The sequence below is a fragment of the Zootoca vivipara genome, chromosome 5 (assembly GCF_965207765.1).
Source record: "Zootoca vivipara chromosome 5, rZooViv2.hap1.1, whole genome shotgun sequence".
In the NCBI taxonomy this organism is placed as follows: Eukaryota; Metazoa; Chordata; class Lepidosauria; order Squamata; family Lacertidae; genus Zootoca; species Zootoca vivipara.
Window position 1 is genome coordinate 75814962 of NC_142588.1, and position 209160 is coordinate 76024121.

At 44.4% G+C, this 209160-nt stretch overlaps 3 protein-coding genes across 9 annotated transcripts; 1 reads left to right on the top strand and 2 right to left on the bottom strand.

Moving 5' to 3' along the window:
• Positions 1 to 7622: 7622 nt before the first annotated feature.
• Positions 7623 to 154813, bottom strand: PLCH1 (phospholipase C eta 1). Of its 5 annotated transcripts, XM_035133658.3 has the most exons (24): positions 154675 to 154813; positions 136620 to 136737; positions 81735 to 81881; positions 77368 to 77611; positions 73910 to 74039; positions 67067 to 67237; positions 56408 to 56501; positions 54404 to 54607; positions 51146 to 51266; positions 48903 to 49074; positions 41151 to 41258; positions 36592 to 36753; positions 32339 to 32407; positions 29485 to 29579; positions 28760 to 28860; positions 25712 to 25891; positions 24735 to 24842; positions 23234 to 23358; positions 21526 to 21610; positions 19258 to 19404; positions 17835 to 17914; positions 13978 to 14037; positions 13069 to 13435; positions 7625 to 10046 (listed from the first exon to the last, which is right to left on the bottom strand). In XM_035133658.3, exons 2-24 carry the CDS (start codon positions 136696 to 136698, stop codon positions 7987 to 7989), a joined length of 5109 nt encoding a protein of 1702 aa, XP_034989549.3. In that variant the 5' UTR covers positions 136699 to 136737; positions 154675 to 154813; the 3' UTR covers positions 7625 to 7986. The 5 variants fall into 5 exon arrangements, with proteins under 5 accessions (XP_088525959.1, XP_088525958.1, XP_034989554.3 ...); XM_088669833.1 differs by lacking the exon at positions 13978 to 14037 and having other exon boundaries at positions 7623 to 10046; positions 29485 to 29576; XM_088669832.1 differs by lacking the exon at positions 13978 to 14037 and having other exon boundaries at positions 7623 to 10046; positions 28760 to 28857.
• A 10161-nt stretch (positions 154814 to 164974) lies between these two features.
• Positions 164975 to 177434, bottom strand: MISO1 (mitochondrial inner membrane subdomain organizer 1). Of its 3 annotated transcripts, none has more exons than XM_035133387.3 (5): positions 177222 to 177434; positions 173943 to 174002; positions 169924 to 170077; positions 167049 to 167209; positions 164975 to 166814 (listed from the first exon to the last, which is right to left on the bottom strand). In XM_035133387.3, the coding sequence occupies exons 1-5, from the start codon at positions 177303 to 177305 to the stop codon at positions 166548 to 166550; spliced, it is 726 nt and encodes a 241-aa protein (XP_034989278.2). In that variant the 5' UTR covers positions 177306 to 177434; the 3' UTR covers positions 164975 to 166547. The 3 variants fall into 3 exon arrangements, with proteins under 3 accessions (XP_034989278.2, XP_088525963.1, XP_060130444.2); XM_088669837.1 differs by having other exon boundaries at positions 165060 to 166814; positions 167058 to 167209; positions 177222 to 177422; XM_060274461.2 differs by having other exon boundaries at positions 165060 to 166814; positions 177121 to 177250.
• Positions 177435 to 178482: 1048 nt separating this feature from the next.
• SLC33A1 (solute carrier family 33 member 1) lies at positions 178483 to 193677 on the top strand. Its single transcript, XM_035133385.3, has 6 exons — positions 178483 to 179779; positions 181902 to 182092; positions 185419 to 185603; positions 186944 to 187061; positions 187889 to 188104; positions 189290 to 193677. The coding sequence occupies exons 1-6, from the start codon at positions 179002 to 179004 to the stop codon at positions 189458 to 189460; spliced, it is 1659 nt and encodes a 552-aa protein (XP_034989276.1). The 5' UTR covers positions 178483 to 179001; the 3' UTR covers positions 189461 to 193677.
• Positions 193678 to 209160: the final 15483 nt, after the last annotated feature.

The window sequence follows — 209160 nt, forward strand, 5'->3', positions numbered from 1 at the left end:
TAATGTTTAATAAATTATTGTATTTTAATACTTCTGTTGGAAGCTGCCCAGAGTGGCTGGGGAAACCCAGCCAGATGGGCGGGGTATAAATTATTATTATTATTATTATTATTATTATTATTATTATTATTATTATCCATCAGCTAACCAACGCCTGGTTTAGCTGGCCAGTCGAAGCCATTCCTGGGGTGTGGCTGCTGTCTCATGCTGACAACTTCTAGGAGCCACAGGTGAAGGCTGAGTGCAGGGTGGGGACCAAAAGTGAACAAACCACCCCAGAAATACTATCCCCCCCAACACCCCAACTGTACCCCTTCAGAAATGCATCCGGTGAGAGGGGGAGCACCCTACTTCCACCCATTCTTGCGCATACTAGGTGGGATGCACTCCCAGATAAGATCAGGAAGGCTCCATTGTTGGGGTGCTTACACCAGGAAGTGAAAACCTATCTGTTCACCCAGACATTTCCTGACACTGAGTGCCAGTGCCTGATGCCCTGGTTACTATATTGTTGTTGCTGTTGTTATTTCACTCATCAATTTTAATAGATTTTGTATTTATTATGCTGGACGCCCCTTGCATTTTCTACTAAATGGAAAGTGGTATATTAATTTTAATATTTTTTTAATGGGACATTCTAGGATTTGTTAACAATGCTGGTAGGCTCTCGTGCTGCTCACATACTCTACCAATTTGTTAAGTAGATGGATAATACGGTGTTGAATAAATGCGCTCTTTCGAAGAGTGCAAACAAATTAATTCATATGGGGTGCAAACCACTATTTCCCATCAAATTGGAATAATTGCCTATTCCACACTTGGGTGGGTGGGTGTTGTTTTTTTTAGCCAGCAGACCTCTCCATTAAATGAGAAACTGGACCAATACATCACTTGGCATTCTTTGCACACACCTCTTGCAAGTATCTTTTGCAGGGTACCCTAGAAAGTCAGAGGTCTTCCAGGAAGGCAGCCTAATCTATGTCAGCTAACATACAGGAAGGGAAACGACAGAGAAGGGGGCAGTAGTGGGGAGGTATACTTCTTTTCAGTTGCTGCTAGTGGTACATTCAGGCCATAATATGATCCATCTATGGGAAGGAGATGGGAAGCACTGGCAACACACTGGTTTTCTTTCAGGACAGAAAGACCTTTAGGGAATTGCATCTTTGTCCGGCTTGGTTTATTTCAGCAGGGGATGCCTTAAGATGCTGAAAGCTACAGACAGCAGAAACTGTGCAATAGGCATAGGATCTGCTTTATCGCCTTCCGTCTTCTTTCTGGCTTGTCATTCTCTCAAAGGTCACCCATTCTTCTATAGTGATGGGTAAATATCACCACTTTTTAAAAGAACTTCCAGGGCTATGGAAGAGGGTCCTTGTGCGGAGAGAGAATACTTTAAAAAAATAATTTATTATTTATTTTCACGTTCCTCACTACTACCTTAGATACAATCCAGTGACTGTGATTTAAATATCACCGCAATGGGGAAGACTGTGACCAAGTGATCTATATGCCTGCTGCATGTCTGTCCAACTAAGTATTGATGGGCAACTCAAAGGCCCTTGGTCTGCCTTCTGAGGGTTCTTTATCTTTAGAAACTGGAATTGAACTGGAGGCCCCCTCAATCATAGATTAGAACCATAGAATCCTAGAGTTGGAAGAGACCACAAGGGCCATCCAGTCCAACCCCCTGCCAAGCAGGAAACACCATCAAAGCATTCCTGACAGATGGCTGTCAAGCCTCCGCTTAAAGACCTCCAAAGAAGGTGACTCCACCACACTCCTTGGCAGCAAATTCCACTGTCAAACAGCTCTTACTGTCAGGAAGTTCTTCCTAATGTTTAGGTGGAATCTTCTTTCTTGTAGCTTGAATCCATTGCTCTGTGTCCGCTTCTCTGGAGCAGCAGAAAACAATCTTTCTCCCTCCTCTATATGACATCCTTTCATATATTTGAACATGGCTATCATATCACCCCTTAACCTTCTCTTCTCCAGGCTAAACATACCCAGCTCCCTAAGCCGTTCCTCATAAGGCATTGTTCCCAGGCCTTTGACCATTTTGTTTGCCCTCCTCTGGACATGTTCTAGCTTGTCAGTATGCTTCTTGAACTGTGGTGCCCAGAACTGGACACAGTACTCCAGGTGAGGTCTGACCAGAGCAGAATATCGTGGTACTATTACTTCCCTTGATCTAGATGCTATACTCCTATTGATGCAGCCCAGAATTGCATTGGCTTTTTTAGCTGCTGCATCATACTGCGTCACACTGTTGACTCATGTCGAGTTTGTGGTCTACCAAGACTCCTAGATCAGTGGACACCTTCAAATGGAGGACTATCGTTTGTAATGTGGAATACATGCCCACCCTAGAGGTTGCCCACACATCTAGCAATCTTGTGTCTGTTTTTCTGCAGCTGAAATTTCCATGGAGTGTGTTAAATAAGAGGGAAAGCTCCATTTGCAGCACTGGCGCAAATGAACACCTTTGTCCCTTTTCACATACAGTGGAACCTCGGTTTATGAACACCTCGGTTTACGAATTTTCGGTTTATGAACGCCGCGGACCCATCTGGAACGGATTAATTCACTTTCCATTACTTTCAATGGGAAAGTTCGCTTCAGTTTATGAACGCTTGAGTTTATGAACAGACTTCTGGAACCAATTATGTTCATAAACCGAGATACCACTGTATAGAAGAGTCAGGGACGACTGCACTCATTTCTTAGAAAACCAGCTGAGTGTTGCTGTGGTGGCTGGCAGAGGCAGATTTAGGGGAGTACGGCCGGTTCATCTGCCACCGGGCACCGAGCTGAGAGGGTTCTACAAGGGGCGCCACAACAACTTGGAACGGAAGGTAAGAGGTGGGTGGCACCAAATTTTTGCACTGCACAGGGAGCCACTGAAATTTGAAAGCCCAGAGTTTACCACTGTGGTTGGTGCCCATTGGGCGGAAGCCAAGGAGGCCGACAGTAGGTGGAGCCACATCTAACAAGAGGCAGAGGTAACTAATTCTCCTTCCTGCTGGGCGGCATTGAGACTTGGGGGAAGGAAGCTGACAGGCAGGGCTGTATCTTGAGCTGGTTTAAGGAGGGAGGGACTAGTTAAGGGCAGACTGATGTTGGTGGGCTAGTGCCCCATTTGCTAATGAACCAGCCTCCACTGATACATTGTGAAGTTTTCATTCTATTTCCAATGAAGCTCTTCCTTTATTTTTCTCATATCAAATGGTAGGTAAAAAATTAGACCAAATACTTAATACTCACATCCCCTTCAATATAAACTCCTGTTTCTCAGCAGGTACACTACTTCTTGGGTTTCCGTCAGTCAGACCAAATTGCTTTCTTCATTGGTTTTGAAATCATTTTGTTCTTAAACTGGTTTTCAGTTTCACATCCCAGTATCATTATTGAAAAACGTATTACTTTCAAATTAATTTAGATGGAGATTTTCTCATTTTTGTCATATTGCATTACTGCCAGGTTTTATAAAAATCAGCAGAGGGAGGAAAGGCCTCTTGTCCCTAACCCCCACAATAAAGAGGGAAGGCACTCATTTGGGTTTCTAAATGGGGATAACTTTATTAACTAAAACGTTTTAAAAATAATGTGCAATAGCTTGAATATTAGGTACCCTTCCTACAGTCTGGGTCCCTATTAGTAAACAGTATTTGCTACCATCAATAGGTGCTAGAAGGAGGGGTGGATCAGTGTCACCACATATTTAAGATAATATGTAATTTGCCTTACAGAAGAATTAAGAATGCTCTGGGTGTGTGTTTAAAGAAACACCACGTTTCCAGTTCTTAAGTCTGTGAAGTTATGGCTGAAAGTTTGGGAGAGAATGAACATGATTTCCAGTACTCGGAGTGTTTGACTGCCAGGAAATGGATGAGAGAAGTGAGAAACTGTATCCCTCTTGAGTTCTTTGTCCTCCCTATAAACAGCAGCAGCAGCAGCAGAATGAAGTGTGTAAAAAGAGAAAACCATGCCCATTTGGTCGTTATCCACACTACAGACTAGACTTGTTGCCATAGAGCAGGGGTCCCCAAACTAAGGCCCGGGGGCTGGATGCGGCCCAATCGCCTTCTAAATCTGGCCCACAGATGGTCCGGGAATCAGCATGTTTTTACATGAGTAGAATGTGTCCTTTTATTTAAAATGCACCTCTGGGTTATTTGTGGGGCATAGGAATTTGTTCATATTTTTTTTCCAAAATATAGTCTGGCCTCCCACAAGGTCTGAGAGACAGTGGAAAAGTTTGCTGACCCCTGCCATACAGCCATTTACAAACAATGGCTCCTGGCAACCTAGCAGTTCGAAAGCATGCCAGTGCAAGTAGATACATAGGTAGCGCTGCGGCACAAAGGTAAACGGCATTTCCGTGTGCTCTGGTTTCCGTCATAGTGTTCTGTTGTGCCAAAAGCGGTTTAAGTCATGCTGGCCACATGACCTGGAAAGTTGTCTGTGGACAAACGCTGGCTCCCTTGAAAGTGAAATGAGCACTGCAACCCCATAGTCGCCTATGACTGGACTTAACCGTCCAGGGGTCCTTTACCTTGTTTTAACCTATGGGGGAATGAGAGATCTTCATGTCATAGGTGCATACGGAACAAGTGCGTTTACTTTCCACCTTTAAAACTATTTATTCAAAGTAAAGAATAAATAGTGTGTGCACAGGATAGAGTGCCCTGGTTATTGTTAGGAATCAAAGCTTTCTGTACAGGTGTGTTGAAAGCTAATCTAATTCTGTTGCAGAAGTGTGTGCCAGGTCAAGAAAGATACAGCCTATGCAAGTTTTATTTCAAAGCCGGATACTTCTGCAGCCTCCACTGTGAAAAAGTGCAGTCCTTCAGGCTACACTGAGTTAGACAGAATGACTGTCCATCTTGTGAATTGAGAAGTGATTTTCCCCTTGAAAAGAGTGAATGTGGGTGAAAAGACAGAACAACTGCTGTTATAAACTGCCACTCACTTGACAGCGTCTTTCAACTTGGTTTCTTTTTTCAAAAACATGCATTTCGGTGCTTAAGAATTTATTTTAATGTTTGTCTTCCATGAATACAAATAATATCTTGTATTACAAAAGAAAAAGAGGTATTACTTTTACACTGAACCAGAAATTCAGCTTACAATGAGAACAAACCCTCTAGGATAATGTTGCATTTTTCTAGTCTACAGGAAAGAGCTTGGACAAGTTTTTTTTTCTTTTTTCTTTTACAATCACTCTTCCTGAAAAAGCCCTTGTCTCAAAAGCGCATGATGAACAGCCTAGTTTTTCCTATTCTAAGTGTGGAATAAGTGTGGCCATGTTTGCACATAATTCTGAGCTTGTTGTGCATGAGTTGAGCCCTCTTGCTGCATTTTTTTTCCATGAGTGGGTAACTAAACCACGAAGTGGCTAGCTTAATGTGGCATCTGAACCCAGAAGCATGGTTTGTTTCACCCTAGCAAACCATAATTGCTACCCAGGGTTAAACCAAGTTTAGTTGTTAGCTTGGTGATCATGGTTTACTAGGGTTTCTTTTGCCCCTCATATGAAAGGAGGTGCAAAACAATAGTGTTTCAGACAGTGTGTATCGGCCCATAACTTAAAAGCAAGCCTTTGTGTTTTGGCAATAGCTCCTAATGTGGCTATTCTGCACCAATTTGCTGCTGTCTTTCACTGCCAAATATACGGAACAAAATACATGGAAAGCAAGGCTGGACAAACAGGCCATACATTTAAAAGCACACAATTTCCACAAATAATCCAGGGAACTGCAGGTTCCCCCTCACAAAGCTACAGTTCCCATCACTCTTAAACAGTCCCCAGGATTCTTTGGGGGGGAAGTCACGTGATTTAAATGAATGGTGAGTATGCAGCCCAAGATTTGCATCATCTTCACCTTTATGACCATCAGAGATGGGTATCTAATAGATCCCAGAGAAATGTGAAAAAGCTTCTATTGGAAAAGAAGATATGATAGTCTTATAAATCTTAGGTAGGTTTTTAATGACAAACTTTTTTGGATTCTGTTTTTCCTTTCAACCCTCCCCCCTCAACCCCCCCCCCCAAAAAACTTTACATAGTTGAGTAAAGCAACACAATTGTTGCAACTGCATCAATTTAAACCATGGTTAACATGAGCTAGATTCCATTGAAACCTGGGTTTGGAAAACCCACCAACCCTGATTCCAAACACTGGTGACATGGGTAATCTTGATGTTAACCATGGCTACATCTGATAGAAATGAAATATCACGTCATGGTCAAAGGAAAACACAGAAGAGAAGGCGGGAAATCACACAGAAAGGAAGAAAGTCCATGACACACCATGATCGGAGGATCAGGAATGTTACATCTGCACTGGGCCTCTGTGCTTGGATCACCCAAGTTTTGCATGCAAGTTTCAAAAATGGAAAGTTTCAAGGAATGTTTGAATGGGATGCAGCTGCTCCCCCTTTTCCTGATCATCCAGTGTTTGGTTTCTGTCACTAGATGCTGCTGCAGTACTGTTTATCTAGTCACAAATACAAGCACGATATTTTGGAACTTGGCGATACCCTTAGAAAAACCCTAGTATTTAATTAACTATGTATGACTGGGCAGGATTTAAACTCTCTAGTTCCATGAGATCAGATTCCACTTAGTTTACACAGCCAGGCAACCAACGTGGAAAGAGTGAACCTATATAATTCTTAAGAGGATATGCACCCAAAGGGTAGGAAGATGTTTAATCAACTGTGTTGGTTTCAAAACAGGCAGATATCCAATGCTGAGATACAGACACGTGAAACAAATCAACATGGTTCTCGGTTCATGTAAAACAAAGGTGGACAACCAGTAGCCTTCCAGATGTTGCTGAACTACCACTCTCATGAGTCTCAGCCAGTATGGTCAATTATCAGGGATGGTGAGAGTTGTAGTTCAGCAACAACAACTCCAGAAGTTAGCCACCCCAATGTAAAAAGTCAGCAATTGTAGACAGATCTGAAGTGTAGATTGAAACAAAGATAGCAAACAGAACACATGATTCAAGAGACAAGTGGGGGTCCATAAACATTGCAGAACTTCTTGGGGACAATGCTTGCTCCGTTCCCTTCAGAGTCAGGGGTATATTATTCCTCATGTGCATACTCAGTAGAGTCTCAGCACAAGAGAAGCAGGCCAGTGCTTTGAAAGCACAAATGGTAGTATGACTGAGGCCATTTCTCACCCCCCCCCCACAAAATCATGAAATCCTGAAACCCAAACTTCACATCCTAATGTGTATTTTAAGACATGTCACTGTCATTTAAGCTTTCTTTCCCTTCTGCCAATGAAGTGAGGCTTTAAGTTTGCTACCTTTACTTTTTCCTCCCCCAAATCTGAAATTTGTACTTGAAAATTCAAAACCTTTGTTTCAACATTTGGAATTAAAAATGTGTGTCCCCATCATCCCTTTTACTAGCGTAAAACAGCACCGCCTCAGTGTGCTTACTATTACCATGATCACACTCTAATAAATATAGGTGTATTTAATTTCTTTGATGAGAATGGTATCAATTAAAAAGCTGTGTGATTAGGTTCAAAGGAGGGAACATCGTGGAGATAATAAAATACTCTAAAATTCCTTAGAAGTAGCTAAAGGAGAGAGGCAAAAGAGGGAAGAAACATTGTATTGAGTGCAGCATTTTGTGGTAATCAATAGCCATACCAAATTCTATTGTACAAGCATTTCAAATACAAGACATCAGGACCTCTTGCATTTTATGTCATGCAAACAACATTTCTTTGTGTATAATTCCTTTAAAAAATGAGGGAAAAGACCAAGTACATAAAGTTTTACAACATCTATTTACATCAACTGTAAATGGCAATGGACACATTAATTCATGACAAGGCTCAAACAGTAGCGAAAAGAATACATTTCCGAGTCATTTAAATGCTAATGGCTACGTTGCTTACGGGTCATCCTTCATTCTGTGAGAAAGCTTGTAAACAATGGAGATGTACATTTATACAATTTACAGTCTCAGGAGAAAATAGATTTCTGGTTTATCGTCTTCGCTTGGCTTGGCCTCTAAAAGAGAGTCATCTGTATAAAACCGGTCATGGTACGCATAGCGCAATGATGTGCATGCACCCTCCGGAACCCCTCGGTCCACCAGATTGTCTGTATTGAAGTTATCCAGATAGCTTGCTATGTAAGAGCCAGTGGAGTGTCTATTGATAATGTGAGGAGGGACAAGAGGCTTATTTCTAAGGACTACGTCTGCTACATTACTGCTAGCATTAGAAAGTTTCTGCTTGTTGGCTTCTTGTCGCTCCCTGGCACGACTAGCAATGTTTCTCACTCTGCTCTGACTCCTGGACGACAGTTTTCTGACCAACATTTTAGGGCAATCGTCATCCTGCTTGTTACAAAATGACTGGCAGCTGCTGTCCTCCTGATCAAAGGACACTAGCTTTCGTAACTGTTCCGTCAGGGAATCTGTAGCCTGTGGTCTCTTAGCCTTCAGAGCCGTCACCATCTTGTCTCTCATGCCAGATGTAATGAAACCTCTGCTGATATACTTGTACTTGCTTTCAAAATTGCACGAGATGTCTTCTGATGTTAAGTCTCCAAGGCTCTTGGATTTACAAGGACTTGGTTGTTTTTGAGCTGAGGGAGAAGGCAGAGAATGCTTAAGAGCAGGAGAGTTCTCCATGTTACCTGTAGGAGAGATGTTTAACAATTCATTTTGGGTGTCTGAAATGTGCAAATAATTTTGGTACAAAAGATCAACACAATGATGTTCTGGGTAAGGAAGATATTGATTCTTCTTGCTCCTGAACTTGAAGTCTTCAAGTAGGTTGGCGTTGGAGAGATCCTCACTAGTTAGGTTTCTGCAGACTGAACTGTCATAGTACAGAGTGTCCTGATTATGCTTAAGTTTCAGAGGAGAAGCAACTTGGCTCATATCTTCTCTCTTATATTCATAGGCAGTTATCAATAGGTCCTGCAGCTCTCCATCAACTTCCATTAGACTGCTGCCTGTAGAATTTACACAAGTGAAAGGGACAACTATTGTATGTTCCAAATCTGAGTTGTCAGAGATGCAAGAGTTGCTATTGCTAAGAGAGTTCCAGTTGGCTCCACACTTCCTTTTAGTGCTTGCATTTAGCCCAGGTGAAATGCAAGAAAACACCGGACAAGTATCTTCTTCAACATACGTTGTGTCCTTGCAAGGAGGTTTGCCAATTGATGCTTGGTGAGAGGCTGGAGAAAGCGAAGCCTCATGGATAATTGTGTACAGCGAACACTCTGTTGTCTGAGGGGTTGATATCATAGTAATTTTTGGCATTACACTAGGAGACTTGTGGTCAAAAGATGTATTCTGACCACTTGGAGACATCTGTGGTACATGTGCAGGCTTCCTATTGTCAATCTTTTTGCTAATTCCAGGAGGACTTGGAACAACAGTCAACTTAGTTTGGTCATTTGTGACATCAAACTGTCCTATCAGTGCTGAGACAGAACTGCCCACATCACTCTCGTCTGTTAAAGAGACCTCACTGATCAGATGAGAAATGTCACTATCTTGTATGGCTGGTATGGAATGAAAGTCACGGACATCACTACAGGTAGGTGAAGATACATCAGGTAGTGGGGAATTGGTTATAGTACTATTTACTACTGCATGAGATCTAATGCTAGTTACTTCTTGTTGTCCTGGAGAAAGAGAATTTCCAGCTACTAGTTCTCTCTCTTTGCAAAATAGAGCATCATTCAACATCTTTTGACCCATGCAACATATACCTTCATTCTTGTCCCTTTCAAGTTCCTCCTTTGGTTGAACAGACTCGCTGGAAAGATTACTTTTCCAATACTCCGTGGAGAAATAGGTTTCAGCTATCCCAATGGCAAAGTCTAGGGTTTCCGGCTTTTCATACACAGGTGAGCTCACATAAATGCCAGCTTCGATGGCCTCTCTTTTAAATGGAGATGCAAACTTTGCAAATGAGAAATCTTTCTCAGGAGAAGAGGAGGTGACCGCTTCTTTCAGGTGTGCTTGGTCCTCTTTGGTAGCTTTTTTACTTTTTGCTATATCAATTTAAAAACAAAACACAAAAACAGTGGTTAGGAAGATGCTCGTCCACCTTTTTATGGCTACATTTTGTCTTGGAATAGGTAAATGGAGAATGTAAAAATCGATCACAATTGTGAAAGGACTTAATTATGGGATTGTGCAAGTTTAGTACAAATTATCCATGTGATATGAGGAAATGAGAAAATATATAGCACTTCATTGAAGCTTTTCTTTAATGTTTCATTACATCACTGCAGGCGTGATGTAATATTTGTTGCAAAGAATGTCAATGAGGTACCATAACCATTACCTTCAGCTGGGTTCCTATTCAGATTTGTACTATACAGAAGCATGGCAAACAAAGACAGAACAAAACAGCTCTGTTAAAACACCATCTGCAAACAAGAGGCATGCTTATCAAAATTCTTGAATTAGACGCCCAAATCCTGGACTCCCATGCATAGTGGCCTTAGACAAGCATCTGGCTTTCATGAAAAGAAAGTGACTTTTCCTTTTCAGTTTCACTGGTACATTTTGTTTCTCGCTATTTCTGCATATCTATAGTTCTAGGAACTAAAGAGTGATGTCAGATTAAAACGCTTTCAAGACTGCCATGAAACAGGCTAATCTTCATCGCCGTTGCATATCATCTCGATAACACAGTAGGATCACAGATTTTGGAATCTATTCATATGCAGACCTATTACCTCTAGAGTCAGTAAGGATATATATAGGGACCTTTTCCAATTCCCTGTGTATGGATTTTTATTGTTATTTTTTTAAAGTACCTGACCGTTGGATAAGCAAAAAGAAGAGTTTGAGCACAAGAGTTTGACTATGCCAAAGATTACAAGGGTCAGGCCTCCCTTTGTTTATATTTTTTAAAAAACTTAATCTGCTTAATTAAAAAAACAAATCTGCAAGCAATATACCGTACATTAATATAAAGCAAATATTAAATTATACAACCGAATAGGCTTGTTTCAATAAAATAAAGATTTTAGCAGGTGCCTAAAACAGTATAGCGAACATTGATGTCGCCACACTGAAATTTCAACACCTAGCAGATACAGAATGGACATCATGTGGCACTTCGAATCTTAGAGCTGGAAGGGTACCAAGGGTCATCTAGTCTAACCCCCTGCAATGCAGGAATCTCAGCTAAAGCATCCTTGACAGATGGCCATCCAACCTCTGCTTAAAAACCTCCAAGGAAGCACAAGCTCCACAGATCAAAGTGGTTGAGTGGGCAAGGTGATTTGTCAACTAAACTGGTCTCAAGCTATTAAGGACTTTATGTACTAATAGTAAAATCTTGAGCCTGTTCCATCAACCAATGGGCAGCCTGTGCACACCTTTGAACAGAGGTACAATATGCTGGAGGTATCTCACTCCTGTCAACAATCATGTGGCAGCGTTATGAACCAGGCCACCTGCAAACTAAGCCTCACACATTTTTGCCATCTCGTCTTGAAGGTATGAATACTTTTGACTACTGTGGTCAAGCTATCTTGTTCCAGGAATGGTCATCACAGTGGCATACCCACTAAAGGTAAAGGTAAAGGACCCCTGACAGTTAAGTCCAGTCACAGATGACTCTGGGGTTGCGCCGCTCATCTCACTTTACAGGCCAAGGGAGCCGGCGTTTGTCTGCAGACAGTTTTTCCGGGTCATGACTAAGCCGCTTCTGGCGAAACCAGAGCAGCACACAGAAACACTGTTTACCTTCCCACCAGAGCGGTACCTATTTATCTACTTGCACTTTTTTGGTGTGCTTTCGAACTGCTAGGTTGGCAAAAGCTGGGACCGAGCAACGGGAGCTCACCCCCTCACGGGGATTTGAACCGCCGACCTTCTGATCGGCAAGCCCAAGAGGCTCAGTGGTTTAGACCACAGTGCCACCCGCGTCCCATAAAACTAAAAACCACTAAAGCTGATAGAAATGCCGGTCTGTTTCCAAGATATTCCTTGCTCTTGCGTGTGTTGTAAATTTAAATGAGTAAGAAATAAGCAGAATATAATCATTTATGGCTACTGCGGTTATCATGTTGGATTTTTTGAATAGTCAAGTTACTTTAGAGCCGGTCTAATGTAAATACTGTCTGTTTAAGAGAAACAGGTGTCTGTGTTTCTATTAATTGCCCACAGGCGTGGGCTCTGCTCCTTGTATATAAGGCTCTGCCAGAAAGCCTTCTGTATTTCTTAGTTAGATCTCTTAGTTAGATTCTTTCAGTTTGATTCATCTCTAAGTAGATCACTCTCTCAGTTGTTCTTAGTTTAAGAGATTCCTTAGTTGAATCTTAGTATGATTGCTTAGTTATGATGCTAGAATGCTGTTAATTCTTGGGTAGTTTAATGGGAGTTATGTGGGAGTTAGTGGGAATGTGGGAGAAAGCATTTATCTTTAGTTTAATGTCTCTTTAGAGTCAGTTTGTTTTTCAGTTAAAGAAACCCAAACGTTTGTATTTTCATCTGCATACTTCTACAAGTGTGCAGCTAGTAAAGGGTTTCATATAAGGGAGATAATACCCTACGCTCTTGGTGGTGTTTTCTTAGCCAGGTCAACTTCTGACTGCATATACTCTGCGTGAAGCGTACTTTAAAGGGCCACTGAAAACTGGGATATATGATTTAGGTTAAGCAAGTTTCAATATCCAGTTTTCTCCAATATTATCATCATATATATTATTTTCCAATATATCAGAGGGTAGGCATACCAGGAAAGAAAAATAAATAAAGCCCATTTGCTGTCTCACAGCTTGGTACTGAATTTATTCTTGTATGGATGAATTAAGGTTCACCTATACCTATGATATGTTGCAGATTTTCTTCCTGACACCAAGGGCAATAGGATTTAACACTTTTACATAAAAAACAATAAAAACAACACTCAGCAAGATTTCCTAGAAACTAGGTAAAAGTGCAACTGTTACAAAACAAAACAAAACAAAAATCAAGAGTTGGAATCTATGAAAGCTTGAATACATCTATATGTTTTTAAGAAGCATTTATGAGGCCTCTATAGAAGAAACTTACCAGAAGTATTTTCGGTTTTGGTGGTGTCAGCAACAGGAGGTGCCTCCTGATCCGGTGATGGCAAGCCCACCAGAAGGTATTTGTCAACCGGCATGGAGATGGGACGTGCCTGCAAGCTTCTACTCGTACGCCTCAGGATTCCTTCCTTCTCTTTCAAATTGGTTGCCTCAGACACACTCTCCTTAAGCTCAGTCACTTCTTGAAAGCCCATTTTGCTCTTCTTCCTGCCCTTTGCTGGCGCGCTGGCAGTGCGCCGGAGAATACGTTCCCCAATCGACCTTTTCCGAATATAATTAGCGCTGTTTTCCACGGAATTATGCTTGGGGTTCTTGTGAAAGAGCCCTCGGAGCCCTATCAGTTGCTTGTTCTAAAAAAGAATAGGGAACGAAAAGGAGGGAAATACTACCGGTTTTTTGAAAATGTGGCCTATTTCACACACAAAAATACATTTCTAAACAGCTGCTTGGGTACATTATCTGGGCGATGAATGGAGAAGAATCCCAAGCAAGCAAGCAAGCAAGCAAGCAAAGTGACCAAGCCAAGCATGTCCACACCTGGTCAACTGAGGAGAAAACAGGCACTGCTCGCCATGGGTTCATGCATGTATGAGGGGATTTCTCTCCGTCAGGAAGGCAGCCTGCCATGATAGCAGAGGAGTTTTACGAGAGGCCTCCTAATCACACACGACAAGCTTGCGAAAAATGTCCTGGGGTGAGAAGCTGCCCTGGGATCCTGGGGCATTTTATGACATGGGCTACTTCGAAGCAGCAGCAGCAGCAGGCCAAGGTTTCAAATGCTTGATGGGCAATGAAGTGACACAGCACTTAACAGATCATGCGGTTAGGGGTGTCTCCTTTAAAAAAAGGAGTGCCCAGCAAGTGCAGAAGTGACATGCTAAATAAAAGCTACCTTTGTGGCTCCTAGAAAGTGCATTATAGTATAACTGGGGTTGAGGATTAAGGGACTCCACTGAAAGGCAAAGAAAGGCACAGAATGACGGGCTAAATTTCCATTAATTTGGTCACAATGAAAACAACAGGATACATCGTGTTTGTCATAGAATTACGGGTAGCCAACATGGCTCTCTCTAGCTGCTGTTGGATTCCATCAGACTTGGACCTCTGGCTATAACTCTACATGTTTTAACTCTGTACCCTCCTCAGAACTAGAGACTGGTAGAGATCTTTGGCCCATTTATACACCACCTATTTAAAATAAGCCCTGAGACAATGTGCCAAAGCTCTATGTCCATGCAGCAACGATAAAGGAATCTCCACCAAGCAAGGATGCGCCAGGGAAAAAAGAGTTACTCAAAGCCACAAGATTTGAGTAACAAGGAACAAAAAGCAGCAGCCTCAAGCTCTAGGTAGACAGGGGAGAAACATAAAAAGGTGTGCCAATCAACAGCAGCCATAAATTCACTGTAACAAACAAACACTGTTTTATTTGACAATAAAGCACGTCCACCAAGCAAGATGGATAAAGGGGTCTAACCTCAAAATTCCATTGTCTAAAATCTGGTTTAATGAGAATAGAGCGGGACTATCTTGCACATTGCAGTCCTGAAGGGCATCAAGTAATAGCTGGCAATTTTTATGGTTCCAATAGAAAACCTATAACAGGTACAGTAGGCCAGGCCCTCCAGATGTTGTTTGAAACCAGCTCCCATCCACCCAAGCCAGCATGGGCAGGGCAACAATCAGAGGTTGTGGGAGTTGTAGTCATCTGTAGTCATCAACAACATCTGGAGGGAAGTCTGCAGGAGGCTGAAAATAAGGAAGCTGTATGCCACAGTAAATCAAGTAATCTCGCTCTCCTTACCCAATGAGAGTAAAAGTCAAATTTATGATTTCAGATTCTGAAGCTGGGAAGGACAGAGATCACTTGTGCCTGACTCATAGCAGGTGTTTGGTTGTAACAATAAACCATGGTTATTGTTATAGGAATGAGCCTTGGGTTAACTCATTTGCCTACCTCTTCCTATGATTTAACCACAGTTTAGAATTACATTCAAACCCTAAACCAGGCATCCCCAAACTTCGGCCCTCCAGATGTTTTGGACTACAATTCCCATCATCCCTGACCACTGGTCCGCTTAGGTAGGGATCATGGGAGTTGTAGGCCAAAACATCTGGAGGGCCGCAGTTTGGGGATGCCTGCCCTAAACTGTGCTTAACCTAGGATTCACTGAAATAAGCCAGAACCATAAAACCAAGGTTCAATGGGGACTTGTTTCAGTAAAACATAATTAAGATTAATCACAATTTATGAAGGTTTTGGTAAAACAGAAGCAAAAGCTTCCAGTCTCCTCCTTTTGGTTCCACTCGAGAAGGCGGAGATTGCAGATGAGCCCATGGTTCACCCAGGCTCATCCCTTGTAATAACAAACCATTGTTTATTGTTACATCCAAATGCAGCTATTGGAAGAAAGTCTATATAGGTGCTTGAGCAAAGGTGCTTGTCTGGAGCTGTTGGAAGAAGAGGATTTTGTCCTCTAACATTGTAGCTAGGTGACATGGTTCCCAGGCTTCTGTTACAGGCTTGAACCCTCCTGTAAGGCAGACGAAGACCTTCAACTAGTTTGACCTACCAGTGCTCACTAAGTTGCATCCAGTTATTAATGGTGTGGCCTTCATTAAACTATATGAGCTGAGCATAAAATATGCATTCAGCCTTCTGTCAAAAGAAACACTGGAACATTTAAGCAAGAAGATAATAGGCATTGATGAGTTTTATGACTGATGCCTGGTACAGGGAGGAAAAAATTAAGTCCCCAAATCCCAACTCACTGATATAATCATTGATATGAAAAATATTGATTGAAAAACTCCCTTTTCTCATTTTAAAAATCCTTTCTGTTAATACACCACATTGCATTTCTCTGATTGTGTCATGATCTTATAAGGATTCTTGAATTGCTAGTAGCAAGCTGCCTTATATTAAATCATGCCACTGGTCAACCTTGCTCAGTACTGCATGCACTGACTGGCAGCAACTCTTCAGGCTTTGCCAGCCTAATCTAGAGATGCCAAGGATCAAACCTGGGACTCTCTGCATGAAAAGCGTTGGTTCTCCAGCTGAGCTACAGCCCCTCAGCTATAAAAAATATTCATCCACATAAATAAAAGAAAAAACCACCCAAAGCTGAAATTATGAAATTTCATAATTTCATGAAGATGACTTTTTGCCATTTTAAAACTTGGAGCAAGTTTTTAAATCTCCTATCTTCTGAAATGAAATGGAATAGCAGCAGTTTTTAATTAAGATGCATCCAAACTCAACCTCAAAAAAAAAATACCTTTAAAAACTAAACAAAACCCCCAATTAAGACTGCTGCAATATATAACTATATTCAGTACTTATATGAGAAACAAATGCCACAGAACCCTCTTCTCTCACAAAAAAAAAAAATGAATACCTGCTGAGGGTCCCTTCCCAGTCTTGCAAACCACTGCACTGGTTTCCCCCAGTGATCACAAACAGAGATAAGGAAAATTAATTAATTTATTAGAGAAGCTGGAACATTACATTTGGGGCAAGGCATGGGCCATCTTCAGACCGATGACACACAGCAGTATAGGGAGTGGGGCTAACTAGCATATTTTAGGTAAGCCCCTTCATATATTAAAGCCCATGGATTCCCCACAGCTGAAGAGGGGCTACAGACACCAACTTTCAAATAATAATAATAATAATAATAATAATAATAATAATAATAATAATAATGTATACTTTGGAAGCATGGTAGTGAACTAAGCAACTCATTAATGGATGGTCAAAACAGGATATTGGACCAGATGGACTTTGAGCCTGATCCAGAAATATTGTTCTTATGTATTTTATGTTTGGGGGGTGGGTGGGTGGGTGGGAAGATATGGCAAACATTAGAGACAGGATGGCATACATTAAAAATGGGTAACTTGTTTTCTAATAATTAATTAATTAATTAAACTCTGACGTTCCGTTTACTACTTGTTTTGTAATTTATGCCATAATTTTGGAAGTTGCCCTGAGGGCTCCATTAGAGAAGAGGCATTTTATATTTCAGGGGTGTCCAACAGATCAATCGCGATCTACTGGTCGACCAGTGGGTGGGTGGGTGTCAATGACCGATCGCGGTTGATCGCTCAACAACTTTGGCTCCCTAAAAAAAGTTCCACAACTTTGGTCAATCCAATGGGTAGATCACTGCCAATTTTTTTTATAGTGGGAGTAGACCGCAGTGTCTTGAAAGTTGGACATGTCTGGTATATTTTATTTCCCAGATTCATCACTGTTCATTATATGTTTCTCAACACAAGATTTTTTTAAATTATTATTTATTAAATTAGTAAACTGCCCTTCATCTCAAGTTCACAGGGCAGTTCATGACACAAAAATACGAAACGGGAATGCAAAATGCATAACGAAACCAAAACAAACCAATAACTACTGCTCCCACAAGCACATTTAAAAGGTTATAGAATGCTAATCAGCCTGGTTATAGAGAACCATTTTCACCTGGTGCCTAAACATATGTAATGAAGGTGCCAGGCGAGCTTCCCTGGGGAGAGCATTCCATAAATAGGGAGCCCGTTATCATGCTGCCACCCTCTGGACCTCTCATGGAGGAGACACATGAAGAAAGGCCTCAGATGATGATTGCAGGGTCTGGGTTGGTTCATATGGAGAAAGGTGGCCCTTGGGGCATTGCGGCCCTGATAATAAAACCAACAAATCTGGAAGACCACACTGCAGGCTGCAAAATGGCAACAAGTCCCCCTTACCTTTCCATAAATTTCATTGATTGTTACATGAACAAATATAGAGGCTTCAGTCAGTCCCTCCAAATAAACATGACGGTAGCCTGGTGAAAGTGGAAACCAGCAATTAGTATTTGATACGTCAAGATGCTACCACACCAAACTATGCATGTTAATATATGACATACAGGCCTGCTTTAGGTGGCTGAGGATAAAACAAGACAATGATGAGGCTTGGGCTTATTTTACCTTCTCCTTTGTACACATGAGACATTAGGCATAAAATGTGAAATCTGTGCTTTTCAAGGTTGTAAAGCAGGCACCCCCAAACTGTGGCCCTCCCGATGTTTTGGCCTACAACTCCCATGATCCATAGCTAGCAAGACCCGTGGTCAGGGAAAATGGGAATTGTAGTCCAAAACATCGGGAGGGCTGAAGTTTGGGGCATAGCTGCCAAGTTTTCCCTTTTCTCGCGAGGAAGCCTATTCAGCATAAGGGAAAATCCCTTAAAAAAAGGGATAACTTGGCAGCTATGGTTTGGGGATGCCTGTTGTAAAGGCATAAGCAATCATGGCTATGTCCACATCCCAGAGAAAAAGATTGCACTCCAATCTAGGCACAACTAGTCGAGGCACAAACGTCTGCAACATAGCCTGAATGTCCAGGGATAAAAGGACTAGGGAAACAGCCCAAGCTTGAATGGCCGTCAAAGACAACAGTTGCAAGTATCCCCACTCAGTCCTGGTCACAAAGTCTGCCACACATAATGACTTGACTCAGCTTCCTACTCCGATGAAGACTGCTGTTTTGCCTTGTTTGCCTATTGTCACGGTGGCCGGAGTGGGCTACTTCAGAGTAACGACTCTACACAGCTCTGCATTTTATCTTTTATTGGTGCTGAGTATTTACAGTGCTAATGGCAGTGCTATTTACAAAGACACATCTGCTCAGCTTGAATCAGAACCTCCAAGTGGCTTTTGGCGCGTCTTGCGCCAGCATAACAACTTGGGGAGACCCATCCTCTTCCCCCGACGTTTTCTGCGCAATTCCGGAGTTGGGGGGACGGGTCTGCCCCCCTTCCTTCCCCCTTCCTGTCCCACCTGGGACGATGGCTCTTCTACCCTGCCAGAGCCTTGGACACCACTTCCTGTTTCCCCACTTGAGCTGGAGCTGTCCCTCTTTTCAGCCTCGCTCGGGGCTGGGCTGGAACTCAGGAGGGGAGGGGCTTCGCGATACCCCTTGTCCCTCACACCTATGCATTTCCTTCTTTCCAACAAAACCCCACATCTCAAGCTTTCTGAGCAGAAAAGAAACCTAGTTAGAGCCCCCTCCCTTCCAATCCCACAAACTTACAGCACCAGCACAGGCTGAGACATATTGTAATTTCACCCATACTGCCAGCCTTGCCTTTGCTGCTGATCAAAGATAGGTAAGCAGAGGCACTAACCGGGCATAAGGCTGCTGAAGGCGACAGTCCTTTGTCCAACAAAGTCTCGGCCGATTGGATCATGATCCCAAACAAGAAACCGAACCAATGCTATCTCGGGCATGTGGATGTTGAAAGTGAGAGTTTCTTCCCAGACAGGATTAAACCCTGTAAGGAGCAGAGAACACAAGAAGTCAAGTGCGGGAAGAGAAACAAGTCATCTAAGTACTCGCCCTGTTAACAAACCACCGAATGAGTCTACGCTGAAAGCCCAAGGGGTGTCTTACTTTGTGTTGGGTTATTCCAGCTCTTAGTCTAGTACCTGAAAATTACAGCATCCCCAAAGAATACAGAAATTCCTGTTATCCTGCCTTCCATTCAAAAACAGAGGTAATTTCACCCACCGGCTTAAAGTCTCATGAACACTGTAATAAAGTTTGTGCATTACAGTATATTCATCATCTTCTTTTTTAAGTTTATAAGCATGTTCCTTGACACTGGTGCAAGGCCAAATTGAAGCAAGAAAAACAGATGCAACGTTTTTATACTATTATACTATTTGCGAATTGCGTTATCTTTTATACTATGCAATTTTTTGAAATATGCTGTTACCCAATAATTGATGTCAGTACCTACCAAGTATTATCATGAAGCATCACACTACTCTGGTGCTGTGCCTGAACAGGAGACCTTGTCACATGTCAGACATTTCCCGCTCAACATGAGAAGGTTGTTCATCTGAGTGGGTTTGACAATGCGCACTCATACATTAGGAGTGGTGCTTGTGTGCACACCCCAGGGACATTTTGCAGCATTTCTGTGCTCAGGCAAATGCCTGTGGTCTCAGGTCAATTCTAGCAATAGGAGCCAAGATGAAAGTTCCACTAGGCCATTCCCACAACTCATGTGAGCTTTCGCTCAAAAACACTCCAGTAAGTACCCGGCTAACATAAAGAGGTTGGGTCCACAGTGTCAGTCTGCATGGAATGAGAAGTTGCATCCCCTTTCCCCCACAAATACAAAGGGGACATGATTGGAACCACAGAGGGACAGGGAGCAGGCCAAATCTTGGGGGAAATAATGCCTAAGGCTGGCCCAGCCACAGGATGCCCAGTATTGATGCTATAGACGACTTCAACTCAAACCAACAAAAAATCCACTGACATGCTTCTTTCTCTCCTTCTTTTTAATATGTTCCCTGATAAAATGAATGAAATGAAATGACCAAGAAAAGGAGAAGTGACCTCTTTAATATGATATTCCAACAGAAAACAGAAAGTTGAAAGTTCAGGGGTGAGAATAAGGCCACCCACCAAAAGGTAGCTCCAAAGCTTGATAGAGCAGGAGGACAAGCAATTATTTCTTACCCTGACACTAGCAGTGATGAGGAAATCAATAGCCATTCAACAAATAACATGACATTTTTGTTAGCACTTCTGAATGGCTGTTTCTGAGTATTGTGTTGGCTAACACACATTTTCAGTGCTGTCGCTTCCTGTCCATTGTGACAGAAATTCAGTAATTGCTTGGCCCTGCCCTCTTCCATAACTCTCGAGAAGAAGGATTTTTTTTAACCCATTGTTTAACCTCCTCATTATCTACAGAATTTGAGCCTACTCTTTATAGCAACTGTGGCCTGTCATTCATACTGATCATATCTGCTAAAACGAACATCAGATTCTGTCTAAATTACTTGCGCTTAAGCGATAACTTAACCTTTGGACAGTCCCTTTTGGAGGGCTCCGGTGAATCTTCACGAAAACCGTGCTTGATATTCTGATTTCAAAAGCACTTATTGTTGCTGGCAGAAAGAACATGCCAAATTTCACAATAAAGAAGTGCAAACCGTAGATTTGCAGATGGAGGCTTAGCCAAAATAGGGGGGGGGGAGAAGTACTGATACCAAGGGCAGAAGAATATAGGCAAAATGGCAAGTGTCTTGAATAATAGAAAAGTACTGAGTTGATATAAAATCATTGCTAATCACATATGCCCAGTAGAAATGGGGAGCTGAAATTGGCAGGAGAGGAGAAATTGAATACCTGAAGGAACATTATTAAGGCCACACTCATAACATACATTTAAAACAATATGATATCACTTTAAACAGTCATAGCTTTACCCAAAGAATTCTGGGAGCTGTGGTTTGTTAAGGGTGCTCAGAGTTCTTAGGAGACCCCCATTCTCCTCACAGAGTTACAATTTCCAGAGCAGTTTTACAATCAGTCCCTCCTGACAACACTTACAGCTTGCATATAACAAGCATACGTACAGCTTGCAGCCTCTTACCATTGTCATCCACCACCCTGGTCTGGTCTTTGCAGCAGTCTGCCGGTAACCCAATAATTTCCACCTCAACAAATGGATCGATTATCTGCTTGAGACATTTTTGGGAAACACAAAATGCATATTTCAAATAATTATTTCCTCTTTCCAAAGCACGCACGCAAGACAGCAATTTTATAGACCTACCAGAATAATATATTAGGTTACAATTTCCCATTATATTAGATCACAACCAAGTAATTAACAGCAAAACCTGAGGTTTGAATTAGTTCAGAAGCCAAAATGTGGATTCATCTCTTATAGTCTTGATAATTCTTTTATAGCAAGGGGGTGAGAGAGATCATTAGGATTCTGGAGGCAAGCATAGGCTGTTTTCAGGCAATTTGGGGCTCAAGTCTAACACTCCCTCACACTGAGAATATTGTGGCCCACAGCTCTGTGCTTGAACACCTTCTTGACATCACCAGCATTTCCCATTACAGGGGTCCTCTTGATGATGCTGGAACTACAACTCCCATCATCCCTGACTGGCTGAGGTGGATGGGAGTTGGATCCAGATAGCATCTGAAAGGGACACAGGTTCCTTAAAGAACCTGTTAAAGCAGGCTTTCTCAACCTCAGCCCTCCAGATGTTTTGAGACTACAATTCCCATCATCCCTGACCACTGGTCCTGCTAGCTAGGGATCATGGGAGTTGTAGGCCAAAAACATCCGGAGGGCCGAGTTTGAGGAAGCCTGTGTTAAAGAATCCCAGGATAGACTTCCCTTCCTGAGACCTTGCAGAGCCATAATCCAAGCTCTTATTTTTACTATTGGAAATTTGTTTCACTTGTCTGTTCTAAATATCGGTGTGTTGCTTAAAATGTTCATTTAAGTTTGTTTGTTTTTTAAATTTCTATCTTGCCCTTCCTCCTAAAGGAGTCCAGGAGAGCAAGCAAGAAAGCAATGCAATTAAACATAAAATAAAAACATGTTTGGGACATCTAAAAACATTGAAAACACCTGAACACATCTCTGAAGACAGCCACATAGGCTCATAGAGTCACAACTGAAGGCTTGCAAGAACAGTTTCTTTCAACCATCAAATGCCTGGGTGAGCGGAAATGTATTTAAACTCCTCCTGAATGTTAATGAGGGAGACAGATGCACGCCAACAGGGAGGGCATTCCACCAATTTTCTTAAATGTACTTCACATTAGAGAGTTAAGTAGCTGCTTCATTGCACCACACTGTCAAGAGGACAAATTTTATTAACGAACCTTTCCATCCCTCCAGGGTGCAATCCAAAGTGTCACGAAAGGTGAACAGAAAATGCAGTAATGAGGCCAAGTGTTGAGTAAACAGAAAAGATGACTATGCGAATTAGATGCCTTCTCTAGCTGCATTAACTCTATAGAGAAGAGATAGGCCTGTGCTTGTGAGCCCCCACCTTTGTATTTTGAATATTATGAAACCGTAAAGATACAAATTATTGGGCCTTGCAAACTCCCAAGCCGGAAACTCTCAGGGAATATGTCCCTAAATTATTAAAAAGAAAGGCATGGCGAATTTCACAATTTAGCCTTCAGTGCAATGGTAAATTAATAAGATAGCAGCTGCAGGTGAATAAAATTCAGGTGTGCGTCGCACGTATCCTTAAGTACTGTAGGCAATGTGCACATCCATACTCAGAGACTGGAAATCCACAAAAGCTATCATCAACACTGTTTACCTCTCCTCTGTCTCCTAACACTGAGTCCGGAGGTTTCGGTAGCTGCTGCCCACTGATGATTTTGAGGAGAAGTTGCTTCTTAGGGAAAGCAGGCAGTGGATCTGTAGAATAAGGATTGAACGTCCCTAGAGGGTGCAAAGAGTGCAGAAGGGTACAGTCCTTCAGATAAGGAGTTCTGTGTGTCTTATGCACTTCTAAATAAAAGCAGGCAGCCAACAAGTAACATACAAATTCAACTATGCAATGACCCCCACTCCCAGAATTTTCTTCTTCTTTTACTTTGGGGGATGTGTTTGCCTGCCAAACTGGATGACTGCAGGTACTTCACATACACAATTCATAGGCCGTGGGCAGGGCCGGATTTAGGTTTGATGAGGCCCTAAGCTACAGTGGTACCTCGGTTTACGATTGCTGTGGTTTGCGATCAATCAGTTTCTGAACGCTTACATCCGGGTTCTGCAATGCACGGATGCGCAGAAGCGATCTGCGCAGTGCGCACATGCACAGAAGCGCTCTATCGGCGCTTCGCGCACCCGCAGAAGAGACACTCCATTTACGGACTGCTGGGGGAGCAACCGGCTCCCCAGAGCCAACTGCGTCTGTAAACCGAGGTACCACTGTACTGAAGGTAATGGGGCCCTTTATATGTCCAGCTGTCCTTTATCAACAACAAATTGTCACTGTTTTTTGTGTGTTGAATATATGCTATATGGTAGTTTATAGACCTAATAGGTATCTAAAGCCATCTGCACATAACAAATAGGAGCCGACACAACACAGAACACTGTTGCTGCATGTTGGTTTTATTTTATTTGTTTTTTATCTTATATTTTGGAAATGCACATCCAGTTGTTTTTTTCCTTTAACTTTTTTTAGGGGGCCCAAGAGACTGGGGCCCTAAGCAATAGCTTATTTAGCTTATACGTAAATCCAGCACTGGCCATGGGGTAAAAGGTCAGACCTGTGCTAATCAGTTAATGCAATGGTTCCACCACCACCCTATTATTTAGTTCATTTATCCTCCTCTGGTTATTGGATAAATAGGGGGAAGGTACAGCGGGAAGGTAAATGGCGTTTCCGTGTGCTGCTCTGGTTCGCCAGAAGCGGCTTTGTCATACTGGCCACATGACCTGGGAGCTGTACGCTGGCTCCCTCAGCCAATAATGCGAGATGAGCGCCGCAACCCCAGAGTCGGACACGACTGGACCTAATGGTCAGGGGTCCCTTTACCTTTACCCCACCCCTCAACAAGTCAGCTCCATTAATTCTAACAGCTTTGCCTAAAAATTTATCACTGTTGAAGGATTGTCATTATTACCATTAACGAACATATTGCAGCCTGATTGTTGACAATAGAGATGGTGAGCCTGCGGCCCTCAAGATGTTTTTGGACTACATCTCCCAGCCAGTATGTTCAATGATCAAGTATAAAGGGAGCCTTGATCACAAATAATGCATGTATACTAGCATTAGGGGATTAACATATATTGAATGGTACTACCTTTGCACATCTGCTGGGGTTTCAGGACGTATCCACAGTTGCCATTCATCCTGAACTTGGCTTGGTTCAACTGCATCACACGCCCATCAGACTGATAGTTTAACGCCACTGTGAAATTAGCAACAGCTTGTGTTACTCATAAACTTCACATGCATCTAACAAAACCTTGTGTGGTTTCTGCTCATAGAGATAAACCCAGAGTTAAGTTAGTGGCGCTTCATTCCTGCTGAAATCAAAGGGACTTAACAACTAATCTGGCTCGTTAATTTCAATGCAAACAAGATTCAACTTACAATTTTAACCATGTCTACTCACAGGTTAAGTCCTATTGAATTCAACGGGGCTTACTCTCAGCTAAGTGGGGTTAAGACTGCTTCCTAAGTTAGCCTGGATCCTGCCCATAAAATAGTTTTGTACCCTTTCCCCCTCCCCATAATGCAAGTGCCTTTTATTTTAAGCAGATAAATGGGATTTAATGAACAAAGTATATATTTCTCTTGAAGGCTGCATTCCCTCTGGGGCAATCTGTTAGGAGCCACATGCTGGTAGCATGTAGTGCCAAAGTCAAAAGTTGGTGAGATCTGAACCAAGTGTAGACATACCCCCCCTTATTTCTATCCAACACCTCTTTTCTCTCTTTCCAACAGCTCTCCTCTTCCTTCTGACATCCCTATTCTTTTCTGACACCCCCCCTCCTCCTCCTTCTCTCTTGCCAGTTTTAAAAAATGCTTTACTGCAGTCTGCTAAAACATCACTATGGTGTAATTTCCTAACAATAGGGTTTCAAGCAATAGCAAATATCATTTTGTAACTTTCTGACACTCTTCTCCCATCCCCTCCTGCCCTCCCTTATCTTCCTCCCCATCCAGCAGGCAGCTGGGATAGGAGACATCTGAAAAAAAATCGGTTGAAAGTAGATCAATAGGCACCTGGGCATTGTGCGCATATACCTTGCACATGTACACTGCAGCACTCACCTAGCTGGCAGCCCACGTTCCAATACGCCAAAGGGTTGAAGTTGCTGGAGTCAATCCGATATGCAGATGGGTAGATTCTGGTGAGCTGCTTCTGGTTATAAAGCATAAACTGCTCGGCCTTCTGCTGCACCACCTGGTGTGCTCTCGACTCGCTGAAGGATAATACATTCCCCACAGATCCTACATGTTGAAAAGGAAAATAACCAAGGAAAAGAAGATATGACACTACATGTGTTGTGTGTACACACACACAAACGCACATACGTTTGCCTGAGGACAATTTGGAAATAAATGTGCTTTTGAGGAGTTATGCCCAAAGCCTCCCCTCCCCTCTAAGTGTGCATTTTAAAACAGCTGTTATTTCCTCTGATCTGTGGCTTCAGTGCCACTTTATACTTGAAACACTTTCTATTGGTGGAAGAGCTCAGGAGCCTGGAGAAAATCAAAGCCCTCCAGACTCGTGAGAACACCTTTGTCTACTGAGCTGCCCTGGGCCTCATTGAGAAATATTTTCCTGACAATGAAGGTGAAAACTCAATTTCAGAAACAGGAGAAGGACCGACACCTTCACCTTTCTTGACTACTTTAAATTCTGAGTGAGAGACCAGCCCGAAACACACTTTCTTGACTTGGCAAAAGGAGCATGTTTGACTTAACTATTTAAAGCTCTGCAAGTGGAAAGGATTCATTTGTAACAAATAGCTATTTTTATTTTATTTTTTGGTAATGAATAACTAATGGAAAAAGGAAAAAAGAAGTCATCTCAGCCAGTCAGGGTCATCCTGCAAATGTAATGGTGCCATGCTATGTTATGCTTTCAGTGAGAGCAAATGAAGTCTATGGGTATGGGAAGGGAACACAGCCGCCATTTACCAAGGCAGCATGATCAAATACTCCCCCCTTTTCTTACAAAGTGGCTGTTTGCTATAGCCTCAATCACCAAATATAATGGGCATTGAAATAAGTTTAGTTTCATATACATAACCATTCAAGTTGGCATTTTCGAACCATATCTACAATTGCATTATCAAACAGAACACATGTTCAGTGCCATGACTAGTTCCTCCAAGATGTTCAAATACAAAACTTGTTTATCTAAATGGAGAAGGTCTAATATTCAGATGGTGAGCATGTTGAGGTGGGAGGAGGACCACAAGTGCTATTCTTTGCAAAGCACTGCATTCAAACAGGCTTTCCTGAGTTGAATATATATTAAGCACGCGTGGAGAATTCAGAAATGGACAGGACCAAATTTCTCAAGGCATTTCTGGAAGAAAACGGTCTCAGTATCAAAAAGATGTGTTCATAATTTTGAATAAAGATAACAAATTCTGCAACAGAAAAAAAAACCAGTCAATTTCATGGCCTGTTGAAATAATAATAAAATTAAACACATTTGTAATATTTGCTGAAATGACAGGGAAGGGGCCAGAATACTCTTATACCTTCGTCCTTCCTCACACTTCTGAGGTTTACCAGATGAAGCAGACTCAACTTGAAGCCTAATTTTGCAACCATGAGGACTAGAAATATGGGTTATAATTTCAGCTGAGAAAGAACTAAGCATGGATTTAACTCTCTCACTGGAATCATGTTTATCTAGGATTGGCTCACGTCCCTTTTTTTGTAGGGCAGGGAAAGGATACCAAATTATTTATCCACTCTCAGGCTTGATGTTTCTGTTGTGCTTGTAACCAAACTTAAAAAAAAAAATAAAAAAATGCAGGAGACACATAGCCCTAATTAAAGAATCAAGAAATTCCCACTGTGTAATTCAGAATACTCCAACTATTTTCACTAGGTGGGATTGTTCCATGAAAGAGCTGTCAGCATGTTTCCAGCTCGATTTTGACTACTTCTCTGAAGATGCTCATCAAGAATATGCAGTGATTTCACCCCAATCTGCATTTGACATGCCAACCTTGGCTGAAATGTGCTTGAATCAAGAAAGGTGTCTCTCTGCACACCGAGCACAAAAACTACCCCTGGAGTTTAAAACCTCTTCTTCCCCCACAGATAATGCTTATAACGGGACAGATCCTCTTAATTAAAGTCTATCCCTAAGCAGAAGCTTGTCACTTGTCATACACTGGAGGCTGCTTTCGGTGGAAAGAACATGTCACTTTTACATGTTGAAGGCGACACCAGCGACACCACTTGTCACAGCTTTCGATTCTGAGGAAGATGAGAACAGCAATCCTGTTTTGTAATGCAACTGTGCCAGTGGAGGAAGAGGGAAGCCACTGCAAGCGGGTGGGATAAGCCCATAAAACAGGAAGGGGCAGAAGAGGCAGGAGCCAAGCTGGAAAGGAAGGAAGGGACTGAGAAACTCATACTACCAAAGCGGGCTGGGTTTTTGCATGAACCAGGTGTATGTTTGGGAATTGCCTCAAATGGCACTTGAGCATCACCTTTTAAGCTCAAAAGTAAGAAGGGTGCCATTGCAATGCACAAAGCACCTAAACCCACACCCTTCCCCCACTAAGTTCCCATTGTTATAACCTCGAAACCTACAGAAGGATCACAAATCAATAAGATTTGTGCAACAGCATAGTGGCAATATCAAATGACTCATATTCACCTCAACTTAAACAGGAGAAATTCCCACATGCTCATCTACTATATATTTGGGGAAGCCGTTTGCCTGCTTGTCTGTCTCTCCTTTATGGGTTGAGATATTGTTGCCATACTCGGCACAAGGGTTCCTGAGGGGGGGGGGCAGTGGTCTTCATCTACATTTGGACACCAGGCACCATTTTGAATCAAGATGGCAGGCCCAAATGTGACTTGGGTGTAATTCCGCCTAATTTGGTGTGGCAGTTAGGAACGAGGTTTCCCTAGGAGGAGGAGGAGGTAGTTTTCAGCATTTTTTTTTGCAAACGCTGTGTCCCCAAACTCACAAATTACTCTATCCATTTAAAAATCTTTGCTTGTTTCTTTGAATTACTAGCCAGTGCCAGGCACCCCCTGCTACTTCCTTATACAGGAGCAAATAATATATTTGACAGCAGGAAAAGGATGTGCCCCAGTATTCACCCACAGCCTTACCATCATCAACTATGTCTTGAGCTGCTACAGAATTGGTGTACACCACTAAATCAGAAAGATCGCGACACAGCTTCATCGTTTTTCTCCGCCGACCCAACCTGCTGAATAATGGTAAAAGAGGGGGATTTTTTTTCTAAGGAAAGTGGATAGATTTGTCAGCTTCTCTCTCTATCCTACTACTAAGCCCAGACGAATCCAACGCCTTTTCTTAAACAAGAACAGTTATTACTTGACTAGAAGGCACGCTACAAAATAAAAGACAACCAAACAGAGGAAAGAAATAAGGTGGCCAAGAGGTGAGGCCATTTCTAAAACTCCAATTCATTTTTTAACCCTACCTCTGCCTCTCCACCCCCCAACCCATCCTTCATACAGATATGCCTTCCAGATACATCTCTCCAACAGAAGTAGCAGATTCTAGATAGAAATGACTTCTCTTATTAAATGAAGGCAAGATGTGCAGGACAATAGGAAGAGGGAGTTTTGGATCAGCAGCAAATATATGCTTTGTTTATTACATTCAGTAGCATAATGAGTTTAGACAGGCGGTATTTTTGGTTCTGCCTGTTTTCATCTAAAAATTGCATATGTCCTCACACACAAACACCTAGTATTGCTTTATTCACTCTAAAAAGCTAACGTCTGTTACATTCCGGGGAAATTGTATATTTGCAGACTGCTTGATTTGGTAGTAGAATGGCTGGGGGAAAGTGACAATCACTTACCTGTATAGCTGTCCAGGTTCCTTCCCAGAACAATTTTGTTGAGAATCTTCATCATCAGATGTGCTATGAGATTTGGGCCTTGGTTTTGCCGCCTTCTGATTGAGAAAACAACATCTGATTTAACAGTGTGGCGAACTATTAGAAAGTTACCATTCATTTACAGTGTGGTCTGCTCAGGCTGCATTCGCACTGAAGTCCCCACCCCACCCCCATTTTTACCTCCCCATTTTCACAATGTTTCCCTAACTGTTAATTTCTGCTTTCTGATTGAGATTTCACATGGTGTAAAAGCCACTTCCAGAAATAAAGTGGAATACAGAACAGGTTTAGTGCTCATTTCTGTGTTATCTGCAAACAAGTTTGTTCCCCCACCCCCACCTGCCCACCAGAAACAAGTACAGTGGTACCTCGCTAGACGAATGCCCTGCTAGACGAATTTTTCTCTAGATGAATGGGTTTTGCAATCGGAGGTTGCCTCGCAAGACAAATTTGTTTTGTGAAAAATTCGTCTAGCGAATCGTGGTTTCCCATAGGAATGCATTGAAATTCAATTAATGCGTTCCTATGGGCAAAAAAATAATAATTCAGTGCATTCCTATGGGATTCACAAGACGAATTTTCCGCAAAACGAATTGACTCACGGAACGAATTAAATTTGTCTTGCGAGGCACCACTGTCCTCAACTTTTGCTAAATTCCACTATATTTCTGGGTGTGGCTTTTATGTTGTGTGAAAGCTCAAACAGAATACAGAAATGAAGAGTTGGGGAAATGACGTGAAAATAGAATAAGCTGCCATGTGAATTCAGCCTCAGGCTAACAGGAGCTTCCCAGGGTCCCAAAAGGAGATTTCCCTCACTCTTTACTCCCTTGAGCATTTTAAATGGAAGGATCAGGGATTGAACCTGGAACATTTGGCATGCAAATTCATGTACTCTTGTCACTGAGCTACTGCTTAGTAGACAGTGCCCTGAGCACTATTGCCAAGAGTTATGTTCAATTAACAAAGGTTTTGCTCCAGCCAAGATTAATAGCTGGTAAGTCCTGTTGATTTGACTGGGAAATAATTGGTTATTTGATTGAGAAAGAATGAGCTCTTCCATTGAATTTGATGGCAAACCACCTTACTGCCTGCTAGGGACATACCAAAAGGTGAGAGAACTGAACAAAACTTCAGTTGTAACAGCAATTGTAAACTGCTTACAAAAGAGCAGCCAGTTTACAGAAAACTAGGTTTCTATAAAGTCCTCAAACTTGCATAATTTAAGATTCTTTTATGGGGAGCGGTGGGAGAGTTATGCAGAGTGCTGAAACCCATTACCACAATCATTTTATACCTACTTTCGCAGACAGCAATGTATTTTGAAGGAAGGAAAGGAAGAAAGAGGAAAACAACCCAGGCATTTTTCTCCCCATGAGTCTATTTCTCTGTCGACCCTGAAACGTCAGTATTTCATTATTGAATGAGTGGCATGGGAAGGTCAAAGAAAAAGTATGCGACTGGTGAAGGATGCCAGCGGGGATGTCCAGCAAAATGCAATGCCAACATCTAAAGGGGAATATATCAAAACCCTCCCACATACAGGGGTACAATTCTTCTAAAGAAATACATATGAGCTAAATGGATTTTTGTGAAATTCATTCAAATCAGCAGACTTTTAAATTTTTAAATTCAAAGGGAGAACGCTTCCAGTACAGCATCACTAAATATCTCTTATTGCCAGAAGTGCAGAAAGTCAATCAATTTCCGCAGTGGTCATTAAGGAGAATATTCATTCTGTTTTTCATGCAGACATGAAAAAAAATTAGGGCAAGCCTAATTAGATTAATTAGCTGGAATTGTTGCATTACTGAAATATTTTGCAGTCTTCAAAGTAGTGAGTAATTGTAAGTTCTCCAGAGGCTGATTTCTCTCATACGCATTCTACTGTACAACATTTGTTCTCTCATCAGTGTGCTGGGAATTTCAATTGTCAATGGTCCCCATTAGCAAATATGAGCTGGAAGTTGTGGGACGCATCTGCGAATTAAATGAATAACAGCTCATTAATTGTCCTTTTTCAGTTCCTTGAAAACCAAAGAAGCTACATATAGGAGTGTGTGTGTGTGTGTGTGTGTGTGTGTGTGTGTAAAAGCATGTACTGCCAGCTAAAGTTTAAAGAAATAAATTATGTTTTCCATTGGCCTTACTACCTGCAGAAAGAACTGGTGAATCAAAGCTGGGGGTCATGAATAGGAGAGGGATCCTGTACTTAAGTCTTGCTTGCAGGCTTTGTATAAGCTGCCTGGCTGGCTACTGTGGAAAAAGAATGCTGGACTAGATCAGGCATCCCCAAACTGCGGCCCTCCAGATGTTTTGGCCTACAATTCCCATGATCCCTAGCTAACAGGACCAGTGGTCAGGGATGATGGGGATTGAAGTTCAAAACATCTGGAGGGCCGAAGTTTGGGGATGCCTGGACTAGATATTTGAGAATCAAGGCTCTTTTCTTGATTCTGTGCCATGCGAGGGATCCAATTATATCATGGCTGACCTTGGACCAGTCACATTCTCTCAGCTTAACCTACCTTGCAGGGTTGTTGTGAGGTCAAAAGAGGAAGAGATCCTTAGAGGATATGTGGGACATAAATATAAAAATAAGAACTGCCTATTCTTGCCGACCAGTGCCTCCATTTCCCCCAGCTTCCTCTGCTGTTTCCCTATGACTGTTTCAGATTGCAAGCCCCTTGGAGGTTGGGACTTGTCATACCTGTTCTATGTAAAGCACCACGTACACAGAAGCTGCTCTGGAAATAAAATAATAATAATAATAATAACTCTGCAAAACGTAGGTGGAAGTTTTAGCTCTGCTTACCTTGTGTTTACCAAAATTGCTCATTAGTCTACTGTGGGATTTCTTGCCAGTATCTTTTACATCCGAGTTCTATGGAAGCAAAATAAGCAAAGAATCCAATGACCGAGGAACTGGTGTTTTTTTTTAGTAAACGCATCTATTGTATTTGCTCCCAGAAGAATGGGACTATATGTGAAAATCTGCCTTCCCCAAACTGGGGCTCACCTCATGTTTTGGACCAGAACTCTCATCACAGAATATAAGCTAAATATTATATATATCAGCACAGACTGTAATATTTAGCTTGTGTCTGTACTCCCAATAATTAAGTTATTTGAAGGGGTTGCAGGAATGCAAATGAAGCAGATATCTAGTGCCCAAATAAAGAGAGGAAAAAGAAGAATCGACTTAAGAGGAATCAAAAATGAAAGTGTGATCCAAGTGAACAAACATATCAAACCTCACACTTCCGAAACCTGTAGATAAACAGGGAATAAAAAATAACACACACACACAACCCAAAGTGACAGAGAGAGAACTGATGTTTGCTAAGCCACCTGAGGTTTGCTGTAAGAGAGATCCCCTGGGTCATCAGTTTGATGATGTGTGGCAGGACCCAGTGTTGCTGTCAGAACATCACATCCCTTTATCTCTTTGAAGAGCTGAAAAGAGGCACCAAAATACATTGCCTCAACTATTCACAGCACAAAACCTTCCAGTTACATAAATGCACGGCCTGTGGCAGAAATGTATTTTCCATTAGCTTTTTTGTGAAGGACAAGGAATGGCTTCTCCTTTCTTTTCTTTTTTTGGCTAGTCAAGCTCGACAAACTCAAACCTACTTTTCCAGAGATGTATTTCTAGTTGAGGATGCAGGATACACCCTGGGGTATCTCTTTGACACATGCAGGGGGGAGAGCATAGTTCACTCACAGCTCTTCCACCCCTTCCTCTTCATATGCACTAGCAAATGATGGCTATTTAACATTAGGCATCACTTTCACTTTCCTCTTCCGGGGACATTACTCATCCCTGTGGGATGTAGCATCACTGAAGCAGTCAAATACAACATTTCCTGTTTGCCCAGAGTGGACACGCAGGGGAATGTTGCTCCAGCCAGGAGGAATTCCTATCACACCTGGTCTGGAGCATCCTCCTCTTGATTCTCTTGATCCCTTCTCTCCATTTTGCCTTTTGCCGTCTGCTGGCTCTCAGCCAACAGCACATGGGCTCATCCCTCACAGAGGATGAACCCACACTTCTTTCTGTAACTGTAACTACAAGATAAAGCCTGCCTTCAGGATCATACTGTGAACTGAATGTAAGTAAACCTTATCATTACTTTTAAAAGAAGACTGTTGTGTTGTTATTGTTTTTAAGAGGGAACTAAAGGGGATTTACCAGGAACAATCTAATTGGGACAAGCCAGAATGGGTTGCTTAACTCAAATGATTCTCACGAATCCATCAACTAGCTTCCTGCAATGTACAAGGGAATGTGCTCTGCTACTAGCTCACTAGCGTGAGTGAGGAATGATAGTATTTAATCAATATATCCTCTCCTACTATCCACAACATTCCCACAATCCCTAGCTTGACCTAGGCTTGCTGGGCTCCATGTAGTGGTCTTCCACCAAATGGCAAAGGTCTTTGCCCATTTATTTGGCTGCTTGTTTTCACTAACCGGTTTTATTGGATTGTTTTGCTCTGTGATTGGTTTTGATGTTTATGTCCCTGCTGCAGTAATAAAAAGAAAACCCAGTGTGGTGTAGCAATTCATCTGACAGACAACCCCTTGAAGAAAAGGGTACAAATTTCCATTCAGCCATGGAGCTGACTGGGTGACCTTGGGCCACTCAAAGCCTCTCAGGCGAATCTAACCTCACAGGGATATTGTGAGGATAAAGAGTTCCCTGCAAAGAGAGAGGGATTGTAGCTCTGTGAGGAGAATAGGGGTCTCCCAAGAACTCTCAGCATCCTTAACAAACAACAGTTCCCAGGAGTCTTTGGGAGAAGCCATGAGTGGGCATGGGAAGAACAGAGGGGAAAGCTGGCACTTGGTGTCCAACTATATATTTCTTTATTTAAAAGTCGCTGACGAGAGTCTTTGAGCCGAACTCTTAGGGCTAAGAAAGGAATGTTAGCTGCTGGCATCAGAGAATAGAAGACATACTGACTTTTTGACAGTCAAAGGAAATATTCCCCTTTATATGAAAAGATTCTGTCCCTTAAAGGTCTGTGCCTCCAACAGAGAAAAATATTTTTAACATGACCCTGCAGGATAGTTTTTAGAACTTTGAAAGGTATGAGAATCAAACATTTAGCACACATTTTCAAAGTTGCTTCGAAAAGACTAACTATAGGTTGTGAATGATTTCCCAAATGGTTTCCCAATCTCTTTTAGAAAAGCTTCCGCCATTCATTGCTTTTTTTAATGCTATATTTATTTAGGTTGATGATAAAACGTTTCTTGACCTTCTTCTTGAGACAAATTTTATTGGGGTGTGTGTGTGTGTGTGTCGCACAGTACCTATGGTGGATGATTATACAGTCTAAGATGGCGATACTATCAATCAATCAATCAATCAATCACCTTCCACATATATGTCTCAAGGCGATCTACACCAGGCATCTCCAAACTGCGGCCCTCCAGATGTTTTGGCCTACAACTCCCATGATCCCTAGCTAACAGGACCATTGGTCAGGGATGATGGGAATTGTAGTCCAAAACATCTGGAGGGCCGAAGTTTGGGGATGCCTGATCTACACAATACAATAGAAACAGCTAAAAAAAACCAGTTAAAACATGATAGAAAATAACAGAAAATTAATTAAAAAGTAAGAGGAAACACTAATGGCAGAGACCTATTCATCCAGCTTGCCAAGCTTGTCAGAACAAAAGATGTCTTCAGATGTTTCTAGAAAGTGTAGATTGTGGGCACCTGTCATATTCTGACAAGGGTCTTCCACAGAAGAGGGGCAGCCACACTGAAAGCTCTGCTCCAAGACAGATCAAGTTTCTGATCTCTTTGGAACCTACTGGGGCTACAAGGGATCAGGCAGTCTCTCGATAACTTAGTCCCGAGCTGTATGATAGGGCAGGGAGAGTGGCGATGTGGGGCAGATAAGATTCTAATTTGGTTTTAAGCTGCCACATACAATCTTGTCATTATTATGTCTTTGGTCAGCATATTTTAATGTTATTCCGTTGTGGAGGATACAAGCCACTGTATGGTGGATTGTGCGCAGCCTGGAAAGTGAAGCTGTGGGTGTTTTCAAGCAGGCTTAGTGAACCACCGCTGAGAGACACTTGTGTGCTTTCACTTAAAGTCCTGTCAGAATAATAATAATAATAATAATAATAATAATAATAGTAATAATAATTTATTTATACCCTGCCCATCTGGCTGAGTTCTATGGCAAGGCAGATTTCTGAGGCAGAGCAATAGGCATTAACTATGGTTTCCTAATTCAGATATGGCAAATCACAGTTAGTGTAGACCAGTGTTTCCCAACCTTGTGCCTCCAGCTGTTTTCGGACTACAATTCCCATCATTCCTGACCACTGGTCTTGCTAGCCAGGGATGATGGGAGTTGTAGTCCCAAAACATCTGGAGGCACAAGGCTGGGAAACACTGGTGTAGACAATGGTTTGCAAATCTGCTTCAGACCAATTGGTCTGCAGACCATCTTGAAACTACCATTTGCTGATATGGACACCATGCCAAGCCATGGATTGGCACAACATTTGGCACAAATCATGGTTTGGCACAACCATGGTTTGGCACAACTGCAGATCAACTGCAAGTCACTCCACACAATACCATTAGCCATGAGACACATTAAATACCTCCTTAAAGGAAAACACTGCTACTGTTTTTCCTAAACATCCTGGTAGGTCACACTGTAGGTGATTCAGGTGCATTTTCTGCAACCCATATTTTCCAGAAAAGAACCAAATGCGGAACTATCATTCTCACCCAGAACCCAGAACATCCACTGTAAATCTTTATTTGCAAATACATACATAAATACAAAGGTATGCTGCTTCCTTATTTTGTTTTGTTTTTGGAGGTGGGAAAGTAACTTCTTTTTAAAAAGCAGCTCCTACACAATGCATTTTGCAAATTTCACTGAGACACATTTCTTATATAAAACAAAGCATGGCTTTTTCTTTCTCACAGCAAACTTGCAATGAATGCCAACCTCATCTCAACAATGCTAGAGACAGAAGAACTCAGTAGAAACGGGGAGGGGAAGAAAGAGAAATCTTACCTGTTTGAAGTTTACATTTAAACCTTCGTGTGTTGCTTTTAAGAGTGCTCTCACTGTGAAGCTGTCGGGGTCTTCTTTGTCCCTGATCTGAGACTCCTTTAGCAAGGATTCAAGTTTCTTCCTTATAAAAGATTCCACCTGGTGCTCAGTGGTGCCATTACTCTGAAATAGATCAGTCAGACCAATGCAAAATGCTCAGTGGAATTTTCTTTTCTTTTCTTAAGCAAACAGAGCAGGGTAGTTGTTTCCACTCCCAAGTAAACTGATTCTCCCTACAGGTTCTTTGCAGTAGTAGTGAATTTGTGTAAAAAAGGGGGGGGAAATCTCTTCAAGGTGGTTTTTCATTCTAATATTCTGCCTGTTAGAACTCCTGGGGTGGCAATAAAAACCAGTGACACTTTCCCTAAAGAGTCAATCCTCCCTCAGTATTTCCCTTACAAATTTGGGGACTGCCTCACTCAACGGGCTGTCAGCCTTCACTAACCCAGAGGTAAGGTACCCCTGACTGTTAGATCCAGTCGCAGACGACTCTGGGGTTGCGCGCTCATCTCACTCTATAGGCCGAGGGAGTCGGTGTTTGTCCGCAGACAGCTTCCAGGACATGTGGCCAGCATGACTAAGCCGCTTCTGGCGAACCAGAGCAGCGCACGGAAACGCCGTTTACCTTCCCGCCGGAGAGGTACCTATTTATCTACTTGCACTTGACGTGCTTTGAAACTGCTAGGTTGGCAGGAGCAGGGACCGAGCAACGGGAGCTCATCCAGTCGTGGGGATTCGAACCGCCGACCTTCTGATCAGCAAGCCCTGTGGTTTAGAGCACAGCGCCACCCGCGTCCCTTCACTAACCTAGGCCTCTCCATAAATTTTAGACTACAAACCCAGCTACTGGGCGAGGCGGATGAGAGCTGTTGTCCAAGAGATCTTTGGGCCACCAGGTTTCCGATGGTTGGGCTACGTTATCTTAGCAGTAAGACCTGTCACTTCTGTAGGACTGGTTGTTGGAGTGTGAATTCGTGTCTGTCTATATAGGATTTAATGGGTGGATTTTATCTGTTGCTGGCTTAGCTTCAGCAAGGGTTTGCAATGTTGCTTTTAAGTCTATCTATTTTACTGTGTCATCTAGATAACTTTTTTTAAAATGAGATGCATAAATTGGGAGTGGGGGTGGGAAAAACCCAACCACAGAGACGAAACAGATGAGCTCTTTTTTAGAACAACACAACCGAAACTACCTGGAAATAAACTGATGAACATGAGGATCCCTCAGAAATACTTAAGATATACCTAGAGCCAGTGTGGCTTAGAGAGCTTATTATGGGGAAAGCGGTCATGTGATGGCTTCATGGACACCCCATACATATGCGTAGAGCAGGGAAGCACAAGAGGTGATGTGCAAGGCCTCTCCTTAGTTGCCAATGACACACTGAGCACCATTTCCTACTCAACTAAACCGTTACAATGACTATGTAGGTGTTTGAGTAGACAAATGAAATTAACGGAGTGCTGTATCCGATGCTACAGGAGGTGCAAGGAACTTCCCTGTGTGCAACTCACAGTCAGCTCCAGAGGGTTAGGGGAGCCTCTACAGCAGATTCTGAGAGTGCAAGAGAGAGGAAATGGAAATGTGATGCTTTCCATAATGTTAGCCTGAAATATTCAGCAGCTTTATACTTGAAACTGTGGGCAGTGACCCGGGTTCCTTTTTACAGCAGGACAAGAAAGTGGGATGCAGCAAACACACCCTTGCTTCTGGCTGGGTATTATAATTTTTATTATCATCACTACTGATTTATTAATTGCCTTCTAAACAACCATCTCAAGGAGATGCACACAAAGAAAAACAAATTGGCTCCCAAGGAGTGTGGTGGAGTCTCCTTCTTTGGAGGTCTTTAAGCAGAGGCTTGACAGCCATCTGTCAGGAATGCTTGGCAGGGGGTTGGACTGGATGGCCCTTGTGGTCTCTTCCAACTCTAGGGTTCTATGATTCAAAGGCAGCAGATACATTTAAAACAAAATGATAACCATACATAACAGATACTCATGGTAAAGACCCATTTATCTAGCTAGGAAAGTCTAAAATGCCTCCAATTGTTTTCAGAAAGTGCAGGCAGTGGGCACATGTTGTATTCTGACAGGAATGCTCTTCCACAGAACAGCCACACTAAAAGCTCTGCTCTGAGTCATCGATCTTGTTCCCCAAGAGGCATTTCCTGGTCTCCACTGTGGCTTTGGGGCTGTTGCTACAGGAAAATACAATGTGTTTGTGCAGAGGTGGCACTGAGGGGATATAACTTCTTGGGTCACTGCGTGCATTTTCTCTGCCTTGTGCTTTGAGCACCCAAAGACAAATCATCATCTCTCTGCGGAAGACAGTCTCACAGAGGGCACAAAAGGGATGATCCAGTGTTGTGCAGCATTCTGAGCTTCTCCATTTGAAACAACCATTTAGGAAACGGTTTTTCAAAATGGGAATGCTCTCAAGGTTCCCTCATGTCTGTTAAGTATTAATGTGTTCATCTGATTTCAATTTGGTCCCTTTTATGCATAAATGTAAGACAACGCTGCAGTATGAGTGGCGGATAATCTTGAAGTACCCTGTGGTAAAAGTGTTTAAGAGAGGAACAGTATTATGAGCACCTGCTGCTCTCTCTCTCTGAACCAAATCTGATGGGGCCCTGTAATATCTAAAGCAGCAAAACAATTCCCAGCCTGCTTGCAAAATGTTTATGTCCCAATAGCTGATGCAAATTAGGAAACAGGCAGGAAAGAGCTCGTTTTGCAGGCATCTTGGTAAACATAAGAGCTCCACTGTGGGCAAGGTGGAGAATGAGAAACCAAAATCCACACTGTCACATGCTGACCTGCAAATCACTGGAGTCACCTTGCCAGTTGCCTAGACGGACCAACTCCCTACCAGACTGGTAAAAGATTATAAATGCATGTGAAATATTTTGAGCCAGTCAAGGATGAACTCCTCTGAGCTGGAACAAACCATCTGTTCATGACTGAGCAGCCTTGCTGCATTGCCCCCGAGCAAAAGATTTTATTTTTTAAAAAAAAACCCGCTTCCAGACAAGACACAAATGAAAAACAGCAAGAGGAAAGAAGAGCTAGTGGAGACAGAAGAAACAAACTGTCAATGTACAACATGGTGGAGAAATGAGGGAGATACACACACACACACACACACACACACACACACACACACACAAAGAGAGAGAGAGAGAGAGAGAGCACTAGCGCTGTGGTCTAAACCACTGAGACTCTTGGGCTTGCCGATCAGAAGGCTGGCAGTTTGAATCTGCGCGACAGTGTGAGCTCCCGTTGTTCTGTCCCAGCTTCTGCCAACCTAGCAGTTCAAAAGCACGCCAGTGCAAGTAGATAAATAGGTACCGCTGTGGCGGGAAGGAAAACAGCGTTTCCTCCGTGCGGCAGAAGTGGTTTAGTCATGCTGGCCACATGACCCGGAAAGCTGTCCCTTGGCCTGAAGCAAGATGAGGGCAGCACCCCATAGTTGCCTTTGACTGGACTTAACCATCCAGGGGTCCTTTACTGTGTGTGTGTGTTTACAGGTAGGTAGCCGTGTTGGTCTGGATTGAAGTAAAATAAAAAAAATTCCTTCAGTAGCACCTTAAAGACCAACTAAGTTTTTATTTTGGTATGAGCTTTCGTGTGCATGCACACTTCTTCAGATACAGTGAAATGGAAGTTTCCAGGCACTTATGTAGAGAAGGGGTGGGGAGGGGTGGGGAGGGGGAGGGGGGATCACTCAGAAGGGTGGTGGAAATGGGTGATTGACTGACTGATAGCTGTTGATGACCGCAAACGACTGCAAATGGTTTTGCATGAAAAAGCAAGGGTTGATATGGCTGAAGATCGCTTATCATGTATAATGAGATAAGAATCCGATATCTCTGTTCAAACCAGGTCCCTCCATGGTTTTGAGCTTGGTGATAAGTTGTGTGTGTGTGCGTGTGTGTGCGTGTGTGGTGTCTCATATGTGGAACTCTTCTCATGAGAATCCAATTCCCTATGTCTCTCAAAATTCTAGAGAATTGAGAGAACCTACAGAACAGTGCAGAAGGGTGTATGATGTGTTGCAGTGTTTTTTCCCCCCTTTCCCCCAGAAGGAGACTCTGCTGGATCTAAATCCCTTCCACCAACAGAAGGAGTCTTTTCTCTTCACCAGAGGGCAATTTGGATCCAAGCCATGATTAATCATCCTCATTATCCCAGCAGCATCAACACACATCAAACTTTTCAGAGTTTCATAAAATATAGGCCCCTTGCCTTAAGGAGCTTAAAATCTATGTTAGTGGGAATATCAACGTATGGCTAAGAAGTTCTTGTACCCGGAAGCACACCTCAGCAGCAAGGAGCCTCACCACAGGGAAGCTCGGTACTCAGGCAAGTGAGAGTAGGGCTATTAAAACATGGTTCAGGTCCTTGAACGGGAAAATGTCGCATGCAATGCACATTTCAACTTAAGCTATGTGTGAAATGCAGCTCTATGCAACTGCTGGAAAATTCGTTATAGAGAAGTAGCTAAGCACACTTACGTAAGAAACCTTTAACTTGCAATCATCTTCAATTTCATCAGCGCTGTCTTCATCAGAAACCTCTCCTTCTTCAGCATCCGCTCCAAGACTATACGGGAGCTTTTTACCCTGAAAAAAATGAGCATTACATCACAAAATTGCGACGGTCATTTGAAAGCCAAATCGAGGACATCTTTATTATGCAGCAGAAATATTTCCTTACGATAAAATATATTGAAGTCATCTAAAGACCTCTGTGATGATTCTATAAAATATGTAGGCATCACATAATTCTGTCTGCTTTTGATGTTCAAATAGCACCACCCACACAGGGTTGCAAAATGTTCTTTGAAATCTTCCAAATTGTTTGCGGTCCCTCCAAGTTTCGAATAATAATAATAATAATAATAATAATAATAATAATAATAATAATAATTTATTGGGTTTCCCCAGCCACTCTGGGCGGCTTCCAACAGAATATTAAAATACAATAATCTATTAAACATTAAAAGCTTCCCTAAACAGGGCTGCCTTCAGATGTCTTCTAAAAGTCTGGTAGTTTTTTTCCTCTTTGACATCTGGTGAGAGGGCGTTCCACAGGGTGGGTGCCACTACCGAGAAGGCCCTCTGCCTGGTTCCCTGTAACTTGGCTTCTCACAGCGAGGGAACCACCAGAAGGCCCTCAGCACTGGACCTCAGTGTCCGGGCAGAACGATAGGGGTGGAGACACTCATTCAGGTATACTGGTCCGAGGCCATTTAGGGCTTTAAAGGTCAGCACCAACACTTTGAATTGTGCTCGGAAACGTACTGGGAGCCAATGTAGGTCTTTCAAGACTGGTGTTACATGGTCTTGGCGGCCACTCCCAGTCACCAGTCTAGCTGCAGCATTCTGGATTAATTGTAGTTTCCAGGTCATTGCAGTAGACCAAGCAAGAGATAACTAGAGAATTAGAGAATGCATCACTCTGGTGAGACAGTCTGTGGGCAGGTAGGATCTCATCCTGAGTACCAGATGGAGCTGATAAACAGCTGCCCTGGACACAGAATTGACCTGCGCCCCCATGGACAACTGTGAGTCCAGAATGAGTCCCAGGCTGTGCACCTGGTCCTTCAGGGGCACAGTTACCCCATTCTGGACCAGGGAGTCCTCCACACCTGCCCGCCTCCTGTCCCCCGGAGACAGTACTTCTGTGTTGTCAGGATTCAACCTCAATCTGTTAGCTGCCATCCATCCTCCAACAGCCTCCAGGCACTCACACAAGACCTTTACCGCCTTCACTGGTTCTGATTTGAAAGAGAGGTAGAGCTGGGTATCATCCGCATACTGATGAACACCCAGCCCAAACCCCCTGATGATCTCTCCCAGGGGCCGCATGTAGATGTTAAAAAGCATGGGGGAGAGGACAGAACCCTGAGGCACCCCACAAGTGAGAGCCCAGGGGTCTGAACACTCATCCCCCCCCCACTTTCTGAACATGGCCCAGGAGGAAGGAGCGAAACCACTGTATGACAGTGCCCCCAGCTCCCAACCCCTCTAGACGGTCCAGAAGGATGTCATGGTCGATGGTGTCAAAAGCCGCTGAGAGATCCAGCAGAACAAGGAAACAGCTCTCAACTTTGTCCCTAGCCCACCGCAGATCATCAACCAGAGTGACCAAGGCAATTTCAGTCCCATGATGAGGCCTGAATCCCAATTGGAAGGGATCCAAATGACCTGCACAGTTATTATGCATACACTCTGCTCTTTCATGCAATGAATTTCTGAAATATTTGGACACAGTGCTGGATCCTGCAGTGATCCCTGCAGAATACAGCTGGCATATCTTTCTGATCTGGTGTGCATTCAGGAAATTACTATGTTTTCAACATGAAGCGCTCCCTCTCTCTCTCTCTCTCTCTCTCCCTCCCTTCCTTTTCTTTTCTTTTAAAAACCTAGCCACTATTTCAATTTTAATTCTGAGCTATGCACTGTGTCACCCACAGAGAATGGAACTACAGGATGAAGATTTATTTCGAAGTTTACTGGGCAGCCCTAAATTAGAAGCTCAGCCTGGGTTCTGACAGATGTACACTAAGGATTGCTGACATAGTTGTAAATGAGTATCTTGAGTCTTTCAGACACTAATGGGTCAGAACAGGCCTGCAAGCTCCAAATGTGGAGCATCATGCTGGTTCCACTTAGCGTAGTGCGATATCACTTTATATAATACAGTACGCAAGTGTCAGTGGTTTGGTACAAGCTTGTCATTATTACATAGCCATGACAAAGAAGATGCTCTCCCCGCTACATGTTTTGCATTACTTTGCTATTCATATCTGAAGGAGCCAATGGGGTGCCCCCCCAGATGCTTCTGCATCCCAGCTGCCATCAGCCCCAGCCAGAACGGCCAATGACCAGCAGTGATGGAGTCTGATAGCATACTGAGCGCACCACACTGGCTACCCTAAATTCTTTGAGTTCCAAGCTGGAAAAACACTCAGCTCTGCCATCTCTGGCACTAATGAAGACAAAACACTGCACCATTCATTTTCATTAAGCCATTCGTTTTCATTAAGCATTACATCAGAATATCTTAAGCATCGTTAAGATTGGCTGCAAATAAGGATGCAAAACAAATGAAGCGGCTTGTGCTAAATTATGGGTTGCTCAGTACAGGCAAAGGCTATGATCCTAGTCCCACTTACCTGCGAGTAAGCCTCTTTGAATTCAGTAGGGTTTACTTCCTAGTAAGCTAGGGTTAGGATTACACTGCAAACTGAAGCACATTTATCCAGTACTAATTGCGAAAGTTGCACCAAGCTTGGGTCTGCATGCAATTCATCGCTGATTAGCACATATTTTGCTATTGTAAAAACTATTTATTACATTGCTTTTCTTTTTTAAAAAATTACATTTCTATCCCACATTATTCCAAGGAGCTCAAGGTCACTTCTTAGCCACATGGCAACCATTCGAGGTATACCAGTAAGTCATTTATGCCAAAATGGCTAAAATGACCAGAAGAATCAGAAATCAGGAAGACCAGAATTTTAATCAGGAATGGGGGAAATTTATAATTTATCTTAAAAAAAACCATTGTAAACAGCTAAAATCGTTAGTACGATCAGAGTAACACTTGTGGTTTAATGGTGAATTTTGGGCATAATGAAGTTGTAAAAGATTTGGATTATCATAAGAGGTGCAGGAGGAAATGATTAACAATAGGACCCACAAAGGGGAGGAGGGAAGTCCAGGAGATGCTTTGGAATCTTGTTTTTATGTTGTATATTGGATATGTGATTGTAAATCTTTAATCTGAAAAACCAAATAAGTAAATATATATATACATACACACACACACACACACACACACACACACACACACACACACACACATATATATATATATATATATATATATATATATATATATATATATATATATATATAATAAGGTGGGGCAGCAGCAGCAGAGCTCTCCCCTCCTGTGCCTTCCAGGAAATGGCAAAGGCAGAACATAACCATCAGGGTTGGTAGCCATTAATAGCTTTATTCTTCATGGATTTCTCTAATCCTCTTTTAAAACCACCACTGACCTAGAAGGTGACTTATTCTCCATTGACCCAGAGGTTATGGCTACATTTGATGGGCTTACGGTAGACTTCAGTTGAGCAGAAAGAAAGAGAAAGTTTCTGATGGTAAGAGCAGCTAGATCAGAGTTTCCCTAACTTGGGTCTCCAGCTGTTCTTGGACTACAACTCCCATCATCCCTAGCTAGCAGGACCAGTTGCCAGGGGTGATGGGTATTGTAGTTGAAAAACAGCTGGAAACCCCAGTTTGGGAAACTCTTGAATCAATTTGGGAGTGGGAGCCTGGGATTTCCCGCATTGCAAGTCCTCAAGCAGAGGCAACACAGCCACCTAGCTCTGGATTTTCTGCCATCATTGGGTAGGGTGTTTAACTAAATAGCCTGCAAGGTCATTTCCATCCCCATGTTTCTATGATTCTATCTCTGCATGAGTGTTTCTGAATGTCCAGTGACATACAATACAGACACAGGGCTGAACGACTCATCCCAAGTAAAGGATTATAGGAAGGTGGAAAGAGAAAGGCCATCAATTACCAGCCCACATACTCACCCATACCAATGAATAATTTGCATCCAAGCGGTTGTATCCAATGTGAAATTAACGAGCCTGGCTAACAAAGGTCCATTAATTTCAATGGATCTACTCTTAATAGAACTTAGTTGCGAGAAGCCAAGTTGCAGGGAACCAGGCAGAGGGCCTTCTCGGTAGCGGCGCCCTCCCATCAGATGTCAAAGAGAAAAACAGCTACCAGGTTTTTAGGAGACATCTGAAGGCAGCCCTGTTTAGGGAGGCTTTTAATCTTTAATCAATTATTTTATTCTTCTGTTGGAAGCTGCCCAGAGTGGCTGGGGAAACCCAGCCAGATGGGTGGGGTATAAATAATAATAATAATAATAATAATATTATTATTATTATTATTATTATTATTATTATTATTATTATTATTATTATTATTATATAACCCAATGTGTTTTTGATCAATCTCTCCAAGTGTGATACTCATCTGGAAGGAATTGTTACTTGGTCAGATTAAGTGGCTAATTGCAAGACCACTGTACAGAGTACTTTATACACCTGTTATCTTTTTACTTGCTTGGCGCAACAGTTAATGGCCACTGATCAGTGGTGTACAAGAGTGACTCACAGGATCAGTAATATTATTCAAAGAGACAAAATCTCCCTTGTGGTATTCGAGTCTGACTGAGACTGACGATCAGGAAATTAAATGCACATTTTGAAACATGTGCTTTACCAGCCTCTGATTTTGATTAAAAGCAAAAAGTGATACGAGAGGATGCTCTCCTCACATCAATTGAAATCACTTGATCACTATTGCAATGTTATTTATCCAAGTCAGAATCAAGAGGAAATAAAAATCCACCAGATCAAGCTAATGTCACACTCGGGAAGTAGAAAGTTGCCTTGAGACTGGCTAGAAGGAAGTGGTGGAAACATTCCAGGAGTGCTTCGGCCCAGCTTAGACAGTTGACCCATCCTTGGTACAATCAAACCTGCCCATGGTTGCATATCCACTAGTTACATTGCAATTGGACTACTGCAGTGTGCTCTTTCTGGGGCTGCCTTCGAAAACCATTCAGAAACTATTAGGAAGCTATTGGGGGGGGGAGGCACAACAACTTTCTTTCAAGAAGTCAAAGACTTGCCCAAATCAGGCATAAAACTCCAGCGAAAGATTTGTAAGCTGGCAACGACACAAGCAACCAAGGCAATCGAAGGAATATTGTTGCTAAGAACATGGAGGCAAATGATCCAAAGCTGGAAACACACAAGAGAAGCAACTGGACTATCAGACGATAAAGGAACGAAAGGGTTGGGAAAAGAGGGTCAGAGAGTCTGCAGAGAAACTAAACTTTGCATTAATCTTCATTTAGAACACGTGTGGACAGAAATCCATGCCTGCACATTCATTCATTGATTGATTGAGGAGGGGAGAGTGTCTTGACAAAACTAGTCCAACAAATACAACAAAAGACAAAGCTCTAGGGCTAAAAAGGCACCAGATCTCAGTGGTGCCCACCCTAGAGATCTTAAAGAACTCAGATGTCAAATTGCTGTTTCCCCAATGAAAATATGCAACAACAACAACAAAACTGAAGTTGGCTGTATTCCCAAGGCGGAGCTCTCCAGCTGCAACTCTGCTCCATGAAAGGCAGAGTCAGAAACTGGAACGATTCTTCTACTCAGAAAAGCCATCATGTTTTCTGGCTCTGGCTTTCTGTCAGCTGGTATTAAGCCTTTGCTGCTGGCCAGCTGAATGGAGATCCGGCACAGAGCCCTGTATACATGCCTAAGTAAATTTTAACAAAAATTTATTATCTCACCTTTTCTCTCAAAGAAACCCAGGGTGGCAAACAACAAGTGATCAAGCAATAGAAGAAGAAGAAGAGTTTGGATTTGATATCCTGCTTTATCACTACCCGAAGGAGTCTCAAAGCGGCTAACAATCTCCTTTCCCCTCCTCCCCCACAACAGACACCCTGTGAGATGAGTGGGGCTCAGAGACTTCAGAGAAGTGTGACTAGCCCAAGGTCACCCAGCAGCTGCATGTGGAGGAGCGGAGACGCGAACCCGGTTCCCCAGATTACGAGTCCACTGCTCTTAACCACTACACCACACATCTCTTAAACAACTCCAGTCCCAAAGCAGACTGGGGGAAATCTCCAAAGGCCTGTTCAAAGAGGAAGATCTCCAGCAGGCACCAAAAGGACAACAGAGACGGTGTCTTTCTAATATTCAAGGGGAGTGGATTTCAAAGGATTCCCCAGCCCTAAAGGCCTGCTTCTTACATTGCTCAGAATTGATATCCTGATAAGATGGTATATGCAAGGTGCCCTAACCTGCAGGTTGCAGTGATTGGCTAGGTATATAAAGGGTGAGATGAACTTTCAGGTATCCTGGTCTCAAGCTCTATAGCCCTTTACGGACACTGAACAGTCAATGAGGGAAATCACTGCTGCTCTTGGTTTCATAATGTACATATGCAAAGCAAATTAGATACAAGGGTACTCAGGGACAAACTACATAGAGGAGTCACACAATTTCCAGTTCATCTCCCATGAAGGTGGTAGCTCCTGTTGTGGTCCAAATGGGGTGGGTGGGTTTTATTTTGTTTCTGATCAAACCAGGCACTTAAAAAAACACACATTATGGTTGTGGGATGGGGGTGTTGCTTGCTTGCATTTGACTTATCTTTACTTTAATTTGACTGTTAGCTGGGCCTCTCCTCCGCTGCCTTGTGGGACATCTTTGGGAGAAGAAAAGGTTAAGGAACAAACCCTACAAAAACCTGGAGTGGAGGCCCTAAGATGGTTGGATGGCACCCTGTTGGCTTCCTTCTGGCAACCCCTGCACTCATGCTGGTGCCAAACGTATTGTTCTTCTATTCTTTGGGCCGAATCAGTGAGGCCAAGAGGGGGGTCTTGTTGTCTAGGCAGCCCAGGACCTCCACACACCCTGCCCAGGCCACTTGGGTGCTGCTAACACAGCAGATTGACCAGGGCCATCTTAAGCATATCAGGCGCCCAGGCGCCTTGGTGCGAAGATCGCTCTGGTGCCCCCCCACCCCGTTTCCCACTGCAGCTGTCTGGCGGGCGCAGCACACATCGCCGCTGCAGTGGGCGCAGCCGCACAGCGCCCCCCTGGCAGCCCGGCGCCCAGGCGCCCTGCACCACCCAGCCTTGCCTTAGAGCCGGCTCTAAGATTGACTTCACCCCCAAAGGCACACTCCATTGTCTCTCAAGACAGACGGATGGCAACAAGAGTTGTGCCTCTCATTTGCTGTATTGATGTACTGCAATCTTATGCTCAATGTCTTTGATTCCTCTGTAAGCGTAAAACTCTCACAATAAAAAATATACAGAAAATAAACTTATCTTTGTAATAAGCCCACCCCAGTACATTCCTACAAGTGCCTTCATTTCCAGTCGGAGGCAAATACAAATAAATTGATAGCTCTTTAGCATTACAGGGAAAGTGCAGGGCAAGGTGGGAAAGGAATTTGCTGCCCTGGCAATCCCACCTTAGTCTCTGGAACAAACCTACATCTCGCAGTTCTGGCAATGCATGCTAAGCCTCAGCACAACTATGGAGGGTGAAATATCACCTTTCAAAAGGAACACAGAAAGAGGAGAGGGCAGTGGGGGGGGGCAACAATTCAGCAACTAACAAAACATCATTTTACCTTGACTAGGATTTTGCCTTTCAAACTCTGAGGGCTTGGAAGCTGCTTAGAATCTCCCACGCTCACCGAAGTCAAGTCCAGCTTGTCACCGAAAATCTCCTTGAGGTATTGGGCAATTTTCTTTTGCTGTTGAATACTGCAGTGGTTTTCGATAGACAATATAATTGGAAATCTAAAAGGAAGAGGGGAGAAGAGGGGGAGGGACCCCCAAGGTCTCAAAAAATTATCTCGGCAAACATCTAACCCATCACAGCACAATGCAGAATTATTGTGGTGTGTTGGCTTTTTATAACTTCAGCTTCTTTTGAGGACCCCAGGCTCTCACATTATGAAGAGTGGGAGAAAAACTTATCTCTATCCACTTTCTCCACTCTATACCTAATTTGATAAAACTACATCATGTCTCCACCAACCTGAGTCTGCCTTCACCTGCCTGTCTTCTGACTTGCACCAGAGGTCACCAGAGGTCAAAGAGAAAAACAATTACCAGACCTTTAGAAGGCATCTCAAGGCAGCCCTGTTTAGGGAAGCTTTTAATGTTTGATGGATTTCTGTATTTTAATATTTTGTTGGAAGCCGCCCAGAGTGGCTGGGGGAACCCGGCCAGATGGGCGGGGTATAAATAATTTATTATTATTATTATTATTTTTTATTATTATTATTATTGCATCCGATCCACGGAGTGACGCTGCATATCAGTCTCCTCTTCCCCCCCCACCCCCCCTTAGTCTCAGCGCTGCCACTTGTAAGGAAGAGGATGTAGGCAAAACTTGAATTATTGAATTTCATTCTCTGAATCGCCCAGAGATGTGATGCAGGGTGGTATATAAATTTAATAAATAATATAAATAAAAATAATAAGTAGTTGGCTGTCGGAGAGGTTGTGACTCTCGTAGCTCAGTCAGGCTCATGGGTTCGAGTCCCACATTGGGCAAAAGATCCCGGCATTGCAGGGTGTTGGACTAGATGACCCTCAGGATCCCTTCCAACTCTAGAATTCTATTATTCTAATTCCTGGAGTTTAAAAAGTTGTCTATCAACACAAATGCAGCAACAGGGAGGGATTTACATTACACTGTGCACTTTTTTCTGCTTTACAATTTCAAATATACATTTTACATCCTTAAGATATCAATGACTCCCTTTCATCTCTTTCCATGGTTCATTTTACATATCTTAAATCCCTGCATATTTTACAAAAAAAAACTATACTATTCACTATTCCATTATTGCATCCATCAAAACGTATTTACACTGCTGAATTTATCTTAATGCTGCCAGTGTTTTCAGCTGTACACAAGTATTTTCAATATATTCAATAAACTTTTTCCAATCTTCTTTAAACATATGTTCTTCTTGTTCTCTTATTCTGTATGCTAAGTCTGCAAGTTGTGTATATTCTGTCAACTTAAGTTGCCACTCTTCTTTGGCTGGGACCTCACTCGTTTTCCATTTTGGGGCTAACAAAACACGGGCCGCAGTTGTTGCATACATAAGTAACCTTTTCTCACACCTGGGAATTTCAGTTTGAATTATCCCCAACAGAAAAGGACTTTAGGTTTCTTGGGAAAGTACTTTCAAACATTTTTTTTCAATTCATTATAGATCATTTCCCAATACTCTTTTATCCTTTTACATGTCCACTACATATGAAAGAATGTTCCCCCCACCTCCTTACATTTCCAGCACTTATCTGATTCTGTCTTGTAAATCTTAGCAAGACTACAGTACTTAGAGTTAAAAACCACCTGTGAATCATTTTCAAATAGTTCTCCTTCAAAGAATAACATGCTGTAAATTTCAAATCACTTTTTCAGAGTTTTTACTAGAGGTTAAAATCTATATTGTGTTCTATATCTATTGCCCAACACAGCAACAGGGAGAGATTTACATTAATCACTGTGTGACTTTAGTAACAGGAGATTATGACATTATTGTACATTGAATGCATGTACAGTCGTACCTTGGTTGACAAACGCCTTAGCAATCAAATGTTTTGGCTCCCGAACGGCACGAACCCAGAAGTGAGTGTTCCAGTCTGCAAACCTTCTTTGGGAAGCCGAACGTCCAGTGGGGCTTCTGTGACTTCCGATTGGCTACAGGAAGCTCCTGCAGCCAATCGGAAGCCGTGCCTTGGAAGTCGAACATTTTGGAAATCGAACGGACTACCAGAACGGATTCTGTTCATCTTCCAAGGTACGACTGTACTAATATGAATTGTTCAAAGTCCCTGCTATACTTACTCATTCTTAACAAAGGCATTTTTGTTGATGGCTTCCACTACATCTTTAAAAAGTATTTTGGATGTAAGAGTATAGCCATGATGCACAACTGGCTCCCCATCAGGACCATCCCAGCAGTCAACTGTTGAGACAAGAAAGTTGCACATTAAATAAATATTCTTCCAAAGAATAAACTTTCCCCCTTTTTCTTTCGCGATAATAGGAGAGGAAGAGGCATTCCAAGCACGCACACAAAGATCTGGCATGTGGAAATCCTGCTCAACAAATGAACATTCTCTTATTACATGCATCAATTCTCATCTTTTCCACAATCTCATGCTGGCAAAATGATTAAAGCTGACTGTTCTGCTGTCATTATCATCAAGCGTAATTAGCAAGGATACCTGCCAAGAAAACTACGGCAGAAGTCCGAGTAAGAGCTCTGACTATAGCCTTTTACTTGGCTAGAGTTGAATTTTTTGGAGGGGGGGGGGAATATGCACAAAGAATTCATATCTTTGTAATGGAAGTTTGATGATTTGCCCACCATCTGGTAGTTAATTTGGTCCTGCACTTGATGAACATGTATGGCACAAAACTGGTTCTCTGGAACAGTCATATGTTGGGACAGTCGAAGGAGATCTGAATTATATAAAAATACTCTAACACAAAAGGGACCTCCTTAACCAAATCTTCTTCACCTTGATGCACGTTCACTTAAAACTATCTTACCATGCAGTCAACCATTCCTAGCATGCCTCTCGAGTCCAAATTGGCTGTTGGTACTGTGAGATGTATAGGGACACGGGTGGCGCTGTGGGTTAAACCACAGAGCCTAGGGCTTTCCAATCAGAAGGTAGGCGGTTCGAATCCCCGCGACGGGGTGAGCTCCCATTGCTCGGTCCCAGCTCCTGCCAACCTAGCAGTTTGAAAGCACCTCAAAGTGCAAGTAGATAAATAGGTACCGCTCCGGCGGGAAGGTAAACAGCGTTTCCGTGTGCTGCTCTGGTTCGCCAGAAGCGGCTTTGTCATGCTGGCCACATGACCTGGAAGCTGTACACCGGCTCCCTCGGCCAATAACGCGAGATGAGCGGCGCAACCCCAGAGTCAGTCACGACTGGACCTAATGGTCAGGGGTCCCTTTACCTTTACTGTGAGATATAATCCATTGGAGCAGTGAAATACAACATTCCTTGTTTCCCTAGAGTGGACACAGGCAGGGGGATGTTACTCCAGCTAGTATAACTTCCTGTCCCACTGGTCTGGAGCATCCTCCCCCTGTGTGTGACCAAGGAGATGGGCGTGACCCTGGCTGACTCCATAAAAGAGCAGAGTCAAACAGCCATCTCTCTCTCTTGATTCCATGCTGCTCTTTTGCTGCCATTTTCTTCTCTTGACGCTGTTCCCTTAATGTATTTTGCTATCTGCTGGCTCTCGTGGACTCACACTATGTTCTGTAACTACAAGCTAAAGTCTGCCTTCAGGGATCATACTGTGAACTGAATGTGAGGAAACTTCTTGTTACTTTTAAGGAAAGACTCTTTTGTCTTTATTCTTTTAAGAGGGCTCAAAGGGGACACCAGGAATAATCCAGTCTGATCAAGCCAGACTGCATTGCTTAACTAAAGAGATTCAAAGGAATCTGCAGACTAGCTTCCTGCTGTATTGAGGGGAATCTGCTCAACTACATGACTCACTAGTGTGAGTGAAAGGAGGATAATATTTAACCAATATATCTTCTCCTACTATCCTTAACATCCCCATAGGTATCCCCACGGCTACCTACCGTACCTGAATCTATTCCCATAGGTACTTAGTCCCAGCCCCATTCGCTTCCATGGTGCTCAGTGCTCCAAGCAATGTTCCCAAGAATTCAACATATGCTCCCTAATTAAGCAATCGCATCTTAAAGACTGCATTATGCACCCAGAGCTCCCGTGCCAACATGGAGCTTCCTCATTCACATTACTTCCATGGAAGGTGCAGGAGAAAAATGCACCCAGAGAGGTCCATTCATTGATACTGAATTCAACAAGAGACTCCGGATCAGGCTGGAATAGTATCTTATTAAGCTTACAATTACATGTTACTTCAAATGTTTGTGTTTTGACAACAAACATATTTTGGGCAGAATTACTGGCATATGCCATGATCAGTCCAATAAATGAGAGCTGGTGCCCTTGTCTGAGACAACTGCAGAATTTTCTACACTGATAGAAATAAATATTTATGTGCCAAATTAAATCAGCGGGAACGTCCCTCCTAGGAGCTAATAGCAGGCACTTTTTATCAGCATAACAGTGGGAGTGAAAGGGTTAACACCCCCTCGCTGTTTGCTGCAGCCCCAGTGAAAATCACCACCACCACCACCACACCTGCTATTATTCCTCCTCCACCCCCCCCCCAAAGTGCTAAAAAATGATGTGGCTATTAATGTAATAATGTGGTTACTGATATTTATTTAAGTGGTTGCTCTTGACATATTTAGCATCACCTCTGCTTGGGGGACTTCTTTTTTTAAGTAATCTTTTTCAATTGCTAACAGAGATAGCAACGCAGTACCTTATGTAAACAGAATGCTCATATGGCTTTATTATTGGATTTTGATTTAAAATGGTTAGTATTATTTGTTTAACTTGCCAAAGGGCTAACGGAGTTTCTCATATGTATGTGAATGAACACCAAACTCAGTTTTAGCAGTGATGTTTTCAAACCATCCCTTACCTTTGCATATAAGTGACCCACTTAACACTGTGCCTTTGCAAATTCAATTTTCAGAAATCTAACTTTCTGAATGGCACCATGCTCTTTACAAACAACTGCAAAGAATCGTTTCAGCAGCTTCAATATAGATTTCATTTTTTTCAAAAAAGAAAAAAGAAGAAGAAGCAGTGTTGGAACAAGTCTTCTGCAGCATCACATTACATTCTAATGAAAGAAGCAGCATTTCAAATTGTATGCAGCCAGGGGGCTTTTCGTTCCTGTTGTTTTTCAGCAGTAAATCACCTAGTTGTGCTACAAATATAGTGATATGCCAGATCGAATGTTGATCCGCGTGCAGCATAGTCTGTCTGTCTGTCTGTCTGTCTGTCTGTCTGTCTGTCTGTCCAAACACACCTATTCTGAGGAATTAACCTTTAAACTTAGTGCAAACCCTACAGAAATATTTATTCATTTAATTTCACAAAATTTCTATACCACTCAGATGTAAGCAAGCAGTTTATCAAAACCCAACATATTCCAACCTAATACAGTATAAAATAAAGAAAAAGAGGACACCTTCAAGACATCGGCAGCCATCTTGAAGAACTCGGGCGTACATCTCGACTTTAGACTGAGACAGAAGCTGGTCACCAGTTAGGTACGTGTTGTGAGAAGAAGCAATGTAGTAATTGCAAAGGGGTTGATCCATATCCTGGTTCACCTCACCGTGAAGCGGGTTGAACACGTCACAGGTGGGACTCCGCATGAAGTTTGTGAAGCCTTCGAAGGAGCAACAAACAGAGAGATAATAAACTTGCCCAAGTATCCGATGAACCGTGCTTGGGCTTTGTGTTTGGAGGAAATAAATGAGGAGGTGGAGGGGATAGGGAATTAAAAAAGAAAGGGTCAGGAAACGGGGGGGGGGAGAACACAATTTAAAAAAAACCCAAACTCTCCATGGGTTCCTCCACCAATTTAAGCTAAAGTCTAACCTCTCTCATCAGTAATGTAATGAAAAACAACTACTTTCCCAGTTGAAACCAAGGAGTAGAAAGAAGTAACACCAGATAAATGGAGTCTTCAGACCTTTTTTTTTTTAACAAAAAGTAACGATGAGAGAGAAAATGAGATTCAAGTAGAGCTATATAAGAAAGTTTCAATAATAAATAAACAGCAACAGAAGGCTATGAAGGTCCCCAAACACCCAACCCTGTTTATTAAGCTTGTTTTCAGACTGTCTGATTTCTTCAGGCTTTCAGGGGAGGACAAGGAGGAAAAAATATCTCAGACCCTAGAGAGCTCCACTGTGCCAACTTCAATGTACAGATTTAGGCAAGATTGCTCACATTGACTACTGCTGTTCCATCAACAAAATCATTCCGCTAGCAAGCAAATCATTGTCCTTGCTGTCGGAATTTACTCAAGAAACCGTCCGGGGGGGGGGAATCATCGTTAGTTTTTTGTGGGTTTGAGAATTATTTCTCTTCCACTATGAACAATTTGGAGTTCTGCATACAAGCTAAAATGGCATGCATCTATATAGGCCTTTTAAGGTCGAGGGAGCCCCGTTTATCAGCTGTTGAGGAAGAAGAAAAGGGAGAGCTGAAACCAAACAGCTCATGGGCAGAATTTCCACTTTCTAGCACAAGGTTTTGGGACTGGAATGGCAAACTGTGTGTGCAGCCGCCGTCCACGTGAGCAATTTCCCATCCAGATGAGTGGTGCACTCAACAAACCCTAAGAGTTCAGACCTAGCAGCATTTGGGATGGGTGGTGGGAATGGAAAATTAGATGGTTGAGTTTAGAATAAACCCGTGAAGAGCCAAGAGAGGGATGGGGATAACAGATTTAAATAAATAAAAATTAAAGAAGGTTAAAAGAAAAATAAGGAATACAGATCAGTAAAATAGTGTATATGGAAGCGTTGCGTGGTCGGTGGAAGTCTTTTTTTTAGCTTTGTTTGTTTGTTTGTGTGTTTTTGTTCTTAAGGTGATCGCTTTTCCAGTATTGTAAAAATATGTAACGATATGAAATATGATATAATTATGTGTAGTTTATAATTTGTCTACAAGAGTAAGGGTGTATTGTATGACAATGTCCTGTGGCAAGGTTTTTGTAATTTTGTGGGGGGTGGGTGGGTTGTGAAATGATTTTTAAAAAATAATAAATAAAGTTTGATTTTTAAAAAAAATTAAATAAAGAAGAAGAAGAACCATTGGAAGTATCATTGGGATTGAATTATAGAACAGTTTTGGGGTCAGCAACCTTTTGGGGCCAATGGGCACACTTTAACCTTTTGTTGTTGTTTTCCTATGCCAAGCTAGAGAAACTCTCGTGGGTGCAAAGCATACAACACATACATTTTTATTGGCAAAAACCGAATGCTTCTTTCAAGTCTAATTTAAAAAGGGAAAGAAGACCCTGAGTGCCCGAGGGAAGGCCACGTTGGCAATCCTTATAATAGTTGGTTGCTCTCACACATAAATCTCATACCAAACCTTTGCCAGAGAGAAAATATTGCTGCATGAAAGCAATATAAGATGTCATTTGAGTAAACAGGGAAAATCTGAAAGTTGTTACCTTCTATACCCAGAACATTTTTGGTCTTGTTTTCTTCCGAAACCTCAAATTTCCTTATGATGTCCAGACAATACTCGGTCGTCACATTGCTCATCTGCACCAAAGACAGCAATGATACATTTCTGATCCTGCAGAGTATGTGACCAAGATGCCAAAACTTACTGCCAGACTCAGAATCTCGTTGGAAATCCCTTGGTCATACTCAGCACGCAGCCAACCATGAATACAACTGTCAGTAAAAATATTCTTCAACGACCTTTTAGAGAGCTGGGGATTCTTGTGGGTACATTAGCCCTTTCCCCCTCCCCCCATAAGCATCCCTGCTATCTTTCTAAAGATGAACACTGTGGAGAATTGGTGATCACAACTAGAGCTGTATCTGTCCGAGCAGGAGAGCTGTCTGGGCCAAGCTTTCAGTCCTGGTTCAATATTATATCTTATATCACTCTTCTTTCCACTGCTGAAGAAGTGGCTACATGTTGCTTTGTGGTGGTATATCAACAAAATTCACATCCTCAAAGTGGGGAGCTTCAATTCACTGCACCAGGGCAATAAAATACATGCTTCCCGATGCACTTGTGGTGGGGGGGGGGGGAAGTCTGGGCTGCTGATTCAGAAGGACAACCATTTTAACAGTTTGAACAGTTATCCCTCCCCCTGCCCTGTTCTACCATAACATATGGGGTTGGGGGGAAGAGAGAGAGAGAGAGAGAGAGAGAGAGAGAGAGAGAGAGAGAGAGAGAGAGAGAGAGAGAGAGAGAGAGACTGTCTTGTGCCAATTTAAGGACACTTTCTGGAAATCAAAGCATGTGAAACATCCCTTACTCTCAATCCCCACCCACCAGTCCTTTTAGTTCTTTAGTTGAAAAGTTTATTGTTCTAGCCAAAGGCCATGACAAACTTGTAGCAATGGTATTAATAAAGTAACACGGAACATGAATCCATAATATAACCAAACACTCATGATGCAAGAGAGAAATTACCAGAGACACCAACAAGCTTAAATCTGGCTTGATTTCAGATTAAGCTTCCAAATCCCCAAAACATTTTGTAGAGATTCCATCTAACTCCTTTTTCCTGTTCCCCCCCCCAGCCACTTTATGTACTACTATTGTTGTCACTCAAAAGAAATTGAGCCATTTCTGCTGGGGTGTACCTTCTAGCTTGTGTAAATGTTTCAAAAAGTGATCTCTTGGGTCTCTACATAAGGGGCAGGCCAACAGATAATGAGTAATGTCTAGCACCTGAGGCTGACAACAAATACGATGTCTGTCTGTGTATGGGGCCTTGTTATACCAGCCAACCAAGACTGTGGTGGGCAGTCCTTTTAAAGCAGCAGTTCTAAGAATTTCCAGCCAAAAAAAACCCCACAGGCAGATATGAAATTACAGGGGGGGCTGTAGTCAGCGATGACTGGAAGACCAGGACTACATCATGGCCATATGCAATGTGTGTGTGAATACACAAACCACCATTGGCTGTTCTGTCCTTATTAGAAATATAGCAGAGCAGCCAAGCACGTACCAAATATGACCACCACAAAGTAGAGATTGCACACTGTCCTGCTCTGACAGAGCATTCTTCAGAAGCTGAAGTCCCCTCCCCTCCCATCCAGGCTCTACCATTTAATCCTCCCTCCTCAATTTCATCCTTAGCAATCTAAAAACATGGAATCTCTCTTAAGAATGAGGCCTTCTGGCTACCACATATGATCGACTTAATTTCCCTATATTAGCATTATTTATTGCCCAGCCTCTACCGCCTGGCCCCAGGGAGGGTTACAGCAATTCAAAATTCAATATTAAAAGCAATTAGACCAAATTACAGTTGCGGGAATAAGCAAGCTCCACGAAAATGCATATCTCGGGTGACAATGTGTGTGCAATGAGAACTGTATGAGGAAGGTGCAGAAGGTAGTGTATAACATAGGCACTGCCTCAGAGAATGCCTGATTCTGGGCCACCACCTTCAAACTTCTGAGGGCAGTGGAGCTACCAAGAGGCCCCCTTTGTTGATCTGAAACACCCAAGAGGGTCTGTGGAGAAGGAGGTGATCTTTCAGATAGCTAGGGCCTAAGTCATTTAAGGCTTTGCAACACTAGCACCTTGAACCGAGCCTGGAAACAAACTGGCAGTCAACGCAACGGCTTTTAAAAAGGGGGCTATATGGAACCCAGCGAGTCTAAAGAGTTGGTTGACTTGGCCAAACTTTTCCTGAAGGGTGTGAGAGAGTGTGTTTGCATGGAGCACCTCCACAGAGGACACTCTCATTCAGTTCAACGGTGAAGGAAACTCCACAGAGCTCAAGTGAATGGGGAAATCTGGTTGTAAAGGAGGCCTGTGTTTGCACTGGAGGATACACAAAACATTGAACCAGGGGCAGATTTCAGGACGTTCGCTGAAGCCTTGATTCTTCCAAGTGCTACACAGTTAAGGTGCCATAGACAAGACAGGAGCAACAGTAAGAACCATTTAAGAACATGTGTGATTTTACAGTATAATACACACTCTAGAGCAGGCATCCCCAAACTTTGGCCCTCCAGACCAGATGTTTTGGACTACAATTCCCATCTTCCCCAACCACTGGTCCTGTTAGCTAGGGATCATGGGAGTTGTAGGCCAAAACATCTGGAGGGCCGCGGTTTGGGGATGCCTGCTCTAGAGGGACCTATTATCCCAGCTTGATTTCAATGGCATTTTAATGCAGTGTATAATATCCATCACATAACCATGAGGAAGGGAAGGGGGAGTTGTTAATGCTTCTCCAGATTCCATTCATTCAAATTATGTCTCACTAAAACCTTGGCAATCCAAAATTGACCTCATTTATAATATTCGTTATCTTTTTCTTTGTGCTTTGATTTCATTTGTTTCCTGATGGAAAAGAAATTTCATGTTCTCATCTACACTTGAATCACTTAAAACAGATTCCCTAGAAATACCCTCTAGAATGGTTACTATTCATACTTGCATTAGCATATTTTTACACACAGCATATCAATCAATGGAAAAGATAATTAACATTTCAAAAGCAGATTGCCCGGGAGATATGTAGTAAAAATATCCACCATTAAAGGATAGAGTGGTGCTTCTTTTTTAAGACTCTAATATTTTTTTCTAGCAATAGTATCTCAAAGACACCATCTTCTCCAATTACTGTGGTGCCTCGCTTAACGAATGCCCTGCTTAACTAAATTTCTGCTTAACAAAAGGTTTTTTCTAGCGGAGGTTGCCTCGCTAGACGAATGCGTTTTACGAAAAATTTGTCTAGCGAATCGCGGTTTCCCATAGGAATGCATTGAAATTCAATTAATGTGTTCCTATGGGCAAAAAAAATCCCAAAAAAAAATCAATGCATTCCTATGGGATTCGCTAGACGAATTTTTTGTTATAAGAAAAGACCTGTGGAACGAATTAAATTCGTTTAGCGAGGCACCACTGTATGTGCCCAAACTTTGATGCACTGTTTTATCTTTGTGGTTTAGGTATTTGTTTGTCAAATTTGTATCCTGTTTCTCAGTAAAAACTATTAAGGGGGGGGTGTAAAAATGACTCTATAACGTGTGTTGGACGGGAATAGTCTGGCTTAATCAACTGAGATATGAACAAGCCTTTTCACTCCTGTCAATAAATGTGCTTCAGCATTCTGCAGTAACTACAAGGGAAGGAATCCAATCTTCAAGTCAACAGTGTCTATAAACTACTGTGGTCAAGCAGTATATGATCAACTCAAGGGCTTCCTATTTCCGGCGGTGAGAAATCGCTGACTCCCACACGATCGGACCTCAGCCGTGCGGGTAATTCAGGGTTGATATGGGGGTATTTAGCCCTGGCAGACTCCCCAGGGTGGGGGAGGACTGTCTCGTAGACCTACAAACCGTCCGAGATTGCCAGCTAGCATCAAGGTGCAAGCGGCAGGACACTGGGTCCCAGAGCACGACACGGCTGGCACTCTCCAAAGTCACTCTCATAGCCGGAAATATCTGTTTAATAAAATAATTAGATTTGGACAATAAACAGACATAGTTGGACCGAAGAAGACTGAGAAAAAACCTGCAGAACTGCACAGTCCCTGGTATTTAAGCTCGGACTTCAAAGAGATTCTCATCATGGTGATTGGATTATGGAGGTGATTGTTACGTTCTTTTTTCTTCTTCTCAATACCTACAATTATTTTTCTGTGCCAAGCCTCATTAAGAAACTTTTTTTTAAAAAAAGTACAGATGGACTTCTATTTATAATTAAGTATTCAATTGTGCAGCTTTACGTAGACTTGAAAGACTTGATGAAGATAAAAGAAGAAACAAGATGGTGCTTGTTAATATGACGCAGCACGGAAAAATGAGAATTCCTCCCTTTTTCGAGGGAAGTGGGAAATACTTGCTAGCTGACTTTATAATGATTTGAGACAACAATTTGGGATAACATACAGTGCATCTGTTTGCAGAATTTCTTCATCATGAGCGAGAGAGAAGGCTAAATGGATGTCTAGCAACCCCCCTTCTAGGGCCCAGAGGGGGGGATTGTGTGGTCTCCGGGAAAGCTGATTGATCGCCAAATGATTTATATCTGTGGAATACAGTTCATTTACATTGCAACAACAATTTAACGATGGGAAATCAGTAACAACAACGTGGAAGTTACTGCGTCATTAAATTTCAAATGATAGACTTGGACACCAGCCCGGATTGGAAGATTGGAATGAAGTCAGGAAAAGCTGCGCTGGCAAATAGACTGATGAAAATATATATACAGTGGTACCTCGACTTACGAAGATGATCCGTTCCAAGTCAAAGTCTTTGGTTGTCGAAGTGCCCGTTCTGCACATGCATGAAGCGCGATTTTGCGCTTCTGCGCAGAAGCAGAACGTGTGCACGGCGAAAAGACTTCCGGGATTGTCGACTTCATAAGTCGAAACCTTCAGAAGTCGAGTCATTCGGATGTCGAGGTACCACTGTATATACAAATACTGTAAAGCTGCACTCGAAGGATGAAAGGATATATGATTTCTGACATGATTGATGAAAATCGCATAGCCAGGGGCGGATAACTTTAAAGCATTAAGATCGGAATGTGGAAAATATGAGAACAACAAGAAGGCAGCAAGAACGAAGATATTGGAGATATACTTCAGAGGTCCAGACTATGGGAAACCTGGAAAAATTAATAATTAATTTGGATTGCAGTTTTGTTTTTAAAAATTTTAGTTTATTGTTTTAATTGGATTATGATTATGATTTGATAGATATGTTAATTGGCTGTTTTTATTAGAAAATCAATTAAAATGTTTTTTAAAAAATAAATAAATAAGCGGTATGTGATCAACTCGGGAGAGTGCAATTCCTATCCAGGGCAGGCAATTGACCAACTTATCAGACACAGGAACTACACAACACATAGTGCCTGTCTTGTCAGAATTCAAAATCAGCTTGATCTATGATAAGAGCTGCTAATCTTCAGATCTGCCCCTTCATGTCCTGCCTCGTAATCCTTGATGAGTGGAGAACAGCTAGTTTTTCAGAAGTGGGGAAAATGCTTTCTGAAATGTGCTACTTGGTATGCAACAGCAGTGTACTGAGGTCAAGGGTGAACTAATGGATCAGGACTGCATAATTTACTTTGATTGGGCACAGTGGTTCTAAATTCAAGTACCTAGCAACACTGAAACATGGTTCAGGTTCATAATATAAAATAATACAATGGTTCGGCACATCATTTAATATATATGCATACTGCAATTAGGTAAAAGGTAAAGGGGCCCCTGACCATCAGGTCCAGTCGTGTCCGACTCTGGGGTTGCGGCACTCATCTCGCTCTATAGGCCGAGGGAGCCAGCGTTTGTCCGCAGACAGCTTCCGGGTCATGTGGCCAGCATGACAAAGCTGCTTCTGGCGAACCAGAGCAGCGCACGGAAACACCGTTTACCTTCCCGCCGGAGCGGTCCCTATTTATCTACTTGCACTTTGATGTGCTTTCGAACTGCTAGGTGGGCAGGAGCTGGGACCGAGCAATGGGAGCTCACCCCATTGCAGGGATTCGAACCGCCGACCTTCTGATCAGCAAGCCCTAGACTCTGTGGTTTAACCCACAGCGCTACCTGGGTCCCCCTATACTGCAATTAAGAGGGTGCTAATTTAATAAATCAAAAATCTTACAAGGCCTCAGCAAAATTTAATCAAAATGAAGCATATTTAAATTCTACTTATTTCCGTGGAAAGAGGAGTATAACACTTCCCATGGAAATCAATGGGGCTCAACACAGCACTGCAGTGTAGCTGGATCAGAACCCAATGTTTTCGATATCTAGTCATTTCTACAGATTCAATTGTCCCAGTGTAGTAAAGCTGTACTTATCACTTCCAGTTCAGCTCATGAGATTAGTATTGATGTCAAAGCCTATTGGTTTCCAGAGCATTACATATATACAGTACAGACATAGTTAAATAATAAGCTCAGCATTTCACAGGTGCTGAAGCTAATCTGAATTATCTTTGGTTTAATCCACATGGTGATCAGAATGTGAGACCTGCAGGAGTAAAATTATCCCCCAGAAAAAGCAGTATTTGGTCCAAGATGTAAGGAACTAGGGACTTCTAAGTGTTTCTTAATCTGTGCAGAGGGAAAAGGTATGAAGTACAGCAAGTTTAAACAGGGAAGACTAGAAGGAAGACAATCTAAATCTGGGAATCCAACCAACCACCACATTCATTCATTCATTCATTCAGTGCATAAACTGCCTTTTAACAGTAGCTAGGCAGCACACAAGACAGAACAAATCCATCAGAGTTATAATAAAAGGCAATTAGAATGCAGCAGAAACACAACTATAAAACCAAAGCAAATCACTTTAAAGCAAAGAGTGGAAAAACAAAACACTGCGCAGACACAAAAAGTAAGGCAAAAGACAAAGTAGCGAAAAGAAATTCTCAGAGTTAAAGCAATGCAAAGTATAATGAAAGGGGATGGGGGGGTTGTAGCAACGAGTGTTTTTTGTCTAGTGCTGAAGAGACATTAAATTTGGTGCTGGGAGGGCAATCCACATCCATGGAGACACACTGCCGGGTCAGAGAAAGAATTTCTCTCTTGTAGTTACCCAGCTAGTTAGTTAGTTAGATTTGACTAAGTACCATATAAACATCCTTGGGTCCTAAAAACCAATGGTCATCCAACAAAAATAGGACCAGACAAATGCCCTGGGCATTTCTGCATTCATCACAGGATTCAAAATGTGGCAATTTAAAGTTAGCTTGTTTCAAACAAACCAGAGTTAACTTTAACCACATTTTGTTTGTTTAAACAAAAGGACAAACTGTGGTTAAACAAAAATGGAAGGGAAAGCTTTCCATTATACTGTATAACATTTACAAAGGCAGCCCTGTAAAGGTTTAATGTTTTATTATCATAGCTGCCAAGTCTCCTGTATTCCCCGGGAAACCCTCATTTTTCCAGCTGTTCCCAGCTGAAAAAAACGGAATTTTTTATTTTTTCACGGTTTATTCTGGCGCAGCGGCCATTTTGGAACTGGGCGGAGCATGCTCCAAAGCAACTTTTGATGCTGCTCTGCCCAGTTCCAAAATGGCTGCAGTGCGACTTCTGGCGCGGCGGCCATTTTGGAACTGGGCAAAGCAGCATCAAAAGTCACTTCTGAGCATGCTCCGCCCAGTTCCAAAATGGCGGCAGCGCTACTTCCGGTCTGCTACTTCCGGTCCGATCCCTTATTTCTCTGACAGGAACTTGGCAGGTATGTTTATTATGTTTTTATATACCGTATGCCCAGAGTGGCTGGGACAACCCAGTCAGATGGGTGGGGTACAACATTATTATTATTATTATTATTATTATTATTATTATTATTATTATTATTATTATTCCAGCTTTTCCTGCCAGTATCACTGTCCTTGGCTTTGCTGGTTGAAGCTGATAGGTTTTCTAGGCCAAATCATCAAGAAGGCACCAGGTTGGGGGAGGCTGGCTTAAGATTTTTTTCTTCTTTAGGAAGTATTTTATGTATTCTTGTACACAGTGCTGTGATCATCAAATAGTGTGTTCTAGAAATATTATACTGTGATAAGTACGGGTGATAAGAGAGTCCGTCTGTATTCTGTAGTAATGGTTAGTGTTGGATGGAGACCTTAGAGACCAGGGTTCAAATCCCCACTCAGCCATTAAGCTCATTGGGTAACCTTGGACCAGCCACTAACTCTCTCCTACCTCACAGGGTTTCTGTGAGGAGAAAAGGGCGAAAAAGAGGAGCCACCTTGAACTCCTTGAAGGAAAAGTGCGATAATGATTTTTATCATGAACCAACCCAACTCCTAGGGTGGTGAAAGTTCCACAGGATACTTGCAAACAAAATATACTGTACATATTACTTGTTTTTAATCAGAGAGGGAATCAGGGAAGGATGTTGGACTAGATGGGCATTGGGCCTGATCCAGCAGGGCTCGTCCTCACTTATTAATGCTGCTTCACGGCAGCAAACCTGGATAACTCAGCTGATTAGAGCATGATGCTGATAATTATAGTGCGAAGGTTGCAGGTTCAATCCCCGTATGGGACAGCTACATATTCCTGCATTGCAGGGCGTTGGACTAGATGATCCTCAAGGTCCCTTCCAACTATGATCCTATGAAATATGCAACAACTATATACTGCAAAATAAAGAGACTGTTTGGTCAGTTTGCATTTCTTAGTACAGAAAGTATTGATCTGATGTGTAGAGATTGTTCCACTTCCGATTAATTCAAGAGTGTTCTGGAAAGTTTTCTTTCTATGTGAAGGAAACAGGCAGAGAGTTCTTGTTTGGGTTATTCTTCCTGGGAAGCTGGTTCTGTTATCTTTCTGTCAAGGTCGTGCTGACTATAATAGTAGGGCCAGAAGGAGTTTCTCACTTTCTCCTTCTGTCTCTTTGTATTGGTGTTCTGTTCTGCATGCTATAGTGTTAAAGTTTAGACTTCTTATAAGCACTGTAAGTTTTATTGTAAGTGCTGCAACTGGATTTTTATGGACTGTGCCCACCCTGAACGTATTGGATTTGTGACCATTATGCTCATTTGCCTTCAGTAGCAGTAAAGCTCTGCTGAAATGAAATATTAACTGCCTCTGGTCTATTCTTTTGAAACTCTGCAACGTGTTTTAAGTTCTTTCCTCCTCCGGAGATGGAGCAACATGTTTTCCCTGCCCTCAAGCCCAAAGGCTGCGGTGGCCGGGCCTGCGTGGTTGGCCCCAGGGCTTGGGCAAAAAATAAATGCATAAAATGGAGTCTGTGCACCCTTGTACTGGACTAACTTCAACTGGTCAACAAGCAGCAGCCTTCAAGCCCCAGCGACTTCTCATTACCCTCGCCTCTGTGTTTCTCACACATCTTCTCTTACTCATTGGCAGCAGGTCAAGGCTGAGTGAGCTGGCCATCGCACCGGAACCCCTCCTTGTCTCCAGAAGGGAGGTCATAATGCTGACAAGGCACGCGGTCCTTTGAAAGGATGGCAGGTGTTTCTCAAAGCCACTGATCCAAGGTGAAGTAATGGACACAGTACAACTGCCTTGCATGAGTTCACTCCAAAAGCACCTACGGAATTGTGATGGGGAGAGGGCAGAGAGGCTGGGCGCCTGACAGCTGACAAATGTACTGCTAATGAACAACAGATGACAAGCAGAAGCTGGGAGCAGCAGTGAAACAAAAAACCAATTATTTACAACAGGTGTGGGCAGCGTCTATCGCCTGTGGCCCACAGGCATATTGATGAAGTCCACAGTCTGCCTTATTGGATCCCTCAAAAGTCCTGGCCTTTTAAAAGTACCATATTTTTCCATGTATAAGACGACCTTTTTCTGATTTTTTTTGTGTGTGTGATAAATTGAGGGTTGTCTTGTACACGGGTTAATATGCTAAGTAAGCAAGAGCTGGTGCCACGGCGGTAGCAGGGAAATGTCGGAGAGGGGGCTGCTTACCCTCTCTTCCTGGCTTAGGTGAGTGCCAGTATGCGGTGTATTGCGGCACCAGTTCCGTCAGCCAGAGCGCGGGATCGTCGAAAAGCTTCTCAACAGCTCAGCAAACTTACAAAAGAAGCTCAACAACTATTGAGGGTTCCCAAAAATAGGGGTCGTCTTATACATGGGGTTGTGTTATACACGGAAAAATACGGTATACCTCCCTCCGTGCTATAGAAACATGTTTGGTGCAAAAGTATTTTTCCAACACAGGGGACTCCTTCACTCTGCCATACATAAACTAAATTTGCTGACAGGTAGGAATTGCAAATCCTTACCTGGCAGGTCATGTTTTTACCTGCTAGAGACATTTAATTGCTCGAGATCCAGAAAGGGGCACTTACGCCCATTTATTTAACAAATGTATAGGGCACAAGATTCCCAAGGCACCATATAACAAAAGCATGACAATAAAGACCATATAGAATCAATAAACGATTTATGAATTGTCAATATCAATATTTGTATTTAAGGGATACAAACACAAGGGAGAATAATTGGTAAATATTTTCGAGACAATTGAATGCAAAATTATTTCTTTCCTGTACGGCTGACTTCACTTTCTTCATCTCAAAAGCCTTCAAGGCTGGACATTGAGACAGAAGCCAAAGACATTTTGATGCATGTGAACGGAAAGACGGAATCTACATTTATTTCTTGGTTTTCCTACCTTTTGTTCCACTTTCAGAAACTGAGCAAATTCCTCGACAGTGAGGTGGTCTTTCTTGTCACTATAGCTCAAAAGCAGTAAGTAGAGGTCGCGCCTTAATGACATCATCTTGTAAAACACAGAAAACTCTTCAAAGGTCAAGGTTCCCTGGTTCTCATCGGTGTCGGCCTCCTGAGGAACAAGCATAACCAATTATGTATGCTGGGTAGTATGGCAGACTCTTCACAGTAGGAAAAGATAACTGTGAATACCCATGTGACTCAATTCAGACTTAATTTAGACCTGGGGCCCTCCAGATGTTGCTATACAACTCCCCTCAACCCTGACTGTTGACCACATTGGCTGGAGATGCAACCTGAAGTCCGACAAGATCTGGAGGGGGAAAGGTGCTCCATCCATTGTATAACCATCATTTAGAATTCCAAACCACAGTTTGAGCTTCCAAACACACCAGAGGCAAACCATATTCAGAGCTCCTTATTTGCTTTTGTTTTCCACCCTCTTGGCACTCCATTTCATACCTTTCTTTGTGCTGCAGCAGTGTCTGGAGGCAGAACGATGACCATAAGCGTGGCTTGAAATTAACACGTCAGACAAAACTATAACAAACCTAGGGATCTTATCTGAGGACTCGGCTACATTAGTCAAGAAACAGCGTTTTGAATGCGTTATAAACATGCAACACCAGATGGTGCCAGAGAGCAAAATAAATTTCTAAGCATTTTTCCCATAAAGTTTTTTTCTTTTGCTATAACGATTAAAATTCTGACTTATTGATAGCATTTTTTTTCCTGTGTATAGATCCACCTTGAGCCAATGAATCACTTCACATGCCATGCCAAACCATGGTTTCTTTTTAAACAATGGTTTAATCATGAACATACCTTCCCACACTGTGGCACAAACAATACATACGGTAGCATGTTTGTTATGTTGCAAAACCTTGATCATGGTTTGCTTCTCCTTCTTTTCCAAATAAACTATGAGCAGTAATCCAGAAATAACCTCCTGACTTACAGTTTGTGACTTGTTTCAAGCGAAACGCTATACTAAGGCTTAGTTGTGTCATGCACAGAAGAGGAGAAGGAAGCCATTCATGGTTAAACCATGGTTTGGAATCAGCTATGGTTTGGTGTGAACCAGCCCGATCCATCAACCAATCCCAAATCCAAGCCATTTCTGTGATTGTCATTCAGCAGCATTTCTGTATGCCAACAACACACACCAAGCCAGGAGGGATATTCAATTGCCTCTGCTGCATGTGTCAACCTAAATGCATGCCGTGTTGACATAGCAGCAGCCTGAGTCACCAGAGCTAGGCAGCAGTGGAGGACAAATACGTGAGTCAGGAGCTGGGAGAGATGCCAGAAGTGGGGTCCAGAGCGAGAGCCAGAAGGAAGGCCAAGGTAGCAGAAAATGGGCTGTGACAGACACAGTGACAGACAAGTGAAGGAGATTTTTAAAAAGGATTAAAAGCTGAACTGTAAGGAATCCCGATCAATGGCATCGCAACGGGAGGGCATGGGGGGCGGTACGCTCCAGGTTCCATGTCTGCGGGGGTTACAAGAAGTCATCCCGCGGGGGCTCGCAGCGGCGCGAGCAGCCATTGTGCTGCTGCAGCCGCATGTGGAGGATCCTCCGTTCGCGGCTGCAGCCGCGAGCAGAGGATCCCGGCGCCGGCAGCAAACCGCTAAGTACAGCGCATGTGCAGCATCACATGCATGCACTGTACGTAGTGACGCCACACAGTGCTGTATAGCAGTTTACCGCCAGCACCGCTCCAGCACCATACAGATGGTGCCCAGACCCCTCCATCGCCGCTACAGCCGCAAATGGAGGCTCTTCCGTTTGCGGCTGCAGCCACAAGCAGAGGATCCCGGCACCGTCCGTACGGCGCTGGAGCAGCGCCGGCAGCAAACAGCGCGTGTGCGGTGTCACTACATACGGTGCATGTGTCGTACGTAGTGACACCGCACATGCGCCCCACATAGCGACGCCCGCCCCGGGTGTTACAACGCCTTCCTTCACCCCGATCCCAATCTCCCAGAAAACAGGATAGAGTTGGCTGCATTTGAATATAGTAGTAGTAGCAGCAGCAGCAGCAGCAGTAATTTATACCCCACCCATCTGGCTATGTTTCCCCAGCCACTCTGGGTGGCTCCCAACAGAATATTAAAAACATGATAAAGTTAGCAGTTTCACTCCTCCGATGCTGCATTTGTGATTGGTGTTTGGATTTGTTATCCTGCTTTATCACTACCCAAAGGAGTCTCAAAGCGGCTAACATTCTCCTTTCCCATCCTCCACCACAACAAACACTCTGTGAGGTGAGTGAGGCTAAGACTTCAGAGAAGTGTGACTAGCCCAAGGTCACCCAGTAGCTGCATATGAAGGAGCAAAGACACGAACCCGGTTCCCCAGAGTACGAGTCCACCGCTCTTAACCACTACACCACACTGGCTCTAAATCACATGCCTGTCTGAGAAGAGTGTGGGAAACAGAAGACAGTCTTATCTCTTCCGCTGTACAGTGGTACCTCGACTTACGAACGACTCGACAACCGAATTTTTCGACTTACAAATGGGGGTAATGACCGCACGCTTACAAATGTCTCGACATCCGGAAAAAAACCGCAGTGGCTTTAGATAGGGATTTTTCGACTTACGAATTTTTAGATAGGGTTGCTTCGACTTACGAATTTTACGAGTTTTCAATGCATTCCAATGGCGTTTTTCGAGTTACGAATTTTTCGACTTACGAAGGTGCCTTCGGAACGGATTAAATTCGTAAATTGAGGCACCACGGTATGTACTTTGTAATGTACTTTCACTTTTACTTGTGCCTGTTGTTCTCTTGGAGCTGGAGAGAACGGACACCATTATGCTTATGTCTGTACATAGTGTGTAAATAAATAGTAGATTAAACATTAAAAACTTCCCTAAACAGAGCTGCCTTCAGATGTCTTCTATAAGTCAGATAGTTGTTTATTTCCTTGATATCTGGTGGGAGGGCGTTCCACAGGGCGGGTGCCACAACCAAGAAGGCCCTCTGCCTGGTTCCCTGTAACCTCACTTCTTGCAGTGAGGGAACCACCAGGCCCTTGGCGCTGGACCTCAGTGTCCGGGCTGAACAGTGGGGGTGGAGACGCTCCTTCAGGTATACTGGGCCGAGGCCGTTTAGGGCTTTGAAGGTCAGCACCAACACTTTGAATTGTGCTCAGAAACGTACTGGGAGCCAATGTAGGTCTTTCAAGACCAGTGTTATATGGTCTCGGCGGCCGCTCCCAGTCACCAGTCTAGCTGCCACATTCTGGATTAGTTGTAGTTTCCAGGTCACTTTCAAAGGTAGCCCCACGTAGAGCTTGTTGCAGTAGTCCAAGTGGGAGGTAACTACAAAAGTGACACTGATCAGCATTCAAAATGTCCACTGCTAAATCCCACGCAAAAAAATTCAGCATGGTACAGTGGTTAGAGCATTGGACTATTTGGAGGGAGACTCGGGTTCAAACTCCAAATAAGCCACAAAGCTCACAGGGTGATCTTGGGCCAGTCGCTATCTCTTAAGCCCGGCCACCTTCACAGAGCTGTTGAGCAGAGAAAAGGGGGAAATTGCTGACACGACCTTGAGCTTCTTGAAAGGAAAGGTAGGAGAGAAATGTTACAAATTAAAATAATTTTACAAAGGTAACGTCTTCAAATACATTGATCTCCAGCTCCACTGAGCTGAATGGAACTTACACCCAAGAAAATGTATAGCAGCCTTAAATATGAGGCTTAAATGTGAGGCTTTGAATGAAAATCAGCACAGTGCTGCCTCTGAATTTTACACCAAGTTGCAGGAGGCTGGGGGGTTGGGGGTGAGTGGAATTCCACGGCCTCAGATTGTTTCATTTCTGCTGCCAAAATGCTATTCAACAACATTAAAAGCCTACAACAACAGAGGACTCAGGGGGAGAAATATCCAAACACTAACTCTACTTTTGATTGCTGTTTTTGAGTCTGTCCTGAGGGAAGAAAGGTGGATAACTTACTACATGCTATTATGGCTTTTTTATTTTTATTTAAAAAAAAAAACAACTTTCAGCATCAGCTTAAGAGGATTTGCTTGGGATTTACAAAACATTTCACAGCAGTTCTTCCCAAGTATACTCTTCCTTTTGTGTAGTTAAGTCCCCGGAGTAACGAGCTTTCAATGAAGGAAGTTTTTGGCTTTCCCTGCTAAGTTTCAGGCAGCTGGCTGAAAGCCATTCCAGAAGGGAGAGTGGAAAAGGGTTCCTCATTATTAGCCCCATTCAAACAATACTCATGTGTAGGGCATATTTGTAATGTTGATGGAGTGGGGGCAGGGCAGGCACACTTTTAGTGCTGCTCCCACCACACAGGTGTAACAACCATTGAGGAGGGCACAGCCTTCCGCGGAGGAATTCAAACAGGCAGGCATCTGATCCCATGTACGGGTTCCATGCAACAGAGCACTTGTCCCAAACAGTCAAAGCCCCTAGGCATGAACTGGTGCTTGTGCATTTGAGTTTATTTGAAGATGAACAGCACACAGTTCTTGCAGGAAATAAAGACCCGGCAGCAGCGTCAAAAACCACAGTCCAAATCCACCATCATTACAGATTTCCCCTACACATCAAATTAAAGAGTGAGAAACATTTGGGTGTGGGCAAGGTAGCCGCTGCTGAGCTCCTTTACCTGAGAAAGACACAGGGCAAGCAAGCAAAGAATTTGTTCACCCGCTCCTTGAACCTCCTCAGAGTAAAAGGCAGGTTGTGCTGCTGCCGCCAAGACAGCCATACCCCTGCCAGTCCTGGGACAATCGCCCAGCCATGACCCAGCTCTCTGGAGGAGCCACCCTCCTTGTAGAACTCCAACTTTTAAAACCCACTTCCGTTGCCTATCTCCCCTGCTCCTGAGAAGGAGCAGTCATCTCAATACACAGTGGGAGTTTCAAAACATATTTAATAAATGCTGCTGCATCCCATTAAAGTTAGTATTTGCTTGTCTGTACATCCTTACATTTATGCCCCACCTAAGGAGATACATGGTTCTTCTCCTCCTTGTTGGGAAAAGGTAAAGGACCCCTAGACAGTTAGGTCCAGTCAAAGGCGACTAGGGAGTGCAGCACTCATCTTGCTTCAGGCCGAGGGAGCCGGCGTTTGTCCACAGACAGCTTTCCGGGTCATGTGGCCAGCATGACTAAACCGCTTCTAGTGCAACAGAACACCGTGACGGAAACCAGAGCGCATGGAAACGCTTCCCACCACAGTGGTACATATTTATCTACTTGCACTGGTGTGCTTTTGAACTGCTAGGTTGGCAGGAGCTGGGACAGAGCAACAGGAGCTCACTAAGTCATGGGGATTCAAACTGCTGACCTTCCAATTGGCAAGTCCAAGAGGCTCAGTGGTTTAGACCACAGCGCCACCCGCGTCCCATGCAGTTGTATCCTCAAAACAACCCTGGGAGGTAGCTCAGACTGAGAGATAAAGAGTAACTGGGCCAAGGCGAGATTCTTAGTTAAGGGGGATTAGAATCCAGACCTCCCAAAGTCCAACACTAACTGCTACACCGCAATGGCTCTAATACTAGGGAGCTGCTAAGTTATGGGTGCAGAATGAGAAAGGAAATACGTAGCGCTGCTGTGTTCAAGGAAACTCACAGCACAATAGTGCAGCTAAATACAGAGGACACTCAAAGCAACTGGGTCTAAGAGCGATCAATTACTGGCATCAACACAAAGCAGATTTCAGCATCCAGCCTGCAATTAACTAAATGTTATAATTCCTTGAGAGAGGCCTGCTGCCAGATGTCAGCAGTCCAGCAAGAGTCCAGATGCTGACATGGCCACAATGATTAGCTTGTCCCCATCTTCTCTTCAATTAATGGCATCCCACAGCCTGCCCATTAATCTTCGTCGATGCCCTCGGGATTCTCTCCTTACAAGACAGAAGTACTGTTCGTGGGGGACAGGAGGCGGGCAGGTGTGGAGGATTCCCTGGTTCTGAACGGGGTAACTGTGCCCCTGAAAGACCAGGTGCGCAGCCTGGGAGTCATTTTGGACTCACAGCTGTCCATGGAGGCGCAGGTCAATTCTGTGTCCAGGGCAGCTGTTTATCAGCTCCATCTGGTACGGAGGCTGAGACCCTACCTGCCTGCAGACTGTCTAGCCAGAGTGGTGCATGCTCGTTATCTCCCGCTTGGACTACTGCAATGCACTCTACGTGGGGCTACCTTTGAAGGTGACTCGGAAACTACAACTAATCCAGAATGCATCAGCTAGACTGGTGACTGGGAGTGGACGCCGGGACCACATAACACCAGTCTTGAAAGATCTACATTGGCTCCCAGTATGTTTCCGAGCACAATTCAAAGTGTTGGTGCTGACCTTTAAAGCCCTAAATGGTCCAGTATACCTGAAGGAGCATCTCCACCTCCATCATTCTGCCCGGACACTGAGGTCCAGCACCGAGGGCCTTCTGGCAGTTCCCTTGTTGCGAGAAGCCAAGTTGCAGGGAACTAGGCAGAGGGCCTTCTCGGTGGTGGCGCCTGCCCTGTGGAACGCCCTCCCAACAGATGTCAAAAAGGAAAACAACTACCAGACTTTTAGGAGACATCTGAAGGCAGCCCTGTTCAGGGAGGCTTTTAATGTTTAATAGTTTATTGTGTTTTATTTTTCCGTTGGAAGCCGCCCAGAGTGGCTGGGGAGACCCGGCCAGATGGGCGGGGTATAAATAATAAATTATTATTATTATTATTATTATTATTATTATTATTATTATTATTATTATTACACGAGACTAACACTTAAGCCCCCGGGAGGGCAAGGAAAGATGCTCACCTGAAACATTTGTCTTACTTTCCTCCGGGGCAGGTTGACGTTCAGTTTATGCATCAACTGGTGAATCTCTTCAATATTCAGCAAGCCATCGCCATTCTTGTCTGCTTCCTGAAAGGTCTGCTTCACCCAAGTGCAGATGAATTAAGGAAAGGGTAAACGGCTTGTACCAAAATGTTCCTGGCTTTGTTTTTGAATTATTGAAGAATGCAAAAGGAAAGAGGTGAGTCATATAAATCAGGCACAGGCTGACAAACTATTTGGGGGTGTGGCAACGAGAAACAGTTCACACATGATATTTTCCCCACAAGGGACAGCGCACACACACTGCAAATGTTTCCACCTCTCCATGCATATATATACAAATACATATAAATACACACACACACACACACACACACACACACTCAGCTTTCAGGGCAGTTGCTCTCACAAGGTCGTGTACATGGCAATATAAATCCACAGTACACTCCTTAAAACAAACAATTAAAATTTAACCAAGATGCAACAATGAAAAAAATGGATTAAAATAATAATGCTTCTAGACTTCATTTTCAATTCACCTGCAACTAGGCCACACCTTCTTCCTGAGGGCAGACATCCCATAGATGTGGGGCTACGACTGAACAGGCCCTAGAGTTTAGCATTGCATACATGAGCCTCTGGCTTGTGTTCCCCCCCCCCCCCCCCGGTCCAGCACTTATATGCATTTTTTTCGACTTATCACAGTTCTTTGTTCTCTTTAAACCAGGAACTGTGGTTAGCCTTATATTGGATTTGCTGAAATGAGCCAAGCCCATAGCTTGAAGTGGGCTGGTTTCAATACATCCTAGTTAACACTCCCTACCATTGGTTCATTCTGATGGGAATGAGTAGAGTAAGCTAGTGCACAATGCCTCCTCTTCCTCCAGTATTCAGAGAGCACTGCCTCTAAACCAGAGAGACTCTGTTTTGCTGTAGCGAACATCCATAAATGTATTTTTTTTAAAGTATTTGAACTAGTGGCTATTCTCACATATTGAGCTAATCAGTTACACAAACCAATTGTGTAGTGTGAGAGCAAACATACTTCCTTTTGCCAGTTCCAAACCTACCCCAAATCAACTCAGCTGGATAGCCCCAAGTCCTAAGCAATGTGTGAATAAGTGGCGTTGGAAAATTCCGTTTAATTCATTCTTGCACTCTTTTACCATGTTCCCCCATATGACATTGTCCTTTTTCCTGAACTCAAAAAGCTGCAAGCTCTTTAGATGTGCCTCGCAGTGATGACAGGAACACAGAATGCTACTGTATATCATTGGTCTATCTAAAAAAGGGGGGGTAAAGGACCCCTGGACAGTTAAGTCCTGTCAAAGGCAACTATGAGGTTGCAGCACTCATCTCGCTTTCAGGCCAAGAGAGCTGGCGTTTGTCCACAGACAGCTTTCCAGGTCATGTGGCCAGCATAACTAATCCGCTTCTGGCACAACAGGACACCGTGACGGAAACCAGAGCACGCGGAAATGCTGTTTACCTCCCCGCCGGAGCAGCACCTATTTATCTACTTGCACTTTGTGCTTTCAAACTGCTATGTTGGTGAGCAATGGGAGCTCACCCCGTCATGGGGATTTGAACCACTGACCTTCTGATCGGCAAGCCCAAGATGCGCAGTGGTTTTGACCACAGCAAGACCCACATCCCTATCTAGTTCAGTCTATCTAGTACTGTATCTATCTAGTTCAGTGTTGTCTCCACTAACGGGGCATCTTCTCTCCAGGGTCTCAGATGGGGATCTCCTCCAGCCCTGCCTGCAGATGTTGAGAATTGAACCTGAGACCTTCTGCATGAAAACCAGAGGCTCTACCACCAAGCTGCAGCCCTTCCCCATTTCCAGATACTTCCCTTGACTGCTGTATGTCTACTTGGCAGTGAGCCCCGCTAACTTCAACGGAGCTTCCTCCGTCATAGGTATGTGGAAGATTGCCGTTTCAGTTGTTCTTTTGTCTACATTCTCCAGCTCTGCAATAGTCTCTTGGCCAACCAGCCAATTTCATGGAACCTTTCCCCTATTGCTCACTTTCTCCCTATGCCTTCCCCCCCAACTGATGCATCCCCCCCCCTTTCGAATCCACATTCCCTGGTGGCTTCTGTTCTCTTCCCACTCCAGCTGGAGCTGTTACAGGGGTCATTTCTCCCTGCCGCCTCCCCAGCTGCCAAGACCGATAATGCAAACAAGGCTTGAAGTCGCATTTCAGCACAACCAAACACACGGCAGCAGCGTGCAGGGCCTCCAAAAGTCAGGGATAAATATAGAAAGTTCGGAAAGAGTTTATGGAGCTTGTAATTTGCCACAAAAGGCTGGCAAGCGCTCCTCTGTCTTCCGACAGTTGGAGCTGAAATTTGGAGATGGGAATTATTAGGTCTAAGAAAGCGTCCCCCGACTTTCACAGTTTGCTCGGGCAACCTGGGTTGAACGAAATGGGAGCCACCATCCCGTATCTTTGCTGGAGAATAATTTGTTTCATTTCCAGCTAGTTTAATACTCTGGAGAAAGTAAATCTTCAAGTGGAGTTTCCCACCACCAACCACCCCTCCCCGAATTTACTCCAGTTTTGCAGTGTCTTCCGCCCTTGTTTTGTCTTTAGCATACAGTGACATGAAAGACTGATTGAGTGATTGATTATAGGGAAACGCCTCCCACCTAGTTTTATTTTTATTTTTCACCTTCCATTTTCCCTCTCTGCTTTGTCTCTGAGCAAAACTGAACCATCTGCAGTCCAGCTAACATAGTCCTGGCTTGAACTTTAACGTTTCTTTCTTTCTAAAAGTGGCCACAGTCCAGGGATGCTTGCATGCAGGAAAAGCTAAAATGCAATATTGTACTAGTATAGTAACAAATTTTGCCTACCTGCAAAGGTATTTAATTCTGCCACCAAATGCAGATGCCTCACACTACCTATTGAGGGTGCAACTAAAATCCCAGGGCATTGCTGCCAAAGAGGACCTTGAGAAGGACTCAGCAGCTCACCAGGTTTATTATTATTATTATTTAATCAGAATTAACAGAGACAAAGTTGTACAACCACAGTGTATGTACAACTCTACCTCTGTTAATCCTGATTACCTTCCAGAAAAGGGGAAAGTGGGGAATATCACCCCACAGGGTGGTATCTAAGATATTAATCAAAAATAGCAAGAAAAAAAGCAAATCTTGGCAATCTAAACTAAAGCCTTTTACAAAATATGACCAGAGATTAAATCTAGGGCACACCTTGTACCTCAAAGCATGTCATGATGCTAGAGATGGAGAGACTGTGGCTCTCCAGGTGTTCCTGGATGACAACTCCCATCATTCTTGAACATCAGCCAAGCTAGTTGTGGCCAATGGAAGCTGCCATCCAATCATGTTTGGAGGCCCACAGGTTCTCCACCAACCAGAATCCCCAGATAGAGAGCCAGAATCTAGCTTCCCCAAAGGATATTGATCGTGTGTTCTCTGTCGCTTGGCAAGAGAGTCCTCATCGCTGATCCCAGCCATCAGGTACTTCAAGCCGGTGATCCAGGTGCGAGCTTCCTCTGGGTTGGAGGTGATCAGATCCAGTGACTCCATATGGTTGCCGTGGTAAATGGTGAAGCAGCAGCTCGGGTCAAAGTTGCCTTCAGCATGGCGATGGAATATTTCCGACTGCCGTCCTTCAGTCACTTTGTAGATGGAATCAATTATGACTGTAAAAGCAAAATAAAACAGGGGGAAACCCGAAAAGTGAAAGGGCTCAGATGCTTCAAGTTTCCATATTGCTCCTTGCAATTTCGCCTTCTACCTTAATGAGCTAGGCCAAAAATGATTAAAGAGGAGGTTTTGGGTGGCTTTATAGAAGGCTCCTTGATAGATATTGTGCAAGGCTGCATCCCTCTGAAGATGTAAGTCACTCTTCCCCAAGCTGATGCCCTCCAGATCCCTCAGTACTGGCAATGTCAGTTGAGGCTGATGAGAGATGGAGTCCAAAATGTCTGGGGGGTATCAGGGGTGCTCTTGTTAAGTGATGGGGAGGCACAAAACAGGAACTCGGAAGGAAGGAAGGAAGGAAGGAAGGAAGGAAGGAAGGAAGGAAGGGAGGGAGGGAGGGAGGGAGGGAGGGAGGGAGGGAGGGAGGGAGGGAGGGAGGGAGGGAGGGAGGGGTTGTGTATTGCTTAAGCTACTACAGGTAAAGATACTGGATACATTTTACACTGTAAACCAGTGTACATACCAAGCTCCTAATTCCTTAACCATAAGAACCTAAGAAAAGCCTGCTGAATCAGGCTAAATAATGGCCCATCTAGTTCACAATAGCCCCTCCACAAATGCACTGGCGGATGAAGGTGGGGGCGGGGGGATTAGTCTGCCCCAGGTGCCATCCAGGGGGTGACATCATGGCCGCCCCCGTGCCCCCAGGGCGCTTGCCGCACATCCCTGGGACGTTTGCCACACCCCTGGGATGCGTGCCAGCCATGCCCCCCCAATGTATGCCGCATCCGGTGCCAGAGCAGGTAGCTCCGCCACTGCATAAATGTGTCCGATCCTCTTTTAAGGCCAACTAAAGTTGGTAGCTATCACTGCCCCTGTTAGAGTGAGTTCCATATTTGAACGATGTTCTTCATGAAGTACTTTCTCTTGTCTGTCCTGAATCCCCCAATATTCTGCTTCATTGGATGTCCACCACTTCTAGCATTGTAAGAGAGGTAGGCATGGGTGTACCCAGCATGGGGGCAGGGGGGTGCTGCTGCCCCCCTAGAAGACCAAACAATGGGCCCGACTTGGGAAGCAAATACCCTGCGCAGGCGCCCCGCTTGTTGACACGGGAGGGGAGGGGGGAGGAAACGCTGCTGGTGCCGTGGCTCCTCGGCGGCGGCTCCTCCTCTCAGCCCGCCCTGCCTACATTTGCACCAATTCCCGCCCACTAAAGCCTTCGCGCCTCCCAATGGAAAGCCCTGCCGGGCGGCAACCTATCCTGCCTAAGAGCTCTCCTGGGCTGGCAAGTGAAGGAGACGCGGCTCCCTGCATTGGTTGCAGCCGCTGCTGCGCTCTGCCTCCCAGTAGACTGCACTGCGATCGTCGGTGCCGCGGGCTGGGAATCGCCCCCTTCCCCCCTCCGCACCCCCCCTACCCCCCCCCCTGAGTTAGGAATTGCTACTGAGACTCCTCCTGGGCCGGGAGAGGAAGTGCACCGACAGGAGCCAGTTCAGCCTCGGCGGACAGAAGCCCGCAAAGGAGGAGTGGGGGGCGGTGCCCGAAGGCGGTGGTCATGGCTGCTGCAAGGAAGCTGTGGGGGGGCGTTTGCGCCGGATTGCCGGCGGCAGGAGTAGCCCAGCGGCAGTGACCCTTCCTCGCCCACCCCCAGGCAGCTCCTTTCCTATTGCCGGGGGTGGGGGGGCGGCACAGCTCTCTGCTCCCCCTGCGTGCATTGCCCTCTCTGGGCATTGGCTGCTGTTTCCTTCTTTGCAATGCGCCCCCCCCCCAGCCGCGCTCCCTTGCTGCCCCTGCCGAGAGAAGGGCGTTGAGGGTGGGGGAGCCGCTGTCGCCACCGTAGGGTCGCAGCTGGGGGGGGCTCGCTCGCCTGCGCTGCGCCACCCCACCTTTCCCATCTTTTGCTCCCTTGCGATGGGGAGGCGGCGGTGGCAGCTTCTTCTTCTTCTTTGAGGGTCTCAGCTTGGGGGGTCCCCAGTATCCTCCCAGGCCATGGGGGGATGGCCCCCCAGGACTAGCAGACCTCTGAGCTCCTTCCCCATCCCAGATATAAAGGGTGGGAACTGGCAAGGCTTCAGGGGGACCTGGAGGAGGGAAAGCGGGGCCCAAATGGGTTTTTCAGGGGGTGGCTAGCCATAAATGGATGGGAGTGGTGTTTTCAGAGCAGGGCCGTCTTAAGCATACCTGGCGCCCTGACACCGTGGTGTGACGGATCCCTCTGGTGCCCCCGCCCCGTTTCCCGGCACGGCGGGCGCAGCTCACTGCGCGGCTGCCGCCTGGAGGGCCGGAGCCCTTCGCAACCTAGCCTGGCCGTAGGGCTGGCCCTGGGCCAGGGGGTGCTGCCCGCCCCCTGTTGCGACGCCCCTGTGCGCGGCGGAGGTGGCCCCAGGCCCGCGCGCCTCCGGAAAGCAGCCTGAAGCCACTGAACAGCTGAGAGGCGCGCCTGGGGCGGCCTCCGCTGCGCCTCTCAGCGGGCGCAGCTTTGCTCCTGGTGGCCTGGTGCCCTGGCGCCCCGCGCCACCGGACCCGGACCTAGAGACGGCCCTGCTTCAGAGCAGGGGAATTTCGTGTGAGAGTTTAGGGGGTTCATTTAGTGACTGCAGCTGCCGCCGCAGAGTCATCGGGCCCGCTGGCCCTGTAGCCCCGCCCACATTCCCACTTTGTGGCCCCTCCCCTCCCGTGCCTTGACCCCGCCCCTGAACGACCATGGCTTGCCCCCCCCCCTAGTTTTGATCCTGGGTACGCCCCTGGAGGTAGGGGGATTCTCTATCCACTTTCTCCATGCCACTCATAATTTTATAAAACTTCTATTGTGTCAGCTCTTCCTTGCCGTTTTTCTATACTAAAAAGATCCAAAACGCAGCAATCTTTCCTCACAGGGCAGTCACACCTTGTAAATTTTGGTTGCCCTTTTTTGAACGCTTCCCAAATCTACACTTATTGTTGTTGTTGTTGTTTACAAAATAATGTGCATTGTCTCTTTTTCAGGTTGTGTTTTCTACAGATCACTTACAGGGCAGGCTTCCTCAAACTCAGCCCTCCAGATGTTTTGAGACTACAATTCCCTTCGTCCCTGACCACTGGTCCTACTAGCTAGGGATCATGGGAGTTGTAGGCCAAAAACACCTGGAGGCATGAGTTTGAGGAAGCCTGACTTAGGGTATGTGTGGGCTCACTCGCTGGATCACCGTTGGACTGGTCATGTTGTGCGAATGCCTGATGATCGTCTTCCAAAGCAGCTACTCTATTCCGAACTTAAAAATGGAAAGCATAATACTGGTGGTCAACAAAAGAGGTTTAAAGACTGTCTCAAGGCAAATCTAAAAAAAATGTAGTATAAACACTGACAACTGGGAAACACTGGCCTGTAAGCGCTCCAGTTGGAGAACAGCCTTTACCAAAGGTGTCAAGGGCTTTGAAGAAACTCGATCTCAGGACGCAAGGGAGAAACGTGCTAAGAGGAAGGCACGCTTGGCAAATCCACACCGTGATCAACTCCTGCCTGGAAACCAATGTCCCCCACTGTAGAAGGACATGTGGATCCAGAATTGGCCTCCACAGTCATGGACTCATTGTTAAAACCGTGTTTAATGGAAGACAATCTTACTCGGCTACGAGTGATCGCCAAAGAGATGTGTGGGGTTTTGTGTCAGTGTCACTTGGGTAGGTTTGCTTGTTATATTTCCTTGATAGTGAAAGAGGTTGGGGGGGCATCCTAGGGCTTGGTTGGTTGTCTTGGGTTGGCTGCAGTGAGATTTGCTTCTGGTTGGGGGGGGGGGGTGTTGTCAAGTTAGCCATGTTGATTCGTATGCTGTCAGTACACTATCCTTTTTAAGGTGAGGCACCCAGAACTGTACCCAGTATTTGAACTACTAGGAGAGAGCTTTGGGATCAAATACAACCCTCCACTTCCCTACCCACATCCCTCCCCCTGCCAATCTTAAGCATAGTTAAGTTTTATATGGCATTAAACTTAACCACGGGAACAGGGTTTAAATGTGAGAAGACTGGGAAGGGGATTTGGGCTACATTAAAGGGACTAGGAGTGATGGATAGGTACCTGTGCTTTAAGGATAGATCTAAAAGACGCACACACAAAAACGCATCTTAGAAAGAACTCACTTTTTGCTTTTTCGCTTTTCCTGGATGGCCTCCATCGGATGCAGGTCCTGTGTTCATCGAGGTAAAAAAGGCGCACAAGTCCTTTGGCCCCGCTCTTCAGTTTAACCATCTGAGTCCCAGACTGCATTACACTCATGCATCTTTCAACTGAGGAGGGAAAAAGAGAACACAACAAATAGCTGAAAGAGCACTTTGATGCCTAAGTAATTACTGCAGCACTTATCAACAGAATAAATACTGCATAATCCTTTTATTTTTCATCCGATACGAAGGAAAGCTGGGGATTAATCAGCCTCTGAAAACATTTGTAACATTAGAATGAAGCCTATTTAAGAAATTATAACTATAATTTTTATACAACAAAACAGCAGCATTGAGCATTTGTCCTGCATTCATCCTGATTTGCTTCTGGGGTTTTTTATATACCGTATTTTTCGCTCCATAAGACGCACCTGACCATAGGACGCACCTAGTTTTTAGAGGAGGAAAACAAGGGGGGGAAAAGCTTTCTTGAATTGTCCTAGGCATAGCAGCCAACTCCTAGAGGCCTAGGTGCCTTTGCCCCCCCCCATTCAATATCTGAGCAAGTTTCTTTTGCAAAGGGGGAAAGCTCCATTTTTGAGGATCAGCTCAAAGTTGTTCAGCTTACCTTGCAAAGGGGGGGAAATCCTGTTTTTATGGGGTTCAACTCACAGTTCTGCAGCTTCTTTAGGAAAGGAAAGGGATCTATTTCTACAGTTTCCAGACAGAAAATCTAATCAGCCAGTCACATGTCTCCCTCTGCAGTTGGAGGATGGATGGCGGCTATCAGATTGAGGTTGAATCCTGACAAGACAGAAGTACTGTTTGTGGGGGACAGGAGGCGGGCAGGTGTGGAGGATTCCCTGGTTCTGAATGGGGTAACTGTGCCCCTGAAGGACCAGGTGCGCAGCCTGGGAGTCATTTTGGACTCACAGCTGTCCATGGGGGCGCAGGTCAATTCTGTGTCCAGGGCAGCTGTCTATCAGCTCCATCTGGTACACAGGCTGAGACCCTACCTGCCTGCAGACTGTCTAGCCAGAGTGGTGCATGCTCTAGTTATCTCCCGCTTAGACTACTGCAATGCGGGGCTACCTTTGAAGGTGACTCAGAAACTACAACTAATCCAGAATGCGGCAGCTAGACTGGTGACTGGGAGCGGCCGCCGAGACCACATAACACCGGTCTTGAAAGATCTACATTGGCTCCCAGTACGTTTCCGAGCACAATTCAAAGTGTTGGTGCGGACCTTTAAAGCCCTAAATGGCCTCGGTCCAGTATACATGAAGGAGCGTCTCCACCTCCATCATTCTGCCCGGACACCTAGGTCCAGCACCAAGGGCCTTCTGGTGGTTCCCTCGTTGCGAGAAGCCAAGTTGCAGGGAACTAGGCAGAGGGCCTTCTCGGTGGTGGCGCCTGCCCTGTGGAACGCCCTCCCAACAGATGTCAAAAAGGAAAACAACTACCAGACTTTTAGAAGACATCTGAAGGCAGCCCTGTTCAGGGAGGCTTTTAATGTTTAATAGATTGTGTTTTATTTTTCTGTTGGAAGCCGCCCAGAGTGGCTGGGGAGACCCGGCCAGATGGGCGGGGTATAAATAATATATTATTATTATTATTATTATTATTATTATTATTATTATTATTATTGACAACAATTGAAGCCTAGGCAAGGGGCCTGGGCGGAGCAGGGAAGGGAGCTCCTTATCTCCCTCCCCGATCTCTTGCAATCAGCTGCTGAGCGGGTTCCTTTCAACACTCTCTTCCCCTCTTGTTAGCCTTTAGCTCTTTCTAACAAAAAAAGAAAAAGCAAGATCTGCCTTTCGCCCCTGTACAATTCAGCTCCAGGGACCATGCATTCGCTCCATAAGACGCACAGACATTTCCTCTTACTTTTTAGGAAGAAAAAAGTGTGTCTTGTGGAGCAAAAAATATGGTAATGACCTGTTCATTCCACAAGTTTGTGTTTTAAAACAGGCTTGTACTAGACTGATGTACTTAGGGTTGCCATATTTCAAAAAGTAACCCAAAAGTTTTACAAACCCAAAGTTTTACAAAAACGCCAAAAAACCTGATTTTTCAATTGACTTGCCACAAATCCAATACAAATACAATACACATTTCAGAAATTCCCCCCAGACGTCATTTCCGCCTTTGAAATCGCAGTCATGTCTGGGAAAATCCAGATGTATAACAGTTCTAGATGTACTCCAAACCTAAATTTCCAGCATGCTTTTGAAATCTTCCAACACAATACTGACAGTCTGCAGATGACCCATCTCATAACTGTAAATCCAAGGGTTTCTGGTACTTTTCTACTTCTGCCGATACAAATCTTTTAAAATGTCATTTTTTAATCTCTATAAAGGTTAAGCAACTTAAATTCCAATTTATAAAAACAGCACCTGTTTTTATGGCAAGTCAAGAAAATATTTTAGGGTGCTTCTCCCTCCACCCCATACACACACAAATGCCAAAACTTTAACATACTCATTTCTCCTTAACAATATATGTTCTTGGTTCAAGTTTAAACATAAGTAGGGGGGAAGCGGGGCACATTGATACACCAACAATATTTCATTATTGAGAAATGTTACTCGTGTCGCGACATCACTAAAATTTGTCTATACATGTGTGAGTATAACAGTTGCGACCGCGCCGCCCGCCAGTTAGCTGTTGGCGTTTGACATGAGTAGGTGTGTTTTTAGCACACCCAACTAAAAAATTATGTGAAATGTAGAAGTGTTCCAACACTGTTTTATGTCATTTAATTAAGATTTAAGAATACCAAAGGTAAGTTATTCCACTCGGTAATCAGGATTACATGTGATTTTTAAATAAGTTCAGTAATTTTATTAATAATTGTTAGTTTTTTTGAAAATGTCCATTGGGTCACTTTGATACACATTGATAGGTATAAAAGTGCCCCGCTAGTGTACAATAGTGCCCCAATATACAAGTTTGCATGAAATGTCTAAACTCATTAAATTTGAAAAGAAAAACAAAACTGTTGTTTACTACGTGGCCAAAGTCATTTCTAAGTATAATATGACTGATTGTCAAGTGTCATATCTCAGGGGAAAAACCAGGATCTTGTATATTTGTCTTCCCCATTGTAGAAGATAAGGCAAGCACTGATTTCAAGGATGTTGTTTTGCAGTTGCCAAAACCAAATTTCTCAAAGGGCACATCTCGAACATCATCTCTTTATACTTCTTCTATTGACTTAAGTGGATATAATGTGCAATAGAAGCTAAACGTTAAGTAATTCTCTTCTTTTTTATAAGCATTTAGTTTAAATTACAATTTTTTGACTACTTAATGTGAGTTCTTATACTTTTTTAAAGTTTTTCCAAAGGTTTTTTTTTAATGGATAGGTGTTTGAGGAAAGATTAATATGTTTTGATGTTTTGTTAAGAAAACCTGCCATAAAGTCTATGATACCGGTACGTGTGAAACAAGTTTTGATACGTAATTTAGATTTTTAAGTAACAAATTGTAAGACTGATTATGATCTCTCACAATAAAAATGTTTTTTTCATTAAATTTTTGCAAATAATGACCATTCTCATACAATTTACGCTTTATATCAAAGTGCCCCGTAGTTGGGGCAGAATGATACAAAACCCATTTTTTAATAGAAATCATCATATTCTAACTTAAGTGGTCCTTTTGATTGCTATTATAATATTGATTAGTTATGCCATGCATCAAGCCCAATTTTTTTTATTTGACTCATTTTTGTTACATACAATATGAGATTGAATTTTTCTGTATCAATCTTCCCCCTACATAAACTCTCTCCCATTTCTCCCTACTTATGTGACCCTGTTCATGCAATTCAAACTCCAAGAGCAGAGAGTTAGTCTTACACAAGCTGAGTGCAGAATCTGCTATGTGAAAGAGCTTTCTATAAATCAGAACAGATTCAGAGGAGGGCAATTAAGATGGTCAGTGGCATGGAAAACAAGTCCAATGAGAAAAGACTGGGACTGGCAATGCTCAACCTGAAGAAGAGAAGACTCAGGGGGACATGTTAAGATTCTTCAAATACCTGAAGAACTGTCACATAGAAAAGGGCAAAAGACATGTCCTCTGTTGTCCGCAAGGACAGGACTTCATCTGAGAGGCTGAACTTACAGGAAGATAGATACCTGTTGAACAGTAGCTGAAATCTCACAACTGTGAGAGCTGTTTGACAATGGAACTGATGAGTCATTGGCCACTAGGGCTAAAAGCAGCTACGTATTATAAAGGGGAAGATGGTGTCAGTTGGGGAAACCATGAAAGGAAAGGGATTAATCCAAACTTCCCCCAACACCACTGTTTCCCATTCATGGTGGTTTTGAAGAAAGGGGTATTAAGAGGTCAGACTCACGGATTCCCTGCATTACACAAAATCTGGCCCTTATTTTACAGCATTGTTCTATATTTCACAGAACCTTCAAAAACATTATAATAACTTCCAGAGGTGACCTGGTTAAACTTATTCGTCAAACAATTGTACTTGTGTCATGCCATAACAGAAAACCTACTTGTAGACAAGCCTGGTCGGTAACATTCCGAAAGGAAAATAAGACACTAATTTGTTCAAGAAAATGAATTTCCCCCTAACCATTAATGTATAAGAGTGAATCACAACAGCCATCTTTCCTGAACTACTGGCTGGGACTGAAGAGGATTTATAATTCAAAACATCTGAAAGGCACCAAGCTGGGAAAGACTGCCCTAATGTATGAGTTATGTCAGGGGTTCCCAACAAAATTTTCTTGAGGACCCCTTATCAAGCCGTTATTGTGACAAGGACCCCCATTAATTCCTAATCCTAAAATTAAAAAGTGAGAGCCAAATTAAGAGTCTTTTTATATTTTATATTTATATGTTTTTTACAGTTACAACAGAGTACACCATCAGCATACAGTTAGTTTTAATTTTCAGTTCTTAATGAGATGAACCACTTTTTAACCAACGGTCCATTTTTAACTACGCGAACTGTAGCTTCCGCGAAAAACAACGCTTTGTTTACAAACACTACTGTTTTGCAAAGAGGCAGCACACGCCAGGGAGGAGGGAGGGGAATGGAGAAGACAGGGTACCTGCGCAGTAGCGCACAAATGAAGCCGACGCGCGCAAAGCATCTTGGGGAGGTGAGCGTTAGTAGAATGCGTGCGCTGCCTCTTTGCAAAACAGTAGTGTTTGTAAAGCGCCACCTAATGGCATACAGCAGAACTACTGCCTCTATCTAATTCTAGTTTTGCGCTGGACTCTGCTCATGCAGGAAGCGGCCAAAACAAAAAAATCTGTTATCATACGAAATATATTTAATATATTTTTTATTCTAATAGCATCTTGTGGACCCCTCTGGCATAGCTCGCGGACCCCTGGGGGTCCGCGGACCACCTGTTGGGAACCACTGAGTTATGTTATCAAAAGAGAATACTGTAATGATACATGAAGAAAAAGTCTGTCCAGGAATGGAGTCTCTTTAGGTGGGGAAGGAGGGATCACAAATGGGAATTCGTCACAGAAAAAGAACAATATAAAATTCTTTGGTGCTAAACTGTATTACCAAATAACAAACCCATTAGGCAGGTCAGGATTTGTCTTGATGTTTGTTTGGATTATGCAACCCTAATTAGGAACACGAAGTTTGAAAATCTGTATTATAAAGACAACTTGCTGCAGCACTTATTTGAGGGGGAGGGGCACTGAAAAGAACACACAATTTTAGATATACATACTGGCCTGTACAAACATCCTGCCTTAGATGATGGAATCGACATACTAGCCATGAACAGGCAGGCTCTGTCGTTTCATATTTAAGTATTTCAGAACATTTGGCATATAATGCACATGTATGTGCATCTGAAAATGATACTCACTTATACAAAAACCATATTGTGATATCATTCATATATGTGTGTGAATGTTTTTTTTTTTGTTAGATTTTCAAGGGGGGGAATCGTGAGTATATACAGAAATGCGGTTGTTGCTTTTCTGTTCTGCAAATGAGAGGAAATGACAGGTGGCTCAAAAACATTGAAAACTATATTTTTCAACAAGGACTCAACTAAGTAACACAGGGCTTTAATCTATAATCTGGCTGTGCCTGCAGATATATGGAGGTTGGAGGTAGACAAATCGCCGTAACTTTTGAAAGCCTAACAAAAGCCTATTTTAGTCTGCACTTCCATTCTGTGAGTGCATTATCAAAAATTGCCTGACAATGGAACATCCTGCTACAAACAAAACCATGGCCATAGAAATCTGGTCCCATCCTTTGGGCCTGCAGCATTACCTTAGCATTAGAGTTAGTCAGAAGGGATTCTGGAGAGCACATAGTCCAACTCCCGTCTCAAATCAGGATCCAACTACATCACCCCAAGAGATGACCACCCAGTCTCTGCTTAAAAGCTTAGCGTCATGGAAGAATCACAGAATTGGAGAGTTGGAAGGAATCCTGAGGATCTAGTCCAGGCATCCCCAAACTTTGGCCCTCCAGATGTTTTGGAGTACAATTCCCATCTTCCCCGACCACTGGTCCTGTTAGCTAGGGATCATGGGAGTTGTAGGCCAAAACATCTGGAGGGCCGCAGTTTGGGGATCCCTGATCTAGTCCAACCCCCTGCGATGCAGGAATATGCAGCTGTCCCATACAGGGATCGAACCTGCAACCTTGGCGTTATCAGCACCATGCCCCAACCAACTGACCTATCCTGGCAGTTTGTGGGTCATAGGAAGGTGCCTTATCCTGAGTCAGACCATTGGTACATCCAGCTGAGTATTGTCTACACTGACTGGCAGCAGCTCTCCAAGGTTTCCGCCAGGGGTCTCTTCCTGTCCTGCCTGGAGCTGCCATGAACCTCCTCCATGGAAAACAGATGCTCTAACAGTGAGCTACAACCCTTCCAGGGAAACATAGCCCACCGCTTCCCAAGGCAATTTAGGAAATTCAGCTGGTTGTTTAGATTCCTACAGTTTCCACCCTTTGGCTCTAGCCCTGCCCTCTTAAACAATGGAGAACAAATGTCCTTAAACTACACCGTAACTGTGTGAACCCCTAAAATCAAAGCTCAACAATTCCCCCTTTTAAGCAAGCAAGTAGTGATTCTGTGATCTTTGTTTAGGAGGGACTTAGTTGCTAACAAACACTACATAAAAGCAGACCACATAGCGACAATCCTTTATATTCTTACCTATAGTCCATTCCCTTGAACTCAGTGTGGCAACTCCAGGCGAGCGTAAATTAAGGTTCAGCTGCCAGCCGTTTTATTTAGCAAATCAAAACAGCTGTTTTGAACAACAGCCAGACTGAAAACAAAAGACGAATCTTGCTATTTAGGAACAAATCGCGCAAAAGCATGGGATACCAAACAATTAGTAGTTGCTATTTGAAATGGAATCAGCCCAGCAGCACGCCCGAACTAATCACGCAAGCATTTCAAATAATCTTTTAAAAACAAAAACAGATCGGAGCGCCAGCAGCAGCATCTGTCGAAATAAATAGCTTGGGAATCACACCTGACAGTGACATCCTGCTGCCGCCACCCGCCACCCGCCCTGCTGGTCTTTCAGTTCCCTGTTGCAAAGGGAGAACATTGAATCTGAAACTCTGAAAGAGGCTACCAACCCATTTGGGCCAAGCGGCAAACTTGTGAAGTTCCCACACTTCCCACCACATGGTAGACCTCCGAAGCCAGAGAAGAAGCCATTGGAGAGCGAGGAGTCCAGATGTTGCTCAGAAGCTTCTCAAAACAGGCAGATGATATTTATTCCACAGCCCAAAGTGACGCTGTGCGGCGCTGAGCAAATCAAAAGCTGCCGGACTGGGACCGCTAAGCCGCGAGTCTAAGTAGTAGCCCACACACGGCCTTATGTCCACAGAGCCCTCTAATCTGTGCGGCAGCGGCGGCGGCAGCCAATACCACCTCCTGCTTGTCATTTATCCCCGTGTAAAATGAGGTCTTTTAACATCCTGAGATTGCCTTGGTACAGACCCTTGGTATTACTGAGTCGCTCGGATAACAGGGCTGTGTGACACTGACCCCTCTGCAGGCAGTTTCCGAGCCAGAGGCCTGTTTCTAAGCAGTTTATGCCTCTCTTTGAATAATGCAAAGCCTGCAACCGTGATAAAATTAAAGTGGGCCTGGTTTGCAGCCTGCAAAGAGCATCAGAGGACAGCAGCAAACAATTCAAAAACAGGAATTCCTTGGGCTTTGGTGGTAGCTTCAGAACACACATATTCTCTGCAACCTTGAAAACACATTGGCACATCAAAGTGTGTGTGTGTGTGTGTGTGTGTGTGTGTGTGTGTGTGTGTGTGTGTGTGTAAACTGCTATACCACAAAGCACTCCCCAAATGATAAATGATTTTTTAAAATGTATCTATATCTATATAAATTATAGGCGTTTCTAGATCCAGTTCCCAAGACAAGCAGGCGCAAAGAAGGAGGCCTGTCTGACTGAGCAAATTCTAGAATTGGGTGTGGAAAATAAATAAAATGAGAGGTGTTGTTTTTCAAGACATACTGATAGGAGGCTATATGCCAAGCATTCAACATGCATATTTAACTAAATGGTGGAACCCTTTGCTCCCCCCACCCAATGGGGGTTTTGACCCACGACCCAGGGATTTTATCCTGTGAGATGAATGGTTCACAGGATGAGGCTGCTCTGGCTCCATCTTTGAGCAGCGGGAGGTGGGGTGGGGGGAGGGGTGAGAAAGGGGAAGGTTGGGATAAGGGATTGTTGGTTTGCTTTGTTTTTCTTCTTGTTTTTATTATGCATTGTGTGCTTAGTTTGTATTTTTATGCTGCAAACCAGATCTTTGGATGAAGGGCGATACACAAATATAATACACTTAATAAATAAACTGCCCTCTCACAGTACTCCCATCTCCCCAATCCCGCAAGACCCAAGAATGCAAAACGAAGCCCTGGGAGCTCTCCAAGGTCCTGGAGGTGCTCTGGGTACCATGAATTCATTTCCCCACACTACTGACTCAGACCAGCAGCCACGTGCCTATTTAGGCCTGTGGACAGATTTGGATTTTTTAAAGCAATTGATGTGGACACCACCCACTCTGGTCATGTTCGTTCCCCCCACCCCGGACCACCCACCCACCAAGACAGAGAGAGAACTCAGAAAAGCTATACTTTCCCAAGGGATCTGGGTAGAAGTCAAATCCACTAGACGCAGGAAAATGCAGCTGAAAGAGGAATTGGGAAAGAGCACTGCTCTTTTTTAAAAAAAAAAAGATTGTTTTTTGAGTTTTCAAGAGCAGCAGCGTTCAAATAATAAAGACACAAAGAGCAACAACTGCATGGAGCACATTATCGCAGAGGGAATACAATAAACAAAAGGTTCAGTAGACTTTGTCAGGCATCACAATAAAATAGATTCATTTCCCCAAACCACAGTGGTACACAACCTATGGTGCATGTGTCCATAGGTTTGTCTACCAATGGCTATGGAGAACAGGTCTACCACTGACAACATGGAACCTGTGTTTGCAATGGTGGAATTGCCATGGAATATTAGTGGCTGGGGAGCAACTACAAGAGGAGACTATTGCCTTCAAGTCCTGGCTTGTGGATTAACTGGAGACATCTGGTTGTCCACTGTGGGGAAACAGGACGCTGACCTAGATGGACCTTTGTTCTGACCCATCAGGGCTCTTCTTAAGTGGGTCAGAACAGATTGAAATGGCTGGAAGTCAAGCCAGGCCATGCTGCTCCTGCAGCAGCCACATGCTGAAAGAGTTAACTTATAAAAACTTCATTTTCAACAGCAAACAAAGTCAAGAAATTGCTTTTCGTGATGCATTTCCTTCTCACTTACAAAAGGTTCAGAAATAAATGCCCATCCACAAGGACAGTGGAAGGCCACTGACACGAGCCGAGTGGCAGCCACATCCTTCTGCTGAGAAGAAACAACTCTAGAGAACAAGAATAATAATAATATAATTTATTACTTATACCCCGCCCATCTGGCCAGGCCTCCCCAGCCACTCTGGGCGGTTCCAATAGGATATTAAAAACACAAAAACACATCAAACATTAAAAACCTCCCTAAACTTCTGATGTCTTCTAAAAGTCAGATAGTTTTTTATTTCCTTGACATCTGGTGGGAGGGCATTCCACAGGGTGGGAGTCACTACTGAGAAGGCCCTCTGTCATTTTCTTACAGTAGGCTTCTCTTTGAAAGATATTGTATTCAAATCCTGCTTCACCATGGTTCCCTGTTCACAAATAATGGGAAACTATGGTTCACGATAACTTCATGGTTTGTTTTACTGCTCGATGAAGGAAGGAGCAAAGTTGGAGGAAAGGGGTTGTGTGCAAGTGAACAAACTTCATGCACTTCTTAGTTAATTAAGCCAGGATTTGATCACCCAGCTGCAGCCACTGTGTGCTGCTGTTCATAAGGGCACGATCCAGCTAAATCATACTCTGAGAGTGGTTGAAATAAATGGTTGACATAAATAAACACTGGCTGTCACCTTAGAAAGATATATGAGGTCTCTCAAGACTTCTCTTATCCCACAATTCTTCTTGTTGGAAGATTTCTTGAGAATCCCACAAAATAGCTTAAGTTGGGTGGATAGACAACAAAAAATGGCAAATGTGGTTCAATATAGAGCAAGTTTAAAGTGACACACATACCGCTACCTCTAATTTTGCACATCCTGAGCTGTTGACGTTTGACCAGGGAAAACACCTTGGAGTTATGGTGGATATGCACGTAATCACACTTACATAACCAGAGAGAAAAACAGTGTAACAAACTGTACAATTATTTGCTGCAGAATTACAAATGGAAATAAACTTTGATTTTACAAGCCGATGAAAATGCTCTTCCATTAGAAGGCCTAATGCATTGTTTTTTTCTTTTCTTTTTAAAAAGCAACCCTTAAAAATTACAATCCCAGAGGAAAAAGCAGGTTTACAGTGATAGGCTTTTATAGAATTATTAATGTTACCATCATTCAAACGAAGGGAAGATTAAACCAACCATAAAGAGCACTGCCCAACAATGGAAGTGTAATTATTAAAAAAAGGAAGCTAAACTGTACTTCTAAATTAAATACCTAAAGTGGTATAAACAACATGAAGGCCGGAGGCACAAATCCAGCAAAATTCAGTAACAATGAAATGTCCGAACAATCAGAAAATTTAATTCAATGGCAAGCAGCAGCACAAATCCCAGGGGGGTATTTACTGAAATTTTATGTATTTTCTTCTTTTCAGGTCCACAGCAGACCTGCAGACCAGATCTGGAGAACGACAGAGATAAAAGCACTAAGCAGCATCAACAGCAAAGTTACAAAGCAGCCATAATAACAAAAATAAAAGCACAGCATTGGAAAGGATGCCTAAACAAGGCATATTGTATCTAGCACCGAGAGTGGGGAAACAGCTGGCTTCCTGAATAAATGATGCCCCATAACTTTGGATACTAGCTATGACATGGCTCTTTCCCAAATAACCCCTATTTCATATTTTATCCAGACCCGAGGTGGGAAACTTATTTCACATTCCCTTTGGTGTTCGAAATCAGCCAGGTGCCAGGCTCATTTTGCAGGTGGCTTTCGACCACTTGCGACCAAGTGATAATGCCTGGGCACCAGAATGGAGCCTGACATCTCCACCATCTAGAGATCCTTGGATCTGAACTGTTTTCACACACTAATACCCCCACCTTGTAGAATTCCATCCGTTACATTTTATCTGCACAATTGGAAAATGAATTTCTGCAACCAAAATGCTTTTTCTGTGCAGCCTGAGCAGGAGCCATTAAGAAAAAGAGGTTGGAATCTATATATATATATATAAATGTAAAAATCGTGAAACTGCGTTCTACACTTTTCTCCGTAACTGCTTGACCGATCGTCCTGAAATTTTGACACAACGATCCAGGCCACTCCCCGAGCGTTGTTGGGGGCAAAAATCCCTCAAAACACACACCTGGGCAGGTGTAGACCTGGTTTTCCACCAAGTCAAACAGCGCCCTCAAGTGGCGTAGTACCCTCCTCCACCCCCTCCCTTCCTGTGAAATCTAAGCCACACCCACAAACCAAATGACATCATCAACCAAGCAACTGAAACCACCAAGGCGGCCATTATCAGACAGATTAGGCCGCTTTCCAGACTAGGCCAAGTGGAGGTAGGGGGGGGGATAGAGGGCAGGGATAAGTAATGGGTCAGAACAGGGTGGGGGGAGACACAGGGATGAAACCTGCCCTCTCCACAATATCTCACCTCGGCTTTGCAGACTAGGCCACTTTCCAGACTAGACCAAGTGGAGGTGGGGGGAGCGAATAGAGGGCAGGGATACGTAATGGGTCAGAACGGGGGGGACACAGGGATGAAACCTGCCCTCTCCACAGTATCTCACCTCGGCTTTGCAGACTAGGCCAAGTGGAGGTGGGGGGGGCGAATAGAGGGCAGGGATACGTAATGGGTCAGAACAGGGGGGGCACAGGGATGAAACCTGCCCTCTCCACAGTATCTCGCCTCGACTCAGGGGGACTCTGAGGCTCAGGGGTATCTGAAGGGAGGCTATTACCCTCCATTTCACAGACTAACACACAGCAACGCGTGCAGGGCCAGCTAGTAGGCCAATAGATATGTGGACTGTCCCTGGATCAAGTGACTATTCTTCCTTTTAGTTCTCAACATCCTTAACTTAGCTCATGGTTGCCACTGAACTTCTGGGGGCCACGTGCTAGTGGTAGGGAGGCCAGATGCGAAGGTGGATGGAGCAATTAATGTAACTTCCAACTTGGTGCAATAGTCTAAATTCCTACATACACACATGGCTCTATTCTCCTTTTAGGCAAGCAGGAAGCATTATCAGAGTTCAAAGGCCAGGTAAAAACCCTCAAGGAGAATGCCAAGCAGAGCAAGTGAGGGTGGGGGTGGGGAAGGGACCTGCTTATTGAGGGTCCAGTGGGCCAGAGAGAGGGGCTTGAAGGGCCATATTTGGTCCCCAGGTCTGAAGTTGCCCACACCTTTATCCAAACATTAAGCAGTGTATTGTGGGATCCAACCACAGGAAAGCAGGTGACATATTGGTTAGCATATGCCAGTGAGGTCCATTAGTTATGAGAACTGGATCTTGGGTTCAAATCCTTACCCACCTGTTGTGCAGATGAAAGATGTATTACACTGAATTCTTTGGGGCAGAGATGAGGAGCCTAAAGCTGTTGGACTTCAATTCCCATCAGCCCCTGATCGGTCTCTGCTAGCGAACTGTAACTTGCGCTCCGAGCATCCACAGCTAATGCTATTTATTCTTTCTTTTCCTTCTGAGAGTGCACTTTATCTAAATCCCAAAGTGCAGTGCTAATATCTAGACTATAATTCAGCATCACAAAGCTGTCAGTTGTTATTCTCCTTTGGGCACCTGTTATATAACAAAACATAGAAGGACATATGCTTGCGACTGTCTATCCATGGAATTATTCGTGCCTATGTCAAGGGTATACCTGAGCTTCTTTTCTGCCTACCATCATTTCCATTTATTCTGTTACGCTTTCCCCAGTCTTGAGACAGAACATTTTTCATAGAATCATAGATTTGGAAGGGTCCCTGATAGTCATCTAGTCCAACCCCCCACTCAATGTTAGAAATTCCCTGGGTCAATTGCAACAAGGTGGAGATCTCTGGATGCCAGAATGATAACTATAATCTCCATAGTGCTGGTGATATACACAATTCATTTTCAGCTTCATAATCTTGTAAATAATAAAAAATGGTGCCTAGACATTTCATTATGGCAACCATAACCTAGGTTTAAGGTGCCATTTAGTGCATAGTTTATGTATCTTGAGTTTCTAACGCTGCCTACAATGCAGGAAATCTGTATGCTTCTTATAGCAGGTTTACAGTAACCAACCCTGCTTAGAAGTCTCTGAAAGCAACGTGAACTTTTGTTTCTAAGCTCATGAATACAATTCCAAGCCCTGAATACAATTGTGAAATCCACCAATGAAGAACCTTGTGGGATCAGTCCAAAGGCCCATCTAGTCCAGCATCCTGTTCTCACAGTGGCCAACCAGATTTCTGTGGGAAACCTGCAAGCAGGACCCGAAGACAAGAGCCCTCTCCCCTCCTGTGGTTTCCAGCAAGAGGCGTATTGCGTCTGACAGTGGCGGTACGGCATAACCATTGTAGCTGGTAGCCATTAATGCTTAATATCCTACCTTTCAGGGACGCGGGTGGCGCTGTGGGCTTGCTGATCAGAAGGTCAGCGGTTCGAATCCCCGTGACGGGGTGAGCTCCCGTTGTTCGGTCCTGACTCCTGCCAACCTAGCAGTTCAAAAGCACGTCAAAGTGCAAGTAGATAAATAGGGACCGCTACAGCAGGAAGGTAAACGGCATTTCCGTGTGCTGCTCTGGTTCACCAGAAGCGGCTTTGTCATGCTGGCCATGTGCTGGAAACTGTACACCAGCTCCCTCGGCCAATAATGCGAGATGAGCGCCGCAACCCCAGAGTCGGTCACGACTGGACCTAATGGTCAGGGGTCCCTTTACCTTTACCTATCCTACCTTTCAGGATACAAATCCTTCCAAGGGAGCTTACAGTTAATATCAGAATACCTTTTTAAATAAAGGTAAAAGGTAAAATTTTGCACATCACTTGGGAAGACAGGCGAACTGATATCAGTGTAGTGGAAGAAGCAAAGATCACCAGTGTTGAAGCAATGATTCTTCAACATCAACTTCGTTGGACTGGTCATGTTGTGCGGATGCCTGATGATCGTCTTCCAGTAATGCTGGTGGTCAACAAAAGAGGTTTAAAGACTGTCTCAAGGCAGATCTTAAAAAATGTAGTATAAACACTGACAATTGGGAAACACCGGCCTGCGGGCGCTCCTGTTGGAGAACAGCCTTTACCAAAGGTGTCGTGGGCTTTGAAGAAACTCGATCTCAGGACGCAAGGGAGAAACGTGCTAAGAGGAAGGCACGCTTGGCAAATCCACACCGTGATCAACTCCCACCTGGAAACCAATGTTCCCACTGTAGAACGACGTGTGGATCCAGAAATGGCCTCCACAGTCACTTACGGACCCATTGTTAAAACCGTGTTTATGGAAGACAATCTTACTCGGCTACGAGTGATCACCAAAGAAGAAGAAGACCACCTTTTTAAATAGCAATTATCATAAGACACTGGGCACTGGTGATAGGTGTGCCTGTATGGGGGTTATAATAGTTCTCTAGAGTGTTCCACGTGTGTCTAGAGCCAAGGTCTGCATCGGTCAAAATCCAGTTCCTCACTTTGTATGCCATGGAGTTCCCTGTTTGCACTGTAAGCCTGACAGACGGGGGCTCTGTGGTTCAAGGGCGTTCTCTAGGTGGCAGCGCCAGCCTGCCTGAGCACTGAAGTCAGCTGACAGCCAAGAGCCAAACCCTGTCCATTAGGTCCAAAACAGCCTCAGAGCGTGCTCAGGCTGAGTTTGGGATGCTTGAGGAAATGTATGCTTTCTGAACGCTGATATGAACTGACTCGATCCACACCTCCTAGACAAATGTGCAGATCAGAACGTAAATCATCCGTCGGCTTTTGCACTTCCTAAATGCTCCGGTGCAGATTTTGCCTTCAAAAAAAATACAATTGAAAATGAACAACCCCTTCATGGATCAATGCCTTGTTGTGGCGAAGGGGCTTGAATAACTAGGAGAAGGGGGCGACAGAGGACGAGATGGTTGGATAGTGTTCTCGAAGCTACCAACATGAGTCTGACCAAACTGCGGGAGGCAGTGGAAGACAGGAGTGCTTGGCGTGCTATGGTCCATGGGGTCATGAAGAGTCGGACACGACTAAACGACTAAACAACAACAAAAATGAACAAGTTAATGGAGGAAAAGGGGGCAGAGGTCTTGCAGACCAACACGGCTAACTACCTGTAACCATACAAAAGTGTCACAGACCAGAAATAGACCATCCCTAGTCTGAGGCCACTGAGGCCACTGAACAACTTGTATCATGTGCAAGGACACTGCCTGACTATGATCTCTTTATCCTAACGCCTGATGTCGATGTAGCACATTTCAAACGGTCCAAAGCAGTTTGCCTGCCCTATGTCAATAAGCCTTCCAACAACCATCCTGTAAGGTACGGTAGGTCAGTATCATTGCAAGTTTAGGGGCAGGAGCTGAGGGAATGGGAGCTTGCATGGGCCCACTAAGTCAGTTTAGAAACTGCAGGAGGAATAGAATCATAGAATCCTAGAGTTGGAAGAGACCACAAGGGCCATCCAGTCCAACCCCCTGCCAAGCAGGAAACACCATCAAAGCATTCTTGACATATGCCTGTCAAGCCTCTGCTTAAAGACCTCCAAAGAAGGAGACTCCACCACACTCCTTGGTAGCAAATTCCACTGTCGAACAGCTCTTACTGTCAGGAAGTTCTTCCTAATGTTTAGGTGGAATCTTCTTTCTTGTAGTTTGAATCCATTGCTCCGTGTCCGCTTCTCTGGAGCAGCAGAAAACAACCTTTCTTCCTCCTCTATATGACATCCTTTTATATATTTGAACATGGCTATCATATCACCCCTTAGCTTTCTCTTCTCCAGGCTAAACATACCCAGCTCTTGCACCCAGTTCCTGCTTGCAGGTTCCCTATAAAGTGGTACCTTGCTTCTCAAACACCTTGGTACTCAAACAACTTGGAACCCAAACACTGCAAACCCGGAAGTAAGAGTTCAAGTTTGCAAACTTTCTTCGGAAGCCAAACATGCTCCGTTTTGAGTGTTATGCTTCTGATTTGAGTATTATGTTGAGGCCTGTCTGTTTTTGCTATTTATTTTGCAGTTTTGTTTTGGGGGCTCTTTCTGTTTTGTTTTTGTGACTGTGTGGAACCCAGTTCAGCTATTGATTGATTGATTGATTGTGTGACTGCAGTACATTGTTTAATGCTTTCATTTTATGGATCAATGGTCTCATTAGATAGTAAAATTCATGTTACATTGCTGTTTTAGGGGTTGTTTTTAAAAGTCTGGAATGGATTAATCCATTTTGCATTACTTTCTATGGGAAAACCTGTCTTGGTTTTGGACTGCTTTGGTTTTGGAACGGAATTCCGGAATGGATTAAGTTTGAGAGCCAAGGTAAGCATCTGGTCAGCGCTGTCTTAAGCATATCTAGCGCCATGGTGCAAAGATCCCTCCAGCGCCGCCGCCCCCCTTTCCCAGAGTTGTCAACCTTTTTTAGGGAGCTGACACCTCGCTTACACATTATCTCTGCTTGGGGGGGGGGGAACAGGAAACATATTTTATTAACAATGCTCGTTTTTATTAACAATGCACTTATATATACGACACCACATTGACTGGCTTCCCCCACGGACTGAAGGGTGCATTGTGGCGACACCGCTGCCTCCCCCCGGGGGCCGTGGAAGGACCCCGTACCCGGCGTCCCCTGCCCCGCACACTCCCGTTCGCCCCACTGGCTCTGCCCCGGAGGCCTGTCAGTGGGGTGGCTGGTGACTTCCCCTCCCTGCCCCTGCCCCCGTCTCTGTCTGCCTGTCTCCCTCGCTCTGTTCCTCCACGGGCGCGGCGAGCAGGGGGAGACCAAGCCCCGCTCACCTTGGCAGCGGTGTTCCGCTCGGTGCAGCCCCAGCCTAGCAGCTGCTTCACTACCTCCACCGCCCAGGCGCCCATCATGGAGGTGGCCATGATCCACCTCCTCCCTCAGGCCTGGCCTTGCCGGCAGTGCGCTTGCGTGGTGGGAGGCGCAGACACACTGGGTCCGGCGGGCCACTTCTCTCCCCGCTGCAGCCCAGCCCAGGCAGGCAGGCACATACCTTCCAAGTTCCAGACTGCAGAATCCGGGACCGGCAGCCATTTGACACTGGAAGTTGCTTTGCCCTTCTATGGGCACCCAAAATGGCCGCCGCCAGCTTCGAAAGTCGCTTGTACGCATGTCAGGAAGTGCGCCGACGCAACTTCCGGTGTCGCTCCGCCCATCTATGGGCACCAACATGGCCGCCACCAACACCGGAAGTCACGTCTATGCACTTCCGGACATGCGTAGATGCGACTTTTGAAGATGGCAGCGGCCATTTTTGGTGCCCATAGAAGGGCAAATCGGAAAGAAAAAAAATGGCCGCCGGCAGGAGGAAATAACTGAGAAAAACAGAGACGAAGTGATACGGGGGACCACCAGGAAAAGGTAAGTAAAAAATGGGTTTTCCCTATATGGGCAGGCGGGCAGGAGGGACGCGGCTGACAATGTTTGGCGCCCCTTCTGCGCCCCTGCTGGGCGAGCGCCGTGGCGCAAGGCACCACTCAGCCTTGCCCTAAAGACAGGCCTGCATCTGGCTGGCCACTATGAGAACAGGATAATAGACTAGCTGGCCTCAGCCAGAAGCTGACATTTTAAGCCACCCCACCCCACCCCACCCGTGCTTTTGCTCCTTTTGCAGTGCCATTTTTGTGAACCACTAGACATCGCAACCTTGACGGTTGTGATGAGACTGTGAAGGCGAGGGAATTTTCTGACTCAAAGCCACATTGGTAGTAAGCCTCTCTTTTTTTATCAAGCACGGAAGAAAAAAGAAGCAACCACTTAACTCTAAATGTGGCTAATTGCCCAAAACTAATTGCAAATATTCCTGCCACTTCATTATACCACGCAGAACATAAGTTTTATTAATCAAACATGCCTAATGAGTTTACGCAGCTTAATCATCACTATTACGAGGGGGAACAGCTTTTCGACAGAAAGCCCTTGTACCACTGAAAGAAAAGTGTGAAGAGTTGACGTTTCAATCTGGTCCAGGATTCTAAAAGCCTAAGGCAAGGGCAAACAATATGTCAGTTCTGCAGACGCCCTTCGCCTACAGATTCCACCATCCCTGGCCCATCCACAGTGACCTTGCTGGCTGGAGCTAATTCATTTATGATTTTTTAATTTTCCATATTTATAGGCTGCCTTTCAGGACTGTCCTCCCAAGGCAGATCTCAATCATAGAATCATAGAATTTTAGAATTGGAAAGGACCCCAGGAGTCATCTAGTCGAACCCTCTGCAATCTCAGCTAAAGCGTCCATGACAGATGGCCACATTAAAAATAGTTAACAACTGGTAACATTACAAATCACAAAAAAATATAAACATCTGAGACACTATATAACTCATATAAAAATCATCACAGCAGCAGGAAGAACCAGCAACAAGATGACTAAAATAATACAAGTGGAAAAACAGAGAGCATAAAGAGCACACTTAAAAACCACCAGGAGAAAAGTACCAACACAAAAGCAGTTTGGATTTCTTTTTAAGCTTAAAAGTCATTGCACAGCCTTATGTATTGACCTAAGGAGGGCTTGTCATGGGGTCACCACAAAATAGGCCCTGTCTCTAGTGCCTGCCATTCTAATACTGACTAGAGTTGATTCAGCAACTTCCAGGCTGCTGTGCTGTCTGTGGATGATGGGAATTGTAGTCTGAAACATCTGGAGGTGTGCCAAGTTAGGGAAGGCTGCTATGAGCATTTGCTTTTTCTGATAATATACTCTTTCGCTTTAGAGATAAAGCTGGTCAGAAAATCTTTAAAACTGCAAAGAACAAAAGCCTCCTTTGCAAAGCAAAAACAGTCTATGGTGCAGATTAATTCACAGAATCCAGACCACAACAGTGCCATCGTAACAGATATGGCATACACCTGTGAAAGAGGCTTGCAATTAAATTCAGATGAATCCAGAAATCAGTACGTCGAAAAGGGTCTTACCTTTAATCATGTGCAGATATTGTTAGTCTAGAGGACTGCTATCGAACACCACATAACTTCCTGCTATGGTTCTTCTCAATGAGGAACAAGCAATCGCTCTCCTTCTTCAATGGCCAATTACACTTCAGAGCAGCTAGACTAGAATGCTGGAAGGCAGGAGCAGACTTGCTTACCGAACCATTGGGCAGAACAGAGCCACACATTCTCCTTAATATCTCCAGAACAACAAAGACTCAAATTTTATGCTTTTTTTTGCTTTTTTTAAAAAACAACCTAAGAATTCTATCTACAAAAATTCGCAATGATTTGGTGGTTAAACCACAGTGCCACCCATGGCCCTTTTTCACGAGGGGGGACAGTGGTTTGTGTGAGCCTGTACCAGCCAGGAGGCAAGAATCAGAGGCAGGGGAAGCTTCAGAGCTGGGGGAAGAGGAGGAAAGGGCAGGCCAGGGAAGTGAAAGGCCAGGTGCTTCCCCACCCTCTCCTGCACCACTGGCTCCCAGAACCAGGAGAGACCTGAAGAGGGAAGAGCAGAGGCCGTTTCCATGCAAGGCGTAGTCTCCGACTACATGTGTGCAGGCCATTGGGGAAAGCACTTTGCAACTGCTCCATAGAGCGCTGATCTGGAAATAGCTGCCTAGACTCCAGATTGGAGTGTGGGTGTGGGTGTGTGGGTGTCTCCAGAGTTGTAGAAGTGATTGTGATATCTTTGACAATAAAAAGTTAACTCTATGCTGTGTGCATTCTTTTGACTGGGAAGCACCTTGACAACACACTATTTGTTCAAGTCCAGCCTACCCCAAACTGGTGCCCTCCGGGTGTTTTAGACTACAATTCCCAACACCCCTGGACATTGGCCGTGCTGGGCAGAGTCTTACAGTGCTTGTGGTCCATAACATCTGGAGGGAAGGCTGATCTAGTCCAATATTGCCTACTCTGACCGGCAACAGCTCTCTAGGGTTTGGGGACAAGGGTTGCTTCCATCACTTGCTACCTGATCCTTTTCAACTGGGGGTGCCAGGGATTGAACTCGGAACCTTTACAGGCAGCACTGATACTATGGTCCTTCCCTCAGTGGGTGTTCACGTAAATTGCTGGTAAGTTGATTGTCTGACTGTCTTCACAAGCTGAATTTGGACATGGGGCTTATTGCATTAGTTTTAGTGGTTCTAATGCTAACACATCTGTCCAGATTCCTAACGTTCCTTTTATACTGCAGTGCCTGTTGCGTTGTGGCTTTCTGATCGACACAGCGCCACGTTGCACTAAAATTTAACAGTGGGAAAGAGCTGTATGCTGTGATACTGTCCTAAAATGTCATCCCATGAAACTGCAACGCGGTGCTCCTGTGGTTTTCTGAGTTAACGGGGTTGCAAACAAATCTTTCCTGGAAAACAATGCTAAACTTCTGCCAGGTTCCACTGGAATTCCAGAAGTGGTTTTTTATGTTGTGTGAAAGATCACACAAAACGCAGAAATTAACAAGTGAGGAAATGTCAGGAAAGCAGAATAAAGAGCTGTGCATGGGAGCAGCTTTTCTGCTGCGAGAGCCGGTGCTGCAGGGGAGCCTGCAAGGATGAAGCAAAACATGAGTACAGTGGTACCTCGGGTTACGAACACGATCCGTTCCAGGACGTAGTTCGTAACCCGAAATGGTCGTAACCCAAAGCGCCATTTTGCGCATGCGCAGCGAAAATACTTCCGGGTTTGCGGAGTTCGTAACCCGAGGTATGACTGTATAGGGCAAATTGTATGAGTGCTCCACACTTAGTCAATTTCCTCCCTCATAGTGATGAACGAATAGGAAGGGAACACACAACAGATTCTGCCCATGTGGCTCCAGAAGTCATGCACCTACAGGATCACACCCTAGGAAATACTCTCAGGGTCCTTCTCCGTATGCATGCAAAACAAGTCAGGGTATCATCCTGCAATTTTGGAAGAAGTGTGGTAAAACAATCATCTTCATCCACCCCAGGGTGAAACCTTCTCCAGAGGTCAAGAAAAGGAGAGTAATTTGTTATTAAGCAATCAATGTTGGACATCAAAAGATCCTCCTGCTGAGCCTTGCTAATAAAAAAAAATACATTAATCACTCTCTACCTCTTCAGAGCAAATGCTCCTCCTACATAGCGGCAAGGGGCTGTCGACCTCCAAGAAGGGTTAATTTGTGAAATAACTATCTCAGCCACCGGAGCAGATAAAAAGCACCTTCTGATTTCATGTCTGATTATGCCCAGGGGAACACTATGAAAACTCCCAGATCCATAGCAGAAAATAATTTTTTTTCCATCTTGAATACATTCTCTTCTGCTCTGCCTCCCTCCCAAAGTGATTTAGATCTAACTTCAGCAGCCAAAGGCACTGGATTTTCCTGCACCAACCTCTGCCGTTCCATCCAAGCAAACTCAAGAGCGCACAGGATTTTGGTCTATAAAGGCAGCTCTCAGGCACAGATTCCCCATGCAGGAATCTTGAAGGGCAAAATATAAAAAAGGAGATATATCTACTTGCCTGATAGGTTCGGCTCTGGATACTGGCTCAGGTACTAAAAGTCTCTCTAGGTCTCTCTCAGCGCACACTGTTCCACTTCCAGCTCATGCAGGGTCTGAGAGAGCCACTGTGTAAGCAGGAAACCCAGCCAGAGTGATGCAAGTTACTAGGGAAAGCTGCAGATTTTTGCATATATTATGGCGATCCCTTTCACCCTCTTGTAAGAAGGCACAAATGTCTTGCGATCCCATCCATTCACTTGCATGTGAAGATTCAAGTTCACTTTTCTGTAAGATGCAGAACCCCTGTCTTCAGCAAGTACATGCTTTAATTATACATCTCTATAGCCTACCCTGTCCCAATAAAGTTACCCCAAAGCACTCTGTGAATCAAGCTGCAGTTCCCAGGAGTGACACAGTGGTGAATTCTCCTTCTCATGCTGTTTCGGTACCATAATGGAGAATCAACGTATGAAGGGTGGAATTACATGGAAAGAGTTACAGAAGTGGCATCCCTCCATACCAGTCTCTGAAGTCTTCCTGTCCCTATCATGAGGTTCCTTCTATTCCTAGGTTACTAGATTAAGTGGAAAGATGCCACAGGGGAGGAAACAACTTCCCCTGCTGCTTCCAGTAAGTGTGAATGAAGCTGAACACATCCCCGCCCTATCAACACCACCACTGTGTATATGTAAACAGAGACAAATTTGACACTAATGAAGCCATGCTGATGTGAATAGCTGGGGGGGAGGGAGCCATGAACCCTCCAATAGTGTTTGAAATCAGCCAGGCACATTTTGCAGGTGGCTTTCAACCACTTGTGGCCAAGTGAAGATGCCTGGGCACCAGAATGGCACCTGACATCTCCACCATCGGGAAATCCTTGGATCTGAAATGTTTTCATACACTAATACCCCATCCTGTAGAATTCTATCAGTTACATTTTAGCTGCACAATCGGAACTAGCCAGATGTTTGAGAATCAACCAGTCCATCATTTGAAAAATAAGACTTTAGAGCTGTCTTGCCCAAAAATGGCAACTAGACATTCAGTTTGGGCAAGTGCAACCTTTATTTAAGAGCCATTTGGCATCTAGTCTATATATATCTGAGTTTCTAACACTGTTCCCCCCCCCCACACACACACAAACTTTTTGCTATGCTCAAAGGCAGGTAATGTGAACCCTGCCTTGATTGGATTCAGCCCACAGTCTCCATCTCTCCCTGCAGATTCGCTCAGTGCCTGAAATTGAAGGCAACCATACCTGAAAAGTTTGCGTGAATCATGAGAAAAGACAGAGCAGTGTGTTAAGTGCTGCCCATCATCCAGCTCCTTCAAAAGTGGGTGCTGCTGAAGTGGCCTCTCCCTCCTCCTTATAGATACCGGGGGGGGGGGGCGCTATGGAAAAATCTTCTTGCTCCGATGGAAGAAGATGCAGCAGCCTTTTAGATAAGCAGATTCATGAGAAGAACATGTAAAGGCAAGACACGCCCTCAAGCAGTCAATTAGCCTGTGACAAGCACAGAAAGCAACTCTTAACAAAAACGATGTGGATTATGGTTGTATGTGAATTCATCAAGCTCAGGCACCCCCAAACTGCGGCCCTCCAGATGTTTTGGCCTACAACTCCCATGATCCCTAGCTAACAGGACCAGTGTTCAGGGATGATGGGAATTGTAGTCCAAAACATCTGGAGGACCGAAGTTTGGGGATGCCTGATCAAGCTCATTGTCACTGGAGAGGTGATTCCCAAAGATACCCTAATCTAGTCTGCCAATTTCAAATCTCATCAGCCCCACCAAAATGTCCAGCAGTCAGGGATCATGGTAGCTAGAGTCCGAAAATATCTGGAAGGCATCGCATTGGGGAAGGCTGGTATTAATGCATCACTTGCATTTAATCTCATTTTCATACAAAAATATTTCTTACGCGTACCTGTAGAGTTTTTAAAATATTTCATACTGCCAATGAAAGAAAGAGTGAATTAATGGTTGTTCCCTGGAAGTATGTTTTAGGCAGATTTCAATAGCTCCTTAATTTCCTGGAGCTTGCTTTTCTCCCTCACTTTGCCTCTCAGCTCTTTTCCACAGTCTTATTTCCAGAATCCCAAAGACAGCCAAAGCAGAAGAAATGACCGTGAGATAGAGAGAAGCCCAACAGGAAGCTCCCATTTCTACCTATTACGTTAGCAAAGCCAAAGTTGTTGTTCTTTATGTACCTCCATCCATGAACGTGGACTTGAGCAAAGAAAGAGAAGGCACATCTCTGCCACAAGGAGTTTGCAATACTAGAAATTGTTACAAGGGAGATAACAGGGGAGTGAGAGGGGCTAGAGCATGGGGGGGGATGGGGACTAATTTAGGACTAATCCACACTTAATTTTTGTCCGCACTTTCCAGGCACAGGCCTGCGGCTAAATGCTCTATGTCTGAGCATTTTGTTTTGATTCTGCCCCAAGCTTTCCCCATGAAAACCCGCTCTTTAAAGCTGAATGCCAGCAAACGTCAATTTGTGTTTTCAACAGTTTGATGTTTGCTCTGATTGAGCTTTAAAGAGCAGGTTTTTGCTGGGAATGCTCTGGAAAGGGGGGGAGAGAGAAATGTGGTGCTTGGATACAAGGCAATAAATCACAGACCCTGCCTGGAAAGAGCAGAGGAAGGCTAAGTGCTGATAAGCCCTTAGAGAAGGGTATGAGCACAAGAGGGTAGTGGAGCATAGGAAGCTGTGTTATTCTGAGTCAGACCACTGGTCCATTTAGCTCAGTAATGTAAACACTGATTGGCAGCGGCTCTTTGGGGTTTCAAATGGGGATCTATCCCAGCTCTTCCTGGATACGCCAGGAATTGGATTTGGGATTTTCTGTGTGCAAAGCAGATGCTCTAGCACTGAGTTATGGTCCTTCCCCAAGTACCAAAAGGCTCATAGAAAGTTAAGTACTATTAAAGGGGGTTGTTGAATTACGGGTCTGCTTTTTAAAGTCCGACCTTAAAGGCACAGAGGTGCTCAGAGTTGCAGAATCATTTAAGCACCATTAATAACAGCCTCCAAGACACCAGCCTAGACTTATTGCCAGCCAGAAGGAAGGAATCAGGAGGGGATTATTACATGGAGAGGTCTTTAAACTCAGGAGTTCTGCCAAACCAGAGGCAAAACGCAGACCATGGGTGAACTAGACCTCCCCTCTCTCCCCCCCACCCCCCTAGTGACCTCTTTCCCACTTCTGTCACTGAATGGCCAACCACTACCCTCCAGTGGTGTCTTAGTGTAAGAATATTAGAATAATAAAACTAGTTTTTCAATGCAAAAGGTGCCAACGCATAACTGCATGGAAATTACATCTTCTGACCTTGAAGTCCTGTCTCTTCATTGTAGACATGCGTTTAACCTGTTTTGGCTTCTCGGGAACAAGGGTGAGGGCACTTTGCACATACTCTGAGGCATTTGTTACTTCACTTTTCTCAGGCATTGGCATGGTAACTTATTTGTCCTCAACAGATGTTTGTTTTAATTTTGTTTCACTGTACATTGCTTTGGAAAAGGGGTCAGCAAACTTTTTTAGTGGGGGGCCAGTCCACTGTCCCTCAGACCTTGTGGGGGGGCGGACAATATTTGGGGGGGGGGAATGAACGAATTCCTTTTGTTTGTTGTTTAGTCGTTTAGTCGTGTCCGACTCTTCATGACCCCATGGACCATAGCACGCCAGGCACTCCTGTCTTCCACTGCCTCCCGCAGTTTGGTCACTCATGTTCGTAGCTTCGAGAACACTGTCCAGCCATCTCGTCCTCTGTTGTCCCCTTCTCCTTTCCCAACATCAGGGTCTTTTCCAGGGAGTCTTCTCTTCTCATGAGGTGGCCAAAGTATTGGAACCTCAAGCTTCACAATCTGTCCTTCCAGTGAGCACTCAGGGCTGATTTCCTTCAGAATGGATAGGTTTGATCTTCTTGCAGTCCATGGGACTCACAAATAACCCAGAGATGCATTATAAATAAAAGGACACATTCTACTCATGTAAAAACACACTGATTCCCAGACCATCCACGGGTCGGATTTAGAAGGCGATTGGGCCGGATCCGGCCCCTGGGCCTTAGTTTGCCTACCCATGCTATAGAAAAATAAGCAGCGCAATATAACCCATGGGGGTGCATCCAAAGTTCTCTGCCTGCTAGCACAAGTGCTCTTGCACTAGGGGTTTCAATGCTGCACAACAGAGGAATCCAACTGTGCTACCAGAAACTTGTTCAACAGATTGCGCAGCCTATTGTGAAATGACGTTACCAGCAGCCTGCTTGCGCATTTATTTTCTGCAACAACATTTCACTGCTGCAAAACACTTTGCCAGCCAACTAGTATGCCATTAAGTGACTTTAACTTAGCGCCACACTGGATACAAACCAAAAGTGATCGTTGACGTTTGCATAGCTCATCTGTGATGCATTGCAAACACTGTTAATCTGCTGGTCATTTGTGTAAGAAAGAGCAAGTTACCTGGCATCATTCTGACATCAGGGGTGATTGACAGTGTGAGGGGCAAGGGATATCGCGAAGCCCCTCCCCTCCTGAGTTCCAGCCCAGACCCGAGCGAGGCTGAAAAGAAGGAAAGCTCCAGCTCAAGTGGGGAAACAGGAAGTGGGTTCCAAGGCTCTGGCAGGGAAAGAGAGCCATCGTCCCAGGTGGGACAGGAAGGGGAAAGGAAGGGGGGCAGGCCAGTCCCCCCAACTCCGGAACTTCGCAAAAGGCGTCGGGGGAAGAGGATGGGTCTCCCCAAGTTATTATGTTGGCGCAAAACGCGCCAAAAGCCACTGGGAGGTTCTGATTCAAGCTAAACAGATGTGTCTTTGTAAATAGCACTGCCATTAGCACTGTAAATACTCAGCACCAATAAAACCATAAAATGCAGAGCTGTGTAGAGTCGTTACTCTGAAGTAGCCTTCTCCAGCCACCGTGACAGCAACCTCCCAGTCTTTCTGGCTACTTTGGAGCGGCAGCGATGAGTGCGCAAGAAGCTGAGCAGTGGAGGCTGGAAGCCGAGGCCACAGCACAGGAATTGCGGAACGCACAGACCCTGGCAACGCAGGCACACCAGCAATTACTTGCAGCTCAGGAAGAAGCACAAGCAACGCGGGCGGAGCTGAACAAACTGGCAGAGCAGGTGAGAGCGAAAGATGAGACTGAGAAGCAACTCAGGGTGATGGTGGTGGAGTTACAGAAAAAACTGGATGAGGAAAAGACTGCAAGAGGTGGGGGGGTGCCCCAGCCCCAGCTAGTCCAAGTGAGGAGGGGACAGAGCCTAGTCACCAAGTTTAGCGGCGACCCGAGAGAGTACCTAGGCTTTGAGACGGAAATAAATTATGCGCTGGAACTGCATGCGGCAGAGTTCCCAGATGTCGCGCACAGAGTCTCCTTTATCATAGAGCATTTGACGGGGGCTGCCAGAGAATGGGTCAGACCGCTCATCGCGCAAAAAAAAATTGCATAAAGAATGCAAAACTCTTCTTAGAAGCGTTAAAAATCATGTATGCTAGTGATTCGGAGATGGAAGCCACAAAAGAGCAGCTTCACAACTTAACACAAGGGAAATCGACAGTTCGAGACTACTGGGCGAGATTCACCATGCTAGTGCACAAACTGGGGTGGGATTTGCACAGTGAGCCAGTGAAATCAGCCTTCTACCTGGGGTTGCACTCAGACGTTAAGGATGAACTAGCGAGAGGTCCGAAACCGCGGACGATGGATGAGTTAAGCAAAGCGGCGCTAGTGGTGGGGGTGAGGCAGGAATCCAGATGGAATGACAAACAAACGACGCGCGCAGCAAAGCCTTGGTTCCCACGCTCCCAGGACAGACCACATTACCAAACCCCACCCCAGGGCCCACCCCTAGTCCCGCCCAGACCGAACTCAGAGCCGGAACCAATGGAGATCGGTGGAGCGCGCGTGCGGGCTTTTCAAACCCCGGCGGCGCCAAGACGCAAGGAGGGAAGAGGCGGGAATTGCTTTCTCTGCAACTCCCCCCAGCATCGCGTCAGGGACTGCCCTCATCGCAGGGAGTGGCAAGGAAGGGCGGGAACGGTTGTGCCGTCCCCCACTGAAGCAGCACCACAGCAGGGAAACGAGACAGCCTGGCTGCAGGAGACAAGGGGCAGCAGCCAGGCACAGTTAGCACTAACCGGCCCCAACCCGCCCACCCGCACAGCGAGGAGCAGCGACAGCCCACCCCCCCCCCAGGGCAGGGGTGGTTCTAGAAGTGACGCTAACACTCCCAAATGGCTATCCCCTGACGGTACTCGCGTTAATTGACAGTGGTGCCTCGGCGAACTTCTTCTCGAGAAACTTTGCTGAAGAGTACCAAATCCAACTTCTGCAGCTGTACTCCATGTCAGATCAGGAACTGGAGGATCTGAGGGAGTTCATCGACAAGAACCTCAAGCGGGGGTTCATCAGAGAAAGCAAGGCAGCAGGAGGCAGCCCGGTCTTCTGGGTGGACAAGAAAGACACGCAACAGCGCCGTCTGGTGGTGGATTTTAGACGGCTCAATTCCATGACGGAACCGGTGGCTTTCCCAATGCCCAGAGTGGATGATCTGCTGACAGCGGCACGCAGGGGCAAGATTTTCACCAAGCTCGACCTGAGGGGGGCGTACAACTTGATCAGAATCCGGGAAGGCGATGAGTGGAAGACCACGATGTTCACGCCGCTGGGCTCTTTTGAATATCTGGTGATGCGCTTCGGTTTGCAAGGGGGCTCAGCATGCTTCCAGGCCTTCATGCACCACGTCCTGGGGTCCCTCCTCTTCAAGAAATGCCTGGTCTTCCTGGATGACATCCTTATTTACTCCACTGACCCAGAGCAGCATGTGAAGGATGTCAGGGAGGTGTTGCAGCGCCTGAAGGAGAACCACCTGTATGCGAAGCTGGAGAAATGCAAGTTTCACACCAGGGAGGTGGACTTCCTGGGCTACAAGCTATCAGACAAGGGGCTAGCGATGGACAAGGACAAGGTGCAGGCCATCCTGGACTGGCACAGCCCCCGGACGCGCAAAGATGCCCAACGCCTACTAGGCTTCGCCAACTTCTACAGGAAGTTCATCAAGAACTTCTCTCGCGTTACGGCTCCCATCACGGACTGCCTGAGAGGCAAGCAGAAGTTCAGGTGGACACCAGAGGCGCAAGCAGCGTTCGAAAGCCTCAAGAGGGTGTTCGCTTCCGACCAGAACCTGTTCCACGTGGTGCAGGATGCGCCCCTACGCGTTGAAACCGATGCTTCAGACAGAGCTTTGGGCGCCATTTTGCTGCAACTGGATGCCAACAGAGAGTGGAGACCCTGTGCCGCCTTCTCCAGAAAGCTGACCCAGCCAGAGCGCAACTACACGGTGTTTGATAAGGAGCTTCTCGCGATCCACGCTGCGTTCCAGCATTGGAGACACTTCCTTGTGGGCGCTAAGCATCCCATTCAGGTGTGCACGGACCACAAGAACTTGGAGTTCTGGACAACAGCCAGGGTGCTCAACCAGCGGCAGATACGGTGGGCAGAGTTCTTCTCGCACTTCAACTTCTCCATCCACTACATACCGGGGGAGCAGAACGTCAGGGCGGATGCCCTCTCCCGCAAGCCAGAGTACATGGAGGAGGAGTTGCCACCAGCACCCCGGCACATTTTCCCCCCATCAGCATGGTCCTGCGGAGCAGCAGTGGTGAGCGAGGCAGAACTCACAGCACTGACAGCAGCAGATGAGTTTGCCACCCGCATCTTCAGAGAGCTGCGAGGGGGGAGGGAGCAGGCAAGAGACTTTGAGGAAAGGAGGGGGTTGCTTTTTTACAGGGGAGCCCTGTACCTGCCCACCAACCAGCTCAGAGGTAAGGTCCTCAAGCAGATGCACGACAACCCGACGGCGGGTCATTTCGGAAGGGACAAAACCACTCACCTAGTCATGAGACACTTCTGGTGGCCAGGGGTGCGGGAGGATGTCAGAGACTATGTAAGGGGCTGTGACACCTGCCAGCGAGCAAAGGTGGTCAGAGCACCACCAGCAGGGTTGCTGGAGCCATTAGCCACACCGCACAGGCCGTGGGAAGTAGTGTCCATGGACTTCATCACCAACCTGCCGTCATCCAGGGGCAAGACCGCAGTGTTGGTGGTGGTGGACCTCATGTCCAAAATGTGCCATTTCATACCGTGTGCCAGGGCGGTCTCTGCAGAAGAGACAGCCAAACTGTTTGTTGACCACATATTCCGACTGCATGGATTACCTTTAAGAGTTATTTCGGATTGTGGCCGCCAATTTGTTTCCAGGTTCTGGCGGCGGCTCATGAACCTCCTGCAGGTGGCGGTCAGCTTGTCGACGGCTCGGCACCCGCAGACCAATGGACAGGCGGAGCAGGTCAACGCCATTCTGCAGCAGTACCTGAGATGTTACGTCAGCCAGAGGCAAACGGACTGGGTGGATCGCCTGCCACTGGCAGAATTTGCCTACAACAATGCGGTCCACGTCTCCACAGGGGTGTCGCCCTTTAAGGCCAACTACGGGCGCGACCTCAGATCTTTCCCGGAGAGGGAGGGGGAGGAGGAGGAGGAGGGCCCACAGGCAGAGGATTGGGCAGAGGAACTGGAGACAGTGCACCAGCAGCTCAGAGAGCACTTGGAGAGGGCCAAGGAAGCGTACAAGAAGGGGGCAGATCGCCACAGGTGACCGGGGGAGGTCATCAGGGTGGGGGACAAGGTTTGGTTGTCCTCGGAGGGCCTGCCCACCAGAGGGAGGTGCAAAAAGCTGGCACCCAGAAGGTTGGGCCCCTTCACGGTCACGCAGCAGGTAAACCCGGTGGCGTTCAGGCTGGCACTGCCAGAGGACATGAGAGTGCACCCTGTATTTCATAGATCGCTGCTGTCTCCGTACAGGGAAAGTAGCAGGTTCCAAGACAGCGCACAGACCCCCGAGGGAGGGGGGGGAGGGTGGAGGCAGGGAGCCACTCAATGAAGCAACGGCCATCCTTGATTCACGAAGGGAGGTGGGGGGCCTGGAGTACCTCATGGCATGGGAGGACGCCCCGCCATCCCAAAATGAGTGGGTACCAGCCACTCAGATACAGGAGGAATTCTTAGTGGAAGAATTCCACGCCCTCTTCCCACACAGGCCCAAGCCCTGGCACATGGAACGGGAATGGGAGGAGGAGGAAACACAGGAGGGGGAAAGCAGTTCACCATGGAGATGGGAAGCAGAGTTTGAGGACACGGAGGAGGAGATATGGGCAGTTCCGAGGTCCACTCAGTCAGAGGACGAGGTGGACTGGCAGCAGATTTTCACCCCCACCAGTTCTGAGGCCACGGACTTTTTGGGATTTCCCTCTTCACAGGAGGAAGGAGGGAGACAGAGGGACTGGGGGGAGGTGTTCACACCAACCGGATCGGACAGCACGGAGTTTCTAGGTTTTCAGTCACCACTGACACCCGAGCAGCCTCTAGGGAGGGGAGAAGGGGGGCCTGGGAGGGGAATGGATGTGAGGGGCAAGGGATATTGCGAAGCCCCTCCCCTCCTGAGTTCCAGCCCAGACCCTAGCGAGGCTGAAAAGAAGGAAAGCTCCAGCTCAAGTGGGGAAACAGGAAGTGGGTTCCAAGGCTCTGGCAGGGAAAGAGAGCCATCGTCCCAGGTGGGACAGGAAGGGGAAAGGAAGGGGGGCAGGCCAGTCCCCCCAACTCCGGAACTTCGCAAAAGGCGTCGGGGGAAGAGGATGGGTCTCTCCAAGTTATTATGTTGGTGCAAAACGCGCCAAAAGCCACTGGGAGGTTCTGACTCAAGCTAAACAGATGGGTCTTTGTAGATAGCACTGCCATTAGCACTGTAAATACTCAGCACCAATAAAACCATAAAATGCAGAGCTGTGTAGAGTCGTTACTCTGAAGTAGCCTTCTCCAGCCACCGTGACAGACAGGTTGGCAGCCCCATGGTTCATGGGGGAGATAAGGATCAGGTGGGACCAGCTCCCTCCCCCTGACATATATGCGTGAATCCATGCTGAATCTTGGCAGAAATTAAGCCTTGCAGCTTTAAATTGTAGGTGATACTGCTTCCAACATAAATGCATTACTGCAGTTTAAAAGAACCGTATACTGTATGGTTTTTTTTCTGGGCAGTATCAGATAGATGCACATTCTTCGAGTTCCATGAGCAGTCAGTACTTAAAGGGCCTCTTTATGCTAGCATTTGCAATGTTTGCACTGCTACACATGCAGTTAAGAGACCAGCAGTGTCATCTCTGCATGGTCCCTATCAGTAAAATCATAGAATTTGCAGGTCAAGCATGCCCAAGCCTTCATTCATTGCAAAAAAAAAAAGCATGAGAGAAACACAAGCATTTTGCAGTGATCAGGGGCAGCTTTCCTGGCACAAGCTGAGTTCATGTACTGTATGTCTCTGATGAGGGAGAGAGCTGCAAGCACTCCCTTGTTATCCTAAATGACAATAACTGTGCTGAAAAAAAAGATCTTATGGCTTATTGGGCACTCTGGATCACAATCGGTGCAGCTGACTGCTCCATCAGGAAATTATCATCCCCTTTTAAGCACTGACCTTTCCTTTGTTTATATCCTGACATTGAAAACCAACTATGTTATGACAGCCTGGGAGGGGAAAAGTTTGTTTCGTTGACAAACCAATAAGTACTTTTAGTGAATCCTTGCTACATGAGCTATGTGCAGATGTTCTTCCCTACATCTCTCTCCTTCTCTCTGTGTGGAACCATTCTGATGACATTTCTGCTGTCTACACACATGATTTCTGCTTCTACAGTGGCCTCGCCACATAAACAGGAATTGTATAACTGGCAAGGGCATTTTTCTGGTGCCCTGTTCATGCATTGCTCATCTATGTGCCTAGTGCTCTATGCACACATTCAGCAAAACCTCTGGACATCAGGCAAAAGCAGGGCCTGTCGCTCTCACCCAAGTCCCACAAAAACACACACCATAAGGATGCTTTAAAGAAGCAATATACACGCATAAGGGAAGAAATCACAGTAAGAGGGGAGTGGGGGGGGAGCTAGCAATAAGCACATAGAACAAAAGTTTCAGAAACAGAAACAGCTTCATTAACAAGCTTTCTATTGGTCCCATTGGAATGGCACGTTAGATTGTACTACTTGGAATACAGAAATGTTGTTCGCTCTCAACGTATAAAAACACTCTCTGCCCAACGCAGATGGCAACCACAGTACAAAATCAAGACAGAAGACAATCTGCAGCAATTTCTTCCCCTCCTTTAAAAAGTAAAGGACCCCTGGATGGCTAAGTCTGGTCATAGTCAAAGGTGACTATGGGGTTGTGACACTCATCTTGCTTTCAGGCTGAGGGATCCGGCGTTTGTCCACAGACAGCTTTCCAGGTCATGTGGCCAGCATGACTAAGCCGCTTCTAGTGCAACAGAACACCGTGACGGAAACCAGAGCGCACGGAAATGCCATTTACCTTCCCGCTGCTGCGGTACCTATTTATCTACTTGCACTGACGTGCTTTCGAACTGCTAGGTTGGCAGGAGCTGGGACAGAGCAATGAGAGCTCACCCCGTCACGGGGATTCAAACTGCCGGCCTTCTGATCAGCAAGCCCAAGAGGCTCAGTGGTTTAGACCACAGCGCCACCCATGCCCGGGACAGAGCAATGAGAGCTCACCCCCTCACGGGGATTCAAACTGCCGGCCTTCTGATCAGCAAGCCCAAGAGGCTCAGTGGTTTAGACCACAGCGCCACCCATGCCCAAACTTTAATTAGAGGCCACTCCTAAGTAGGCAAGTCTGAGCAATCCTCAGGCATGGATTTTTGAGAGCCTGCATGCTACTTTAGATCCTTATTGTGGGTCCCCACAGGCATCAAGAGGACCACTGTGAGAACAGGATGCTGGATTAGATGAGCCATTGGACTGACCCAACAGGCTCTCCTTTAAAGGGATTTCCATAGCCAAGGATGTTTTTAACTTGTCCAAAGTGCTCCATTACTTGGGCTCCATCCAAAACCATCTACAGCAGCATTCAGGTCTTTTTGACTACAATTCCCATTAGCCTCCTTTTTACACAGCTCTGGCAGGCGCTCCAGCCCTGTGATTTATGATGCGGTCAAGACTCATGCAGATTTCTAGGTTCTATATATATGTGGCCGAACAGGCACCGCCAAGGGGGGAACATCGCTTGTTCATCTCACTGCATTAAAAGTATAACGTAAGTTACGTGAGTGGCATCAATGAAAAGCACAGGGGGCAGGTCCGTGGTTGGGCGGATCTCAAGGGATTGAGTGAACATGCCCTAGTCTTTGACAGGCAAACGCCTTCCCGTGGTGAGAACACGGGCTATGTTAATCAGAGACACGTAAATCATATTGAAGGTATGTGGATAGGCCCTTAGTTCACAGTTGTCCAAGAGAAAAGTGGCTAAAATATTACCTGTAAATCAACTGCGACATAAAATGTTTGTCTGAAGCGTTTTTATCAGGAGGCACACATTTTTTTAAGCTGCCAAGGTCTGGTACGTGCAAAAAAAGTAACTGCTGAGGCCGAACCAATTAGGTCTTCTCTTCCTCCCTCTGCTACTTTAAGGACTTTAGCAAAGCTGCCCTTTACAAAGCTAATCCTTGTCAATTATTAAACTCTTATTCACATATCCATTACCTTATAAAACACTGCGCATACGGCAGATGGACTGGCAAACTGCCAGTTTCTGCTCCAGCATATGCATGAAATTAATCCCCAAGCTCTGTATACAAAACACAGGAGATCTCCAAAAATATAAACACAGTTCCTGGAACTCTAGATAAACTAAACCCTCTGTGTATTTGGCCTCTGCTCTAAACAGCATGCCAGAAGTGTGACCCGTCAGGAAATGCTACCTCAAATTACTTTCCAAAAAAATCAAAAGGTATTTTCTAGGACAGCTGATTCCCAAACTTGATTTTCCTCCAGGGACGCACTGAAAATTGCTGAAGGTTTTGGCGGACCACTTAATCATTCTTCTGCCTGTTGCAGCAACTGTAATGTGCTGTGCTAGGAGCTGTGCAATTTTGACTTGCACTTTTATTGCTCCTTTTATTTCTTACATTGCATTTTATTGCATTGCAATTCAAATTCTCCAGAATTTTAATTCCCAGTGCTCTTCACCAACACGCTATGGGCCACAGTTTGGGAACCGCATCCTATTTCTTATTTTAATACTTTTTTTATTTCACTGCATTTATATCGCACCCTGAAGCTTTCTTCCCCCCCATTCTTATCTTCACAACAGTCCTATGAGGCTGGCTAGGCTAAGAGATTGTGACTGGGTCAAGGTCACCCAGCAAGCTTCACGGCTGAGCAGGGATTTGAACCCTGGTCTCCAGGTCCTAGTTCAGCACTCCAACCACTACACCACGCTGTCCTAGAGGAGAACTTGACCAGCCACTTTTCTCCTCCATGTGATCATCTTATAATAACATAACACCAGGGCTGTTACAACCTGCAAAAAGAAAAAGAAAAACGAGCCTGCATTTCCTTTCTGGCTACATAGAAGGTAAAACCGCTTCTCTGCAGCTAGCACAGAAACACAGGTGACTTAAGACTCTTAGCAGGCTAGTTTAAAAGAAGATTTTGCATAATTATTCCTGCATTGCAGGGGGCTGGGAACTGAATGACGCTTGGGATCCCTTCCAACTCTACAATGCTATGATTCTTTGAATCTATATATACACCTATTTAAATAAGAGGTGACATTGCATTTCAAGGCCCCTAAACATGATAGGCTCTGCACAAAAATTAAAATGCATATGCCCTGCCTTCAGCCTTGTAGCCTGTGAGATCAAGACAAAGTACATCAGGGTGCAAAAGAAAGGAAAACAGGAGGAGGATCAACAAGGAAAAGCCAGAATGAACTTACGTATATGACTGGGGAAAGAGAGAGGAACTTTCCTCATACAGAGTCAGATTACTGGGCAGGTTAGCCTAGTGCTCCCTAATCCAATTGGCAGGACTTCTGAAGCTACCTTCTGAAGACCTGGTAAGTCAACTGGATATGCTTGAGATTGTGCCTGTGTTGCACCCACCAACATCCATCGGTCACATGTTGCATAAAAGCTGAAGAATTTCCACTAACGGTCAGTTAACAACCACACACGACATTCTAGTACCGCAAGGAATCTGAACCACTTATCTCCCCACAAGCTGCAGCAAACCTATCATGGTAACACTACAAAGAAAACCTCTGAGGTGAATCACACACACACACACCCCGGCAGCAAGCTGCCTTTTCAAACCCTTCAACCCATCCTGTTTATCTGGAGGAGCACTTGGTAAAAATTGGGCAGGTAGAAGTGCAGGGAAAGGTCAGAGCAGTGGGAAAGTTCTGTTTTCAAGAAGAATCAACAATCCCCCTTTGCATCGAGAGAAGCCAGGCTTCCTGCGGGACCCAGAGCATAATTCTGTTCCCATTACAATCTACTAAATTTAATGGAGAAATGTTGTCTCTTATCGCACTAAAGAAAAACTCCGGTTTTTATAGGTCGAGACTCAATACCTTCTCCCACCGCTAAGGAAGATCGATGCATGTTGTCATGTACGGCAGATTATATTTATGTACGATGCCTTGTGTTTGACAGATTGACCCGATCGTTAGAAATATGAAAGCAGCTTGTTTCAACTTTTAAGGCTAAATTAACCCACTTTTCACCATAAGCCATGCCACCCCATGAAAAATGGTTGGTTGAACAATTCATTCAAGAATACATTTGGGCAACAAGAAAGCAACCTTCATTCAAAGATGATGCACAACAGATGATTTAATATTAAAGTGACAATAACAAAGCATAGGTTTGTAGGGAGGAGAGAGAGAGAACTATCATTTTTTTAGGGTTTACAAATGGGCTGAGTCCAAAGACTCTCTAATAATAATAATAAACCTCAGCTGGAAGAGACACTTTCTCTCTCCCTTGGGCTGCAGCTCCCACTCGTTACCAACCACAGTGACACTTTGCCTGGTACTCTGGTCCTTTGATTCTCTGGAGAGGCTTTTCAGAGAAAGAAAATTGGTGACTCCTCCATGCATGAACAGAAGTGACTTTTACCTGCACATGAAGATGTTCTGAATCAATCCTACATCAAATAAAAGGAAGTGTAGAGAAACAGGCTTAAAATATTCCATCATACTGACAGTCATCTCACAACAACCAGCTTCCCAAACACATAGAAATGGTAATTTAACAGTCACCGAGATGAAATGCACCTTAAAATCCAAAAGAGACTGAACATCATGCCTTTCTGCCAAAGAGTTATAGGAATGTGAATGGCATCCTTACCTTTCTCTGGGCTTAAATTTTTATATACTTCGAGGTCTGCCATTAAATCTGTTATTGTTATACATTATTGGCAGGCAGAGTAGAAAGTCTCCTTGAAGCAGAAGCCCAAATTCATTCACATCTCCAGGGGTAGAATATTTGCAACACAATTCTTAGAAGTATCCATGAACTTTTTCAATCCTGTCCATTACGAAACAAGTTGAAGTCTATGTTATCCGCAGCATGGATTTGGGAAGATTAGCAGTCACAGAATCATAGGACCGTAGAGTTGGAATCATTTTTTAAAAATCCAAATGGGGATCCTGGATAACTTTGCTCCAAACTGGAAGGTAGGGAGGGAAAGAAGAAAAAAATCCCCAGGCAGAGAGGAAGCCTGGAAGGCTCTGCTCTGTGCAGCTGCTGTTGTAGAAATGCAGGACCACTTTGGGTATGAGAGATGCATGCACAGCGAAATGATTCAAAACCTCAAGGCACAAACTGTGCACAGAGCACTGTGAGAAGCAGGTCTCTCAAACGTCATGGAGGAAATCCTTCGCACCTTGGAAAAGAGAACCCACCCCCACTTTTGGGTTTTAAAATCAGAGGAGTGACGCAAGCTGAAGGCTGAATAAAAGAAAGCAGAATACCATCTAAAAAAAATAAATCTCTAGCTGAGAGAATTTGTGAAGTGGAAGGAAGCAGACAGAGACAGCACAATGAGCTTCTCCAAGACTTTCTTTAACAAAGAAAGGGCTTGCAAATTATTGTTAATTGGACTGTACTCCCACTTTGCTTTGAACTTAAATAAATCAAAACTGCAAGCATATAATTAGGTTCAGCATCCTTTTTTGCCTAAATGAGTCTACGAACCCTGAACACGGCAGACTGAAATTCTACAGATATCCCTTTCTGTGTGGGCAATGGGGAGGTGTGTACCTTGAAATTTCTGCCTGCCATTCATTTTATTATTTTTATACCCCACCTCCCCCCCCCAAGGAGCTCCAGGTGGCACACACGAATTTCCCTCTCCCCATTTTATCCTGACAGCAACCTGCGTAGGTTAGGCTGAGAGGCAGTGAGTGGCCCTTCATGGCTGAGTGGGGGCTAGAACCCTGGTCTCCCAGGTCTTGGGCAAACACTCTTAACAACTGTACCGTCCTGGTTCTTCATCAGCCATGCAGTTAATAAAGGCACAGAACCACCGACATTGTTTGAGCACTTATGACTTCCGAAACACACTGGTCTCCCTGCTAAGGGGCCAAGGCTTAGCCTCTGGCATCTTCAGTTAAATATACCCTGTTTCTCATATTTTAAGACATACCCATAAAATAAGCCATAGCAGGATTTTTAAGCATTCAAGGAATATAAGCCATACCCCCCAAATAAGACATAGTGATAGGCGCAGCAGCAATGCTGGCCGCGGCAGGAGGAGGAGGAAAAAAATAAGACATCCCTTGAAAATAAGCCATAGTGTGTGTTTTTTGAGGAAAAAATAAATATAAGACGTGTCTTATAATATGAGAAACACGGTATCTCTGATGCTAGGAGTCATTGCCAGAGGAGGCTGCAGTAGATGGTCCACTGGTTTGCCTCAGTGTAAAACTGCTCGAGAGAATCAATTTCGTCCAAGAATATTACGCAGCATTGATATCAAGTACAGCAGCAGATCCTGACTCTTCTTCAGCAAAGCCAGCTAGAATCCAACTCCCTGCAAGAGGCTCCCTCCGTCTTTCAACCGAGCGCTGGCAAACCGGAGGAGAAAAGCCTGGGGGGGTATATCGCAAACACACTCTTCTCCAGCTGCCTGTCAGCAGTTGGTTGTCAACAAGGCCATCTACAGCTTACTCTCACCGGAGACACCTGGCACCTAAGTGAGTTGCCAACAGGGAAAAAATCCTTGCTGTCCCTATGGTATTTTTGGTCTGATGCAGAACAATGGGGTTGAGGAATGAAGGTCGCAGGAAAAACAAGGCTTACCTGCCAGTACCACCATTTGCCTTGAATGAGTCTTATCAGAAGAGCTCTAGAGAGGTTTTTATGTCATTTTGTATTATTAAACAGCACTCTTAATGTGCATGGTATTTGGTTTGGCCTTACCTCAAGCCCAGAATTAATCTCCCCACCGCATCCTTCTTAAGTGAAGGAGGACTACGTCTGATAAATACTGACCTGGCACAAGCTCTGCACCTAAAGCCATAGGTATGACAAACTTAGTTGCTCTCTAAGGTGCTACTGGACTGATTTTTTTTATTTCCTTTAAAAGAGTAGTTTAAGACAACTAGAAGAGGTTGGGTTGGGTTGGGTTGGGTAACTCACCATGGACCTTCCATAGAGGCTTAGCCTCATATGGTCAGGCTAAATTTGGTACAGAAGTTGGGGTTGGGGTACAGTAGCAACATTCACTGTGACAGCCCCTAAGTGGTGGAATTCCCTCCCCACAGAGATGTGTCCGGCACCTTCACTTTCAGCTAAAGCTGAGGACCCTCCTCTTTATCCTGACCTTTGAAACACAAGGTGTGTTTTTCAGGACTCCACCCTATTTCTGTGATGATAATTCATTTTAGCTGTTTTTTTATGTCTGAATTTTAAATTGTTGTAACCAACCCTACAGCCTGCTGTCGATGGGCTGGTAACAATAATATTAATAATGCAAATCACTGTGCTGAACTCACTCTCTCCTTTACTCCCAAGATAATCAGATTCCTCTCAATTACACAGCATTAGACACCAATTATGTCTCACAGCCTTTAACATTTAGCATCCCTAAGCAAATCTCAGTGAAGTTATTTTTCATTTTGCTACTTTATGATATAATGTGCTCCTGTGTAATTCTCGTTTTTAACTGAAATTGCTTGCAAAGAAGAAATGCTGGCAGAAAGAGTCCTTCCCTGCGACTTTTACAGCCACAATTTTCCTGAGTGCAAAACATCACAATCTTCTCCTGAGCCAAGAGCTATCTTGAATTTGTAAATATATCCCGCAGATTAAACAGAGCAACTGAAGTTTCCAGAAGAATAATTGCAATACTCGTGAAGTTAGCACCTGCTTATGATAATTTTGCTCCTTCCTTTGTCAAGAGAACCTCTCTGCTGAAAGAGTATTGCACAGCATGGTAACACAAAACAGCCAACTTTTAGGTGAGGCCATTCGGGCTTCTGTAACATGGGGGACTAAAACCTGCTCCTCCAGATGAGCTCCAGATGAGCTTCTCAAATAGTCCTTAAGGTACCCTGGGCAGGACCTAAGTTATTCAGAGCTACATATATCAATGCAATATCCTAGAAGGTGAACCAGTAGCTTATGAGCAGCCAGAACAAATGCTTTAGCAGAACTATCACATCCTGTCCGCTCCCATCAGCAGTCTAGACCACATTGCAAAACGATGCAACGAAGAGAATTTTACCATGTCTCCACAATCAATTGCAAGAAACAGGCCAAGATTGCCCTGAGAAAGGAGTCTGGATGCTACAGACAACCAATTCCCCATTTGGTTGCTTGCTAAGTTTACAAGTAGTCCTCCATGTGGAAAATGGACATCTGAATCAACCCTCTATATCTCCGGTTGGCTCTTGGTACTATGAGAAGCACTAGCAAGCAAAACACACTTTGGAGATGTGTGCATCTGAGACCTGTGCATCTTCCACATCTGCATGTGTGTTGCTGTTAGAGAAAGTACCCATTATTCATATATCGACTTGGCTGTGCTAACATGCAAATCTGCCCTGTTACTCGTAGCACAGAGACCGCTCTCTTCCGCAGCCCAATGCCATAATAAATTGTTGTTTTCCCACAAGATGTAGCAATGTCCATCAACTTGCATGGCTTTAAAGGAGAATTGGACACATTCATGGAGGGTGAGGCTACCAGTGGCTACTAGACATGCTGGGTAGGTTCTGCCCGCACTGCAGGGGACACGTGGTGCTGTGGTCTAAACCACTGAACCTCTTTGGGGTTTGCCGATCGGAAGGTCGGCGGTTCAAATCCGTGTGACGGGGTGAGCTCCCGTTGCTCTGTCCCAGCTTCTGCCAAGTTAGAAGTTTGGAAGCACACCAGTGTAAGTAGATAAATAGGTGGCAGGAAGGTAAACGGCATTTCCGTGCGCGCTGGTTTCCGTCACAGTGTTCCATTGTGCCAGACGCGGTTTAGTCATGCTGGCCACATGACCCAGAAAGCTGTCTGTGGACAAACGCCGGCTCCCTCAGCCTGAAGCGAGATGAGCGTCGCAACCCCAAAGTCAAGTTTGAGTGGACTTTACCATCCAGGGGTCCTTTCCTCTGAATATTAGCTGCTGAGACTCAAAAGTAGGGAGTTTCTGTTGCCCTCAGGTCCTACTTGTGAACTTCCCACAGGCATCTGATTAGCCATTGTGAGAACAGGATGCTGAATTAGGTGGGCCTTTGGTCTGATCTGGCATTAGAGAGCGGCTGTGTTCTGAGGTTTATTGCTGGAGCTTTTTTCTTTCTTTTTCGTCTATTCATTGCATCTAATTAACTTAAAAGGAGAATTTGGAGACCAGACCTAATGAAATTGTAAAACAAGCTTCCAGGAACCGTTTTGGAATAATCAACTGTTGGTGAATAGAGCACAGACTTGGATATACTTATATGACAGACTTTTGTTCCAAAGCCTTTGTTGTGTGTCATTTGAGTTTCCTGCCACATGTTCGAGGGGTTTTCCTGTGATCTCACAGGTGTTCATGGACCACAGCTCCCATCATGCTAGCTAGGGATGAAGGGCATTAGAGTCCAGCAACACCCGGAAGGCTACAGGTCCTTCACTTCTATTCCATGTCATCAGGCAATGCCATGATTCTGGAAAAGATACTGATGTTTCACAGAGCTTCCAGTTTAAATTCCAACTCAGTACCAAAACCATTGGGTGGCTCCATGCAAGCCAGTATCAGGCTTAAGAGAAGCTGGCCAGAAAAAGACCAATGTATGGTTTCCTTATTCCTCTAGGTATCTCTACATCTCACTCTTAGTCTGCCTGTCCACCAACTTCCAGATCTTGCAACTATTTAGAGCACTCAGTTTCAGATTCACTTGCTGCTCCTCTGTTCCACCATCCATCACGCAGCTCTTCAAGTTTGAGCCTTGGCTTGTGGATTATGACTACACCACAGAGGCAGCTTCCAAACACCGGTTGTTGTAAAACCACGGGAGGGTGGAATGCTCTTGTGCTCATGTTCTGCTCCCTGGTTTCCAACAGCCAACTGGTTGCCCACTGTAAGAACAGGGTGTTGGACTAGATGGGCCTCTGGCCTGATCCAGCAGACTCTCTCACGTTCTTCTCTACATACCACTTTTCCACCAAGGAAAGCTCAGGGTGGTGTAAATGGTTCTCCCTTCATCTCCATTTTATCCTCAAAACAACGCTGTGAGGGAGGTTAGGCTCAAAGTCAATGACCAGTCCAAGGTCAACCAATGAGCTTCAAGGCTAAATGGGGACTTAAACTCTGGTCACCCTAGTCCACCCCACTGGCTCTGTCCATGAATAACTCTAACCTCTCTGTTGACCTTGTTAGACAATGGTGATGGAGCCTCTTGTGGAATTGGCTAGCGTGCTCCATCATGACTCTGGTCAAAAATAATACAGAAACAGGAGGGAACGGACTTCTGGGGGAAAGAGATGCAGATCAGAAATAAGACTGATTTGACCACCCCAAAAATGCTGCCTTGCTTATCACATAAAATAGGCATGTCCAAAGTCCATTTTGGGGGCCCGTCTATTGATTTAATCTGGCCCCTGTGGCAGTATATGTCCTGGGGCAAAATCCTAAAAAAAAAGCGCAGCAACTTCAATCCTAAAAAAACCTCAACAACTCTGGGGTATCAAATCTGGCCCTCTTTGAAAAAGGTTTGGGCACCCCTGACATAAATGGATGTGTCATGCCAAGTCATGTTGGCAACAGAGCTACAAATCTATGGTTTTCAGTTTCAGATACAGAAGATGGTGCATTAATTAGCAGGAAAGTCACAGAAAGCCAAGCTTAGGTATTGAAAAAATTAAAAGCTACATATACTGCCACACAAAAGGAGAAAGGGTGGGCAGCATTTATTCATCCTGAACAGACGGGGGACAGGGACAGTAGCCTAGAGCTGAAATGTAAGATTTATGTCAGATCCCTAGGACTGTCAATCACAGTCAATTTGAAGCAGCTGCACCCATGAAGAAAGCCGCTGAGATTATAATTAGTTTGTCTAGAAAGGAAAGGGGAAAACCAAAACGACAATCCTCTTTTTTCTTTTTCTTTTGCAACACCTGTCCAAACAGGCAGGTTTGGCTTAGACGTACCTTGAATCTGAGCCATCTCTGTCCTTCCAGGATTGCCTGCTTTCCACTCAAATTGTTGCCAACATCAGCGCAGAGAGCCAATCTATTCAATGGGAAACTCTGCAGAGCATCCCAGAGCGGCTTTTAAGCAGATACATTTGAAAGCCTTTCTTGACCATTCTCATTAGGAGAAATCAAATGCTAAATGAAATGGTTCCTTTGGACCACACTTTCTTAAGGTGCTGTTGTTAACACTGACAAAATTAGCGTTTTTGTCAAGAATAAAATCCCACCCACCCAAGCTGTCGTTTCGGAAACCAAAATAAGTGAGTGTGGGCACCACAGTTCAAGAAGGATACTGACAAGCTGGAACGTGTCCAGAAGAGGGCAACCAAAATGGTCAAAGGCCTGGAAACGATGCCTTATGAGGAACGGCTTAGGGAGCTGGGTATGTTTAGCCTAGAGAAGAGAAGGTTAAGGGGTGATATGATAAGCCATGCTCAAATACATAAAAGGATGTCATATAGGAGGGTGAAAGGTTGTTTTCTGCTGCTCCAGAGAAGCGGACACGGAGCAATGGATTCTAGCTCCAAGAAAGAAGATTCCACCTAAACATTAGGAAGAACTTCCTGACAGTAAGAGCTGCTCGACAGTGGAATTTGCTGCCAAGGAGTGTGGTGGAGTCTCCTTCTTTGGAGGTCTTTAAACGGAGGCTTGACAGCCATCTGTCAGGAATGCTTTGCTGGTGTTTCCTGCTTGGCAGGGGGTTGGACTGGATGGCCCTTGTGGTCTCTTCCAACTCTGTGATTCTATGATTCTATGACCATTAATATGGTCAAGATGACTGCCTCGTTGCCTACAAATCTTGTGTGATAAGATTGGCAGAGGGGGCCCTCTTGGTACTTCCACCACCCTCAGAAGTTCAGAACTGGCAGTCCAAAGGAGGGCATTCTCTGTGGCATCCCATAAACTGTGGCACTGGCTCCCCACAGAGAAGAGTTGGCATATTCATTGCACAGCTTTCATCCCACACTGAAGGCGCACCTGTTGGCTCTGGCCTTTGATATCCGAAGGACAACTGTGCACTTTTTAACCAATTCTAAAACTGTATTTTTATATTGTTTATAAATTGCTTTCCGGATTATTGCTTTATATTTGGGGAGCACAAGCCATCCCTTGCCTTATAGGGGAAAGGACTGCAGCCGAGTTTTGCAGTTTTGCAGTTTCTTATCAGTCTCCCAGGTACGGCTAGGAGAGACCCCTGTCTGAAATCCTGGAAAGCCGCTACTCATCTGTGTAAATACTTAGCAAGGTAGATGAATGGTCTGAGTCGCTATAAGGCAGCTTCGTATGTTCCTATGGTGCTAATCTGCTGGGACTTTATGGTGTAGGGCAGGTAAGAAATTCAATAAAGGCTTAAGTATCAATTGACTGCAGGCCGACAGCAGATGGAGAGTGGCCCAATTTGATGAGAAAAAGATGTGGCTAAAAGATCTTGGGATGCTACCTCTGTAGACAGCACTAAAGCCCTTCAATCAGTCAGGGGTAAATCAGTAAGATCCGACAGCAAATAAAATGCCAAGCCTAATCTTGATAACATAGATGCAGAAGCTATCACCAAGGTTGGAAGGGACCCCCAAAGTCACCTAGTCCAGCCCCTGCAATGCAGGAAGGGCACAGTGAGGTAGCCAAGTGGCCTAAGCATAACAGTCACAGTGAACCCTCTCCCCTTACAAAATGTTCCTTACAACAACAACAAAACACTGACTACATGGCTTGTTAAAGCTAAGAATTGCAGCCTCACAATAATTTTAATTTTCTGCTTCGCCAGCCTTTCTCTTTCACTATCCAAAGTCATAGAAAAATTGCTACTTTTTGTCAAAGAGAGTGATTAGTGGAGGGCAGAACTTTGCTTTCCTACAATAAATACGGAGGGGAAAAACAACATTATATAAGCATTGTGTTGCAACCCAAATTACCCAATTCAGATATTATAAAATGAGCCCATGAAAGGCCACGGAACACTAAACACAGCCCCCAAAGCTTTTCCCAAAATGGAATAATATAGGCAGAAGTCAACACACTGAAATCATGAGCGTGTTGCAGATGGGTTTTCTCCAGGTTCTAAGAGAGAAGATCATGAACGTTCTGCTCCTACTCCAATCCTGCTTAGCATATCATCTGAAACTGGGCTTGAGACAAGCCATGACCTATATACAACAAGAACAAAACTTGGTTACAGCATGTCTAGACGAGTGAAACACTGGATGATATGCTAAGGCAAACCATGGTTTGGATGACAGCAGCCCAGCAGCAGAAGGAGCAAGGAGAAACCAAGATGCGGCAATCTCTCCTGGAAGCAACTCACCCTTTTAAGCTAAAGCATGTTTCCACTTTGTGTTGGTCATGAACAGGGTCATTCTTATTCTTATCATTTTATTTATACCTCGCCCATCTGTCCGGGTTTCCCCAGCCACTCTGGGTGGCTCCAAGCAAAATAATAAAACGTCAGACATTAAAAACTTCCCTATACAGGGCTGCCTTCAGATGCCTTCTAAAAGTTGTGCAGTTCTTTATCTCCTTGACATCTGTAGGGAAGGCATTCCACAGGGTAGGCGCCAATGCCAAGAAGGCCCTGTAACTTTGCTTCTTGAAGAGAGAGGACCACCAGAAGACCCTCAGAGGTAGACCTCAGTGAACAATGTGGGTGGAGACGCTCCTTGAGGTATACTGGGCCAAGGCCAGTTAGGGTTTTAAAGGTCAGCACCAATACTTTGAATTGTGCTCGGAAACGTACTGGGATAAACTAAGACAGGATGTTGGCCTGCCATCCCCCCCCCGCCCCCCGGAAAGCATAGCGTGCACAGAGTTCTAAGAAATGAAGAGATGTAGGATTAGCAGTTCAGAGATCAATAGTTATGTGGAATATACAGCCGCAGGCTGGCTTTTCACTGACATGTATCCAGAGATCTACTGCTAAAAATAAGCATGGTGTATCCTTTTGAACGTGCACCTGTCTGCATGGTGTTCCCCAACTCCACAAACAGGAATAAGCCCAAGAACGTAGAGCAGGCAGAAGCACGTTTACAATGGAATGCAGATAGCTGACTGCAAAGAAGGACTATATATGTATAAAAGAACAGCCCTTGGCTACAGCTCATGGTTAGCAGGGACAGAGTTTAGCCACCAGCCCCAGTTCAGGGAACACGCTAAGCCCAATGCTGGCTTACAGCAGCATGGCAATACAGTGGAACCTCGAGTTGTGGACGTAATCCATCCCGGAGGCACGTTTACAACTCTCGAAGTGTTTGAATCTAGAAGTGCCATGTCTTCGCACGCACTTGGCACAATTTAGCCCTTCTGCACATGCACGAGCGGTGAACCCGGAAGTAACCCATTCCGAGTTGCCGCGGGACACAACTTGAAAAGACATAACCTGAAGCGGACGCACCATGAGGTATGACTGTAAAATGTGGAGGGAAAAGGCAGCCGTTAGTTCCTCTCTGGGAGCCCGCACGTTCATGCTGCCTCCGGAAGCCATAGTTTGGCTCTTCTAGACTGGACAAATGTGCAGGAAGGCAAGACATAGGAAAGCAAGACATAGGTACCTGTGTCACGCAAGCCAGCTCAGTGAAGGAGGAACCAAACAAGGGAAAAGCTGGCTTCTGCATATGGCGCAAGGGTGGAGACGAGCCACTGCAGAAACCCCAATTGCTATTTGTTCCGATTCAGCACTAAACTGCAGGTTTCCCTGGAGGAAAGCAGCCAGGCAAAGGGAAATGTGGGTGAGCCCTGAAGGGCAAAAGTTCCCCTCCAGATAGCAATAATACACAAACACCGGTGAAGCACTGCAGAACAGTTTATAAAGCAGAACGGGTTGACGTTATTGTCTAAATCCACCGCCACTGCTCCATTAATGTGTCAATGCCATGGTTCAGAAGACACCTCAAGTCACTACTGTCCAGGGAGAAGGGTCATCTCCCCACCACCAAACAGAATTGCACAGGGAGCCTGCAGGCACTCTAAAGCCCGCTTCAGATGTTCAAAAAGGACACATGAGATGCAAACAAGGAAGGGGGTGCACTGACATTCCTAATCAGCAGAACACACTTCAAAAGTGTGGGATATCTACCTGAGTGAACAGGTGTGTCTCTGAAATGCACCTAAAACTCACTAGGGTTGGTTCAAATGAACTATATATTCCTTGCATTGTGCCAGTACTAAAATAGGAGCTTTAAGTTTAGAGTTTCCATGCTTTTGGGGGGGGTACATGAAAGCATTTTAACTCCCCTTTTAAATCAGTTGGTCCTAGAATATTTTGTGCATGTCCAGAGACTCAATCCTGGAGTAGCCTATAAATTTGTCATTCCTCTGGCACATCTAATCCAAATGGCTATTTTCTTCCTTCCTTCCTTCCTCCATGCTGCAAATTAAAGATTCCCACTAGAAAAGTACCAGCAAAAAATAATAACACTTGATCTAATCTGAGCTCTGATCTCTCCCTCCCCTTCTCTCTGGTTATGTATGTATGGCATTTTAGCTTTGGGGCATTCAAGAGTCTCCCTGGAGTACCAGACATCATCAACAGCAGCCTGAATGTTTGTGACAAGGAATTTCTGACATAAGCAGATCAGAATATTAATATCATGCAAATAGAGCTATTAACAGCTTTTCCTAATAACATTAGAAAAGGACAAGGAACCCTCAGGCAAGTTTTGAGTCATGAAAGTGGTCGGGTTTAACATGCACAGAATGTTTATTCGCCGCTCAGGCAGAGTTTCCATGTAGCCGAAATGAGCTTCCTAAACGCATAGAGAGATGCCTGCTGGCCTCTACTGGCTGCCCTCAGAAGTGTTCATTTCTTGGAATTTGGGAGGGTATCCTCAGTGAGAAGATTGCCAATGCCAGAAAAGCCTCTTCGAATGACACCTTGTCCAACAGTACCAATTATCCCGCTGCAATACACAGATGGAGGAAAAGAGAGTAAGCCTTGCACAAGCTTTGCATGCAAAAAGAAGAAAGAAAAACCTCCTAAGTTCAATTCTGGGCATTTCCAGTGAAATGGAATAAACTGCAGGCATAAGATAAGATAAGATAAGATATCTTTATTGTCATTGTCCCCTTGCGGGAACAACGAAATTACTCGGTTGCTACATCCACTCAGATAAAGCATTCCGCATAATCCAAAATTACAAAAAGCTAATTAAAAACAGTAAATATACTACAAAATAACAAGTAAAATAAGATGACTTCAAAGTCCGGGCTTTCCATTTAATGCCAAAATTGCTCTAGAGAAGAAACTGTTCCTGAGACGGCTCGTTCTTGCCTGCATTGTTCTATATCTCCGTCCCGATGGCAGGAGCTGAAAGAAATGGTGGCCAGGGTGCGTTGGATCTCTTGATATATCTAGTGCTTTTCTATGGCACCTGGTGGTGTAAATTTGTTCTAAGGTGGTGAGTGAGCAGCCAATAATGCTCTCTGCTGTTTTAATAATTCTACACAGCCCTGCTCTGTCCTGGGAAGTACAGCTTCCGTACCACACACATAAACCGTACGTAAGCACGCTCTGTACGGCACAGTGATAGAAGGCAAGCAGCAGCTTTTGTGGAAGATGGTTTTTCCTTAAAATTCTTAAAAAATACAGTCTCTGCTGCGCCTTCTTCACAAGCCCCCTCGTATTAACACTCCAGGACAGATCCTCCTGTAACTCAATGCCTAGAAATCTAAACGTTGTTACCCTCTCCACACAAATTCCGTCAATCAAGAGTGGCTGGACCTCGTTCTTCTGTCTCCTAAAGTCCACCACAAGCTCCTTAGTTTTCTTTGTGTTTATGAGCAAGTTGTTAACTCTGCACCACTCTGTCAGCCGCTCCACCTCATCTCTATACTCAGTTTCACCCTCCTTATCAGAGATGAGCCCGATCACGGTTGTGTCATCTGCAAATTTGACAACCCTATTTCTAGGGTGGGCAGCGACACAATCATATGTATAAAGAGTATAAAGGAGCGGACTAAGCACGCATCCTTGTGGTGTTCCTGTGTTAGTCCTAAGCATGTTTGACATATAAGGGCCCAACCGGACCCTCTGGGAGCGTTCTGAGAGAAAGTCCAGTATCCACCCACAGAGTGATAGCGGGAGCCCCAGATTTCCCAATTTAGTTAGTCACTAACCATCCCCAAGGCATCCCCAAACTGCGGCCCTCCAGATGTTTTGGCCTACAACTCCCATGATCCCTAGCTAACAGGACCAGTGGTCAGGGAAGATGGGAATTGTAGTCCAAAACATCTGGAGGGCCGAAGTTTGGGGGTGCCTGGAATAAAGCGGCAGGAGAAGGGGGAAATTGCTGCTTGAGGCCCTGGAGAGTCAGTTCAAGGGATGGTTAGTGACTCACAGTGGGAGGATGGCTTTGAATTTAAAACAAAGCTGGTCGTTTCATCATCATGCTTTTATACAAATCTATGGTGCGACTGCACTGGGGGTTACTATGTGCAGTTCCGGCCACCTCACCTCAAAAAAAAGGATATCGTGGGGAAGGTTCAGAAGAAGGCAACCGACTTGGTCAAAGGGATAGAGCAGCTCCCCTTTGAGGAAAGGAGAACACAGCAGAGAAATCCATCCATTCCTCATCTCAGCCTGGTGCCCACATTCCACTTAGCAGCAGTTATTGCAAAGCATCTTCCCACTCAACTCCCTTCTGCAGACCACACCAGGCAAGACTCTCTTCTGCAGGCACCTGTCTGTCCTGCAGAAAACCCAGCCCAGTTCACACCTCCCAAATCTCTCCCAACAGAATCCTCACTGTTCTTGATCTCCACTCTCGGCCTTCTGATTTGCTGTCTACAGAGTCCTGGGGGTGACTTTCTGCCAGATGGCTCATCACCCACTGATGAACACCTTTTACCTCCCTGCCCTGAAGATCAGAATGCAACCTTCCACATTTCTACGAGGGTGCGAGGCACATCAAGAGGGGAGGTCCAGAAATAGGAGTCGCCCTATTCTTTTTTCTATAGCATTATCCATGTTCACGCCGTTCCCAAGAATACCCCCTTCCTCCCAAATCCTCCGCAATGTGCAAGAGATCCTTTGCAGAGAAGTCACTGCAGAAAGGATTCCCTAAAGTAATCTCATACTCGGGACTCTGCGCCTGAAAATCCTATATAATCGTGTCCAGACTTTCGAATCTCACACACTGAAATTCAAAAACCATATGACCAAGAGCAACAAGCTTTAACAACCAATCCCTCTTCCCAGGGAACTCTGGGAATTGTAGCTTTGTAAGAGGACCAGGTACCTCCTAACAACTCTCAGCACCCTTCATAAACTACGGTTCCCAGAATCCTTTGGGAGAAGGCGTGGCTGTTTAAAGAGGTATCATTGTGCTATAAATGCAATGTGTGACCATGGCATAGATAGGCTTTTGGTGTGATCCTGCAGAGATCTTTTTATGTTCAGAGACACAAATATCATGCCATCTTGCATGACTTCTACATTCAGCTGCTAGTTACTGTGTGAAATTGGCACGTAGGTTTTTGGGTTTTTTTACGACCACCTCCCTGAGCCTAAAAACCATCATTAGTCATTGGACATTGCTCTGTTATTCCTTTGCTGGGATTTAAAATGAATCAGTCCTCACATGTTTCGTTTCCTGCCGAGACTGCAAGGAGGTTCCCTATGCTACATGTCCAATTATGACTTTATCACAGTAAGCTCAGTGGGAAAATTACAATCAGATACTCTTAACATAACCAAATTAACTGCACTAAGCAAGAAAGCAAGGGATAGATTTCTCTGCGAGCCAGGATGACAGGATAACAGGATTCTAACACCACTCAATTCATTCTTAAGACCAAGGTCTCCAAGGCAGAGAAGAAAGGAACAGATTTTATACAGCAAAGTGGATCCACCGCTATTAAATGCAGTTTTAAACAAGGAGTTGTATGCATCAGACAGGCATCAAAAGAGAGGGGGAAGAATAATTCCCTCCAAACCAGGAATAATAGCACTAAAAAAGGGAAAGGGCTCTTCTTGGAACTGATCAAAGAAAACGAGCTGTTCATTAAACATGTCGTGTCTGCTTTCCGCTTAGGCAATTGAATGACCCTAACATTCCTGAGACTATAGATATAAGCGAATCAAGCAAATATTATAAGGCTAATCTAAAAACAGAAAAAGGCTATAATTGACAAATTATAAGTCCTAAATAAATCAGAGATAGGCAAGATGTTTTCATTCGAGGGCCACATTCTCTCTGAGTAAAGATGGAGGGGGCCACAAGCCAGCAGTGCAAGGGACAGAAGAAATGAAGAAACCAGCCACCTCTGCGAGAGGCAACACAAGAACGGGCCTTTTCTGCAGTGGCTCCCCACTTGTGGAATGCTCTCTCCAGGGAGGCTCACCTGGAGCCTTCACTACATATCTTTAGACCCCAGGCAAAACATTCATTTTCTCCCAGGTCTTTGACTAATTAAACAATCTATGGCCTTTTAAACCATGAAGGGGTATTGTTTTTGTTTGTTATTATGTTATGTATCTTTGGGTTTTTATATTGTAAACCACCCTTTGAGCCACAGATGAAGGGCAGTATAGAAATGCGATAAATAAAAAATGAAATAATAAAAAGAATAACCCCGAGATTAGTAGCAGCCTAGACCAGGAGGACTTGCTTGGTTCCTAGGTTCCCAAGTCCTTACTTGCAGTCACACCTAGTAGTAGCTCCAACAGGGAAGAAGACAGGGCAGACACAAACAAAATGTTGCTATCTTTAATCAGATTAATTCCTGGGGCGGGGGACCTCAGCTCCTGAAACATGGATTAATTTTTGAACCAAACATAAAGCATAATGAAGAGGCAGGATAAAATCATTGCCTAGTGATATATTTCATAGTTTCTTCACACAAAAAATAAATATATGAGAGATGCTAATCAATATTATCTCCAGGATTCTCAACTTCACAACAGCAACCTGGTGAATATTGTGTTTCCAGTATGATGAGAATTTAAATTAATTCAAGCTAATTGTAATTCTAGCTTTAGAACAACAACAAAAAAGACGAATATTGGCTTTTCGGTCCTTTTCACATTTGCATCACAATTAGCATCAAAGCAGGTAACTTCTGTAGAACACACACAGGCAGGCAGGCAGAAATGAAAATGAATACAAATAACCTCTCCTCTCCTCGGGAATACTTCAGCTGAACTAAAGAGATACAGGCCATATTCACATATCACACTAAACCAGGGGTATCTATGTGGCGTCCTTCAGGTGTTGTTGAATTCCAATTTATTTTAAAAGCAACTCTAAGTCCATAGCAGGGTTTGCGGTTTAAGGGGGGTGGGGTGGAAATAGTAGATTATATTAAGAAACCTGATGAAGAGGATGAAACTCAATATGAGGGTACTTTAAAATGCAATTATATGTAAATTACAATTATAAACATTGAGGGTCGGTGAGCAGGAAGTCATTAGCATTGTAGAATAGGATTAGTGTTAAAATGTAATTTTGAATCTTGAAACAAACAAAAAAATGCTAATATCAAGGAATTCTACCCTTTGGAAGTTCCACATTTCCTAGTGGAAAGCGCACCTGGCCATAGCAAGAGGAGCAAAGCCCAGTTCTCTGGTGGTCTTTTGGGTTCTGCCACCATTTCTGGCCAAAGGTTGAGGGGCCCCTGGCTGATGCAGATCCTGGGTACCGAGCCTGAGAAGGTGTATAGAGTTAAGTCAAGGACCCACCACCATTTCTTCTGGCTCATAGCAGGCAAGAAAGGGCAGGAGCAGACAAATAAACCTGCAGCTGCAGCAGCAAGAACACCACTGAATTTGCATTCAGAGACACCCCTATATGCTGCAAGGGGCTTGGGCAGCTTCTACTGGGATAGGGGGTCCAAAACACGCCACCCTTTGAAAAAGCAGTCATAAAAAGTGATTCTCATTTTAATACTAGACACTGAAATGCCGTTTTATACCTCTTTTATTTAAAAAACTGCTGCAAAATTGCAAGTCGCTGTGTTTAATAATGTCTCCAGACAAGAGAAATCTAATTATATATCATTTCTTATGATTTTACAAGGCTGTTTGAGACGATGTGAAGGAATGAAATTCTTTCGTTTTAAGTCCAATACTGCCCCCCAGTGTAGGATTTCGGTGGTTAAAGCTCAAGCAAACGGTTGCAAATCACACTTTATGTGGGGGTGTGTGGAAGGGGATAATACAGTGGTACCTCTACTTACGAATAACTCTACTTACGAATGTTTCTACTTATGAATGGAGCTCCGTCCGCCATCTTGGATGTGGTTTAGATAGGATTTTTTCTACTTACGAAATTTTAGATAGGGTTGCTTCGACTTACGAATTTTTTCTCCCAATGCATTCCTATGGGATTCGACTTACAAATTTTTGCGACTTACAAATGTGTGTTCGGAACGCAATAAATTCGTAAGTAGAGGTACCACTGTATAAGCCTTGGGTTTCCTCTTCCTCACATCCCCTTGAGGCAGTTGGTTAGATGGTAACAGTAACAACAGCAGCAACCAAAGCCATTCCTTCCTGCTTCTGTGTTAACCTGCATTTTTTTATAAAAAAAAATCAAGCCAAAAATTTGCATTTCAATACATTTTTGTATTGCATTTGCTCACAAAAGCCACATTTCGAAACAGTTTTTGAGAGGGGTTTTTTTAAGCTTAGAACTGCACTGCAAAATTCAGAAAAGTCCAAAATCCAAAAGGATAACTGCAGTATGTTCTGGTCTGGGAAGTGCACACCAGAATCCACAAAATATCAGATTCCGACTTCAAAGTGCAACTATCAGAATGACAGCGTGATGATATCAACAAGGCAGCTGACACTTACGCAGCCAATTTTGCTTTGCTCCCAAAGGTTTGCTCCCTTTCCGCTAAAAGCCTACGAAAGTGTTAACAAACCAGCGAGTGAGAAAGCCCCGCTTCTCAGAATAAAATTCGGCCTTTAGACTGGATCTCTGCAGCTAGATAAGGACCATCTGTTATGTAGGCCCCACTGTGTAATTTCAGCCACACTTAAAGGGAGGTAAGAAACAAGAGACGGCAGAAGCTAGAGGGGTAAGGTGCCACTTACCATGAAAAACTCCATTGTCCACCAAAAAATGCCTGCAGTACTGCAGACAGGTTCTCTTATCCAGGTTCCAGTAACTCATCCTAAGGAGGTTTTCTTCTTAGCATCAAAGACAACTCTCCTGCAAAATTAAGGAGGGGTAAGTGAAGGTAATTATTAAGTTGAAAGGAAGAACAATTCAGTGATATTATTCCTAATAAAAGAATTCTTTGGGGGCTATTTCTCATATATATATTTTAAAAAAATTAATTCCTGCTTTACTCAAAATGCTTCAGCAATTATTGGCTGGGGCTGGACAACTTCTAGTTATCTGCAATTAGCCCATCATCAAGGTGCTTAGGCTCACTTTCACAAAATTACTGCCCACTCATAGAAAGCAGGAAGAGAAACAGTTTGCATGCCAAGGGATATGGGTTTAACAATGCAGGTATTCAAGTATCCATTGCTTTCTCACCCCATCTCAGCCTAGGCCAGCCTCACCACTGAGCAGAGGGAGGGAGGAGGGAGGTAGCCAGTCTCTGTTGGCAAAAGAGGCAAGGTGTTTTGTCCATTATTACACCTGCACCTCGTAAGCTAGCCTGCTGCCCTCTAGGTGTGGTGATGGATGCTCTCCAATCTTTTCCTATGTTGTTGTTTAATCGTTTAGTCGTGTCCGACTCTTCGTGACCCCATGGACCAGAGCACGCCAGGCACTCCTGTCTTCCACTGCCTCCCGCAGTTTGGTCAGACTCATGTTCGTAGCTTTGAGAACACTGTCCAACCATCTCGTCCTCTGTCGTCCCCTTCTTCTAGTGTCCTCAATCCTTCCCAACATCAGGGTCTTTTCCAGGGAGTCTTCTCTTCTCATGAGGTGGCCAAAGTACTGGAGCCTCAGCTTCAGGATCTTTCCTTCCAGTGAGCACTCAGGGCTGATTTCTTTCAGAATGGATAGGTTTGATCTTCTTGCAGTCCCTGGGACTCTCAAGAGTCTCCTCCAGCACCATAATTCAAAAGCATCCATTCTTTGGCAATCAGCCTTCTTTAGGGTCCAGCTCTCACTTCCATACATCACTACTGGGAAAACCATAGCTTTAACTATACGGACCTTTGTAGGCAAGGTGATGTCTCTGCTTTTTAAGATGCTGTCTAGGTTTGTCATTGCTTTTCTCCCAAGAAGCAGGCGTCTTTTAATTTCGGGGCTGCTGCCACCATCTGCAGTGATCAAGGAGCCCAAGAAAGTAGAATCTCTCACTGCGTCCATTTCTTCCCCTTCTATTTGCCAGGAGGTGATGGGACCAGTGGCCATGATCTTGGCTTTTTTGATGTTGAGCTTCAGACCATATTTTGCGCTCTCCTCTTTCACCCTCATTAAAAGGTTTGTTATAGAAAATTATAGGGGGGAGAGAGAATCAGGACACCATTATTAATGAACAGAGAGGGGTGACCGAATTTGACAGCTGCAATACCCAGAATCCTGTTCAACGCCATCTTCCCCATCTCCGCTCCACTTCAAAGACCTTCACCCCTCCCGCTTGGACGCAACCTGCCTTAAGGAAGGCTTAAGGATCTGCATATGCACAACAGTTAGCATAAGCTCGCACATTTCCCTTCTCCACCTTCCCCTCTGCCCCAGACTCCTTTAGATTATCACTACAGAACCTTTTGCCTTAAATTATGCTAGATTCTCTCTGTATTAGAATTGCTGTCTTATTCATGACGTATGCTAGGATCTCTCTGTATTAGAATTGCTGTTTTATGTCTCAGAACCTTTATATATCAGGACTACTACCTTTTGCATAGAATTCTCTGTATTAGATATGTCTCCTGTAAAAGGAAATGCTGCATAACCCATGCATGACCCCAGCCCACCTGAACCTTGCCCCATCGCCACCCTGATTCAAAAGACACACATGGACAAAGATGGATTAACTGGGACAGTTTATTCAAACCTCCAGAAGTGTCACCTTTTACATAATCCCAGGGATCATCCTTGCGTGACCTGGGGGGAAACACCTGCCGGATGGACCCCAACCCCTCGGCAATCGCCAGGAACGTCCCCACCTCAACTCCCATCTAGACTGATCAAACAAAGGGAAACTCATCAGCAAGAAGGAGAACAATTGACATTTCACCATATGAAGAAATAGTATCAACACCCAGTTAATCCCCTAAGCACCCATTTTCCTTGTCTTTCCTGTCCCTCCCAGTCCAGGGATTTCCATGTGGGGACAGAAAGGTATAAAAGGGAGATGCACCATTTCCCGGGGTTCCTTCCTACATTCTTTGAGGCAGGGACCCTACAGCTGTAGTTCTTTCTTTTCTGTAATAAAAGGATCAGTTTGTTTTTCCTGACAGCATCGTGTGGTCTCTGTCATTTCCCGGCGGAGCTGAACTTAGTGCAAATTTTGGAGCTTCCGATCTGCGTCCGTCCTTCCTAAAAGGCTGTGCATTTTAGGGGCAATTTTTCCATAACAGGTTCTATAGATCAAAGCAAAAGGTACTTTCATGCTCTGGTAGCTTTCATGCACTATTTTCAGGATGAATAAAGCAGCCTCGTAAGTAAGCACACGTTAAGCTACTAGCCTGCCCTTTCTTTATTTTTAATAGCTTGCCCAAAGAGTATTATTTGGCATCTCCAAGCCCCCTTCTCTGCCAGCAGGGAAATCCAGCATTGGCAATTTATTAGCCTGCTTTCCACCAAGTGGGCAGCCCAAGGAGAGATGGAGGCCAAAGGATGGGCTTCCTTTGCTCCACAGAAAGCATAGAAACTTTTCTGACAGAGATCCGCCCTTCTCCTACAAGCCTGCTTATTTCTCTGCATTAAATCCCCTGTTGTCTGCGGCTGCCAGGTGAGCTGTAAAATGCCAAGTTCCAACAGTCTCCACCTACTAGACTGAGATGTTATGTTACAGCAGGGCTGGGGAATCCATGGCCCTCTAAACCAGTATTTCCCAACCTTGTGCCTCCAGCTGTTTTTGGACTACAACTCCCATCATCCCTAGCTAGCAAGACCAGTGGTCAGGAATGATGGGAATTGTAGTCTGAAAACAGCTGGAGGCACAAGGTTGGGAAACACTGCTCTAAATGCTTTTGGACAGCAGCTCCCATCGCCTTTGGGCCTTGCTGGGTGGGGCTGAAGAAAGCTGGAGTCCAACAGCAAATCAGGGCAGTCCCTCCAAGTGTCCCTATTTTCCAGGGACAGTCCCTGATTTAGAGAAGCCATCCCGGTTTCCGATTTGATCCCAGAATGTCCCAATTTTCCTTAGGACGTTCCTATTTTCATTGGAGAAATGTTGGAGGGCGTGGAGTTATGCGCACACACACATCCCAAGAGTTGTCTGAAGGCAGCCCTGTATAGGAATTTGGTGTTTTTTATAAAAAAAGTTTAATGTTTTATTATGTTTTTATATATGTTGGAAGCCCAGTCAGATGGGTGGGAGATAAATAGTAAAAAAAAAAAATTTTAAAATTGTGGAATGGGATGTCCCTATTTTCATTGGAGAAATGTTGGAAGGTATGTCGTGGCCACAGGTTCCCCACCCTTAAAATAATGGGTACATCAAAAATTGTAGAGTTGGAAGGGACCACAAGGGACATCTAGTCCAACCCCCTGCAATGCAGGAATCTTTGTGTTCAATGTGGGGCTTGATCCGACAACCCTAAGATTAAGAGTCTCACGCTCTACCGAATGACCTGTCTTTTCAGTCTGCAAGAAGGTTCTGTTCCGGCCTTGGATTTAACAAGTTGCCTGCTTTATATTCATCTAGTGTGACCACAGAATTGAATCCAGGATGGCTCTGTGCAAGCAAAAGCCACAGTGGTGCTATTAAGAACTTTAGCTTTGGAGAACCAAGCCTGCTCCAGAGATACAAGGGGTAGATTTAGACCCTCATACAATGGTGTTCCCAAATGCATCCCTCTGAAGTTTCTCCCCTTTGCATGAACTATGGAAAGAATATCTGCACATGGAGATGCTCTTATGGCTGCTCTATCCCTGACGGTGTAAAGCCAGATTCCACAAGGAATCCCCCCCCACACACCATGTACAATATACAAACCCTCCCCCTAGACATACCATAGGGGCAGGTGTTTTGCTAGCTACTCGTGAGAGTTCCAATGAAAATGCATAATGAGCAAATTCATGATCAAGGCCAATGCAGTGAGATATCTATGTGAAACTGAAGATACTGGTACCAAAAGGGGAGGAAACCATTTTTTTAAATAAAAAAAACAATTACCCTCCATCAGCTTCTATGGTTTTGTCCATTGTTTGGAGCCAGGGCCCCAAACAATGCAAACAATTGCCACTATTATTTTCAGGGACTAACATATAACTCATTAAGAAGTTGACCATTGGATTTCTCTCCACAAGGCTTCCTTTGTTCCCATAATCTCACTCAATTAATTTTTGAGAACTCTTTTCTTTAATCCTACAAATGATGCCTTGCAAAATCCAGTTTGCTCAATGCAGGGCCTGCAAAGGGAGGTATTTTTAAGGCCAAGCTTTCAAATGTGTGAATAGAGGGGAAATTTAAGTAACTGCCACATCACTTCATAATAGACAAGCCGTTGGTCTGTCTAGCTCAGGCATGTCAAACCTGCGGCCCTCCAGATGTTTTGGCCTACAACTCCCATGATCCCTAGCTAGCAGGACCAGTGGTTGGGGAAGATGGGAATTGTAGTCCAAAACATCTGGAGGGCCGCAGGTTTGACATGCCTGGTCTAGCTGAATGCTATCTACTCCAGCTATGATCGGCAGCAGCTCCCTGGGGTTTTAAGGTCTTTCTCAGCCTGATCTGACTTGAACCCGGGACTTTTTTGCATGCAAACCATGCCATCCTACAGCTCTTCCCTAGGACAGGAGTTGCAGACAAAAAGCACCCAAAGGCATCTGGGGGAAACAAGCCATCATCAACATCAACTTGATGACCCCCTTGCTTATGGGTAAGTAACTAAAAACTCTAGGTTTCACTGATAAATTGTAACAAGTATGGTCACACTGAAAGGAAGGAAACAGATACAGACTCCTGCAGGGAATTAGGGAAAGAACTGGGTGTTTTAGAGGGAAGTGGAAAGTTGTTGCTTGGATTCCAGGCCTACCTACAGCCAGCAGCCCACTGAGAAACAACAGAGAGATAGACCCAGCTTCTCAGGACAGGTCTACCGTAGTAAAACAGCTCGCCATTACTCACCCACCAAATCTGCCAGAAATTTAAACCTGTTCTCTGATGCTAGTTATTTTCTGTTTGTTTGTCTGTCTTTGTTTGTTTGTTGGTAACCATACATACTTTGCCTCCACATAAACAAACGAACAAACAAAAAACCTTGTAGATTCCCTCAAGACCCATTATAAGATGGACTCTATGAGTACAGCAAATATTAGTCAAATACCCTCTGTTTCTATTCTCAGTTTAACCTTCAGTGCATTTTATCTTGTGAAGCACCCTGAGATGTATGTAAGTTTAATAAATGATAATAATAATAAAATAATTTAAGAGCAAACCTTTGAAAATCGCTGGGCTTCTTCCAGTTTGGAAGAATCTTTTAGTGTGGTACTTAAGAACAATTCACATATCCGCTTTCAGCCTGCCCAGTTCCATCTAGCTTGGCTTGCTGAATCTATTGCCAATATGGCTAGAGAGGCTACAAGATGCTACAAACCAACTCTCATTCTGTTCTTACCTCCCAGAAATCAAAGAGGCAGGAAGCACATTTAATTTAGACAATATTACTGCCGATCACATCACACTCTCCCTGGAAGCCTTGTCCTGTTCCAAAGCAAAAGGAAGTTACCTAGGAACAATTTAAATAATGTGTGCATGTTAAGCTGGGCTAGAGGATTAAGGGACACTTCTTGCAGCCTTCCTGGGAGTGCAGACATCAAAAGAACCTTCTAGACAAGCCTGAAAACAGCAAGAGAGGGAATGTACAATTTGTTGTCATCAAATTACAACAACAAAACATCCACAACAGCAAAAACAAGAGCCTTCTGGTCAAAGAATCAAGATGAAACCAACCAGATTTACACCAACTATAATAACTCAGTGTCTCCATAGAACCCTGTGATTAAATGCTGAAAGAATCTGAACTAGTCTACAGTAATTAGTTTTTGCCATCCAATAGATGGGATAAGATGTCTGTAACAGAATGCCAGTGACCCTGACGTTGGGGGGAAACACACAAAGAATCACAGTATAGGAAGAGAGAGGGATTGTTTTCTGAGAAATATTTAAGCAGACCACTTAGGCAAGGGGTGGAAAACCTGTGGCCTGTTAGGCGGCTTTGGCTGCTAGTCTCCATCTTGTGTTCAAGAGTGAACCAAAGATGAGGTCACCTAAGCCGAAAGACCCTGGGAAAGGATCCTTCTGTTTTGACCTAATTGGCCTTCTTGCCAGTAAAGATCCAGACACTTCCATTTGTTGTTGGTTTTTTTCTTATTGTTTATTTATTTATTTAGAGATGCATATATGCCGCATGCAACCTGAAAGATACTGTAGCTCAGACTGGGTGGAAGAATTGTCAACAAGGTTGAAAACAGAGTCATAATCCTAGTCTCATCTTTTTGCTAAGGTCCAAAGAGCTTAAATGCATTAAAATGAGAGGCTCACTGGGTGAGGAGATAACTAATCTCCGCTTCCTTCAATGCCTCCCACCCCATCTTTTGTTTCAATTCTATCAGTCAAATATATTGCCTAATCAGCAGGGAATCCTATTGATCGACACAGATGGCTATTTAATGCTCTCTTTTTCCCACTGCCAGAGCCCAAGTCTGGAACAGCAGGCACACTGGAACAGCAGGCACACAAAGACACAGAGCAGGTATTCCCACCATTCCCACCAGCCTTCTGAGTACAGTGGTGCCTCGCTAGACGAATTTAATTTGTTCCACAGGTCTTTTCTTATAACGAAAAATTTGTTTAGCGAATCCCATAGAAATGCATTGAATTTTTTTTTGAATTTTTTTTGCCCATAGCAACGCATTAATTGAATTTCAATGCATTCCTATGGGAAACCGCGATTCGCGAGACGAATTTTTCGTAAAACGCATTTGTCTAGCGAGGCAACCTCCGCTAGAAAAAACCTTTCGTTAAGCGGAAATTTCGTTAAGCAGGGCATTCATTAAGCGAGGCACCACTGTAATACCCCTCCCCACGGTCTCACTATATATAAAGGGTCTGGTATTTTCTGTTTCAGTGTATCTGAAGAAGTGTGCATGCACACGAAAGCTCATACCAATGACAAACTTAGTTGGTCTCTAAGCTGCTACTGGAAGGATTTTTTTTATATTTTGTTTCAAAGACATGGAACACGTTCCAATTAGAGCAGCTCGTTTTCTTGGCCAATATTTCACAAAGTGTCCCAGAAATAGCCACAAATGAATCAAAGAGCAATGCTGCAAGCCCCAGCCAGTAAGGCCAACACTTCGGGATGATGAAAGCTGTAGTCTAATAGTATCTGGAGAACTATAAGGTTCCTCAAAGTTACCATAAAAGTATAAAGATAATAGATAGATAGATACAGTAGATATTAGGTAGTCTAAATCTTACTACAAAACAACCACACAACAATATAGCCACTACAAGATTTTGCAAACCCTTTTGAAGAGTAGAGCAGAGAAAGAGTGAGGTCAACAAGGAGGTGACCCTATTACTTCCAGATCAGTGCTGCATCTTGGACAAAGCTATATGTTCAAGCTTCATGAAGTGAGTTAATACAAAGGATGGCATGTATCATGAGTGAATGTATCATGGGGGAGAGACACACAGGGATGCAGGATTGACTTATGGCTCCCCATATACATTAAGAGTGAACTGGATATGGCCACATAGGTGTGCTCCATGTCTGCGTGCACAGGAGAAATACAAGCAGAAAGCATGCACAGCGGAAAGCAGTGAAGACCTTTGCCACTGACCAGGGCCAGCCTCCCCATTCCCCATACCAAAACCGGCTGAGCTACAACCAGAGTGATGGGACAGCATCTTCCTCAGCAGCTGAGCACCACAGACTTGATGCATGCCCTATAAAGTTCTGTGTTCCCACACTTACCTACCACCATTCCTTGCTAGCCACCTGATGCAGGTGCCTCACTCTGCCTAATGGTAAAGGTAAAGGGACCCCTGACCATTAGGTCCAGTCGTGACCAACTCTGGGGTTGTGGTGCTCATCTCGCGTTATTGGCCGAGTTGTACAGCTTCCAGGTCATGTGGCCAGCATGACAAAGCCGCTTCTGGCGAACCAGAGCAGCACACGGAAACACCATTTACCTTCCTGCTGTAGTGGTACCTATTTATTTACTTGCACTTTGGTGTGCTTTCGAACTGCTAGGTTGGCAGCAGCTGGGACCGAGCAACGGGAGCTCACCCCGTTGCGGGGATTCGAACCACCGACCTTCTGATTGGCAAGCCCTAGGCTCTGTAGGGCCATGCAATAGAGCTTGGGGGGGGGATGGAGCTGCCACTTTCCTTTTTCAAATAATGAGATTTCAAACATGGCATTCTCCCAGAGTCCATTCTAGCACCTTAAGGTTTTCCCAGGTCAATCTGTTGTGTGTGCACTGCACAGCACATACCAAACATTTGAAGCACATGGCTACCAAAGAATCCTGAGAACTATAGCTTAGCCCTCACAGAGCTACAGCCCCCAACACCATTAACAAAGGACAGCTCCCATGGTTCTTAAAGGTGTCGGGAATTATAGTTCTGTAAAGAGTAAGCTACAGTTCCCATGATTCTTTGGGTGAAGCCGTGTGCTTTAAAAGTATGGTGTGTATGCAGGCCAAGTCACCACATGATCTTGATCTCGATAGGTCCTCTCTAGAGTCGGGGTTGTCAAGCAGTCCGCTTCTCTTTCCTTTCCCCATTAAGGTTACTTAAAACCCTCTCCTAATGAGAAAACAAAGACAGATGGCTTGCCTAGCAGCGTTGACTGATGTCTTTGCCCCAGGGGCAAGCAGTACAAAGGAAAAGGGAAGCCACACTTTAAGGCCCCCCAAAGGAGGGACGTGGACCCCAGGGAGGCAAAGACATCCTCTGGTTATCAGCTGAAAGGGAAGGACGTGCAACTGACTCTATTGTGCCACCTGGCTCTGCCGGGATATGCCAGAAGAAGCTTGCATCTCCCCGGTAACTGTCTGGACCCCCCCTGTAAGGAAGGCAGACTCAGAAAACCCAACGCTAAATAATAGTCATTATGTCACAAACTAATCACCAGCCATCAGAATACGTCCCCAGAGGCAAGTGGCAGGTAACACAGAATGATGATTAGATATTCCTTTAAATTTTCTGCTAATCTGCAGAGTACAGACAAAGGGTTGTCATCTGCAATGATTTAGCAAATACTCTCTTATCAGGTGCCCTGCATGGTGAAAATGCGCTGTGGGTTAAACCACTGAGCCTAGGGCTTGTTGATCAGAAGGTCAGCGGTTCGAATCCCTGTGACGGGTGAGCTCCTGTTGCTCGGTCCCAGCTCCTGCCAACCTAGCAGTTCGAAAGCACGTAAAAATGCAAGTAGATAAATAGGAACCGCTACAGCAGGAAGGTAAACAGCGTTTCCATGTGCTGCTCTGGTTTGCCAGAAGTGGCTTTGTCATGCTGGCCACATGACCTGGAAGCTATACGCCGGGCTCCCTCGGCCAATAGGCCAATAATGCGAGATGAGCGCGCAACCCCAGAGTCGGCCACGACTGGACCTAATGGTCAGGGGTCCCTTTACCTTTACCCTGCCTATCTGGCTGAGTTTCCCCAGCCACTCTGGGTGGCTCCCAACAGAATATTAAAAACACGATAAAACATCAAACATTAAAAACTTCCCTAAACAGGGCTGCCTTCAGATGCTTTCTAAAAGTCAGGTAGTTGTTTATTTCCTTGACATCTGAAGGGAGGGCGTTCCACAGGGAGGGTGCCACTACTGAGAAGGCCCTCTGCCTAGTTCCCTGTAACCTCACTTTTCGCAGGGAGGGAACTGCCAGAAGGCCCTCGGTGCCGGACGGACCTCACTTTCAACTGACATGAGTGATTTCAGACAAATCACTCTGGTATTTTCAAATCATGCATAGGGCACAGTAGTAACAGACTATCACATTTTACTTAAGCGTAGCACTCTGGTTCCCCCTTTGGTGGGGAGGGCTGTAGCTCAGCAGTAGAGCATCTGTTTTCACACAGAAAGGTCTCAAGTTCAATCCAGGGCATCTCTAGGTAGGGCTGGGAAAAACTTTTGCCTGAAACTCTGGACAGCTGCTACCAGCCAGTGTAGACTAGCCTTCCCCAACCTGGTGCCTTCCAGATGCTGTGAACCACAACTCGTATCAGCTGCTAGCGATATATATTTTCAAATATTTTTTTTTGTGGGACTCTCCCACCTGCTCTAAACCATACGTATTGTTCAAGGTGAGCAGCAGTTCCCAACACAGCACCATGATCTAACAGTATGGTCAAACACAATGCAACAAGGGTAAGCCCAGCAGATAAATTGCAGTCTTCAGAGAAAACCTTGCTTTCCTGTGAGGCTAAAAGCCCTCCTGATTTTATTTTACTTTTAAAATGATGGCTATACTTGGCCACCACAGCTGGAAGCAAATCCTGCTTGCTGGTTGGCTACTGTGAGAACAGGACCCTGGACTAGATGGGCCATTTGCCTGATCTTTTGGTAAAGGTAAAGGGACCCCTGACCATTAGGTCCAGTCGTAACAGACTCTGGGGTTGCGCGCTCATCTCGCATTATTGGCTGAGGGAGCTGGCGTATAGCTTCCAGGTCATGTGGCCAGCATGACAAAGCCACTTCTGGCGAACCAGAGCAGCACACGGAAACGCCTTTTACCTTCTCGCTGTAGCGGTTCCTATTTATCTACTTGCACTTTGACGTGCTTTCGAACTGCTAGGTTGGCAGGAGCTGGGACCGAGCAACGGGAGCTCACCCCGTCTCAGGGATTCGAACCGCCGACCTTCTGATCAGCAAGCCCTAGGCTCAGTGGTTTAACCACAACGCCACCTGGGGCCCCTAGGCTCAGTGGTTTAACCCAGCGCCACCTGGGTCTTCTTTTGGTACTGTGTCTTTAAAGCTGGCAAGCGGAGAAGGGCCCTCCAAGTTTCATGGAATAGAGTCCAATAATTTTGGTGCCACTACTGAAAGGGCCCTGTCTCTAGTCTTGGCCAACCATGTTAGAGGAATGAGGAGTAGGGAGGCTGGTTGGGGGGAAAACAGTTCTTTGGATATCTTAGACCCAAGCAGTCTTAAAAAAGCTGTAGGCTCCTGGTGCTTAGCTGTTGTCTTTTCTTATAAGGGGTCTTTAATGTGTGTTTATCCACCAAGTCTCTAGAGATTTGGACCTGCCACCTGACAACAAAGGCTCATCCCCGATTCAGCATGAGATGTAAGCGGAGCTTGTGTCCTTGCAGGTATTGCCACCTGTCTGCCTTTTGATCTGTTGTGTGACATACCTGAAGTCTGGCTCACACAGGTGTGGGGTGGGTGGGCAACAGGGACATGGAGGGAACAGGTGCCTTGCCTCCTGCTGCCTCTGGAGGCCAAGGCTGTGTAGCTAACCCCATTTACCTAGGAGTAAAAGTGCAATAGGGCTGAGTAGACATGGTTGGGGTCACTCTGCAAAACTGGATCCCAGGCAATATACTCCTGAGTAGGGAACCGTCAGGCCTTGGAAGGGGATAGAAATATGTTAGAGATGGACTAGACATAGGGCTTTGGCCTGATCCAACAAGGTTCCTCTTATGGCCTTATTTGTGGAATGCCTCCCATCGATTCTTGCTGGTGCCGGCTTTTCTTTTATCTCAAATGATGGCAAGTACTGTTTCACTTGCCCTGACTTTGTAGTCATCTGGTGTGAGCTGAGGGCAGGCTATCGATCCTGCTGCATTTTACGATTAGTCATTAGAATTATTGGCTATTTCGTTGCAAGCCCACTCACCCTGGGTTCAATTCCTCCCCGTCCCCTTTTTTTACACTAAAGGGAGGCATAAACATGCCCCCAAAATAAATAAATAAAACTCATTCACTGAGCACAAACTTCACATGCAGAAAGTCCCACTATAATCTCTGGTTAAAGGACATCAAGAAGCAGATCTAGAGCAGGGAATTGAGTGGACCACTAAAACAGCACTCATGGTGTGTATTTTTTTTTTTTAATAAAATTCTGCCTGTGAAGGGTTCACATATTTCCATAGGAAGGTCATGTGGCCAAGCTATGCATTCAATATGTGACCCAGCGCTTAAGCCAAAATCCACAAACTAATCAGTGGCGCTTTCATGCGCTTCTGTGCTTGCTGTACAGATGCTGCTCTGCAGGACTAGCCATTGCTCACTGACATGTGAAGAGGTCATTAATCTTCATTGACACTCGGAGCAGCATCAATTTACATTTCAATCTATACAGAATTGTCTCCTACTCAACCTCCCCCCCCCCCTGTGTGTGTTTTGCCAGGAGGTGTGTCAATTCACCTAAAAGGTTTATTTCCACAGGATCGGTTTTTGCACTTCCCACATCTTGTAAATTGAATGAAACAACCTACGCTAGCTAAAGCGTACAGTTATTCACTCTCTCCATTTTTTATTCCACATCAACCATATATATTAAAAAAAAGTGGCACCAGCCAGACAACAGCCTGGTTCACACGTAACGCAAAGCCAGACCACAGTTTAGTATGAATAAGCACGCTCTCAGGAAGGAGATTATGGCCGCCAGCAGTCATTCTGCTGCTGCGCTGAACTAAGCTATAGTTTGGCTTTGCATGTTCTTGAAACAAACCATGAGTTGTACCGGTAGTCAAGGCTCTTTCACACTAAGCCACGATTTGGCTCAGCGTTACGGGTGAACGAGGTCGACAGCAGTTCTTTTCTTTGCTGTCCTTTAAAATGTTAACAATTACGGTAAATGTACCCATTTCACATGTATGGTGCAAGCTGGTCTCAAGTCAGTTTGCCATATACAGTACTAGCCAAATATCTTCTCTGACTCTTCATTTCGTAAGAGCCAGGGTGCTAAAGTAATGTATCTAGTATGTTGGACTAAGACTGGAGAGACCAAATTTCAAATCTCTGCTCAGCCATGCGATTCTCACTTTGGGTCAGTTGCTAATCCTCCATCTATTTCACAGGACTGTTGTGGATTAAATAGGGGTGGGGTAGAGAAGAGCCTTGTACACAATTATTTACTTGTGTTTTAGTCTGTGAACCACCCTGATGAAGGGCGGTATAAAAAATTAATTAACAACAACAGCCATGGAGCCCCTGGGTACCAAGTTGGCGACTCCTGGAATAGTCAAACAAGCCTAAACCTCTTTCAGACTGAATGCGAGGACAGCCATCCATTCCTAGCCCAAGACTCAAGAATACTTTTCATGTTACACTGGATGGAAGGCAGGAACCTGAAAACTAGTGTAATTGGTTCCGGAAGTCCGTACTTAACCCAAAGCATACTTAACCTGAAGCAAACTTTCCCATTGAAAGTAATGGAAAGTGGATTGATCTGTTCCAAACGGGTCCACGGAGTACTTAAACTGAAAGTACTCAAACCAAAGCGTACTTAAACTGAGGTATGACTGTAATAACAACAACAACTACTACTACTACTACTACTACTACTATTATTATTATTTACACCCCACCCATCTGGCTGGGTTTCCCCAGCCACTCTGGGCATCTCCCAACAGAATATTAAAAACACAATAAAACATCAAACATTAAAAACTTCCCTAAACAGGGCTGTCTTCAGATGCCTTCTAAAAGTCAGATAGTTGTTTACTGTATTTCCTTGACATCTGGTGGGAGAGCATTCCACAGGGCAGGTGCCACTACTGAGAAGGCCCTCTGCCTGGCTCCCTATAACCTCACTTCTCGCAGTAAGGAACCGCCAGAAGACCCTCGGAGCTGGACCTCAGTGTCCAGGCTGAACAATGGGGGTGGGGACGCTCCTTCGGGTATATGCCCATGCATGATTACCATCGCATGAAGAGGGCTGTATTTGGTGGCCACACACACAGTTACATCCACATCATGGGACCCTGCCATGCTCCATATGTTGGAGAGGAAGGTTGTACCAGATTTTTTTTTGGGGGGGGAGGGGTGCTAGAACCTACTATTCAGGACTCTCCAAAGCTAATGACTGTATAAATGTAGCTAGGGTGAGTCTCCTTCCCTGGATCCCTCAAACTGTTTGGATCCTATAGCTTTTTTGTAGAAACCCATTCATGCGAAATGCACCGTTCCATCATTACATGCTTGAAAGACTTCCTGCCATTGAAGTAGCCATGGTTAAACACACTACTATTCCAAGGAGACGATAGGCCCTCCCTCCACACACACTCCCAGTGCTGATGATTTCAGTCATCCTGGAAAATAGGCCTCACAGGGTGAAAGGACGGAGGCATTTACTCCATTTCCTAGGCAACCTCACAAGTTGAGTCAGCATTGTTAAACCTTGCACAGCTAGACACAGAGCCACCAGCTGGTGATGGCAGTCTACAAAAATAGGTGGAAGAAAGATGGGGGGGTGTTCTGGTAATGCATCACTTATATCCAGCTGAATAATCTCCATGTTCTTCTGCAATATAGCCTAGGCTGCAACAGAAGCAAGGGAATTTGAACCTGGAAAACTCTGGGCGATTATGGCAGCTTTAAAATCAGAGGGGTCGTTGTCCCCCACCTCGAATTTCAGACTCTGAATCTGTTGCTGGGATAGAAACTAACAAGATTCCAAACATAGTTCCACGATTCTCACATTTTCCTTGCTCGCATGACTAAGTAAACTCCTGCCTATGAAAAACCGACAGGAAGAGAAATGGGAGTCTCAACTGAGATATTCTAAGTTTGAACCAGCTCATGAAAAAAAGAAGCCTGAACTGTTTTATACTGCGACAATGGACACATCAATTGCATAAAGAGAAAGGCATCCCTTTATTATCATACAACCCAAAGATGTTGATCCTGCCCCTTTTCACAGAGCCAGGATATCAGCTACCAACCAGCGGACTCCCCAAAATGCACACCAACTGTATTGGAGGAAACAATGATATTTATTTGGAATCCAGTGCAAGAAAAAGAGGGAAGCGGGGAGGTCACCAACAAAAGTTATATTGCTGGGTGAACATCATAGCACTTTAAAAAAACAAACCTGCAGTGGTTGGCAGCTTGAAAGAAGATGGAAGAACAAAGGCAAAAGCTGGTCCAAAGAATTGCAAAGACTGTTGACACAGGAGACCTAAGCATATTGACATGCACCAGATGTAATCCTGTTGGTAAACAGGCACAGAGACCAAGACTCTTGTTTTGAAAGGCAAGGAAATGGTGCTTTTCCAACTAGTTTAATGGCTCTCTTGGGTCAGCAGTGACATCTCACCAGTGCCTTAAAGGGGCAGAACGGTGACCCAGGAAGCCAACAGGAAAAACAATCAACTACTCATCAAAGGGTTCACCTTTTGCTCGACTTTCCTGTAAATCAACTCATCTGTTTAATACATAGAGCATATACTGCAAGAGAGGGAAATTTGGAAACTGGGCATCCGTATTTCTCAAAAACCTCTCCACCGTAGATAGGAAGAGCACATTCCCCACTTCACTTGGAGATCAATCATCAAACCGTTCACTGCTGGCTTTGTTTACATATAACTTCATCCAATATCAAAACAGAAACACCCAAAGTGTTTGGCCTCATTAAGGCAGTCACTTCTCTACAGTGCTGTCAGTGATAAGATAGAGACTTTAAAAAGAAGAAGAGGAATTCTGGGACATTCCTTCTAATAAATAAATAAATAGCCTATTGGTCCTGCAGCCCATTCTGTACATTTACTCATAAATTAATTCACTCACTTACAGGAAACGAAGACCCACTGAAGACTCCCTGGGAAAGACCTTGATGTTGGAAAAGATTGAGGGCACTAGGAGAAGGGGAGGACAGAGGACAAGATGGCTGGACAGTGTTCTCGAAGCTACCAACATGAGTCTGACCAAACTGCGGGAGGCGGTGCAAGACAGGAGTGCCTGGCGTGCTATGGTCCATGGGGTCACGAAGAGTCGGACACGACTAAACGACTAAACAATATAGATGATAGATAGATAGATAGATAGATAGAAATATGTAACTGAGGGCTTTAAAGGGGGATGTGTAAGGAACCAAATCCATCCTGCAGTCCTGTACCTGAAAGGGTTACTTTGCTGATAACTAGTTTCCAATACAGAAAAAGTGAATACACACCACATGGGATAAATGTACGCTCACACTTGAAAAAGCACAGTACAAGTTATGAATACATATGTATCTTTTTTTCCCACCTTCATGGAAGCAATATCAGTTGTAGGGAAATAGAGCAGTGCAAAGTTTTCCTAGACACCCCCAAAGTTAATGGAACCATGTGCAAAGTGAACATTTTGGCTTTCCTTCTAAATCGCATTTGCCTTAAATAAACAATAGCTAACAGCTTTACTACCAACAACAGCAGCTCCACATTTATACAGTGCATTCAAGTGTTCACAGCTGTGGATATAATAGCTACCAGTAGTTATAATCATTTCCTTGGGAGTAATCCCCAATTGAAATAAACTGGGATTTACTTCCAAGCCTAGAATGGCATAACTTCTCACTCATACAGCACTTCTTTTAATTTACAAAGTGCTTTACAATATTGATTATGCTTGCCCTCAACAATTCCAAAATGCTTTGAGGGTGGGTGGCTGTTGTTGGGTTGTTGTTGTTTTTACAATCAAGTGGTATACAAATTGGATGAAATACAATGATAATAAATGATAATACAGATTGCAAACTGAAGCAGAGAGCTGTTGACTTTGCTAGTCACTTAGGATGAGAAAATCCAAGACTGCTCTCTCTCTCTCTCTCTCTCTCTCTCTCTCACACACACACACACACACACACACACACACACACACACACACACCAAAATCAGCTGAAAGGCTTCTGGTCCATATTTTAACCTTAGAATCCTGGACCAGGCTGAGCAAACACAGTCAATGCCGGACAATTTATCGCAAGATCAATGAGAATACACGCTGCTGGGAAGCTGATCCTGCCCACCAGCTTCTCCTTTACTTGTTATCTCTCTCCCTCCCTCCAAAACATGCAACAAAGGGAGCTCTCCAACCCACAACCGCAAAGGGAGGGAGTGGAGAAAGGAGCTGCCAACGAGGGTGATGCTTTTCTGGTGGGGAAAACCCTTTGGTGAGAGAAGCTCCAAGCAATGACCTTTTTCCTGGCAGGAACCAGGGACGATCTGGAAAACCAGATGGGAGACAATAAAGGCACCCTCTTCCCATTTGGCTCCCAAACGACTTTTTACAAGAAGCGAGCTGCAACCCGGGAAGATGGGGCGGCAAAACTCTCCTACCCCCCACCTTCCCCTTTCCATCCATCAGCTTCCAGTGGTCCCAACGATAGCCGGTTAATAATCCTCTGTCTGCACGCTTTTTTGCAGTGGCGCAAGGCAGCCCAACAGTCCCGGTGGGACTTGACTTTCCAGCAAACATGCACAGGAGCGGAGGATAAGGTTGTGGTGCCCTCGCTTATTTGAAGATGCCGTTGCAGCAGTTGCAAATTTGCGTTCCAGCTTAAATCAACGCGCTTCGGCCGGGGCGTTTTTGCCAGGATCGGGGACACGATCCACCGGTGTATTTCCCAGGAATTCAGGGGAGCTTCTCTTTTCGCCCCGATGGGGCGCAGGTGAATTGGGTCGCAACCAGTTTGAGGCAAAAAAAAAAAGCGAAACAAAAAAGACCACCCTACAATATCAGCAATGCAAAGAAGGACTCACTAGGATCCGGTGCGGGGTGGGTGGGTGTTCACATTGCAGGTTTAGCCCCCTACCCATGGGCGTAGCCAAGGGGGGCAGGGAGGGGCAGCTGCGTCCCCCAATCAATAAAAATCAATAAAATGCATATTTTAACAGGTTCTGCCCGCCCCCCAACAAAAATCCTGGCTACGCCCATGTGGTTGCACCCTCCTAATAGACAAAGTGACTGCGAGGCTGCTAGCCTCCCAAAAGCCCCTTCCAACGGCCTATCGCTCCAGGAGGTCTTCGCCCCCTTGCAAAGCACCCCACTCCTCTGCAGGATTCGCACTCACCTCTCGGTTCCCAGCTTCGGGACTTTTGCTTTCTCTTATTATTATTATTACTCCGCCGCCCAGAATCAGGCTTGGCTTTGTAGGGTTTCTGCAGTACTTTCCAGAGATCCGCGCCGGCACCAGCTCGCTTCGGCTGCCGCCACAACCTGCTTTTCTCATTCAAACATACAACAAACCACCCCCGACGGCGCGGCGGAGGGCTGAGAAACCCGGCGTGGATTCTGCCGGATGGGGATTCCCAGCTCAGCATGCAGGGAGACTTGCCAGAAGTTAATTAACTTCTCTTACACTTCACTTAGCAGATGCGGAGTTAAAATCGGATTGACTGCTACAGTACCTTATCTTACACGGTGTCATTACTCCGTGCAATTGTTATAGACTGCAGGTAAAACATCTGGGCTCCCCCACCTCAGCTTTTTGATGAAGCAGGCTATGAATTTTGTTAAACAAACATATGGGGCACATGGTTCATCTTTTAAGGTTTTGTTTATCAGAAGAATATAACAAAGATTATATATTACAATATCCATGCACTGAGCTTTGCAGGCTACAAGAAAAAAGGAAGGGGCTTGCAAATCAAATCCGACTTGGGGAGAAACAACAGAGAAAAGCGAGAGAACGCCTGGGCAGAGGGGTAAACACTAAACAGGGAAGCGTTACGAGGTTGTTGCAGTTGCGCAGTCACATTTATAGCACTTTAAACGGTAATGGTTTGCATCAAAGAACAATGTGAAACTTTAAAAAAAATTCCTTCAGTAGCACCTTAAAGACCAACTAAGTTTTTATTTTGGTATGAGCTTTCGTGTGCATCTGAAGAAGTGTGCATGCACACGAAAGCTCATACCAAAATAAAAACTTAGTTGGTCTTTAAGGTGCTACTGAAGGAATTTTTTTTATTTTACTTCGATCCAGACCAACACGGCTACCTACCTGTAATGTGAAACTTTAGTTTACTTTGTCCCAGATCTACAATCCCAGCACCTTTAAGAAACTACCGTTCCCAGGATGCTTTGTTGTGGGGGAGCCTTCTGCTTTAATCCTATGATGCGGCTGTGATGCTGAGTTACAGGTTTAGCTGTAGCAGGAGGTTGTGCCAAAGCTTTCATGGGAAAAGTAAGCTGAGAGGAGATCATTATTTATTGTTGTTGCTGTTAATCACATCGTACATGTATGTCTCAAGGCAAACTGTAAACACATATTTCAAGCAGCTATAAAAAATTTTAAAAACAGTACCAAAAAAACCCACAACAGACTAAAGTAAGTTTTGAAACAGCACAAAATAAACCTAGATAGCTCAGTTAGAGCATGGTGTGGGTTCAATCCCTGTATAGGGCAGCTGCCTATTCCTGCATTGCAGGGGGTCGGATGAGCTGATCCTCTGGGTCCCTTCCAACTCTATAATTCTATGAGCACCTTTTCATCCAGCTGGGAAAGCTTGCTGAAATGAAAATGTTCCCCATTGCTTCTTGAAAGTACAGCTAGTAGGGGCCTGCCAGTTTTCTCAGCAGGGATGCTGTTTCCGAAGAAGAGGGGCAGCCGCACTGAAAAGCTCTGCTTCAAGTTGCTGTGGATCGAAAGGGCGGGGAAAGGGAGGAAGCACCCCACAGGTTTTCCCCGAGAGGCAGTTCCCATGAAAAGGGGTCGCAAGGGAGAAAGAGCAGCGATCAATCAGTACAAAAATAATACTTTTTTAAAAAAGTTGAGTATGGAGGATGAGGCGAGCATCAAGGCAGGCACTGCTATTCCATAAAGCAGGACCAATGTGGTGTAGTGGTCAGTGCCAGGTTAGTACTTGGGAAATCCAGATTCAAATCTCCGCTCAGTAGTTTAGTTCATTGGATGGCCTTAGGCTAGTCACATACATTGTAAGCCTAACTTACCTTTACAAGGTGGTTTTTCTTGGGAGGATAGAAGGGCTTAGGAAGGGGGGGGGTGCGGACCGCCCCAGGTGTCATCCTTGAGGGGGGGTGACAAAATGGCACACCGCGGGAGGGTGGCACTTACTGTGGGACCTGGCCTGCAGTGCACCCAAGCCATGCGTCTCTCCTGGGAGTGACACGGTGGCTTGGGGCCCCACGCTGCTGTTTCGGACTCCGTGGGCAGCTCGTCGTGCTGCCCCCTTGGGCGGACTGCCGCTTTGCCCCTGTGTGGTGCCCCCATGGGCAGATCGCCCCACCCCCACTGCTCCAGGTGCCGGAGCAGCTAGCTACGCCCCTAGGAGGATAGAATCGGGGGAACCATGGGCCTTGCCTTGAGGCAGAGAATAAATGTACAAGAAAAATAAAAGAGGCCACTGCAGGAAACACCATCTGCTTGGCCTTGGTGTTGCTGCAAGGCCCTTCTTCAACCAGGCCTCAGCCTCCTTTTTGTGCCACATTATATACTGCCCCACCAGATAAGGCGAAATGTGTCCTAGAAAACAATCACTGCTCACTACAAAATCCCCCAAAGCCATTAAGTATCTCCAGCCACCTCTAGAAATGTCAGTGCTCAATAGCAGACAAGTTACTGTAAATAAAAAAGTCCACAACTTGACACGACACTATCACATTCCTACTACAAAAATGCACGGTTGTGCGGTTTTTTTTAAATAAAACAACAATGCAGTGGAGTTCCAGCTTTGCACATGTTGCTTTTCATTTTGAGGACCCTCCAGTGCTGCCTGGAGAAATCCAGCGCCAGGAATTCCAGCGTATCCTCGCCTCCGTACCCAATTCAACCTGCCTCTATTGTTTGCCGGTTCAAAGTCTGCTTGGAGGAACTGAGCAGCTTTTCATTCACCTATTTCAAATTCTCCTCCAGTGAGAAAGCCAAGGAAGTTTGGGGCACATTGTTTAAGCAACTGCCAGATAAATCAGAGTGAAATCTCAATACTGGAAAATGAAAGCTTATATGGAAAACAGCCCCAACCAAGCACCCAGGTCCGTTCCCCCATCCCCCCCCCGCCTTTCATTCTTGCGCAGAGCATAACAATATTGATTTGCATCACGTTTTATGACGGGTTAATGAACAAATAATAGTGATACCTATTGCCTAGCGTTCTTACATAGGGCGTTTCAAGCATTGGAGCCGCCTCTCTGTCTTTTGACTCTGTAATCCTTGCAACAACCCTATGCAATGGATTTTTTAAAAAAAAACTATGTGCAGGTGGGCATGGTATGGGAAGGAGGTCGCAAGAGAGTGGTGGTTTGCTTGAGGCTGGGCAAACCCGTGGCTGCCCTCCAGATGTTGATGGACCACAGCTCAGCATCCCTGACCACTGGCTTGGACGGATGGGACTTGGGAATCCCGATGGCACATGTAGTTCCTAAAGCCATGCGCAGAGTAAGCCTAAACATGCTTGTGCAGAATGAAGTCTCCATCCTTCACGGATGTACAAGGACTGCAGCTGTAGCAAGTTCACAGCTGCGGTGAGGTCTGAGCAAAGCCTTCTCTAGCCCGTTTGCTGCTTCGACTCTTCTGTTTATTTGGAAGAATCTGAGAAACTGTGCAAGTCTTTTTTAGGGGGAGAGGCATCACTCTTGTTCTTAACACTGGCTGCAAAAGAGAATTATTGTCAGTCTGATTTGCCAGCTTAGGAGACACAGCTTTGAGGAGGGGAGGGTGGAGGGGGAGAACTGTGACCTCTAGGAGCAGCTAGCTTAAGTTTCACCTTTTCATCCCTGTCCAGCAAGGGGCTGGCTGAAACCATAGAAACAGCCCATTGATGTCATTCCATTCAACTCAAGTGACTGCAGTTTCACAGCAGAAGCATCTCAGGACCCCCACCCCCCAGTGAAGAAACTTTATCCAAAGGTAATTGGATGTGTCATGGTTGGGAAGTTGTGCGTCTCTACAATGCCAACAAAGCAAGTCCCCACTGGAATTGGGTACCTTTTATCACCCCTGCTAAAATAGCAAGAGACTTGCCAGAGAAATAGTCTACCTGCCCGCAAGGATTTCCTATCTCACGCCGAAGTAATTTGACCAGCTATTTCTGGACCTTGGCAAACACTAGCTAGTGGTCTATCCGAACGGAATAGGAATGTTCCTTTTGGGAACCAAAAGAGGGCGAAGCTACCTCTTCTTTAAAAGATACGATAAAATCCTGACGTTATTCAAATCAACAATGGAATGCCCCCAGATCAGGATTTCATTCCAGTTTTAGCTTGCGAATCCTGCTCTAAAGCCATGCTTTAAACCAGGCACCCCCAAACTGCGGCCCTCCAGATGTTTTGGGCTACAACTCCCATGATCCCTAGCTAACAGGACCAGTGGTCAGGGATGATGGGAATTGTAGTCCAAAACATCTGGAGGGCCGAAGTTCGGGGATGCCTGCTTTAAACAGTTGAACAATTTAAAATAATTGTGCTGAATAATGATTAATAATAATAATTATAATAAATAGGTTTATGATGTAGGCAATTTTAGTTCAAAGAATTGTGGAGGGGGGGTAGGACAGGACCCTGCACTTTATATAATCATCCTTTAAACCATTTCTGTACCACAATATAGCAAACTGAGGCAACAAATGTTACAAGGTAAAGGTAAAGGTAAAGGGACCCCTGACCATTAAGTCCAGTCGTGACCGACTCTGGGGTTGCGCGCTCATCTCGCATTATTGGCCGAGGGAGCCGGCGTATAGCTTCCAGGTCACGTGGCCAGCATGACAAAGCCGCTTCTGGCAAACCAGAGCAACACATGGAAACGCCGTTTACCTTCCCGCTGTAGCAGTTCCTATTTATCTACTTGCATTTTGACGTGCTTTCGAACTGCTAGGTTGGCAGGAGCTGGGACCAAGCAACGGGAGCTCACCCCGTCACAGGGATTCGAACCGCCGACCTTCTGATCAGCAAGCCCTAGGCTCAGTGGTTTAACCACAGCGCCACCTGGGTCCCCCAACAAATGTTACAAGGTAAAGGTAAAGGTAAAGGGACCCCTGACCATTAGGTCCAGTCGTGACCGACTCTGGGGTTGCGCACTCATCTCGCATTATTGGCCGAGGGAGCCGGCGTATAGCTTCCAGGTCATGTGGCCAGCATGACAAAGCCGCTTCTGGCAAACCAGAGCAACACATGGAAACGCCGTTTACCTTCCCGCTGTAGCGGTTCCTATTTATCTACTTGCATTTTGACGTGCTTTCGAACTGCTAGGTTGGCAGGAGCTGGGACCAAGCAACGGGAGCTCACCCCGTCACAGGGATTCGAACCGCCGACCTTCTGATCAGCAAGCCCTAGGCTCAGTGGTTTAACCACAGCGCCACCTGGGTCCCCCAACAAATGTTACAAGGTAAAGGTAAAGGTAAAGGGACCCCTGACCATTAGGTCCAGTCGTGACCGACTCTGGGGTTGCGCGCTCATCTCGAATTATTGGCCGAGGGAGCCGGCGTATAGCTTCCAGGTCATGTGGCCAGCATGACAAAGCCGCTTTGTAACAAATGTTACAAAAATACACAATAAAACAAATTACTAAGAAATATATACTGTTATCAATTCCTTCTTCTCCTGACATTCCACCCCACTCAGCACCTCTCTCTCCTGGCTCTCACCAAGGGCCCAACCCTACAAGTCAGCTCCCCCAACCTCACAGCAAAGAGGGTCCCTGGAATCTGCTGACATCCATCCCCTCTAGGCTTGCTTTTATGGGCAGACACCAAAGTTGATGGCGCTTCCTCAGTCATGTTCCCTTCAGCAATGTCCCAATCCCCATCTAGAGACAATAATAATATTATAATAATAATTTATTATTTATACCCCGCCCATCTGGCCGCGTTCCCCCAGCAACTCTGGGCGGCTTCCAACAAAACATTAAAATACAGAAATCAAACATTAAAAGCTTCCCTAAACAGGGCTGCCTTGAGATGCCTTCTAAAGGTCTGGTAATTGTTGTTCTCTTTGACCTCTGCTGGGAGGGCATTCCACAGGGTGGGTGCCACTACCGAGAAGGCCCTCTGCCTGGTTCCCTGTAACTTGGCTTCTCGTAGCGAGGGAACCGCCAGAAGACCCTCGGCGCTGGACCTCAGTGTCCGGGCAGAATGATGGGTGTGGAGACGCTTATTTCTGCATAAAGTTTCCTTTGCCCACACCACTCAAATCACTGCCTACCACAGGTGTAAAGTGGATTTATTTTTATTTATTTATTTTTAACTATGTGCTCTAAGCAAATTGATACATACAATAAGCAGAGCAAGAGCCTCTTTCCCCGCCTGAAGAAAATCTATCAGGCATGCTACAAAACAGAACGCTGCAAGCATTCTGAAGCACTGTCTCCCCCTTCTTTTTATTAATTAGCTATGTTTCCTTTCGTGGCTGTCCTTCCCCCCCCCTATTCCGACTGAAGCTCACCACTTTAACCCCTTACATGGATTTCGGAATCATCAGTTGACAAGTTTCCAAGCATTACTCCCTCACCAGTAGGACTAGAAACTTGGGTTTTACAAAACGACTTGAGTCTCAACGAAAGCTCCATTCGATATTCCACTTACCACGAAAGTAAAATGTGTGGAGTCAACCAATTCTTGCAACAGAATAGCGGAAGAGGCAAACATGTTTCTAGATAGAAATTTGGAAGTATTATGTCCACCAGCCGCTGAGGCCACCATGAAGCAATTTATCGCATTCCCAGACTTTTAACAACAGGGTAATGCTGTTTCTCCAGGATTCTTTACTATCTTCACCCCAGCAATGAATCTTCACTTAATCACTGAAGATGCTGCTACACAGTAAAAATAGATGCTGATGAACTCTCCAGAGTTCCCCAATTCAGTTTCCCCACCTGGTTGCCACAAAGTTACTTGTTTCTACCTTGTTATTTCCAAAATGTACAGGGAAAGGATGTGCAAGTTTCCAAGCCTTTCCCAGACTGTTCTTTTAGGTCCCCTTCTTAATAAAAGCTTGACTAAAAGAGGGCAGCAATTAAAGCATTCTAAAATTCATTATCTCTAAAGTTTAGGCTAGTTTCACTTGTGCTCTTCCTCAAGTCCTGTAAACCAAATTGGTCAGACCACACCTGGAATACCGTGTCCAGTTCTGGACACAATTTAAGAAGGATGCTGACAAGCTGGAACATGTGCAGAGGAGGGCAACTGTCACGGTCCGGTCGGCAGGCGGTTGAAGCCCTGACTGAGGACTTCATGACCAGAGGCAAGATGGTGATGTAGAAGCAGGAACAGGTGCAGGGCTGATGGTCCAGCAGCAGGCAGTCGCAGGGTCAAGGAGCAAGGCAGAGGCAAAGGTCTGGGAGTCGAGAAGGCGCCAGCAAGGCAAAGGTCCAAGGAGCAAGGCGTCGGCAAGGCAAGGGTCTAAGGGTCGAGGGTCAAGGCGTCGGCAAGGCAAGGGTCCAAAGAGCAAGAGGCCAGAGGCAACCAGGCAGGGATAGCGTTGCTGTGGCAAAGAGCTGAAGGGAAATGCTGAGCTTTTATCCCTCCCAGCTCCTGCCACCAGGTGCAGTGAGGTATCAAGTGGCCTCACCTGAGTGACCACTCCTTGCCTCTCCAGCACAAGCTGAGGCAGGCCCCAGTCCTGCAAAGCACTACAGGCCCCAGAGCCTGACTCCTGCCCATACTCCTGAGAGCAACCAAGATGATCAAGGGTCTGGAAACTAAGCCTTACGGGGAATGGTTGAGGGTGCTGGGTATGTTTAGTCTGGAAGAGAGGAGACCGAGAGGAGATACGATAGCCATCTTTAAATATCTTAAGGGCTGTCACATGGAAGAGGGAGCATGCTTGTTTTCTCCTGCTCCGGAGGGTAAGATTTGAACCAGTGGCTTCAAGTTACATGAAAGGAGATTCCCGCTAAACATTCGGAAAAACTTTCTGGCAGTACCGTAGGAGCTGTTCGGCAGTGGAACAGACTCCCTCAGGAGGTTGTGGACTCTCCTTCCTTGGAGGTTTTTAAGCCGAGGTTGGGTGGCCATCTGCCATGGATGCTTTAGCTGAGATTTCAGCACTGCAGGGGGTTGGACTAGATGACCCTTGGCTCCCTTCCAACTCTACAATTCTATGATTCTTTAAGATGGTGTCAGAAGCTCCTGGCTCTCAGAACTCAAGAGAGGAGGCTGTTTTCCATGCTAGATCCCAGTCTAACCAGTCCGATACTCTCTCCAGCACATGCATGACACCACCACCATGTATGCAAATCCTTAAACCAGAGCTGTAGCTTTTGGGGGGGGGGCTAGCCAGTTTTTTGCCCCAGGTGAAGCCTCCAGAGAGGTAACATTGAGGCCCCAGCCTGGGTGTGTGCATGTGAGGAGATGCCAACTGTGTCTTTGACCCAAGTGAAATAAAGCCTAGTTTCGCCCCTGCCTAAACACATTCACAGTTCCTCTTCTGGAATAGTGCAGCCCTGCAAGAAGGCGGGAATATGCTCTGCTATTCTGGCCAGCAAACCTGCTTCTTCGCTGTCTTTCAGCTGGTGGGAGAGAGAGCAGGGGTAGGGGCAATATGTGTGCTTTCCCAAATTAATGTTAGAGCCATAGCTGCCAAGTTATCCCTTTTTTAAAAGGGATTTCCCCTTATGCTGAATAGGCTTCCTCGCGAGAAAAGGGAAAACTTGGCAGCTATGGTTAGAGCACAACTGCACTCTGAGAGATTTGCATAGGAAACATTAGTGATAGATTCAGTTCAGCATCTCTTTCAAGGCCAAGCTATTAATTCTAAAGTTTGCTTGACAAAAAAAATACACACATAGTGTTTAAACAGTGGCGTCATTTTCAGAAAGGAGCAAAACCTTACGGGCAGCAACAGCCCAACCTGCCCCAACTTTCTGCTCTCAGTATGATTTTGGACTCCCGACTCTTATCAGACCCAGCCAGCATGGCCAATAGGGATGATGGGATTTGTAGTCCGGAACATCTAAAAGCAAGAATGGTCTAAGGAGTGTGGGAAAAGATGCTGGAAGTATCCCACAGAGATGCAAACTGATAGCATTGTTGGCCAACACAGACTACCAGAAGCTCTCCGCAATCACTGCTCATCAGTCAAAATTGACTCATACGTAGCATGAAGAGTGATCCTTGAGCAATTAGTACAAATTGACTGAAGTGTTACTAGCAAATGTAACAGAAGTGGATGCTCATCTCACTTAGAGACAAGATGTTTGGTGTCATTCGAAAGCAGCCAAGCCATTTAAAACTCATTTTCAAAAGTTACTTCTCAAAACATTCAAATGACATATATTTTTAGGTTGTTGTCTAATATTACTGGTAGGTAAGGAAAGCACTGTACATGACATTTCTTTTCTTCTTCTTTAAATAACTCCTACAGGTGAAATGCTTGCAAAAACAAAACAAGGCACAAATACAAAGTTTATCTCATCTGCCTGAAATTCCATTAGTGTAATATAAAAGCACAACTTTATTCTATGCAAAAGAAAAAAGGGGTGGGGGAGGGGAAACACAGAACAGAATATGGCATAAGTAGCAAAAAACAATGAGCCTTGGGCTCTGATCCAGAAATGCTACCCAACAGAACCCCTAAGTGTTATCAGTTCTGGTTGTATTTTGGGAGCAAAGTTTGGGGGGGGGGGTAGAAGAGGGGAAAGGAAACTCCCGGCTCTGAATACCCTGCCCCCAGCTGCCCCCCCTTCCTTATTGGAAAAGCTCAGCTTCTGTTGAAAGACAGGCTCAGGTCTTCATCAGGAGCTAAGGTGACACAACAGAACTGCAGAGCCTTACATACTGCACAGGTGCATATTTTCATTTGTTCTTTCATACTGCACGGGTGTTTTGCAATCTGCACAGCTACTGCAATGAAAAGCCTGGTTTTGGGTTCACTGAGAGGCGTGGAGGGGTGGAGGAACAGCCTGTGCACTGCCTTAAAAAAGGCATTGTGTTAGAGCCAAGGACTGTCCAGGAAGGACATGATTATTCTTCAGCGCAGTTAGCAAAGCCCCTCGCCAAGGCCCCTCTTTCCAATTTAATGCCTCTTAGCTGAGAAAGGATCCAGCTCAATTCCTCAACTCTTTCTCCATTCTTCTGTTGATACACCCATGCACATAGTATTAATTATTAGGAGTCATAAACAACCATGACAGTCTTGGGTAATATGGCACTGCCTATTGATTTATCCTTTCAACAAGACATAAGGTACGGTCCTGAGATCCAGGCTCACAAAAAGGGCTTTCCTCACTGTTGGCAATCTCAAAATGTGTGTGTGTGCACCAAGGCCCATCTGTCATAGCCGGTAACAGATGCTCTGTGCACATACAAACCACATTTTCAGTTGTGATGCTTTCAGCTATACGGCTAAGGAACAAGATATTAGTGAACTTCCAAGAGAGGAAAAGGTCACTTCATTTCTTCAAGGTATAGAAAATACGTAACTAAGCATGTTAAGCTTTTAATGACTATATATATGACATGCTCCTTTTAAGGGAGCAATTTGCAAAAATTATACAGGACAACAAGAGAAATACTAGTCTGTTTAATCCGCCGTGTACAATATTATCATATTCTAGATTGTTTAGCAAGATTATTAAAATAGTAGCCTTATCATCGGGCCGCCAAATTCTAGCTAAGCATATAAATTAAATGGTTCAGAACAAACAGGCATACATAATGTTCCACCAAAGTAAACAAGAGTCAAGTGCTCAGATCTTATGATCATCATGTCAATTAATCTTGGCAGGAATACATAACGAAGGTCATACAGGAATGAATTTCCATTTCAATGGAACTTCGAAGCAAGTGAGTAGAATTGGCACTGCAACCTTAGAAAGCAGTTCAAAAGCCATGTAAGCAGTGCCACTTTACTTTTAAGTCTGTTCAGCGAATATGGAACCAACCAAGGCCTAACTCACGCAAGCCGCAACTATGCGCAGTGGTTTGTAACGCTGCCATGTAGGCCCTGCTCAGTAGAGGATGGGAAGCTGTTCATGAGAAGCCATTTCCCCACATGGTTCGGTGGATTTCAGCCAATCACAACTCACAAAGACAGCAAATTGCATTAGAACCAAACCTCAGAATACAACCAGAGTCAAGTGAGAGCAACTTCTTCTAGAACAGTCCTGCTATATTCCCAGGGACAAAAACCAAGAACTGCGATTCCGATTTTTAAAGCTCGTGCATGGTACAATGTATGATAACATACACTTGCAATATCCCTGGGAACAGAGACTACGGAGCCCACTGGTGGCAAATGCCCACATTTTCAGTTGATGGCAGGCAACCAGCACCAATGTCAAATTGCATCAGTTTACAGCAAAGGTGTTATGCTCATGCTGATGCCGTGAACTAAATTTACCCCAAAAGAGCATTTAGGAATTCAAGTTACTGTTCAGTACATTACCACCTCATCACAGGCTGATGCAGCAGAAGAAATCAGCACTAGCTGATTAAGAACGGTGGCTCCCACTCCTGGGAACTGAGCCTATGTTCCACTCACAACCTCACAGGGGGGGGAAAAGCTTCTCCACTCTGCTGCCCAATTCAGGTTCATAGCTGCCAAGTTTTCCCTTTTCTCGCGAGGAAGCCTATTCAGCATAAGGGAAAATCCCTTAAAAAAAGGGATAACTTGGCAGCTATGTTCAGGTTTTCCACAATTAGGGATGGACTGACAGCAGCCACATGCATGGACGAGACATACCCCAGTTAATTCCAGTATTTCCCTCTATGAAGCAAGCTTTCAGTTTTATTCTCTTGCTGGAATGTTACATGGCCTAGATTTGGGTCTCTTTGTTTTTATATTTTTGGACAACTTACATCTGAATTAAACCAACATCTGCATACGCAATGTGCATCTATCTCCTCCAGAAACATGTTCTGTGATGTTTTTGTTTTCTTCCCCTTAGCCAGAAGCCACCAACAGAAGGCCAGGCATTAGTTGTGATATTCTGACAGTGTTGCATCCTTCTCCATCTGGTGTGTGTGTTCTTCCCCCTCTACAAACCCATCGATTTTAGAAGCGGATGCTTAGCCAGGTTGCAAATTGTTTTAACTTCTGCATGTATCTGTTGTTTCTTATACGCTCTTTCAGTTTCTCAATTAACGTTGCTTCTTTCCAGATTCCTTTGTTTTTCCTCACGGCTTTCAATTCAGCTCGAAGGAGCCTCTTGTGGAGTTTCCAGTATATCCGAGATTCGTGAGCTAGTCCGTCAATACGGACTGTCTTGCCAAGCCCTCGTCTCAGGATTTCTTCATTTAGGCAGATGCTGGAAAATCTACCCTGTTCGGAATGGACATCGATAGCGCTGTTGAGTGTCTTGCACAAGAATTACAGAAAACAACAGCCACACTACAACACCTTAAAATATTAAATATGCAGAAATTAAGGCTGCGGTTCTATGCATTTTTGCTTGGCAATAAGTCCCAGTGAACACAGGGGGACTTCAGTATACATTCTTAGGATTAGGTTTCATGGGTGCATATCCACCACCCCCCACACCCCATTTTTATTTACCTTACTTACTACCACAAGGCAATCGAGCTCCGAGTCCTTCCTTCCCAGAAGTTGGAACCACATCATCTGTGGGGGTTTTACCTCTTCTTTCAACCAGACCGTGCCATCTGGTGTTAGCTCCACACCAGCAAGTCTGATCAGCAATAAACCATCCAAATTCCCTAAGGATGCATGCACAATAACATTGTTTAATTACAACATTGTCAGAGACATTTTGCTGGCTTAATAAATCTAAGCAGCTGGGGTTCTGATCTGCTAGGTTTACATGGAAAATTTCGCAACCTGAGTGAATATTCTTGGTTTTACAGCCAAAACAGTGGGTTGGGGGGGGGGCTTTTTTAAAAGTTAACATTTGCCACGGGCTGATAGAGCCAAAGCTACTTCAGAAATCATTTGCCTTGTAATATTTCCAAGATTCTCCATTATTATGGGATTAATGTGGACTCCCTACCAAATTTTGCCTCTAACAGAGTCAAGCAACACAGAGCCAGTGTGGTGTAGTGGTTAAGAGCGGTAGACTCCTAATCTGGGGAACCGGGTTCGTGTCTCCGCTCCTCCACATGCAGCTGCTGGGTGACCTTGGGCTAGTCACACTTCTCTGAAGTCTCTCAGCCCCACTCACCTCACAGGGTGTCTGTTGTGGGGGAGGAGGGGAAAGGAGATTGTTAGCCGCTTTGAGACTCCTTCGGGTAGTGATAAAGCGGGATATCAAATCCAAACTCTTCTTCTCTTCTTCTTCTTCATCAAAGAAAAAATTTATTTGGACTCTAAGTGGAGGGACCCTTATTCCCTTTCCCAGATGGCATACGCATCCTGGTATCCAATATATAAAACATATTTTGGGCTGGAGCAATACTTTATTGATCTCACGCTGGGACCACTTAGAAAAGCAATTACAGCTTTGTGTTTTCAGTGCATGCCCTCCACAAATCTAATGGGAAGATTTAATAACCAAGACTCTGCACCTGTGAGTCGGGAGACATGGAGGACATTGAACCATATTTGTTACGGTGCCCTTTATATACATCCCCTAGACAAAAAATTCCTTGACTACATCCTTTGCTCTCTTTCCAACCCCCTCCCCCTTGAGCAAATCTCTATTTTGCTGGCTGGCAAGAACATATTTATTACTGCACTGGTTGCAAAATTTGCCTTGGCTGCAAGTAAGTTGAGGGCTAGGCACCTAGACAAGTATCATAAGGTTCTAGTTACAGGTAGGTAGCCATGTTGGTCTGAGTCGAAGCAAAATAAAAAAATTCCTTCAGTAGCACCTTAAAGACCAACTAAGTTTATATTTTGGTATGAGCTTTCGTGTGCATGCACACTTCTTCAGATCTGAAGAAGTGTGCATGCACACGAAAGCTCATACCAAAATATAAACTTAGTTGGTCTTTAAGGTGCTACTGAAGGAATTTTTTTAAGTATCATAAGGGTAAGTGTGAGATGTGGAGTGCTTAACTTATGCAGGTGTGATTTTTGCATTTTTGTATGTTTGCTTTGCTGTTCAGTTTTAAATCAATTATTTGTATTTTACGCATTGTGACCAGTTGTGATGGCTTATAGCTTTTAGCAATGAAGATTTCATTCATTCATTCATTCATTCATTCATTCATTCATTCATATTTCCAATGATGTGGAATATAAGAACCTTCCATCACCAGAGACCAACAGTACTGTACGGCTTTCGGTATCAAAAGTGATCAGCATACAGACATGAAAAAGGAAAACATATTTTGACGTTGCTTATTTAAACGGTACAGGTTATACACCTGCCTTGTGCACCTGTCAGAACAACACTTGAGGAACATAAATAACATAGACAACCTTTGTAAATAATCTCCTGTAAGGAGTGATAGGTAACCTTCGTTCCACAACATGTGTTTCCAAGGTGTGCAGAAGGCTTGAGAAAATAAGGAGTATGTGCTTCAAATTTTATACTATAAGTACAAGCTGCTCAGGCTGTAACATTTGAAGTAGTCCTCGTTTAGAAAATGTTCACTCTATAGCTAGGATAGGATGGATTATACTTCAAAAATACTAGGACCTCTGTCTTTGAAGTAGGAAAACAGTCAATGGTTCAGTTATTTTCATCTGTGCGGCACTGTTATGGAAATACAATGTTATCTCTATATCAAGCCATGCAGAAGTAAGAAAGGAACACATGGTAGGTACAATAGTTCTAGAATTCCAGAATCACTGCTCTTAAGAATGACTTTTAGCCCAAGGGCTTAATTATGCTCAGCTCAGTAAGATTTTTGCTCCCTTTTCCTTGAGCGGTAGACCCCAAGCAAATGGCTTTTGAAATTCTCCTCAGTTGTATCTCATGTAGCATGGGGGAAAGCAACCCTGAATCGCCTTTGAGTTAAGTGGAACAAGTTGTGCAACTCCTTGGGTCCTTGCGATTCTGTTTTCACTTTGCTGGATTTCATTTCCCATGGATTTCTCAAAGAGATTAAGACAGCAATCCTAACCCTGAGAGCAAGCCTCATTGAATTAAATACGTAGCTAGGATTGCAGTTAAAGCACTCAAATTCCTTTGCAATGTCTAAGCACATATTGTATTTGCTTTGCGGATGCATTTTCTGGGGATTCTATTCAGTGATACCAGGCAGATCGGGATATTATTAAGTATCAAAACCAAAAAGGCATAAGCTTTCCGGGAATACAGTCCATTTCATAAAATGCATGAAGTGTTATACTGAGTTTGTACATACACACCCACATGATTGGGGTGGTGGAATTGTGTGGAAGGGTGAGGTCAGGACAAAATGAGCGGAAAGGTACAGACTGTGACAATCATGCTATTAAGAGTATCAAGTTTGCAGATAGTTAAATAATGTTTAACTTGGCCATGCATGTCTTTCATCCTACTTACATCTTCTCTGCAAAGATGAAATGATTGGAAGGGTAATGGGAACATGCTCAATCTCCAATCCTCGTTCACTTATTCGGTGCAACCGTCCCCGCAACTTAACGTTCTTCTCTATAAATTCCACTGGTATTTCCATAGCAGTTGTGAATTTGGTTGTCTTTTCATGAAAAAAGGAAAGAGACAGGGGAGGGGAAATAAATAAATGAAGAACTTATAACGGCCCGATAGATCTCAGTAATCATTTAATTCACATAACATGATACCAGCAAATGTTTCCAAGCTATAACCCATTACAGGTATCACTCAATGGCAAGCTGTCACTCTATAAACCTATTCTATGAAGCAGTTTAACTCTGTGATCCACATATCACAACTCACCTACAAGCACCTGACATGGAATGGGCTATGTTGTTGTTGTTGTTTAGTCGTTTAGTTGTGTCCGACTCTTCGTGACCCCATGAACCAGAGCACGCCAGGCACTCTTGTCTTCCACTGCCTCCCGCAGTTTGGTCAAACTCATGTTAGTAGCTTCAAGAACACTGTCCAACCATCTCGCCCTCTATCGTCCCCTTTTCCTAGTGCCCTCAATCTTTCCCAACATCAGGGTCTTTTCCAAGGATTCTTCTCTTCTCATGAGGTGGCCAAAGTATTGGAGCCTCAGCTTCACGATCTGTCCTTCCAGTGAGCACTCAGGGCTGATTTCCTTAAGAATGGATAGATTTGATCTTCTTGCAGTCCATGGGACTCTCAAGAGTCTCCTCCAGCACCATAATTCAAAAGCATCAATTCTTCGGCGATCAGCCTTCTTCATGGTCCAGCTCTCACTTCCATACATCACTACTGGGAAAACCATAGCTTTAACTATACAGACCTTTGTTGGCAAGGTGATGTCTCTGCTTTTTAAGATGCTGTCTAGGTTTGTCATATACATTGGGCTATACATTGAAACAATTGAATAAAATCAGGCCTTACGAGAAAATATATGTGTATATCCTCTCCCTTTCTTCTTCTTTTAACTTAAGAGCTGTTTCACACATCATGGGCTGCCAATGAGTACACATTCAACAAAGGAGAGCAACCTCTCACAGTTCCCTTCTGAGTATTATCTGTGTGAGACATGGGCTTGCAAACATGCTTGTTGCATTTTACCATTTTAAAGTATATTCCTGATACATTTCAAAATTTAACATATGATGTCGCCCTATAGATGTCCTACAATGCAACTTCGGCACATTTCCCTCTCTAAAAAATGGGATGTAAAGGTTCAGGTCCTCAGCCTCAACTCATCTCAGAAAGAAAAGGAGCCAGGTTTTGGGGGGTGGGGAGGAGAAGAGAAGTGTGGCCGGTGGATGCCCACCTCTGAAAAAGCAGTACGGATGTAGGAGAAGCTGGTAAATGGAGCAGGGCCCAGCAGAGTAAGTAGAGTTTACCACCAGAATGGTCTTTTGCTATGTTGCTCATATCACATCTGGCTTCTATTATTGAGAAGGTCAGGCCACCAGGAATTAATTTATTACCCAATCCTTCTCTCCTGTTGTCCTGCAAGGTCTCTTCACAGAAACAGAAGACCTTGCAAACAACATCCGAAGGTTCTGTAAATAAACATAATGAAACAAGTCTGCTGATTGCGCTCCGTCTGGCTTTCCAAAAGCAACTGACATTGCATATTCTTACACGGAAAATACTCCAGTGAAGCCATGTTCGGCCACAGAAACTGCACAGCGCTGACTAATTAAAAATTAAAAACATAACAAGACCTGCTCACACACTGAAGCCGACTCCTAGGCTACATCTCAACTAGACAAGTTGCATATAAAAGCAAAGGGACGTGGGTGGTGCTGTGCTCTAAACCAGAGCCTCTTGGGCTTGCTGATCAGAAGGTCGGCAGTTCAAATCCCAGCTCCCGTTGCTCTGTCCCGGCTTCTGCCAACCTAGCAGTTCAAAAGCACACCAGTGCAAGTAGATAAATAGGTACCGCTGCAGAGGGAAGGTAAGCGGCATTTCTGTGCACTCTGGTTTCTGTCACAGTGTTCTGTTGCACCAGAAGCGGTTCAGTCATGCTGGCTACATGACCCGGAAAGCTGTCTGTGGACAAAGGCCAGCTCCCTCAGCCTGAAGCAAAATGAGCGCTGTAACCCCAAAGTCAAATTTGAGTGGACTTAACCATCCAGGAGTCCTTTACTTTTATCTTTTACCTTTTAAAAACAAAGTAAAAGCCCACCCTCGGGATTGCAAGAAACAAGATGAAATTCAAAGCAAGGGCAGTGGTGGGGGACCGTAAAGGTGGAAGACTGAGTTGGAGAAAGATGGTGAGCAGCCAAGTTTTGAAGGTGTTTAAATGCAACAAAAGAAGGAGCCAGATGGACGGCAGGAGGCAAAGCGTTCCAATGGCAAAGAGGGAGGATAGTCAATGAAGTGGTAATATGTCTTTAACATTGCTATTATCTTCTCTTTTACTCCCTGCCAACCAACTGCTCATGGTACTGCTGCTACTATTATTAAAATTGCTACTGCTTCACACATACCACTTTTCTGCACTGGCCCTTACACACAGCCACTCACTATCACCAGCCTGAGATGACAGCTCCTAAAAAGAAGAAATCGGGGGCCTGTCAATTTGGTCTTTAGAAATCCCAGTTGGCACATTGAGACATTTGAAACTTGATTGCTTATGGACCCGTCACAAATTGAACACATGAAACAAAATAGCGCGCGCACACACACACGCACACGCACGCACACACACACAGGGGTATCCCGTTCTCCATCTGGGAAGGAGAATGTATAAGATACCTTTTCTAAAGCAATGTATCTCATCAGATAGTTCTGCGAATAAAACAAAAATCATGTGAAGGTAGTTTTTTTAAAAACAATTACACAGTGATCCTATTGTCTATCTCATGCGTAAATTACAACCCCCCATTTGAGCAATATAGGTTTCCACACTGTCAAGAAAATGATTCATATACTCATAGGAGGAGATCGACATAGATTGCAAAGTGGAAAACTGCCCAGGAAAGTCAATATTTATTTGCCATGTGCCAGAAGACCCATACAGGTACTGACAAAGGAAGTCAAACATAATTTAAGAGAAACATCCTGGGTGATTTGGGGAGAGAGAAACAACGCAACATAAAATAGCAATGGAAGGTTAATAGAATGCATGTAAAAGCAGCTGTTTTTACACAGAACATAGTCCTGTTCAAAGTAGTTAATAACCTAGTGATTTAAAGAAATGAAGCTTGATTTGGGCCATCAAGCAACTGTTACAATGCTGCCTTCCACGTCAGCTTTCCTCATTTGCTTGCTTAACAAATAAGGATTTGGCTGGGAAATGGCCAAATATGTTTTGTCTGTGAAATACATGACTAGCCTGGGACACAAACACTATACATAGCCTTGAAACACGAATGCCCAACTAGTTTATGAGTTTCAAGGAAATACATGAGGCTGTTTTTTAGCCAATCTCTCACGCAACGCGTGAAAAGCCCCTGTTCCATGCATCAGCCAATCTGTACCTAGTTGGCAATTACAACACTCCCTGAAGGAGCATTACCCAACAAGATCTCAATGATTATGTGGATTGATATATGGAGAGATGCTGCTTAAGATATGGTGGTCCCCAGACATTTAAATCTTTTAAAGAGTGAAAAATCAACAAAGTTTGACAGTTCTGGGAAGGACTCTTAAGTCCTCTTCATTTCAATTGGCCCTGAGAAGATAAACCCTCCATTTTAACAGAGAGTAATTTATTTTATATTCATTCTAGTTAGAAAACCGACTGCAGTGAATCTGCTTGTGTTTTAAAATTTCAGCTTACTCTAGGGATCAAGCAGGCTAGAGATCTAAATATTCTGCTAAAAGTACACTTCAGATTGAAAAGGCTCAATTGCAATAATAGACTTTGGCTAAAACTTGCAGATAAGCAAGCAATTACTGCTCATTATTGAACTTGTCCTATGTGCAGCACCTAACCACTTCAGGCAACTCATAAACATGATTAAATTCAATACATAACTTACCAATTTTACACTCTTTGCAAGTAAAATTACTCCAGCTATCGCCATTCCAGTGCTGATGTTCTGCAGAAAATAACATAATAAATTATTTCATTTATTGTTTAAGTCTCTACTGCATGAATTTCATTTAATTGAAGCCAGATCATGCTATCATTATAAAGAGGAAAGCAAAAAATACATATCTGAAAGCAGCCAGAGTTATGTGTCAGAAAGGTTTTCTGACTTAGGTTTCGGTTAATCTAGACAACAACAACAAAAAAACTAAGTTTACAAAGGGATCTCAGATTTAGTTTTCTCTAAGCAATCCATTATTTAAAGAAAAAGTTAAATAAATAAAAGTAAAGTAAATGATACAAAATTTATAATTATTTTTGGGCATCTGCTGAATTCATTACCTAACAGCACAATCCTAACTGGGCCTATTCAGAAGTAAGTCTTACTGAATTCCACATGGCTTCCTCCTGGGATTGTATCTCCCTCTCCATAAAATTTATATACCACTTGGCAGTAAAAAGCAAACAAACCTCAAAGCAGTTTTAGAGTAGAGCTTACTTTGGAGTAAATATACATAGGATTGTGGGAAAATGCAAATAACTGCAACCCCAAACCTCATTAAAATAATTGGGACTTCTAAGATGGAAGGGACTCCAAGGGTCATCTAGTTTAATCCCAGCAATTCAGGAATCACAGCTAAAGAATCCCAGGCAGATGGCCACTCAACTTCTGCTTTAAAACCTCCAATGAACAAGAGTCCACCACCTTCCAAGGAAATCCATTCCACTCTCAAAACAGTTCCGATCATCAGAAATTCCTTCCTAACATTTAGTTGGAATCACTTTTCTTGTAATTTGAATCCACTGGTTCGAATCCTACCCTCTGGAACAGCAGAAAACAAGTTTGCTTCCTCTTCTATGCCACGACCCTTCAGATACTTGAAGATGGCTATCATATCATCTCTCAGTCTCCTCTTCTCCAGGCTAAGCACACCCACTTCCTTCAACCCTGACAGAACTCTGTGGCGCCCCACTTCTCACTTGTTCCCAGGATGGCAAGGAACCACTAGAGAACCCTCTTTGGGTTATGAGTAAATATGCTTAGGAAGGTATCTTGAACACAGCCATCATACCATTGTGCACACTAAACTACAGATCTAGTTACAGGTAGGTAGCCATGTGTTGGTCTGCCGTAGTCTAAACAAAATAAAAATTTCCTTCCAGTAGCACCTTCGAGACCAACTAAGTTTGTCATTGTTATGAGCTTTCGTGAGCATGCACAATTATTATTATTATTATTATTATTATTATTATTATTATTATTAAGGATTTTATTGGTTTACAGAAATATGTGCAAATGTCTCCGGTAACTTTTTTTACAGATCAGTTTCATTTGTTGAGACATTGGCAAGGAACCAGCATGCACACTTCTTCAGTGTGCATGCACACGAAAGCTCATACCAATGACAAACTTAGTTGGTCTCTAAAGTGCTACTGGAAGGATTTTTTTTATTTTGTTTAAACTACAGATTATTGACATATTGGATTTGCTCAGAGATGTTGCCATTCTGAAACTGCTGCCCATCACAAATGAGCCAGTCATTTATAAATCTTAGAAAATATGACAAACTGAAAATCTATTTTGTCTATTTTTATTTGTTTACTGGTTTTGACCCAGGTTCCGCAGGCAGCCCAGCAGAACCCAGAGGTTTCCCATCTGACTCCCAGAATAGCCTCTGGTAACCACACATACACACACACAATTTTGAACCTCAACCACTTTCACTTCCTCTCTCTCCAGAGTGTGAATAGCAACAGATGCTCTTCCACACTGCCTCTCCTTATGCAGCCAGCTTCATATAGGTCTATCCAAGCCTTTGCTGATGTTCACACCTTGCCCAAATCTCTGCTAGTAAGAGTGAGTCCAGGCAGAGCGGCAACTCAGTGAAATGAATTGTAATAGATTAATCCTCTAAATTTTATTTAAGGCATGTGCATAAATTTTCATGAGTATTCTGGGAAGCATGGATAGTAGCAAGCTTCCAACTTTTTAATTTTATTTTTAACACACTTTTATGCTCAGGCATTTCCTGATCATTAGTGCTAGAAGATCTACTGCCCTAGATTCCTTGATTTCCTGATATTTGCATACTTGTATACTTCAATCCTTTCTAAACACACCTGTTAGGGAGCAAGCCTCATAAACCAACTTCCTTCTGTGCATACGAGTGCAATTAGTCTGAGAAATCAGAAGTCGCTATTGCTTTTGTTTCAACCAAGTAAAATATCTCTTGGCTGCAATAGCTTTTAGAACTTCAGCCTTGAAGCTGAAAACCTTTTTCAAAAAGGTTGTGCTATATGTGCTGCCATAAACCTTAAAATGTGTTTTTTCTGAGAAAAAAGGCAAGTATTCAAGACGTTGCACCCCTGAAGAATTTCCCTCTTGAGACCCCATGATTCCAGCTGATGTGGTGTAAACCTCCAGATTAGACAATTAATCAATTAAAAATATTTTGAACAGTTAAAAAGTTGCCTTAATTAATTGAACAGCTTATTTTTTAAAAAATTAAACCTGTGGTCTTTTAAAAGTGTAATTGCAGCCACGGGGAAGGTCTTTTAAAAGTGTAAATGCAACCACAATTTAGATCAGGGCTACAGACCTCGTGGCTGTGGAATTCAGTCTTGTCTCCAGAACTATTTCCCAAGTCTGCATCACTCCCGTTCCCCAACTCCTCTTTGCCCCACATGACAAAACACACTTTATACTTTGAAGGAAGGAGAAGACGTTTACAAGTTAGTATTTCCTAACGTCTTTGGACTGCGGAGGAACATCGTTTGACTCCACGAAATCAAACCCTTCCCTCACAAGGAGGACCAAAGGCATCCCGTTTCCCCCTCGGCCAGTGAAGCAAATCGTGCATGTGAGCAAAGGCGGAACCATGTTCCTCCCTCCATCCGCCCCCGGGTCCCTGCTATAGCCTGGCGCAGCAGAGCGACAACCCAGAACCTGTTCCCTCCCGTGCCTCCAGGGCACGCAATCAAGAAGGGGAAGAGCGCCTCTGTGCATATGCTTAGTGCCCATCCCCAACGATGGTGCGCGGCCACGACATATTTGGAGAAGCAGCAGGGATCAAGGGCTGCAGAGATTCAACATGCCCATTTATTGTCTTGGTCGTCGCCGTTCTGACCTCTTTTCGTTTCAGCCAATTCCCAAAAACCTAAGGGCGAAGGCAAGCAAGCGCGCCTGGCCGAGGCGCCAACCGGCTCCCTCCCTCGCCACTGCTCCTACCCGGACGAGGGTGAGGTGCTCGTCCGCCCATGCCGAGAGGCGAGAGACGTAATTCGCTGGCTCCCCGCCTCGCTGCCCCGCCATGGCTGACCTGGCGCCTCCACTGCCTGCGCCTTCCTTTCCTCGGGCTTCCGCGCGCACCAGGGCGCAGCGCCGCTTGCCGGACGCTTGCAGGAGTCGCGCCTTCAATGCTGCTGCTGCTGCTGCTGCTGCTGCAATAAAAATGCACCAAGAGCTTGAGTCGACGCCGGTGTTCTTCCTTCCTTCTCCTAGCTTCCCCTTCGTGGTTTGCCGTAAACAGTTTACGGCGCAGTCTTAAACAGAGTTGCCCCCTTTATTCTGGCCAAATACGGGAGGAGCGATTTTTATTTTTGTATCTGGTGCTGAAGTGTTGTTTTTGTTTTTATTATGTATTTTGTGGTTTTATATCTTGATTTTATTCTGTGAACCGCCCTGAGACCCCCGTGTATAGGGCGGTATATAAATTCTAATAATAATAAAAAAATAATAATAATAAGTGATTTCAAAGTAACCCATTACCAATCTGTTGCAGCCTATTGTCAACACATGCATGGATTTGTAAATCGCGTATGAGCTTGGCTACCCAGAGCTTAAATATGACCTTTCACACCATGGGCGGGGGGGGGGATACAAAACTATCAATACTGGACATTGTATTGGAATATGGGACAACACAGGAGAGGAGGGCAACCCTAGCTAACCATGTCTTCTCAGAACTACTGAATTTTCCTGGTTGCTCCCAGGCAGGTAAACCAGCTACAGCCCTATACACCTATTTGCCAGAAGAGGGAAGGGCAATGGCACCTAAGGGAACTTACTTCTTGGGGGAGGCATGGTTAGGGTTAATGGGGGGGTGCTTAGGTGTTTGCAGGTTACCAGTGAGGATTGGGCAGTTGCAAAACTTGACAGACTCGATTTGAAGCAGGCGCACACAACGCAGCCCCTACAGCTGCTCAAAAAAAAAGAACGGCAACGGACAAGCGTAGCACGCGGTTCTTCGTTTCCGGCCTCCAAAAAGCCGCTCTATCCCTCTCGGATCTTTTCCCGCCTCTGCGGCTCTGCCCTGCCTTTAAGCACCTCCTTTGAGAACCGGAAGCGAAGCTGCCGTTCCATCGAGCCGGCCAAGAGCTGCTCTATAGTTCTTTCCCTATCCATTCTTCCTCCCTCTTCCTCTTGATAGGATGGCTTCCCGGTGACGTAGCTCGCCAGCTCCTCCAGTCAGATAGGACCACGGCTGCTCAGAGTTCTTTGGCTGCCTTGGCGGTACCTTTGCGAGCCGGGTTGTGTTTCCAGCCGGGGAACTTTGACACGTCGGACCGTGCCGGGTATAAAGTGGGGTTGGGGTGGGCCTGGGGGGCCGGTAGGATTTTATTTCTCTTCCTTGCTTCCCAACGGACTTTTGGGGCCGGGAGAAGGGAAATTGGTTTTTTGTCGGCGGCCGCGACAAGGAAGAAGCTACCGCCGCCTTCCCGGCGCTGCTTTGTTTTGGTGGGGAAGCTCCGCGAGGAGGCCCGTGACTTTCAGCTGACGAGACTGAAGCCCCCGCTCCCGGGCTCTCCTCGATTTCTCCGTCCTTCTAGCGGGTGCGAGGGGACCCCTCTGACCTGGAGCGGGTTTGGCCCAGGTCGGAGGCGGAGGAGGGAAGGCCGGGCCCCTGTTCCAGGTGACGCGGAACTGGAAGCCCTGAGCTGCCCTGCTGCCGCGGCGGGGGAAAGGCTCCCCTGTCCCGAGGACGACGGCGCTGGACTACGTGTGCGACATGTCCCCCACCATCTCCTACAAAGACAGCAGCCGGCAGCGCCGGCCGGGCTCCTACCAGAACTCCGCGGATATGCTGAACAGGGAGCTCCCGCCCCCGGACTTCTGCGGGGATGGCCGCCCCGGGGCGGCCGCCGAAGTGGGAGATGACCGAGAGGCGCTTCTCCAAGAGCCGAGCGTCACACCGCTTGGGACACCTCGGGGCTACCGAGCGGAGCTGGGCAGTATCTTGCTGCTCCTCTTCCTCTACGTGCTGCAGGGCATCCCGCTGGGTCTCGCGGGCAGCATCCCGCTCATCTTGCAAAGCAAGAACGTGAGCTACACGGACCAAGCTTTCTTCAGCTTCGTCTTCTGGCCTTTCAGCTTGAAGCTGCTGTGGGCCCCCCTGGTGGATGCCGTGTACTTCAAGAGCTTTGGCCGACGCAAGTCGTGGCTTGTGCCCACTCAATACACCTTGGGGCTTTTTATGATGTACCTTTCCAGGCAGGTGGACTCTTTGCTTGGGGAGGAGGATGGCAAAAGCCCAGATGTGGTTGCCCTTACAGTGACCTTCTTCTTGTTTGAGTTTTTGGCAGCCACTCAGGACATAGCTGTAGATGGCTGGGCATTGACTATGTTGTCTCGGGAGAATGTGGGCTATGCTTCCACTTGTAACTCTGTGGGCCAGACAGCTGGCTACTTCTTGGGAAATGTCTTGTTCTTGGCTCTGGAATCAGCCTCCTTCTGCAACAAGTATTTGCGGTTTCAGCCTCAACCCAGAGGAATTGTATCGCTTTCAGGTATAAATTTTTTGAAGCGAATGTAATGATGCAGATCTATCTGAGAGCGCCTTTTATCTCCCCCCCCCAAGCTTCTATGTCCTCTTCAGGTTGACAATTGTTCATGTGTAGTGTGGTAAGAAGTGGTGATGGATTGGTCTAGCATGGAACATTTCAGGTACACCCCTCTTATAGAACTGCAAAAAGAATTACCTGTGTGGATTTGCTATTCAAGATTGCTATATCAGCTGCCCAACTTTGAAGGTTCACATTTGTTTAGTAACTGTCTGATCTTGATACGCTCTTTTGATAAAAAAGCTGCTGTGTGTGTGTGAAACCTGGAAGAACACATGCTGCTATATAAGCACACTTTGTGAAAATGCAGTGTTATCTTACAGAAGTTTTGGCACTTGCTGGTTCATGCTAGATAGCAATTCTGCATTTACACATTTTGCCCAGATTACTTTGCTTAAAAATGGAGCTGCCATGTCATCTTAATTAATTAATAAGCTAAACTAAGCTAGTTGTCCTCGTCCATGTTGCTAACAATACAGTGGAACCTCGGTTTATGAACACCTCGGTTTACGAATTTTCGGTTTACGAACACCGCAGACTCATCTGGAACGGATTAATTCACTTTCCATTACTTTCAATGGGAAAGTTCGCTTCAGTTTATGAACGCTTCAGTTTATGAACAGACTTCCGGAACCCATTACACCCATGTTTCGGGTTAAGTACGCTTCAGGTTGAGTACTCCGCGGACCCGTCTGAAACGGATTAATCCACTTTCCATTACTTTCAATGGGAAAGTTCACTTCAGTTTATGAACGCTTCAGTTTAAGTACTCTGCGGACTGTCTGGAACAGATTAATCCACTTTCTATTACTTTCAATGGGAAAGTTCGCTTCAGTTTATGAACGCTTCAGTTTATGAACAGACTTCTGGCACCAATTGTGTTCATAAACCGAGGTACCACTGTAATAATAATGAGAGGTAACATACTTCAGATACCTATGGTGAAAGGACCTAAAGCAAAATGAACGATTATAGCAGGCACGTCCAACTTCCAAGAGACTGTGATCTACTCCCACTGTAAAAAACTGGCAGTGACCTACCGATTGGATTGACCAGAGTTGTTCAACTTTTGCGGGGCAGGGGGAGGCAAAGTTGTTGAGCTTTTTTCCTTCTTTTTTTGTAGGGTGTGTGTGTGTGTGTGTCAGGAGCCCACGATCAACAGGTAGATCACGATCAACCGGTTGGACAGGCCTGAGTTATAGTATAGGTTTACAACTAGAAGCAGAATTGGTAAAGACCTGTTAAATATAGTTTTTTTCAGAATTCCCTTCAAGAATGGGAAGAGAGGCATTACTTTCACACATCTAATTTCCTGCCACCATAACATTCTGCATAAGGTTGAAATCACACAATTGAAATGTAAGGTGTAATCATATATTAAAACAGTTTAGAAGCCATTGTATTCACATGAATAGGGTGGTTCCTGAAAACATACGTCTCAATTGCCAAAGACCAGAGCAAAGAGGTGTGTCTTTAGCATATGTTGGAAATTGTGTATGTCATTGTTTTTGAGTTCACTTTTCTGAAAAAAGTGATTAATACAATATATATAATATAATGAAGGTGCAAGATGCACTTCTGTGGGGAGGGAATTCCACAAACTAGGAGCTACCACAAAGAATTCTCTCTCCCATAACACCCTGCTTGAACTTTTGAGGGCAGTGGAACTACCAAGGCGGTTCCAGTTTGTTAAGTAAGTAGGGTTCTTGAGGTTGGGGGTAAGAGTATTTGCTTAAATGAGTTCTTAATTTTTATTATTCTTAACTTAATTTGCTTATTCACATTGTGGTCTCCAAATCCATTCCTACAGGGATTAATCTGACATCTTTTCTTCTGGTAAAGATTAAGGCTGCACTATGTAGACTGCTTGTTCCTATACAGCCCCTTATTTATTTGGATGAGCTAATAATCTAGCATAAATGAATTGTTTTTATGAAAGCTATTTTTCATATTGGATGGTATGTTAATTGTTTCATGAAGGTTGCAGCTAGTCTCAGTATTGGTTTTAAATAGTAAGTTATTCACATCAAGTGTCTTCATAATGTAAAAGGTTTCATTTCCCTTTCAGATTTCCTATTTTTCTGGGGTGCTGTTTTCTTAATAACTACCACCTTGGTCGCACTCCTGAAAAAAGAAGATAGGGAAAGACACCCATCAAAAGAAGAAACAAAAGGCATCATGGATACATACAAGCTGCTCTTCTCAATAGTAAAAATGCCAGCAGTCCTTACATTTTGTGCCCTGATTTTAACAGCAAAAGTGAGTACATGATTTGTGATTATCATTTGGGAATGTGTCTCATTATTATAAGTTACTGTTATTCATGGACCTGTATGTCAGTCTTATGAGCTTCTATGCCAGAAAACATCTTAATTGAGAAGAGAGCTATTATTGATGTTTATTTATTTATTTGATTTATATACCACCCTTTAACCAAAGATCCCAGGGTGGTGTACAACATTAATAACATAATTTACGGAGCATTATAATACAAGCATAATACGGAACATAATAATAGACAACATCATAATAAAATAATCATAACAGTCCGTCCCCTCTGCCACATTTAACAGGCCATAGATTGTTTAATGGCTGAACATCCTGGTAAAGAGGAATGTTTTCACCTGGCACCTAAAAACATGTAACGCTGGCACCAGGTGAGCCTCTCTGGGAAGAGTATTTCAGAGATGAGGGAACCATCACAGAAAAGGCCCATTCTCATGTTGTAACTCTCTGAACCTTTCAGGAGTGGGGACATAGAGAAGGGCCCTGAGTGACAAGCACAAGGTCTGGATCAGTTTATATGGGGAGAGGTGGTCCTTAAGGTATTGAGGTCCTAAACCGTGTAAGTTATGAGATAGCATTGTAGCTGAGCAATATGTGTGTCATCTCAGGTATGCACTTCTGTAGGAGCAATAGATTGGGAGCCCTTTACAGACATTACTTTGTGTGCAGAGGGGGAAGCCAATGTGGTGTAATGGTTAAGAGTGTTGGACTAGAATCTGGGAGAATAGAGTTCAAATCCCCACTTGGCCATGAAGCTCACTGAGTGACCTTGTGGCAGTCGCTGCCTCTCAGCCTAACCTACTTTACAGAGTTGATGTGGGAATAAATTGAGAAGGAATGAACCAGATTAAAATACATGTCAACCTTCTGTATGTCTGGATAAGCTTGCCTAAATAAAAATGCTCTTAAAAAGGTAAAGGGACCCCTGACCATTAGGTCCAGTCACGGATGACTCTGGGGTTGCGGCGCTCATCTCGCTTCACTGGCTGAGGGAGCCAGCGTACATGGAACCAGAGCAGCACCATTTACATTCCCACCGGAGCCGTACCTATTTATCTACATGCACTTTGACGTGCTTTCGAACTGCTATGTGGGCAGGAGCTGGGACCTAACAACGGGAGCTCATCCCATCGCAGGGATTCGAACTGCTGACCTTCTGATTGGCAAGCCCTAGGCTCTGTGGTTTAGACCACAGCGCCACCCGCGTCCCTTTAAAATGCTTTTAGCTAGTGTCAAAATCATTGATGTCAATAGGCAGGGAGTTCCAATGAAATGATAACAAGATTGCATTTCTCAGTGCTTCAGGTGTTCAAACTATTGGACTCCTCAGAATTGGCATTCCAAGGGATGGCAAGCTCCCACTTTTGTTTTCTCCCTGTCTCTAACAGAGAACATAAGCCTTGTTAGCTCTGTAATGCTGACTGCTGTTACTTTTTTGTATTTTTCTACACCGTTCTCTGAGATGGGAGGGAAAAGAGGGAGCCTCATGCTCGGTCTCCATAGGGTTGCTCTTTCTTTGATTGAGAGCTCATTGAATGCAGTCAGTTGAGAGAGGAACAGAGCCGTTGTCATTGGCTCCCTGATGGCTGCAATTGAACAGTCATATCTTAACCTAATCAGCAGAGATATGAAAGGATTATGACGATTGCCCCATAGTGTGCTGCAATGGATTCTAGAAGTCCTCAATTAACCATAATTACCTCTTATGTCTGAATCAGAAAAAAAATGATTACTACAGTTTCAAGTTCCTTGTTCTGAACCTAGTCGCCATAGCCCCCCCCCTTTCTGGTTCTGACGGTTAATTGCTGGCATTGTGGCATATTGCTGCATGCCAGGGAGGGAATTGGTAGCACAGCAACAAAACTCACGGGCAGAAGGCTTGAGCATGTCTCAGCTTATTAAACTACAGCACGATCATTCAACTTTTCCTAGGGTTTTTTCTTTAAAACTTTTTGTAATTTGCAAGACTGCATAAACAATACGCTACCGAAGCTTCTCTGCCAGGGAGCTGGATTAAAAAAACAGTTGTTGAACGAGTTTGTTCTAAAAACAAACTCCGCTCCTGAGAACCAGCAGGATTGTTTCTCAGTGACTGTATCATAGCTGAAAGAGGGAGGTATTGGCATGCAAGGGGGAGCTCTGTTAAATATCCCGGAAGAAGGTCTTGCTAGACAGCTGGAACCCTGGACAAGAGTCGTCCACACTGTAACATTTTGTTGCAGTTCCTACTTGTTTAATATAAACACTGCCTCTTTGGATTGTTACTTGGGCTATATTTATGAAGCCATGCTAGCACTGCATTATTGATCAAATATAGTAATTATTTCTGTATAGCTCCCATACTTGCCCTGATATGGTTATCAGCTGTGTTGCTTCCTGACAAATGTTGGAATGATTAATTGTTCCAGAAGCTGGCATCTGAATACAAGAGACTAAAACAGATTATATTATGATTATGGTTTGGGGAAATATGTTAAAATGATGGTCAAAGTTTCTTTGGCTAAGAGCCACTGTGGTTTATAGAATAGGATAGCCTTGTAACTTAAAAAGCAATCTCAAATCAAGGTTTGATACCCTACTTTGATGGCCCACCACAAACCATGGTTTATAAACTGACACGGGCTCAGGCAAAGAAGCAAACCATGGTTTTTGCATAATGTCTAAATGTCCATGGATTTTGCATAATGTTTTATAAGCGGAGGGGCACAATTTAATTTGTCTAAGCTAGTGATTCCCAAACTGGTCCATGAACCACCCGTGGCCTGCAAGCTTCATTCAGATAGTATGTGGCATGTAATATTGATTTTTAGCTGTATTTTGATTGTTTCTTTTTATTATATTACTATTTGAATTCAATAACTGAGCAATGTAAGAGAAAAAGAAGCAATTAAAATACAATTAAAATCATACATCATCCAGTACAGTGCATTACAATTGCTGTTGTGAGCAGAAAAAAGGGGGGAATATTTGGGAACCACTGGTCTAAGCCAAAGGTGGGGTTGAGAACCTGTGGAATTGTTGGTGCCAACTCCCATAAACCTCAGTCAACATGACCAATGATCAGGGATGATTTGAGTTGTCTGAAGGACCACAGGTTTCCTTTCCCGGTCTGCTTCTTAAATACTGATTTGCTATTCTGGACCACAGTGTTGGGAGCTTGGATCTGGATTCAAGTTCCAGAAAGTCCAGGGATGGGTGACCATGAATAAGTTACCACATATCAGTACAGCAATACAACATTACAGAAAAAGTAATGTTGAAAATGTGCGTAAGATTGTAAAAAGGATTTTATGTTGCAGATTGGATTCTCAGCAGCAGATGCAGTCACAGGCCTCAAACTGGTAGAAGAAGGAGTACCTAAAGAACACTTGGCTCTTCTTGCTGTTCCAATGGTTCCACTGCAGATCATATTGCCTCTGATTATCAGCAAATACACAGCAGGTCCACAGCCCCTGAACACATTTTACAAAGCTATGCCTTTTAGGTAAAAAAACAAAAACCTCTTGATAGTTAAACCTGTTAATACACAGCTCTGTTAATGTGAAGCTATAATTTTGTAACCATTAAAAGCAATGAGATGTGCATGTTAGGCTTTTACTTGGAAAGCTTTGCAGAGGTTATTGGTTTGAAATTCCCCGCTCTTGTTTGTTACGCAATTTATAGTGAAGTGCTCCTTTACAAGAGCTGTGCTTGGTTAAAATTCCATTTGTGTCAGAACAAGTGTTTTCTTTTCCACACTTAGCTTTCATTAGATGACTTTCCCCATATGGACAAGGCTAAGTTCAAGGTATTGGTTCTGATGGAATCGGTATATCTAAATCAGTCTTTAGATACCCAATGAGTTATTTTGCTCTGCAGGAGAAGGCATCCGGCAGATACTATCTTAAAGGGAGTTCTGCATTCTGTGTGATGTTGAAACTGGGCCTTAAGTGTTGTGCCACATGCCCTTTGAAATGCCCTCCTACTAAATGTTAGATAGGTGCTGCCTCTGTAGACATTTTGACACCTGCTGAAGACCTTCCTCTTTCAACAAGTATTTTAAGTAGAGATATTTCCCAGTCTGCATCTGTATAGGAATTGTTTTTAGATGTGTTTATCGTTTTATCTTTTGTTGTCATTTGGGGGCCTTTCATTTCCATGAAGACCACAGAATGTGTCTCATGGATCACTCATTTCCTTCCAGCTTATATGGATGGGAAACAATGGGTTATGTAGGAGTATCCAACATAGTTTTTTCCATATGCTTTGGATTGGAACCTCTACATCGTCCCTCATCATTGACTGGCTGAGGCTGATGGGCCTTGGAGTGCCCATCTAGAGGGGACCATGTTGACTGTCAAAGGGCCTGATTTCAGTCTTGTATGGCCTGCCTCTTTTTAACTAGAATTCCTGAAATCCACTTGCAAAGTTGCAGATCATGGTCAAGGGGGAGACACCTTAACCATGATTTGGTAAGCAAAACCTGGATTTAGCTGCCACCTGCTGATGTTAAAAGGCCCAGGGAAGAGCAAAGTGTGTGTGACCCGGCACATTTGCACAGTTGCTTATTGTCGTGTGCAAAGCAGACGTTGTTTAAGGTGCATTACTGAATCAACCCAAGGTTCACCTAGATCAGCATTCTTCAAAATCTGCATCTGTTAGGTAGCCCACCAGAAACTGGCCAGTGAATCACCACTGGGTCATAATCTGACTCTGCCTTGCCTCAGGTCTACCCCTTGTCAAAACTTTTGGGTTGCCTTCCTAGCTTGTACTGTATTGGTTTAATGCAGACATGATGAGGAGTTTTGGGTATTCAAGGTGTTGCCCCTTATCTTTTCCCTACAGGTTACTGTTTGGGCTGGAATTTGCTTTCCTGGTTTGGTGGACTCCCAAAGTAAAATACGAAGGAGGATTTCCCATCTATTACTATATTATATTGCTTCTGAGTTATGCTTTGCATCAGGTAATAAGATTCTCTCTCTCTCTCTCTCTCTCTCTCTCTCTCTCTCTCTGTGTGTGTGTGTGTGTGTGTGTGTGTGTGTGTGTGTGTGTGTTTGAGTAATCTGTGTAGAATCTGTGTAGATACAAGGCTTTGATATATATATGAACAATGTATTGAGCTTAGGCTTTGTTACCACTTAAGGTATATTTAATTTCCTAAAATACATTTGTCTGCTATCTGCAAGTCTTTACTCTTACTGTTAATACTAGAGAAGGATGGACCAGTTTCTTTCTTTTCCATGTTAAATATAGTGGGGTAGGAGAGCTGAAAATAATGCCTGTATATTTTACGTCTGTCAACCAATGTGCCCCTTTGGTTTCAGATTATACATGGGTGGACGAGTTTATAAAGCCAGGGACATATATTTTCACAGCCCTCTGGCAGTTGTAGTGGCTCATTTACCAGAAGTAATGCATTTAGCATTAACTCTGGAAGTGTAAACTCTATTCTGACCAAACTAAGCCTAGGAGTATACAGATTGCCAGATGTGATTTTTTTTCCCCAGCTCTTCCACCGCACCATGTAAGTGTTTTCCTTACTGAAATCTTGTGTTGGAGGGTTATTTTGTTGCAAAAACACTGTTTTGTTTTGTTTTGTTTTGTTTGTAAAAGTGGGAATTTTTGGTCTTCCAAGACCCCAGCAGCTCTCAACAGCTGGCACCTTTTGACTACATTTCATGTTAAAAGGCAGCTCCACAGTGTCCATTAGACATTTCACTAAAATAACAGTTGCTACTTGAAGCTGTTCTCTTGCATTATTCTCTTTGTGTTCATTTGTCTTTCCCCCAGGTTACGCTGTACAGCATGTATGTTGCTATAATGGCTTTCAATGCCAAAGTTAGTGACCCACTCATAGGCGGAACGTACATGACACTACTTAACACAGTGTCGAATTTAGGAGGAAACTGGCCGGCAACAGTAGCTCTTTGGCTTGTGGATCCACTTACAGTGAAGGAGTGTGTCGGAGCTCAGGGACATAACTGTGGATCTGCAGCTGCTGCAGAAGTAAGTTTTTTATAAGAGATTCTTTCATTCCAACACTAGCCTTGATGCAGTGACACTAACTTTCTACACTGATATCCCCCCCCCCCATTTAAAAAGCATCTTAGGAATAGCTTTTGCTCTTGCATATTATCAAGTGAGATAATTTGCACCTCCTCTGTTAGATATGCAAGACCTTCACTTTATTCACCTTATGGGGTTTGAACAGTGCGATTTTAGCCACATAGTAGTGTGATAGCAAAGTTGTAAGACTTTTCCAGAATGCTTGTATAAGATCATCTTGAAAGAATAATTGTTCCTTCATCTTTGGCTACAACCCACATGCTTCAATTCTCTTCCTCCAGTAGACATCACTGATGGGCAATATGAAGCTTAAGGCAGCTGCATTACTCCCTACAAAAGTACTGTATAGTCTTTTAATTGAGAAGGGGGTGCATCTGGGGAAAAGCCTTTTTTCCCTAGATGCCCACCCCCTTCTTAATGTTTTTTTAAAAATTTTGCCAAGCATGTAAAGCTGAATCCACACAATTTAAATGTGCAAAAGTTACGAGTTACCTGTAATAGGAAAATTATTATTAATGGGTGGTAACCAAAGTTAGTCATACTCTGAGCAGACCTGTTGCAATTAATGGACTTTGTAACATCCCAAGTGGCACTGTGGGTTAAACCATAGAGTCTAGGGCTTGCTGATCAGAAGGTCGGCGGTTCGAATCCCTGCAATGGGGTGAGCTCCTGTTGCTCGGTCACAGCTCCTGCCCACCTAGCAGTTCGAAAGCACATCAGAGTACAAGTAGATAAATAGGGACCGCTCCGGCGGGAAGGTAAATGGCGTTTCTGTGCGTTGCTTTAGTTCGCCAGAAGCAGCTTTGTCATGCTGGCCACATGACCTGGAAGCTGTCTGCGGACAAACGCTGGCTCCCTCGGCCTATAGAGCGAGATGAGCGCCGCAACCCCAGAGTCGGACACGACTGGACCTGATGGTCAGGGGGCCGTTTACCTTTACCTAACATCCACTGATTTTAGTGGGGGTATCACTTAGTTAGATATCATCCAACATGCTATATTTTTAAGGATAAAAGCAGTGTGTTCAACTAGAATATTTCATCAATGCATTTTAACTTACCTATTCTGTTAATACATATATCCGTATAACATCTTTTGACGCCCTTTTCCCATTCTCTCTTGCAGCTTTGTACAAAAGAAGGTGGATCTTGTATTATTACCTTGGATGGTTATTACGTGGAATCCTTAATATGCGTGGCTTTGGGATTTGTTTGGTGGTTGTTTCTTGGTCCCAAATTCAAAAAGCTGCAGAACGAAAGGGCATCTTCATGGAAATGCAGGAGAACCAGTTCATAGGAAAACACTGACAAAAGTTGTTATGGTTTTATCCCATAATGAGTACACAAAAGAATAAATACATCTGTGTAGGAAAAAAAAAGGCCAGTTTATGCCAAATAACGTTCCAAAAAACCAAGCCAGGAAAGTAGTATATGGATCAGTTACAAAAGCACACACACCAACATTTCCTTAAGTTAAAAATGAATAAATAATCATACTCAAAACAGCACTTTAAAACTACAGAGCTGTTCTGCTAACTTGCAGTGTCTGCCTTTTTTCTTCTGATTGATTTCTTTAACATTATCTCTAAACAAAACTTTGATGAAACCATAACATTTTGATTTAAATGTAAGCGTTGAATGTGTATGGTAAAATAAGCTGTAGAGAGAACAATCAATTTGATACATTTTCCACGACCCCTTTTAATTGCTGACCATAACTACGCTTTATAGGAGAAAACAATGAGTATCAAAAGATTCTCTCAAATGTATTTTCCTGGCTTCTACAAGCTTTAAAGATTTATAAGAGGAATATTTTTATAGTGGTGAAAATTTACCTTTTTTGTTTTCTTTTAATGTGTACACCTGACTTCAAGGCACTTGATTTGCAAATAGAAGTGGTTTCTTCAGGGCAGCATTCATATGAGAGAAGCAGTTCACTAGGCACTTATGATGATCACACCTGGTAGAGAGGCAGGCAGGCATATTGACCTAGTACTGAAGAACAGGCTTCCAAAAGATATGGGGCACATATAAGGCCAGTGAATTCAGCTTGCTTGAAAAAGCAAATACTGTGTGCTGTTTCTCAAGGATTGCTGTTTTTTTCTTTTATGAGGCCCAAAGAGGACTAGGCAAAAGATGTGGTGCCTTTTGGAAAGAAATGGTGATGGTTTGTCTATACTTTTAATGTTTTAGGACATTCATATCGTTCTAATGTAACAGTCATTCAATCATTCCTGGCTGCTGTCTGGAATCTCCTACAACTGGTAAAGCGATTTTTGCAATTCTCATTATTAAGAGGGAAACTTCTCTTTAGTGCCTTAAGGATGTACAAGACAATGTATATCACATAAGGAAGGGGCACTGTTATAGTATGTTGTTGGATGTATTTTGTACATCTCTCATGATATTAAAATACCTTCAAAAGGTGTGGCAGGCTAGTGTCATACTCTTGATGCTGTCTCAGTTTTACTGGTTATTTCAAGAGGTCAGTTCTTTCTGAAATGGATATTAATTCTTGATTCCAAGTGAATCTGTGATTTACGGTGTACTGTTTTTCTTTTAAAGCTCTTTTCTGAGTGTAAATAAATGTTAAGCCTGTTTGAAAAGGAAGTTTACACAGCTCTTAAGCACACTTACTTGGGAGTAAATGCCACTGAAATTAGTGGGACCTACTTCCAGGGAAACAGAGTTAGGATCATAGGGTTGGAAGAGATTTTAAAACCAACAGAGAGAAAAACATTCTTAGTCTTCCCTTGATCTATATTCCTCTCCTTCTGCAGAACAAAGTGGCCCACCGTTAAGCAATGTATAACCGAAGTCACCAACACCCTAGATCCCAGTACTTAGATTTATAGCTGTTTAAGTGGTTTGTGGATTTCAGGGAACCCCTTGCAACCTTAAAACTATATTTATAGCAAGCTGTTTGTTTCTACAATAATAGGGAGGACTCCTAGACTGCTCCCAATAGGATTTTAAGATTGCAGCCTATCAATGATATTCATCAACTAGTTAAAACAGCAATACTCTGATTGAATTCATGGACCTAAACTAGATAACATCCAGGAACTACCGTACTATTTAACTAGTGACTTTGGCAGGAAGTTGGGTTACACATTGCTTCCCTATGGCCACCTGTTTAATATGTTCTGCAGGTGGGCAGTGTGTGCTGAGATTGCAGGTTGTTTGTGTGTTCTGTTGGTTGAGCTCCAATAACTTCATTTAGATTTGGCTGGTAGAATATAGGGATGCCATCTTTATTGGTCTATCCTCCGCCTTTAAAAGCTGCTTGATTTGCAGGCATTTGTTAGGTGATAATGCTGATCTCTGACAGCAAAGAGTTGCACCTATTGATTTCTATAGATCAAGCTGATGTTGAAGGCAAGGTGTCTGCTGGGTTTTGGGTCTGTTAGTAAACTTCATAGGATTTGAGACACTCTAGTCCGTCCGTTCCTCCCCCCCCCCCCCGGGCATATTCGAACATGGTGATAATGTATTAATATCTTGTAGTTCAGTTCATATGAATAATCAGACCTGTTTACTTGAATGAAAAATCCTTGGCGCTCTCACTAAGTTCTTTTAGTTTTCATTCATTGTTATTTTGTTTGCCTTAATTTTGATCCATCCCTATTGGCTAGGTGGGACAAATAAAGTGATGCTACTTTAATACTATATGTGTACGATAGTTAATGAGAGGATATTTAGTGGCTAAAACTTGTGTTTATCATTTCCATTTTTTTTTTTTTTTGCCACAGCATAAATGAAAAGCCTGTTAACAGAGAACGTTTATTAACTGTCTCTAGACAATGTTAGGGAGGGGATGCTTCTAGAAAAAAGGTGTCTGGCTTGCAGAACATGCACAGGAAATTAGCCAGTGAGGCTTTCTATGTTTTCCAGTTCTGTATTACTGATTATACAGGGTGCCAAGAAAAATAAAGGCTATGCATTTAAACAAATGTCTGATGCTGTAGAGTAAATGTTGTGAATGGCTAATAAAACTAAAACCCAGAATCGATAGCAAAGCTTGAACTAAAAGTTTCCTAAAAAATGAGAAACCTTAAAAGAAATTTCAACATACACCGAGAGTGAAAGGAGTGCTCAGCATTACTTTATTGCACTTAAACACATTTGTATTAAACTTGTGTTGAATTCTTGGACACTCATCACGGATGTGATTTTTGCATAGGAATTCCTATAGATTTGGAAGCATATCCTGAGTTGTGCCTGCACCCGAGATAGCAGAGTCTATGGAGTTGCTATAGGTTCAGCATCCACCTTTCACTTATCTGATTTGTACTAAATGAGAACAAAATGAGACCTGTAGTTATTGAAGGCTATCTGCATTATTTGAGAGGTAAATTATGCTGCTTGATATAATTTCAGGTGCAGGCTACAAATGATGTAAATTGGGGAAAAGGTCTACTTAAAGTTCTATATGGTTTTCCCTTAATTGGAGTAAATAATAACGTGATACTCTTGGCCTAAAATTGCTTCCCATTTTCAGGATAATGAGAGATTCTCTGACAGCAATTTTGATCATTCGTGGCAATCAAGTACAATTACCTCACAAAAAGTGGAACACATCTTCTCACTTGTATATAAGGTTCACAAGAAAATGTTTTCTATAGCAATAATCACGTCATGTGAAAGGAGAAATTGTCAAGGGGGGGGAGATATGCTGAGTTGTGATAAAAGTATTATTTGATGAGCTCTCATCTGCACTCTGTGGTGCTGTCTTCAGTTCTGATTAGATTTACAAAGCTTAAGTTGTTTTTTCTGGGTTTTCTATTGGCTATAAAGTTCATAGTTTGAAGAATATTCTTTTTATACTGTATATTCAAAGGTTCATCAGAGATGACTGTAGAAGTATTGAATAATAAACTTGCCTTTTTAAAAAGAAGGCTAAAACTATTTACTTGATACAAACTATATACAAAGCAAGTTAATCTACAAAGGATTTGCAGATGTACATTCTTGTTGAAGGTGTACATACTTGTTGAAGAAAAAAAACTAAAATATTGCTCAGATGGATGACAAATTGATTAAAGTGTGAAACATATAAGTAATGGCCAGGAACTCTATGAAACCAATTACTTTGACTGTAATAGAGAGTGGAAACATAAGTATAATGTATATGTTGGAATATTTTTTGACTGTTCATTTTTTTCCTTTATAATGTGCTGTAAATTGAGGCACTGGTACACAAAAAATAGGTTTGCTTTTGAAAGAGCTGTTAGTCATAATGAAGAACAGAACAGAACGGCTGGACCATTGCATGATTAAAAATAGCTGACTTGTAAAATGGAACAAACGTGTTTAATTTTTCTATTTTACCAAAAGCGTTTCCTGGGTTTTCTCTTTATGTTTAAGCTTAAAAAAAATACTTAAGTTCTGTCAGTTGATAAATATGAGACCACACAATTACCTTGCTGAAAGTGCTACGTTTACGGACCCATACCCCTTAGGAAGTCTCGGAATCTCTATCTGTTGTTTCAATAAAGCAAAATGGCAATTTTATTTTTGTTTCTGTATTCATCATCCAAACTAGTGTTGGGACCCCTATTGAGAACATTGGTTTAGAAATGTGTTCACTGCTGGCAATTGATACCAATAATCATTGCTGTGGGAATATTTTATTTTGTGCTGTATCTCCTCCTATTTTATGCCAGTGTCTGAGACACTAGGCTGTCAGAGCAGCTGGTAATTAAACCCAACAACTTAAAATGTTTATTGCATTGAGCAATAGAACAGCAGCAGCAGTTAAAACCCTTTGTGTGATAAAAACAAACTGTACAGATAAACGTTTTTTGCCTCCTGCTCAAAAGATAGCAAAGTTGTCACCAGGAAAGCATCTCTGGGGAGGGATGTTCAAAGGCAGGAGCCACCACTAAAAAGACTCTATCTTGAGTCCCTTGGTTGAATGTGGTGGTATGGAAAAAAGGTGATCTCAGGTTTTGGACTGGCTCCTGCAGGAACGACTAAACATTGAAAGCATTGTTTGAATGTGAAAGGTGACAGCCTTGCAAAATGTTTTAGGAACATTTGTGGTCCTTTCGACTGGAAATCATAGAATCATAGAGTTGGAAGAGACCACAAGGGCCATCCAGTCCAACCCCATCAAAGCATTCCTGACATATGCCTGTCAAGCCTCTGCTTAAAGACCTCCAAAGAAGGAGACTCCACCACACTCCTTGGTAGCAAGCTCCACTGTCGAACAGCTCTTACTGTCAGGAAGTTCTTCCTAATGTTTAGGTGGAATCTTTCTTGTAGCTTGAATCCATTGCTCCATGTCCACTTCTCTGGAGCAGCAGAAAACAACCTTTCACCCTCTTCTATATGACATCCTTTTATATACTGTATTTGAACATGGCTATCATATCACCCCTTAACCTTCTCTTCTCCAGGCTAAACATACCCAGCTCCCTAAGCCGTTCCTCATAAGGCATCGTTTCCAGGCCTTTGACCATTTTGGTTGCCCTCCTCTGGACACGTTCCAGATTGTCAATATCCTTCTTGAACTGTGGTGCCCAGAACTGGACACAGTACTCCAGGTGAGGTCTGACCAGAGCAGAATTCAGTGGTACTATTACTTCCCTTGATCTAGATGCTATACTCCTATTGATGCAGCCTAGAATTGCATTGGCTTTTTTAGCTGCTGCATCACACTGTTGACTCATGTCAAGTTTGTGGTCTACCAAAACTCCTAGATCCTTTTCACATGTACTGCTCTCAAGCCAGGTGTCACCCAACCTGTATTTGTGCCTGCCTTTCTTTTTTGCCCAAGTGTAGTACTTTACATTTCTCCCTGTTAAAATTCATCTTGTTTGCTTTGGCCCAGTTGCCTAATCTGTTAAGGTCATTTTGAAGTGTGATCCTGTCCTCTGGGGTATTAGCCACCCCTCCCAATTTGGTGTCATCTGCAAACTTGCTCAGGATGCCCTCAAATCCAGGCCAGGGACTGAACTTGGTTGCCTCTCCATGCAACATCTGTGACTTACAGGTTGATTTCGTATTCTCTTTTGTTTTTCACTTCCTCCAAAGAATCCCAAGCACTGTAGTTGGTTAAGGGTGCTGGGAATTGTAGCTCTGTGATTCTTTGTGGGAAGCAATGTGCTTAAAATGTACAGTGTGGGTCGGAACCAATAGTCTGGATCATGCCAGAATTGTATGCAATTGTTTCGTCGGATGCTAGTGAGATAATTCCAAGACCGCTCCAGAGTAAGTGATTCATAGCTTTGTGTATCAAGCTTGATATCCATGGATTAAAATCAGAGCAGAATATCAAAGTCAGGCACAGGGAGAGTAAAGTCCTCACTCGTTTCCCCAAGCAATTGCTCTTTTCTTGAATCACTCAGTTCCTTGCTGTGTGGGCAGCACTCAGGGTCCCTGGTTGAAAATGAAATCAATGTTCTAGAGGTGCCCAGTGGTGTTTTAAATACTGATTAGAACATGGGGATGCAAACTAAGGCCTGGGGGCCGGATCCGGCCCAATCACCTTCTAAATCCAGCCCATGGACAGTCCAGGAATCAGCATGTAGAATGTGCCCTTTTATTAAAAAGGCGTCTCTGGGTTATTTGTGGGGCATAGGAATTTGTTCATTTCCCCCCCCAAAAAAATATAGTCCAGCCCCCCATAAGGTTTGAGGGACAGTGGACCGGCCCCCTGCTGAGAAAGTTTGCTGACCCTTGGGTTAGAACTACAACCTACACAGCTGAACAAACAGATCTCCGCATGGCCCTGCCAGCACTGTGGGTGTTATTTTGTGCTTGCCTTTGGCCTCCCTGCTGCTTTTGCTTTGTCCACTCTCCAGGCAGATCTTAATCCCCTGCCTCTACTTAGAAGCTGCAAAATGAATGTTTTATGTGTGATCAGAAACTGTGTGTAACCTAGTACAGTGGTACCTCTACTTACGAATGTTTCTACTTACGAATGGAGCTCCGTCCGCCATCTTGGATGTGATTTAGATAGGATTTTTTCTACTTACGAATTTTTAGATAGGGTTGCTTCTACTTGCGAATTTTTTCTCCCAATGCATTCCTATGGGATTCGACTTACAATTTTTTTCGACTTACAAATGTGTGTTCGGAACGCATTAAATTCATAAGTAGAGGTACCACTGTAATGTCAAGCGTACGTTTGGGGGACCAGATGGAAAAGAGAGCAAGGCTCCTTACTCGGAGGTGGCCCTGTTGCTAGAGCACAAGACCCTTAATCTCAGGGTTGTGGGTTTGAGCCCCATGTTGGGCTAAAGATTCCTGCATTGCACGGCAGGGAGGGGGTTGGACTAGATGACCCTTGTGGTTTCTTTCAACTCTATGATTCTATGACTTTGTTGACTATTCCTTCTGACACATTTGCAGAAAAAAGGATTTGGGCAGCGGCAACTTGTCACTTGATGGTAAGAGCACAAACCTCAATGCCTGTGTGATGCTTAAAGGCATTGAGCCCTGGCCCTCCTTTCTACCTGGCCACCCTACCCAACTTGCAAATGTATGCCAGCTTATTATTGGCTCTGAACCTGTAGGACACTCTGCCCTCTGCTGCTAGCCAGGGAACTACCAGAAGGGAGCACCCTCTCCCTATTGGGAAGACAATCATGGCAAAGGAAAAGCCAAAGTGGGTCCCAGTCTTTGGCTAGAGAAGGTGCACCTGCAGGGAGCTTATTCCCCTACTCTTCCCTGCCACAAGGAACCCTGTAAGAAATGAATAAAGACAATAAAAGGAAAAAGAAAGATTAGCAAAATAGAGCATAGCAATCTGTAGTGCGGTAACATGTAGTTCGAGTAAATGCAATCGGAACAAAACTAAAAGCAGGAAGACACTCTTCGCAGCACATAACTTCATTATGTCAGGCTGCAATCCTAAACTCACTTAGTACCTAAGCCTAAGGCCTATGAAGTCAAGAGGGCTTGCTTCCAAGGAGACAGGTTTAGACTTGGACTATCAATGGGACTTAAATTAAGCAATGACTAACTTAATGGCATGGATTGCAATTTAAGCTGCAATCTGATGCATACTTGCTTGTGAGCAAGCCTCATTGGATTCTGTAAAACTTACTTCTGACTAGACGTGCCTAGGCTTCCTCTGAAACTTAGTCTAAATCCAACCCAATACACCAGGCATAGGCAAAGTCGGCCCTCCAGATGTTTTGGGACTACAACTCCCATCATCCCTAGCTAACAGGACCAGTGGTCAGGGATGATGGGAGTTGTAGTCCCAAAACATCTGGGGGGCCAAGTTTGCCTATGCCTGCAATACACAAACCAGTATGTGCAAAAGTTTAAAGCAGCCAGCAGAAAAATAAGTCTGTTTTGGCCACAGCATAAACTCCAAAATTGGAATAGAAAACACCTCTAAAACTCTGTGTTTAACAATAGTGGAGCCCAGGCCTGCTATCAAATTGCGCTAGAGGCTTATCAGATAGTTTATGTTGCAAACTAGATTGAGCCCTGCATAAACCAGCTAAGAATATGATTCTACAAAGAAAGCTGTTCTAATATAAACTGAGCAGAAAGGGTGTGATTTCTGAAGTGGAACAAAGTCATGGTAAAGAGAGTTATGAGATAACTCCCCTACATCTCCCCCCCCCCATTTCTTTTTTTTAGATAGAGAATGTATGTCTGTGTGTTTTCAGTGAATCATGCTGCGTACACTAGATATTTCCAGACTATTTGCACGGCTTCTATTTGAAGAAAATATTAATGTGAAGGAATGGGATCTCCTACTGTGACAAACATCGTGTCCCTGACCAAATGTTACGTCCCAGGTGAGTAATCCTGTACATATCTACCCAGAAGAAAGATCCACTGTGTACGGTGGCATTTACTCCCAAGTAAGCTTGTGTAGGACAAGATTGCAGCCTTAAATTGGATTCAAGAGAGCTGTTGCTGCTTTTTCTTGGTGGGCTTTTTATTCATATTCACATCTAAAAAAAAATCAATTGGTATACCAATTTTGTTATAAATGTGCTTTCATCTGTTTGAAAAAACAGCAGCAGCAGCTAGCAACCTCTAGTGAGCAGAACATGAAACTACAAGGTGAGTTTACACAGCGCAGGATGGAAAACCTTTAATCCCCCAAACGTATTACTATTTATGAACCCTTGTTAAAAAAAACTTACCAGGCCGCTCAACTGAAACGCTTACTAGATACCTACTAGTGGATTTTAATCCAGAGTGCACTAAGAATGTAGCTAAATTTTGTTACTACACGTCACGACTAAGACACGCCGTAACATCAATCAATAACAGTGATAAAGCCGCCTATTAATTCATAGCGGATAACAGTTAAAGGGAACTATCCCTCATTAAATTTTAACCTAATTTTAATTTAAAATAGGATTAGGAAACAGTATTGCTCAAAGATGATACTTAAGAACTATCTATTTTATATATTATTGGGGTTTTTTGTGTGTTTTTCTCTTTTGCTGGTCTATGACCGTAATAAAGATATTATTATTATTATTATTATTATTATTTATTATTATTATTATTAATTTACTATTTACTACAAAGGGCCCTCTAGACATGTTTTTTTGTTGTAGATTCATGATGGTTTGTGCTCATCATGCTATGGGGTGGTCATACAGGATCCCACTTCCAATTTTGCTTGCTGGGAAGGATAAACTGGGAAAGTTCCATGGCGCTCATGTCATGTCCTCCTTGTGTGTTTCTCATAGATGGGCCTGATTCAACAGCCTCTTATGGTTTTTTAAAATGTTCATTTCCTCCCCTCCCTAAGCCCAGATCCTAGGGGTTTGTTTTGTTTTGGGAACAGGAGATTTCAAAATATTGACCACATAATCTCCCCTTCATCTGAACCTTCATCAGCTATTGCCCTGACAGTATAGTTAGTACAAGAAAGTGGCTGGATTCATGCTGGAGCTTGGCGAAGAGGAAGAATGCTGCGAAATGGCAATTCTAATTAAATTTACCTTTGTAAAACTAACACAAAATGGATCTTAGTCAATGAATCAAGATGACTTGGATAACGACCCATCTCCCGCAGATGACAGGGGATTAATTACAGAGCACTTTGTAAAAGAGGGGAATTATTCAAATTTCTTCGGGGGGGGGGAATCACCACATTTGTCTTTCTAAATGTGTTATGACTGGGTACTAAGTCTCTCAGTTCATATAATATGCATAATAGTGTTTCAGAAGGGATGTTTTGGTGTGTGTGGTTTAATGCAAGTATAAAGCAGTTGCCAGTTTCATTCTTTTCATTTTTTCTTTTGGTAACCTCTGATTTTAGTCTCTCGTTTGTAGCATTGGAAAGAACAGACATGCCACTTATGAGAGATCATTCTGCTATACAGCTGAGCTTCCCATAAGACACTATATAGACATATATGCATGCATAATATGAAAAAAAAAATAATTAGCAGACATTTCAATTCAAGGAAAAGAAGAAATATCTTTCTTTATCACACCATTTACTGGGTGGGGTGGGGGCGTGTGGAATGCAACAACCTCATTTGACAGATGTTCAGCTCGGATATGAGTTTCAGGTTTGAACAAAACTTTATAGGATTGCTCCTTTCTCTCCTACGGACACATTCGGTACCATATGAATGATGGCTGTAAAGCCATCTGCCATGGATGCTTTAGTCGAGATTCCTGCATTGCAGGGGGTTGGACTAGATGACCCTCTGAGTCCCTTTCAACTGTACAATTCTACAATGCTGCTTTGTTTTGGGCCAGATTGGCACTGCACTCAGGAAAAGACTCCAACAGTAGGTTTGCAGGGTTTCAGATGTGCCTGCTTGTGTGAGAGAGAACGGGTATATGTAAATGGAATAGGCTCATGGCCTCGTCTCAGCGCTTTTGGATTCACCAGCTGATGCTGTGGAGAAATGCTGTATTCTGTGACGGTCAAAGTTCGAGGCCTTGTACTGTTGCGATGTCGCAAGCATGGTTGGCAGTAATTCTGAGCGGAGAGAAAGGTGAGACTTTATTAACCAAGTAAAGTCATTCGAGATTGGACAGCTCTGATGGGCTGGATGTTCTAGTCTGTTGGGAATTAACAGAGTAAATTGAGGATAGACAGTTGGGGATTTGGAGGGGTGAGGGAGGGGCGGGGGGGCGGGCAGGCAGAAACCAGAAACCTGAATATTAATACCCAGTATGATGTTAAGGGACACGGGTGACACTGTGGTCTAAACCACTGAGCCTCTTGGGCTTGCCGATCAGAAGGTTCAGGCTGTCCTGGGTCTACTTCCCACCAGAGGAAGATTACACAAGCGAAGCTATCCAAACAGCCAGAAGTACAGGTGAAACTCAGAAAATTGGAATATCGTCGAACAGTGCATTTATTTCAGTAATGCAACTTAAAAGGTGAAACCAATATACGAGATAGATGCATGACATGCAAAGCAATATATGTCAAGCCTTTATTTGTTGTGATTGTAATTACTGTATATTCCTGAATATAAGACTACTTTTTAACCCAGGAAAATCTTCTCAAAAGTTGAGGGTCATCTTATACACCGCGTCGTATTCCTTATACGGCGAGTATATCCCAAACTCTATATTTTAACCGGAAAAGTTGGGGGTCGTCTTATACGCCCAGTCGTCTTATACACCGGAATATACGGTATTTGTCGTTGGGCGGGTCAATTATAAATGGAATGTAATTAATGAAATGTAATAGCGATGTTTATTTTTGTTTATTTTTGTATTATTGTAACTACCGGTATTTGTTTTATTACTGTGGAATTTCCAAAAGAAAGCATTTGTAAAAATTAAAATAAAAATAAAAACTAATAAGTTGCATTACTGAAATAAATGCACTTTTCGACGATATTCTAATTTTCCGAGTTTCACCTGTACTACCCGAGGACATTTCTGGGGTCAAAGACAGATTGACCCCAATTGCTAGGCTGAATTGTGGATGTATTTGGCTGGGATTAATTTGGCACTTCAGAAATGGTGTTTTGGGTCATAGAATCATAGAATTGTGGAGTTGGAAGGGACCCTCAGAGTCATCTAGTCCAACCTCCTGCAATGCAGGAAACCTGCTCACAGCTGTCCCTGGCTGGGCTCGAACCACCAACCTTCTGCTTAACAGCCAGATGCCATTGTCCCATTTCATAAAATTTATACACTGCTTGACTATTAAAAACCCTAAAGGCAGTTTACAAAAGAAAAATTCACAACCGTACTTTAAGGCACACAAAAGTTAAAATGCTGAGATTAAAAATACCACGACTTTCTAAGCATCTGCGTAGGCTTGCCTAAGCAAGAATGTTTTTAGCAGGTGCTGAAAAGAGTACAGTGAAAGCACCTGCTTGATCTCAACAGGCAGGGAGTTCCAAAGGCCAGGCGCTGCCACACTAAACGATCGAGTTCTTGCAAATGAGGAATGGGTATTACGCTGATCGAAGTGGTTGAGCAGGCACATGTGGAGCAAGGCGATCTCATAGGTAATTGGTCTCAAGTTGTCACTAATAAAAACACTTTGATCCTGGCCCAGTAGCAAATAGGATAAGAGATAAGATATCTTTATTGTCATTGTCCCCTTGCGGGAACAACGAAATTACTCGGTTGCTACATCCACTCAGATAAAGCATTCCGCATTATCCAAAATTACAAAACCTAATTAAAAACAGTAAATATACTACTGTACAAAATAACAAGTAAAATAAGATGACTTCAAAGTCCAGGCTTTCCATTTAAGGCCAAAATCGCTCTAGAGAAGAAACTGTTCCTGAGACGGCTCGTTCTTGCCTGCATTGTTCTACATCTCCGTCCCGATGGCAGGAGCTCAAAGAAATGGTGACCAGGGTGCGTTGGATCTCTTGAGATGTCTAGTGCTTTTCTATGGCACCTGGTGTAGATTTGTTCTAAGGTGAAGAGTGAGTTATATGCTGACAAGGCCTCGCTCCTGTCAGCAATCGTGCTGCAGCATTCTGCATTAACCGCAACTTCCGGATCACACACGAGGAAAGCCCCATGCAGGGCACAGGGCAGCCATCCAGTCTTGAAGTAACGAATGCATAAAGCACCGTGGCAAGGCTTTCCCCATCCAAGAACGGCCGTAACTGTCAAACCAGCTGCAGCTGGTAAAAGGCACTTCTAGCCATTGAAGCGACCCGAGTCTCCAGTGACAGAGGTGGATTCAGAAGCAGCACCCCAGACTGCAAAAATCAGGGGGAGTGCAACCCCGTCCTGACCATTTTCTCAGACACAGGAGCAGCTTACTCGGAGTGCAGAGTACACAGTATTCCTTTAATAAAGCAACAATCTCCGTTTAAAGTTTATCCTGTTTCTAGTGCTGGTGTCCGTCTCTCACACTTAAGCCTTCTGTGCCAGGTGCTAGGAGGTTTTTGAAAGCATTCGGAGTGAATTGGTGGCAGTGGAAAATGAATGAGGCATGGATAAGCAAAATGGTGTTTATCCAAGAGAGGCTGAGGGAACCAACATCCCGGATTTATGGCGTGGCATTGCATGTCCGTCCACCTTCAAAACACATCTCCAAGCACATCTGCAGACTGCTTGCTCTTGCTCAGGGAATAATGAATGAAGATGAATCGCATCTAAAGAGACCATTTTCCACCATGACCCTTGCTCTGTTCTGCCAGAGGACAGGCTGTTAGCTGGCTGGTTGAGCAGACCCGGGAACCAAAACACTGGCATAACACAAAAGGAGTCAAGTGTGAGTAACTCTGGATTGTTTAGACTAGACAGCAGAGCGCCCGTGCAATGTATTCAGGAGAGCAATGGAAATGAAATCAGAGCTTTTCTGCAAATGAGGGTTCATTGGGAAGAATATATTAAAAGAAGCAATTAACTGATGGACTGTTGAAGGCTTTCAAGGAGCAGAGAGAGGAAGCAGGGTTGTGGTATGGCTGTGCAGTTCAGCTTCAGAGGAGGTGGAGGGGAAGGGGGGGGAATGCAATTTGAAAGGGAGAATTAAAGAGGGAGAGAAATTGTACCTATCCTTCCTTTAGGTTGCATTCAAAAACTAAGGGCTTAGAAATAGATACACAGCTGGGAGCTTAAGGGAAAATCAGTAGTGGCCAGTAGGACTGGGCAGAATCATTCAGCAACCCTCTTAACTCTTAGAATTTTGAAGTGTCAGGCATAGCTCTAGTGGCTTTAGCCCAAACGCAGCAGAGTTTTCCTGCACAGCGCAGAAGCTAGTTGAGGTGGAAATGACTAGTCGGCTAGACGCAGAATAACTATTTACAGGATTTATTAAAAGAAAATAAAAGCAGCAGAGTTTCTGCATACAAAGCAAAGCAAAATAAATCCTCTCTGTCTCTCTCTCTCCAACCACACGCAGCACTCCTACTCCTAACACCCAACAAGAAACAACTGTGCTAGCATTCCTAGATAACAGAGTTCAGTGCTGGCCGTTAACCAATCAGAGAGTAGTTTCCAGGTCAGGCAGACCTTGGCTTTCTGCCAAGAGTAAATTGACACTGCCTTGAGTTAATTGTATGAAGCAAGAATCTGTAAGTTTCCCATGAGAACCAATTAACAGAAACTGAACATTAATACTGGTGGCCCTGCAGCTTACCTGGGCAGGGCAGAGTAGATCAGCAGCAAGGTTGGGGCTGTAGCATCACATTGCATAAAACATCAGATTGGCAGCAGTGGTGGACCAGTGCACCCTGGACCACACTACCCCCTTGCCACACCCCAACCCCATCCAGATAAGCTGCAGCAATATCAGCTGCAGTTAGGAGGGATAGAGGATTTTGTCAGGAACTGAATTTGCCCTGGTTAGCTAGGTTTCTGCTTGTTCACCTTATCAGGCAAAAGCACCCATAAAGGGCCGCCTTAAATGGGCAGGAGAGATCCCTTTGCGCCAAATCATTTTAAATTGTTTTTAATACTGTGTTGCAATAGGGCCGGCGCTACCATGAGGCTTTCTGAGTCAGCTGCCTCAAGCGGCACTTGTCATAGACTGGCTGGCTGAAGGCACCAGCTGGGGAACCCCCAAGGGAGCTCCCAGGGGAAGAAGGCTCAGAGCCAGGGGATTGGTGGTGGGATGGTGATGTGTGCTTGGAGGGAGAAGAAGGAGCTGACTGGGAGGAGGTGGTGTTAGCTGAAGAGGCAGCAGGCTTTAGTGCAGGCATAGGCAAACTCGGCCCTCAACATGTTTTGGGACTACAATTCCCATCATCCCTGACCACTGGTCCTGTTAGCTAGGGATGATGGGAGTTGTACTCCCAAAACATCTGGAGGGCCGAGTTTTCCTATGCCTGCTTTAGTGAGCAAGAAGAGCTTGTGGCAGAGAGCAGCCCAGAATCAGAGGCAGGAGTGGAGGCTGGAGAGGAGGTGGGCCAAGGGGTAGAGGTGAGTCAGGCTGGTGAAGAAGCCAGGGGGTCTTCCCCTCCTGCTGCAACCAGCTCCCCTTCCCACTGGTCTCCCAGAACCTTCAGAGGTATGAAGAGGGCAGAGCAAAGACAGGCAAGAAGAAGGAGCCTCAGGTTACTTGGAAAAGACCAAGGGGGGGGGGAGACCTAGAGAGCCGTGGTAAGGTGGGGACCTTCAGTCCTCACAACTGTCTCATTGGGGCAAGACCTACTGGGAAGAGTTGCTATGCTCACTAGGCCTAAGCTGCATTGTTTCTTTAAACAGAGAGTTAACTTCACTGGCACCTTGTGAGTTATTGCTGACCTACTTCCAATTCCTGCCTTGACACACTCTGGGTGGGGCAGCAAATTTGCTTCTGGGTACTGTGCCACCCTGCGGCCTGCTTGCTTGTTAGCAGCGGAAATGCCTCCTCCCTCTCCCTGGAGCAGTTTTGGCAGGAAAGCGCCCTCCTTTTTCCTTCTCCTTTTTGTTCCCCTCGTTTTCCAGCTTTTTCCCACCCTGCCACTCTTGTTCCCCATCTTGTCCCTATGGCTTTCCTACTTTCCCTCTCCTCTCCCCGCTGCATTTTCATTCCCCGTTTCATCCCCCTGGCTCTCCCGTTTTCCTTCCCCATTTTGCAACCCTGGCTTTCCTGCTTTCAGTCAGTCAAAGGCCCTCAAGGAGGGTGCAAAGCAGGACTGGAGAGAGGATGGCCTGAGTCCCAACAGAGCAGTCTAGAGGTCTGCATTGGTCTCTGAACCTGATATTCTCTATCCATGCTCTAAAAAGCAGCACCCTTAGCAAACTCCAATTCCTGCGGGCTGTGCCATTATGTCTTGGGCATGCCCCGGTGAACTCAGCGTGGTTTTCTTTTTCAATATGAAAAGGAGCACATTGTTTTATCTCAATTATTCTTATGTTTCTGTTCAAATACCGAGTTCAAGTAAACGTATTCCTACGTACATGTTCAGAGAGTATGTCTTGCTTGAAAATAAATCTAATTGATTTCCTTATGGAAATTAGTTTTAAGAAAGTATACTTAGGGTTGCAGATTGAGAGATGAAAACAGTAACATCTGAAGATGGTTTGGTGTAACAATAACCACACAGAGATACTTTTATTTTTTTGAACTGGGAGGGAAGATGTAAGGGACTCTTATGGAAGATTTAGGTACACCCTTGGTCACAAGTGCTGAAAGACCTCAACAGCATCTGTATTGAAGCCTTGTGGGTCCACTTGAGATTTAAGGGACTGAAAGTCTTTTTAGGGCTGCCACTGAAATGTCTGGTTTGCTTTTGGCAAGGCCAGCTCTTTTGCAAAGTCTGATCGCATACAGAACCATCTAATCCACCAACCTTGAACTTCGGCTGTTGACTTGCCAATTAATCCAGCTTTAACTTTCAGTTTGCTAAACGTCAAACTAACGTAACAAGGCCAAAACCATTTGTGTACTTAAAGTGAACTTTGGGGCTCAGCTAAACCAAAATCTGAATGGTTTTCATCCGTTGAAAATATCGGTGTACAGTGTATTTCAGCCTTAACAAGGAGGAGTTAAACACCCATAAGAATATCACAAACGTGGTTGGCCCTTCTGTTAGGCAGATTGAGGCAGCTGCCTCAGGTGGCAGATGATGGAGGATGGGGAGGGCGAGCAAAATGTTGAAGGGCAGAGTTGTGTTTGCCCTGCATGGCCTGCCACCCACCCACCCATTAAGCTAGCCCAGGCATCCCCAAACTGCAGCCCTCCAGACGTTTTGGCCTACAACTCCCATGATCCTTAGCTAACAGGACTAGTGGTTGGGGAAGATGGGAATTGTAGTCCAAAACATCTGGAGGGCTGAAGTTTGGGGATGCCTGAGCTAGCCCACTGCCTTCAGATGCCGTACATCATCACCAGTGTTGAAATGAGATTTAACTACCAATCCATTTTCCTTCTGTGCATGAAATTGTTGAGAAGTATGTTGCCCTTCATCTCAGGCAGCAAAATGTTGTAAAGGTGTTCCAAGGGTGCTTTCCAGGCCCTATGCTGGTTCTGAGAGGCATCCTAGGCCGGGAGAAGGGCTCTTTTTAAGGCAATCTTCACCAATGTGGCATCTTCTAAATGTCTTGGACTACAGTTCCCATCAGCCCCAGCCAGAACAGTCCGAGTGCCTGAGGCTGATGGGGGCTGTAGTCCAAAATATCAAGAAGGTGCCAGGTTAGTGAAGGCTTACGCAAGGGCAGCCGCTGGAAAAGGAAGATGGCAAAGTCTTGCTTCCTGTCTGGTTTTGAGCTGCCTTGCTTCACCACCCTCAGCAGCAGTCTTTGCAGAACTGTCACTCAAATAATGTGGCAATGCTGAGAACCATTACAATGGGCAGGGTGCAACCCTTATCATAGGGAAAACAAACAGAAAAGTTAGAAACGGGCTGATTCCAGAGGAGCCCGGCTTCCTTTCCTTGACCTAGACAGGAAGTTTGGCCATACCTGTAGATCAGGCATGTCAAACCTGCGGCCCTCCAGATGTTTTGGCCTACAACTCCCATGATCCCTAGCTAGCAGGACCAGTGGTTGGGGAAGATGGGAATTGTAGTCCAAAACATCTGGAGGGCCGCAGGTTTGACATGCCTGCTGTAGATGTTAGAGGACCCAGTTCCATTGTCTGGTAGAAGAGAAGACTTCACATGCAGTGTTAGCCTTCATCTCGCTTCTCACAGGGGAGCTAACTCCCAGTTTCAGAGGGCCTGGTCCAGCCCCCCCCCCCCAGCAAAGGTTTATCATCCCAAGACCTCTACCCCTCAATTTTGGAAAGGCAAAAAATTACATAACACTGAGTGGAGAGTGGGGAATGCAAATTGCAGGTGGGTCATTTTATGAGTAGAGTTTGATGCAGATTGGTCATTTTATGTTTGGAGATAGCCCTCATTTAGCTGATAAGGGGTGTGTGAGCTTGTGTGGTGGACATGATAGTGTGGGGTGGCTGGCCACACCTACCATTGCCATGCGGCCCCTAGATGGTTTGGGGCCCTGGGCCAATGAAAAAGTTAGTCACCCCTGATCTACATGTTCATATGTGGAGACAGTGATTGTAGCCCCTGGCCTCGCCTACAAGCTCCAAACGGTCATGTGGTGTTGAGAAAGGACTCTGCATGTGCACGATTGAATGCATATAAGCCCTCCTTGGGTGTTATGATTTGTTGTTGTTGTTTAGTCATTTAGTCATGTCTGACTCTTCGTGACCCCATGAACCAGAGCACGCCAGGCACTCCTGTCTTCCACTGCCTCCCGCAGTTTGGTCAGACTTATGTTGGTGGGTTCGAGAACATTGTCCAACCATCTCATCCTCTGTCATCCCCTTCCCAACATCAGGGTCTTTTCCAGGGTGTCTTCTCTTCTCATGAGGTGGCCAAAGTATTGGAGCCTCAGCTTCACGATCTGTGAGCACTCAGGGCTGATTTCCTTCAGAATGGATAGGTTTGATCTTCTTGCAGTCCATTGGACTCTCAAGAGTCTCCTCCAGCACCATAATTCAAAAGCATCAATTCTTCGGCGATCAGCCTTCTTTATGGTCCAGCTCTCACTTCCATACATCACTACTGGGAAAACCATATCTTTAACTATACGGACCTTTGTCGGCAAAGTGATGTCTCTGCTTTTTAAGATGCTGTCTAGGTTTGTCATTGCAAACCTGCCCATGAAGTGGGCAGCAAGGAAAAGCACAGCAAGGAAAAGCACGCTAAGTGTGTGTGTGTGTGTGTGGGGGGGTGCCTTCAGCATTCGTGGAGTCTCCCTGAACATTGATTTTCCAGGTTTCTAAAGTGCATAAGGAGCCTCATGTATAGGCAATCACTGCAAATTGAGGGTAACACAAATGACCATAAAGGGCAGAGCTAGGACTCTCGACGCTGCTGCCCGCCCTTTCATAACACATGAAGAGGGTTATTGCACCAGGTGCATAAAGTGCCTTTTTTGTGCACAATAGCGCCTGTTGTCGCCTTCATCTGAACACATGGAGACCAGGGAAGCAAGCCAGCCAGCAGGGTCCTGCTCCTACTCTCAGAATACATAACAAAGGTGAAAACAGAGCTATTGTGAGGTGGTAGAATTCTGATGCGGTGGCAGAGCTGAGTGTGCCACTTCACACTGCAGGCAGGGGGATGGCCCTTTAAAATGTTTCCTCCATGCACTTAAAAAAAACACACCACACACACTTGCAAAAGTCTAGCACCTCAGAGGAGGTCTAGCTCAGAGTGTTCCCAGCTGTACTCATTTAGTACTTGAAGGGGAGGAATTATTATTCTTTGACGCATGGCAGCAATCCTGAAAGGCACCCACCACCACCTGCAGTCTGAAGTGGTACTGTCCATTATGCCACCTCAGATCTCTTGTTACTTTTGCCTCTGTAGACCCAAAGCCTAACCTGCTGCTCTTGGGGAACAACGTGGGAGTGGGGCAGTTTACCCCTGTCAATTGGTGCCAGCAAAAATGTTTTCCTTTTTCTTTTTCAAGTGGATAGCATCCAAGGTACTGTATTTCACTCCAGGATGAAGCCCCTGGAGCAGAGGTTTTGGAGCAGAGGTTTTAGAGCAGAGGTACAACAAAAAACCCACCCACCCGTGGTAGTGGATATCAAATTTAGGGCATACGGTAGTATGGCATTTTTCATTTCGTAGTCATTAGAGTGTCTGATTAGCTGGGAGACCAGGATTCAAATCC

What these genes read in the sequence shown, in the direction of transcription:
- PLCH1 (XM_035133658.3), bottom strand. Translation starts at nt 136,698, where the DNA reads ATGAGTTACTGGAACCTGGATAAGAGAACCTGTCTGCAGTACTGCAGG. An exon ending in TGGCTGCCGATGTCTTGAAG is followed by an intron (nt 51,267 to 54,403) that starts GTGTCCTCTTTT and finishes TTGTCTCAACAG; the next exon opens with TTGACTGCTGGGATGGTCCT. An exon ending in GCAATTTTGGTAAACACAAG is followed by an intron (nt 29,580 to 32,338) that starts GTAAGCAGAGCT and finishes TTTCTCAATCAG; the next exon opens with AAGGCGGCAAAACCAAGGCC.
- SLC33A1 (XM_035133385.3), top strand. Translation starts at nt 179,002, where the DNA reads ATGTCCCCCACCATCTCCTACAAAGACAGCAGCCGGCAGCGCCGGCCG. An exon ending in AGGAATTGTATCGCTTTCAG is followed by an intron (nt 179,780 to 181,901) that starts GTATAAATTTTT and finishes TTTCCCTTTCAG; the next exon opens with ATTTCCTATTTTTCTGGGGT. An exon ending in TGAGTTATGCTTTGCATCAG is followed by an intron (nt 187,062 to 187,888) that starts GTAATAAGATTC and finishes TCTTTCCCCCAG; the next exon opens with GTTACGCTGTACAGCATGTA.
- MISO1 (XM_035133387.3), bottom strand. Translation starts at nt 177,305, where the DNA reads ATGGCGGGGCAGCGAGGCGGGGAGCCAGCGAATTACGTCTCTCGCCTC. An exon ending in TTGCAAAGAGTGTAAAATTG is followed by an intron (nt 170,078 to 173,942) that starts GTAAGTTATGTA and finishes TTTCATGAAAAG; the next exon opens with ACAACCAAATTCACAACTGC. An exon ending in GCCTTGTGGTAGTAAGTAAG is followed by an intron (nt 166,815 to 167,048) that starts GTAAATAAAAAT and finishes CATTCCGAACAG; the next exon opens with GGTAGATTTTCCAGCATCTG.